Here is a 288,358-nt window from a genome sequence, read left to right on the forward strand (position 1 = left end):
CCTGGGCCCTGCAGGGCCTGCTCCAGTTCCACAGGGCCTCAAAACAGTGTTCTCCCACCTGGACTCTAGTTGAGGCATCAGACATCACTTGCTATTAGGCCTCTCCCCCTTCCATTCTAGTGATTTAGGATCTGATGGATTTTTGGACCGATAGGTCACTACTGTTGAGGCAGAGTCTTTAAGTTTAGATTGTGCTTTAGTGGTTTGACTTTGGAATATTATCTTGTTTTTAACTGTTTTAATTGTTTGATATAACCCGCTTGAGCCTGCTTTGTGAGAATGAGCAGGATATAAGTTGAATAAATAAATACATAAATAAATGTATAACTGTATTAAAGTTAAAAAAAACAAGTCTCAAGAACTACTTGATTTTGCAATATAAGCAGATTACATATTGGGTCATGACTGGTAATAAATACCCCCCCCCCCCAACCAGACCTCGATTCCTGCAGCAAGGAAAAGCCTCTCTCAATACAGAGTTTAGGGCCACTGTGACATCAGCAGCTGCTAAAGCAATCTTTCCCCTCTTTCCTCTCCCATATGTACATATTTGAAAATTATGAGTGGCCCGGTATGAATAGGATCACACTGTGTATTTAAAATATCTCTTCCAATATGGACAGTTGTGTTGGCAAATGGAACAATGTAAGAAGAACACTTACCATTTCATAAATACCTCTCAAGCATACAATTTGTTCTATCAACAAATCTGTCTTCACATCCAAATCGACGTTATCCTTGTAAGCAGTATCTATATCCTAAAAAGAATCCAAAGAAACATTGATATTCAAACGCTTTGAGGGTAGTGGGCCTGATTTTTGAAACAAGAATGCATCAAAATTTTAGGACTTCAGTAGTTTAATTTTTTTTTAAGTATTCTGTAGTTAACCTGCTAACCAGCTAATCTGCTAACCTGTAAATCAAAATAGACCCGTGAAATTTTTTGTTAACTATTGATGCCTGTTTTGGCATCCAAAGTAGCCTTTTCCTTCTAATGCGGCAAGGTGTAATCACAGGTCAATCATTCCTTTGTTGTGTGCATGACTCAGAAAAATTGGCTGACATTTCCTCAATGGGACAAAAAGAAATGCTTCTTTACACAGAGAGTGATTAAAATGTGGGATTTGCTGCCAGAGAAGGTAATGACAGCCACAAACATGGACAGCTTTAAAAGGGGATTGGATAGATTCATGGAGGCTGGGTCTATTGGTGGCTACCAGCCACTGCAACTGGAGGCAGTCAGCCTCAGGAGTGCCAGGAGGTAACATCATGGGAAGGCCTCAGACCACTGTGGCCTGCTGTTGGCCCTCCTGTGTGAGACAAGATGCTGGACTAGATAGACAACTGGTCAGATCCAGCAGGGTTTTTCTTACATTTTTGTATTCTTATAGATGTTAACTGTGAAGAGATAATCCACTTTGTTAAACATGGATGTAGAAATTGATCTAACAACTTGAGTAAGGGCTGAACAGTGCCATCCTAAGTGGCTCTACTTAGAATCCTACTCAGGTTTATTCAGTGGTGCTTACTCCCAAGCTAGTGTTCTTAAAACTGCACTATTAATCAGAACATCAAGAGCAGCTGGATTTATTTAGATCTAGGTGGACAGCCATGTTGGTTTGACGTATGCACACAAAAGCTCACACTTCGAATAAAATTGTGTTGGTCTTAAAGGTGCCACTGAACTCCCACTTTGTTCTCCTGGATTGATTTCGTTAATAATTTCATGCATTGCCATCTTTTCTCCCCAGTGAGGACCCAAAGTGGCTTACATGATTTTTTCCTTCATGTTATCCTCACAATAACCCTGTGAGAGAGGTTAGGCTGAGAGAGTGTGACTGGCCCAAAGTCACCCAGCAAGCTTCCATAGCAAAGTGGAGATTCACACCTGAGTCCCCCAGATCCTAGTCCAACTAACTGTTGCCTCACACCAGGTATAATTGGATATGAACCTCAGCAGACAAAGAGCAAATCACAAATCTTTTGTAAATAATAAAACATTAATTAGTCACTAAGAAGTTAAACAGATATAAAACTGTAGTAAAACAGCCATAAAATAAACAAGCCCGGAATATTTAAAAAAAGAAGTTAGAAAGGAAGATATGGACTCTCAAAATGAATTCCTGGGTTGGAATAGTTTGGTTTTTTAAAAAACCTGGTGTTGTTTTACACTGCAATCATAAGCATTGTTCCACTGAAACCAATGGCCTTAGAAGAGTGTAATTCTGTTTAGGATTGCACTGTCAATCTTCAAGTGGACAAAGTTTGAGACCTTTAAGACCAACAAAGTTTCATTCTGGGTATAAGCTTTCATGTGCATGCACACTTTTACAAATACATGCACTTGAAAGCTTACACCCAGAATTAAACTTTGTTGGTCTTAAAGGTGCCATTGGACTCAATCATTGTTGTGTTACTTCAGATCAACCCAGCTACCCACCTGAATCTATCCTCAACCACAAGTCAGGAAAATGGTGGTTCATTTCGTTTTATGGTTCCTCAGGTTGCCCAATTCATTGGTTGGTTTCATTCATGGCTGATCAGCTGTTAGGATGGCTAGCTGATTGAGGGAAAACTGACTTGAAGCAGCAGGGCAGCTTTCCTTGACCAAGAAACTGACCAGAAGCAGCAGGGGTGCTGGAGAATGTGTGCTACCACTTCTGGTCAGTTTCACTTCCATGAAGATGGCAGCTCAGCTTTCCCCAGCCCCCTGACATTTCTGGTCAATGTCACTCTTCTGGGATCGTCATGGGAGTGAAACTGGCCAGAAGTGCAGCACAGCTTTCTCCAACCTCCTGCTGGTTTTGGTCAGTTTTACTCTCCTCCAATCTTTTGTGAGTGAAAATGACCAGAAGTGGCAGTGCAGCTTTCCCCAGCCCCCTGCTGCTTCTGGTCATTTCATTCCCAGGAAGATCAGAGTGGAGTAAAATTGACCAGAATTGGCAGGGGGTTGGGAAAAGCTGTGCTGCCACATCCGGTCAGTTTTAACCCCCTACCATCTTCGTGGGGTGAAACTGACCAGAAGTGGCAGAAGGCTGGAGAATCACACCAGGTTGTCTAGAAAACTGAACCAAACATGAACCAAATGATGTGGCAAGTAAAAAAGCCAGTTCATTTTTCCGTTTGGGCATGGTACAAGCAAACGAACCAGATTGAAATGAACCACAAATTACACAATTCATGCACAAATTGCAAATCATGGTTCATTTCATGCCTATGCCTAGTTGAGATTCTGAGTGCTATTCAGATGCTCTCACAACTCCTGGGGAAGGGAAACACTGACTTTATTGGAACCATATCTCACATGGAGATGTGAATGTGGGGTTCTGAGCACAATAGCAGCACTTGAGTATGTTTTTTTCAGTTTATGTGTCATTGCAGAGGTATGAAATAGTGTCATCATGATTATGGAAATTATGGTAGCAACATACAGTCCCTGTTTAACTGTGCACAGTGTTGGTGTTTCAACACAGTACCAGCCTCATACACCTACTGCTAACCACACTGGTTGCATGGATGATGCCATCATCTGAACTGGGTCTTTGATCTGGAGTTGTTGTGTTTAGAATGTAACCAGCTTTGAAGCCAGGGATAGCATGAATGTCTATGTATCTGTTCCTGTATATTTAAAAAAAAAATCTGAAACCTATGGTATATGATAGAGGTGGCCAGACTGCAGCTTGGAAGCTATATGTGGGTCTCTCACACATAACCCCATTGGCCAGCTTGGAGAAGTCATTTCTCTCTTTAAATCACATCTGCAAGCCAAGCCAGTTAGTGGCTTGGAGAATTCATTTAAAGTTAAAGTTTCTTTCTTTCCAGCTTTCTTTCCCTCCCTCCATCATTTTCCTTCCTTCCTTCCTTCCTTCCTTCCTTCCTTCCTTCCTTCCTTCCTTCCTTCCTTCCTTCCTTAAACATCTGACGTTCATGTCTTGCAGCTCTCAAACACCTGACATTTACTCTATGTGCTTTTATGTTAAGCAAGTTTGGCCACCCCAGTATATGAGACACTTCTTTGAACATATATCTCATTCTAAGGAATTTCAGCTTTATTTCAGAACAACACAGTTCCATAGTAGATAGCTGACAATTCTGCTAAATTCAGATGCTTTGGTTTTGTTTGCAAAGAATTTTGAGATAGGTTTCTAACCTAATTTCTCAAAATGTCCAAATTCAGTTGCTTTTATGCATTATTTTTTGGCTTGTATATGGATCTATGTAGCTTTCATCCCATGCAGACAAAATCACATGGTTGTTTCCATGTATGACCAACTCTTCCCAATCCACAGCAGCTTTGTTGTTACATGCAAGTCGTCACGAGATAGGTGGATGGTGAAGCAGTGAAATCACTGCTGCATTACATCTTGAACTTTACATGGAGCCATTTTAGTAAACATATTCCGCCTTTCCATCATAGCAACTGCAATTTACCTTCCTGAGTGCTGCAAATTCATCCTCTGTGGCCAGGCGCTTGTTGAGTTCTTCTTTGTGCCTACAGTAGAAGATCAGAGTGGTGAGTGGACCTGCAAGTGTGAACTCCAAAGGCCAATGAGCTAATGCAAGAAAACAAACTGTGGCCACCTGATACATGTGGTGCACAGTAAGCTCAGCACAAACAATCATGAGGATGACTACACATCTGGAATTTCAGATTTGTGATAAACACTCCTAATCACAATTGTGGTAGAGTTTAATAGCATGCTCTTCAGAAGAATGAGATCAGGGGAATCATACAGATGAACTGACAAACAATCATGATCCTGCAGAACAGGCTGTAGGTTCATAAATAACAGCCCTGTGGTAAAGCAACTTGCCTCTTAGACTATCTCTGAAGACCACACAGGACTAAGATCTATTTCATATCAGACAGTCTTAAGTGAGGGGCAGATTTAAGGAAGAGTTAGAATGTTCTGATTCAAACACTTTTACTGAAACTCATTTAAAAGGAAATCAGTTTTTCATCTGGCTTTATAGCTTACAATCAATATATATCCTACCAAGACCCCCAGAAATAGAAAAAAAAAACCTTCCATTCTTGAGAATTTGAGAGTGGGAGCTGTATAACAGCCATGGGGGTAAACTACACAAAGCTAGACCTTCCTTATGTCTCCTCTGTTGCTTTGAATAAAATCATCGCTTTATTTGGAAATGAAAATCTGCATTCATGCACCAAGCAGGAATTCCTGCCAAATGTAAATACTGTACTCATCAACTTCCTCATTCTTCAAATATCACTTGAATTGCATCGTCAGATAAAATCCTAAACCATTCAGATGGATTTGCTCATGGGCAGTATTCTGTAGCATTGAAGCAAGTACGGCATTCCTGAACAGAGCTACATCCTTCTATGTCCATTGAATTTGATCAACTTAGAAGGGTGTAACTCTTCTTCAGATTGCACTGTAAAATTGTAGATGAGTGACATTTTGGAGAACGCTTATTTTAAGGTATGTTTGCACAATCATTGTCAACACATGGTGATGGTAAGAGTTGACTTATTCAGCAAATTTGCCATGCTAGAGAGGTCTACAAAATGCCCCATTCATGTTTAGACTGAAGCTCCCAAAGATTGCCACAGCTCCTTCATTAGACCCAAGGTAAGGAAATTTTGGTACATGAGCTGAACAATGACATGTCACATCATTTGGTTTGGCACCCAAGGTCAGTTCTCCACTCAAACAACCAAGGTGAGGCCCTGCAGTTTAGATAAGGTTGCCAAGTCCAATTCAAGAAATACCTGGGGACTTTGGGGGTGGAGCCAGGAGACATTGGGGATGGAGCCATAAGCAAAGTTGTGACAAGAACAATTGAACTCCAAAGGGAGTTCTGGCCATCACATTTAAAGGCATACCTTTTAAATGCCTTCCCTACATTAAAAATAATGAAGGATGGGGTGCTCATAGAATTGGACCCCCAGTCCAATCTTTTTGAAACTTGGAAAGCATTTTGAGGAGAGTCATCAGATGCTATGCAGAACATTTGGTGCATCTACCTCAAAAAACAGCCCTTCCAGAGCCCAAGATACCCTCAGATCAATTCTCCATTACACCTTATGGGAATCAATCTCCGTAGGGAATAATGAAGGGCTCAGCAGACATTTCCCTTCCCCCCCCCCCCGCTTTCCGATAACTCTGAAGTGAGGGAGGGCCTGCTCCCACCTGGGGATTGGCATATATACTCACAAGTTGCTGAACTTCCAACTTCTTCAAAGTAACACAGAGCAACCAAAGGTTCAAGTTTACCTTTCCTAAGCAAATGACCTAGGGTTGCTAATCCCCAGGTGAGGTAGAGGCACCAATTTTCCCCCAAAATACCCCCCAAGTTTCAAAAAGATTGGACCCCCAAGTTTCAAAAAGATTGGACCCCCAAAGTGCCCAGATATTTCTTGAATTGGACTTGGCAACCCTAAAACGACCTCTGAAAAGATTGTGCAACCAACAGAGGGTCTGGGCTGATTTCACAGCCACTGGGAACAGCCATGTTGTTCCACCCCCATTCAGCCCCCTTCAAGACACAGACACACCATCCCAGGAGGAAGCCTTTCCAAGTGGAGTCTGAAGCCTCCAGAGGTGGAAAGGCTAGGCTTCCCCCCACTGGCAGGCTGACTGGGAGTGGGAAGGAGCTTGGGAAAGTGAGAGAACTGGCAAGCCTAAATTTAGAAGAAGACTGCAGGCTCAACTTATGCCCATTGCCACCTCTGAGGTCCATACACCCACCAACTGGGTCGAAAAGAAGCCCCTGGGGTACTGTAAGATGTCATTTGGGCTCAACTTGTTTTGAGTGTGTCCAGCTAAGTACAATTGCTGTCTCTTCTCTCTATTTCTTCTGCTTGTTGACATACCAGCATCTGCATCAGTAGATGCTGATTGGGGGTGGGGTGTTGCCACTCATGTTTAAAAGGTTGACTGCCCTGCATGAGACTATTATTGAACATGTTATCAATATAGGTAGCCCTGAGGTGGTCCAAAAATCTTTAGCATAGCTTATAAAGTTATTTATATTTATACACCATTTGGGGGCATTGAGAACATATTCTTAGTAACAACCCTTTAAGTCAGGTCAATGGGTGCTTTCACATGCCACCTCTTTGTAAGTGGATTTTGTTATTCTTACACAGACAAAATCCAATTGCTAAGTGCCTTATTTAGTGTGTGTTGAATACACCCCGTGTTGCCTCCATTCTGCAGATATGGACAAAGAGAGATAGTTTTGCATTTAAGTTTGCTGAAAACTTAATGAAAGATATGATCCCCAAGGATACCTTGTTCTAACTCCCTATATTGCATATGAGGCAAGCTCCAGATTGGATCACATCAGTAGCCCTTTACAGATGTAACTATACAACCCACCAATGGGAGCACATACTACCTGGGATGCTGTCGATACATATGGTTGTCATTTCATCTGAATAAGGCAAAATATGGATTTTCCATTTGTGCAGTTTTGGTACATGCAAGCAAGAACCCTGACTTTTCAGGGTTTGTCTCTGTGTGCATGTATCATCCAAATGCACACACACACAGTAAATCCATATTTTCCTTTTCACAGAAAATGGAGCCCAAGCATATTGGGAGAATTGTGGGTACTGTGCGCTCTTGTTGGTGAGCTCCTGGTATGCATGACCAATGTTTTGTTGGCAAAGTTCATCTCAAGCATAATGCCATGCCAAACATCTCAGTGCCTATGGGATAGCTGCTTATGGCATCTGCTTTTTTTCATTCCAAGAATTATATCATTTACTAGAGAAGAAGAAGCAGTGTTCCCTAGGCTAATGGTAGTTCAGGCTATTAAACTAACGGACTTGCATAAAACATAGAACTACTTGCATTTCCTAATCACTTTGCACAAACACAATTGGATACATCCTTTCCATTACTGATATTGGGTAGTTTGCCTGCTTTGTCTGCCTGTGAAATCACCTGTTCCAGAAGTGATTGCAAGAATTGATCACAGGTTTATCTAGGTTCATGGGTGAACAACAATGGCATTACCCTAAGTAGAGTTAAACTCTTCAAAGTCCATTTTCAGTGGATTTAGAAGAAACTCTGTTTAGGATTGCACTGTGAGACACCTAAGTTTCAATTAAAAAAAAACCTCAAAAGATTTTTTTTTCTAGTATAATTGCTTTTTGTACATAGGAGGTATTGTGTATATGAACTTATGGTGACTGTGGAATGAGGTTCCTGCCTGGCTCCTTGGAGCTTTTAGGCCTGAGCTTGGGGACTCAGGAACAATGGGCAGTAGGATCCAAATTCCTGCTGCCCTGCTCCAATCACCGGCCTCTTGCTGGTTTGAATGATCCAATGGCATGCTGGCGTGAGAACCTGAATATGTATATAGTTGGCCCCATGGGCCCAGTCCAGTAGTCTTTTAGTGCAGTCCTATCCTATGCTGTACCTAATAAAGGAGCTATGATCACTGCCACATTGTCTCTTCCATGCGTTGAACTCACTATATTATAGGAGGCATAAGATGGCTGCTGCCAGAAAGTTTAAGTTAAGTTTAAGTTTATTAAATTTATACCCCGCCCTCCCCACCGAGGCAGGCTCAGGGTGGCTGAAAGTCTTCTAAGAAAGCAAGAAAACAGACACATCTGAATTTTCTCAAACTGTTTGCCAAATGGTTGGTTCTTGGCTTGCAACCAGTGAGCAGAACATAAGCTGATCTGGCAGTTTTTGTGCATAATTACTTACAACAGGTTACTTAGTAAATATGTACCAGAGGCAGGATTTGAACTGCAGGATTTGAACTGCATAGTTCACACTTCAATTCCTTCACTGCATTGCTCCATGAATGTATAACATCCATCTGTGATGCTGCTAATCCTGTTTCTCCTAACCCTTCTCCACCCTGTAACATATTGCATAATAACATCGATTGCAATTTCTGCACTGCATCAGCTGATGGGGTTGGTCCACTCTTCATCAGACTCTACCACTTTAGAATGTGGGTAGAAGGAAGTCTGTTTCAATACTCCCCCATAAAAGCATACTCCAACAACAAAACCCTTTCATGTGCAAGTGTAAGGAAGCATCTAGCCCAACCATCTCAACTGTCATAGTGATTGTGCAGGGTGTTATTATTTGTTGTACACTGGGGAGCAGATAACCCTGAAACTCCATCTGTGGTACAGCTCCAGAAGGATTGTACCTGTGCCTTTTCTGGATATTTGAATGACTCACATTGCTTTTCCAAGGTAGTGACTCACAGGGTCACTCAAGTATAAAATTTGAGCACTTAAGTATTTTGAGCCTGCATAATTTAGCTGTCTGTGTCATGCAGGGCTTTTTTTGTAGCAGGAACTCCTTTGCATATTAGACCACACACCCCTGATATAGCCAATCCTCCAAGAGCTTACAGTAGGCCCTGTAAGAAGAACCCTTAAGCTCTTGGTTGGCTACATAAGAGGGGTGTGACCTAATATGCAAAGGAGTTCCTGCTAAAAAAAAAGCCCTGGGTCATGTATATCTGAACCTGTCTTTTGGATGTACCACTGTTTGGAACAAGCCAACAGTCCAATCCTATGCAAAGTTGTGTATATGTTAAGTGCTGTCAGGTTACTTCTGACTTTTGGTGACCAATGACCTCCAAAATGTCCTTTCATTAATAGCCTTATACAGGTCATGCAAACTGAGGGCTGTGGCTTCCTTTATTGAGCCGGCCAATGATTTCAGTGGGCCTTGAATTGAGTAACTGTACACAGGCTTACAATGTAAATTTCTTGTAGTCCCCTATTGTTCCCTCCTTCCGTTATTATTACTCACCTCTTCTCATAATCTTCCATGACTGCCTGCAATTGCCGGAGTTCCGATAACAGCTGTCCCTTCTGCCCTCGCACAGTATTTAGCAGCATCCTCATGTCTTGCATATAAGATTGGGAAAGGAACTCCGTATTTCGAAGACTCTTTCTTTCCAAGCACTGTTGCTGTAGCAACTCCCATTGGGTTGACAGCATAGTATTCCGCTGCTCTAAGATGCGCACCTGGAATTCAATATGATGAAAATACTGACATGGCTTGGGGTGGAGGAGAGAAAACAACAATTCTAAATTGGATACACTTGCAAAAATTTGAACATATATTCTCCATATTCAACGTTTTGGTATAATTTAAGTCAATCATTGTAAACATCAGAGTTACTGCTTGTTTGTTTTTTATTTCTAAAACAGTTAAAATTCAATAAAAGTGATACTAGCGAATCCCAAAGAAAAGTCAAGTTAGGAAGAATAGTAATTCAAATTTGGCCTAACAAACGTACTATACTCACTTGTGACAAGGATTTGCCAAACATTTTTTTTCAAGAAATGAAGAAAAACTTTTACAGATAACACACACACGTAATACAAATATTTATTTACTTCATTTATACTATGCTTTTCTCTCCAATTGGGACCCAAAACAGCTTACTGTATCATTCTTTCTTCCTCACCATTTTCTTCACAACAACCTTGTAAGGTAGGTTAGGCTGATGGTATGTAACTGGCCCAAAGTTACCCAACAAGTTTCCATGGCAAAATGGGGATTTGAACAGGGGTCTCCCAGATCCAAATCCAACTCTTTAACCATTATGCCTTAGTGTATAAACACATTGTTTTTTCTTGAGTTCTTCATAAATTGGTAATTTATGTTAATACATACGTTAAAATGCTATTTTATATGGTAATTTTTATAAATAAAACTTCAGACTTCCCACCTTCTTGATACAGGAATCACATTGTCTCTTGAGGGTCTTGATCTGTTCTGTCTCCTCCATCCGAAGTCTCTGGATCTCTGGATCAGTATCCACTTGTACCAGGTTCTGGAGGCTCTTGCTGATGTGTATTCGTTGGGTCCTACCTTGTCCAATGTCACAAATATTGCCTCCTGTTCCCAAAGGACCACCAAGGCTTCCTCGTCCAGAATGTCTTCCATGAGCCCGAAGGTCCACATGATTATTTTCACATTTCTTACCTTCATCCTGTCTGCTGTAAGCTTTCCCACCTCCATAGCTTCCTATGTCACCTTTACTTTCTCCACTGTGGCCTTCACTCTTTCCATCACTGTCTCCTCCATCGCAATCACCAAATCCACCAAGACCTCCCAAACATCTGCTATGACTCCTTCCCACAGCACTTCCAGCTGTTTTCCCACCATGACCCATCCCTCCACTTGAGCCACTGCCATCTCCTAGGCCACTTCTACGATGACTATCACAGCTGAAGCATCCTCTACGAGCACTACTATGAGCCCTGCCACTCTGGTTTGCTCCACTATAATTCCCACCACCAAAGTTTCCACGGCTTCCTAGTACTCCTGTTCTTCCAAAACCTTGGTAATCACTAAACATAGGGTTCCCTCTGTTTACACTTAGGTTCTGAAGACTCTGGCTTCTGTAACTTCCACATCTTCCTCCTCCAATAAGATGTCTTTCAGGAGGGCAATTCCTGACACCAAGCCAATAATCTAGAGCGGAGCAAGAGCTAAAGTTGTGTCTCCTGCCTGGAGATCTAAAGCTGGGCAGTTGATGGCCCATTGGAATCCCTTGGAAAACAATTGGGTGGAACATGTTTTGGTGAAAGCTGAGGAGCAGAAGAAATGTACAGCTTGGAGGATGCTCAGCACTTCTACCGTATCACCTGAACATTCCCTTTTATATCAACTAGAGGCACTGAAGTCAGGTAGATAGCAGCCTAGAGATTACTGATGAGCAATGGTGGGTTTGGCTTCCTTAGCAGAAACTAATATTTTCCTGACCAGCCACTAATAAACACTCAACCAATGTAACAGTTGTGAAATTTTCTCCAACTCATGGCCCACAAAGGCCTGGCTCAAAAGCTTTGATGTTCATATCGTAATGGCTTTATCCATTACCTGCTTCCACCAAAGTAATTATACTCCAGCAAAATAATCCATGCAAGATATTCATGGATTCAAATGCATGACACCAGCTGGAGGAAACTCCTTGTGTAGGACCTATCCTTCATGCCTCTGACACATATGGACAAAGGCCAAATGGAAAGCTTTTACAGGAAAAAAAAAAGATTGTCATCCCACATTGAAATTTCTCCCACATGATGACATGCAGAACCAGTCTTGGTAATCCTCAGTCTTGTGTCAGAATCCTCATTCACTCTGTCTTGCCACCGCTCTTTTGAATTTTCTGATCAGGTGTGGCTGCTAATGCTGGCTCTGAACTCTCTGTTGCTGTCACAATCTGTGGTCCTTTTGGAGAATCCACAAGATTGGTTTAACTCAGGGGTGGCCAAACTGTGGCTTGGGAGCCACATGTGGCTCTTTCACACAGATTGTGGGGCTCTTGAAGCCCCTGTCGGCCAACTTGGAGAAGGCATTTCTCTCTTTAAATCACTTCTCCAAGCCAAGTTAAGTTGCTTTCTTTCCACCTCTCCATCCCTCCATTCTCCCCCATCTTTCTTCCTTCCTTATTTGTGGCTCTCAGACATGTGACATTTATTCTATATGGGTCTTACATAAGCAAGTTTGACCACCCCTGGTTTAACTCCTAGTTTCTCAAATTTTATGAACGTGTGTGTGATGTAAACCTAAAGAGGAAATTCCACAGCACCTAATAAGACTTTCCTTACCCACTATCTAAGAATGGGGTGAGTGGGTTGTTCCTTGATAGAACATCTCCATTGTCCTATACTTAATGCCAGGGGTCATTTTGTAGAAAAATAGGTGGTGGAGCTCATTCAGGGATTGTTATGCAGTTGTATATACTATTCAATGGACAAGGAGGTGGAACTCTCAGAAGGAGGAGGTGGAAGTCTCAGAAAGGTTCAGGAGCTGTGCTCCTCTGAGCTCCCACTGAATCTGAGACCTGGATCAAAATCCATCAAAATCTTAACAAGAATACACCAACAAATATGAAAAATGAAACAATGGCCCACAGCCTGGAAATGCTCAATTTACATTCCAATTCTGAAAAAAAGGAATGTCAGACTGCAGCAACTTTTGGCATGACACTAATTTCTCACATGATTATAGTGGTGCTCTAAATCTTACAGCAAAGATGGTTACCATATGTGGAATGAGAAATACCAGATGTTCAAGCCGGATTCACAAAAGGAAGAGGCATTAGAGATCATACTGCAGATTTATGTTAGTTATTGAAGCATATAAGAGAATTTCAGAAGAAAATCAACTTGCAGTTCATAGATTACAGCAAAGCTCTTAACTGCGTGGGCCACGAAGATCAAAGGTTGCACCTATTTGAGTAATGGGAGGGACCACACAGCAGCAGTAGGAGATCTCTGGTCACAGAGGATAGATAGCAACCCTAAGGAAATTATTGGTAATTCTTCAGTCCTTTGGATCCTCTGACCTACAGGAACATGATTTTAGGGGTCACGGAGGGCTGCAGACAGATGGGGAAGGCAGCACAGTTGCCTTCCTGTAGTACAACTCTGCTTACATTTTTCAGGATTCAAGCCTAGATCCCCAAGCAAACCTTACTAGAAATTACATACAATGTTCCCTCTAAACTGCGGAGTCTTGTGAGCAAAAATTCTACTTTGTGGGCTTCTGGTATTAAAGTCGTGAGCTACTGGCATTAAAGTTATGAGCTACCGCATAAGTTATTGTGCTCTGGGGCCATCCTTCCTGAGCTAAGACAAAATGCGTGAGCTGGAGGCTAAAAATCTGTGAGCTAGCTCATGCTAACTCAGCTTAGAGGAAACACTGATTACATATTGCTTGACATTGTATTTTTCTCCCTGATATTCAATGCAATCTTTCCATTTAAGTTATTATCCCATATTTGAGACCAGATATCTTAAAACTAAGGGACAGACTTGCAATATCAGTACTATGATAAATGTTTTCTGTTTGCTGGAGATTTGTCTCCCCATTTTAATCTTTTTCCTACCATAATTTGCCCTAAACCTTGAAGAACAGGGCAAGCCATCTGAGTGGGTAAAATTTCCTTAATCTGGATGGCCCGGGTTAGCCTCATCATGACAGGCCTTGGAAGTTCAGCAGAGCTGACCCTGGTTAGTACTTGGATGGGAGACCACCAAGGAAGTCCAAGGATGCTATGCAGAGGCAAGCAATAGCAAACCACCCTGTTCATTTCTTGCCTAGAAAACCATATGGGGTCACCATAAATTGGCTGTGACTTCTACCTAACATAACCTAAGTAGCAGAAGTAATTCTACTACAAATGCATGAATAGGACATACAGTATGTCACAGAAGTGAGTACACCCCCTTACATTTTGCAAATATTTAAGTATATCTTTTCATGTGACAACACTGAAGAAATGACACTTGGCTACAATGTAAAGTAGTGAGTCTACAGCTTGTATAACAGTTTAAATGTGCTGTCCCCTAAGAATTACGCAACACACAGCCATTAATGTCTAAACTGCTGGCAACAAAAGTTATCATGTTAGAATACTGCCCTGCTGCACAGTCTCTGAAGGGAGGGGATCATGCTCTGCTTCAGTATGTCACAGTACATGTTGGCATTCATGGTTCCCTCAATGAACTGTAGCTCCCCAGTGCCGGCAGCACTCATGCAGCCCCAGACCATGACATTCCCACCACCATGCTTGACTGTAGGCAAGACACACTTGTCTTTGTACTCCTCACCTGGTTGCCGCCACACATGCTTGACACCATCTGAACCATCTGCAGGGCTGTCGTCCCAGAAGGAAGATGATGCACAAGAAAGCCTGCAAACGGTTTGCTGCCGACAAGCAGACTAAGGACATGGATTTCTGGAACCATGTCCTGTGGTCCAATGAGACCAAGATAAACGTATTTGGTACAGATAGTGTCAAGTGTGTGTGGTGGCAACCAGGTGAGGAGTACAAAGACAAGTGTGTCTTGCTTACAGTCAAGCATGGTGGTGGGAATGTCATGGTCTGGGGTTGCATGAGTGCTGCCGGCACTGGGGAGCTACAGTTCATTGAGGGAACCATGAATGCCAACGTGTACTGTGACATACTGAAGCAGAGCATGATCCCCTCCCTTCAGAGACTGGGCCACAGGGCAGTATTCCAACATGATAATGACCCCAAACACACCTCTAAAACGACCACTGCCTTGCTAAAGAAGCTGAGGGTAAAGGTGATGGACTGGCCAAGCATGTCTCCAGACCTAAACCCTTTTGAGCATCTGTGGGGCATCTTGAAATGGAAGGTGGAGGTGTGCAAGGTCTCTAACATCCACCAGCTATGTGACGTCATGGAGGAGTGGAAGAGGACTCCAGTAGCAACCTGTGAAGCTCTGGTGAACTCTATGTCCAAGAGAGTTAAGGCAGTGCTGGAAAATAATGGTGGCCACATAAAATATGGACACTTTGGGCCCCATTTGAACATTGTACTCACTTTTGTTGCCAGCAGTTTAGACATTAATGGCTGTTTGTTGTGTAATTCTGAGGGGACAGCACATTTACACTGTTATACAAGCTGTAGACTCACTACTTTACATTGTAGCCAAGTGTCATTTCTTCAGTGTTGTCACATGAAAAGATATACTTAAACGTTTACAAAATGTGAGGAGGTGTACTCATTTCTGTGACATACTGTAGTACTCTAACTGTTGGGCTTACATATGAAAAGGCCAACCCCAACTACATTCCAGTATGTACAGGGCTTTTTTTGTAGCAGGAACTCCTTTGCATATTAGGCCACACACCCCGGATATAGCCAGTCCTCCAAGAGTTTACAGGGCTCTTAGTTTTGTTTTGTTTTTAATAGATTTTATTTTATTGAATCTAATCCAATACAAGGGGAACATAGAGAACACAGGGACCATAGGGAAAATAAATAACAGAAATATAAATATAACATACAACAATCCAATTTAGATCATTGGATGCATATAACAAACAATTTACAAAAACAATACATAATATGCTAGGTATTAAGAATTAAGAAAAAGCCTACAATTCATTCTATTAGGCAGAAAGGAAATATTCCCAAAGAATTCCAAAATGGTGGCCCAAAGCAAATCATAATCTATAGCCAAACCAGTATCATTTTCGAAGAAAGGGTTATCCATTGTCTTCCCCATTACATACTGGTCCCATAACATATCATACCACATTGCAATTGTGGGGGTATGTGGGGGTTTCCAATTTTTAGCAATCATCATAAGAGCTATCTTCAACATTGTCGAGATTAAAGATTTCTGATCTTTACTCACCAATTTAGCAGGCCAGATAGCGAATAAATGAAGTTTAAAATCTACTGGAATGGTTAAATAGAATATAAGATTTATTTGCTCTACCACCTTATTCCAAAATTTTGACACTGTTGGACATTTTATTTATTTATTTATTTATCTGAGATTTATATCCCGCCCTTCCCACTAGGTGGCTCAGGGCGGCTTACAACATGTAAAACTAACATAAAATATAAACATATCCACCACATATGATACAGGGAGCCTTTAGTTTTACAATTCCTCCAACAATCTAAACTTGAGACCCTAGATATTTTACTCATCGTTTAAATACCAAAGTGAATACTGTCAGACATTGTAACTTGCCTTTATTCATTCTGTGGGTAGATAGGCTTACTTGACATGACTAACCCCATTTTGTAGGCTGTTATATTCTCTGCATTGCTACTAACCCTGGGAACAAAGATCTGCATTTCAAACAAGGACAGTTGCTAACCACAAGGGAGGAATTTCTCACTTGGTACAAGAAACATCTGGGGCCTTTGAAGCTGGCATGCCCCAAGGTAACCAGCGGGGTTCCTTCCCTGAGAAAGAGATAAGGGAGTATGGGAATCGTCAACTGTCTCTTAGAGTGTGAGAATGGTTTTATTGTTATGCTTTCATGTACTATACAAAAACACCAGGCTTGGCCTTGGAATGTATCATACTCAATTTGCTTCTACACCAGACCGCTTGTTCTCAAATAAATGGATTAATTTTGAAACAAAATGATTCGTGCTTATTTGAAGTTCCAACGTCTTACAAATACATTTTTTAAAATTGGAGTTAAATACCAATGCTTTTAGCCTTAATGGAAGGGGAGTTCCAGATCCTTTCCCAATCGCTTTCCTCTAGCCTTTGAGGTAGCATTAAATTCCAGAGGGTGTATATGAATGAAGAGAGTCAATTAAATAATTATATATTTTAAAAAGCAAACCTTTCTTACCAATGCCCTCTTAGTACAAGCTCCAGGAGGATTGGCTACATCAGGGGTGTGTGGCCTAATATGCAAAGGAGTTCCTGCTACAAAAAAAATGCCCTGATTTGCTTATCAAGTTTCAGGGGGAGCAGAGAAGCTTTCCCAATGATCAACCAATGCACTGGAAACTATATGATAATACTGCTATCAGTCAATGAAACAGAACAATTACACCGATTAATTTTCAGATGATAATCTTCAGAGGCCAGCTTTTTGGCTGAAATGTTTGCTTCTTGTTAGCTCCTGTTCTGTGGCATTCATGTTGACAGCACCCAAAGCAATATAATTAATTGGGTACTTCCTAGGGGAACTACAATTGGCCTGAAAAACTGGCAACATCTTAAATTGCACAGATGTTCTTGCATAGTTTGAAATGCGACTTAAGCAGTGTGTGTATGTTCCTGGTTGGGTGAATAAAGAGGGTATTATGCTTGATACCCTGTGTGTGCCTGCCAGGTCACAGGTTGAGAGCTCTGAAAATATTTCATTCAAATAAACTTGTATGCTCAAAGAGAGAAAGAGAGAGAGATTTTATGGAGACAAAAAGAAGAACAGTTGAAACATCGTGGCAACAGTGACCAAATGAATCTTAGAGAGACAACAGTAATCTGTGAATAGATGCCAAAAAAATCCCAAAGAATCTCTCCGCCTTGAACAAATGCAAAGTGTTATTTGAATAAGTTATCTGCAGAGCTCTCTCTCTTGACAGGCAACTCCAGTTTAGGAAATTCTTGAAGACCTGGAAGTAGTACATGAGGAGGGCAGAATTTGGGGAAGTGAAGGAGCTCAGTAGGGAAGTGATGCCATGCAATTTGCCCTCTGAAGCTGCCATTTCCTCCAGAGGAACCAATCTCTGTAGTCTGGAGATCAGCTAGAATTGCAGGAAAATAGGTTTGCCAGGTCTTACCTGGCTGGCTGTGGGGGGACTGTCCTCACGCATGCTGTGCATGCACGGCACAATGATGTCATCAGAAAGGGATGTAATTGTGCCAGGCATGTCACTGAGGATTGCTCTAGCATTTGGTAAAAAACTCTATAGTGCCATAGAGCTTTTTACCCAAATGCTAGAACATGCCTGGCGTAATGATGTCACTTCCAGGTGATGTAATCATGCCAGGCATGTCAGGCACTGACTGTGCTCTTCAGGGGCGGGGCTCCCCCCACTGGCCAATCCTGTGCTGGCAGGTTGGAGACCCTGAAATCGGGGAAAACCCCACACCAAGTGGGAGGTTGGAAACCCTAGCAGGAGAGTATTCTAGAATACTAGCATACTCAGGCACCAGCTAGAGGTTGGTAACCATATTTTCAGTATGTGGCCTTCCGACTATGCTTAGACCCAGCTGAAAAGAAACAAAGTATTTCTCCTTGCCTAATTCTTGTATCCTCCCACCAACCACAACATAGCCTTTTAAATATTGCTACAGCTGTGGCAGTGAGCACCGCACTGCTTTTTTTGCTATCACAGGGAGCCTTTACTCCTCTTTGCCGCAGTGGCTGACCCTTACTGAGGCTCACCATGGTTATGTGGCAGGATTGTCAACCTTCAAGTGGCCCCAGCTCTTGGTTGGGAAATCCTTGGATATTTGTGGGTGGAGCCTTGGGAGTGTGGGATTTGGAGAGTGGAGAGTGGAGGGATCTCAGCAGAGTCCATCCTCCAAAGAGGCCATTTTCTCCAGTGGAATTGATCTCTGTAATCTGGACACCAGTTCTCATCTCCATTAGCTTCATTTGGCTCTGTAGTTCTTTGGGGAGGGATTGGTTTTCAGATTCCCTCTCACACTGTTTTCTCCAGCAGAAATGGTCATGGGAAGGGCCTTTCTTTGGCTATAGATATCAGCAAATTCCTCCCACAGTCATTTCCACAAGTGAAAATATTGTGGTGGGCAGGGGTGGAATTCTAGCAGGACCTCCTTTGCATATTAGGTCACACCCCCTTGATGTAGGCAATCCTCCAAGAGCTTACAAAATAGAGCCTTGTAAGCTCTTGGAGGATTGGCTACATCAGGGGTGCGTGGCCTAATATGCAAAGGAGCTCCTGCTAGAACCCCACCCCTGGTGGTGGGGAACCAGAAGCCCCTCCTCCCTCCTCAGAGTGTCCTGGAGCTACATAGATTAACAGAGTGCTTTCAAGGTAAATTACTAATTTCTTACTCATGATAGCAAGTTGGATTGGGCACCCATGTCCTGACAAACGTCATGCACAATGTCTAGTTGGCTCAGAATCACAAAGGACAGCATATAATTTTTTTGAAATAAATAATGAACTTGTGCAGAATAGATCAGCAGCGCTAACACATTGTCTGGAAAAGCAGAGGTGTCGTTTAAATGGCTGGGATTAATTGGTAATTTATGGCCCCTTTATTTGGCATGCTTTCTGAGTCCAGACTGGGAAACTGACATTCCAACCAGGCTTATCAATTCATTGCTGAAATATGTGACTCTAATATGGATATTTCCATTGACCTAAATCCAGACAGATAGCTGCAGTTTCCACCCTATAAAAATGTTAATTACTGTACCTGTGTCTCCATAACTTCCTATTGCACCTCCTTATCTCACTTCATCCTGCACTAGATTATACATTTTTACTGTCTAATAAGGGCAAGTGCCTCACACCCATGCTGAGTTCACTGATTGCTCTTTTGGGGCTTGCTCTTATTGTGAACCAACCTCTCTTCGCAATAATCCCTCCACCCTTTCTGTCATGTATATAAACCAGCCTGATAGATTTACAGCCTAGTGCTTCCAGTGAAGCAGGGTTGCCAGCCCTGCAAGTGGATGGGGGATTCCCAGCTTCCAGCTCTTTCCGCCATGCAAAGCAGCAGCAGAAAAAGTGGGAGGCGGGAATTATCAGGCCAACAGCAAGAAAAAGGTTTTATCACAGTTTCTTGCAGTTCCTAGAACACATGGCATCACTTCTGTGTTTATAGGGCCTACTATAAGCTCTTGGAGTATTGGCTACATCAGGGGGTGTGGCCTAATATGCAAAGGAGTTCCTGCTACAAAGAAAAGCCCTGCCTGGAAGTGACACCACACTGCCACCAATGGTCACCCCATATGGCCCTGCCCCCTTAACCTATCACTAATTGTTAAACAGAGAGGAAGTGAGCTCTGATTCATGAAAGCTTATGCAGGAATCCATTGTATTAGTCTTTCAGGTGCCACTTGTTTCAGCCTCTGGGCATTATTCTACCTTACGCTGGAGGAAGTTCCAGCCTAAGGACTTTCTCTAAAATATGTGGTTCACCTGTTGGAGAAAAGCTCCTTAGGCTGGGGAAAGGCTTCAAAATTGACTTAATGAAGTGGTAAGGGAGAAGATTCTATAAAAGAGGCTGATTGTCCTGCTAGGTATCTGGCCCTTGACCAGAAGAAGAATTGACCGTAGATGCTGTGACACAAATATAGGTTGAATCTTATGATTCCATGGAAAAACTTTCCTCCAGCACCTTCTATTGATGCAGAAGAGTCTCTTGCACTCATGAAAGCCTTCTTCTGCCAAAGGAAAGCTGAATAGCAGGGAAGAGTGAAGCTGCTCTGTGACTTTGAGTCTCTGGTTGCCAACTGAACAGAGAAATAAAGCCTGCCTTGTTTGTGCCTTTAACAAGAAGATGGAGAATCAGAAAGGGAATATTTTCATGGCATGCAGCTGAAATTATCCTATAACTAGTAAAGCCAAACCTCGAGAAAGGAATACAAGAGCTGCTTCCATGGCAACCCTTTAGATGCAGGAACCAGCCACTCCAGGGCCATAAGGCAGCAGAACAGAGAAGAGTGACAGCAGCAGGGAGAGAAGATAATGGGAATCAGAAACTGAGGGCGTTTTCGCACTCACCTTCAAGTGGTGTGACCACCCTCCTCACGCCGGCGGATCTGCAGGGATTTTGCACCAGAAGCGCCGGCGCACCCAAAAGAGCCGGCGACTTCCGTCGCGAAACCAGCTCAAACGTTTTCCTGCTTCTTGGCGGTTTCCGTTTGAGCTGGTTTCGCGACGGAAGTCGCCGGCTCTTTTGGGTGCGCCGGCGCTTCTGGTGCGAAATCCCTGCAGATCCGCCGGCGTGAGGAGGGTGGTCGCACCACTTGAAGGTCAGTGCGAAAACGCCCTGAGAGTGAGCAAACACTAGGGGGAGGAGCAAATACAAGAGGCTGTAATGGGAAGGGATCAGAAGGAAACTGGAAGGTAAATAAAACCTTCTCTGTAGCACTGCCAACAGCCCTGGAGAAAAAACAGTGGGAGGACAACAGGGGAAGGGCCAGGGCTTTTTTTTTTTTGTTTGCAGCAGGAACTCCTTTGCATATTAGACCACACTCCCGTGATGTAGCCAATCCTCCAAGAGCTTACAGGGCTCTTAGTACAGAGCCTATTGTAAACTTCAGGAGGATTGGCTACATCAGAGATATGTAGCCTAATATGCAAAGGAGTTCCTGCTACAAAAAACGCCCTGAAAGACTAAGATTTGTTTTAGAATTCAGGCTCCTCACTCAATTGCAGGCCTTCCATTCAGGGCCATTATTACATATCCAAACAAAAGCAGTTGATTTTCACAAATTATAGTTGTTCTAAATAGCCCTTAATATATCACCTGGGACTGACACCTGACAGGTGTTCAGAAGGCGGTAAACAAACTGGTTATCAGCCCACAAGAAGATAGATTTGAGTGTATGACAGAGCTATGAAATTCTAGCCTTGTCTGTAACAGAGTCCGTGATCAATATCTCCAAAGAGAACAAGAGATAACCACGCAAAACTTCCTTTCTTAGGAGGTATCTTGATTGTAAGCCTACAGGCAGAGCTTTGTCTTGTTTGAATCTCTTTGGGTGCAGCGCCAAGCATTTGGTAGAACAGTAAATGACATAAGACTGTGAGTCCATTATCTTGTTTTGCATAAACAGAAATGGCTACTGGAATCTCGGCATTCATTTTTAAAACATTTCAAGTTCCTAGCCTTCAAGAGAACAAATAAGCCATGTGTTAAATGTAAATGAGTAGGGTTTGCAATAACCAATGATCACAGGTTTTAGTGCTCTGAACAGCCCTTCAAGAAGTATAGCAACAAAACAAATCAAATGTGTAAAAATATGTGCAATTTGTATGGATTTATATGAGTGGCAGAATTCAGCTTTTCTCCATGCTGAGAATATACCAAATTTTATTCGTGCTGCAACAGCTGTAATTATTCCGAACAAGTGTGACAGGCTGCAATCCTAAGTATACCTCCCCAGGAGTAAGCCTAATTTAATAACATCTAATAACAAAGTTTTATTCAGAATGTAAGCTTTTGTGTGCATGCACTCATCATCAGTTTGGACAATCCCCCAGGACTGGATAAAATAACAGAAGTGGTACCATTTATGTACTCAAGCAAAATACAAAGCTTCTGATACTGGGATTGGCTGTAGCACATCAAGCATTTGCACAGTGAGAAATGGCACATTCTTTAAGTTCTTGTATCTCACTGGCCAGGAGTGCCAACTTTTGCACTGGTCTCAGGAGTTGAGCTTTTAATGGCAGTTTTGATCTGCCGCAACTAGCAAACTATAATGTTTATCTAGGGTCTAAGATTTTGGCCTGGAGACTCAGGTTTGGGGGTGCACTCTTAGGAAAACAGGTTGAAGTCAAAAGGTCATCAGCTATCTTATTCACATGATGGCTTCTTCTTATATTCATGTTACGGTTGCCAAGAGGCCTGGAGAAAAATGCCCAGTTCCCTTTACTTTCTAACGATGCATAGGTGAAGCTTTTCATGGCATATAGGTAAATAGCAGCACTTGGTAAATAACAGGCAAAATAGGGTTGCCAAGTCTAACTTAGAAAATATCTGGGGACTTTGGAGGTGGAGCCAGGAGACTTTCCCATAAACAAACGAATGAATAAATAATACAGCACTGCAGTTCCCCTGAGGACGGTTTTCATTTCCTCATCCCCCAGCAGCTGCACCTCTCCTTGAACAAACTCTAATGCTCTTTTACTCTTTCTCATACACAAAGCAGCCAAAATAAACAGTTTGCTAGTTCACACTTCTGTGGGCTCATTGGGGCAATTTACTTACTCACAAGTTGCTGTATATTCAACCAAGTTCTTCAGACTAACACAGGGAAACTAAAGGTTCAAGTTTACATTTTACTCTCTATTTCACTGTGCAAACGACTTCTGAAAAGGACTGTAAAACAAACGGAGGGACTGGGCTGCATTCCCTTCCTTTCTCACAGCCACATTGTTCTGCTGGCTCGCCTTGCCCCTGTTCAGCCTAGCTCCTACAGATTTAAAGGCACACACACAGCTTCAAAAAAGCTAGCTGTTCCAAAGCTTCTTCTAAGCTTTCCCAGGTGGAAAGGCACATGGAGGCTGTTTGGATGGGGCTTTTCATGGCATGTAGGGAGGGGGAGGGAGCCTGCAAAACCGGGGGCTGGGACCTGGGGATTGGCAAGCCTAACAGGCCATGACACTTCTATTAAAGGGATAGGAGTTTTTTATCCCCCTTCTGGGCAATCCTATGTGTGCAGTATGAGGTACTCTCTCTTCCTCCAGACTCTTAGCACAACAGGCACTGCCCATAAGTAACTAAGTTAAAGCTAAGTTTTTGCCCATGTGTAGGGTTGAAATAAGCCCCTGTGGCCTTCCCTTTAATATCAGTTGGAGCCACAGCAATCAGTGGGACATCTGATTTAGCTCCCTGTCACAAAAACCTTCAGCTGATGACTTTTAAAAATCAAACCTTGCTTAAAGACACAGGAGCAGTCAGGGTTTGTGAGAGGGCTTGATGCATCCTGGAGGCCCTAGTATTGCTAAATCCAGAATCAGAAATTCCTGGAGATTTGAGGGCAGTATCTGAGGAGGGTGGAGTCTGGGAAGGGGGGTCAAAAGAGAGATGAGAAGAGATTGGATTTACGGTATACCCTGCCCTTCACTACCTGAAGGAATCTGAGCAGTTTACAATCTCCTTTCCCTTCCCATCCCCACAACAGATGCTCTGTGAGGTAGGTGGAGCTGAGAGAGCTCTGACAGAAACTGCTCTTATGAGGAATAGCTCTGCGAGAATTTGTGTGACTCAAGGTCACGCATGTGGAGAAGTGGAGAATCAAACCAGGTTCTCCCAGATAAGAGTCCGTGCACTTAACCACTACACCAAGGAGTCTTCCCTCTGAAGCTGTCATTTTCTCCAGAGGAACCGATCTCTGTAGTCTGGCAGTCCTTGTCTTAAATATTCTTCCTCTCTGGGGAATCTTGGAAACCATGAGGGCCAGTTGTAACTTCAAGCAGGTCATTCTCAGTACCCTTAGTATACTACAGTTCTTCAGATTCTTTGGTGAAGGCCATTCAAATAGTTATTAAACTAATCAGTAGTATTGATATGTCTTCAATCATGAAATTCAATGACTCTTGGTTAGGGCTGCCCACCCTTGAACTATCTTTCTTTTTGCTGGAAGTGAATGACAGTGTAACATCTCTTTGCACTAAGCACCCCAGTACTCCACTAATGTACCGTAGATAGGACAAGATATTCTTCTTCCTGTCTGGCCAGCTGCTCCCTTTCCCCAGAATGCTAATCGCAGGGACTTCCTTTTAAACGACTCTTCCACTTCCTGTCTTTGAGCTTACTCTCTCTCTCTTTGGTCCCCATGCAATCTGCAATTGATGGCAGAGATGATAGATAGATGATAGATAGACAGACAGACAGCAAGCTAGCTCTTTCTTGATTCTTTAATAATACAGCACATTCTTCCTTAAACACACAAGCCTCTTGTGGACTTTATTCTGTGAGTGCTGAGCCAGCTCCTACTAATACTCTTAACAAATAGATTGCTCTCCAGCAATTCATAAGAGATCTAGTTTAGCGTTACCTTGTTGCTATGAAATCTTCATGGTCTGCTTTCTGCACATCGGACCTGTTCAAAGGAGACTTTGGGGGTGGATCCAGGAGAGGGTGGGGTTTGGGGAGGGGAGGGGAAGAGCCCCCTCCCTGTAGCCCTGGCCTGTTAGTAATCCGGACTGACAATAAGGATCTTCTAATTTATGGTAATTTTTTCCCCTCTGTCTCCTGTTGCTTCCCCCACCCTTGCTGTCACCAAATACCAACCCCATCATACACCCTGTTTATAGCTCAAATGTAGATGTATCTTGCAAAAGCAAGAGGAAGTGCTGGGAGGTTGTTTCTTCTTCACAAGGGCCCCTTTTCTTTGTTTCAGGAGGATTTTACCAGCATGCAGTGATTGGACCAAATGCTCCCCCCCCCCAACAAAACACTTTTGTATAGCCAGCATCTACACAATGCAGTTTTATTAAAGACACCAGAAATGTTAGAACTCTCAAGAAGATGGAAGCAATATACAAAGACCATTTGAACTTTACATACCACCAGCATAGGGAGGGGAAAAAATGCTCTCCTCTGCATGTACAAACTGAAAGAGTGCATAAAGAAATAAACATGACAGACATAAGCTCACTCAGGGACTCATTCTCTTTAAGCATAAAACACATTGGGAGGGGGGGTGCTTCTATTTTTTTAAAAAATATCCTTCTTAGTTATTGCAAGTAACAGGCAAATTGCTCCAAAAAGTGGATAGGAGGGGACACAAATGACTCGTCACCCCAATAAAAATGCTTCAGAAACTACTGACTCCCATTCTGGTGATGGAGAACTCAGTCTGCAAACTGAGGAAGTAAATACTGGAGAGAATGTAATTTATGGTTGCTAATTCCAGAAAAGCCATGGGAAAGGAGCATATATCCAAAGACAAATGACAATGCTGATTCTATGACCAGTGCATCACTATCCAACATGATGTGATTTGATGCATCATTGCCCAAGGTGTTCACCTCCCCCACCCTTAACATCTCTGATCATGCACAGCAGCAGAAACTCATTGCCGCATTGGAACCAAAGAAATGTATGTATGCAGCAATGGCAATAATTGCATGGTATCTTCAGCACCTTTTAAAATGATCTTCTGTTGTGTCTTCCTTTGAGAAGTCTTTTGGTATATCAAAGGGACTAGCTTCAGGATCCCTAGAATTCTAGCCATGATCAGAAAGAAATGCTGGTTTCCCCTGCCCCAGTACAAGAAGTCATGACAGATATACAATTGCTGTTTGGATTCTGGTGACCAAAGGCAGGAATGACAGGAACATTTTCACTGGTTTAATTGTAATTGCCAAAGAATCCTTCAGTGAAGGTGGGTCTTCAACAGGAAAGTCTCAACACCATTGCCAAACTACAATTCCCAGGATTCCTTGGGAAAGCCATTACTGTGAAACTGGCATAAAACTAACAATAGGTGACTAATGTGTGGCAGGCATTCAGTGTGTGCCTAAGTGAAATGTTTCGTATAGAGAATGAAAGCCTGAAGATGAACTGCTTTGAAATAAATTGACCCAAGATGAAAATGATTTCAGAACTACTGAATTCCAGCTGAATTCCAGAGCAAACTCTTCTAGGTTAATTCAGCTGGGTGAAGATGAAACTCTATTTCAGCCAAATGAGAGTTGCCTTCCCACCCCACCCCCACCCATCCCCCCAACAGCTATGGTTCTATTTAAAAGACTTTCCCCATCCCTGTATTATGGTTTCAACAGGAAGGCTTTAACATTTTGGCTAAATTTTCTGTAAACTAAGACTACAGAGGAGCAAGAATTACCATGCATCACTGTAGAATTGGCAAGGGGAAACAGGTATTTATGTACAGCCTGATAGAATCTAGCCTAAGAGAGAAAGAAGTAACGGACACTAGATTATTATTTAGTAACACCTCCATATCCTTTTCCTGATTTACTATGGGAGCAGCTTTCACACTCCAAGGGTGCCTTCACATGTCACATAAAGACTTCACAGACTGATCTGTTCTTGGACTAGGCCCATTTTGTGAGGTAAACCTATTCTGAGATATTAGGGGTGATTGTCACAATCTACAAACTGCAAAATCTTTGCTGTTGTTCTTTGCTGTTTTATACTCTTATTTTTCTTTAGCTACAATTAAGTCCCCATCTCTTCCTGTTTTATTGGTCAGTATCACAAAATGGAACCATCCAGTTCTAAGAAAAAAGGTTTTAAGAACTTATAAAGGAAAAGGGACAAACTAAGTGGCTGTTAGCTGTAGATCTATACAGCAGGAATAGCAATTAAGTGAAAGACAGCTGCTCTATAACCAACATTCCATTCAGCACAATATCTAAGAGTAAACTGGCTGGCCCTCTGTGGATGATGGAAGCCACACAATGAGCTCACCCATGGACTAGGTAGGGATTTCTACCCACTTGCGGGGTGGGGAGAAATGGCTTTGTAAATTAACCAAAAGAAAAAGAAACCATAAAGATCAGATGGAGCAGGATAGAAAATGGCCAGAAGGATGAAAAGTTTGGAATGGCAGAGCGTCAGCCAAAGGGAAAAAAAATGGGGCAGGGGAGACGGCATGAGCAAGAATGCTGAACCACTGGGATCTTTGAGACTCTTGGAGGGGGAGAGGCAGGGGTCAAAACTATATCCTCCCTCATGCTTCTTCATGGCCACCAGTTTGTAAAGCTCTAGAATTGGACAAATTGATAGAGTGCACTGCAAAAGCAGCAGTTGTCAGCTTTCTGCAGGTTATCTGGAGAACACACATCTTGAACAGGTATACCATGTTGTGCCATGTTTTATGTGCCACTTTAGAGACTATAGGCAGGTGATCACACTCCCTATATACTTTTTTTTTAAAAAAAACCCCCTAATTTCCCTGTAAAAAACCCTAGCATATTAAGGTTAGGCTCGAAAAACATCTCCCTAACATTCCAGTTTGGCATTTGCTAGGAGGTTATGAAGAAATATCCAGACATATGAATACACACCCCCAGTGGAAATGGCACAGCTCAGGAAAAGCTGAATCACATGATTCTTCTGAGCACAAGTTTCAGTTCCGAAGACAACACAGAAAAATGAAAGGCCTTTCTTTCTTGCATTTCTTGAAGTAGGATGTTTGTGGGGGATAGTGACCAGTAAGGAGAACAAGTGTGGTATGCATTGTGGGAGGGAGCGCTGTAGTTTCATGAAGCAATGAATGATGGTTTTTAAAACAACAACAACAACCTTAACTACTTATTCTCTTGCTTGATGTGGATGATGCAAATTTCACACTTGAACTTCCCCCACGATAGCCATATCCACTGCCCCCAGTTAGGCTGCCCCCACTGCTAAGTCGGCTGATTCCTCCTCCTCCAACACTGATGCGTCCATGTCCACCACCACCACCACCTCCCCCACCAAGGCTCAATCCACTTCCCCCAACATCGTATCCACTTCCTCCTCCCATATTGTATCCACTTCCTCCTCCAACTCCATAGCCGCCGCCTCCTCCTCCAACTCCGACTCCATATCCGCTTCCTCCTCCAGCACCGTATCCGCCGCTGATAGAATTGGAACTGCTGATCACAGCTGTTGAATTAAAATAAGTATTAGAGATTTACACTGTGGTTCCACCATGAGTGTTATGTTGCATCATTAACTGAATTAACATATTATCAAAGGGTCCATAGAAATATTTTTCAGGGTTCAGATATGTATTCAGTTCTGGTAGGGCTTTTTGGGAGGAAGTCCTTTGCATATTAGGCCACACACCCCTGACGTAGCCAGTCCTCCAGGAGCTTTCAGTAGGTCTTGTAGTAAGAGCCCTGTAAGTTCTTGGAGGACTGGCAACATCAGGGGGTGTGACCTAATGTGCAAAGGAGTTTCTGCCACAAAAAAAGCCCTGAGTTCTGGGAATTTATAGTATTTTGGAATAATGAGGTAAGAGAGAGGGTGTCTCCTTGTGCATTTTACAAGTTTTATAAATCCTTTTAATTTCTTTTCTGTAATTGTATCAAATGTGTTATGATATATATGTTTTATCATATTTCAATAAAAACAAACTAACTGGAAAAAAGATTTTATGTTGTCCAACAAGTGAAAAAAACCCAAATGAACCAAACCCTTGATGATTTATTAGTTTAATACTAGTTTAATAATTTGTTTAAATATACTTACAGATATTGACAGGAGTTTGACACTCTCCAGACATCCTAAGGAGAGAAAAAGACAACTCACTGAAATAAACAACGAATGCCAGGCAACTGTGTTTCCCTCTTTGGTATAGTTATTGGCTTAACTAATAGGGAGAATGAGTTTTATGTAATACAGCAACATTTCTGCAGGAGAGTTCCAGCTAGAATCGCATGCCACCCTAAGAAAACTTGAAAAATACAGACTGTAAGCAATTGGTTAAGAAACCAGCTAAATTTCTAGAGGTTCATTTCAGTAAACACACAAACTTTTAGTATCTTGGGCCATTGCTTTGATATTTGTTGAAGTTTTGGCTTGTATCTGGCTTCAGTTGTATAACAGACCATTCTAGAGCTTACCACAGAAAAAGCCTGTGACCTAACTGTTGCCATATGAAAAATCCTCAGAGAATGCACCATAAGAAGGCTGTCTGAAAATCGTAGCTGGAACTTGCAAGTATACTACAACATGCAGGCTGTTAGTCTGAGGGTCCTAGTCTGTGAAAGGCTTTAAAAGTTGCACTGAATATCAGAAAACATACTCTCAGACTCTCCGTGAATACTGTAGAATTCAGTCTCCTGAATTTCCAACAAGACACACAGTGTTCTCCAATTTTTGGAAATACATATATATTGACAGCGAGGACAGTCAACATTTACCAACGGTACCTCTGTCTTTACAGAGATTCACAAAGCAAAACAAAACAAAACAAAACCTCAAGAGCCCATTTCTACGTATGTGTCCTTGGACAATAATCATACTGAGTTCAATAGGATTTGCTGCCAAATACATATGCCTGGGACTGAAGCCCCAAACCGTGAGCACTACTACCTGTCCCCACATTCTGATATCATTGAGCGGGGGACAAAAATATTCCCTCAATTTCTTCCCTGAAGGAGGAGTTGGATTCTTTCCCCACAGATTCTACCCTACTCTCCATCAGCTTTGAGGGTGTTCAAATATCAGTGAATCCAGACACTCCTATGGCTCTTGATTTGCCTCCACTACCACATCACCCCAAGTAGCAAAAGTGGCTAAGCAAAAAGACAAAGTGACACCTAAGTGGTATGACTCTTGGGGTCACAGCAATATCTCATTAAGTGAGCTAGTGTTTCCAAGAGATGCATGGCTTGAGCCATATATGACCTGCACCAGTATTCCAGAGCCTAGGAGGCCTCTAGTTAGCCTTTGAGGATCATCTCAGAAGGCTTAAATAAACATGATGAAGACTCTGGATAACTGTCTGTCTGTGAAATGCATATGGCATGTATGTGCAGCCATGATTTGAATCAGAGCTGTGGAAGGAGGGGAGAGAGGATTATAACCCTTCAACCTATGGGCTTCATGAGCTACTGTTAACCTTTTAAAAGGTGGGGGACTGTCTTTTTCGCTTCTTCTTAGCTAAAAGGCCAAGAACCCTAGCCTTCTATTTCATTTGAGAATGGTCTATAATTTTAGCTTTGTTCTTAGTCTGCTATCTATTGTAAATTCTGGAGACTACAGGAATTGCAGGTTTAGTTTGTATTTTATCTTAAACCCTATATTTTGTGTAGTTTTGCCTTTTATATTACTTCATATTGTCTAAGAGTTTATGAGCTGTATAGATGTACCTTTTAGTAACTGGAAATTGATCATGTCCTTTAAACTCCACCTCCATCCCCATATCTTTAAGCCATGGCTTAAAACCAAATCATGGCCTCACATCCATACAACTTGTCTTTTCCAAATGGTTCCTCTGTTGGAGAACCTTCATCATATCTACTAGTGCCCTAAAATCAGTTTACCTCCTTCTGGCTTTAGCCTGTCTCTAACACCTCTGTCCATGGTACTGATGCAATTACAGATGATAGGTTCTAGTACCATTTCCTCAGTCTTTGCTCCTACCAATAGGATCTACTTAAACTCTTGAATTAAATTCTCTGTGGTTCTTCCTCCTGTACTGGGAAGTATTGTTCCTGGTAGAAAAGGACAAACAGCCCCATTCAAAACATCAGGGCCTCCACATTGCAGGGGTCTTGTGCACCCAGCTCCATATTCAACCAAACATGGCTGGTTGCTCTGCACCCACCTGCTCTCCTCTCCCTCCAGCAGTGTTCTATAGGTGGCGATCTCAATGTCCAGAGCCAATTTCACATTCATTAGCTCCTGATAATCACGCAGTAGGCGAGCCAGCTCATCCTTGCGGGTCTGTAGGGTAGTCTGAAGGTCAAGCAACTTTGTCCGAGCATCTTTGAGTGCCAGCTCCCCACGCTGCTCAGATTCAGCTATGGAAGAATGTAGACCGTTAACCTGAAAAATGAAAAAATACAGATGTCTTCTTCAGTTATGAGTCATGAATCACATGCCTTGAGTTCCTCACTGTAGCCCAAGCACAATTCAGTTTTAAAATTTAAAAGGCTGTCAGAAAATGGCAGAGACCACCTGCGTGTCAGATGGCATACTACTCAAATAATAATGCAGAATCTGCCAAAAACCCCTTTTGATAGCACAGGCCCCACTGAAATAATCCAGTGACATAATCTCCTTTTAGGCTTTTAGGATGGGCCATTTTTTTCCAAACTGCCTCAAAGATGGACCCCACCTAGTGGGATGGCTGGTACATAGGCCTCATGTCCCATCCCTTAATAGAGGAAGCAGGCATTGTCATCCCCTCCACTTTGCTGCCACTGCTCACAGTAGGTAAGGATGCTGTTCTTATTTAGGGAACAGGAAGAGGGAGGCAGCATTATGGAGACTAGGGATTACCCTAAAGTACTGTGACTGTGTGGAGAAATACATTTTAAGTAGGAAGAGTTGAAACAAAATGAAGCACATACATAAATGAATACTGTGCACAGAGCACGGAGCTTTTCAAGACATAGCTAAGGCTGTGTCCATCAAAACCTGAAGCATCTCACCTCCACATGCCTGTATTTGCATTCCTTTATTTATATATTGCCTTTCTCCCCACAGCTGGGACTTAGAACATCATCCCCTCCTCCATTGCCTCACAACCTTGTAAGGTAGGCCAAAATGAGAGTTTGTGATGGGCCTAAGGTCACCCAGTGAGCTTCCATGGATGAAGTGGGGATTCAAACCCAAGTCACCTATGGTCTTAGTCCACCACTCTATCTGATACACCACATGGGCTTTACACTGTGGATCCTTAGCCTAAAATGTTAGGGAAAGATTTAGTCATGTGAGATTTCAGTATTCTTACAATGGCTCTCTTGTTCTCTTTTCATTTGTCTTTCTCTTGGCTGGTCTATTGGAGGATCATTTTTTGTATTTTACTTCCTCCTCTTCCTCATATTCACCCCATTCCTGTGCAAACTACAGGGCAATCCTAATCAGAGTTACATCTTTCTAATTCTGTTGAAGTCAGTGGACTTAGAAGAGTGGGATTCTGTTTAGGATTGCACTGCAAATGTACTAAAGCAGGGGTGTCAAATATGCAGCCCGGGGGCTGAATCAGGCCCTCGGAGGGCTTCCGTCAGGCCCCCAAGCAACTGTCTCTTGTCTGCTTCCTTCTCCCTCTCTCTTGCTTCCTTCTGCATCTCAGCTTGCTTTACAAGGCTTGCTCAATCGCATAGGAGCTACAGAGCAAAACTTCATTTTTTTCCATTGGCTGAGGCTCCTCCCCCTCCTGGTCCCCTGGGGAGGGAAGGAAAGAGCCAGAGCTTCCTTTGCCCAGTTCCTGGGATCCCCTGGGAAAAATACAAAGAAAGCACCTTTAAGACCAACAAGTGCTAATGTTTTAAGCATGTTTTATTTTAAGTGGTCTTTTAAAGTTGTGTTTGTCTATGTCTTTTAAAAAGTTTATATCTCTGCTACCTAATCTTAAATAGGTACACACATGGCCTAGCCCGACACAGCCCAGCCCAGCAAGGTCTCATTTATATCAGATCCAAGCCTCATAACAAATGAATTTGACACCCCTGATTCTGAAATCTTGTGATTGAGTGGACATGTCTCAGCATACTGAACATAAGAGAATGGTCTGATGGCCTATAATCTGGTTCAACCACAGGGCATCTTTGGTTCTGTATATAGCAGGATGGGAGATCATTTGGGAATTGTAAGTAAGACACTCTGTCTTTGGAGGAAGAGTGAAATACAATAAAGGAGAAGGACTTAGAAATGGAAACTCATTGAAGTGTACTATGAAACTTGTCCAGGATGGACTGAGACTATCCTAGAGTTCCACAGCATTTTACAGGAGATGTGAAACCTTGAATGGCACATTGTTATTGGTTCTCAGTCAGTTAGTTTTGCCAAGAACAGCCCTAAGGTACCGAAAAAGGTTATGTCTTACCGCTTTCTTCACAATTTCAATTTCAGCACGAAGTCTTTGGACAATCCGGCTCAATTCTGCAATCTCATCTTTGGTGCATTTCAAGTCATCGCCATGTTTGGTAGCCGTGCTTTGGAGCTCCTGGTACTGATATTCACAAAGCAAAGAAACAAATCATTGCATCTATGCTAAACAAGTTTTTCTTGACTTTTTAAAAGAGTCATAGACTAGGTTTTGATTGGTTGCAGCATTTTAATAAAGTAGCTTGTGACTTTCTAAAAAAAAGGTCAGCTGCCTCCATTTCTATACAGAACCTGAAAACTGGGCACATTCTGGTAGATCCTGCTAACCCCCCTCCACTTTCTATTTTTAAACTAGGTTTCTGACAATGCAATCCCATACGTGTTTATTCAAAGTAAAATTCCACTGTATTCAATGAGGCTTACTCTGAGATAAATGTCCATAATTCTCATTGGCTGAAATTTCATATTGCATAACCTTTTTTATTCCTACATTTCATCATTATGGAGCAATCACAGTGAAAACTTGGGGGGGGGGGGGGTCTACTGTGAATTTACTTCTTTTGGATATTTTTAATCAGGAAATAATGGTTTCAAATGCATTTTCAACACCTTGTTACAGTTTCTTATGCACATTTGTCCTTCATGTGTAGAACTAATACATATAGAGTTCAAAAGGGAAAAAGTGAATACAGATGAAAGAAATGAAACTTTATATGGTATGTGAGCAAGAAGAAAAACTAGTATGTTGGACACAGAAAGAAAACACAGCAAAACATGGTTCATTTTTACATCCCTCCTTTTCAGCAGAACTGGGTCACAGGAACCATATCACTCCGGTCTTGCTCATATGAGCATATGAAGCTGCCTTCTACTGAATCAGACCCTTGATCCATCAAAGTCAGTATTGTCTACTCAGACTGGCAGCAGGGTCTCAAGCTGAGGTTTTTCACACCTATTTGCTTGGACCCTTTTTAGTTGGAGATGACGGGGATTGAACCTGGGTCCTTCTGCTTATCTTCTGCTTCATTTATGCTAGTGCCCCATTTGCTTCCAGGACCAATTAAAGGTGCTGGCATTGCCCTTTGAAGCTTCAGTTAGCATAATTTAAGGACTGCTGACTCCCATGTGAACCTAGCTGACCACTCTTGTCATCTTCACAGGGTCTCCTTTGGGTGCCCCTGCCATCTGAGCCTAGATGGATGGCAGCCTGAGAAAGGGTCTCTCTGGTCTTAATATTGAAAGTTTGGAACTCCCTTCCAAGGATAAGTTTATCTGTCCTTCTCTGTCATTGTTTTCCATCATAGGGGAAGGGATTTTTTGCATAGTTCAGTTTTTCCTCCCCACCTCCTCTTAGCCTCCTCTGTTAAGTTTTGTTTTAAATATTTCATATATTTTAAACACAGTTTTAAAGTTTGAAAATAAGAGAAATCATGCTGGATCAGGCCAATGGCCCATCCAGCCCAACATTCTGTGTCACAGTGACCAAAACCCAGGTGCCATCAGGAGGTCCAGCAGTGGGATCAGAACTCCAGAAGCCCTCTTACTGTGGCCCCCTCAAGCACCAAGAATACAGTGCTTCACTGCCCCAGACAGAGTGTTCCACCTGTACCTTGTGGCTAATAGCCACTGATGGACCTCTGCTCCATATGTTTATCCAATCACCTCTTGAAGCTGTCTATGCATGTAGCTATCACCCCTTCCAGCAGCAGTGAATTTCATGTGTTAATCACCCTTTGGGTGAAGAAGTATTTCCTTTTATCTGCTCTAAACCTACTGCTCATCAATTTCATTGAGTGTCCATGAGTTCTTGCATTGTGAGAAAGGAAGAAAAGTACCTTTTCTCCTACCTTCTCTATCCCATGCATAATTCTGTAAACCTCTATCATGTCACCCCTCAGTTGTCATTTCTCCAAGCTAAAGAGCCATAACCTCTTTAATCTTTCTTCAGAAGGAAGGTATTCCATCTCCTTAATCATTTTAGTTGTCCTTTTCTGCACCTTTTTCAATGGTATAATATAAAAAGAATCCCTTCCCTTATGGTGGAAAACAATGGCAGAGAAGGACAGATAAATTGATCCTTGGAAGGGAGATGCAGTGACCAGAATTGTATACAGTATTCCAGATGAGGCTGCACTATAGGTTTATACAGGGCTTTGTTTTCTGTTTCCCTCCTAATGATCCACAGCAGAGCATTTGCCTTTTTTAAATTGCAGTTGCACACTGAGTCAACATGTTTTAACAGTGCCATCCTAGACCAATTCCACAGTTGCTGTTGCTCTGCCCCCAGGCTTCTGCTTTCATTGGATCAAGGGATCAATTCCCCACCAGTTGCTGCACAGCCACATTTTGATCCACAGCTCCCTCCAATTTCCCTCGCGCCTACTTGATCTTGTTTTTTAGTGATCAAGTAGATCTGAGGAAATTGGAGGGAGCTGCAGGTCAAAATGCGGCCATGCAGCAACTGGTGGGGAATTGATCACTTGATCTGATGAAAGCAGAAGCCTGGGGGTGGAGCAACAGTGATTGCAGAATTGGTCCTAATCAAAGTTACAGTCTTCTAAAGTCATTGACTTCAGTGGACTTAGAAGAACGTAACTCTGATTCAGAGTTAATGTTTGGAATGTTTTAATGTTGGCCCCTTTGGGAATCCTAAGTTGGGTGGAAAGGTTGCATAGACATGTTTTAAATAAAAGAGCTCACAGTGCATAATTTGCAGGTGGGATCCTTAAGTATGTGCTGATATGAAGGAACATACTGAGTGGCTCAGGCAATTGCCATGAATGTGATGACAGGGCCAATGACAAGGTTCCTTCTCCACTGAATATCAACAGGTTGGAAAGGAGGGTAGTGTTGCCAAATAGTTCTGTCATGCATATATTACCTGAGCCATGTGGGAAGATATCTTAGAAAGGGGAGATCAAGTTTCTATGGGTGTCGTTTTGACCCTGAGATCACAGTAGTTGAAAAACATGTTGTGTTTTAGTGATTCTCTAAATCAGTGCATCAAAAAACAAAGAGGGCTACCATGTTACAAAGGGGCTGCTGTTTATTTTGTAAGACAATTTCTAATGTCAGTTTCATTTTCTAAAAACTTAGGAACTGATTGCTCTACTGTTTAAGAAGGAAGACCAAAAAGAAATATTGTTGATGTGATGAATAATACCAAGGGAAAAGTCAGCAGCAAATCTGATCTGAATACAGATATCTTAAACTTCAATTTGGGAACTGAGAACCATGATATTACAATATTTATTTATTTAATAAATACCTCCCACCTTCCTCCCCAGTAGGGCCCCATGGGAGCTTACTGTGTTCTCCTCTCTTCCATTTTATGCTCACAACCATGCATGAAACTGGACACCTATAATACTGGATCTTGGCTTCTAAACCAATTGCTGCCTTGATTATACTTGTAACATTTCAATTTTCAGTGGAACCTGGATGAGAACACTGGATTACATGATGAGTTCCAAAGTGAATTTTGGTCTTCTTTGGGAATTCACTGTCAATTTGGAGGAAGTGTTGCAAGCCTGGGTGAAATGTTGTGCCTATTCTACAAAGAAGCCATTCTGACTCACCTTGCTTTGGTACCAGGCTTCTGCCTCAGCTCTGCTTCTGTTGGCAATATCTTCATACTGAGCTTTGACTTCAGCAATGATGCTGTTCAGGTCCAGATCTCTGTTGTTATCCATTTGGAGGATGACGCTGGTGTCTTTGACTTGCGACTGCACCTGAGCAAGTTCCTGTGGGAACATAAGAGGTGCTGAATTAGACCAGTCATCCATCTAGTCTGGGATTCTGTTTCACACAGTGCCCATCCAGTTTTTGTCTTGGAGGGCTCAAAAAACAGAGCGTATAGAGGCCAAGGCCTCCCATTGACATTGCCTTCTAGCACTGGTTTACAGCCTCTAGATAGGGAGGTTCCCTTCAGTCACCATGTCCAGTAGCCATTGATGGCTCTACCCTCCATGAATCTGTCTAATTCCCTTATAAAGCTATCTATGCTAGGAATGACAAAAGCTTTCAGTTATCACTATCTTAGCCTTTACATCCTTCGGTATGGGAGAAATTAAAGGAAACTATGAATACACCCCAAATTCCACCCCCCCCCCCCCCAATTTGTTTCTCAGTTTTCTAGTGGCTTTATTGAGCCTATTTTGTAATGTTTAAGCAATTTTTCATGGAATTTATTATTTTATTTAAATAACGTATACTCCGCTTTTCTCTCCTATGGATGCTTGTGGTCATTTACAATAACCGCAAATCCAGTAAAACAAAAACAGCAAGCCAGCAAAGAGAGGCAACTATTAGCCACTCTCAAAAGCCCTCCTAAACAATTCATCCTTGCAGAACCTTCTAAGCAACAGAAAAGCAGGCGCCTTTCCCACATTTTCAGGAAAGTCATTCCATAGTGAGGAGGGGACACCTCCAAAAAGGCTAAAGACTGAGTAGAGGCATCTTTTACACATCTGCATGATGAGGGGATGCAGAGAAGACACTAGTTTGATTACTGGGATTTAACATGGTAGAACTCCTCTCCTCTTGCATGCCCAAATATATATGCCAAGGGATTCACCATGGCAAAAGGCAGCATGCCAATTCTGAGGATACTGCCGCAGTGGTGAGATGATTAGTCCTTAGCTCCAGACACTGGGTGTCCTCGACTCCACTGATAAGGATGCCATGGTGGGCACTCACTATCTTTATGTGCAGAGTATGCTGACATTCACTCTCCAAGAGATTTCTGCAACATGGAGTCTTTGCCTCACCCACCACCAGTATCCCACCCATCAGAATTATTTCAACTACTGTTAAAGAACGAGCAGCTTGAAAAGAAAAGGCTGCTTTGGGTTAGGCTGCTTTCTTTACTATAGCTATCGGACGAAACGATGGCTCAAGTTATTACCAGGTTGTCAGCAGCTTTTAAGTTCATTTGGCTATCTAACTCCAGGTTTTGGTTTCCATGCAGTTATTTTCCAGATGTATTACAGGTGATTTAGGAATACACTGGCATGCAGGAATAAGAGGGAGGGAAGAATCCTTACCGCATCAAAGAGTGCTCTCAAGAACTGGATGTGCTGTGTCAAGGAATCTGCCTTGGATCCCAGATCAATCTTGTGCATGTAAGAACCATCCACATCCTTCGGAGGAAACATAAAATTACTTCTAGTCAGCATAAGCAGAACAGCAAAAGGTTTTTTGGAATCTAAATTGGACTAATGCTTGCAAATGGTCACAGCATGAGGTGTAAGCTATAGAACATATGTATGTGGCATAGAATGGGAAAAGGTATGGAAATCGGTTAGTGTGGGAACATCTTGAGATAAAGAATAAATCTCGTGTTGCTCAAAATTCAATTTTACAATCAAAATCTAACATTTTACATTTCAAAACATCTAACATTTTGAAATTCTAGATAAGAATTCTGAAAATATGCTTAATTGCAGATGGCTAATGTTCAGTTTAAGTTTTAACCATAACTAATGTGCCATATATTTCCATTGCTATCAGAAAATGAGAGAAGGAAGGTGACCTGGTATAGCCCCATCTCATCTGAGTTCAGAGGCTAAGTACAGTCCATGCTTAGAAGGGAGACCACCAAGGAAAACTCTGCAAAGGAAGACAATGACAAACAACCTCTGCTTCTCACTTGCCTTGAAAACCCCTTGCTGTGGTCGCCATGAGTCAACTGTGACGTGATTGTGCTTTTCAGGCACACACACATCAGAAAATGAAGGCAGCCAGCATTTGTTTTACAATATTTTTAGTGAAAGTTGAAAATCAAGGATCTGTTAGTATTAACTGATGTATATTGATATCATCTAGGGCTTTTTTTTTTTTTTAGCAGGAACGCACAGAACATAGGAATACAGTTCCGTCTGGCTTGGCATCAGGGGGTGTGGCCTAATATGCAAATGAGCTCCTACTGGGCTTTTTCTACCTAAAAGCCCTGTGTGATACAATGGTGATGTCAGGGGGTGTGGCCTAAAATGCAGAGGAGTTCCTGCTGGGTTTTTTATACCAAAAAAAGCCCTGGTGTCATCGTATCTCTGATATTCACAACTGTTCTTCTGTAGCATAGCGGATACATATTTAGAGTCCCAAATGCACACATGCATCTGCTATAAAGTCAGAATGGTCATTTTTAAGTCAAGATCACTCACTTTTTTGAGCACCACAAAGTCGTTCTCACAAGCTGTACGTTTGTTAATTTCATCCTCATATCTGTTAGAAAGAATTATTACTGTCATTACCATCATCATCATCATCAACAACAACATCATCATCATCAACAACAACAACAACATCATCATCATTATATTGCAACATACTGAGTTAGATCCCATGGAAAATATCTGCATGTACAAGAAGGAGGTGATTTTTGCCAATCCCCCTCCTATGGCAGCCCTTTGGTTGACCTTCATGCTGCTCCTAGAGGTCCCTGGTTACCCAGAAGTAGCATTTTGAGGGGGTTTCAGGCTGCAGTGGGAGAAGGGAGGCAGGGAAGTCAGTTTTGTGCACAAAATTTAGAAGATATCCAACCCAGGATGTATTCTGCCATTTTCATTGTCTGTTTTCCCTTGATCTAATCAAGTTAGGCAAGACTGGAAGACAAGGGTTGACTCAATCCCTTGAAAGAAAGCCCACGTTTCGGCAAAGAACTTCAGTTATATTTGAGTGGACATATAAAATAAAAATAAATAAATATTTCCTATAAACTTGAGATTTGGAGTAGCATCTGATGGTGCAGATTAAGAAACATGGTTTCAGAATCACAAAGAGGCTGCTTATGGCTTAGATCCACCAGAGCATTTCTGTGGAAGGGGGGATTTCTGCCCGTGGAGCATGACTTTCTCATCTCTTGGCTCCCAAATGCAACCCCCGAAGCCCCACTAAAATAATCTTCCTATAGCATTTCAGAAGGCCTCCGGGGCTGAGTGGGGAGGTAAGGAAGTCACATGATTGCATTTGAACCTAGGGCGCTAGTTGTAGGGGTGAGAATGGTACAGCAGGAGAATCAGAATTTACAAACCAATGGTTCTTACATCAATGAATACTATGCTACCAAAATGCATGTCTGAGTTTGGCCTTCATGGAAGCAAAAGTATTAAGGTGTGCAAAGAAGAGTGATACAACAAAAGGAGAAAGATAGGTTGTCCAGGTGCAAGGAATGGCAATGCAGAAGGCAGATAAATTGGTCCAGAAGAAAGAGGGGAAAGGACCAGATGTGCAGTATAAAGAAATGGAAAGATAAATAAGGGGACAAGAAGAACTGAGACATACATTGGGAGCAGAGAAACTGAAAGACTAAAATTTAGCTATATAAGCCTAAAGCTGAAGTAGAGAGTAACAGGGTAAAGATGTGGATCTGCCTTATACTAAGTCAGACTCCTGGACTATCAGGGTCAGTACCCTGATTGGCAGCAGTTCTCCAGGGTCTCTGGTAGAGGTCTTTCACATTACCTCTTACCTGGTCTTTTTTTAAAAAAATGGAGGTGCCAGGGACTGAATTTGGGACCTTCTACATATAAGACAGAAGTTTTACTTCTAAGCCTTGAACCCCAACCCAGTATAAAAAGTCTAGGAGGAAGCACTCTGGGGGGTATGGGAAGACAACAAATACAATAGCTGCAGCAACAGGCTTGTAAGAGAACATGGACTTAAAGCTGTTTAAAATGAAGATGCTAGGATTAGGGAGAATTGTTTGAACATCCTGTTGAAATGCTCCATACGCGTTATCTAAAATGTCATCAGTATATCTCAGCATGTGTTGGTGGCATAGGAACTTTTACCTACGGTATATTTGGTGGGACTTTTGGTTACACAGATATTCTAATGCTTTTAAAGATTTCTAATTTTAAAAAAATGCTGAAAATGAAACTGCTGAAAAGAAACTGATGGCAGAATTTGCCAAATAATTGCAAATGGACCACACAAATAGCTTTGGTTGAAGACCTAGTTCTATTCCCAGAAGCATTCACGGAGGTTCTTTGCTATCTCACATACTTGTTCTTGAAATCCTCGACAAGCCCTTGCGTGTTCTTCAGTTCAATATCCAGGTGGTTTTTATCAGTGATGAGACTTTCCAGCTGCCGGCGGAGACTGTCGATATAACTCTCATAGAGGGGCTCGAGATTGTCCCTCAGAGCTGGAGTGCCCTGCTGATAGAGCAAGTCCCATTTGGTCTCCAGCACTTTGTTCTGTTGCTCAAGGAATCGTACCTAAAGGGGTAGAGAAAGAGACGTTAGTTATAGAACTTTCTCCAAGAGCCACAACAGAGTCAAATCACATATGCAGGTGTTCATGATAGGGATGATTGATTTGAAAGTGGTCAAAATTAGCAGTTACACATGTGAATTCTGAGGGGTCACATCCAGTGAGAGCTTGGTACTATGGATGTCCCTGAACCTTTGGTCTGATTCACAGGACATGAATACCAGAAGACCCTGATCTGGATGGCCCAGGTTAGCACAACTTCATCAGATCTCAGAAGCTAAGCAGGGTTAGTATTTGGATGGGAGACTACCAAGGAAGTCTGGGGTTGCTATGCAGAGGCAGGCAATGGCAAACCACTTCCATTTGTCTCTTGCCTTGAATAATTGTAAATCTGCTTTGATTTGATGGCACTTTCCACCAATACCAGAAGAAGTACAGCCTCAACTCTGAACCACAAGCACTCATCTCAAATGAAAAGGCATTGAGAAATGAAATGGGATATAGAGAAGTGTTTGATATTTTTGAAAGCTGATGCAGTATAGTACTTAGAGAGTCAGATTAGGATCTGGGAGATCCAGGTTTAAATCATCACTCTGCCATGGAAGCTTACTGGGTGACTTTGGGCCAATCAGAAACTCTGTTCCTAACCCCACCTCACAGGGTCGTTGTGAGGAAGAGAGGAGAGGAGAACAACATAGGCTGCTTTGAGTTCCCACTGGCGAGAAAGGTGGAGTACAAATAAAGTAAATAAATAAAAATAATATTTTAACAAATTATTTTTTAATTTAATGTCAATTATTAAAATTGATTTCTAGGAAACCATTAAAGTACTCTACATCATAACAGTCATGTTAATAACTTAATGACAGTGAGCATTATGTTAGTAAATTTAATTTACAGAATCCTTTCTAAAACACAACATCCATTCTTGGAAATGATGAAAAATTATTTGGGGAATATATGAATTCTCGTTTCTGCAAGCAAATCAGAAACAAATTTGTTTTCACTGTATTGCCAATATCCCACTGTTTCCAACAGGGCAATGCATGCTAATCAGGATAGGAAACTATGGGAGAGAACATCAAGAAAGTCACCATTTTTCACAAATGTGTATTTAAACATGCCCATCCAAAGCTAGTACTCTTTTTGTTTTTGCCCTGTTCAGAATTACAGCACAGCACTACCTGAACCCTATCCCTCTCTCTCTTTTTTAAAGTATGTCATCACTAGCAATGAAATCCTAAGCAAAATTACACCCTTCTTATGTCCATTGAAGAAGAAATTGGATTTATACCCCACCCTTCATTACCCAAAGGAATCTGAGTGGCTTACAATCTCCTTTCCCTTCCCCTCCCCACAACAGACACCCTGTGAGCTAGGTGGCGCTGAGAGAGCTCTCCCATAATTGCTCTTGAATGGAACAGGTCTGAGAGAACTTGTGACTGACCCAAGGTAACATCAGCACCTGCAGGTGGAGGAGTGGGGAATCAAACCTGGTTCTCCCAAATAAGAGTCCAAGCACTTAGCCATTACACCAAACTGATGCATCTGAGGATCTGTCCTGCCTCTCCCCTCCCACCGCAGCCCATTGACCTTCATGAAATGCTGCCCCTGAGGGTCAGGGGCCTGAGGAATTACACAGGGTGAGGGTCTGCAGCATAATGGGGGAATCACTAGAAATTGCCACTTTAGTTTGGATCCAGTGCAATAGGTGGGCTCTTTTTGTTTGTTCCCTTCATTTACTTTTCTCCCCAATGGGGACCCAGAATGGCTTATAACCTTCTCCCTTTCATATCATAGCTACCCTGTGAGAAGGGTTGCCAGGTGGCAGGTCCCCCATGGCCACCAGTGGAGGATGGGGAGGATAAGGTTGCCAGATCCAAAGCTGGAGATTTGGGAATGAAGCCTGGGGAAAGCGAGGACCTTGGTGAGGTACAATCAATGACAGAGACCACCATTTTCTCCAAGGAAACTGATCTCTGTAATCTGAAGATGTGCCATAATTCTGGGGGGTCCCCAGGTCCCACCTGGAAGCTGGCATTCCTACCTGTGAGGTAAATTAGGCTGATCCAGCAGGAGTTCATTTGCATATTAGGTACATTAGGCCCACCAGGAACTCATTTGCATATTAGGCCACACTCCTTGATGTCGCCACTGTTTCACACAAGGCTTTTTTAAAATAAAAAAGCCCAGTGGGAACTTATTTGCATATTAGGCCACACACCCTGATGCCAAGCAAGCTGGAACTGCATTCCTGTGTATTCCTGCTCAAAACAAAAAAAAGCCCTGGGCTGATTTTCCCTGTAGAGAGCCTAAAGTTTTACATGGAACTCTGGGAAATGCAGTTCTTTGAGTCAGGCAAGCTAATCACTAACAGAGAATTCTCAAGGTTCTCATAAAACCACAGTTCCCAGGATTCATTTGAGGCTGCCATGACAGTTCTTCTTAAGGCCTGGTTGGTATGTTTATTCATAAAGCCTGAACTAGATTTGGGGAACTGGGTGCGTTTTCATTTCTATCTACTAGGGAGGGCTCTTAATTATTAGATGAGACACAATTTTTTTGGTAATCCCAAGGCTCTGCATGTTCTTATCTTGATCATAAAAGCATTGTACTTGGAGTGAGCAGAATGCATGTTTTAAATCTGTGGGAACCTCATGCAGAACATGAATCTGCCAAAGACTTGCTGGGTGACCTCAGCCAAGGAACTGCCTGTCTCACAACATCAGCACCTTCATTTGTGTAACAAAATGAATAGCAATTAAGGAAATTAGCCTAAAGGGTTGTATGAAGAATGGCTATTATAAATGTTTTATTAAGCTTGATGTGAAGCTATAGTATAGATCAGGGGTGGCCAAACTGCGGCTCGGGAGCCACATGTGGCTCTTTCACACAGTGTGTGGCTCTTGAAGCCCCCAATGTCCCATTGGCCAGCTTGGAGAAGGCATTTGTCTCTTTAAATCACTTCTTCAAGCCAAGTCAGCTGGTAGCTTGGAGAAAGCATTTAAAGTTAAACCTTCTTTCCACCCCTTCCTTCCCCTCCCCATCTATTTGCTTCCTTCCTTCCTGTCTTGTGGCTCTCAGACATCTGTCATTTATTCTATGTGGCTCTTACATTAAGCAAGTTTTGCAACCCCAGGTATAGATTGCCAGATGAGCCCTCCATTTGGGCCTCTGGAATCCTTAGTTGCTCAGTGGCAAGGAGAAGAACCTTCTCCAAGTAGCTGGAACTCCGCAACATTTGAAGAAAACCCTCATGTGTTGGGGGTGGAGTGAAGGAGCTGAAGATTTGAGCTATTAATGAGCACAAACACCCAGAAAGGGTAAAAGCTTTATCATATTCCCAGGTTGAGAGCAATTTTAGATGTTATCTGCAGTGGAGGAACAGGACATGCAAGTTCTCTATCCACATCTAAAGCACAGCCTTTGTGGCTCCTCATTTCAGAAACGCAAGCTTCTCAGGGTTGGGGATGCAAAAGCTACATGCACCCATGGGACATAGAGATGCCAGCCTCCAGGCAGGACCTGAAGATCCCCTAAAATTACAGCTCCTCAACAGACTACAGAGATCAAAATTCCCCTGGATGCTGTGGAGGATGGACTCTATGGTATTGTATCCCACTGAGGTCCCTGTCCTCAGGCTCCACCCCCAAATCTCCCGGGGAATTTCCCAACCTGGAATTGGCGACCCTACCGCCCACCCCACTCCTCCAGGGGCTGAGAGGACCAAGCAATCCTACATTGCTATAAGGGAGCACACCATTATTTAAATTGTGTCTCCTGTTCCTGCATGGGAGGATAATCTCCAAAGGGATAGACAGGGCAGTGATATTATTTCATTTGTACACCCAAATCTATTTATTTTGTATGTATTAAACATTTATACCCCACTTCTTCCCTCTTTGATCTTATACCAACTACTCTGTGAGGTACATTATATGCTGAGAAAAAGTGACTGGGGCAATGTCACTCAGGAAGCATCTATGGCAGAGTGGGTGTGTTCGAACCCGAGTCTCCCAGATCTAGTCTGACCCTCTGAACCACACATAGCTATGCAGAAAGCAAGAATGACTGTGCAAGTGTATTCCTTTTTTGGTCATTGGCGGGAGTCAAGGAATAGCCCTGGAAGTCCCATATTAGATTGGGCAAGGAAGCACAAGCCCCAGGGATTTTTTTGAGCAGGAACGCGCAGGAACGCAGTTCCAGGTGGCATGGTGTCAGGCGGTGTGACCTAACATGAAAATGAGTTCCTGCTGGGCTGTTCTACAAAAAAGCCCTGTGTGAAAAAATGGTGCAGTCAGGGTGTGTGGCCTAATATGCAAATGAGTTCCTCCTGGACTTTTTCTACAAAAAAAACCCTGACAATTCAACCCATCCCCTCCAGCTTAATTTCATTTCATCTCCATCTCCAGTTGCAACCTCCCCCCACCTCCCCTGCAGCCTCTCCTCAGCCATCCCACTTCCCACTTATTACTAGCTCCAATACAACAAATTATCAGAGAGGACTGAAACCAGGAAAAAAGGGCACACTTTCAAAACATGGTCAAAGCTGATTCTTAACATTCTGAAACATTTTGGAATTAAAATATAAACATTCCTTTATTCAATTTTTATTTTTGTTGTTTCGATGTTTATACCCACCCCATTCTTCTCCAATGGGAAACCGAAGCAGCCTACAACATGGTTCTCCCTTCTATCCTCACAGCAACCCTGTGAGGTAGGTTAGAGTGAGAGGGAGACTGACTGGCCCAAGGCTACTCGGCAAGCTTTTATGATTCAGATCCCCCAGATTCTAAACACTAACCAGTGCAATCCTAAGCACAGATCCTTCTAAACCCAATGACTTCAATGGATTTAGAAGAGTGTAACTCTGCTTAGGATGTCACTGCAACTGCCCTAGCAATCTTCTTGGAAATCATAGAATGGGGTCCCTGCCATGCATGGCATTGCGTTGTTTTATAGGCTTTCCTTAATGAGAACCATTTAGTTAACCATTTAACCATGTCTTCTCTCAGAAGCTGTTATTTAAATTAACTTTATGCAAGTTATAACAAGCTAACAAAGCCATAGACTATCCTCATCCAGCCATTCCCTCCTCCTCTACTAAAAGGTAAAAGTAGTCCCCTGTGCAAGCACAGAGTCACTACTAACCCATGAGGTAATGTCACATCATGACATCACTTGCCAGACTTTTTACAGGGTGGTTTGTCATTGCCTTCCCCAGGAGTTTACTACACAATTTTAAACAGGGAGCTTATTTTGCTCATTTTGGGAGAGTATATTGGAAAAGAAGCAATACCCTAAAAGGGGAACCCACTGAAAGGGTGCTTGCTGGGCATGAAGCTGGCATGGTAATTGACAAGTATTGGTACATTCCCCTAAGGCTGCTGGCATTTGTCCGCTAGACAGATACTGACACATTTCCAAGGATTCTATAAAAAAATTCACAAAACCCTCCTAACATCAATCAGAACGATTTGTCTTTCTGTCGATTTTTCCTGAATGGCTCTAATTCAGAAATTACCTGTGCTGTTGCAAAAATTTTGGCCACCATTCTCCAACACAACTCTGGCTATGCTTGATTTTATGTCTAACCTAAGTTCAATCCTGACTTATCTTGTCTATCCAAATCTTTTTCTGTATTTTATGCTATGTCATTAAAAGTTTGAAATGGAAATTGAAAACAATTCAGATGTTTGCATAAAGTGCCATCAAATCACAGCCAACTTATGGTGATCTCATAACGTTTCCAAGATGAGATGTTCAGAGGTGGCTTACCATTCCCTGCCTCTGTGTAGCAACCCTGGACTTCCTGAGGGTTCTCCCATCCAAATACTAACCAGGACTGACCCTGCTTAACTGCCAAGATCTGATGAGATCAAGCTAGCCCGGGCTGTCTACACCAGGGCACAATTAAGGTGGGAAGAAGAAGAAAAAGAGGAGGAGGAGGGTGATATTGGATTTATATACCACCCTATACTCTGAATCTCAGAGTCTCAGAGAGGTTACAATTTCCTTTACCTTCCCCCCCCCCCACTACAGAAACCCTGTGGGGTGGGTGGGGTGAGAGAGCTTCTTGCAGCAGCTGCCCTTTCAAGGACAACTCCTGTAAGAGCGATGGCTGACCTAAGACCATTCCAGCAGGTGCAAATGGAGGAGTGGGGAATCAAGCCCTGTTCTCCCAGATAAGAGTCCGCACACTTAACCACTACACAAAACTGGCTCTCTTTGGATATTATATGTTGACCTAAAAGGGCTGGTTTTATTGTTATTGTTATTATTGCATTTTAACCACATCTCTAGGTCCATCATGAGCCACAGCCTTTCTTGGACCACTTAATTTCAGTCTGTAATTGAGAAGTGGCGTGCTTGAACATCTCCCCATGTAAACAGCTCCTTGTACATACATAACCAGCATGTGAAAGGGAAGGCTAGACTAGAATATGATGTGGTTGCTTTCTGTGTGCAAGGAGTTTCAAAGAATGAAGGGAAAGCCATGCTGGATCAAATCAACAGCCCATCGACTCCTGCATCCTGCTTCCTGCAGTGGCCAGCCAGATGTCCTAGAAGGACCATGAAAGGGACACTGCCTCCATCTGCTGCTGCCTCCCATTATCAAGGAGGGTTTCTGCCTCTGGACATGGATGTTCCATTCGGTCTCTGTGGCTAATAGCTGACATAGTTATCTTCCTTGAATGCCTTTGAAAACTATCCATGCTAAGGCACATAATTACATCCACTAGCAGTGAATTCTACAGTGTAACTGCTTGTTGAGCTCCTTGCCTGCAGGTGAATAGTCCAAGAACTCATCTCTCGTGTCATTTATTCTTAATGAGTAATTTTGGGGTTTAGAGATAGTAAAATAAAGTTGGGATGCATTGACATCTTTCCAGTATTGAAAAGGATCTCAGAAGGAAGAGAAGTAATGGTGTTTCACTCTTGAGGACAAGAAGAAATTATTGTACACAACAAGGAATTGGCCATATATTAATCATTGGAATTTCATAACCATCAGAGCAATTCAAGAAATAGCATATGTCACCAATCCAGCCCAGTTCACATGGCTACCTAGCAATAGGCTCTTCCCGTTTGGAGCCACTGCTCTCAGGCATGACTAAGGTAACACCAACAAAATCCAAGGAGAAATATAAAAGAGTAGTGTGAAATATGTCTTTTAGAAATGTTGAGCATTTTATTTGCCTTGTCAAGGTTATCATGGCTGGGGGTGGGGTAGTATATTTAACCATAGTTTATTAAACACGATTGCAGGGAACCCGCTAAAATTGACTGATTTTGCAAATGTCAATTAATTCTACAGGATTCCTCTTGCACGTATCCTATGCCAACCACAAGTAAGTTTCTATAATCACACGTCCACCTAGCATGGTATTTAATCACATGCTTGCATTTATGTGTACAGACAGAGCAGTTACATACATGTGAATGAAACAAAAGATATGTAGGTTCTTCATGTATTTAATGTATTTGTGGATTTTTATGCTAGTTTACATTTTAGTATAAAGCAAGGTGTTTGAGATAGTGAATGCCTCAATTTTCATTGTCTTCCTTAAATTGAAAAGCAAGACATCCAATTCCCATGAGCCTTCAAAAGCACATAGAAAGATCTTCCTGCTTGCACCCCATCACCTCACTGTTCTAAAAAAAAACCCCTCATCTCATGAAAATCTTCTGCTTAGAATATATTGTCACAAAGCTCAACAGAACTATAATCAAATATCTCTCAGCAACATCTCTCTCTCTCTCTCTCTCTTTGCACCATCAAGTCACAGCTGACTTATGGTGACCCTGTGGGGTTTTCGAGGCAAGAGAGGTTCAGAGGTTGTCTTCCATTGCCTGTCTCTGGACTTCCTTGGAGGTCCCCCATCCTAATAGTAAACTGTGCCAACCCTGCTTAGATTCTGAGATCTGATGAGATCAGGCTATCTTGGGCTATCTTGGTCAGGAGTCAGACCTCAGGACACTGGGAACAGAAATGCATAAGGAATATCCCAAACCACTTATTCTAGAGTAGTTAGGTGGTTTGTAGCTTATTTTCTCATTTAAAAGCCAATTAATAAAGATTACGAGATTTATTGTCATGTATGATGTCGTGGGTTAGAGTCCATAACATCATGTGCATGACATGAATTCTCAGTTAACAGATGCATGCAGAGAGAGAGAGAAAGAATATGTGAATCCTTCGTTAATAAAAGAGAGGCATACTTTGTAACACTTCTATGTAGAGAACTCAAAAGTATACAATTAAAGCAAATTGACTGTTCATATCAGTGCAAACTTTTACATTTCATGCCCCCTCCCACTCATTCTAGTCTGCTGAATGAGAATTCACTTCATGCATCTGATGAAGGGGGCTCCAGCCCGCAAAAGCTGATGCTTCACTAATGTCTGTCAGTCTTCAAAGCGCCACTGGATCCCCTTGTGTTTGTCCCATGATAGGTTAATTGGGTTACCTCATTGGAATTTATTCTCCTGGAAGTAAATATGGTGGCACTCTCAATGTTGAATTTGCCAGTAAAGTTACTAGTGGTACTAGAACAAGAGTGTTTCCATATCATAGTAACCTTTCATTTAAATGGAGCTGCCATGAGATAATCTAGCCATGTGCCCATTAATTATATCTGAGCATCTCAGAATCAGAGAGATAACTTTCCTAGATCTTGTTCTAGAGATGGTGTGGACAGGACATGGGACAGTCCACATGCGCTATACCACTGAACATAAAAAGGTTATCACTATCCCTGTAATGTTGGCACATATACCATTCTCTAGACATATAAGCATTAGAAAGTGTTAGAACAAACTTTTAAACTTCTGTGGCCAATAATATAACCCACAAACAGCTAATGTTGAGTACCTCAGCATAAACAGTCAATGATCCACTCATGGAACAGTGTGGTACACATAGTCCTTAGAACAGAGGTGTTCAAAGGACAAGTATGGCAGTTTTAGTAGCTTAGAGATAACCATCTAAATTATGATTGATTTGACCTCATTCTAATTAGGCCTGGCCAAAATTATTTTTCCTTGTACATGAAAAATGGTAAAAATTATAGAGCTCATTTCATTTCATCCAAATTATTGTTCCAAGACAGGATAACCTATACCAATAGCATTCTGGACAGGTGCTTGTTTTGATAACTTCCAAAGGAAGGATATTCCATAACCTCCTAAAACCAGTTTATTCCATTCATGAAATCCTCTCATAGTTAGGAGGTTCTTCCTGATCTTCAGCCCATCTCTACCTTTCTGTAGCTTAAAGTCATTATTAAAGACCAATATGTCCTTTCTTAGGACCAAATGATGCTGCCCTTCTTATGCCATGAGGAAGATCTGTAATACACATCAAAATGACCCATCTCAAAGCACTGCTATAGAAGGCAAAGTCATTTTCATTTACAACTTTTAAGTATCATAAAACCATGTTCCCCTCCTTTTTAAAAATACAACTCACTCCCCATTTTGTCTCACCTTGTCAATGAAGCTGGCAAATTTGTTGTTGAGGGATTTGATCTGTTCCCTTTCTTGCATCCGAACCCTCTGAAGCTCAGGATCAACTTCCGTGTGGAGTGGAGTCAATAAATTCTTGTTCACAATAACATTATGGATGCGCCCATGTGGTGGAATGGGCCCAGGGCCCGAAATGGCAAATCCTCCAGCACCAAAGCCTCCTAGGCCTGCACCACCTCCAAGGCCTGCACCACCACCAAAACCTGCACCACCACCAAGGCCCATACCACTGCCAAAGCCTCCACCACCACTGCCAAAACCTCCATAATTTGCAGTACTATAGCTGCTGAATCCTAGACCACCACCACCACCTAAGCATCTTCCACCGAAACCTCCTCCACCACCAGAAACTAGGCCCAGAGATATCCGCTTGCTTCCACCAAGGCCATAGAGACTTCTGCTGCCAAAGCCACCAGTTAAAGCTCCCGTTCCTCCAAGAGGAATGAGGGACGATGAGCCACTGCTCGCTCTGTAGCCACTGCCAGAAACAGAATAGCCCCTTCTTCCTCCTGTTGACAATGATCTGGAGCTGAATTGCCGGCTCATCGTGGCTCCGTGGGAATGGTAGATTTAGTAGAGCAAGGTTATGAAGCTGGAAAAGAAGAGCAGCTTGAGAGGAGACCAAGAGCCCCCTGTGATGTGGGAGTGGGAGATTTCTCCTTATATCTGTTTGAAGAGCTGGGCTTGGTTGCATGGGAATGGGAAGATTAAGAAAGAATATTCATTATGGGCTTGGCTTGCCTTCAAGCAATGAGTTCTCCACTAACGGCTCAACACCAAACGCAAACACACCTACCAGGTAGCTTTCATTTGTCGAAATTGCTTGCTTTGCAATACTCACCTGCCTGCATCTCTTTCATGTTAACCGCTACTCCATTGCTACCTTCAAAGGGGTTTAAGCTACAGAACACTAAGCAGATAACGCAAGGGATGCTTTCTTCTGTAACGATTAACAGAGTGTTGCACTGAGAGATCTAAGGGCAAATTGTAATGAAAGATGCTCTGTAGAAGAGGCGATTTGATATATGATACCCCTGTAGAGCCTTTGAGAATATCAGAGGTGAAAAAAAGAGGGAGGGTGAATTTCAATGCAGTTGCAGAAATTGAACAGTCAAGGAGAAAGATCTAAAAGGGGGAGGGGGTTCCATTGTTGTTGGTTCCTTTTTTATTGCTTTTCCATGAATTCATAGTATCTTGTCCAGACATATGGCTATAGCCATTTGAGTAACAACCTGCAAATTATAGCACTTTCACTGGCTTTGGAAAGGCTTTCTGAAGAACAGATCCTGTCTGCATGAGTTATTTCATTATATCAGGGATGCTTCATTTCATTATTCCATTATATCAGGGTATTTCCACCATCTACTACTATATCAGGGTATTTCCACCATCGACTTTATAGCACACACTATAAAGCAGAACCAAGTAGGTGAAAAGACTACATCATTTCCCTCTGATGATGGGAAGCAAACCTAAAACAGGGGAATGAAGCAAATCCTTAATTTGGCATGCTGGAAGGCTGGCATGACTACATGGAACTTGGTAGGAATAGAGGCAGAAGCCCAGCCTTGCGCCCCCTCCCCCCAAACACTTCATGATTAGCAGCCACTCTATCATCCTGGAGGTACTGCAGGCGTGCTCTATGATGCTAGAAAAACAAACATCACATCACCATGCCTCCTTTTGTCTACCCTTAGGTGAGGGATACATTCTTGAAAAAAAAATTATCACAGTTGTGTGTTAGAGGGAATTACCAGAAATGTATACCAGAAATGTGTAACGCCCATTCATTATAAGTAACCATTACATTGCCTGCAGATGTATCCGCATATGTGTGCTGGAGGATGAGGGGAGAAGCAGCTGTACATGCTGTGCATGCATGAGAGTTTTACTTGCACCAGAGAGGATCATAGTTTCATTGGATGGGGTTGCATTCCTATTGAACATCCGGGTCTACTGCATAAGGGTGCCTTTAGGCTGCCTTGGGATTCACTGCTACTCCTGGATTCTCAAGGTATTATTGGTGTCCAACAAGCTTGCTTGACTCAGCAGCTGAACCCATTCCTGGGTAGGAAAGATCTGCCCTTGGTTATGCATGGCTTTGTGGCATCCAGGGCTTTTTTTCCCCTGGGGGAATGCAGCAGAGCAGAGTTGTGGAACCTCTTTGTGGAAACATAATTCTCAAAAAAATGTTTAAAAGTTCATGAGGGTCACCCACACATTTCACCTTCATTTCCTTCTTGAGAGTTCTGGCACCTCTTTTTCCAGGGGGAGGGGGGAAACCCCTGATGGCATCCATACTAGATTACTGGAATATACTATACATCCAGGGCTGGCCCTGCCACTAGGCAAATTAGGCGATTGCCTAGGGTGCTGGCTTTCTGGGGATGCCGAATTAGGTGCCTCCCATGGGACTCGATGAGGTTATCCGTGCAGGGGGGTGGCGCCCGAAGTTAGCCTTGCCTAGGGTGCCAGACAGTCTAGAACTGGCCCTGTATACATCCTGCTGTCGTTGAATAACATCTGGAAATTTGGTTCAAAATGTATCTACTAATTGGTTGGTTTGAGCCACCGGGAGCTCACATTTTCCCTTATCTGTACTGGCTGCCAATTAATTCTGAGGTCCAATTTGCAGATTCATTTCTGACATTTAAAGCCCATTTGACCAGGAGCCACAGGGATCTCTAGAACTGCCTTCTTCCATATAGTCCTACCTGAGGACATATGTAGAGATCCTGTTCCCTGATTGTCTGAAATATCGTAGATTGCTATGAAAGATAAGGCCTTCTTGATAGCAGCCCCACAACTCTGTAATGGCTGCTCACAGGAAGGCTGTCTGATCCCATTTGTTCTGTTGCCTCTTTGGTTCTTGGTTCTGGCTTATTGTGCAGGGTTGGGCATTGGCTTTATTGTATCCGGAACTGCAGGTTCTCTTTCCCTTTCTTCGTACTCATAACATAGTAAAATTTGTACAAGAATAAAACTGTGTAGTAATAATACTGCATTCTGCAAAGATTAATGAATACATCAGGACAGTAAAGACAGCATGTCCCAGCAGTTTCCTTGAGCTTTTATCAGTCTAATATTTAGCCATACTGCTGACAAGCAGACTGGATCTCTCAGGTAGGGATGCCAGTCTCCAAGTGGGACATGAGGATCCCCTGCCCTTACTGCTGATCTTCTGACTACAGAACAGTTCCCCTGGAGAAGACTGATGCTTTGCAGGGTGGACTGTCTGGCATTGTACCCCACTGAAGTCCCTATCTTCCCCAGGCTCCATCCTCAAATCTTCAGGAATTTCCCAACTGCAACCTGGCAGACCTACCTCCCCACCCCCAGCTGGTGGCCAGGAAGACCTGGCAACCCTAGATCACTGACAGATTTAATAAATGATCTCTCTGTCTTTCTGTACTTCCTGTCCCTGATCCCTAGTTTCTGAGTAGCTACCCAATGGTTTATCAGCTGAACCTACCGTCTGTAATGAAAGCATGGTCAGGCACTAGTATCGGGCATGCATCGTATCTGACAGTTTTTAGTTTACCCAGATGCATGTTTTCTCCTGTAGTGCTAGGAATGGCTCTTGCCCATACCTCCATGTGCAATTGAGAACTGCGTGAAAGGGTAATTAAAAAAAAACCCCTTCTATAATTAAGAAAAAATCAACATATTCGTGGAATTGAGCCATATCTGCTATAACACCTCCATCAATTATTTTGAGCAATTTCTGCTATAACAGCTCCATCTTAATTATTGTTATAAGCTTCCTCTTTCCTGATCTCTTTTCTAGCTGTACTGGAATAGTTAAATAAATAAATGGGCTGTGTTGGGACTGTATACAGAAGTTAAGAGGGAAGGAGCATTTCAACTTTATTGACTGACAGTGCTTAATTTTTTTAAATTGTATTTCTCATTTTTATAATACTGCATTTCTCTTTCAAAATTAAAAACACCCAAAATGGCTAATACAAGAAATATAGAGTACAATTGGTTCTGAGATGCCAGTGGAGGGACTTCACTGACCATTATTTCTCATTTGCTTGTGGCGGGCTGGTTGAACACTGATGGCTTCCACCATTGGAAGGGAAGAGTCCATCACGCACCAAGTTGCCTTGTTATTTATTATCATCCCCCAGTAGCCCTTGGACTGTCAAGAGTCCTTGGTGCAGCACTTGTATGGCAATAACATTACGCTGTATTATCAGTAGGGCTGCCAAGCCCCCACTGCAGGTGGGGGTTCACCCGGTTTGGAGGCCTGCAACCTGCTGGCACAGAGTGGGCCACCAGGGGGATCCCTGCCGCCAAAGAGCTCTGTCGTCATGCAATGTGCCTGACGTGCTGGGCACATCATGCCGGGGACGCTCTAGCATTCAGGTTAAAACTCTATGATTCATCTACCCACGTACCACCGGAGCCGAGGTAAGACTTGGCAATCCTAATTTTCAGTTCTATAGTAGAAAATGTTCAAGATGTGTATTGCCAGAAGCTGACAGTGCAATCCTAAAAAATCCTGTGACTTCAGTGGATTTGTAAGAATACAAATATATTTAAGATTGCACAGTTAAAAACAGGAAGAATGGAATGCCACATATATCTTTTCCAGCACTGAATTCCTAAACAACCTCTCCACAACTTGTGTTCCTGCACTAGAACTTCTGTTTTTACAGCTGCCAACATCGCAAGTGTATGCATGCACACCACACCTCTACCCTATAGGCCATGGTTATTTCCTTGCTTCAGAGTGGACAAATTATGGATGCCTATGGTAATTGAGATGGTCTTGAATCATCACCCTCAATTTGATTAGTCCCCCCCAGTACTATGAGGAACTAAAATCCCAATATCTGAGCAAGCCCCAAAGTTTTTCTTCACTCTCAGTACATACAGCTCATTTGCATCAATGGCCCAGTTAAAGAATACAAGGAAGGAGCTTATGTTAAATTGCATTCTGATGCCTTGCATGTTCTTTCTCCATGAGTTTTCACAGGGCTTTTTTTGTAGAAAAAAGCCCGGCAGGAACTCATTTGCATATTAGGCCACAGCTCCTAACACCAAGCCAGCCGGAAGTGCGTTCCTGTTCAAAAAAAGCCCCGAGTTTTCACAAACGTACAAGAGACAAAGATGACCTTCTTTGTGTAATGAATATGCAAAAGAATCACTGGTTTTCAGGCCCACTATCTACCTTTAGTCTCCCAGGCAGCAGCATAAATTCCACTGGATTGTAAACACGTGATAGGAAGTAATAGGACATCACAGTCATGTGACAGGAAAAGCTCTGCTAGGGATTCCAGCTTCCATGTAAGGCTTTACAGCCCATCTCCAGATTGCAGAGATCCATTCCCCTGGAGAAAATGGGAGTCTTTGGAGAGTGAGATCTATGGCATTGGACCCCACTGAGCTCCCTGTCCTCCCCAGGCTCCATCCCTAAATCTCCAGGAGTTTCCCAACCTGGATTTGGCAACTAGGGATGCCAGACTCCCTTGTGTGGGCAGGGGTCCTCCGGTTTTGGGAGCTCCTCTCCACCCCACCCTCCCAAAGCCCTCCCTAATATGTAAGAAGCTAGAAATAAATCTCTGACGTGCCTACGTGACCCAGAAGTGATATAGACATGTTGGAGAGTGATGCTCTGGTTTTTGGGCAAAACTCTGTGGTAGAAGGATTGTAGCTGCTGCTATATCCTCCACTAACACTTGAATTGCAAGCATTTGACATACTTTTGTATTGTTTACTTTTAAGACCATTAACTCTCCAGTCCTGTCTATGACTTTAAAGGCAATGAGGTCAGTTCCAGATTAAATAGAATTTTCCTGCTTTTCCCCTCCCACTGCAATAGGGGATTTACAGGAGTCTGTAGCAGAAAGGGGGAATGGGTGGACATTGCCAATTCAGATTGGGTCCAATCCAGTAAATCCAATCCTGCCTTTCTTGGGGAGAGGCTGCCTTGCTTACCCTCCTCTTCAAGGGACTTAGACGTTGAGGCTAGATCAGTAGCTCAAACTCTGGGGCCAAGTGGGGACCCATTTAACAGAGGGCTGTTGCTATTCAGAGCTCCTCCTCCTCTGCTAGTCAGAGGTCCTTCCTTCTCTCACTGGTAGTGTGGTATTACCTACTCCCTAAGGGTATAAACATGAATTTGGGGACCCCTTTTCAATTTGCTTTGGAGAAGGGTTCTTTTGCACCTGCTTCACATTGAAGAAGAAGAAGAAGAAGATATTGGATTTATATCCCGCCCTCCACTCCGAAGAGTCTCAGAGCGGCTCACAATCTCCTTTACCTTCCTCCCCCACAACAGACACCCTGTGAGGTGGGTGGGGCTGGAGAGGGCTCTCACAGCGGCTGCCCTTTCAAGGACAACCTCTGCCAGAGCTATGGCTGACCCAAGGCCATGTCAGCAGGTGCAAGTGGAGGGGTGGGGAATCAAACCCGGTTCTCCCAGATAAGAGTCCAGACACTTAACCACTACACCAAACTGGCTCTTTGATAGCTCCAAGGTAGGGTTGCCAATCCCCAGGTGGGGGCAGGGGATCCCCCAGTTTGGAGGCCCTCCCCCCGCTTCAGGGTTGTCAGAAAGCGGGAGGAGGGGAGGAAAATGTCTGCTGGGAACTCTGTTATTCCCTATGGAGATTTATTCCCATAGAAAATCATGGAGAATTGACCTGCGGGTATCTGGGGTTTTGCGGGGGCTGTTTTTTGGGGTAGAGGCACCAAATTTTCAGTATAGCATCTAGTGCCTCTCCCCAAAATACCCCCCAAGTTTCAAAAAGATTTGACCAGGGGGTCCAATTCTATGAGCCTCCAAAGAAGGTGCCCCTATCCTTCATTATTTCCTATGGAAGGAAGGCATTGAAAAGGTGTGCCGTCCCTTTAAATGTGATGGCCAGAACTCCCTTTGGAGTTCAATTATGCTTGTCACAGCCTTGATCTTGGCTCCACCCCTAATGTCTCCTGGCTCCACCCCCAAGGTCTCCTGGCTCCACCCCCAAAGTCCCCAGATATTTCTTGAATTGGACTTGGCAACCCTACTCTAAGGGGGCTCGATTTAAATATGCCCAGTTCTTAATACGGTTTCGCCTTAACTGGGTTAGCTAGAATAGTGTGGGTGGGCTTTGGTAAGCACCCTGAGACATCTCATGATGGTGGAAGGCTTCTTGAACCAGTCAGGCTGACCAGGCAGGGAACTTGGGGGATGAACTTAGGGTTGTAATACAAGGGGTAGTAACCTCTGGGAGCTTTTCAGAGTCGGCCAGTTGTTGGGCAACATCATGTCATCACTTCTGGTCATGTGACTGGAAGTGATGCTATGAATTGCCACAACACTCTAGCAATCCCATGTTACCTTCTGGCAACATGCAGGGGGTAAGGTGATGGGGCTACTGACAGGAAAACTATGTCTTGGCCTGTGTCATTGATGATGTAGCAATACCACTTCTGGCATGCTCCGAAAGTGACATCATCACGTCACCTTGCAACATGGGGATGCTCTGATATTTGGGCAAAAGCTCTATAGTAGAAGTTAATTTTAAAGGAAAGTTTTTGTCCAGATAACAGAGCATCCCTGCATTGCTGGCAATGTTATGACATCATGCTCAGAGCACACTGGAAGTGACATTGCCACACCACCAGATGATTGGTACCAGAAGGCCTGGCAACCCTACCTCAAACACTGTGATTTTACCATAGAGGATTGCTAAAGCATTGTGGCAATTCGTGATGTCATGCCATTGGTCCAGTATCACTCCCCTTCTTCCAGTTTCTTCTGTTGCAATACCAGGTCACAGTGGGGCGGCTGCAGGTGTGGGAAGGGAGGTCTCAGGCTATAGTGGGAGATCTTGTCTCCCTGAAAGAACTGCTTGGGACAGGGACTTCATCATTTGTAATCCTAGTGCTGTCCCATATGGGAGTGAAGGGTGGTGGAGGAACTGACTGTTCTTTGCAGATGTATGCTATTCAGGCAGTTGCTAGGGTTGAGGAGTTTAACAGTGGGGCTGGGGAATTTAACACCAAAATCCTATGATTTCAGTGGGCTTAGAATAGAGTAACTCTGCATAACACAGCAGTGCTATTAAAGTTCAGATCAGCTGTTAATTAGTAAGCCCAATTAGATCAAGTTTATGGTGTGTGGCATCATCACTGTGGAATGGCATATCACACAATCTTTGTGTGTGTGTGTGTGTGTGTGTTTCTAGTATAGTTCCCCCTCAATGTTATTATCTTATGAAGTTCTTTCAACTAGATGCACTTTTGACTGGTCTTACTAATGGTGGGAGCAGACTTAATGAAAATTCTGTTCCCCCCTCACCCCAAAAAAACCCTTTGTAAGATTTCTCTTCTTCTCCCTTGTATCAACAGAATTGCATTATATGATTTTTATCACACTTGTGCTACCCTTCCCTTGCTAATTGCAGCTGTGGAACAAAAGTGGGTGAAAACATGACTTTATGATATCACAGCATGCATTTCCAGCATTCCCCTTGATAGAGGGAAAGGAGTGCAAATCTGATGCAGGATTGCTGCTTTCAGTGCATTTGGATTTTGCATTTATTTATTTATAGCAGCCTTTTCTCTCCAGCTGGGACTCAAAGCAACTTAGAACATCATTTTCACCTCTTTCATTTTCCCACAACAATAACAATCTTTTGAGTAAGGTCACCAACCTCCCGGTGATGACTGGAGATCTTCCACTATTATAGCTGATCTCCAAGTGGCTGCTTTGGAAGGTGGACTCTATGGCATTATCCCCCATTGAATTCCCTTCCTCCCCCAATCCCGGCCTCCTCAAGCTCCACCCCTAAAATCTCCAGGTATTTCGCAACCCAATGCTGACAACCCTGCCTATGAGGTAGGTCAAGCTAAGAGTTTGTGATGGGGCCCAAGGTCACCAAGTGAGCTTCCCAGAGTAGAAGTGGGAATCTGAACCCAGGTCTCCCAGGATCCTAGTCCAGTACTCTGTCTATTATGCTATGCCAGCTCTCAGTGGCAGCTTTGTGTTCTTGATCGCATCTAGTTCTGCATCCCCTCTCCCAAAGGTAACCCATCAAGACTGGAGTGTGCTATACAGTAGCACCCTCTGTTTACACTAAAACCAATACAAGAAAGAGGGGGATCACACATTATGGTCCCCGCAGGACTGTGCTACTTTGGATTGGAAAATCTCATGTTTGAATGACAATGATAAGCTCTGCAAACATACAACCAGCATTCCAGAATGAAAGGAATCTTGCCAAACCCCTTTCTCTCTGAAGAGCTAGCTTTCAAAGTGCTAATGCAAAACGACATATAATGGGACCATGCAAATATAAAATTTCTCTCATTGGCCTTCGTAAGTGCTATACAAAGATACTGCACCATCTGCCTTTGCTGAATGGCCATTCGCTGTCTCACTGCAGTCATGAAGGTGTTCTTTTCATTCACTGGGTATGGGGTGGGAGGGGGGAATGCTAATAATTGGCACACCAGGCTTGCTTCTGCAGTTTTACAGAGGAATGGAGACAAGAGGAGTACGTGGAGGTCTGGCATCTCCCCAAGTCTTTAAGGAGGTAATGCTGATGCCTGAATACAAGCAGATCACACCCACAGCACTTCAAATACTGTGTATTTCAGCCTAGCACAATCTACCTGTATGGAATTCCTAAGTTCCAAAGAGGCCTTTTCTCATTGCTCTGCATCTTGAAACCATCCCCTCATACTGCAATGGTGTTGGCCAAAAACCTTTTACACCACTGAAGGTAATTGTCAGTAAGACATACCTAAGGTAACTGATGCTGAGCAGGATGGGGCCAGAGATGGCACCTTCTCCATCTCTTTCCCTTGTGAACGTGAGCATTTTTCTTCATCCCGGGCCAGGGTAATGGCTAGCCCACTGTTTAATAATGCAGGACTGAACATGACCGGGAGTATCAAGTGTTATCCTGATAACATCAAGCCTGCAAACCAAGAAACTCCTTTCTAAACATGCCTAAACATGTTTGCCTCCAAGACAAAAAACGATACTGCATTTCTCATTGGTACCAACATCAGAGAAGCCATTAGGGCTCTTTCATAAGGGGGATGATCATTTCAAGCAGTTTCATAAGGGTCCAAACTTTTATTTTTACCCCAGGGGGGGGCAGGGTTGATCTTTAAAACTGTATTTTTACAGTCTGCTTCTAACTGAACAGCTGTTATGAAGATCACTTAGGTTGGCGAATGTTTTATGCTCTGGTTTTAGTACTATTTTATGTACTGGGTTTTCATGCATTTTTATATTCTTGAGTTGTTCTTGGCTGAGTTTTAATAGGCTGTCAGTTTTAATAGGATTGCCAGTTAGTTTTCTTTGAAAAACACCAGAAACATAGGGCGTTTTCGCACTGACCTTCAAGTGGCGCGACCACCCTCTTCACACCGGAGGATCTGCGCGGATTTCGCACAAGAAGCGCCGGAGCACCCAAAAGAGCCGGCGACTTCCGTCGCGAAACCCGCTCAAACGGAAACCGCCAAGAAGCAGGAAAACGTTTGAGCGGCTTTTGCAATGGAAGTCGCCGGCTCTTTTGGGTGTTCCGGCGCTTCTTGTGAGAAATCCGCGCAGATCCTCCGGTGTGAAGAGGGTGGTCGCGCCACTTGAAGGTCAGTGCGAAAACGCCCATAGGCTCAACACTGCTTCCTCTCGCACACACAGTGCAAAGGTTTGCACTGTTCAGGCTTGGTAAGAATGCTGGTTTATCCAGGAAGTCCACTATTTTCACTGACTGTTTGGGGGAAACACCGGAAAACTACTGATCAGTGAAAAAAATCCCCCACTGTTTGAGTCAACACTGGACACCTGACAACCTTATGTGTTAACAATGTTATATTGTTATAATATTTATCTCATTTTATTCTGATCAAATCTCTGAAGAGGTGCAATATAAGTCTTCTAACTAAATCAATAAATAATCCTGCACCTTATGAAAGTGGCTATTCAAAAGACTTCATCTCCTTGCTACTTAGCACACACTGCAGCCATGCTGGGCAACTGGCTGTAATTCCATAGGCTGTTATGAAGACCCTCCTAGATCTTATTTTTAAGCTTCCAGCCATTTAGTCTTGACTCATCTCTGCTCCATGGGCTGTGCCCACACTTCTTCTGGGAGTGTGATGCATATGTAGGGCCTGGGGTGAAATTAGCTCCTGTATATTCTGGCATAATATGCAGGAGGACTTCAGTATAATGGAAGGATTCATCAGAATGTTTACTATCCTTTTCTAGCAGAATGTCATCACCCAAGTCTCCATGCTTAACAATGTCCATCAGCTACTTCTGTGAACTGCTGAACTAGTAAATCATCTGGTGATATGTGAGCACAAGGGGCCTAAGCACTAATTCAGTCTGATGCCTGCATTCCTTTAACATGGGGTGGCTCACTCATGCATCTCACACCCCACAGTGCGGTGTAGTGGTTAAGAGCAGTTGACTAATCTGCAGAACTGGGTTTGATTCCCCACTCCTGCATTTGAATCCTGCTGGGTGAACTTGGGTCAATCACAGTTCTCTCAGAACTCTCTCAGCCCCACCTACCTCACAATATGCATGTTGTGGGGAGAGGAAGGAAAAGTGATTGTAAGCTGCTTTGAGACTCCTTCAGATAGAGAAAAGCAGGATATAAAAGCAACTCTTCTTCCATAGATGATTGTCATGATAAGGAACAATTTCTATGTATGCATGGGCCATCACAGGCACAGTTCCACAGACAAAGCTTCAGCATCCCCTAAACACAGGGCTTTTTCACTGAGTTGACTCACACATTCCTCAGTCTTAGGATGTAGGGCGGAGAAATCGAATGATGTGTGAACCAGACTTAAGATCTGACCCCAACCCTGCTTCTACAGTCACAAGCTGCTTGCTACTGCGCTTATCCTGTCACTGCTGCACCATGTGAAGATCTGGCAGGAGCAGGAACCACAGGGCTTGGGTCTCCCTTGTGCAACATCTCAGGGATCCCTGCAGGGCACACAGTAGCCATAGAGGCCTGCAGAAACTTCCATCAGCCATGTGCAGCACATGATCGGCCTTGTTGCATCACACCTTAAAGGCTGGTGCGCAAGTTGCCACATGCATGCAAAGCCATTCTTGCCAAACCTAAGCACACACACGAAGCTTCCTTATATTAAATCAGACCATTGGTCCATCAAAGGCAGTGCAGTCTTGTCAGACAGGCAGAGGCTCTCCAGGGTCTCAGAGGCCTTTCACATCATCTACAACCTGATCAGGCCTCATTTTGGGCAGGAGCTCATAGGAGCAGAGCTCTGGAACCTCTAAATTTTATTGTGCTCTTTCTTTCCTACACACACCCCACCCCCAATACTTGCTTCCAGGCTCCATTGTTCAAACCCCCTGTGAAAATTTTGCTGAACTCTTAAGATTTGACAAACTTTCTAACACTTTTCCCCACAAAAAATGGGAAAATAACCAAAACATTTAAAACAGTCAGATGGAAATCCATCATGCCACTGTGGCCACATAGGAGAAATTAATTTTAAAAGTATGATGGGAGTAAGTTTTCTTATGACAATTATAATTCAAGAAGCATTTTAAGGTAGATACTGAGCTGATATAATTTAGTACACCTTCAAGTGATGTCAGGGGTGTGTGCAAATGAGTTGTGCTAATGAGCTACAGCAACTCTTTTTCCACAAAATGACCCCTGAACTTTTAGCTGGAGACACTGGGGATTGAACCTGGGACCTTCTGCATGCCAAGCAAATACTTTACAACCATGCCCTGGCCCCTTTCTCACTTCAGATGGCAGTTTCCAGCAAGTGTACTATTCTCCTGCCATCTGTTTTCCTTTTTAAAAAGAAGTGCAAGGGAGAAAAAATATCATTTTGAGCTTTGAAATATCTAAAACTGTAGAGCACATTTCGCACAGCCACTATCAGCATCCACTGGTGCAAGCAAATTTCTGCCTTCCCCTGATGCAACTTTTGGAGCCATGCCAGTTCGTCTTGGAAGCCGTAGCAGTTCTGACATTTTGTCTGGAGTCCATGATGACCTCCCACCTTGTGGGTCTCTCTGAGCAGACTCCCACTTCAGGTCCTGGCTCCAAGAATCCTGGAGATCTGTAACAGGGTGAGGTAGAGCAGACTGCAGGAACATTTCGACAGCTATTCCAGGGAGGTTCTTGCACCACTGGTTTGGCACAGCGAGGTGGAACTCGTGTCTTGGGGGCACTTAACACCAACGAGTACCATGCACATGGCTCTGGGCATCACCGAACCTTATAATTAATATATCAGGCTTCTACTTCAAAGGCAGTATGTCCAAATCTTCCTCTGGGTGTGTTATGTTTTCAGGAAGAAAAAAAAATAACCTTTATGCCACAATCCTCTTTCTCCCAGAAAGTTCACACAGTAAATTTGGCATGTATATAGGTCAGGGCAAGAACAAGAGTTATACTCTGCATTGTGTACACTGTAGATAATCCTGTATCTTGCGCTTGCTTCATTCTCCAGTGAGCTCCAGTTCTCAGCTACTGCTCTGCCAGCAATCAATGGCACCACTTGTTTCGATAACAATTTTGCATATTCTAGAGGGTGGGACTCCATTGTAATGCAACTGGGAACCACCTTGCAGGCTTCCAAAGAGTTAGCATTCCAGCAGTTTTAAATAGGATTGCAGCTAGTATAATACCTACCCAATAGCCAAAGGATGTAGTCTTAGGACTACAGCTGTGATCTGATATTCACTTACTTTGAAGTAAGCTCCATTGGGACTTGCTTATTATCCTATGTAGTGAGAATCAGACTTGGAGTTATCAATCATACTCTTAGTTGGCAATAGCTCTATTACTTAATTAAAATAGTTATAATGTCACCTCTCATTTTTGGCTCAAGACAGCTTACAATTCCAAATAGAGAGCAACAGTGGTATAGTGGTTAGAGTGTTGGACCATGGGCCATGCCACAGTTGTAAAGCATCTGTTTGACTTCTTCACCCAAAGAGTAATTAACACATAGAATCCACCATCACAGGAAGTGGTGGCGGCTACAAGCATGGACAGCTTCAAGAGGGGATTAGATAAACAGACAGAGTAGAGGTCCATCAGTGGTTATTAGCCACAAGCTATGGATATAATACTTTGTAGGGGGCAGTGATGCTTTGTATTCTTGGTGCTTGGGGGTGATAGTGGGAGGACTTCTGGAGTTCTCGTCCTGCTGATGGACCTCCTGATGGCACCTGGGTTTTGGCCACTGTGTGACACTGAGTGTTGGACTGGGTGGTGGGCCATTGGCCTGATCCAAAATGGATTCTCTTATGTTCTTATGGGACCCATCCTAACCTACCTTACAGGGTTGTTGTTGTGTGGGTAAAATGGATGAGGGGAGAATGATTATGCAAGCCACTTAGGGACCTTATTGGAGAGAAAAGTGAAGGTATTGATGCCTAAACAGATAAATGTGTAAAAACATACAAAATAAAATAAAAATCTCAAATTTATGTATGTTTTAAACTGACAGTCACACTGTCACATATGTTTTAATTTTTTAAATTGGCAATTAGTTAAACTATCAGGTATACTTTAAATTGTTAGCTGCCTTAGTGGCCCTTGTGACAACAAAAAGGTGGGGTATAAAGTTTTTAAATATATACATTTTGCAAATAAAGTAACCTCCCTTCCCCCAAAACGGCTTCAGTCTCTACCCCTGCTCTACCCCTACTACTAAGTCCCATTAACTCAATAAAGTTCACTTCCGAGCAAATATACACAGGTTTGATCTGTAGATCTATTTTTGCTTTCTCCAGGCCATCAAGCTATACTGAAATTAAGTCCACCTTGGTAGAGCAGAGTACAGCAAAACTAGCAAACTTCAGTAGGTTCTATCTTTTTAGACTTAGCTGGTCCTCTGCTGGTAAGCGCTGAGGTTCTCAGTGATCCCACCTGCCTCCCTTCCCATTATGTCAAATGTCACTTCTCCTCAATTGTCTGGCATGGTTCTTCAGCTTTCATGGATCTCAAGACTACATCTTGCGGCAGCAGTCATATGAATCCTGACCTGTGGACAACAGCTCAGCTCATAAGACCCCTGCTGAATCAAATGGAATGTCTACCTAGTCTAGCATCCTGGACAACCAGATGCCCCTGAGAATAGGCATGACATGAAAGCACCTTTCACCTGGTTCTCACCATTTAATAGTACTCTTTCCTTCATTCTTCAGCTGCTAAATTGCAAATCACGCCCCCCCCTACACACACACACACACATACACGTTTTCTTCAGGTCTTGATTTCTGCAAAGACACTACAATTTACATCCTGCATCCTACATTAAACTAAGTTCTTGTGTTTAACAAGGATGGAACCTGATGGAAAGCAAAACCAATACACTCTCCTTCCTAGCCCAGTCAGTACATGATATAGATAAAGGTGGGTAGTTGCCGTTTGTCTGAAGCAATAGAATAAAATGAGAGCCCAGTGGCACCTTTAAGAACAACAAAGTTTTATTCATGATATGGGCTTGTGTGTGCACACACACTTCTTCAGAGATACTGAAATGGAAACCAATCAAACTTAAAGACAGAGGTTGTTCAGCTTCTGTCTATTAGTCTGAATGGTTTACTTCCATTTCATTATATCTGAAGAAGTGTGCATAGACACAAAAGCTCATACCTGGTATGGAGTATAGGTGGTCTAGTCTTCCAAGACTACTAATTTCCCTTATACTCCTGAATTGTGGGTTGTATTTTTGCATTTGACAGAATTGTCTGAGGACAGGAGCAAGTGAAAATTTATTGAGCAAGACCTGTAAGGTGAATGGGACTATTAAAAATTTATCAAGAGTGGGTGGGTTAGAAAGAGAGGTGAATCTTCCCCTGGCCTGCATGCGTGTGTGCACACACTGCTTCTCTCCAGCCATTTTTCTGCTGGAATCACAGAGACTAGAAATAACTCTTGAAAAACAACTGGAAAAAGGTGATTTCAGCAGAAAAGCATATGCAGCAAAAGGGTTCCCCTAATCTTGAAGTGCTTGTGGCTGATGGGGGAAGGGCAAAATTTCAGCTGTGTGTTCTCTTAATTTTACTACATTCCTCAGCCTCAGTCCCACAATTTAGATTTAGGGACACTGTTTCTTTTAGCAATTTAAGACAAAGAACGAGTTGTAAAACAACAGAGTGTTCTTAAAGTTGCCTTCAAAGGCATCAAGACTGTATTGCTCCATCAAATTTCAAAGGCAAGATCTGAATGAGATGCAAACAAAAATCAGATTGGGGGATTTTGATAAATTCAGAGTTATGAAGACATCTTACGATTAAAAAAAAACCACTTAGAGAACACAAAATATCACAATGCAGTTTATTAGCAAAAAAGAGCAAGAAGGTATGCAGAAATCGTGAACACTGAGCAGAGGCAGAGCCAGTGCACTTTTATTTACATGACACAACAGTGGGCACTTATAAAACAGGCAAAATATATGTGAGAATCAAATCATGGATTCTTTAACAAGTGCTTCTTCCAGCTAGTAAAAACCACCATTTTGCAGGAAAGGGTCAACCAAGAAGACAAACATATACTTCATTTTAGACCTGCAACCTACTTATCTTATTCAGGAGTGAACATTGTGATATTACTTGAGTCCAACTCTATTACGTATCTGGACATTAAAAGGACCAAAAGAGAATAATTAAAATGAATTATGGTTGGAGTGTGTAGCTCTACACCTTTATGATGTTGTTTGTGTATCTACCAAGGGCTGTTTTTGTAGCAGGAACTCCTTTGCATATTAGGCCATTACCCCCCTGATGTAGCCAATCCTCCAAGAGCTTACAGGGCTCTTAGTACCGGGCCTACTGTAAGCTCCAGAAGGATTGGCTACATTGGAGGCTACATTGGCCTAATATGCAAAGGAGTTCCTGCTACAAAAAAAGCTCTGCATACACCACATGGTGTCAGATGTGGTTTACGCTCAACCAGAGAATGAGTTTCTCAGCCATCCTTGATTGGGATACCTGATACCTTTTAGAATAAAATCATCTCTATTATAAAATGGTGCTATTATTAGCAATGACACCTTGGTTAGGGGAGGAGTGGGTCAAGGACCAGTATATTGCGTTTAACACACATAATTGCTCCAGAAGTCCGCAAAGGTGCAAATGGTGTAATGAAATTTAAGTCAGAGAAGACTTGACCTTAAAGTCTGCAATGCTGAGTGCAAGCAGAGTCCTACGGAGGCCTGTGGGATTCAAGTGAGGGTAACTCTGTATGAGATTGCAAGATAAAACCCTAGAAACAAGAAGGCCTTGTAAACTGGGATGATTTGAGATGTGGAGTTTAAAAGCGAAACACAGATCAAAAATGAATTTCCAAAGGAAGCCCAATCCAGCCAAAATGAACCATCAACTGCAATAGGTGAAGAAAGAGCATGTGCTGAACTCTGTCTCATTGAATTTAATAAAAATATAATGTGCTTCATGTTGGATAGATTGTGCCCCCCAACATTTGCAAAATGGCAAGGGTGGTCTGCACCTTTGTCCAGCTGGTCATGTGATTGTGTAGGGGAATTTTTGTCATCATGTCATTTTTTTGTCCCTAGAGGAAAGGCCACTGGCTTGAAGGCTGGCTGTTGCTGCTGGCTAGTAGAACATAACAGGAGCTTTCCTAGAAAAGGCAGAACTTGATTGGTTGGTCTTTAACACTTTTTATCTAACTGCTTTCCTGCTCGATGATGAGGTTGTGGAGACATATTTTGTGCTGGAGCTGCCTCCCCCTCCGACGCTCAAGCCCCCTCCATAGCTGCGTGAACTTCCAGAACTGTAACCGCTCCCTCCACCGGCAGTGATCCCACTACCAACACCACTGCCGATACCAGCACCACTGCCACCACCTCCGCCACCCATTCCAAAACCATAACCGCTGCCGCCGCCACCACCACCACCACTCAGACTAAGGCCTCCGCTGCTCATTCGTCCTCCTCCGCCGCCCCCAAGACCGTAGCCGCTTCCGCCGACAGTAGAAGAGCTGCTAATCACAGCTGCAAGAAAAGCAATGTTGTTACTGAAAGAGCCTCCAGACCAACTTCCAACTTACTGCTACTGTTCACAATGCCTTAAAGATAAGGTCAAACTCATCCAGTTCAGCATCCTGTCTATTGTTCCAACTGCCCTCTTTGGGGGGTTTTGATTTGTCACTTAAGTTTTTTTTTCAGATGTCTCTGACATTCTGCTTTCACAAACCCAAACTAGGCATGAAATGGAATAGCTGAAGGGTTGCTAGTTAGCGTTGTCAGATACAGGTTGGAGAATTCCTGGAGATCTGGGAGTGGAGCTTGGGAAGAACAGGAATCTCAGCTTGGTATAAGGCCATAGAGTCCATTCTCTACAACATCAATTTTTTCCAGCAATCTGTAGTTTGGAGATGAGCTGTAATTCCAGGGGATCCTCAGGTCCCCCCTAAAGACTGGCATGCCTATTATCATTGGGCCTGGAGAAACCTGTCCTGTCCCTTTAATGGAAGCTTAATTGGATATTATTTACCAGGTGATTAGGATAGCAGTATTAATTGTATGGATCATCTTGCTTTCGCTGCAGGGTCTTCTGCTTTGTAATCTATTTTCTGCACTGTTTATAGTACACCTTGCTTTAGATGGCTTTCTGTTTGGATTGTTTTTTAACTCTGCGGGTCCTTCTCTTACTGGATTGTTTTTTTAATATCTTGTATAGGTTGATTTTCTACATATCAGACTGCAGGTCTTGTGCTGTTTTCTATATTTTGTTAATCCACCTTGAGTCTCAATGAGAAAAGCAGTCTGTAAACAAAGTTAATCAGGGCTTTTTTTTGTAGCAGGAACTCCTAGTAGGCCACACACCCCTGATGTAGCCAATCCTCCAAGAGCTTACAGGACTCTTAGTACAGAGCCTACTGTAAGCTCCAAGAGGATCGGCTACATCAGAGAGTATGACATAATATGCAAATGAATTCCTCCTACAAAAAATGCCCTGAAATTAATTAATTAATTAACTTTCATTAAGCCTGAATTAAACTTTTGTCCAGGCCTGTCAGAAAATCTAGCTGTAATGCTGTGCCTTCCTCTTACCCTCCCCCATCAGAAGTTTTTTTTGGGGGGGATAAGGTAGACTGAGCAGATTCAGTAAGACAGCCCCTGATTCTCTTTCTCTCACAGGCTGGATTGACTTTAAAGAGACCAGGTTGTCGAGTACTAGACTGTCATCTACTACTGTGCCTTTAACAGAGCCTTGAATTGCACCCATCACCACTGCTTCCCTAACTTTTGGCTCCTTAAAATTAGTATTAAAACATCAGGAGATCCAAACACAAATCTTTCATGTCATGCACAGTGAGCTCCTGATTAGTGTCATTTAGGGTAGGCATTCCACTTCTGAAAGGAAGCCTTCTTGCCTTGTATAGCCTCCTTCCTCCTAGGTAGCTGCTGCTAGGATCTACTTAAGACTTCGACCAATTTCCCACTAGCATTGCTCTGCCTGAGGCTTCTGTCCCCCCGCCCCGCCGGCTCAAGTGATCCATTTCCCATCAATTGCTCCATGGGTGCATTTTGAACTGTGGCAACCTCCAGTTCCCTGCACCATTTTTAGATGCTGTCTTTTCAGAATTTCGTTGCCGCACAGAGAATTGGAGTTTGGCACAGCTCAGAATGCACCCGCAGAGCAACTGGTGGGAAATCTATCACTTACTCTGAGGAAAACAGAAGCCTGGGGGTGGAGCAATGCTAGTGGGAAATTGATCTCTTTGTATCTTTTCTCTTCCAGTGTATAGCTGAGCTTTTTCTTAGAAGGGTTTCAAATAAGCTTCGAATTCTCCTCACTGTGTTCAGTGCTGCCTACTCCCAAGTCGAATGGCACCTTGTGAGTTCTAAAGAAATGTGACCCCCATCTGTCCTTGCTTACAGCCTCCTTTAAGCAAAAGTACTCTCCTTTCAAATTAAGTGTCTCTGTATTGGGACTTGGGAGGAGTTTCCACATTTGCATTGGATATGACAGAGCATAAGTCAAATGTCTGGGTGGTCTGACTACACATCTCTCTCCAGACGCAGGGTGATGTCAAAGGTTTATTTGTTTTCATTCTCTACTCCAGTATTCTAAGGCCCATAATATGGTGCATTTCCATAACTTAGTGCTAGAGCACCTGCTTTGATTGCAGAAGATCCCAGGTTTGAGTTCTGGGCGTCCCCAGTTAATGAGATCAGGTAGAACATGGTTTTATGGGCTTATTCATTGTGCCTGAAAATTTCAACGCTCTCTCCCACTTCCACAATTTAATAATACTCGGAAGAGGCTGAGGGTAGTAAAAACCTGCCAGCTGCACTCTGCTGTGCCTTCCAGCCAGAAACCTAGTGCAGTGGTTGAGGAGGGGAGCAGAGTTCCCCCCTGGCACAGATCCCACAAAGATCTGCATTTTCTGAACACAAAAGGCTCCTGCTCAGAAGTAGGACTCTACAGGAAAGGAAGCCACATCATTGCTAGCAGGGCTTTTTTAAATAGAAAAGGCCCAGTAGGTACTCATTTGCATATTAAGTCACACACCCCTGACATCACTATTGTTTCACATAGGGTTTTTCTGTAGAAAAAACCCAGCAGGAACTCATTTGCATATTAGGCCACACACCCCAGATGCCAAGCCAACCGGAACTATGCTCCTGTGCATTCCTGCTATAAAAAAGCCCTGATTGTTAGTCATATTAAAGAGATCACTTAAAATACTTACATATGCTCACAGGAGCGCTGAGTTCCCCAGACATCCTGGAAAAAAGAGAGGAAACGTTGTCCAAGAGTCATCAACCCATTCACAAATGTTAAGAATAAACCTATTATGGTTCCTTGCACACAGGAATCACAAAGGCCATTACAGTTCAGGCCATGAGACCTTGTGCTGGCACGACCAGACACTTGGTATTGAAAAGTGCTATCAAGTCACATGCGACTTACAGTGACTCCATCAAGGCAAGAGGTGCAGAGGTGGTTTGCCATTGTCTGGCTCTGCCTAATGACCCTGGACTTCCTTGATGGTCTCCCATCCAAGTACTAACCAGGGCTAACCCTACTTAGCTTCCAAGATCAGGCCAGCCTGGGCCATCCAGGTCAGGGCAACCAGATAAATTTACATAAATGACTCTCTTGGAAATCCTCTTGGGTACTAAATCTACAATCTTTGTGAGCTTCCACAAGGTCTAAGGCTTGCAACTTTTAGAACAGGCCATGCTCTTCTGCCTTTACCAGCAGCAGGATGCGTAACTATTAAGGCAATAAGATCTTATTAGTTGGATTAGGGGAGGGATGGTGGCTCAGTTGTAGAGCATCTTCTTGGTAAGCAGAAGGTCCCAGGTTCAATCCCCGGCATCTCCAACTAAAAAGGGTCCAGGCAAGTAAGTGTGAAAAACCTCAGCTTGAGACCCTGGAGAGCCACTGCCAATCTGAGTAGACAATGCTGACTTTGATGGACCGAGGGTCTGATTCAGTAGAAGGCAGCTTCATATGTTCATATGCAGATCACAATAGGCTTCTCATATGGATCAGCCTGCCATTAAAGACACAAGAGCAGTGAGTGACCCCATATGCCAGAGTACATGATGTCTGTCAACAATGCTGTCTTCCTCCAGGGAATAGTTAACAAAATGATCTGCTTCAAAAGGTACTTCATTTCACAGCAAAACACCCAAAGTACAATTCTGGCAGGGGCTTCTGGTCCCCAGCCTTCATGCTTGACAATGTTTAATCTCACTTCCCCAACAAAGGTTCACTGTCTGACTCCCACAAACCAAGCTGCTATGAAAGGGAAAATGAGCAGGCTGGGCTTGTTTGTTTCTGGCCACTTGGCAATCCTCTTCAAAATATGAATTTCAAATGCATGAATCTACAGCACTGCCCAGTGATGCATAATAGATCAGGACTGGAAAGTTGTTTTCACTTCAGAATACATTTCGGAGCCACTAATGGGACAGGAAGTTCAGTTGAAACTGGCAAAGTTAGGCTGCTTCCTACCCCCCACCCCTGCATTTAAATGAAAATCTCCTCCTCTTCCCTTCCTTCCAATAGATTCCCCCTATGCTGAGGAACATTTGTTGTTCTTTTAGATTCAAAACAGGTTAGAAACAAAGTACTCCATCATGCAAAGCATACTTCATTTCTCAAAGGGACTGTGGCTCAGGGGAGAGCAGGAGTTCCCAAACCCCAGGCCATGGACCGGTCCCAGTCCGTGGCCTGTTAGCAACCGGGCCGCAGAGTGAGGCAAAGACCTTTGCTTACTCCTCATATAAAGACCCCGATGGGGGGGCAGGGACAGGGTGCGGGCATGGGGGCAGCCTGGGGCAGCAAAATCCCCAGCACCCCACCCCCACCAGTCCGTGGAAAAATTGTCTTCCACAAAACAAGTCCCTGGTGTCAAAATGGTTGGGGGCCATTGGGGTAGAGCATCTGCTTGACATGCAGAAAGTCCATGTTCAATCCTTGGCATCTCCAGTTGAAAGAGCCAGGTAGGAGATGATGCGAAAGACCACAGTCTGAGACCGTGAAGAGTTGCTGCCAGTCTGTGTAGGCAATGCTGACCTTGGTCTGATTCAGCATAAGGCAGCTTCATGTGTCCATATGTTAAAGGTCTCTGCCCCAGGATGTAACAGTTGTCACTAGTTTAGACTGGTTTAAAAGGGATTAGACAAATCCATGTGGAATAGATCTGTTGATAGTTATTAGCCATGAAGGATCAATGGAACCTCTATTTTAAACAGTGTACCTAGAAACACATGTTGCTGGGAGAAGGGCAACAGGAGGGGGCACCGCCGCCAACACCTTCATGTCCTGTTTGCATGCCTTCAGAGCCAGCATGGTGTAGCAGTTAAAGTTTCAAAGCAGGAGATGCAGGTTCAAACCCCCATTCTGCCACAGCATATTGCTAGGTGACCGAAGGCCAGTCACATACTTTCATCGTAACCCACTTCATAGGATTTCAGTGAAGATAAAACAGTGAGGAAAGGAGAATGATGTTGTGAGCTGCTTTGGGGAGAAAAGCAGGACAAAAAAATCTAAATACATGAATATCTGGTTGATCAGTGTGAGAAAGGGATGCTTGATGAGGTGGACCACTGGTCTGATCCAACAGGACTCTTCTCATGGCTGCAGGGATCACTAGATGAAGAACGTCTTATAGTGCCATGAAAAACATGAGACCTCCAATCATGACTGGGAGATTGCCCTGCCCTTGCGAAAGGTGCCTTTCGATGTATTGACTGAATGGGAGAGAAGAGCACAGACTGGCCTTGAGCTTGCTGAAAATCATGTGAAGGAGCATGACTTTGAGGGACTTGGGGTTCCATAAACCACATCTTATGCAATAGAATAAAGTTAGAGTCCAGTGGCACCTTTAAGACCAACAAAGTTTTATTCAAGGGATGAGCTTTTGTGTGCAGGCACACAAAAGCTCATGACTTGAATAAAACTTTGTCAGTCTTAAAGGTGCCAGTAGCACACAAGAAGGGTGCTTGCACACAAAAGCTCAGGTATAAGCTGAAGGGAGGGGGGAGGAGGAGATGGAAAGCAATCTACTCCCATCTCTTTTGCCTCCCATCCCTTCTTACTCTGTCGCCCCTTCTCTGATTATCTACCTCATATTTCCCCACTGTCTCAATTTTCCTTCCCAACAGCTGCCTTCTTGACATACCTTGCCTCCCTCTATCTTTCCCTTTTCTCCCCAGCACCCCCCTCCAAGACACAACACTCACCCACAGCAAATTTCTAGCACCAGTTGTATTTTCCCCCACAACGGGCCTTATTACTAGTACCTTGAATTAAACTTTGTCGGTCTTAAAGGTGCCACTGGACTCTAACTTTATTCTATTGCTTCAGACCAAGATGGCTACCCAGCTGGATCATGTCTTATACAATTTGCCCTGTTCTTTTTCCAGTTGTGATTCCTGTCTTTGGGGATTCTGCAATCACAGCCACAAGCTAAGAAGGACTGGTTTCTGTGGCTGCTTCCCAGCTGTAGCCTTAATTGTTTCCCACAAACCTGGGGTGGAGGGTGCACTAGTCTTACACAGCAGAGCCAGTATTTCACTTCCGAGAGAACCGGCCTTTCGTGATGGTTGTCATTGGGTAGTTTAACCCAGAACCTCAAGGAAAACATTTTGTACCAACTGGCTGTTTTGTAATGAGGGTGGTGTCATCACCACCAATCTCTCTCTCTAGTCCCTACCCCAGTTGCAAAACCCATTGCTGGGATCTGGTTAGAACATTAGATTAAGCTGGCACTACCATGGTGCAATTGTCTAAGAGCTCCCTCAGGTGGCAAGTGTGCTTTTATGCATGCTGGAAATGCCTGGCTCCTTTAATTCCGAGCACACTGGGTAGAGAAATCAAAGCCATTCGTTCTACCTCTTTTAGATAGCAATGCTTATCCAGGGTGTAAGCCTCGAATCCTTGAGGGCCAGGGTCAGTTTGAGGCTAATGAATAAAATATTACTAGAGCCAAATGCTTATTTATATGCTATACTTACACTCTGCCTCTTCTTACCCCAGATTCTCCTCTCCTCCATTTTATTCTCACAATAATTCCCTTGAGGTAAATTAGGCTGAAAGTGTGTCACTGTCCAAAATAGGGTTGCCAAGTTCAATTCAAGAAATATCTGGGGACTTTGGGGATGGAGCCAGGAGACATTGGGGGTGGAGCCAGAAACAAAGTTGTGACAAACATAATTGAACTCCAAAGTGAGTTCTGGCCATCACATTTAAAGGGACTGCACACCTTTTAAATGCCTTCCTTCCATAGGAAATAATGAAGGATAGGGGCATCTGGTTTGGGGGCTCATAGAATTGGGCCCCCTGGTCCAATCTTTTTGAAACTGGGAGGGTGTTTTGGGGAGAGGCACCAGATGCTTGGTGCCTCTACCTCAAAAAACAGTCTCCCCTCAGCCCCAGATACCCGTGGATCAATTCTCCATTATTTCCTATGGGAATGCATCTCCATAGGGAATAACAGCGTTCCCAGCAGACATTTCCCTCCCCACCCCCTGCCCGGTTTTCTGATGAACCTGAAGCGGCAGGAGGGTCTCCAAACCGGGGGATCCCCTGCCCCCATCTGGGGATTGGCAACCTTAGCCCAAGATCATCCAGTTCTGGCCCTGCTGGTGGACCTCCTGATGGGTTTTGGCCACTGTGTGACACAGAGTGTTGGACTGAATGGGTCACAAACCTAATCCAACATGGCTTCTCTTATATTCTTAACCAGGAAATAGAGAACCTAATTGCAGCAAACTCTAGGTTCCAGGATGAGCCCCAAGAGTATCTTGGGGGATCCTGTTTTGTTTAAAAGAATGTCCTGTATGGAATCCTTTTTCCCTCGACAATGAAGAACCACAACCATCTCCTTTGTACTTGGGATTAGGGATAAGGTTTGTAGCAATGGAACTGCGTCCCTGGCTCTCTTGAAGTCAGTGGCATTATTATTGCTATTCATTGGTCCTAGGATTTCAGAAGAATATTGTATTAAATGCTAAACAGAACAATTGCAATTAGATATGTATAATGACTAGTAAATGTGGAGCGATTGATAGGCATGCAAAATATGCATACCTCTAACTTCAGTTTACATTCCACCCTGTATGACAAGTTTCTTAGCTAATCTGAATGCACATAAAATATATGTGCAGACTTCTAAGTATGTGAGTGTGTGTGTGTAATATTCCTCCTTTTGTATAACAAGCACATTTCCAAAATATGCACATAGATATTGGCTGTTCTAAATATAAATGTACCCATTAAATGTGAGACATTTCTGCCTCATAATAGCATCACTATGTATTACTATGCACAGAGATTAATGCAGAAAAACATTCCCCATCATCACTAGAATGATTCTCCTACATAATCCCAAAATGATCAGTTCAGTTTTTATTACAGCCCACAAGCCATTTAGAAGAGGGGAAGCACTGAGCAACTAACTCCATATTTTATGTGTGTGCAAACTCACTGCTGGAATCCATTCTTAACCATAGGGTGTGTTGCCATGAGAACACAGAATGTTTATGACTAGTCTAATTTCTGGAGAGGGAGGGGAAGCTTAGGGACATAACATAGGTGAAATGATTGCCATAAAACAGGAGTGGACAAACAGGCTCCCTCAGGAGGTGGTGGGCTCTCCTTCCTTAGATGGTTTTAAACAGAGGTTAGATGGCCATCTGACAGCAATGAAGATCCTGTGAATTTAGGGGGAGGTATTTGTGAGTTTCCTGCATTGTGCAGGGGGTTGGACTAAATGATGGAGGAGGTCCCTTCCAACTCTATGATTCTATTATTCTGAACTGTGGCTTGGGAGCCACATGTAGCTCTTTCACACACATTGTGTGGCTCCCAGAGGTCAAGGCTTACTCTCAAGTGAGCATTCTTAGCATTGGGACTTTAGTCAGCCTCTGAATGTTGACTCCTAGGTGGGTGACTATTTCTACCCTGTGTGAAGTGGGGAAAGACGAGGAAATAGGCAGGCTTGCAAGTTCTTCTCCTCCACTACAGAGATCGCCCAAAGACCTAAAATGGGGAATGAGAGCTCAAGAACTGAGGGAGCCACTGGAAAGAGGAACAGAATTAAAGAGAGCTGCACAGGGTCCCCCCTTAGTTATTTAGCCTTTGTAGGAGCTGTTACTTACTAACCTTGGTGTCAAGGCAAAGAGAGATGCATAATGATGCAAATGGTGGCCAGTGATTTATTTATATTTATTTTATTTTTAGCCCACCATTCTCATAGAACAGGCTCAGGGCGGGTTACATCATAAAACATTATATGGTACATGTGTGCTTCCTTCTCCCACTGGTGCCAAAAAGTAATGCCCTAACCTTTCCCTATGCTGGTCTTATAGAGACTGTTATTGCCAGCCTTTGTTTTTTAAAAAACTCTCTTAACATGGTTGTGTTGTAAGGCACATACTTATGTATTTTATCTTTCTGTGCAAAAAAAGTATTAATTTAATGAAGACTTTTGTGCAATATTTGTTCATATATTGTGGCTCTCAGACATTTGGCATTTATTCTATGTGGCTCTTACGTTAAGCAAGTTTGGATAGCTTAAAGATGTAATTGGAAAAAAATGAATATAGAGATGTCAATAATTACTGTGATTGGATTAGCCATAATTCTTCACTCACATGCATATAGATTAAATAGAATAAAAATATCTCTGGATACTCTTTGATAGCACTTACCTGCATTCTTCTCCTTCCAGCAGAGTCCTGTAGGTAGCGATTTCAACATCAAGGGCCAGTTTGACATTCATCAACTCTTGGTAGTCTCGCAGCAGACGTGCTAGCTCATCCTTGGCACATTGCAGGGCATGCTGCAGCTCTGTGAGTTTCACCCTGGCATCTTTCAGGGCCAACTCTCCTCGCTGCTCAGCATCTGCAATAGCTGTTTGGATATTGCAAATCTGCAGCAGAAGAAGAAAAGAGCTGAGAAAAATCATCCATATGGGAGATTACCCAATAGATGGGTGTTCATTTCCCATATGCCATAAGATGGGATGTTAACACACATATTGATTTTTCAAGCATCTTAGTTAACCAGCTGTTTCACTTAAAAATGGCAAACAGATGTTCCAAATCATGCATGTTCCAAATGTTGGCCATCCTCGTGTGATTGGATTGTCCTACTATTGGTTTTTATGTTCACTTCATGTTACCAGCTCGGTGTTTCTTTTGTTATTAATTATAACCAGGGGTCGTTTTGTAGAAAAATAGGTGGTGGAGCTCATTCATGGATTGTTATGCAGCTGCACCTACTATTCAATGGACAAGGTGGGGAAGAGGAAGGGGAACCATCAGAAAGGTTCAGAAGCTGCGCTCCTGTGAGCTCCTGCTGAATTCAAGGTCTGATTATAACAGTTATGAAAATGGGGTGTTTCATAATTATTGTAATTCATAGGAAAACAAAACAAATCCCCCAACTAAACAGCCTATAATAAAAGACCACAATTTGCTTTCAATTTGTTCTGGTTTCTATTGTTATTGCAGTCTCTGCCCCTGTTCATTTTTACAAGTCTGGCAGGATTTTCAATCCTGATAGATATGAGGTGGTATTTTGCCTTCCTGTCTCCTCCCAGTGCCTGTCTGGCTGTGTCCTTTGCACACTGCAGTTGCCCTTCTTGCCAGGGCCGGTGCATGGGAGTAGGCAAAGTAGGCAGTCGCCTAGGGCGCCACCTGGCCTAGGGGGCACCACTGGGCGCCCGCTTCCTGACACATGACTCTGGCTCCTGACCACTATCACCTTGTCCTCTCCCATCACCAAGCTGCCCTCAACAAAGCCAAGCCACCCCGCTCTCCCCGATGTGTGACTTGGCCTCCCACCTCATCCTATCTGCCACCCTCCTTCCTGACATGGCCGGCAAGCACGTATTCTCAGATTTTTTTTACATCACATTTTTTTTTGAAAAAAATTTAAATTAAAAATCAGTACATTAAAAATGTGAAAAGTTTCGAGTTTGGTGCTCTTCAATTTCTCTATATTTTTTTTAATAATGGGGGGGTGGGCTAGTGGACAATTTGCCTAGGGCACCAGAAAGCCTAGCACCTGCCCTGCTTCTTGCCAGCTAATTCTCCAAAAGTTATCCCCTGTCAAAACATATGTGCCTCAAGGTCCTCTTTCTTGGGTCACAGAATGCCTTGCCTTGTCAGTCTGCCTCTTCCTCCAGCTACTGTTTTGTTTTGTTTTTTCAAGCTCTCAATGGCTGCAGCACTGTCTGTGTTATTGTTTGCAGGGCTTTCTTTTGGAGCAGGAACTCCTTTGCTTATGATGTACCCCTGATGTAGACAATCCTCCTAGGGCTTACAGTAGGCCCTGTACTTACGGTTGCCAATCCCCAGGTGGGGGCAGGGGATCCCCCAGTTTGGAGGCCTTCCCCCAGCTTCAGGATCATCAGAAAGTGGGGGGTGGGGGGAGGAGAGGGAGGGAAATGTCTGCTGGGCACTCCATTATTCCGTATGAAGACCGATTCCCATAGGGTATAATAGAGAATTGATCTGCTGGTATCTGGGGCTGGGGGGGGGGTGTTTTTTGAGATAGAGGCACCAAATTTTCAGTGAAGAATCCAGTGTCTCTTCCCCAAATACCCTCCAAGTTTCCCAAAAAAAATGGACTGGGGGCCCAATTCTATGAGCCCCAAAAGAAAATGCCCCTATTCTTCATTATTTCCAATGGAGAGAAGGCATTTAAAAGGTGTGCAGTCCTTTTAAATGTGATCGCCAGAACTCCCTTTGGAAGTTAAATTATGTTTGTCACAACATTGCTCCTGGCTCCACCCCCAAAGTCTCCTGGCTCCATTCCCAAAATCTCCTTGCTCCACCCCCAAAATCCCCAGATATTTATTGAATTGGACTTGGCAACCCTACCTGTACTACAAGCCCTGAAAACTCTTGGAGGACTGGCTACATCAGGGTCTGTGTGGCCGAATATGCAAAGGAATTCCTGCTACCAAAAAAAAGCCCTGATTTTTTGGAATCTTTCCTACCAATTATCCCATGGACTTTAATGTATAACATTAGTACCTTTCATTGCCTCAAAAGGGGGTGGTGATGGTGGTATTCTATCTGCCTGAAATTTGGCATTGGGAGTTTCCTCACAGAATACTACAATTCTATCGAGTGGTGTCCAGTTAAGATTTTTTCAAAAAAAGCATTAAGTTACAGACCCAAGAAATGGGAAGCGTCAACTGAAACCAATGGGAAATAATAATGAAATAGGGTTATGAAAACAAAACGAAACAAAATTAAAAAATGAAGCAAAGCCATACAAAACAATCAATAGCAAAACAGTCCCTTTTGGAAATAAAAACAAAAATGAAAGAAACAAAGCAAACTCCCATATACAAATATATGAATTTCTGTTTCACTTGTATTACAGAAAAAATGTTGCCATGTAATATGAAAGAAAGTTGCAACCCTTGGAGGAATTCCTTTATCGAAAACCTGGGGTATTGAGAATGGTTAATTCTAGAGAAGGGCGGGGACTAACTCATACATAGTCCACCCACTTATTTGCCAAGCCTAGTATTGTCTTCTCCTATGCACACTTACCTGCAGATAAGCATAACCAAACATAGTTGAATTCAGGCCTTTTTTTTTTGTAGCAGGAACTCCTTTGTATATTAGGTCACACACTCCTGATGTAGCCAATCCTCCAAGAGCTTACAGAACTACTGTAAACTCTTGGAGGATTGGATACATCAGGGGGGATGGCCTAATATGCAAAGGAGTTCCTGCTGCAAAAAAAGCCCTGGTTGAATTTACTTTTGAGTAGACATGCAAAGGATTGTGGATGAAACATTAGGGAATTTGTGAATGGATCTCATCAATGGTTATTACTAGTAAACAGCAGCTGCTGAGAGGCCCAGTGTGGATCAGGGCACACCATGGGTGGAAATATGTTAATCCTTTCCGCCATGCAGTTTCCCTGTGTTCACATGCAAAGCCAGTGAGATGCAGTGATTTGATTGTAACTGGTGAAATCCCTACTGTTGTCATTAAAATCACTGGGAGACCCTGAGATGGTCACCTTCTTTCGGCCTTAACTATCTCACTGGCTTGTTGTGAGGCTACAGTGAGGGGAGAGGACCAGGTAGTTTCTTGGGGTCGAATAATGAACTAATTAATAAATGCACTTATGCTATTTACCAATAAAAAATGCATGTGAGAACCATCCATAGATCATCCAGCATCTTTATTTATTTATTTTATTGGATTTATATCCCGCCCTCCCCGCTGAAGCAGGCTCAGGGCGGCTCACAACAGTAAAAACATTTGCAGGTTAAACATCTTGTGAACATTGGCCATAATTTGTCAAGTATAAAGACACAGTGTGGTCCTCCCAGCTCCTGAGATCCTGGGGATCTCAGGAGCTGAAGCTGTGAACCTGTGCATGCTAAGTATTCTCTCTGCTCTTCAACCAGGGTCATTTCTGCTTAGGAAGTAGACATACAAGATATACAGTAAATATATTTTCAGATATATACAGATCAGGGCTTTTTTGTAGAAAAAGCTTAGCATGAGCTCATTTGCATAATAGGCCACACCCCTGGCATCACCACTGTTTCACACAGGGCTTTTTGTAGAAAAAGCCCAGCAGAAACTCATTTGTATATTAGGCCACACCCCTAATGCCAAGCCAACCGGAACTGTGTTCTTGTGCATTCCTGCTCAAAAAAAGCCCTGATACAGATACATATATACAAGAAACATAGCTGTTGCTTTATGGGAAATGACCCCTACCTGCTTCTTCACATTTTCAATTTCTGCTTTCAGCCTCTGGATAATCCGATTCAGCTCAGCAATCTCATTCCTGGTGCTCTTCAAGTCATCACCATGAGTGCTGGCTGTGCTCTGAAGTTCCTGGAACTGTAATGAAGACATTATTAGGAATTGAGTTAGAATCATAGAATCAAAGAGTTGGAAGGTACCTCCAGGGTCATCTAGTCCCACCTCCTGCACAGTGCAGGAACTTCACAAACACCTCACCACACACACACACATACACATCCCCAGTGACCCTCTTCCATTCCCAGAAGATGGCAAAACCCTCCAGGATCGCTTGCCAAACTGGTCTGGAGAAAAATTGCTGACTGACCCCAAAGTGGCAATCAGCATTCGGAGTTATTCTAAAGGTTTTGGATATGCAAGCAGAGAGTGTTTTCACACTGTCTCCTATCTAATGGTGAGGTCCAGGGAACATGCTTGAGGTGACTGTGCCTTGCCCTTCCCTTGATTTGACCTCTGTTCAGGCTATGGTAACATCCAGGCTGGGAAATAAGCTCTACAGGGGACTGCCTATCAAGACTGTTTGGAAACATCAGCTGATCTATGACAAAGCTGCAATGCTGAACCACAGTTATCGATTGAATGCATTCTGCCCATGGTTCAAGAACATTATTTCAGAATGTGATCCTGGGCACAAACAAGTGCAGGCCTTGACATATAAAACCATCAACAATTTGAGAGCAGGGTATCTCAAGGACTGCCTACTCCCATGTGAACTTGTCCCTCAGCTAAGGCCTCTGTCAGTGGTTTCATAAGTAATATGGGTGGCTATGGCTACCAGGAACAGGGCCAGCTTTGTGATGGCACCTCAGTTTCAGAATTCCTTCCCAGGTAGGGTTGCCAACCTCCAAGCTGGGCCTGGAGATCTCCTGGAATTACAACTTATTTCCAGATGACATAGATCAGTTTTCCTGAAGAAAACTTTGGAGAGTGGACTCCATAGCATCACACACCACTCAGGTCCCTTCCCTCCCCAAACTCTAACCTCAAATCTCCAGAAACTTCTCAATCCAGAGCTGGCAGTCCTACTTCCCAGTGTCTATTAGACTGATGCCTATATTGCCAGATGCCAGCAAGGAAAATGTTTTTTCAGGCTTTGAATAGCTTTTAATGTATTTCTTGTTAAGCTGACTTAATTTAGTGGTTTGCTTTTCTACTAATTTACTTCCATATTGATTTACATTTGCGATTGTTTCTAAGGCATATCATGAGCTGCCTTGAAAGCCAAGGACCAAAGGAAGAAATATAAAAATTATTAGTTCATAAATAAAAGAAACAACAACATGTCTGCACCTGCTGGATAGTTAGTTCCCAGAGTCCTCCATACTGCAGTGTGTGTAGTGGTGTGAATGTTGGACTAGGATCTGAAAGACCCAGGTTGGAATCCCCATTCTGCCATGGAAACTTGGGCTATGGCTCAGGGGTAGAGCCTCTACTTGGTATGCAGAAGGTCCCATGATCACTACATGATGTTTCCAGTTAAAAGGATAAGGATGCAGGTGATGAAAAAGATCTCTGCCAGAGACCCTGCCTGAGAGCCACTGCCATTCTGAGCAAACAATACTGACCTTGATGGACCAAAGTTCTGATTCAGTATAAGCAGGGCTGTCCCTGTCACTAGGCAAACTAGGCAAACTGCCTAGGGCACCAGCCTTCTGGGGCACTCCCATGTGAATGGTGACGTTATCAGTTTGGGGAGGGGAGGGTGCCAGAAGTTAGTCTTTCCTAGGATACCAGACAGTCTAGGGCCAGCCCTGAGTATAAGGTAGATGCATGTGTTCATGAACCCTTGAGGCAGCCACTTTCTTGCAACCTAACCGAACTTGCATGTTTGTATGGAGGAGGAGAAACAGATGTACACCATCCTGAGTTCCATGGAGATCATGTGAGATAAAAAAATGCAATAAGTAAATAAGTAAGCAAGCAAGCAAGTAAGTAATTAAACAGAAGTCTAACAGTGCAAAATTCCTAGAGGATAAAAACCCTGACACAGCCTGAGCTGTTTTGTAGAATTTGGTTTAGAATGAGAAGATCAGCATCACTTGAGTTGTCTTGTGCTTCTCTGTGCTTCCTTATCAGCTGAAAAAAACCAGCATCCCAGGTCTAGACCATATTTCTCCCACTTCATGCAGTCACACAAACTGGTGCCTTACCTTGCCTTGGTACCAAGCTTCAGCCTCAGCCCGACTCCGGTTTGCAATGTCTTCATACTGAGCTTTCACGTCAGCAATGATGCTGTTGAGGTTCAGGTCTCTGTTGTTGTCCATTTGGAGGACAACGTTGGTGTCACTGATCTGCCCTTGGATCTGAGCCAGTTCCTGCCGGGTAAAAAAAAATAAATTGAGAGGTGATCATTTGTTCGTTGTGATGGCTCAAAGGAGAGGTTCTGGTTTGTGTCTGAGTAAAATGCCATCAAGGCTCAGCTGATTTACAGCGACCCCAGCAAGGGGCTTTCAAGGCAAGCAAGTAAGCAGAGGTGGTTTGCCATTGTCTTCCTCTGCAAGGTCTTTTTACGTGGTCTCCCTTCCAAGTACCGAACTGCTTGGCTTTGGAGATCTGACAAGATTGGGCTATCCCATGACACCTTCCCTCCCAGGTTCTGGTTTGATGGTTTCTCATAGCTACTTAGTGGTCTGTGCTCAAAAGATCATACTACCCACAGTTAGCTTAATTCAAGCAGAGCTTTGCCTGATATCTGAACTGAGCCATACAGTGCCTCATTTGTCACTGAAATAAACATGCAGGTATCCTTGGGTGTGTGCATTTGCAAGACTTGTGAAGGGCTGCTTGATCAGAGTAGCCGGGGTCTGCTGCCCTCCTGCATCCCACTCAGTTAAAAAATTTCCACTTTCTGATTCCCAGAAATATTCAGAAGCAGTGTAATACTAACTCTAAATACTCCTGTTGAGAAAAAAAAAGCCTCTAATAGATGGATGGGAGGCAGCACGATCATACATTGCATGATTCATTCCCAGGTTAAGCTACCTGACAGGCCTCTGAAATATCACATTCGAGAATCTGAACAGCAGTTCACAAGGCTGTTGAGGCGCCAGTCACGCTTGCTCTTTATTCATAAAAGTGAGGTTCTCAGTGATCCCATCTCTGCAAACTGTGATGCAAGGGCTATGAGATGCAATGCAAGGACTTCCAGTCTCTCTCTCTCTCTCTTTCTCTCTCTAACTCTCAGCTTAACTGACCTCACAAGGTTGTTGTGAGGATAAAATAGGGAAAGGGGGAATGATGTTGTATGCCACTTTGAGTCTTCATTGGGAGAAAAAAGTGTGGTATAAAGAATTAAATATCTAACTAACATCAGTCAGATTCCTATCTGTACCCTGGACATGGATCTTCATTGTGCTGACTGCTGTGGATCGAGATTCCTTTGTAGAATGCTACAAGGATGATCAGTGTAATGGGACTTAGAAATAATTTGGTGGAAAGTTTTTGTAAAATAACATTTTTAAAACAAACAGGAGAATGTTGAAGTTAAGCTCTTACCGCTTCATAGAGGGCTCTCAGGAAGTTTAATTCATCTGTCAAGCCATCTGACTTTGCTTGAAGCTCTACTTTGTTCATGAAGCAGCCATCTACATCCTGAAATAATGTAATGGATTTGTATTCTGTTAAAACATTGCAGCAGCAGCAATTGAGAACATAAGAAGAATTCTGACTGAATTGGATCGAAGGTCCATCTAACCCAGTATCCTGCTTTCAGTGGGGGGCAGCCAGACACTTCTTGGCATTCATGAGCAAAGTCAAAAGAGGACTGGCCATTCTCTTCTGTTTGTCCGCAGGAATTTTATATTCAATATATACTTCCTCCATACATGGATGTTCTTATGAGCTCTTGTAGAGCTACTGAGTCCTTCATAAGTATTGCTTCAATAATCTTTACAACAATCCTGTTAGGTCAGGGGTGGGGAACCTCCGTCCCGAGGGCCGTATGCGGCCCTCGAGGTCACTTGGTGTGGCCCTCGGGGATTGCTGAGCCGAACCGAGCCACGTGGCAGCCTCTCTGGGGCTTGGCTGGCCAGCAAGGATCGTGGGACCCAGCCGTGCTGCGCAGCAGCTTCCCCAGGGCCAGGCAGGGATCACAGGGCCCAGATGTACTGTGCGGCAGCCTCCCTGGGGCCTAGCTGGCCATCCAGAATTGCTGCAGGGCCTAGAAAAGTTACTGCCACAGTTCAGTTTGCACATGATTATCCAGATTGTCATCGTCAGCCTTTATTAGCATAAAAGAAATCAGTTATACAGAATAAAAGGATTACCAAGTATACAGAATAAAAATTACTCATACAATACAAAAAGTACAGTTAAAATTTAGAAACATCGTTATCAATGAAAACTATGGCTACAAAATCCTTTGGCGTATCATGGTGGCCAGAAAAATGAACTTGGCTACTATTTCAGTGTCTTTCAGGGAGTAACCACTCAGGAGCCTACAGACTTTTAAGGCATCCGAACAGCCTCCTGATTTCTCCAAAATGGGATGCAGTAGAGAGTTATGAAGATGTGAAGCTGTAGTGAGTTATGAAGCTGTGAAGCTGCCCCCCATGGGGGGCAGGGATGAGGGAGTGGCAAAAACCCCAGTGCTACCCCCCCCCCCCAGTCAGTGGAAAAATTGTCTTCCATGAAACTGATCCTTGGTGCCAGAAAGGTTGGCAACTGCTCCGTTTAGAACAAAGGACAGTATGCTAAAGACCCTGGATAATCTCTTTGTTTAAACTGGGGGGTGAAGTTATTGGTTTAGTATCTTGTGAGCATAATTCTGCAAATGCTGTATATCTTGTTAAAATTCAATAAGAACTGAGAATTGGGGAAAAAATAAAATGTGGAAGCATCTTCTCTGGTTGCTATTAGTTGGCCACTACCAATGGAGACAAGTATCCATTAAAAGCAGAGTGCAGCTTTGGCCATAGCAGAGGACTGAGAATTCAGTCATCTAGAGAATGGCCAGATGACCTCCAAGCTGAATCTCATTTTCTGTTCTAACACCCCCCTTCCCCACAAGAGCTCAATCAAAAAGTTATTTCATCCTGGAAATAGAGCTGTGAGAATAAATATCTGCTCTTTTGCACTTAAGAATCTTTCAGTAAAACAGGAGTCCATTGTTGCTTATCTAGAAGTCACTCACCTATAAAAGAACTTCAAAGAGAGAATCCAGAGGGTAATTGCTGAAGTAGCATTCAACAAAAAGTTCAATACTCTCTCCTCATCATGCCTCAGCAATGACCCATCATTTCTCACTTAAGGGCTAATATCTTAGCATGTATAACCCTTTACAGATGTTACTTGATACAGCTACCCAGTGCTAGACCAATTTTGTGTTAATTCTACTTTGCCTATCCTCATCACTCTAAATGGGTTGATTATTATGGGATATTGTTTGGAACGGGCCTTCCTTTGTAATATATACCTTTTTCTACACACACATCTTTTTGTTGTCTGCAGCTTGAAGTATAAATATATTTGCCTAATGATTGAACACTGCATGCATTTGATGAAGTAATTCCTTCATCAAATTCACGAAAGCTTAGGCTGGAATAAATTTTGTTAGTCTTTACAGTACTGCTTGACTTGCTTTTTTAAAATTTTGCTACAACAGAGTAGCACAGCTACCAACCAGGAATCTAGCATCTTTTTAGTTAGCCATGAAACAGTTTTAAAGAACAGGTTGTTACCTTCTTGATGCCAACAAAATCATTTTCAGCCACTGTGCGCTTGTTGATTTCATCCTCATATCTGTTAGGGAAAGAAATGCAAAAGGACTGTAAAAGAATGGCAAGAAATGCTTTATTGCGTTTCTACCTCTGACATTATAATCTAATCTATATTGTGTTTTCTGGTATCCCAACTCTTTTATACTGAGCTTTTACCCAGTCACTGCCAGCTAGGACAAACTGTTACCAGTTTCATAGAGACATTTTTGTTAGCCCACTTTGTTCTCACAAAACTCACAAGGGATGGGAATATATTAAGAGGGCAATGACATTTGTACAGAAACCCCCATCTCTGAGATGACATTTCACCCCGGTTTTCCAGCCATCCAATCCTGTCACATCAAGAGTTTGCCCCTTCCTAAATTGATTTGAACCACGGCAGAAATGAAATCCCTAACCAGAGGAGGTGAAATGAAAAGAAAGGCTTAGAACTTGCAGTGCTCAAGCAAAAAACATAAATGGATTTAGCACAGTTCTACTTGCGTATGGTCTTCTGCAACACCATGCAATAAATAACACGCTTTCAATCCACTTTCAATGCACTTTGCAACTGGATTTTACTAATGAAGTGGGAAAATCCACTTGCAAATGGTCGCTGAAGTGGATTGAAGCTGCATTGGCTCAGTGGTAGGGCATTTGCTTGGTAAACAGAAAGTCCCAGGTTCAATCCCTGGCATCTGCAACAAAAAAGGGTCCAGGCAAATAGGTGTGAAAAGCCTCAGCTTGAGACCCTGGAGAGCCACTGCCAGTCTGAGTAGACAATACTGACTTTGATGGACCGAGGGTCTGATTCAGTATAAAGCAGTTTTTTATGTTCATATGTTCATTATTTAGCATGTGTGGAAGCGCCCCTAGTGCTTTCCTTCCTGTATCTTACAGTGCCCAGAAATTGCTTTAAAAAGTGTGTGTTGGGGGAGGGGAGAGAACTATGTTTAACTTTGTACAAATGGACCAGGACAAAGTTTTTCTGCTTGCATAAGGGCCTAGCTCATGTGGAACTCTTCCAGTGAATCTAAGTCAAATTGGTGAGAAGCTGCATGAAGTAGACCTCATAACATGGCAGTAGGAGTTGTGTGCTTGGGTATACCCTGTTGCAGAGATCAAGTCCATCATTTATGGGAATCCTATAACAGCTGTATGAAGTTTTGTAAGAGCTTAATTCGATTGCCTAAGGATACAATCCATTCTACTTGAAAGAAAGTCCCATTGCTCTTTCTGAACAGAACTGCCTTCATTGTGAAGAACATTGTAAGGAAGTTTCTCTGGCACCTCTTAAACATTCTCTTAAATGGGATGTACAGTCATGTTATATATGACATTAATTACAACGCCAAGATTTTATTGCTCTGTTTCACAATTTTTACAGTCCTTTAAATACTTGTTCTAAGTGCCCTCACTTCTTTAATGTGTAATGAAAGCGCCTCCAGTCTCCACCACAGGCTGGACTCCATGCCAGAACAATCAAGATATCATTGCCTGATATAAAGCCCTTAAGGCTTCTGCTCCACCCCTGTCTCACTGCTGGATCGACATGTATCATGATAAGGACTGATCCATTTCAGGTGTTGGGGGGGCGGTACCAACATGTTTAAAACAAGCACAGCAGGAAAATAGATGGGCTACCTCTTTTCTCCAAGAAATACTTATTTTCTACTTATGAGGAGCATCCCCCCACCTTCCAGGGAGTCTAAAAAATGGGATTCCATCTGCTAGCTGTCTGAGATGATACAGTCCAGGCTTACCACCCCAGGATTCTACCACCCACTATGTATCTTGATCAACTTCCTGCAGCTTCCCCAGGCCCACTTACTTCTTTCGATAATCTTCCACAAGATCCTGCACATTTCTCAGCTCTCCGTCCAGTCTTCCCCGGTCGTTCAGCAGGGAATCCAGCTGCCTCCTGAGGTTGTTGATGTAAACATCAAACATGGGCTCAATGTTTATTTTGGTGGCCGTGCTGCCATGTTGCTGCAGAAGATTCCATTTGGTCTCAAGAACCTTGTTCTGCTGCTCCAGGAACCGCACCTGAAATCCATCAAGAGACACTTAAGTAGCCTCAAAAACACACATGGAACCAAACTGCATAATGCTGAATGCAGAGGACTTCAAAGCAATACATCTATGATGAATTCACAGTAGCATTGTGGTGTCCACTGAAGGAAACAGGCACACTATCTCCCATCTAAATTCTCTATGTATCAACAGTAGCCAAGACTGACACATGTTTGAATGGCTCGGGAACCACATCTCAGAAGAGCCACAAGTGGCATGTCACCTGAGCCACTGAGTGAGTAGCATCCCTGGGTTAGAGTATTACACTAAGAATGGAGAGACCGAAGGTCAAATTCCTACTCGCTGAAGCTTGCAGGGCTAGTCACTTTCTTTCAGCATAACTTAACTCACCATAAAATCACCTCCATGCTTGAGAAGAGACGGATAACAGTGCCTCAGTCAATTATTCTCAGCATTCCACAGTTAAGGATGCATCAATCTACAATTCTTATATAATTATTTCCTTCTCTGTTCCTCAACCCAGAATTGAGCCCAAACAAATAGAAACCATAAAAACTAAGCTTATTATTCCTGTTTGACTGCTGAGTCTGTTAAACATCTTCATTATGCTGTATGCAGTGTTTCCTCTAAGCTGAGTTAGTGTAAGCCAACTCAGTTTTTTAGTCTCCGGCTCACACATTTTTTTGTGCAAACTAATTTGTGCAGAAGCTCACAACTGTACTGCCAGTAGTTCATGAAGCAGAATTTTTGCTCATAAGACCCCACAGCTTGGAGGGAGCATTGGCTGTATGATCATTTACTGCTCATCCTCCACCTATATGTATAGAATAGTGATTTCCATTTTTGTTTCTATCTCTGTCTTGACTCTAACTGGCCTTTCCTGGCAATTAAACACCCCCCACAACCTCTCTCTTCCTATATGTAATGGCCAAGGGAATTATGTTCCACTGTATCTGAAGAAGTGTGTGTGCATACAAAAGCTTACACCATGAATGAAACTTTGTTGGTCTTAAAGGTGCCACTGGACTCAAACCTAATTCCAAACAGTTATTGTGAGGATAAAATGGGAAAGGGGAGAACCATGGACTTCAGTGCAAGATTTTTTTTAAAAAGCAATAAGTAGATCTATTGGATTAGGGAAATAAACCCAGGGATGGTTGAAATTGCCTGAATGTTTCAGGCTTTCCGGAAAGCCACTGACATTATCTTTGCAATCTTGACCACAGTCTTGCATGGTAGCGCAGTACTATTATCCCCACCTTGCAGTGGCAGTGGGAACTGAAAGTCAAGCGATTTGCCTGTCTGCTGAATGAGTTCAGAGATATAATTTGGAACAGGGACTTGCTGGCTTGCAGCTGCCCCAGTATGTTGCATTTTAAAACACAAAGAAAATTGGGGCGGGGGAGAGGATGGAGCACCAGAAAGCTCCATCCTCAAAAAAGATCAGAGAGAAGGTGAATTCTAAGCACATGCTGTAGGAGCCAACAAATGGTGGTGTGCAGTCCAATTCAGAGCCGGGCCACTCTTATTTGCATAGGATTTTTACACTTTGCCTCATGCACTGCTGTCAGTAACTTTATCAAGGTGACGAATGCCTGTCCTTTTCTATTGGAGGATGCTTCCAAAGTCTTTGGGTTGCCATAGTTCGTGCTTGTCACGCTGCCACCTAAAGCTCTTTGGAAGCATCTTTGTGACACAGAAGAACTCGCAATAATTGATCCTGACCAATGTAGTCACTGAAACACACTGGGCAATATAATCATGTCAATCCATTCTGTCCTTGATTCTCTTTCTGGCTTTCTAAAGTCATTTTGAAACACAGCTTAAGAAGTGAACAGCATGCCCTCCATCCCTTGCATTGTACAGATGATGAGTGAGCCTTTCACTACCAGGCTTCAGGTAGAACAAAGTTTGAGTCCAGTGGCACCTTTAAGACCAGCAACGCTGAATTCTGGGTACAAGCTTTTGCATGCATGCGAAACTTAGCTGAAAGATAAAAGGGAACTTTGTTGGCCTTAAAGGTGCCACTGGACTCGAACTTTGTTCTGTCGCTTCAGACCGACATGGCTCCCTGCCTGAATCAAGATTCAGATAGTTATTGACAGAATTACAAATCCAGGAAGTTTGATTGGCCTTTTTAGTGCAAGAATTGGGCCACATTTGCCACAAGGCTGGTTGCCAACAAACTGGGGGTGGGGGAGATCTTGCTTGCTCTTGTGCCTGATTAATAAAAGCAGGGCAACTGGCAAACTGCCAACAGCTTTATTTGAATAAAGTAACACTTTTCATAAAGCTTTTTTACACTCAGACCCTCAAAAAACCTAGACTTTGCAGCTGATCTTTGATATTCTCATGTCAATCTGCTTTCATATTTGCACTCCTGGGAGCTCTGTGCAGGTCAAGCTGCCGACTGGCCATCAAAAGCAGCTGGGTGTGTTCCACAGCTTGAGGTACAGAAATCATTGGTTAAAGTTTTCTCAGCTCTCAAGGGGACAATCATCTTCCACTGCTCATATTGCACATGAAGCTGCTCCTACAGACATAGCTGCAGCAGCTGGCTGAAAAGTTGGCAAAACTGGAGGGTTTTGTGTAATGCCGCTCTTCCAAATAGCCAAGTGCAGATGCAGCCTCTTCCCCATGGAGTGGGTGGCTTTTCTTTAATCTACTGAACTGGAAAATGAGCAGCTTGTAAGAGACAAGCAGGAATCTAGGCCTGACTGCATCATAGCTAGGCCTTTCTACCACAAATCCCTGTGATTTGTAGCACTTATGCTACAAGATAAGCACACATGGTCTAAATCAGGGGTGGCCCAACTGAGGCTCTGGAGCCACATGCGACTCTTTCACACATAGTGTGTTACTCTCAAAGCTCTCACCGCCCCATTGGCTGGTTTGGAGAAGGCAATTGTCTCTTTAAATCACTTTTCCAATCCAAACCAACTTGCAGCTTGGAGAATGCATTTAAAGTTAAAGTTGCTTTCCTTCTACCTCTACATCTATTTGCCTTGCTTCCTTCCTTCCTTGCATCTCTCAAATTTCTGACATTTGTGTCTTGTAGCTCTCAAACATCTGCTATTTATTCTTTGTGGCTCTTACGTTAAGCGAGTCTGGCCACCTTTGGTCTAAATCCATAATACTTATGGACAGGAGCATAAACTCCCTTGGATGTAACCAACTCAGGCTTTGAAATCTGTTCTTACCACTAAAAATGGGCCTGCAATATTATCCTATGATTAATTTCTCTCCTGCCTGTGACATAAATCTTATTGGCATGAAACCCCATCATTATAATTGACTCACCTTGTCAATGAATGATGCAAACTTGTTGTTGAGGCTCTTGATCTGCTCCCTTTCATGCACACGCACTTTCTGGATCTCTGGGTCAATCTCAAGATTCAGTGGCGACAGGAGGTTGGAGTTGACCGTCACTGGCTGGATGCCTCCAGGTGGAACAATGGGGCCTACTCTTCCACCTCCAACAAAGCTCCCCATTCCCATGCCACCACCATAACCTCCACCTCCAAAGCCTCCAGCTCCATAGCCCCCTACTCCAGCTCCAAATCCACCGCTGCCAAATCCACCGCCACCGAAACCACTTCCACCAAAACCACTTCCACCAAACCCACCACTACCTCCATAGAAACCTACACCAGCACAACCAGGGCCAATGGAAATGCTCTTGGTACCGCCTAGGCTGTAGAGGCTTCTGCTACCAAAGCCACCTACCCCCACGTTTCCTCTCCCACTTCGGGACAATGAAACTGAGCTGAAGCTTCCTTTAGCTCCACCGGGAATGCCCGTGGTGGAGGAAGTGTAGCCACTGGACATCCTGACCCCACTCCCAGATTTAGAACTGAACTGCCTGCTCATTGTGTCTGATTCCAAAAGATACAGAAGAAGTTAGCAGAGAAATGGAAAGAGAGCTAGAGAGAGAGAGAAGGACACCAGACCCCTCTCTGAGGTGGGACCTTGGTCTCCTCTCTATTTATACATAGATGTGAAGAGATGGGCTTGGCTGGGATTTGGCAATTAATTAAGACTTAGATCGTTATTGGGCTGGGTTAGATCTGGCAGCAACAAAATCCTTTTCAACGTCCTGAAGTGTTTCTTTGAAGTGAAGCAAGACACAAAAATTGCTTTGCTTGCAGGCTTTAATGGCACACACAAAAAATTGTGTACGCTAACAAATTAATTTTCCCACACCAACACCACCCCTAAACCAAATATAATCCTGCATCTCAACAAAGAGGATTTTAATTTTTTAAAAAAAAAAAACCTTTCACTTTAATTGTGGATGATTGTTTATCAGAATCCGACTTCAAAGGTTTATTTCCCTCCCTCCTCCTATCCGTTTTTTTAACTCTATCTTTGGCTTGAAATCTATCATTCCTCAATGGTAATGAAGGGAGCCTTGAGGCAATATTGGTTTGTGAGATGTCTCGTCAAGCATCAACTTGGAACACAAAGAAATACATTTCTTAGCCCTTGGCTATTTTCAGTAGCTGCTTTAGGCAAAAAAGAAATCTACTTCAGTTGCTATCGTTGGAATTAACGTTTTTTCCCATCAACACACATTGAGTTTATTCTGCTTAAGAACAACAGAAGTCAATGATGTTCTGCCAGGGTGGCTAGCTATAGATCACCAAAAACACCTCAAAACAGAGGACAACATTTGCACATACTGATTTGCATCCATACATGCAAATCTACACATAATTACATACATGAGTGCTGCTGTCAAGTTGCAGCTAACTTATGGTGACTCCAACAAGGGACTTTCAAGGCAAGTGAGAAGCAAAATCTTGCAATGTGTGCTCTAACGTATGCCAGGTGCACATCTACAGAAATGAAGTTCTCAGAAATTGGCAATGAAGCTGCCTTATACTGAGCCAGACCATCTGTGTGGTCTATTGTAACTGCAACTGACTGTAACTGGGTCAGAGGCTGTAAAAGCTCTTTTCCCTAGGACTGCTGCCTTAGATCCTTCAGCTTTAGATGCCAAGGAGTGAGTCTGGGGCCCTCTTCATGCAAGGCAGATGCTCTGAGGATGAATGAGGGTCCCTTCTCAGGGGAGAAAAGATATAAAACGGGGCATTTGACAAAGGGAAGCTATGATACGCATGTGGCTGGATGCCACAGTAAAGTTCCACTTTCAAGTCAGAGGGATTTTTTGCTGATTCCTGTCTCCTGCTGTAGACCTCCCCCATGCTATTTCTAGGGGTCCCATGGGGTTGCCAGCTCTGGGTTGGAAAATGCCTAGAAATTTTGGGGGTGGAGCCTGAGAAGGGTGGGGTTTGGAGAGGGGAGGGAAATCAGTGGGATATAATGCCATAGAGTCCACCTTCCAAAGCAGCCATATTTCCCCCTGGTTGAACTGATCTCTGTTGCCTGGAGATCTCCAGCCACCACCTGAATGAAACGCATCTATTATAACTAGTTATTTTTGTATACTGTACCACCAAATCACTATGACCTCTTTTGAAAATGGTTTAATTGTTTCTTATGGTTGTTACTGTGAATTCGTGTGTTAAAGATATTTGTAATTTTAAAAGTATGTGAATTCAAAAGTAATTATATATAAAAGTATGGTAGCCTATTTACATAACAGATATCTCGTTTTTTGTAAACCACCTGAATGCTGGCAACTATAGAGTCCCATTTCTCCCAGGAGCTCTATTCCAGGTATCATTTTGGGCTACAGCATAAGGAAAGAGTTAGAACATAGAGTTGCCAGGCCACGCTAAGCCTGGCAACCAGCGGGAAGGTTGGGAGCAGTGACATGGGGGGGGGGGGCAGGCAACATCAGCTGCATCCCCATGTCACTTTCAGGATAGCTCTAGGAACTGCTGGAAACTCTATGGTAGCAGGGCAGCTAGCATCATCTCCCCCCCCCCCCCCCCCGCCGATGCCATTTGGAGCAGAAGCCGACAACAAGGGCTGCTATCAGTAGGCCTTGCAGTATAGTGGGAGGCCTGGCAGCTCAAAGCAGAAGGGGGTCTGTTTTGCTTATGGAAATTGCAAGATCACCACAGTGTTCTGACCTGCTCAGCTTGTCATACTAAAAAGTGCAGGGATTCAGCCTCTCAGCAAGAGCAGTTTCTTTTCCATTCTGTTTGGTTCTGGGTAGCAGCCAGTGTGACTCAAGGTTTCCTCTGAATAAACTTTTGTTGTTGCAGTAATGCCAAATGTAGATTGCGTACCTTGTGTACCTCTTCTTGCTGCTTAACACAGTTTAAGAAAGCCAACGGAAAAAATAAATAATGAGCTCAATAGCTGAAAGCGACCTGGATGATATTCTATAAAAGCACATTTCAAAACTGCTATGGGTGCTCTCTGGATAAAGCCACAAGACAGTAGTAGGATTGGGCAGTAGGTCTGATCTGTAAAAGGTCGCTCAACTGTCAGGTTATCCAGAACCACCCCATGCACTCTGCTCTATGATCCTGTAAGTTCTAGATCTCGCAGATAGCAAATGAATTGGTAAAATTGTGTCTAGACTGTACCACTCAGGACTGCTGGTTAGAGACTAACATTACTGGAGACTCCAGACCACACACACACACATCTTTCATATAGAAAAGTAAAATTCTGGAGGAAGTTTCTCTTAATAATTTGCTATCTTATGTATTGAAATGCCTCCCCACACAGGGACAAAGTGGCACAGTTAGGATTGGGGCCTCAAGATGGGCCCTGAAGTCCTCCCAATTACAACTGATCTCCAAGCTGCAAGGGTCAGTTCCCCTAAAGGAAATGGCAGCTTTAGAGGGCAGGTACTACAATATACCATAGAGTCTAGGAGAAACAGAAGTCACACACATACCCAAAGAAATGAAGTTTTAGAGTGACATCACATCTCAACTGAGCTTCTTCCCTTCTCCAAAGCTCTCCAAAACCTAGCAGTTCTTGTAGTGGTTAAGAGTGGCAGACTGTACTCTGGAGAACTGGGTTTGATTCCTCACTCCTCCATGCGAAGCCAGTTGGGTGACCATGGGTCAGTCACAGTTCTCTTAGAACTATCTCAGCCCCACCTACCTCACAGGGTGTTTGTTATGTGGAAAAGAAGGGAAGGAGATTGTAAGCGTCTTCAAGACTCCTTTGGGTAGTAAAGAGTAAGGTATAAAACCAGCTGCAGTTGGCATCCCTAGGTACATCGCATATATAGGTTTACTAACTCATACACTTTGTGTATACTAAGCTTAAAATTTTGTATTGTGTTTTGTATGGCTGAAACATGTCTATCACCTGCATCAATTCCTCTCTCCCTTTGTCATCTTCCTTATGTCACTTAGATTGTGAGCTCCTCAGAGCGAGAATTGGCGTTTTGTACTCTGTCCAGCACTGTGTATATTAACAAAGATATAAAATTAATAAATGTTTCTCATAAGAACACTTGCACAGACAGTTTTGCTTTTTCCTCTGTTGGAAAAGGCCAAATGGGAGCATGGGTCTGTGTACCATCCGCTCAGATTTTCACTTGTTTTCCCTTGGATATAAAATCAAAACCAAGTATGAATCATCACAAAGCATGTGTCAAATTCATTTGGACCACTAAGTCTTCACAGCAGGACAGAATAACAATATAAATACTGGAATATCTAAACAGTGGTGCACAAAAACAAAATCCAAATTTGTACCAAGGTAAATTCCCTGATGCAAATTCTCCATCATGGGTGCGGTCACACTCACCATTAAATCCATCTGCAACGCGCCTCTATTATAATCCGCACAACCAATTTTCCAATCAGACAACAGCCAGGCTCCTGTTCTATCCCATGTGGGTCCCGTCGCTGGTCGATCAGATTGCTCTACCGGACCTCGTTTCATGAGACGTCAATCTGCATTAGCGCAGGCGCAGTGATGCCCGCTATCTGCAGCACATCGCTTTTAAATGGGTCAGATCACTAAAGTTTTGCTAGTCCGTTGGCACTACTTTTCCAGCACAAGCACTCCGTGTGCAGAAAAGAACCCAGGAATTCAAATCAGTTCACATCTAGTTCACATCTATTTTCAAAAGTGATTTTTGTTTCCGGACATAAGGGCAGGTAAACGATTTATCGAGCCAACATTCGCTCGCTCATTCACTGGCGCAGTGATATCACTTGCAGGGGCTTTGGGAGGGAAGTGGTGGTGCGCTTCCGACGAGTCACCAACGATGGAGCGTTCAAACAGAGAAACTCTGCTCAGGAACCGTCAGAAGGATTTTGTTCCTGATTTAAAGCAGTATCAAATTAGTCCGCGCCCCAGTCGTCTCAACGCGGGACTCGAACGAGCTAACCACCATTCGCAGATGCTGACGTTTGGACAACCGCTTAAAATCCAACATGCTTCCGGACTCCACTCATGCTCGTAGCGGGATTTTATGAACGTCTGACCTCACCCCATGTGTATCTAAGACCAGAGCTTTTCATTTTTAAAAAAGTAGCAAATAATTAGTAACTAGGGGCTAGTTGGCTTTTGAAGCAGTCGTAGGGACAAAAGTTATGCAGGACTCTCTGCTTTCTATGACTTTGCAAGGAATTACTGCCATGTTTTTGAGCTTCTGTATGAAGCCCTAAGAGAAGCCCCATGGTGCAGAGTGGTAAAGCTGCAGTACTGCAGTCCGACCTCTCTGCTCACAACCTGAGTTCGATCCCAGCAGAAGCTGGGTTCAGGTAGCCGCTGGCACAAGGTTGATTCGGTCTTCCATCCTTCCGAAGTCAGTAAAATGAGTACCCAGCTTGCTGGGGGAAAAGTGTAGATGACTGGGGAAGGCAATGGCAAACCACCCAGTAACAAAAAGTCTGCTGTAAAAACATTGAGATGCGATGTCACCCCAGAGTTGGAAACGACTGGTGTTTGTACAGGGGACTACCTTTCACTTTATGCAGCCCTAAGGGCCAGAGATTTGTCGTTTAAACATAAGCGGTAAGGGGTAAATGACATGTTGTGTCCAAACAGATATAAGGAAACCTTTTTAAAAAATACAGTACAATGCAGCCTTGAGAGGCTGCAATTTTGAGTGGAAGGGTGGGGGACAGAAGGATATATAACTGGTTCTCCATTATTGTTCTGTTCAGAATGCCCTCTTTCAAGTCATCCCCTCCTTTATATTTGTGCATTTAAGAAGGCAGACATCCATTTGGAACTCTGGGGTGGTGGAGAAAATAGCCTCTCAGGAAGGTAACTTTGAATGACAAACTTCCAGCAGGAAAACATTTAATCACTCTACCAATCCTTTCCCCTCCATTGCTCCTCCACCCCAAACCACATCCTCTTGAGGGAGCTTTTCTTTTAATAAACCCATTGGGGTTTCCTTGCATGGGTTTGCACATTATATGCAATTTCCCCCAAGGATCCCTAGAATTCTATTAATGACTTCTGACGTTATGTTCTGAACAGTCTTGTACTTTACTTCTTAAGTAACAGGTAAAGGTCCCAGTGCCAGTTTGGTCTAAAGAACTGGCACGAGACCCATACCTTGATAGAGATTTCAGGAAATTAATCTTCTCTTTTGGGATGAAGCCACTGTGGCCTGCAGCAATGCTTTTCTTTGAGTATGCAGCAGTGCTGTAATCCAGCACACAATCAGTTAGAAGCCGCCAAATGTGGGCGATGGCATCACAGGCAGGTGGGTCTATCAAAAATCACCCTGAGGTATGCATTTTCTTTAGCAGTTCCAAATTGGCATTACTTCAAACTGTCATTTGCCTGAGGTAAAAAGCTTATTTTAAAAATCTAATGGGAGGTGGGGGGAGTCCCACACCTGTTGCGGCCCCCACCTGGTGGAACATCCTGCCTGACAGAGTAACAAAATCTCCCACATGTCTGTCATTTGTAAAATGTGTAAAATGGGCATTTTCATAGAGGGAATAGGGATGCAGTAAAACAGAGTTTTGTAGGAAACGACACCTTCTGTTTGAGGAAGATGATGACGTGATTGGATTTATACCCCGCCCTTCACTTGGAGTCTCAGAGCACCTTACAATCTCCTTCCCCTCCCCACAACAGAAACCCTGTGAGGTAGGTGGGGTTGAGAGAACTCTTTTGAAAACTGCTTTTGGGAGAACAGCTCTTTCAAGAACTGTGACTGACCCAAGGTCACTCAGCACATACATGTGGAGGACTGGGAAATCGAACCCAGTTCTCCCAGATTAGAGTCTGCACATTTAACCACAACACCAAACTGGCTCTCTGGGCAATAAGGTTTTAATGTAATTTCCTGTGACATTTTAGGCAACAAACCCGCCCCCCGCCCCACTGCATTGTTTACTGAATGCTGTCCTTCAGCATTCACTCATTGTGGAATCCATTTTACTGGATCATTGTTCTCCTGTTGTGAATTCCAGTTTGTGAGGTAGTATACCATTTTTAAAAATATCATTGCTTTTTTAATTTGTATGATCCAGTTTTATTGCATCTATCATACTGCCTTTGGTTCTGTGTTTTATTAATCTGTAATCTAAGTGGGAAGGCTGACAACACAAGAAGTAAATACATAAATGAAATGGCTTAATTCTGCTTTTGCTTCCTGCCAGACCCCAATCCCATCCAGTGTTCTATTCTATCTTTTACTCAGTAGATGTAGTTTCGGGTAGGGTAGCCATGTTGGTCTGCAGTAGAAGAGCAAGATTTGTGTCCAGAAGCACCTTGGAGACCCAAAAAGATTCCCTGAGTATGAGCTTTTGAGAGTCAAATCTCTCTTTGTCAGGTGTGGCCACTGGAGGGTGAGTGGCTCAGCCAGAAATCAGTTTCCTTGCTCATTTTAAGACACTGCTTGTTGACATCACCATTAAGAGATTGTGAAAAACAGGAACAAGGTTTATTTCTGAGAGTGAGAGGGAGTGAGGACATTTTACCACATAAATCTTTTTTCAGAAGTGGAGGCCATCTTGGTTCATGTAAGCGTAAGCAGAGAACTGGCCCTGCTTTGATCTTTCTGTAGTGAGAGGGTGAGATAAAGAGTCCATTTTTTTTTTTAATTTCAAAACAGTAGTGGTCTACAAGAAGACTTAAATTTGGATCCTCTGAGAAGAGTGTAAGGACTTTCTAAGGGAAAAAGTAAATGGATAATCAGACTACAAGGGGTTGGTTCACACACAGCCTCAACATTATGTGCGTTGTATGTTCTGACAGCCACACTCATATGTTCATATGTGTTCAGATGTCTCTCATTCAATTTACCCTGGAAAATATTAAAGGGGTCAAGGGCATAAGCATATGGCTCTCATGCCATGCACTGAGCAATATGGGAAGGTGGGTGGGCAGGTGTGAAGCAGAGGTTTCTTCCTTTGCTCAGTATGCATAGCATATTGATACCTGAACATGGAATATACCCCCTTTCCAGCTAAGTTTAGAAAAGTAGCTCACGAGATGGTGCATAAGATAAGAGCATGATGCAAGTCAAGTGGTGAGATTTCGCAGCAACTTATAAATGGCTACGAGACCAAAGACTTGTTGACACAAAATATTTGCTGTGGCAAGAACTGCCTAGGGGCAAAGACTTTGCTTTACTGGCAAGGTACCCACATGCACACACATGCTTCTTTATCTTCTGCAGCATCATACCGCAGGAGGCCTCAGCTGTTTGAAGAAGAGGCAAAAGTCCCCAGGTACTCAGACCATTGAAATCCTCTGTGCAGCTTTATTGAGTCAGCATGTAGGTCCACCCCACAGCACTAGTGTATATAAAAATGTAACTGGCTGCATATTTCTACCACTAACCTATAAGTAACCATAGGGTTGCCGGGTCTTACCTCCATCACAGTGGGGTACTTTGGGGGGTGTTCCACGGGTGGGTGGGGATGTTGTGCAACATCCCCATTATAATGACATCACCCAAAAGTGATGCCATTGTGTTGGGGATATCTCATGGGGAACACTCTGGTATTTGGGTAACTCTGTAGGCTTCCCCCCACCCAAAACCATAGAGTTTGCCCAAATACCAGAGTGGCCCTGCATGGCATCCCCAACACAATGATGTCATTTCTGGATGATGTCACCACACTGGGGATGTTGTGCTGCAACACGCCTTTTTAGGGGCTGGGTTTCCCCTACTTGCCAGCTGGTCTGTGACAGGGAGGAGCTACAAAAACCAGGAGAACCCCCTCTGGAACCTCAGGACTGGCAGCCCTGGTAACTCTCATCCCCCCCTTTCCCAAAGGATCCTGGGAATTGTAGTTCTCTGGAAGGCTGGCTAAAAATAGCTACCAGAGATTTTTCAGTACTTAGCAACCTAGAATTCTCAAGGATAATACTAATACAGTTTTGTAGTAAGGTATGACCAGGGCTTTTTTTAAAAAAAGCCCAGCAGGAACTCATTTGCATATTAGGCCACATCCCTGACGCCAAGCCAGCTGGATGGAACTCCATTCTTGTGCATTCCTGCTCAGAAAAAGCCTTGGGTATGGCCTAAAAGTGATAATTTCTTATAAACAAGAGGTATTTTCAGTTCCATGAAACTGCACTTTATTTAATTCAAATTGCTTGCTACAAAGCAGAGTTTCTCCAAAGCCATTAAAAAAGAGTTTTTGCACACAATGGACAAGCTACTTCCCAGCACACATTTTGTGTTGAGAAGACCTAGCTAGAGCTTGGTAAATGGTCAACCTGGTTCTTTAGGAAGGCTCATCTTATGGTTGTCCTTTTGCTTGTAGAAGTTGATATGATTTTCAGGCCAGAAGAGCCACTGCCACCTCCTCCTCCTGCTGCTCCTCCTCCAGAACTATATCCCACAGTGCCTCTGCCACTTCCAGAACTTGAACCACCTCCTCCAACACCAAGTACACCTCCATAGGCTGGACCACTTCCACCTGCCAGGGTGTTGTTGCTGACTACAGCTATAAAGAACAAGCAAACAAAGCCATCAGAGAGATGATTATTCTAACAAAGAAACATTTATTTGAGAGAAATACCAAATAAAGTGGTTTAAGCTATGCAATACATAATGAATTTCCACCTGAAGCATTTCAGGAACCAGAGCACAGAGAGCTACTCCCTGTCTGGGATTAATTGCATGTTATTTTTTCCTCATGCCGTTCCTGGATCTAGGCAGGGGCTGGACTATAGAGATCAATTCCCCTTGAGGAAATGTCCCTCCATGGTAACTGGTCGACTGCTCTGTCAAACAGGTTGTTGGATCAGATGAACCACTGCTCTGATCCAGAGGATTCTTCCTATGTTTTTAAGGCAGATTCAGAAAGTGAATTCCTGTCAAATTTCTATTGAGTTCTTCCTCAAACGCCGCTCTCCCTAGGCAGCACTTGCAAATCTCCAGGAATTTCCCAAGCCAGAGTTGGCGGCCATAGAAAATAACCCAATTGCCAGGTTTGCAAGGGCCCAGTTTGGATCAGACGTGTGCCATGCAGCACTTGCATCATTTCCCATACATGCAAAAGGGCTGGGGATGCTATTTGCCCCATTGTTCTGATGGAGTACATGTAGGTTTCCCTAATGCAACAAAAAGCACCCCTCTGGCGCTGTTTCAGATCAGAAATACCAGCGGCGGAAGGCCTGTCCCCTTCCCCTGTAGACTTTCATCCTCATCCAAGTCAGGACCCCATTTACCTAGGAACTGAGTTCCAAGCATGGCACTTGGGCAGCACATCTGATTAAAAGTCCTAAGGCCCCATTTATACGTAGTTAAGCAGCTTCATATGTTCCTAAGAGTAAACTAGGAAATATATTTTTAAAAAAATATTTAAAGTTGAGGTTCTGAAAATGGTGCATGATTGTGGTTTGAAGCTTGCAGATTGGTAGACCAGATGGCCCAGGCCAAGTCAGTCTTGTCGGATTTCAGAAGCTAAGCAGGGCTGGCTCTTGGCCTTGGTTAGTACTTTGAGGGGAGGATCATGGTCACTCTGTAGGGGCAGTTAATAGCAAGCCACCTCTGTTAATCTCTTGCCTTGAAAACTCTATGGAGTTGTCGTAAGTCGGTTGCAACTTAATTTTACACATATAAAGACCAAAAGTGTGAGGAACTGGACCCCCCATCAGATCAACAGATATTACCGCTATCAACAGCATTTGGATAAAGGGCCATGTAAAGTTAGGCAGCCATTATAAAATAGTAAGTCTATTTGAGTCACAGGCCCAGAAAGTGGAGAGAGTTGCACAGTGTAGCCTCAATTGTGCAAGTTAGAACCAAATGCTTTGGCACTTATTTATTTATTTAGTAGGCTTATATTCCACCCTTTCCCATAACAGGCTCAGGGGGGATCACAACATAAACTGAACAACAATAAAACCTACCATTTAAATTTAAAACAATACAATAAAATTAGTAAATCAAACAATAGAACAATAAAACAAATAGGTGCATCATCAGGCATCATCATTAGAGACGCTGGACATAAAGCCCAGGTATAGTATTTAATCTCAAGGATTTTGGGGAGAAGAGGTGGGAGGGAGGCAGACTCTGACAGCCTCTTGGGTGGTGATAACCAGAACACCTGAGTATCCCAGCCTCCCCTGCAGCCACACGGTGGTGCATCACTGCCAAAATAGAGAAACAAGAACATGTCTGTGTGTGTTTAAAGCACCCTAAGTCTTGACATGCCAAACATAAAATGCCAATTAAGATGCAGTAGCATGAGCTTCTGCTTGCATCATGATAACCTTGCAGCCCAGAATCAAGCTTCTTTTTATCATACAGGCTGATATCCCATAGTCACTCTTCTATACAGGGGCTTCAGGAACAAGCTATTACTCCCCCCCCCCCCCCCCGCCCAATACCAGAACAAAACGCTTCCATGACTTACAGATATTTACAGCACTGGTACATTCTCCAGACATCCTGTTAGGAAAAAGAGCAAAATAAGCAAAATGAAATGTCTCCTTTGGCTGCCTTATATTTAGCACACTATCCTAAGCAGACTTTAGTGGAGATTTATAAGGATGTAGCTCTGTTTAGGATTGCACTGTTAATTGCTAAGTGCACCATCAACTGTTAACTGCACTTTTGTATTATATGTACATGCTCAGTATGGCCACTGAACTTATTTATGGTATCTCAAGATGCTGTCGCAGCCAGATCTTATGAGACTCAGCAAGTGAAGAGAAGTAAGCAAGATAAAGTGCCATGTAGGGACTGAGAGTGTGAGCTCTGAGCCAGGAAGTATCTCAGACTCACCAGCCCAGCCTTAGGCAAGGTCCTGCTTCTTTTTTTTTTTTAGAGGAGAAAGTTTATTAAAAAAGAATACACATTACAAAAGAAAAACATAAACCAAACATAAAACAAACACATAATATATCATACAAACCACACCACATACCAACAAAATACAAACTACACTTCACTACACATCGGACAAATACCCAGTCATACACTGGGAGGCGTAAAAGTCATACACTGGGAGACGTACTTCCGTCGCAAAAGCCGCTCAAACGTTTTCCTGCTTCTTGGCGGTTTCCGTTTGAGCGGGTTTCGCGACGGAACTTTCCGGCTCTTTTGGCTGCTCCGGCGCTTCTTATGCGAAATCCCTGCAGATCCTCCGGCGTGAAGAGGGTGGTCGCGCCACTTGAAGGTGAGTGCGAAAACGCCCTCAGATTTTGCAAAGGGGAAAAGTTATTATGGGTTTCTGAACAGAACAATTGTGTGGGGAACTGAGTAACATATCTTTGATATGTTCTACTGCAATAGTTATTTTTAATCTGTGGAGATACTAATGCATTGAAAGGACAAAAGACTGGATTCTAGTGCTGATATGGCAGTATATTTGTGAGGATTTTTCCTCTACCATTCATTCTTGGTGATTCAGTGAGAAAATCTTTCATAAAAGTTTGCAAACTTCTGTACAGAGGATCACCAGGAGTAGAAAGGGAATTGTCTGTCCCTTACCTCCTCCTCCTCCCTTTCTATCCATTTTCCCACAAATGCAAATGGTGATTGCAGCAACATGATTTTTCTAAATGCCCAGAAAATATCTCAGAGCTCAAAATAGGCAGGATTTAGTTGCAGATTCAAATTTGGTTAACTGGTCATCAGAAGACCATTAAAGGGAACAGGATATCCTACCGGTAGAGTTGCCAGCTCCAGATTGGAAAATTCTGAGATTTTGGGGGGTGGAGTCTGGAGAGGGCACAATTTGGGGATGGAAGGGACCTCAGCAGGGTGTAATGTCAGAGAATCCACCTTCCAAAGCAGTCATTTTCTCCAGGGGAACTGATCTCTGTAGCCTGGAGATCAGTTGTAAATCTTGGAGATCTCCAGCCACTACTTAAAGTTTGGGAATCCTACCAAATCAGCAATCTGAAAGAGTGGGGGAGGAGTCTGATTGCATAATACAGTTCTGATTGGATTTCATAATCTTCCCTAAATCATTTGCTCCATCATCATACCCACCTGAATTCCTCCTCTTCAAGGAGAGTCCTATAGGTGGCAATCTCAATGTCCAGGGCTAATTTAAGATTCAGGAGTTCCTGATAATCACGCAGAAGTCGAGCCAGCTCTTCCTTGGATTTCTGTGTGGCATTCTCCAGATCCATCAGTTTTTCCTTTGCATCCTTGATGGCAGTCTCTCCACGGTCTTCAACCTCGGTAATGGCTGACTGAAGATGAACACACTGGGGGGAAAGGCAAAGAACAGAAATCAGCTCGTATGGATTTTATATGATAAGACAATGAATACTTTAGATGTGTCTTAAATGCTTCAACAAGGGGGAAGAAGGAGATTTTTTTAAGAATTTAGCTATCTAATACGTTTTCCCTGACCTGGATGGCTAGTTAGGGATGCCAGCCTCCAGGTGGGACCTGGGGATCCCCTGCAATTCCTACTCCTCTCCAGACTACAGAGATGAGTTCCCATGGAGAAAGTGGCTGCTTTGGAGGATGGACTCTCTGGCACTGTACCCCACTGAGGTCCCTGCCCTCTGCAAGCTCCACTCCCAAATCTCTATGAGTTTCCCAGCCTGGATCTGGCAACCCTATCCCCCATCCCCTGCCAGTGGCCAGGAAGTACCTGGCAGCCCCACCCAGGCTAACCTGATCTTGTCAGATCTTGGAAGCTAAGCACAGTCAGCCCTAGTTAGTAACTGGATGGGAGACCACCAAGGAAGTCCAGGGTTGCTGCACAGACAGAGGCAGGCAATGGTAAACCACCACTTGTGGCCTTGAAAACTCTAGGGTTGCCATAAGTTGCCTACAATTTGACGTACTTTAAACACACAATAGAGTTAAGAAATAAAGAAACTAAGGATAGATATGAGGAAGCCATGTAATTTATAGGATTTAAGTCATGGATGAAAGCATTCTACTGATAAACAAGGACACAACAAATAAAAAGGGTAAAATTTTGTTCATAAAAGGGTAAAAGTTTGTTCAAAAATTTAGTAAATGGATTAAAAATAAATTCTGCTTTTCAATTCTATTTAGTTGAATTTGCCTCTAAAATTTGAAATTTATTTTCTGCTTGTTTTTTTTAAACAACAATAACAATTAATTATGTTGGATTTGGAGGGAAGGGAATGAGTATAATAGTGCAATCCTATGCAAACTGACCTGGGAATAAGTCCTAATTAATATAGTAGGGTTTACTTTGGATTAAACCTACATAGGATTGCACTGTTACAGTGCCACCTTGAGTATATTCAGATTCCTATTCAGGTCTATTCAATGGGGCTTACTCCCAGGAAAGTTTTCTCAGCATTGCACTGTTATTGTATAAAGAGTTATTATTAATGCATTGAACTGGTCAAATAAATATTTTCACATGTTTCATGACTAATTATTTTGTAATTTTTAAAAATGAAAATATTTGCTAATGTTTCTCCAATGCTGCTTAAATGATTCTGCTGCCAGTTTGTGGAATTCCAAAGGCAGAGACTGGCACATTATGGATCTCCACCTAGGCAGTGAAAAAAAATTACCTGTTTCTTTACATTTTCTGTTTCTCCTCTCAGTCTGTGGATGAGTCTGCTCAGCTCAGAAATCTCCACCTTGGAGTTCTTCAAGGCATCATCATGCTTCCCAGCTGTGAGCTGAAGTTCCTGAAACTGGTACATGTCAAGACATTAAGACAGGAGTCAATGACTGCTTATCCTCAGGTTAAATCAGGGAACAAATACAGCCATCTGAATGGAGTCTCCTGGGAGGGTCGCCAACTCTGGCTTGGGAAATTCCTGGAGATTTAGGGGTGGAGTTTGTGGAAGGTGAAGTTTGGGGAAGGGAGGAAGCACATTAGGAATCTAATTCCATAGAGTGGGTTTCAAGCAGAAGATGGAGCCTGGCAGCCCTGTCTCTTGACCACACAATGTCCAGAGTTGAATGAAAGACATTGTGGGAGGCTGTGTGACAACTGTAGGGTTGCCGTGTCCTCTTCATCCCCCAGAGGGGGGACAGTCATGCATGTGCTGCGCGAAGAAATGACGTTGCCCGGAAGTGACATCATCAAAATGGCAGCGCCCCGTGTGGGGCTGCTCTAGGTGTTTTTGGGGAAACTCTATGGTTTTCCCGGAAGCTCCAGCCATTTGGGAGGTTAAAACTCTATGGCATCTATTGCACCATAGAGTTTTACCTCCCAAATGGCTAGAGCGTCCGGAAAACCATAGAGTTTTCCTGGAAACACCTAGAGCAGCCCCGCACGGCCGCTGCCATTTTGATGACGTCACTTCTGGATGACGTCATTGTGTTCCCACATTGGATCGGCAGGTTGAGAACTTCCTGGGCGGGAGATTCCCCGCCCAGACCGGGAGGTTGGCAGCCCTAGACAACTGCAAACACCACACAAATTGAGATGTCTACAATGTGTTGTTAGCTTGAGTCATTTTTTGCCTTACTCAAAAACTGAACATATTGTAACTAATAGAGCGTTAAGTAAACACCACTATAGGGTGTTATTTAAGGCTCCAGAAAACTGTGGGGAAGTCCAGGGAAGTTTCAGAGCCTGGCAGGGGCACAACTTCTGAGTTTATTTTACCAAATGTAGTAGATTTTTCTGGTCAAAAGATTATGCCAAGACTTATTATTTCCCCTTGTATCTTTCCCCCTGGCCTTTATTTTACTGACCTTTTTAGCTTATGTTGAACAAGAGAGTTGGTCTCAAAAATCTCAGTATGGAAGATATTTTGATAGGGCATGCCCATATCACTGGTCTTTCGGCTGCTGTACTTCAGAAGCCCACTTCCCATGATTTTGTGGAGAACATTTTTGCTGCTTACCATTTTAGAAATTGAACATAAGCCTCCTTTGGGAAGGAAATAGGGTTGCCAACCTCTAGGTGCAGCCTGGAGATCTCCTGGATTACATCTGCTCTCCAGTTGACAGAGGCCAATTCCCCAGGAGGAAATGGCTGCTTTGAAGGGTGGACTTTTTGACAATATATCCTGCTGAGGTCCCTTCCCTACCCAAATCCTACCTGCTCAAGCTCCATCCCAAAAATCTACAGGTATTTCCCAATCTGGAGTTGGAAACTCTAGGCAGAAACCAGGCTAGATGCCTTATGCACATGGACCAATCAGAAGAGGGAGTTAGAAGTTATATTTAAGCAGGCCCCACCTCCTCCAGGCAGTCTTCAGCCTGAGCACTATTTTCCCTCCCTTTTTAAGAAAGCAAAGCAGTATGGGATTGAATGGGCATTTCAAGACCGAAAAGGAATTTGAACGGAGGAGGCTCCTTTCTCAGACTGGTCAAGGAGAAAGGCCTTTTTTGCTTGCTCCACAGAGCTTGCTGGGGTATAAATAAATCTAGGTCTGGTCAAATAAATGACTGGTCAGCCACCACTGGTCAGTGGCAGAAGCCGTATAAGTTGGAAGCCAAAGTAAGGTAAAGAAATGAGCACCCTGAGGAAGTCAAAGCTTGAGGGAATTAATTGATTAGAAGATTCCCTAGGGGCTGGGCTACATCACTGTCTGAAACCAATGCTGGCCAACAAAAGGGGTCGGAGATGGTGATGTGGCTGAGTATGCCATGAGGACTTATTTAGGAAATATATATACTGCCTCTCCAGTGACTTGTTTGAGATGGTGTGTAGGTTGGGAAAAAGGCCGTAGCAACAATACAGTTCCTAGGTATCACACAGTTCACCCAAAACCTACCTAAAATAGGGCAGCGCATATTTAAATAAGATAATTCTGCAGCTCAGTAGAAGTCCTAGCTGTGCCTCCTGCCTTAATTCTGGTCTTTGGGGGACAAAGATGTTCTTGTATGCAGGGTTTTTTTGGTAGAAAAAGCCCAGCATGAACTCATTTGCATATTAGACCTCACCCCCTGACAACACTATTGTTTTATACAGGGGGGGGGGTTGTAGAAAAAGCCCAGCAGGGACTTATTTGCATATTAGACCACACTCCTGACAGCAAGCCAGCCAGAACTGTGTTCTTGTGCATTCCTGCTCAAAAAAAGCCCTAATTGTGTGTTGTACTGAAACAACATTTCAGCGGTTGAATCTATTTTGACAAGGGAAGTTCTCATTTTTTAAAAAAAAGCAGTTTCAAAATGTGGCAGGTGGTCATGTTTTGTCTTAAAGCTTTACTCAAAAGAATTCAAGAAGCCTTATAATGAACCAGACCAAGTCTGCTCTACCGCTGTCATCAGCTCTCCATGTCTCTGGCAGCGGTTTTTCACATCCTAATCCTTTTAACTGGAGATATCAGGAATTAAACCTGGGACCTTCTATGTACAAAGCACTCTACCACAGAGTCATGGCCCTCCTAAAAGTCAAATGCAGGTCCAGGCCAGGAGCATATACCTTGCTCTGATACATAGCATCAACCTCAGCTCGGCTCCTGAGTGCCATCTCTTCATACTGAGTCTTCACTTCTGCAATGATGCTATCCAGATCCAAGTCCCGATTGTTATCCATGGAAAGGATGACGCTGGTATCACTTATCTGTCCTCGCATCTGCTCCAGCTCCTGGAAGCCACAGAAATACTCATGAACACATGAAGTTGCCTTATGCTAAGCCAGACTCTTTGTCTATCAGGGTCAGTATTTCTCTATTGCAACTGGTAGCAGCTCTCCAAGGTCCCAAGGTCTTTCGTGTCATCTGCTACCTGATCCTTCTAACTGGGTGGTGCTGGAAAGTATCAAGTTGCAGCCAACTTAGGTGATCCCATAGGGTTTTCAAGGCAAGAGGCATTCAGAGAAGAAGAAGACTGTAGATTTATACCCCGCCCTTCTCTCTGAATCAGTCTTACTATCTCCTTTATCTCCTTCCCCCACAACAGACACCCTGTGATATGGGTGGGGCTGAGAGAGCTCTCACAGCAGCTGCCCTATCAAGGACAACCTCTGTGAAAGCTATGGCTGACCCAAGGCCATTCCAGCAGCTGCAAGTGGAGGAGTAGGGAATCAAACTCAGTTCTCCCAGAGAAGAGTCCGCACACTTAACCACTACACCAAATTGGTGGTTTGTCTTTCCTCACCTTTGCATAGCAACCTTGGACAACCTTGGTGGTCTCCCATAAGTACTAACCAGGACCAACTCTGCTTAGCTTCCAAGATCTGACAAGATTGGACTAGCCTGGGACATCCAGGTCAGGGTCTTTTTACTGGAGATGATGGTAATGGAACCTAGTACCTTCTGGAAGCAAAAGAGATGCTCTACCACTGAGCTGCTGTCATACCAGTGAGCGATTGCCCCACCACTTAAACGATAAATGTCCTCCACCTTATGGAATTCAACTAAAGGCACATTTAAGGCCCAGCCTTAAACTTGATGTTTTGGTAACTTGAAACCTTACCATCATTTACAACCCAATCAGGTCCTCTGCCAGAAGTTTTTGGTTGGGAGAGCAACTGAGGGTAGTCATCATTGTTTAATGGAAAAAAATAAGGATTTTTTTTGTCTGTGTGTGTGTGTGTGTGTGTGTATATATATATATATATATATATAAATATATATATATATATAAACAAAAACGAAAAAAAAATATGTGAACAAGTTCTTTAGGATAGCCAATGGATCGTTTGGGAGAACCAAAGATTCATGGACCACCCCATAGCTATAGGCCTCAACCTAGTTAAGATCACCTTTTGTCATTGCATTGATATGGTGGGAAATAAACATCCCTCATTCTTCCTGTTCCTTTGCATCTCCACCCCATGCAGAACAGACATTTGTATCTCTTATTCCTCTGGGTCATGTATAAGTTCTAGTTAATATTCAGATAAAGTGGAGATGGAGAAGAAGGGAAGGTGGGGGTGGGTGGGAAATGAAGAAGATCTTGCAGCAGCAGTTGAGTTCCATCTGGGCTAAGTTTGCCTTCCTCTTGCTGCAACTACTATAATGTTTGAGCAGGGACAGAAGCATGAGTCCTTGGGCATGACTCAAAGGGCAAGAACAAAAGGGCTCTTAGCTCTTAAGATCATAGGCCACTGCTCACAGACAGTAGCTTTGGATGAAACAGCAATGGATTCCCAGCCTACCCAAGAGGGGTTTGGTTTAGCTGTAATGCATTGGTTTATTGTTGTAGGCCTCTTTGGGTCTCCTTGGACAGAAAAGCAGGACATAAAAATAAATAAGGCACAATGCATAACATCACTAAGAGACATGGTAAATGAAGGATGAACAAATACATATCAATGGATGGTATTCAACTTTATCATATTGATAATTCTGTGTGTGTGTGTGTTTATTATTTCAATTTGCAACCTGCCCTCCCCACAAATAGGCTTTACAAGCGAAATCTTATGCCTGAAATGCCTTCTTGCTTTGAAGGGTGAATGGGAGTTTTTAAAAGCCAAGGTGGTTCTTGCAAAGAACACAGTGAACTTCTAAATAGCCTTCAAGAGAAGTTTTCTCACCGCATCATAGAGGCATTTCAGGAAGTTGTGTTCATCAGTGAGAGAAGCTACCTTGGCCTCCAGGCCCACCTTGTTCATATAGGCAGCATCCACATCCTGAAAAGAAATTTAAATGGATGTCAAAGTTTGGGAACCCGTCAAATACCAACGATCGTTTTAAATTAAAAAGTTCTAGAACAAAGTTTAATCTTTGAAAGCCATCAAATCATGGCCTACAAGCCACATCCAGTCCATTAGGGCCACTACCAAGTCAACTCCTGGATTAGGTAGGGCAAAATCACTAGGAACATATTACCCTTTTCTCTCAGAAAAAACAAAATCCAGGTTGAGGAAAAGAGGCAGTGGAAATACAATGGGGTGGATCCCCCTGGACAGGGGCAGCCCTGCCGCTAGGCAAACTAGGCAATTGCCTAGGATGAGAGCCTTCTTGGGTGCTGAATTGGCACCCCCATGTGACTAGGTGATATTATTGCGGGGGGGGGGGACACCAGAAGCCTTGCCTAGGGTTCCAGACAGTCTAGGACCAGCCCTGCCTCTGGAAGAGGGAGATGGGGGGGCGGGGATCCACTTCCATCGGTATCTTGTGCTGATATAGGGTTGCCAGGTCAGACTCAGGAAATACCTGGGAAATTTGGGCATGGAAACCCCCAAATGAAGTTTAAAGTTCTAGTAAGGGGGCAAAAGTTAAAAACATATAGCGTATAATGGAGTGCCTAGTAGACATTCAAACCCTACCCCCCCCCTCGCTTTCTGTTAAACCTGAAGCAGGGGGAGGGACTCCCGACCAGGGGACCCTCTATCCCCAACTGGGATTAGCAATCCTATCACAGGACAACATGCCCTGGGCCTTCCTCTCTCTCCTGATAAGTCTCCCCACTGGTCATCTGATTGGCAGCAGGAGGCAGGGCCTGGCAGCAGGGGACCCTTGCCTCCTCTGGGGTAACTGGCAACCTTAAAATATAATGAAACTGCTTGTTTATTTGCCAATTCAGCCCATCACCCTGTTGGCTGAATGTTTTTGCTCAGATTCAGACAATGTGTCAAGCAGCTTCCTGTCTGCACAGCAGCTGTTTCTGCAGGTTTTCCTGTATGTGGTTTCATATACTATAGGGTTTTCTCAGCTAATCAGAATAACTCATCATTGCAGCACAGGGAATGAGTCACATGGTTTCCTCAGAAGCTTTTTCCAAAATGACTATACTTCCTATGTAGCAGTGCAAGAATATGCCCCTCAATTCAGGACAGGACAGTTCACCTGCATTTCCTAATAAAAAAACAGGGTCATTGAATAAAACAAGTTACTCAGCCCTGAGACACTTCTTTTGCTAGTCAAAGAAATTCTAAAAACATGTTTTTGGCAGATATAGGGGACAGAAACTACAGTTCCCATGAAGCAGTGCAAAAACTGTGTAAATGTATCCAAAATCAATTTGCTAACCTAAATGACACAGGGAGATACTTCTCCAGTACATCACTGGAAAGTTGTTTTTTGTTTGATATAAATAATGTAGTGAACAGCAGATGGGAGTTGGTAGCAGCAAAACAATATGCAATTGTACATGTACAGCCCTCTCTTTCCCACAATCAATCATCACAGAACCATTTGAACACAGTTTTGTCAAATTTTCTGCTGTGATGATTCCAGTTTGCAAGCAGTCTGCAAACCAGACCAAAGGGGCAAACAAACATTCTTTTTGAAGACATTTCGTCATCTCCTAACTAGACCTCACATTGAAGGCAAAGGCAATGCATTATTAACCCCCTCTGTTGAACATGACAGGAGAGTGACTATTTAGCCCTGGCTATTAGAGAAAGGAAGAAAGAGAGGAGTCTAACATCTTCAGTTTATTTTAGACCCTCCCCTCACTCCACTTTTCATTTACAGCTACACCAGTTAGTTGGAACCCATATCATTACTTACCTTTTTCAGCAATACAAATTCATTCTCAGCGGTTGTGCGCTTGTTAATTTCTTCTTCATACCTGTTAGGACAATAAGGACACAGAGAGAGATACAGAGCTAAAATATATTCCATTGTAACTGTTAAGATTTGCGAAGGAATTTTTCTTGGAAGTACCTTTCGTAACATGTATGCCACAAACGACATATTCTCAATAGTTGCTCCACAACATTTCTCCCTCTTGGAATCCCATTAAAAGCTTTGACATTTTCTAGAACAGTTCTGTTTCCCTTTGTTCTGTGCTTCATGCTCAGAAGGATTTTCTGACAGACAGCCTGAGGTCCATAATTGATTGGGTGAAGATAAAGAAACTGAGCTCAGTTAAGAACTGTCAAGATGCTTATGGGGGATGCATCAGTTCTAGTACATGAACATTTACTACTCTGTAAGAAGGTGACTCGAGTACTCTTGGATTCAGCAGTCTTTCTCATAACCAGTACTGCATTCTTCCTGTTTTGGCTACTATGCAATTTATGCCTCTTCCAGGAGGCTAATAATATGTTCACTGTCTTGCTGCCTCTTGAATTGACTGTTGTGATATGCTGTAAGGTCTGCCCTTGGAAACACTATGGAGACTTCTGCAGAAGCAGAATGAGCCAGTTTTGTTATAACACAAAAGTTAGAATTTTCCCCTTTCTTCCAAAAGCTGAAATAGAACAGACTGAAAATGGGTGCTGGAGGAAATAGTGCTTTCAGGAACACTGGAGAAATTTCTGATGGCATACTGCAGCAAATCAGAAGAGCACACAACACTTGGAAACAGAAGAAAGTTTTTGAGGGAAAAAGAACTCAACGCTACTTTATAAACATGGCATAAGATGTTCTGTATGAAAAAGGAGGAAAAATCTGTTAGCAAAACAGTTGTGTGTGAAATGACACAAAAAAATCTGATAGAAACCAGAAGTTAAAAGAATTTCAAAGGCTATATGAAAGTTACCATAAGCAGGAGCTAACTGAGAAGTTCACATAATGCTGATTCTCTTACATGTTCCCTGGTTATCAGTTTGTTTCCTAAACAAGTTCAATGTGCTCATCGGTACCTTTTAAGGCCCTAAATAGACTGCCTGCATTTACCTCAGGAAATGTCTTCTCCCGTATCTATGCCACCCCTATGAACACGATCTATCTAGAATGTCGTTTCAAATGGCATCACATTATCTTCTGCTAAGACTAAGGACTTGTTTTTATTGGCAGTGCTTGTAATATTGGACTCCCTCCCAGTTTGTCAAAATGTTAGATTTCTGAATGAAAGAAAGAGAGGCTGTTGCTACATAAACAAACACAGTATACAGTATTCAGCAATGCATGATGAGAGGAGAAAGTGCTCAGGCTGTAAAGGGTGTCACAATACGCAAAAGCATATTCATTTCATTTGTGAAATGTTGAAGGGTCTGAATGGACAAGCCTGGGTCTTTAAATTTTGTCAATAATCATGCTCCAGTACCTTCCTGAAATCTGAAATGGCATCCCTAAAACAGAAAGCAGAGAATGGTTCATCTATTCTCCTCCATACCTGCGTTTAAAATCTTCCACTAAGTCCTGCATGTTCTTCAGCTCAGAATTCAGTCTTCCCTTTTCATTGTGTAGTGAGTCCAGGTGCTTCCGAATGCTGTTGATGTAGATCTCAAAGAGAGGTCTGATGCTGCTCTTCATTTGGGAGATGGGGTGTTGTTGCAAGAGGTTCCATTTAGTCTCCAGGACTTTATTCTGCTGCTCCAGGAATCGAACCTGAGAAACCATTTTTAAAAGAACTCAGCAAAGTTTTATGATGAGCTCTTTGCAAGCATCCATCAGAGAGACTAGACTATCCACAACACAAAAGCTGAACCCCAGAGAGGGAGGCCACGTTGTCATTCAAAGCCATTCCAGGAAAGCGTAGAAGCCAACCATAATACAATTTCACATACATTCCACATTTCTTCACATTGTCTTTGTATCCAAAAATTTCAGTGTTTGGTTTTTAAATTTCATTTTGAGGAGCAAGAATTTTGAAAATTCTTATAAATCTTGTCGACACAACACAATTGTGTTTAAATTCTCTACCACATATTTCATTTACATTCCTGTCTCTCCAGCGAGGGACCCAAAGCAGCTTAGATTGTTCTTCTGACTTCCATTTGGTCCTCACAGGAACCCTCTGAAGTAGTTCAGGCTGGCAACAGTCCTGTCACAATAATTAAATCCTAACCAAAATGATGTGGTCAGTTAACTGCTTCGGCTGCATCTCCTAATAGTTATATCATAGGGGAAACTCAGAACACCCAATCTATTTAATCCTTTTAATAGTGCTCAAACCAAAAAGTTAATTTCACTATTTCAGAGTTCCATCATACATGCACCAGGATCCCACATACACACTTTCAACAGAGAACAGACAGGACAACCCAGATATCAAGGCTGACCTAGCAAGAGTGTGATACCACCAAAAAAATAAAAAAGGGCCACAAGAGAAGTTAGTCCTCAAGTGCAAAATATTTGTGTAAGCAGCCTATGAAGCCAATGAAGGAACAGTCTAGGGGGTGGAATTTTTCTCCAAGAAAAACAACAACACAGAGACTGAGAGCCACATGGCTCTGTCTGCTTACTCCACCCCCCTGCAGCTTTCGTTTTGCCAGATTTAAAGGCACAGACACATTCAGAAACACAAACAGTTGCAAGCCTCTTCTAAACCTGCTGGGTTTTGAAGGCACATGGTGGCTGTTTGGAAACTGAACCTGAACCTGAAACTGAACCTGGAAACTGGCAAGCCTAATAGGACTGCACAACTAAAGTGCCATCGATTTCAATGAAATATAAAAATGCTTAACTTTGGCTGGAGTAAGCCATTTGTCTACATCATGAGCAAATGGACAGCAAAAGCATTGGTCTTTGTGAAGAAAAAGTATGGAGAAAGATTTACGCAGAAGTCTTCAACCTTGAAAATACTTCCTGTCAGCCAAACTGGAAAATGTGCAGTTGATTGTATTGAAGGAGTAAAACCTCTCCAAAGTGGTGCTGAACATGAAACGCACATGCAGGCCTGCAATTCCACATGCAATCAATTCTAAATCCATAACTGAGTTCAGTGATGTTTACTCCCATGTATGAGTGCACAGGCTATATCATCTTTTGGCACCATGAACAGCCAGGAGAAATTCTTTTCATCTTCAGACAGCCCATGAATGCAGGTAATATTGTGTTGATTAAATTAGCAATGAAATTAAAACTGGGCAGATATGCAAGCATTTTAGGTGAATTTTTGTTGTTTTTGTTGCTTGCCTGTTTCATGTTGCTCTTGGAAGGTGGGATAAATAGGCCACATCTCCTCTCCCACCCACCCACCCCCTCCTCAGTGGCCATTTGCAGGATGTAGGGGGTAGGGTTTCAAGATTAGGGCTGGGAAACACCTCCAGCTTTGAGGATGGAATCTGGGAGGACAGGCACCTCAGTTGGGTACAATGCCATAGAGTCCACCCTCCAAAGCACCCATTTTCTGCGGGGAACTGATCTCTATAGTTTGGAGATGAGCTGTAATTTCAGAGGATCCCTAGGTGCCACCTGAAGGCTGGCATCCTTTTTGGACATAACTAGGGATGTCAGGAATAAGACAGGTTACTCCAGGCCTTGAATTCAGCAGGAGCTCACAGGAGCACAGCTCCTGAACCTTTCTGAGGGTTCCCCCTCCCCCCCCCCACCTACCTACCTTCTCCATTGAATAGTAGGTGCAGCTGCATAACAATCCCTGGATGAGCTCCACCACCTATTTTTCTACAAAATGACCCCTGGGTTACTCAATATAGGTAGGACAACCTAAGCACCCTGGGGTACTGAAAGATGAAGGGCCATTCTTGGTGGCAAAATATTGTCTCCTAGATCTACTGGGCCACAGGAGGACTTGATCTCTGCAACGTACTAACAAAAAACCAACAGTAACAGCAGTTAGACAGCTTACCTTGTCAATAAAGGAAGCAAATTTGTCATTAAGGTTCTTGATTTGCTCCCTTTCTTCTTTCCGCACTTTCTGGATCTCAGGATCAATTTCCATGTTGAGAGGTGCCAGAAGACTGTGGTTAATGGTCACTTCTTGGATTCCACCCGGTGGACAACAAAGAAAGCTGGGACTATTTCTTCCATTGCCAAAGTTGCCATTGCTAAACCCACCACCAGCAAATCCACCATAGCAAAACCCACTGCTGCCACCAAATCCACCTCCACGTCGGGTACTTCCTGGAACCACACTCTGGGAAATGCTTTTCATCCCCCCAAGATTGTAAAGGCTTCTGCTGCCAAAGCCATAGTTTCCACTTGCTCCTCCCATGCACCTTCGGCTTGGAGGGAATACATTGCTCCTGACCCCTCCGAAAACGATAGCAGAGCTAGCACTGAATCCCCTTCCTCCTCCCAAAGGTCTGGCATTCACCTGCCGGCTCATGGTAGCATGAAGTCAAAAGACAAATGAGCAGCACAAGGTTCTTCCTGAAGAGTCTTCCTCTATGCATTTGTCCTTTATATAATTTTCAGAAACTGACCTCAATTGGACAAGTGAAACAATAGCAATCTGAACTATTTGCAGGCTTGGTTGGCCAGACACCAGCCCATCCTTCTCTGGAGCCCATTAAATAATGTGTTCACACCTTGCTCATTCAGATGAAATGCAAAAAATGACATTCAATGGGATTACCAAATGTTCATAGTTAGCACCTGGCAAGCATTTTGACTCCACGATTCTCTCTGTATAATTAACAGACAAGTATCTGCCTCTTGAAGCCCCTCATTTATCATATTTGTCAATCATGCCTGACACAGGAATTCAAATGTCAACTGTAAAACTTTTGAGAAGCTTTGATTCATTTCTTTCTTGGCTTATTTTTATTATTTTGTGCTGTCATGTAAACCTATCTAAGTCTTGCTGGTAATTTATAGGCATGGTTGACAGTTTGCGCAGGTTGCCTCCTCCCCTCTGTTTAAAATGTCAATTTCTAGGCAAAGGAGTTCACCCTTTATAGCTTGCAGAAAACAGGTTTCACAGGCTACCAAAAACAGACCTCTAAAAGTAGGTCCATCTTCTAAAAACTGTGTCCTGCCGCAAGAATTTTATATGCAAAATACTGGAGACAAGAGAAAATCCCAAGTTTGGGAGAATTGATAGATAAGGTTTTACAAGCTGCAGAAGCTGATATACTGACGGCGATACTTAACGGGAAGTCAAAACTATTGGCTAATAAAAAATGGGAGAAGCTATATATTTGGATTCATAATAGAGTAAAAGATGAGGAAATTAATGGATTTAAAAGAGTAACAAATGAATAACAGAAATGTGGAGAAGAGATAACTGAAAAGGAATTGTGTAGTAAGTAAGAAAATTAATTAATTTATAAATCAATGATGTAATCCACCTTTGCTTTCTGTTTTAACAAATTCTGAGATTTTTCATAGTTGCTCAAATATGTTAAATATATATATTTTTATTATATAAATTAATTATACAAGAATTCAAAACAGACTGTAAAGAGTAAGTTGGAATGTAACTATTGAATTTATAATATTTTTTTCTTTTTTTAAAAAAAAAAATAAAAATAAAAACTGTCCTACCTGGCAGATAATGGGGAGGCTGTGACCATTTTGTCCACTGTCAAAATTGCCATCAATCCCCCTCCCCCACCAACACCCCCATCAAAACAAAACCAACTGCTCCAAATCCACCTCCATGTTGGGCAACTCCTGGAGCAAAGTCAATTCTGGGCATTCTGGGGGACCCTGGGCCAAGAGTTTCTGGGGCTCCTTCCTCTCCCCCACCTACCCCCAAGCCCTCATGCCCTCCTTCCCTCTCAACCACCTGCACACTGCCCACCTGCTCACCTGTCCTTCCCTTGCCTGAACATAACATAAGAAACATAAGAGAAGCCATGTTGGATCAGGCCACTGGCCCATCCAGTCCAACACTCTGTCAGACAGTAGCCAAAAAACCAGGCACCATCAGGAGGTCCACCAGACGGGCCAGAACACTAGAAGTCCTCCCCCGGACCTTTTTTGTAGCAATAACTCCTTTGCATATTAGACACATAATTTTTGTAGCAGTAACTCCTTTGCATATTAGATCACATACTCCTGATGTAGCCAATCCTCCTGGACCTTACAGTACGCCTGGTACATCAGGGGTGTGTGGCCTAATATGCAAAGGAGTTCCGGTTATACAAAAAAAGTCCTGGCTCTCACTGTTGCCCCCACCTAGGCACCAAGCTCTCATATTGCCCATGCACACAGCTTCCTGCAGCTCTTTCCTCAGTGGTGCTGGGCAGTGCATTCAACATGGAGCATGGGTGGTGGAGTTTTAGCAAATGAACGGGGAGGGGGTGCTGTCAACAGTAGAAACTTCAGACCCTGACAGTTGCAACTCCTCAGGGTAATACTACTTCACACAGAGGGTGATTAAAATGTGGGATTCACCGCCAGAAGATGTAGTGATGGCACAGAAATAAACAGTTTTTAAGGGGGATTAGATAGATTCATGAAGAATTAACTCTCTCAGTGGCCACTAGCCATGGAGACTGAGGGGAACCTCCACATTCAGAGGCGGTAAACCTCTGAATCCCAGTGCCAGGAGGCAACATCAGGGTAAGGCCTCAGCCTCAATGGCCTGTTTGCCTTCCAGAGGAGGAACTGGTTGGCCACTGTGTAAGATAGGATGCTGAACTAGATGGACTATTGGTCTGATCCAGCAGAGCTTTTCTTATATTCTTATGCTGAAACCATCCCTGACCCAGAATCACACAAAAAACATGCTTGTAAAATAGCCCCAATTCCAAAAACCAGGAGCAAAGTGATATAAAAGTTTTCTCTAGTTGTCTTCAAGCTTTCAAGAACAGGGATGAGACTAAATTTGGTGATCTTGATTCAAATATCTCCATTTTGATTTTGTTTTTCCCTTGTGAGAAAGCTGCCTTTGAATCTTTGTTTTCATGCCATATTGTATTTCCTTGAACTATTTTTCTCTTAAAATATAATTTTAATATTATGTATGCATCAGTTTCATATCAATTATTGCTAAATGGCAAAAGGGTATGGGTTGGAGTCCATAGATCCATTCTGCTAGTAGAAGTGTTTTTCTCCAGTGCAGCAGCAGCGCTAGGACACCAGCCCAAGGCCCCCACCCCAGGCAAGGTGCCACCGCCGCCCCAACAGCAGCACCGGGAAAGGTGAGCGCAGCTGCAGCAAGACTCCCGCTGTCAGCATGTGCGCCACTGCTGTCCACCGTTGCTCTGCCTCTTGCATCTGTGACGTGAGAGGCAAAGCGACGGCAGGCAGCAGCAGTGCGCACGCTGACACCAGGAACCTCACTGTTGCTTCTAAGCAGACTATTTCAGTCCGCTTAGAAGCACGGGGTGGGGGGACCTGAACCAGCACCCTCCCCCCCCCCACCCCAGCTTGGCACTCCCGGCGGCCGCCTACTGCGGCTCAATGGATGCGCTGGCCCTGCTCCAGTGGAATGGGCCTTCTATGATGCAAAGGGATTATTGTGGGTCAGTGGCGGCCACAAGTATAGCCACCTTCAAGAGGGGTTTAGATAAAAATATGGAGCACAGGTCCATCAGTGGCTATTAGCCACAGTGTATGGAGCACAGGTCCACCAGTGGCTATTAGCCACAGTGTATGTGTGTATATAACATTTTTTGCCACTGTGTGACACAGAGTGTTGGACTTGATGGGCCGTTGGCCTGATCCAACATGGCTTCTCTTATGTTCTTTATGTTCTTATGTTCTTAGTGGCGGAGCATCAGCATTGTATGCACTAAATCCCAAATTCAATCCCTCCAGTTAAAAGGATCAGGTTGGAGGTGATGTGAAAGACCTCTTCCAGATTGCTACTGCCAGTCAGAGTAAAACATTACTAATCTCAATAGGGCCATGTTCTGACTCAATATAATGGAGCTTCATGGGTTCAGGATACTGAGAAGAGTGACTTGTATCTGGGGAAGCACCCTCTCACCACAGGGAAGTGCCTCTGCTAGCAGAAGCAGATCTGCAGTATCCGACTCCCAGTATGGAGAGATACCATAAACATAATGTAAGAGAAAGACAAGAATTGTCAATGAGTGGAATAAGATGGAGGCAGTCCCAAACGAGTAACAGCGTCAGCCTACAGAATCAAAAGGAAATGAAGTAGGCTTGATCTATGAAGTCAGGATTCCACAGTCTTCAACAAAATCTGGTTGACAATCAGATTTAATAGGACTGCACATTATTTATGGGTGAGGTGAGTCACCTTGACGGTTTTGCTCAAGGAACTTTTTACCTCTAGGGTTTGTAGCATGTTATCCAACAACTGTCCAGGCAGACACTTCTACAGGGTTTTCTACATGTGTTCCTTTGTATGCTACTTAAAAAAAAATGTAGGCACACACTTTTGTTGCATAAAGTAACCTTTTGATAATAGCTGATATTTAATAGCAGATCAAGACAACAATGGCTGTTTTAACATTTCAAAGTAGAACTGATGAAAACACTGATGCATTCCTGATAGCAACCCTAAATCAACATAAGAGAATAATGATCTATTACCTTTTCCCAAAGAGTAAATTGTAGATTCCTTTCTAAGCTTTCTGTCCAAGACATATAACAAAGCTATGCCTGTATGGCGAACTCTCCACCGGCCATCGAAATAGAGGGGCACCAAAGAAGAGGTACAAGGACTCCTTGAAGAAATCCCTTAGCACCTGTCACATCAACCATCACCAGTGGTCTGACCTAGCCTCAGATCGCAAAGCATGGAGGCACACCATCCACCAGGCTGTCTCTTCCTTTGAGAACACACGCATAGCTGGTCTTGAGGACAAAAGGAGATTGAGGAAGAATCGCACTGCTACAGGACCAACCCTAAATCAGACTTTTCCCTGCAGCCGCTGTGGCCGGACCTGCCTGTCCCACATTGGTCTTGTCAGCCACCAGCGAGCCTGCAGCAAACGTGGACTATTGCACCCTTCTTAAATCTTCGTTCGCGAAGCCAAGCCAAGAGAGAGATTACTTAATTTCTCTGCAGTTTTTTAAAGAATGTCTGCAATAGTATCATAATGCCCCTGTATAAATCTATGGTGTGGGCTCATTTGGAATACAGTGTACAGTTCTGGACACCACACCTCAAAAAAGATAGCATGGAAAAAGGTGCAGTAAAGGAAACTTAAAATAATTAAGAGGGTGGAATGCTCTTCCTTTGAAGAAAGGTTAAGGGCTCTTTAGCTTGGAGAAATGACAATTGAAGGGTGACATGATACAGGTTTACAAAGTTATGCATAGGATAGAGAAGGTAGAGAAAGAAGTACTTTTCTCCCTTTCTCACAATAGAAGAACTCATGGGCACTCAATGAAATTAATGAGCAGGTGCTCAGTAATTGCTTAGTAGGTGAAGGAATGGAGATGGGGCCTTCAGGTAGGTGAGGGATAATGGGTCATTGATAAGAGTTTTGCATGCAGAAGGTCTCATGTTCAGTCCTCAGCATCTCTAGTTAAAGGGATCCAATGATAGGTGGCATGAAATACTCTTATCTTAGACCCCGGAGAACTGCTGCCAGTCAGTGTACAAAACTGATCTTAAGACACCAAAGATCTGACCCAGTATAAGGCAACTGCATGCATTTATATGAATGGAAAGAGAAGATGTGAAGGCTGCTGCATCTCCTGCTTAACTGGTAGTTTAAAGATCTTGCACAGGGATGGTCACATTTGCTTAACATAAGAGCCACACAGAATAAATGTCAGGTGCTTGAGAGCCACAAGTCATGAACATCAAGTGTTGGAGAACTGCATGGAGGGGAGGGGGGAGGAAGGAGAGGTGGAAAGAAAGAAACTTTAAACACATTCTCCAAGCCGCTAGCTGGTTTGGCTTGGATACGTGATTTAAAGAGACAAATGCCTTCTCCAAGCTGGCCAATGGGGCAGTAGGGGCTTTGAGAGCCACACAATACATGTGAAGGAGCTACATGTGGCTCCCAATATGTAGTTTGGCCATCCCTGCTCTAGCACTACAACTCCAGATTATCATCTAGCAAGCCTAGTTTGGCTGCTGTGGCTGAGATAGGGAAATGACAGCAGTAACTGATCTTTAGGGCCCCGGGCATGCCATGTCCTGAGACTACAGGCTGTTGAAGAACATCTTGACATATGTTTTGATACGTTTCTTTATGCGACAGCTTCTGCGTTTGTAAGTGGAAACTCCCTCTCCCTCTGAGATGCTAGAGCTTTTGCTGCTGCCGGAACTGGAGCCTGAATGGAAACTAGAACTAGATGTGCTTATTTGGCTGCTGGTTCCACCACTCTCTGCTGTTCCTCCTCCTTCAGGAACACTTCCACTGTGGCTTGCTGTTCTTCCATCAAAACTGCTCTCTCCAGAACTTATGATGCTCTTGTTCCTCACAGCTACAGGTAAGAAAGGAGACGGAACTTGTGACCCCAGATGTGATGACAACCGTGTTCTGGGCATGTCCTCAGGTCTGCCAGGGCGCCACAGGCAGGCTGGTGAATGATTTTTTGAGCCTTGGCCCCAAAGAAGCCTGAGATCAGGTCCTACAAAAGTGCAAGTAGATCACAAAACAGAACATGAATCAAATGTGTGAACCATACCCCTCTAATGATCTATAGTTACATTAATAGTGAACCCGGCTCCACCTGTGGATACTTAAATCCATGAGATGAGGCCAGGTGGAGAGAAGGGAGGTTTGCAGAAAATTCTAAAAACTGACCCAGAGTGGAGAGGGTCTAATCCCTCACTCAAAAAGAACCTCTTTCTATGCTTCCACAGAACTGATGCCAACACCAGCCCTGCCATCATCGCCTCTCTTTAGCATCCCCTGAGATTGTGAAACAGCAGCACTGTGCATGGGGAAGCCAATGGGGTTACACTGTAGGCAGGAGAGGGAAAAGAACTACTGCTGGCAACCAGGGCTTTTTTGTAGCAGGAACTCCTTTGCATATTAGGCCACCCCTCCCCCATGTAGCCAATCCTTCAAGAGCTTACAGAGCTCTTATTACAGGGCCTACTGTAAGAGGGTTATGGCCTAATATGCAAAGGAGTTCCTGTTACAAAAAAAAGCCCTGCTGGCAACAATGCCAATCCTGCCATTGCTGCCTCTCCTCAGTAGTCTCTGAGGCACTAACAATGCATGCAGGGGAAGAGGAGCTGGCAGCAGCACAATGTGTAGGGGAGAAAGAATCACTGCCCACCCTGGTGCCAGAAGAGGAGCTGCCCTGCCCACCAGTCCTGTCCCACCTCCTGCCAATTTATTGGCCATATCCTCATCTTGCTGCAGTGGCATGAAGAGGAAATGGAGACACTGCAGGCAGGCAGTTGGGTCCCAAGCAACAGGAGAAGAAGGGAGTGAAGAAAGACAGTGATAAAGTGAGGAAGGAAGAGTGACAGTAGAGACAGGGGAAAGAGAAAGACACGGGGTAGGGGGAGAAAGACACCCAAAGAGAAAGAGTGACAGTAGTCCCGGAGAAGGGAGAAAGAGAAGGACAGAGAGAGTGAGATTAGAAAAGGGGGAAAGGAGAAAGAATGAGACAGACAGTGAGAGCAGGGGAAGGAGAGAGGGGAAGGAGCAAAGCGGGATGCAATGGCCACACTTATAAGTTCCTGCGGGTTCCTGCTTTATTATTATATTCTATTACAGAATCTAGGCTATGAAATAAAGGAGCTTTCCTCTGGGCAGGAAATCCCATTTTGTTCTGGTAATAATGCCCTCCTCCCACCAGTACAGGTCAATATAATTGTTACTCACTTACAACCTCTGGAATCCCATCACATAACCTATTGGAAAGAGAAAGGCATCTTACTAAGCCATGCAGATGAGTAGCAAGAGCTACTTGCTCTTCCTCAAGAGGATTCCCCTCCTCCCCCTTTTTCATTTTTCCTTCCCCCTCAATGCAGTTTGTGGTTCAATTTGTTCGTGTAAGACATAAGGCATAGTTTGGCCTATATGCATCTGTATGCAATGGCATCCCTTAGCCTTGCTAGTTCTGATGAACTGGAAGCATGTTTGGTCCCAACTTTTTAATCTCCTATTTCTAGGAATGCAGCAGTGACCAGGTGGGGTTCAAAGAGTTAAGGTTAGGGTTGCAGTTGCAGTGGGTACCTGAGGTGACACTGGCCCAGCTACACTGCTGATTCACAAACCCACACACACCCCATATTATTTTGGAGAAACTGGCTTTTTTATTTGTGACATTACAGCCTCCACTTATTTATTTATTTAGATACTGACCTTTATATGGTGCTTTCCCCCATCTGTCATTTTATCCTCACAACAATCCTGTGAGGTAGGTTATCTGAAAGGGTGTGACTGGCTCAAGGTCTCCCAGCAAACTCTAATGTGGAGTGGAGATTCAAACCTGGGTCTCCCGGATCCCAGTCCAGCACTCTAACCACTAAACCATGCTGTCCCACCAAAGAGCAGGAGCTTATTTTTAGAGCAGTGTTAGAGTTGGACAAGATGTCCATGGTGGTGGATGCCCCCTTCCCAAGTGGTAGTACTACAGACTCCACCCATGTCACATGCCAAGTTCTGCCTTCCTCAAATTCCCTTGGTTTTGGGATGGATTTTTCATGGTGTGTTTCATTAGGGAATTTATATGCCCCCTCTCTTTATGCCTACCCGAGGAGGCCTACAAATAACAACAAAGATCTCAACCTTAACTATTCTTTAGTGTGGAAAAATATCCTCCACCAGCTACCATGATCTTGAGCGTGACAAGGTGCTTAAAGGTAACTTGAAGAAAGTGTTATTAATTTAACAGATGGCTGAAAGTTAAGAGGCAAATGCACCTGAATATAAAAATACCTGTCACCAGGCTGCATTTTTGCTAGTTTGTTAATTTTTAACAATTTTGTGCTAGTTCATCTTTTTTATTGTGTTTACTCCAGTTTTCCTGGAGAGGTGGCATGGAAATCTTTCATGTAAACAATTCAAGTTGTACGTTTCTGACACTAGCCATACATCCATGTTAAAACTCATAAAAACACTTGGGTTTAGCAATGATGATTTTCTATTTATTTCTTTGAACAGCCCCCTCTGGAGTTTGTGCAGTGCAACTGGACAAGGGGACAGGGTACATCAGTGATGCACACAAACATGCACACTGAATCGAACATAGGAATATGCCTTATAATGAATCTGTCCAGCTCTGTATTACCATTTCTGACTGACAACACTCTCCAAAGTCTGATGCAGAGAAAGGTCTTTTACAATACTTTGTATCTGAGATCCTTTGACTGGAAATGTTAGGAACTGAACCTGGGACCTTCTGTATGAAAAGCATATTCTTTACCATTGAGACACTGCTTTTCTCCATTGCTTTGTATAATTTAAATGCCATTTTGTTATACTTTTGGCTGCTTCTTAATGCTGTTTTCCTTCCTTGCTCTCAATATAAAACTTTCAGTCTCTTTTGCTCATACTGTCATTCAGGGGTGGAATTCTAGCTGGAGCTCCTTTGCATATTAGGCCACACACCCCTGATGTAGCCAATCCTCCAAGAGCTTACAAAAAAAGAGCCTTGTAAGCTCTTGGAGGATGGGCTACATCAGGGGTGTGTGGCCTAAAATGCAAAGGAGCTCCTGCTAGAATTCCACCCATGCTGCCATTTAATATCTTGAAATGGCCCATGAGATTTTTTTTATAAGCATCCATGGTGTTAAATGGAGTAGCTGCAATGCCATTACCAAAATCACATAGGTTATCAATGGCCAAATAGAATTCAACTGAAGTATGGGCAAATGTGGCAAGGGACCCCAAGGTCAAAGAAGAGAATGGGTCCAAAAAACAAACCCGGATAGTTTTGCAACAAGGCCTAAAATTACTTAATAGAATGAGGTACTTCTTGACACTCACAAATATTGTACATTAAATGATGTACATAATTTCTGGCCAATCCCTGAATTTATGGCCAATCTCTGTTAGTATAATGTCTATGAGTCACCAAATTCTATTTATTTAAGAGGCTTTATACACTGTTTTTCATAGTCAAAAACCTTCTCAAAGCATCTAACCAAAATTTTTAAATCACAAGATAATAAATTGTACAGTTCAGTGTTTTTGACATAGAATTAGGACTGTCTGAGAGCAGAAATTTACCTTATCTAGTGCAAAGCGCACATAGTCGATAGATCTGTACCAGTTTCTACCACCTAAGAGTCTCCTGATCTTATAAGCCACATGTACAAATAAAATCGATTTTTTAAAAATCATTTAAGCACCTGCTTTCCTCTCCTTCCAGAAGTTTCTGGTACACTCTAATTTCCATATCCATGGCCAGTTTAATATCCATCAACCCCTGAAACTCTTTCAATATTCGAGCCAGCTCTTCCTTCTCTGTTTGCAGAACCACCGTAAGAATGTCCAGTTTTTTCTGAGCATCTTCAAGGGCAAGTTCACCTCTCTGCTCAGCTTTGCAAATGGCCACTTGTAGCTTTTCAACCTGCACAAGAAAAAAGAAGTTCAAGTTCTCTTCCAATTTTTTAGTAGCACAATGCTACTTAATCAAGTGCTTTTAATGATGACCAGCCTGTCAGCAGAAGATGCTGATGACTGTGGACATTTCCCATGTTCCCCTCTCCCCAGCAGTCCATTCTGACCTCAGAAAGGTTTATAGGGTCATGGGGTCCAAAAGAGAGGGGAAAGGGATCAAATTGCCCTTTTTGCCACTTCTACCAACATAGTGATAGAAGATGAAGGAGATGGCAATCTCATGACTTGCATAATTGTTCATTTACATGGGTTCTGTAACCCCAAGAATACTGGAAGGATTTGTAATCTTTGCTGGATCAACCAGCTAGGTACATGAACTGTAAATTATGCAAAGGATTACCATGTCATGGAGTGGTCAAGAGCCCCACTAGAGGGAGGTTTAGCCACCCTATGAGAGTGACATCACAGAGGTTGTCCTTGAAACCAGGTCAATGACAGGATCAGTTATGGTGGAAAGAATGTCAATCTAATCTGAACGATTAATCCATAGAATAATGGAGCCATATTCAGTGCTTTAATTGGCAGCTGAAGTCTTCCTTGAAGCAGTTTTTGTGGTGAAACCTCATCTCCAATAGATTTAGAGTTCAATGACACCTTATTAAATTGTCCAGCTACTGTTTCTGCCTTGCACGCTCAAGACCATCTCAACTAATCATGCCACCTATATACTCTCCTGACTTGATGCTAAAGATATCTTGGTGCGAAGGTTTAGCCATATTCTTCTTGTAGTCTCTTCTGCACTACCCCATAGCTACAGTAAGATCCTGGCTACATATCATGTGAAAAGTTCAGAATCAGAAAAGTTCAGAGCCAGATTTACACGTGTCTGCTTTTCATACAATATCCATAGCCTATAGCAAGGATCTTAGAAAATTCTTCCAAGGTCCAACAAGAACAGTTCTGGCTACAAGTTGTGTTCCTCATTATTCCTCATCTATCTTTCCCTCCAGAGGCTTCCAACACAACTGATCACCCTTTCTGAAGAGTTACTGCTCTACATGTACAGATATTGAAGAGGGCTGTGGCTCAGTGGTAGAGCAACTGCTTGGTATGCAGAAGGTCCCAAATTCAATCCCCTACATCAGTTAAAAGGATCAGGTAGTAGGAGATGTGAAAGAATTCTTCCTAAGAATCAAAATAACAGGTAGGAACAGACAGAAATGGGACAACCCATGGCTGCAATGCCATTTTAGATGAGAATTTAGCAGTTTTAAAATTGCCACGAGGGCCCAGTCCCATGGCATGGCAGCATCATGGGATCTTGTTGCCTCATGCCTATTAAGTGCCAAAATAGTTGGGAGGGGGCATGTGTCAGCACTTGAAAAAGCCTGGGAAACAACATCCCAGGATGCCACCATATGGTGGGCCCATGAGGCAATTTTAAAGCTTCTAAATTCTCATCTAAAATAGCATCAGTAGCCAGCATTTTGTAGAGAAATAGGTGATGGAGCTCATCCAGGGATTGTTATGCAGCTGTACCTACTATTCAATGGACAAGGAGGTGGAACTCTCAGAAGGAGGAGGTGGAACTCTCAGAAAGGTTCAGGAGCTGCACTTCTGTGAGCTCCCACTGAATCTGGGGCCTGTCAGTAGCCATAGGGTATCCTAGGGTTGCCAAGTCCAATTCAAGAAATATCTGGGGACTTTGGGGGTGGAGCCAGGAGACTTTGGGGGTGGAGCCAGGAGACATTGGGGCGGAGCCAGGAACAAGGGTGTGACAAGCATAATTGAACTCCAAGAGAGTTCTGGCCATCACATTTAAAGGGGCAGCACACCTTTTTAAATGTCTTCCTTCCATAGGAAATAATGAAGGATAAGGGCACCTTCTTTTGGGGCTCATAGAATTGGACCCCCTGGTCCAATCGTTTTGAAATTTGGGGGATACTTTGGGGAGAGGCACTAGATACTATATTGAAAATTTGGTGCCTCTACCTCAAAAAACAGCTCCCCCAGAGCCCCCGAAACCTCCAGATCAATTCCCCATTATACCCTATGAGAAGATGTTTCCCTCTCCACCCCCCCCCCCCCCCGTTTCTGGCAAATCTGATGCAGGGGAAAGAAGTCACTCACCTCTGGAGGTGCAAAGGCACACGGTCCTTTGGGGGCGTGGCTGGGCTCCCCTCCCTTCACCGGCCAGCTGACTGGGGGCGGGAAGCAGCCTAAGAAAACGGAAGAGCTCTGGCTGCTGCGATCGGGGCTGGGTGGGAAGGGCTGCCGTTCTCCCCCCTCCCCTCCCCCCGCTTTCCCTTTTATGGCCAGCGGGGGGAGGAGGCTCCAAATCGGGGGTCTCCAGGCCTAGCGGGGGATTTGGGAACCCTAGGGTATCCTGTGCCTGCCTATAATGTGTAACTTGGCTTTAAGACCCTGGAGAGCTGCTGCCAATTTGAATATACAATATTGATCTTATAAAAGGTTTGATTCACTATAAAGCAGCTTTGTGTCTTCATGTTCCATACCTGCTTCTTCAAATAATAGATCTCAGGCCGAACTCTCTGGATCTGATGGAGCAGCTGATTGCTTTCTTGCTTGGCATCATGCAGAGCATCTCCCTGACATCCCACATTATCTTTCAGGTCTTCATTCTGATTGATTGATTGATTGAAAACATTTGCATGCCCACCTTTCTCCTGAGCAAGTCAGGACTCAAGGTGGATAACAACAATACAAAACCAATATAAAAACAATACATTAAAACCACATTAAGACACCCATTTAAAAATATGCCTATTCCCCCATGAGCAGGATATTTCCTTTTGTCCATGCTCAAGCTGCCCCTAAAACTCAGCAATATAATTCTCTTTTACAGGAAGGCTGCAGCCCCTCTGATGTCTTTTGGGAAACTACTCCATAAGCATGGGGCAGTTACTGAGAAGTCATGAGGCTGAGCCAATGCAGAACATCCTGGGACAAAGGGCACCCTAAAACTAGACCTTGCTGGGAAGAACAAAGCTAAGCTATCACTTGGGAACTTTCAAGGACAGGCAATCCTTCAGTCCATGAAAGGCTTTAAAGGTGAGCAACAGCACCTTGAGTTGAACCAAGAAACAAATAGGCAGCCAGTCAAGGGACCTCAGAATAACATGGTCCCGCCAGCTAGCCCCTAATAAGAAGTTAGTAACTTTATTTTGCACCAGCTGAAATTTCTGGACAGTCTTCAAGGGGCACTGTGTCTAGGACATTATATAGTAATCTAGCCTCAAAGGCAATGAAACATGGATCACCATTGTCAAATTAGGCACAAGCAAATAAGGAACCAACTTCCAAACTAAATGAAGCTGGAAAAAAGCACCTTTTGCTTTCATGGACATCTGTTTCTTCAGCAAGAGACTAGGATCTAACAAGACTCCCAACCCCCTTGCAACAGAGTCTTGCAACAAAAATTGCACACCATAGATGGTAGAAAGAACAATCTCATTTAAGGCAATGGTCCTTTATCTAGGACCATCTCCATCTTATCTGAATTCAGCTTCTGTTTGTTTCTTCACAGCCACTTGACCTTTGCATTCGGACACTGGGCCAGAACAGAGAAAGTCACAGTTGGTGGCTTATTCCAAGGAATATATAGATGGATGACATTAGCCTATTGATGACAATGTGCTCCAAAAATTTTGGACAATCTCATTAAGGGGGACTCACATAGATATTAAACAACATTAGAGATAATACAGAACCTTGGACATCCCCATGTCATCCATCAAAGAGATGATTCAGCAGTTCACAGTACAACTTTTAGTGAATGGTCTGCTATGAAAGACCAGAATCATCTCAACAAGAGAAGCCTTCCAAGTGTTTTGATTGTCTGAAGGTCACATATAGTCATTACCTGACTGCTTATCACACAGTAAGAATAATATCTAACTACCTTCTTTCAAAATGTTTACTCTCAGGGCAAATGATTCAAATGATTCAGTTGCCACGAGGATCTCTTTCTTGGCTGAAGAAAAATGTCACAACACAGAGAATATAATTCCAAAAAGCAATCCTGACAAGTTGTGGTCTAAACATAATGCTTACCACATGGAGCATGCTTTTCTCAAGTTGACATATTTGCCTGCAGCAATTACTACATGCAGTTTTGGCATGTTGAGTTAGTAGTTGGCCAGTATGAGAATTCACCTCAAGAACTTTGTGATGATTTGATGTAATTTTTTTTTGCCCATGGCATTTTGAACATTTGGATTATGTGCATAGGGAACATTGATCTCATATATCTGCCCAACCATTCTGTTCTGATTTCAAACCCTCCAAAAGACTGGAGACACTCTAGCCTTCTGCAGGGCTATGGTTCACCTTCAAAGGATTGGTTTGGGATAAATTTTCTAAAAATTTGCTAAAAAGTTAGCAAAAATTCATGGAATAAGAAATGGCAGAGCTCCTAGAGAGAGGAAGGGAGAAGTGCACAATGATGGAATTCTTTTTAAAAATCCTTTACACCATGCAATACACATTACTCTCTGCAGCAATCAACATACATGGCAAGTACCCTAACCACAATATCTCACCATCAACTGAGAATGTGCTACATGTAGCATTTAAACCAGATGCTGTTGTTATTTCTTTTGAAAGCTCACCTTTTGCTGAAGCTCAGCCTTTGCCTTAGCTTTGGCTTCCTGGACGAGTTGGTGATATTGGCGTTCATATTCTGCTATAATGTGGTCGGCATTCAGTTCTCTGTTGTTCTCCATCGAGACAATGACAGAAGCATGCTGTGCAATTGACTGCATCTGGTATAGCTCCTGCAAAAGACATTGCATTTAGCTCAATATGCCATAAAAGAAGAGCTGAGATGGAGAAATAGCCCAGACTTCTGCTATACATGTACATCTACACCCAGCAATTTAAAATGAGATTTCTATGCTATGAAATGTCCAAGTATCTACACTCAGGTCATAGGAATCTCACCAAAATCATTAGAATGTAAGAGGTGCCTGAATAGATCAAAACTGTGGTCCAAGTAATTCAACATCCTGTTTCACACAGGATGCTGCCTAACCAGTTGCCCTGTGGCACCAACAAACCAAGGCAGAGGTCAAGCCATTCCTCTGATGTTGCCTCCTAGTGCTGGTATTCAGAGTTCTACTGCTTCTGGATGCAGGGGTTCCTTTAGTGTTCATGGCTAGTAGCCATTGATGGACCTATCCTTTATGAATTTGTCTTATTTGCCGTTAAAGTCCTTTAAATTTATGGAACTAGGCATGAGTTCATAGGCAAACCAACAGCTGTCGCTCTGAGCACCAGATTTTCATGGGAAATCTGCCTACTGGCATGAGACCTACTTCCTAAGGCCACAACTGAAGATGAGGGCATTGCACAGTCCTCCTCTAACACAAACTGTGACCTGGTTCACATATGCAGCAGACTGAGGTGACAGAGGTCAAGGGTGAAATTATTAAATGAACCCCATGTATGAAACTACTTGTAAGTAAAAAGAAAAAAAGGGGGGGCTAACACTTGAGAGAGAAGACCTTAGTCCATTTTACTTAAACACATTGTGTGATCATGGAGTAAAAGGACAGGTCCTCTTGTTCATGGAGTAAAAGGACAGGTCCTCTTGTGGATCAAAAACTGGCTGAGTAATAGGAAGCAGAGAGTGAGTATAAATGGGCAGCCTTCGCAGTGGAGGACGGTAAGCAGTGGGGTGCCGCAGGGCTCGGTACTGGGTCCCATGCTTTTTAACTTGTTCATAAATGATTTAGAGTTCGGAGTGAGCAGTGAAGTGGCCAAGTTTGCGGATGACACTAAATTGTTCAGGGTGGTGAGAACCAGAGAGGATTGTGAGGAACTCCAAAGGGATCTGTTGAGGCTGGGTGAGTGGGCGTCAACGTGGCAGATGCGGTTCAATGTGGCCAAGTGCAAAGTAATGCACATTGGGGCTAAGAATCCCAGCTACAAATACAAGTTGATGGGGTGTGAACTGGCAGAGACTGATCAAGAGAGAGATCTTGGGGTCATGATAGATAACTCACTGAAAGTGTCAAGACAGTGTGCGTTTGCAATAAAAAAGGCCAATGCCATGCTGGGAATTATTAGGAAGGGAATTGAAAACAAATCAGCCAGTATCATAATGCCCCTGTATAAATCGATGGTGCGGTCTCATTTGGAGTACTGTGTGCAGTTCTGGTCGCCGCACCTCAAAAAGGATATTATAGCTTTAGAGAAGGTGCAGAGAAGGGCAACTAGAATGATTAAAGGGCTGGAGCACTTTCCCTATGAAGAAAGGTTGAAACACTTGGGACTCTTTAGCTTGGAGAAACGTCGACTGCGGGGTGACATGATAGAGGTTTACAAGATAATGCATGGAATGGAGAAAGTAGAGAAAGAAGTACTTTTCTCCCTTTCTCACAATACAAGAACTCGTGGGCATTCGATGAAATTGCTGAGCAGACAGGTTAAGACGGATAAAAGGAAGTACTTCTTCACCCAAAGGGTGATTAACATGTGGAATTCACTGCCACAGGAGGTGGTGGCGGCCACAAGTATAGCCACCTTCAAGAGGGGTTTAGATAAAAATATGGAGCACAGGTCCATCAGTGGCTATTAGCCACAGTGTATGGAGCACAGGTCCATCAGTGGCTATTAGCCACAGTGTATGGAGCACAGGTCCATCAGTGGCTATTAGCCACAGTGTATGTGTGTATATAACATTTTTTGCCACTGTGTGACACAGAGTGTTGGACTTGATGGGCCGTTGGCCTGATCCAACATGGCTTCTCTTATGTTCTTATGTTCTCTTATGATTTCGACTTCAGTCTGGATTCTTGGTCTAGCCTACCAACACAGTTTGCTTCAAAAGATTTCCAGATGGGGCCTGGAGTTCTTCCAGAATTACAATTGATATCCAAACTACAGACATCCATTTCCCTACCCTGCAGTGCTCCCTCTCCAAACTCTGCCCGACCCAGTATTTAAATAGGCAATAAGTAAAACTCATCCCTTTTCCTTTTTAAAATATGTTTAGACATAAAAGAAGTTGGTTCACCTTCCTTCTGGAATGGCAGATCTGCATAGTCTGTACTGCGTGGAGCTGCCTGGGGTGACAAGATACCTTCAGCCAACCCTGCTTTTGGCCTTGATCATTGACATAATGGGTGTTTTACACTGACAGTTTGTTGCTCTCTATCTCCACATTGGAAACTCACCTTTACACTACAGAATGTGCTCACAACTGTCTTGCATCATTGCTTCCCGAAACATCTACATTTGTTTAGGCGAAATGGGTGCCGACTTCGCTGTTGCCTTGTTTTTCTTGAAACTCGTTTTGATCTGGACATTTCTCAAGAGGCGTATCAAATGAATGGTTGTAGAAATTTTCCTCTGTATTTTTAGACCCCACTCCCTGTCACTTTGAAAGCCACAAAGTGCCACCAATTTGCATGAGAATTGACAGCACTTGGAATTTTTACATCTCATTGCTTGCCTCATCTTGTTACTTGGCTCAATTTACATTTGTATAGTGATGATTTCTAAGCAATTGTATACATCCCTGTATTCTGGCTGCATACAGCTCATACTGTATCATACTCACTTGGATGTATCTCACAAAGTTTAATGTTTGTTCACAATAATCCACATCATAGAATAATAAAGAAACTGAACATTGGAAAGATCTGCAGAATGTAGCAATCAGGCTTCAGGATAAAATGTGATGTCTCAGAACCATATATCTGCAGTTCCTGTAACTGACATCAGCAGTCTGTGCATGAGCTGCAATGCAGAAGTTTAGCTCCGCAAAATGAGCACAGCAAATCCAGAAATGTAAAAAGGAAATAATTAAAGCGGAACAGTGGCATGCAATTTGAATACTCAATAACTCTGGATCAAAACTGAATGTAAAAACACCCAATATTAGCCTTTGATCAAGACCCAGAATACATTTTCAATGACTTTTGTCCCATCCTTTCCTCCCTCCTCCATTTCTGTTCCCACTATCTACAGTTAGAACATTTAGGGCAGGGACCTGCTCAGAGGTGGCTTGTTCACTAAGCAGCCCTAGGTGGCTGCCTAGGGCACGAGCTGGGGAGGGCACTGGATTGGGCCCACTCTTGCCTTGATATCACCCGGGAGGAGAGGCCCCTGGGAGCCCAGAAGAGACCGTGCACTGCCTGGCCTCCTCCATGCACCTGCTGCCATCCTCACCATCACCACTGCCTCCACATGCAAAACTGGAGAGTGGGGACGGCACACACAGCAACACACAGGGAGGCTGTGCACTGCCCAGCTGCCATTGATCTGCTTCCGCTTCTGTCAGGGGACGGGGGGGGTAGGGTTGCCAGATCTAGCTTGGGAAACTCCAGGAGATTTGGGGATGGAGCCTGGGAGGACAAGGACCTCAATGGAGTACACCACAATTTTCACCCTCCTTTTTCCCCAGGGAAACTGATCTCTGGGGTACAGAGATGAGCCATAATTCTGGGGGATTCCCAGGTCTGATTGGCATCATTAGGTGCTGTCCAACTGAGTGTCAGAACTTGTAACTATTGCTGAGGCTTCACTGTAATGTAACCAGTACCTGCCTTGTACTTCCAGTATTGCTCATGCTCAGATTGTAACTGAACCAAACTGACTCCATGTTGTAACCTCTTAATAACCCCGAGTGTCTATGTAGCAATTAACCTTGCCCTACTGGTATCCAAAATATTTAGGGCTGTAGAATGAATTATGGTGTGTCTCTGCACATTCTCACACTGGTGCCCTTTGAAGCCAAGCCGTGTGGCCTTCAGAACAAGGAGGTAACCTCCTTACTGATAGTGGATGGTGGGAAGACAGATGTGCTTGCACTGGTGTGAATTGTGGCTTTGTGATGTGTTTTCTTTAGTGTATAAAACTGTACCAGTGTTGGCCCTTGCCATCACTGTTATCTCGTCTCTTCCAGTACTTAGTTCTCTCTAATAAAATCCTAACTTTGAAACCAAGTATGGGATCCGTTTGAAGTTCTTAAGTTCTGACATTATAACAGTGATCCCATTGTTTCGTGGCTTATCTGAACTGGAAACCTGGTCCGATGGCGGCAAAAGTTCCAGACAGCGGAGAGCCCACCACCCCTACGGACGATCCGCCGCTCGACCCGAAGGTGACGGGGGTCCGGCGCAAAATTAAGGTCCCGGCGCCTTTCTCGGTCGACGCGTTCCCTGCCCCACGACCCTGGAGCCCGCGGAAGTCCACGGCCGCGATCGACGCCGCGGAACAGCGCTACCGGAGCATGTTGGGCGAGGGAGGAACCGGAGACGACGACGAGGACCTAGGAGAAGGTCCCGGGGCGCGAGGTGGGGACGACCCGATCCGAACCCTCCGCAACGACTTATTCGACTGGGTGCGGGAGATTCACGACGACGTGCACAGGTCTCGCGTATCGATGGCGGAGGACATGCAGCAGAACCTGGGCGCGATCTACGACCAGCTTCGAACCCTGCAAACGGCGGTCCTGGGGGTTCCGCCGGTAGGAGGAGGTCTACCGCTGGGGCTACCGCCCGCGGCTCCACCGGCCCCGCCGGCCCCAGCACCACCGGTGGCACCCGCCCCGGCTCCGCCGGCTCCGCCGCCACCCGCACCGCCTGCCCCGGCGCCACCGGCACCACCCGTTCCGGTGCAGCCGGCGCCACCCGCCCCGGTGCTGCCTGCCCCGCCGGGCCCGGTGCCGCCGCCGGCAGTACCCCAGGCCCCGCTCCCGGGGGGACCCCCGGTGATCCCTGGCCCGGCGGCTCCGGGAGGGGGCGACGGCAGGGGCAGGGAATTGAAGATTACATTCGACGGGAATGCAGACGACGTGGAGTATTTCACGATACAATGCGACACGTTCTTCACCCATTAAGGTGCCGACTACCCAACAGAGGCCAGCCGAGTAAACCATATTTCCTCCCGTCTGAGGGGCCCGGCCCGCAAGTGGTACGTGGGGCTCTACACGGGAAGGAAGCCCGAGCTAGCAACAGTCGCCGGTTTCCTGCACGCGATGCTCCGCCAGTACGGCGATCCCCTTCGAGAGGAGAAAGCCATCGCCGCCCTCCAGCGCATCGAGCAAGGCAACCGCACTACTCGCGAGTATGCTACTGAGTTCCTGGGATATTGCGCGGCGGCCCGAGGTTGGAACGAAGTCATGAAGTACACCGCGTTCCGCAATGGTTTGAACCCGAACATCCTCGACCGCTGCTACAGCCAAGGGAGACCCGACACCCTGGTCGGATGGATCCAACTGGCTGGGGAGGTGGAAACCAACCTCCAACATGTGGGGATGCGCCGGCAGCAGTTAGGGAAGAAGGGGGCCAAACACACTCCGACTAAAGCGGAAGGAAGAAAGACCCCAGCGACCTCGACCCCCGCCGCCGCGCACAAATGCTTTAGATGTGGAGACCCGGATCATCTCGCCGCCAACTGCCCCGTCAAAGCAGGAGCAACACCACCCTCGGTGAAACCTGCCGCCTCGGGGCCGAAGAAGAAAAAGAGTAGCCGCTCGAAGGAGCCCAGCCGGGGCTCCGTCGCCACTTCCTTGGCGACTGACGAGGATTTTACCACCGACCTGACGGCCGTGGAGGAGTCAACCGAAGAGTCGGACGACACAGAGTCGGCGGGAAACGACAGCGACCTGCTTTAATGGGTGCCGCAAAGCAGGTCCAACAACAGCCGGCACTCCTCACGGTGAGAGCCACTGGGGGTTTATTGTTTATGGCAGTCACCCTCCTTAATCCGAACTTAAAGCGGTTCATGCACGCCCGAGCATTAATCGACTCAGGGTGTAACAGAGACCTAATTACCCCCCGCTTGGTAGAGGCACTGGGATTAGCCACCTCGCCTCTACCGCAACCGATGCAATTTCAACAGATGGACGGGGGACCCATGAGGGGGGAACCGTGTACTCTTGAGACCCAAGCGGTCCCGGTAGGAACCGAAGAGCACTGGGGGATTGAAACTTTTGTAATCGCCCCCTCTTGCTCTTTCGATGTGGTGGTGGGCTCGGCTTGGCTCGCCCGCCACCAACCCGACATAAGGTGGGCGGAACAGATCGTTCGATTCCCCGACTGGAGGTGCGAACACCACCACTGGCGCCCCGAATGGGGGCCGCACGCCCCCCCCCAAAACGAACGGGCTTGCCTCACACTCGAGGAAGTCGCTTCGATTCCCAAGGAATATCGGGACTTAAGGCTAGCTTTTAGCGAGAAGGAAGCAGATGAGCTACCACCCCATCGCCCCACGGATTGCGCCATCGAATTGATCCCGGGGCAGCAGCTCCCCAAGGCGAAACTATACTCCATGGGTTGGGCGGAGAAAGCGGAGCTCCGAAAGTTTTTGGACAAAAACCTTAAGCGGGGGTTCATACGACCGGCCACAGCCCCCCACGCCGCCCCCGTCCTCTTCCGAAAGAAGAAGGACGGGACGCTTAGACTTTGCACAGATTTTCGTGCGATAAACGGGATTTCAATGTCCAACGCATACCCGATCCCGTTGATAAAAGACTTGTTGAACACTGTAGCGAAAGGAAAGATATTCACCAAACTCGACCTTCGAGACGCGTACTTCCGCGTCCGCATCAAAGAGGGAGATGAGTGGAAAACGGCTTTCAACACCCCTCTAGGGCAATTCGAGTACCTAGTCATGCCCTTCGGACTACAAGGGGCCCCCGGGGTATTCATGAACTTTATCAATGAAGTGCTACGTGACTTCCTCTTTAAGGGGGTGGTGGTGTACCTTGATGACATCATTATCTATTCACAAGATCTCAAATCTCATGTGCCACTAGTCAGGAAAGTGTTAAGCACCCTCTGTAAACACAAATTGTACGCCAAGTTGTCAAAGTGTGAATTTCACAAAACTGAGCTTGACTATTTGGGTTTCCGAGTGTCGGGGGAGGGACTGTCAATGGACCCCGCAAAGGTCCAAGCGGTGCTAGATTGGGAACCCCCCAGAACCCGCAAACAGCTCCAAAGTTTCATCGGATTCGCAAATTTCTATCGCGAATTCATCAAAGGGTTCGCCACAGTCATGCTTCCCCTAACGGAACTCCTAAAAACCAAGGGCAAGAGGCGAAAAAGCCAGGCGCACGCTTAACGTGGACGCCAGACTGCCAAAAGGCTTTCACCGAATTAAAGCGCCTCTTCACCTCAGAACCCGTGTTAGCACATCCTGACGAGTTGAAACCCTTCGTGGTTCAATGCGACGCCTCCGACGCCGCAATCGGAGCCATATTGATGCAAAAGGGGGAGAACGGGGTGCTGCGTCCATGTGCCTACATTTCTAGAAAATTTTCTAACGAACAAAGAAATTGGTCGGTCTGGGACAAGGAAGCGTTTGCAGTCATGTTTGCCCTTAAAACCTGGCGCTCCTGGCTTGAAGGAGCAAGGGTACCTTTTGAAATTTGGACCGATCACAAAAACCTCGAGGCCCTCACCGGGCGCCGCAAAATGACTGCAAAACAAATCCGGTGGGCGGGCTTTTTCGCAAAATTTGACTTCGTGTTGAAACACATCCCAGGTTCAAAAAATTTTTTGGCTGACGCCCTCTCTCGCATGCCCCAGCACGACAGCCTCCGAGAGGAAATTGTAGATTCACTCATTCCCCCTTCAGCCATTTCGGGCGGAGTCACCACCCGCTCGGGGAAACTAACCAACCCTCCAGACAAAGACCTCCTGCCCCGATTTCTCACTGAGTCAAGCCTAGAAACTGACCGTCCACCTAACCTGACTAAGACTGAAAACGGTCTCTGGTTGCACAATGACAAAATCTATGTGCCCGGCCCCCTCAGAAAAGAAGTCCTCGAACGCTGCCATTCTAGTCGCCTAGCAGGCCATTTCGGCTATGTCAAAACGCTCAACTTACTCACCCGACAGTTTTGGTGGCCAAAAATCAAAAAAGACGTCTCCGAATTCGTTCTCGCCTGCCCTACTTGCCTCATGGCAAAACGAAGGGGGGGTAAACCCCCCGGCCACCTAGTCCCCCTCCCCACGGCCAGCCGGCCTTGGTCAGTAGTCTCCATGGATTTCATTGTTGAGCTTCCCCCCTCACAGGGAAAAACGGTCATTCTCGTGGTAGTCGACACTTTTTCCAAACAAGCCCACTTCATCCCCTGTAAGCAACTCCCCACAGCAAAAAAGCTCGCTCAACTCTTTTTCACTCACATTGTACGCCTACACTCGTTCCCCGACAAGGTCATTAGTGACCGCGGAACGCAGTTCGTTGCCAACTTCTGGCGGGAGTTCTGCAAACTTGCGGGCATTGAACAGGGTCTCAGCTCCGCCTACCACCCCCAGTCGGACGGACAGACTGAGAGGGTCAATGGCCTTCTGGAACAATATCTCCGGTGTTTTATTAACTTCCAGCAGTCCAACTGGGTGGACCTCCTCCCCTTCGCTGAATATGGCTATAACAACAGCCTCCACAGCTCTACCAAAACTTCTCCCTTCCAAATCATTAACGGCTACGAGGGCAAGCCGTTTCCCACGCTCGCCCTCCCCGCCAGCCCATCCGAGCCCACCTCTTGCCAACAATGGTGGGAGGGCCTTCGTGAAGGCTGGAAGGGTATTCAGGAAAATCTGGAGGAAGCGAAAAAAGCATACAAAAAGCAGTTCGACAAGAAACATTCCCCCGAGTGGGAATTGAGAGTGGGGGATACGGTTTTTTTATCTACAAAGAACCTCCCCCTCCCACAAACATGCCGCAAGCTTGCTCTAAAGTTCCTGGGGCCCTTTAAAATCAAAAGGGTCATAAATAAGGTAACCGTAGAACTCGACCTGCCCAAGTCTCTAAGTAAGATCCATCCTGTTTTTCATTGCAGCCTTCTTCGGAAAGACCCTGGTGCTACGTCCTTCCATCCCAGGGCCCCGCCGCCCCCTCCGACGACAGTGAGGGGTCAGAGTCACCATGAGGTCCAGGAAATTCTGGATTCCAGAGTAAAAAGGGGCCAGTTGTATTACTTGATCAGATGGAAACACTTCCCTCCGAGCTGTGACGAGTGGGTCAAGTCACAGGATGTATCCGCTCCGCAACTGCTGAAAAAGTTTCACCTACTGTACCCACACAAGCCCAAGTTGATTCCCCGTGGGGGGGGCGCTTAGGGGGGGCAGTATGTCAGAACTTGTAACTATTGCTGAGGCTTCACTGTAATGTAACCAGTACCTGCCTTGTACTTCCAGTATTGCTCATGCTCAGATTGTAACTGAACCAAACTGACTCCATGTTGTAACCTCTTAATAACCCCGAGTGTCTATGTAGCAATTAACCTTGCCCTACTGGTATCCAAAATATTTAGGGCTGTAGAATGAATTATGGTGTGTCTCTGCACATTCTCACACTGGTGCCCTTTGAAGCCAAGCCGTGTGGCCTTCAGAACAAGGAGGTAACCTCCTTACTGATAGTGGATGGTGGGAAGACAGATGTGCTTGCACTGGTGTGAATTGTGGCTTTGTGATGTGTTTTCTTTAGTGTATAAAACTGTACCAGTGTTGGCCCTTGCCATCACTGTTATCTCGTCTCTTCCAGTACTTAGTTCTCTCTAATAAAATCCTAACTTTGAAACCAAGTATGGGATCCGTTTGAAGTTCTTAAGTTCTGACACTGAGCCCCATCTATGGCAACTGCTCACCTGTTCAAGTACTTCCTTGAAGAAGGCAATTTGGCTCTGCAGGGCTTCCACATTAGCTTCCAACTGTATTTTACTTAGATATGCAATGTCCACATCCTTTTTTAAAAGAAATGGAAGAGAAAGACGGATTAACCTCTTCAAAAGGATCACCAGCAAGTGTAGGGCTGGTATTTCTTTTTGGATGGGGGTTGTGGCTCAGTTGATAGAACACATGCTTTGCACTTGCAGTTCAAGGTCAAGCCTTTTTTCATTGCTACATAGGAACTAGAACAAAAAGGAAAGTGTTAGGGAGAAGTGTGTGACATGATGGAAGAGTCAGAGCCTATAGCAAAGGATACCCTATGCATATAGAACACCCCATCCCATTCCTGTCATCTGCAGTTGAAGGCTCTCAGGTAACAGATGATAGTAAAGAACTTCCTCAGCCTGAGGGCTTCGAGAGCTGCTGCCAGTTACAGTAAGCAGCTCAGAGATAGATGGATGGAGGGGCTGTCCTTGTATAAGACAGCTTCATGTTGGGGTCTTTTACAGCAAATTGCAACCATTTTTCCCGTGACACTTTTGTTGGGTAGAACAAAGTAGGAGTCAAGTTTCACCTTTAAGCCCAACAAAGTTTTATTCAGAATGTAAGCTTTCATGTGCACTAAGCACACTTCATCAGATGAGGAATCCCTGAGGAGACTTCATCAGAGCACACGAAAGCTTACATTCGGAATAAAACCTTGTTGGTCTTAAAGGTGAATTGACTCCTACTTTGTTCTACTACTTCAGACCAACATGGCTGCCTACTTGAATCTATCTAGTTTTGTTGGGTGTTTTGCTAAACAGGCAGAGACAACACCTACAGATTATTTTGTACTCCCCCCCTTAAATACTTGTACAGTAGAAAATAGTATTATATGTACAAAGTTTGACGTATATTACAAATAAAGAGATATGCTGATGTGCAGAGGAAGCAAGACTTTAGAGTATGTAACTTTCCCTTTAAGATATTTTATATGTAGTTTGGCCTAGGGCTGCTAGCCCTCTGGCTGCAAAGCCAAATAACTTTTGTGGAAGTTGGAGCACAGGCAGTGGAAGCAAAACAGACTCTGTGGTAGACTATAGAGCAGGGGTGGGGAACCTCCATCCCGAGGGCGGTAGAGACTTGGCCTTAGTTGTGGCAGGTTTTACGGGGTTTATGGCACCATGCGGCCTGGGGAGGACTGGTTATACCTCGGGCCACACCAAAGGTTGATCCTGCCAGACCCCTAACTCCCCAAAAGGGATCGCTGTTTTGTCACGCTGGGGGCAGTCCATTGACAAAGCATCAATTTTGGGCTGTGACGTCAAAAGGCTTTAGCCTTGTTCGGTTTGTCTGGATTGAGGTTTGGTACCCATTCCTTCAGAATCGGTGCAGCCTCTACGGCTGCTGCCTTGGGTTATCCTACTTCGTCCATTCAACGCCTGGGCTGTTGGCGTTCTCAGGCTTACAAAGGTTATATTTGCCCTTTGCTCCGCTAACAAGTTTTGGTTAGGAGCTGGGGTATTTTGAGGTTTGGGTTGTCTAACTTGTCTGTTTCTTCCTTTTAGATGCTGTTGTTCCTGGCCGGAGGAGCAGAGTTCTCATCTGCGGGCACAGTTATGTGTTTTGGGCGGCACATCAAGCTCGGAGAACTGCTGTTGGCTCTCAGCTGGGGCTCAGCAAACGTGTCATGATAGAATGGAGGGGGCACCGGGGTCTTCAGTGGCCTGGCTTGCTCCCTCTTTTGTTTCATGGGTCTGGGGGCCCTCCTCCACAGGTATTGATTTTTCACCTGGGAGGGAATGATCTCGGGCTGATTAAGGGCAAGGCATTGACCTTACAGGCCCGAGACGATTTCAGGTACATAAGGAACAGATGGCCTGGTACCATTATAGTTTGGTCGGCCATGATTCCGCGCTTGGTGTGGCGCAGTGCCTGGGGGTTTATGGCACCATGTGGCCTGGGGAGGACCGGTTAGCCTCCCCCTTTTGGGGAGTTAGGGGTCTGTCAGGATCAACCTTGGGTGTGGCTCGAGGTTTGTGAATGCAGACTGTCCTGGAGACTCGATTGGATGGGTGCCTTTCGCGGGTGAGAGACCCAGCCCCCCAGCCAGAGCTGTGAGCCACAGCTCCCGTTAGGCAGGCCCAGCACGTTACCCTTTTCCGAGAGATGCCGACCATCCCCTCTGTAGAGGTCGGGACACTTTTTAGGGCAGGTTCTATGGGGTTTATGGCCCTCCGGTGCGAGCCTCCCTGCTGGGTCTGCCTAACGGGAGCTGTGGCTCACAGCTCCGGCTGGGGGGCCGGGTCTCTCACCCGCTGAAAAAGGCAGGGGAGCGGTCTGAGGAGACCCCTGGCCCTGACCTGGCCGCAGTTCGGTTGCCCTTGCCGTTGCTAGTTATTTTAATAAAAGTGGCCCATATTTTCACCAATTTAATTGTATCCGTCTCTTCATTCCGACTTGGGGGGGAAAGAGCCAGTTGTGGCCCATATAAGGGAATGTCTCTAAATCACGGACTTCACTTTCTTTGGGAATTCTCTGGTTATGCACAGATTACTGGATGCTGTACTATCATTGGGCAATTAGCACTTGATTTTGCTGATTGTGCCAGGAACACTGCAAAATGCTGAAATTGCTAGACCTGGATCTGATCTAACACAGTACTTCTTATGCTCCTAAGAAATGAAGAATATGAGCCTGGATCCCAGGGATTCTTGCTTTTAAAGAAGTGAATTACAAAAGATCAGCCTGGTCACTAGTAAAAACTGAGCCAACCTTGATCTTGCCCAAGCTATTAAATGAAGGTTTTTAATCCAAATCTATCTTTTGTTGACTTTCTTCTGTCCATGTGCTTTACAGGAAGGAAACAGAAGAGAATCTAATTCTTCCACGTTTGACAAACCCAACACCAAAGTATAAAAGAAGCTTCATCTCGGACCTTCTTGAGCACTATAAACTGGTTCTCAGCATATATGCGGTTGTTGATTTCATCTTCATACCTTATGAAAATAAAAAGAAAGAAAAATGAAGGGGAGGGGGGTTTCTTAGTTTTGAGCAGGCTTGACAAATTGTTGCAGCTGAGCTAAAAGAGTATGAGATGCTTCTCAGCATTTTTTCCCCTTAAAGCAACCTTTGTTTGGCCCACATAAAAAAAAAAAAAATCACAGAGCAAGTGACACAAAGACAGATGGTCTCCAGCATGCCAGAAGCATGCTTTTAAAATATTCTAAATCCTAATTTAAATTCATTGCAATGCAATTAAAATTCAAATAAATACAAGATCAAGTTTATGATTATTGGGCTATTTAACCAATATTGCTCATTTCTAAAAAAAATTATCCCACAGCTTAGCCCAGAGGGTTCTTGAAGCAGGTCATACACATTAACAAGATATAAACATACTGTACTGCATGTGCTTTTTGTGTACTGTATGTACTTTTTTTTATTCACAACTTTGGCGATATTCTTACACCTGCAGCCTGTTTGGGACACTTATCCTCAGGCACGCATGTGTGGTTTTCCAGGGAGGGACTGCACAGTATCAGACCAGAAAAGAGCCTGGTCCCCTCCCACAACCACACACCCCTCTCTGACGGAGGTCCAAAGATCTAGCTGGAGAGAAAGGAGGGACTCCTGCATTCCTCTTGCCAGCTGCACTGGGCTCAGACTGGCATGGAATGAAGCCAGCTGCCACTAGGCCCAATGTTCTTTCACTAGCCGCACATGGCTCCAGAGAAGCTGAATGCCACCATGCTCCTCCTTGCTAGCTACTTCAGACTTGGATCAGCATAGGGTCAAGCTGGGCACCATTGTGTCCCAGTACTTCTTCATTGGCCACACAAGGTCCAGGCCAGCATGGAAGAAGCTGGGCACTTCTACACTGCTTTTTGTAAGCCACACCATGCCCAGACCAGTCAGGTGAAGCTAGGTGCAGCTGTGTCCATGATCTTTCTTCCTGGGGGTAAGGGAAGACATTCTGGGATTTCACCACAGTAAAGTCACTGCCAATCCCTTCCACTGAATTTTAATATCAAGAACAGAAAATCCCAAATCTTTGAGATGTGGCAGTAATCTTTAGACAGTTAATTCCACAACTTTACACATTACATGAGGAAATCTGTGTCAGTTTTGAATCAAAAGCAGATGGACAATTTCACTGCAAGTTTTGAGAAACAGAATATCTCTGCTCAATGTCTGCATGCTATTCATCTCCCCTACAATATAATTTTCCAGACGGACTGGCCATGGTTCACCTACTCTCCCATTGGCTGATCTGCCTGTTGCTTAGTCTGAATGGAGAGCAAATCCCTCCCATCCTCCAGCCATTGGCTGAGCTGCCTGTTGCTCAATCTCAATGGAGAGCAACCCCCACTCTCCAGACTCAGGACAGAGAAGGATTGAGCCAGTGCTTTGTAGAGAAGAGAAAGAAAGCCTTCCCTCAGTTGGCTGAGGGAGGAGAAGAGCCAGATAAAACCCTCCCTCGATTGGCTGAGGGCTCTTCCCTCTCTTCCTCTGGAAGCGAAACAGCCAGAAACAGAGGGGGGGGGGGTGATGTCCCATAGCAGCAGGCCAGATGCAGAGAGAAAGAGAGAGGGGGGAGGGAAAGCAAGAAAGAGAAAGAATGAAGTCCTATGCTTAAGACCAACAGCATTATTTGAGAGACGGTGTTGGAATGAAAGGTATCACTAAACAACTTTGAAGGAGAAGTCATTGGAGCCAGTCCTGACTTGGGATGCCAGTTACAGGTTGGTGGGAAATTCTTGGAGATTTTGTGGTGGAGTTTGGCAGGGTTTGGGGGGGGGGGCAAAGGCCTCAGCTGAATATAATGCCATAGAGTCCACCCTCCAAAGCAGTGATTTTCTCCAGGGGAAGACAAATCTGTTGTCTGGAGTTCAATTGTGATGCCAGGAGGTCTTCAGGCTCCACCTGGAAGCTGGCTATCCTAGGCCTGGCAACACCCTCTGGGTGACTTGATGCCACCTGACATGACTTAACTAGGCCTGGCTGTTCAGCAGCAGCCTCCCTATGACAGCCAGTGTGGCATAGGAATTAGGGATTCAGAGCGGGGTCTGCTAGACCCAGATTCTTGCTGTGGAAGCTGATTGGATGATTTCAGACCAGTCACAAACTTTCAGTCTCACCTACTTCACAGGGTTGTTGTGGAGATCAAAAGGGAGAGAGGAGAATGATGTAAGCTGTTTTGGTCCACACTGTGAAGAAAGACTGTACGTTTCCTAGGTAGAGGCTGTAGGGAGTGTAGAGGAGATGGAAAGCTGAAGTCAGATAAATTCCCCTATAGAAAGCAGCCACTTTCGGTGAGTGGGAAGTCAGCAAGGGTGGGGGGACTTACCCAGAGCCTCTTTCTAGAGCCCATTGTATTTTTCCTCACAGCAGACCTTATTCCTAGTACTAATATAAACTTTTCATGTCACCTCATCATTTTAGTTACCCTTCACTGCTTTTTCTCTAAGCATATAACTCTTTTCTGAGATGTAGTGATCAGAACTGCACAAAGACATATAAATGTGGATGGCCCAGATAAACATCACCATGTTTATTACTTGATGACAGCATCTGCAAATCGGACATTTCAAAAACAACACCACGGAGAGAACTTCATTTCCCTTCAAGCACAATCTTTTCCACACAATCATACACTCAGTGTACAGAAGTCAAGTACAGAGAAATGTACATGTATGTATGAAGCAGCCTTATTGGCTTCAGCCATCCAACATCCCTTGTAAAAGATATCCAAATTTGAATGTTGGAGGACTGGTCTCATCTCATAGAAATGCTGAATCCCTGAACTTTCCTGATATCCTCTCTTTGACTTGTTCCACCCTTTTTGTAAGCCAGGTCTAAACTTATCAAAGATTTCAGGTTTTCACGGCTGGTAACATCATTAGGGTTTGTAGAATCTTTCGGGCTCAAGTGCCGTGTTCTACTGGAGAAAGTTTTCCTTCCAGACGTTTCGTTCTCAGCTGCGGAGAACATCCTCAGTGGCGTTGCAGCCGGAGCAGGCGCTCTGACCTTCTTGGCTGCTGTGCATCTCAATGCTAGACCAATGCTAGATCTCAATGCACAGCAGCCAAGAAGGTCAGAGCGCCTGCTCCGGCTGCAACACCACTGAGGATGTTCTCCGCAGCTGGGAACGAAACGTCTGGAAGGAAAACTTTCTCCAGTAGAACACGGCACTTGAGCCCGAAAGATTCTACAAACCCTAATCATGTCTAAATTCTACAATCTGCCCCAAATTCCTTCCCAGTCCCTGCTCTTTACCTGCTTCCTCTTTGTGCCTGATCCTACCAGCTCATATTATTCATGCGCAAGAGCCATTGGGACATATTAGTAGAGGTCCATGTGAGACTCATGAATAGAAAAGAGCTAGCTTTGAAGAGTGCTTCAATTGCCTCAAGTCCTCATGCATTGTCTGAGAAATGTGCATGGTTGGGAGCTGTTGGGTCTGGTTTAGGATGGCTGGACTGATCTGGCAGCCGTCCTTACCTTCATTTAGCAGAGTGCTCCTTCTGAGCTTCAGCACAGCAGCATGGCCTAGTCCAGGGGTGCCAAACATGCAGTTTGGGGGCCGAATCAGGCCCCTGGAGGGCTCCTGTCAGGCCCCCAAGCAACTGGCTGTCATCTGCTTCCTTCTCCCTCTCTCTTGCTTTCTTCTGCATAACAGCTTGCTTTGCTAGGCTTGCTCAATTGCACAGGAGCTACAGAGCAAAATTTCTATTTTCTCTGTTGGCTGGGGCTCCTCCCTTGGTGAGGAAGGGGGGAGGAATAGCTTGCTTTGCCAGGCTGTCTCAATCGCAAAGCAGAGCTACTGAGCCAAACTTCTCTTCCTTCTATTGACTGAGGCTTCCCCCACCACCACCCAGTCCCCTGGGGAAGGAAGGTAAGAGCCAGAGCTTCCTTTGCCCAGTTCCCTGGATCGCATGGGAGAAATACAAAGAAAGAACCTTTAAGATCAATGAGTGCTAACGTTTTAAGCATGTTTTAAGTTTAAAAAAAAATTGCGTTTGTGTTTTTTATTAAAGTTGTATCTCTCTACCTAATCTTAAATAGGTACACAAATGGCCCTGCCGGATATGTCTCGGCCTAACCCAACATGGTCTGGCCCCTCAAGGTCTCATTTATGTCAGATCCAACCTTCATAACAAATGAGTTCGACACCCCTGGCCTAGTCTAATGGTTACTACACTATCTCATGAATTGTTTTAAGTTAAGAAACCAATACTGATGGATTTATTTAAAGAAACATAACATATTAGTGTAGTGGAGAGAGAGAGTGACTAAACTATTCTAACTAACTGGATGGCTTTGGATTGTAGTAGGCAATCTGCTCAATTCAGTTCAGGAGAAGAGACATCATGCTATTCCTCCTGATGCTCCCCAAGCTATCTGGGTTTATCCCAGACTCCTGGGCTTTTAGCTCCCTGTTTCCTCTTTTTAACTGATCCTCACCAAAGAAGAGCACTCATGCTGGCTAGATTTAATGCATTACCATCAGCCATCCTCTCCGGAAGATACCACAGAATCCCCCGCAATCTTAGACGATGCCCTTGTACCCAAGGAGTCATCGAAACGGTCCCTCATGTTCTTCTGGACTGCCCTTTTTATAGCAGTTCACGAGCAAGATACCTAGATGCTCTGCTCTCTGACCATCAAGGCCTTTCTGACAATGCCAAGGTTTGCTTTTTACTCCACGGGAAACAAAACTTTGTCACTACTCACGTTGCTTGCTTTTTACAGGTTGCTATCCAAATCAGAGAGGCTTTTACTCATGCATAGCCCACGGCTATTTTATGTCATTTAACTTTTGCTGGGTTTTTTTTAAGGTTTTATTATATTCTATAGTGTTCCTGTTGGTTTTAAAGTATACTGTATTCTTATATTAATGCCAATAAAGGTCTATGGCAGGGGTCCTCAAACTACGGCCCGCGGGCCAGATGCAGCCCGCTGAGGACGTTTATGTGGCCCGCCGGGTTATGGCAAAATCAGACCGGAAGTGACGTTCGACCTAAACTCGCGTTAGCAACGCACACTTCCGGCACTGGGCTGAGGCGGCGGAGACAGAGTGTGAGGTGATACCGAGGTGAGGTGAGTTCCCAGGCCAAGGTGTGTGGTGTGGGGAAGGGAGAGAGATGCAGAAGACGGAGAACTGACGGCCCGCGGCCTTGTACAGTAACGGCAGTCCAGCCCTCCAACAGTCTGAGGGACAGTGAACTGGCCCCCTATTTAAAAAGTTTGAGGACCCCTGGTCTATGGTATGGTATGGCTATTCCTCCTGATGCAGGTGGGAGAGAAAAAGGAAGAGGAGGAGAAGGGAGTTCCCTGAGATTACATTCTACCTATCAGAGAGGGTAAGTGAAAGCAGGACCAGACAGGAAGGGGACTGATATCAACCTATCTATCTAGCTTGCTCTATGGTGTTTGTAATCTTGCAGAACTGAGCAAGAACCATCGCCAGTCTGTTCTTCTAGCAGGAGCAACCGGAATAATTAAGATTTGCTTTTTGTCTTACTTTTCTCTGTAATCTTCAACATCAAACTCCAAGCACTGAAGCTCAGACTTCAGCTGTCCTTTCTGGCATTTCATATGCTCAATTTGCATTTGCATATTCTGGATGTAATTCTCAAAAACAGGTTCCAGGGATGTCTTTTGAATTATGTTTCCAGTATCTTGTAAATATTGCAAGTAGGTGGATAGAGCAGTATTTTTTCTCTCCAAACACTCAACCTGAAACCCCAAATGGGAAAATGAAAAAGCCATCAAAGACATTCTTCTGAGTACAGTGAGGTTAACCAGTTGAAAGCAACAATGCCTGCTGAACCAAAATTATGCTGAACTGAACTACAATTTTGAACTTTTATCTTTCCTGAATTAGATCAGAATCTGAACATAATTTGAAATTGTGTATTGAAAACTTAAATGTTCTCTAACATACATTCAGATTACTTGTTTTACAAAAAACATTCAGATAATTAAAAAAAAAAACACCTATGTGACTATACTCACTAGTCCCAACCACAGTGAATCATGAGCACATTAAATTAGCAGGCTGGAGTCAGAGAGTATGATTAAATCTCAAGTGCTCTTTCACTCAAGGTAGCAGCCTTTCAGTCTGAGAAGTTCTTCCATGAATGGAAGACTCCTTGAATGATAATAAGTGTCTATCTATGAGCAAGACTCTCTTTGTGAGAGTAGAAAACTTATTCCAAGAGCAGAAGAGTACGTCTGGGTGCAAACTAGAGTCTAGGTGGATTATTTCACATTTTTCATTTATCTAATCTTTTGTACTTTGTTCTCTCAAAGCACTGTTTAGGAATGCACTGCCATTCACTTTCTCTCTCCACATGAGCCAGTTCTGAACCAGTTTGGGTTGTATGATGAAGTGAGCCTTCATTGGCTTGAACCAGGTGCAAATCTCTGAACAGCTGACTTGTAAGTGAACCTACAAGATTATTGATTTGAATATGTATCTGATGCACTAGTTGGGGGCAAACTGTTCCCAGGACCAGTTCCCAGTGTTATATAATGTTTTAATGCACATCAGAAGTGTGCGCCAGCACATCCATCATGTAAATAAAGTCACAGCTAAACAATGACTGACTGTACCATGAACTGTATTCAGAAGGGAACAAGAAGCCAACACAATTGCTGGAGATATGCTATCATCCATCCACGACAAAGTACCACCACCTTCTGAAGCTCCTGAAGTTATCCAAGGTGGTGTAGTGGTCAAAAGTGTCAAATTAGAACTTGTGACTAACTTTTGCCCTATCATGCCCTGTAGCTTAGACGTAGCTGCCATTATGGACAGGTAGTTTACATAAATAAATAATTAAATGATATTTGTATAAGAACTCATAACCTAGGACATAAAGGTGCAACCCCATTCCCATTAAAAGATGCACCCATCTCACAGAGGTCTGGGAGGAGCAGAGCAGAGCAGCTCTGATAGCTGAGACAGCTGGAGAAATTGCTGAGAATTTCTGAGTTTTGAAGGACTACATTCTAAGGTTTGTGGGGCTGCCTAAAATTCTAAGGTGTGATAGCTGGGGAACTGCTCTTTGTTTGGTTGACTGCTCTTTGTTTGGTTGACTGCCTTAAGGGTGAAAGAGATTGAGAGTGATTGCTGCTGATTGAGAGTGATTGCTGAGGAGTGCCCTGCTCCACCTCTTTGCATTTTAAGCTGCGCCTTGCCAAAGGCTGAGCACATCTCACAGAGGTCTGGGAGGAGCAGAGCAGAGCAGCTCTGATAGCTGAGACAGCTGGAGAAATTGCTGAGAATTTCTGAGTTTTGAAGGACTACATTCTAAGGTTTGTGGGGCTGCCTAAAATTCTAAGGTGTGATAGCTGGGGAACTGCTCTTTGTTTGGTTGACTGCTCTTTGTTTGGTTGACTGCCTTAAGGGTGAAAGAGATTGAGAGTGATTGCTGCTGATTGAGAGTGATTGCTGAGGAGTGCCCTGCTCCACCTCTTTGCATTTTAAGCTGCGCCTTGCCAAAGGCGCGAGCCTTTGGCGCGAGCCGAAGGGCGAGAGCCGAAGGGCGAGAGCTAAAGGGCTCTTGGCCTGTGGCTCTTCGCCTAGGGGCTCTCTAAGGAGCAGGAACCCAGATCCCTGGCTTCCTTGTTCTCCAAATAAGGTAAGTTCCCAATAAGGTAAGTTTAGGTAAGTTGACCCGCCAGAAGGGGAGCCACTTAAACAGCATTTAAAGAGGACTGTATATTTTAATATATATATATATACAATGAAGATAGAATGCCAGCAGGGGGTTGGGGGCTTTCCAGTGTTTTGCACTGAGTGTCACATGTATGACTATCTGCCCAAAGGACAGAAGTCTTGGGTGTGTGCTCGATGCAAGGAGCTCCTGGTCCTCAGGGAACGAGTTCGTACCCTTGAGGCCGAGGTGACTGCCCTGGAGAAGCAGAGACGGTCAGTTAGGCACTTGGGGAAGACTCTCGGGGGCGTATTAGATGAGCCCCGCTCTGAACGTAGCAGCCCCGTTGCTGCCAGAGAGCGTGAGGGTCGAGAGGGAACAGGGCACCGTGCTGAGGATAAGGGGAATGCGCCCTCAGAAGGGACCTCTTCTTCGGTCGGTGAGCGGGAATCCTTTCGCGCCAAGGAACCATCCCTGAGCAGGGGGAGAGGGGGGGTATTGGTAGTTGGTGATTCGATCATTAGGCAAGTAGACAGCCGGGTGGCGAAACCGCGTACTGACCGTATGGTGACTTGCCTGCCTGGTGCGAAGGTAGCGGACATTACGCGTGTAGTAGATAGACTGATAGACAGTGCTGGGGAGGAGCCTGTGGTCGTGGTGCATGTTGGCACCAACGATGTGGGGAAATGCAGTCGTGAGGTCCTGGAGGAAAAATTTAGGCTGCTAGGCAGGAGACTTAAGGCCAGGACCTCCAAGGTAGCCTTCTCGGAAGTGCTACCTGTTCCACGTGCAGGGCAGGAGAGACAGGCACAAATTAGAAGTCTCAATGTGTGGATGAGACGATGGTGTAAGGAGGAAGGGTTTAAGTTTGTTAGGCACTGGGATGCTTTCTGGAACAAGCGGGAGCTGTACAAAAGAGACGGTCTCCACTTGTCCCCGGATGGAACCAGGCTGCTGGCGCTTAAAATCAAAAAGGTGGCAGAGCAGTTTTTAAACTAAATCTTGGGGGAAAGCCGACAGGAGATGAAATGTCTCTGGTTCGGGAGGACTCGTCTCAAAGAGATGAAGGGTTAGCTGCTATTTTTCTACCGGGTAACGGACCGGAGTTGTCCACTGTGAAGGTGACAAACAATATGGACTGTCTGCCAGTGTCTCGAGGCGGCAGGAGGAAGGTGGCGGGCCTAGCTCGCCTGGGAAATTATAGATGTTTGTATGCAAATGCTAGAAGTGTTCAAAGTAAAATTGGTGAATTGGAATGTTTAGTGCTGGGAGAGAACATAGACATTGTGGGAATTTCAGAAACTTGGTGGAATGAGGAGAATCAGTGGGACACGGTGATTCCTGGATATAAGCTATATCGGAAGGATAGGGAGGGAAGGGTTGGAGGTGGGGTGGCTCTGTATGTCAGAGAGGATATACGGTCCAGTAAGGCTGAGATCAGAGAATTAGATTCACTTTTAGAAATGCTTTGGGTTGAAATAGAGGGCCCAAAAGGAAATTTAACTATGGGAGTTTGTTATCGCCCACCAAATCAAAAGAGAGAGGACGATTATAATATGATGGAAGGCTTAAAGATAGCGGCTAAACGTAAAAACTGTGTTGTAATAGGTGATTTTAACTACCCGCAGATTGATTGGGTCAATATGTGTTCTGGTCGAGAGAAAGAGATTGAGTTTCTTGATGCTCTCAATGACTGTGCTATGGAGCAGATGGTCTCAGAACCTACCAGGGGTGGGGCGATCCTGGATTTGGTCCTAAGTAATGCCCAAGACTTGGTGAGAGATGTAAAAGTGATTGCGCCGCTTGGGAGCAGTGACCATAATGTTATTGATTTCACCGTTTGTATAAATAGGGAGTTGTCCAAAAAGACCACCACAACCACGTTTAACTTTAAAAGGGGTAAATACACTGAGATGAGGAGGCATGTGAGGAAGAAACTGAAAGGAAAGGTACATACGGTCAAAACCCTTGAGAAAGCTTGGACGCTATTTAAAACTATAATCCTAGAAGCTCAGATAAAATATATACCACAAGTTAGGAAAGACACAAACAGGCATAAGAAAAGGCCTGCGTGGTTAACAAATAAAGTAATGGAAGCTGTAAAAGGTAAGAAGGACTCCTTTAAGCGGTGGAAAACCAGTCCAAGTGAGATTAGTAAAAGGGAACACAGGCTGTGGCAAATCAAATGCAAGACTGTGATCAGGCAGGCAAAAAGGGACTATGAGGAGCATATTGCAAAAAACATAAAGACCAACAATAAAACTTTCTTCAAATATATTAGAAGTAGGAAACCAGCCAGGGAGGCAGTGGGGCCCTTGGATGACCATGGGGTAAAAGGATTACTGAAGGAGGATAGGGAAATGGCTGAAAAGCTAAATGAATTTTTTGCCTCCGTCTTCACTGTAGAAGACGAGAACTTTTTGCCCGCCCCAGAACCACTAATTTTGGAAGGGGTGTTGAAAGACCTGAGTCAGATTGAGGTGACAAATGAGGAGGTCCTACAACTGATAGACAAATTAAAAACTAATAAGTCACCGGGTCCGGATGGCATACATCCGAGAGTTCTGAAGGAACTCAAAGTTGAACTTGTGGATCTTCTAACAAAAATCTGTAATCTTTCATTGAAATCTGCCTCCATTCCTGAGGACTGGAAGGTAGCAAATGTCACCCCCATCTTTAAAAAAGGTTCCAGAGGAGATCCGGGAAACTACAGGCCAGTCAGTCTGACTTCAATACCGGGAAAGTTGGTAGAAACCATTATCAAGGACAGAATGAGTAGGCACATTGATGAACACGGGTTATTGAGGAAGACTCAGCATGGGTTCTGCAAGGGAAGATCTTGCCTCACTAACCTGTTGCATTTCTTTGAGGGGGTGAACAAACATGTGGACAAAGGAGACCCGATAGATGTTGTTTACCTTGACTTCCAGAAAGCTTTTGATAAAGTTCCTCATCAAAGGCTCCTTAGAAAGCTTGAGAATCATGGAGTAAAAGGACAGGTCCTCTTGTGGATCAAAAACTGGCTGAGTAATAGGAAGCAGAGAGTGAGTATAAATGGGCAGTCTTCGCAGTGGAGGACGGTAAGCAGTGGGGTGCCGCAGGGCTCGGTACTGGGTCCCATGCTTTTTAACTTGTTCATAAATGATTTAGAGTTCGGAGTGAGCAGTGAAGTGGCCAAGTTTGCGGATGACACTAAATTGTTCAGGGTGGTGAGAACCAGAGAGGATTGTGAGGAACTCCAAAGGGATCTGTTGAGGCTGGGTGAGTGGGCGTCACCGTGGCAGATGCGGTTCAATGTGGCCAAGTGCAAAGTAATGCACATTGGGGCTAAGAATCCCAGCTACAAATACAAGTTGATGGGGTGTGAACTGGCAGAGACTGATCAAGAGAGAGATCTTGGGGTCATGATAGATAACTCACTGAAAGTGTCAAGACAGTGTGCGTTTGCAATAAAAAAGGCCAATGCCATGCTGGGAATTATTAGGAAGGGAATTGAAAACAAATCAGCCAGTATCATAATGCCCCTGTATAAATCGATGGTGCGGTCTCATTTGGAGTACTGTGTGCAGTTCTGGTCGCCGCACCTCAAAAAGGATATTATAGCTTTAGAGAAGGTGCAGAGAAGGGCAACTAGAATGATTAAAGGGCTGGAGCACTTTTCCTATGAAGAAAGGTTGAAACGCTTGGGACTCTTTAGCTTGGAGAAACGTCGACTGCGGGGTGACATGATAGAGGTTTACAAGATAATGCATGGAATGGAGAAAGTAGAGAAAGAAGTACTTTTCTCCCTTTCTCACAATACAAGAACTCGTGGGCATTCGATGAAATTGCTGAGCAGACAGGTTAAGACGGATAAAAGGAAGTACTTCTTCACCCAAAGGGTGATTAACACGTGGAATTCACTGCCACAGGAGGTGGTGGCGGCCACAAGTATAGCCACCTTCAAGAGGGGTTTAGATAAAAATATGGAGCACAGGTCCATCAGTGGCTATTAGCCACAGTGTATGGAGCACAGGTCCACCAGTGGCTATTAGCCACAGTGTATGTGTGTATATAACATTTTTTGCCACTGTGTGACACAGAGTGTTGGACTTGATGGGCCGTTGGCCTGATCCAGCATGGCTTCTCTTATGTTCTTATGTTCTTATGTTCAGTCAAATCAATATCTATTTGTTGATTTGAAACGCTTATTAGCTGCCTTTCTTTCTTATAGAGTTCCTGGTGGTTTACCAACATAGATAAAGCACATCAAATGAAATGCATTCAAAAATATAACACCAAAATTTAAAATACCCACTCAGGACTGCCACTAAACTTAACCAAATGTAGTCCTAAATAAAACCATCTTCAAATGTCTTCTAAAGATAGAAAGCGAGGGGACCAAGTTCACTTCCTTGGAGAGGTTGTTGCATAAGTGTGGTGCTGCCACTGAAAAGGTCTCCTCTTGTTTAGCCCCCAAATAAGCTTCTTGGATTGATGGGACAGTCAAGAGGGCCTCTCCTTGTGATCTTAGTTTCCAAGCAGGAAGATATGGAAGAAGAAAGTCCTTCAGATAGCCCAGTGCCAAGTCATGTAGGGCTTTAAAAGTCAAAAACAACACTTTGACTGGGCTCGGGAGTGGATTCATATGCTGTGAGGTTGCTGCAATATCAAGGATCACCCACTCTCAATAGCTGGCCCTGGCCAGCAGTTTGGCTACTGCCTTCTGCACTAGCAGCAGCCTCTGACCTCTCTTCAAGGGTAGCCCCAAATATGCATTGGATGATATGGATTATGGTGCACACCCTGGTGAGCAGTGGCAATATGAGTGGAAGACTGTTGGATCGAAGTCAATATGTGCAAACTTCTCTGTGGTTGCATCACAGCTACAGAACTCTAGAGGCTCCTTAAGCATAATCATTTTATATCTGTAGACAGTTTATGAAGACCTTGAGTTGGATTCAGTCAGATTTTATTTTGTTGGTAAAGGAAGGAGGCATCCTCTTTGATCACTCTAAAAGTCATGGGACCTCCAAGAACAAAAGCCATGTGTGGTGGGGACTGCAGAAGAGAAATAGATGTGACTGAATGAAAAATCTGGCTGGATCCAACCCATTCCTCTTTTCATAAATGCCAGTTAAGTGTCATTTTTATGTCTACATTCCACTACAGGACTTCAGTGTTGCATTCACTTGGTCGCTAAATTTTGTACTCCTGCTTTTATTAGCATGTGTTTTTATTACAGCATTTTATTGTTGCATTTAGTTTCATGAATCTGTGATCTCCATGAGAAATCTTTTTGGTCATGGTTTAATAATAATAATTAAAAAAGAACTACGCTAATTGTACATACCTAAATTGCTCTTACATCCTATGGATATTGTCTTCTTAAGCATGAGGTACCAAAAACTGAACTGAAATAAATGCACAGATGGCATGACTTCCTCCCCTAACATCTCACCTTGCATATGAAGGATACAAATTGGTTGTTGAGATGCTTGATCTGTTCCTTTTCTTCATGTTTCACTTGTTTCAAATGTGGATCTAGATCAACATGGACCGGCTGGAGGCAGGTTGCATATATTTGGATGGGCTGGATTCCAAGGCTGCTAAAAGATCTGCCAAATCTGTCTCCATATCCTCCACCAAAAGAGCCACCAAATTCTCCACCAAAGCTATAAGGTCCTCCTCCAAAGCCACTTCTCTGCTGGCTGCCTCCACAACCTTCATACAGATGGCAAAGACTCCTACTCCCAAAACTTAGTCTGCCTTCACTGCAGCTTAACATGGAACTGATTCTTCTTTCATTGTTAATTCCACTGGCTCCAAAGCCAGCCACTGTCCTTGAACTGAAGTCTTGTCTTCTCCTACCTCCCAGAGGGTTACTGCCAACTTGGAGGAACATCTTAGCAAGTCATCAATGAAGAGAAGGCACCAGGTAGTCTAGGAGAAGGCAAGTGTCAGGAAAGTAAACCTCTGGATTTGGGTCTTGAAGCTCAGCCTTTTTATCTGCTCCAATAAATAGGCTTGGTTGCGTGAGGGCGATGAGGAGTCATTGCATTTATGAGCCTGTTTAAGTGCATTGTAAAGCTCAATATGGTATTTTCCTAATGCTGCCTTTTGTGGCAATACATTTCTGTAAACCTAATAAAAGAATCCTGCTGCTGGCAATTGAATGACTAAAATAGCCTGGACATCAGGATCCCACAAGATATGAGGCTTGCCTGAGTTTTATTAAAGTTTCAGTGATAGCAATCTTGCTAATAGGGGAAATATGGCTTGAGTGAGGTCCCTAACAGAAGCAATACAAAACCTGATTTGCAAAACCTTTTCAGGTGATATAGTTTGTTAATATTTCACTAAAATTGGTTAAGTAAGTATATACACATTTTAAACAAGTCAGTATTGCACTCATGTTTCAACTAATAATGATTATAAAACCAGGTGGGCAGCCATGTCTGTCTGAAGCAATAGAACAAAGTTGGAGTCCAGTATCACCTTTAAGACCAACAAAGTTTTATTCAGAATGTAAGCTTTTGTGTGCTAAAAGCACACTTCATCAGACAATAATATGGGATGGAATTAGCAGTCCTACATATATAGAGAGTGGGCAGTGAATTATTTGCAAAATAGTGAAAATGTTTTTAGCAGATTAAAAGAATGACAAGTTGGGGTCTGGTAATCTTCGGTTTGGGTTAACTGGGCAGAAAAGAACATCAAAGGCAATAAGCGTCAGAACTAGAGATTGATGTCCGTTAAAGGTCAGCTGGTGATCTTTGACAATGGTTAATTCTTAAAGAAACTATATATGAATTACAGTTTAAAAAAATGGGATTATTGGATTATACTTTTTCGTTTCTTTGTGGATAAATAAGGACTATTATGAAGATGGACTACAACTATAGCTTTGGAATTTTTTTTTTTGCTTTTTCATGAAGAAAGATTCTTTTATAGATAGAGTTTATTACCTTATAACAAATTAAATAAAATAGTAATAGGGAGTTGTTTGTTAAGGGGGTTGGCACTGCCGGGGGTCACCAAAAGGGGGGTGGGGTGGAGAAAATGTAATGTGTGTGTATTAACTTTTAATAACAAATGATACTATGCTACTACAATATATTACATTATAATAAAATTGTTTTAAACAAGAATTAGAGATTGATGTCAATGTCATTAGGTGTCTTAATTGTGAAGTGTAATCAATTAGAGTCTGTTGTAATGTTCCATCGGTCTCTTCTAAAGCATTGGTTAAAATAATTACATTTTCCTGTAGAATGTTAGAATATAGAGGATGCTGTCCCCATAGGGTATGATGAAGAATCAATCTGTGGGTATCTGGGGCTTGGGGGGGAGCTGTTTTTTAAGGTAAATCTGGTACCTCTCCTCAAACCCCTCCCCCAAGTTTCAAAAAGATTGGAGCATGGGATCCAATTCTATGAGCCCTCCAAAAAAGCACTCCTGTCCTCCATTATTGCCAGTGGAGAGAAAACATTTAAAAGGCACGTGGTCCCTTTAAATGTGATGGCCAGAACTCCCTTCGAAGTTCAATCATGCTTGTCACAACCTTGTTCCTGGCTCCATCCCCAAAGTCTCCTGGTTCCACCTCCAAAGTCCTCAGATATTTCTTGAGTCAGACCTGACAACCCTACTAAAAATACGTGTATTTATTTTGAGAAAAGTTAAAAACCATCTAAGGGCCCAATGAAAGCCTCATTACAAAGTTCAAACGACATACACACAAGGACCAATTATTGTGACCTAATGCATTTTGGCCTAATGAGATCAACCAATATAAGGTATGAATAGGCATGTTACAAAGAACTGGCAAACAATATGTCAATACTGAACCAAAAAGGAATGTTCCAAAGCGAGATTAATAGACACAAGACAGGAATGCTTATGAGGCCTCTTAGGAATAAGTCCTGTGTCCAGTGCATATGCACAGATGGCAAAATATGTTACTGTTGTGTATCTTTCAATTCCGGTACAGAAAGTATCGATGTAGTCCAGGGGTGGCCAACAGTAGCTCTCCAGATGTTTTTTGCCTACAACTCCCATCAGCCCCAGCCAGCATGGCCAATGGCTGGGGCTGATGAGAGTTGTAGGCAAAAAACATCTGGAGAGCTACCATTGTCCACCCCTGAATAATCGGAGCCAAAATGTCCTCAATAGAAAACAGTCAAACAAAATAGCCTTCAGCAACTCTCAAGTACAATTGTTAATTAAAATTAAAATTATAGGCAATATAAACAGTGATAGTAATTAATAGAATATGCAATTCCTCCTCCCACTCAGTGCATGGCTGCAGGCAAATTATGCTGCTGCCGGGGGGGGGGGTGTGCTTTCTTTGTGTGAAACAATGGTGTGATCAACCAGGTCTCTGGCTAACTTTCCACTGCTCTTCAAAACAGTATTCTAGGGAAGCCTAGGGTTCCTGGAAGCTGTGGTGACCTAAAGGTGCAGCTGCCCCTTGGTCAGACTCTGGAGTAGAAAGAGGTGACAAAAGTAAAGAAAACAGACTTGGGAGTGAGCAAACCCTTTCCTTGCTTCTCTGTGATAGCTACACGGAGAGATTTCCAAGGTATGTGCTGAGTGCTCAGTTTTTAAAAATGGAGCAGCATCTTATTCCAAGTTTTTTTTAAAAAATGTTATTTGGATACAAACAGAAAGAATGTTGGGGTGGGGTTCACCATAAATCCAGATCTAATTGAAGATAAACATATCCACTATCTGGATGAATCCCTTAGCAATCTAAAATACCACATGCTAGTGATAGCTATGGGAGTCAACTCTCTCACTGCTCCATCACTATGAATGGGTCAGAACTGCACGTGAGTAAATGGGGCTGAACTGAACCCAGCAAGACAAAGAACAGTGGCTGGGGTATCTTTTATAAATTATTTATAATCCAGAGCCCAAACATCCCATTCATTTAATTCCATCAGGAAAGATTCTTCTCACCCTATGGTTGCGGGTTCATGACCAGCCGAGAGTTGTGGGAGAAAACATTTACAGGCCGTTCTGCTACCTGGCCAATAAAATCAGAACTGCCAGACACTGTGGGCGTTTTCGCACTGACCTTTTACTGGCGCGACCACCCTCCTCACGCCGGCGGATCTGCAGGGATTTCGCACCAGAAGCACCGGCGCAGCCAAAAGAGCCGGCTACTTCCGTCGCGAAACCCGCTCAAACGTTTTCCTGCTTCTTGGCGGTTTCCGTTTGAGCGGGTTTCGCGACGGAAGTTGCCGGCTCTTTTGGCTGCGCCGGCGCTTCTGGTGCGAAATCCCTGCAGATCCGCCGGCGTGAGGAGGTTGGTCGCGCCAGTAAAAGGTCAGTGCGAAAACGCCCTGTGATGTGAATCTTCCTAGGGTATGAAATCTGCCTCTCAGTTTAGTTTTCCTGTCAGGTGGCAACATTCATGGATTTCAGTAACTTTACTTATTTATTTACTTATTTACTTACTGACTTATTTAAAACTTTTATATCCAGCCTTTCCTCTTGGTTCAAGGAAACTTACAATAATAGCTAAAACATCCCCAGCTAAAACCAAAGATAAAATAGAAGAAGAAGACTGCAGATTTATACCCCGCTCTTCTCTCTGAATCAGAGACTCAAAGTGGTTTACAATCTCCTATATCTTCTCCCCCCACAACAGTCACCCTGTGAGGTGGGTGGGGCTGAGAGGGCTCTCACAGCAGCTGCCCTTTCAAGGACAACTCCTGTGATAGCTATGGCAGCAAGCTACCACATCAGAGTGCAGAGTCAAACTTTGTTGTCCCAGATTCCTGTCGGACATTCTAACTACTACAGCACACTGGCTCCCCAAAGCCCTTGTGTCTCGACCTTACAGTTGCCCTACTACCTAAGAGGGAAATAAGGGAGAAGAGAGTTTGGAGAGAAAGGAATAAAGCAGAGACTAAGAAAGGACTGCAGCCTGGGATTAAGTAGGGCTTCTATGGAATGAAGTAGAATTCAGCAGAATTAAATCAAAGGTAGTTCTTTGCCTGTTAGATAAGGTCCACAACAAAAAGCCAGATGCAGAAGGACCATGGCTCAGTGGTAGTGCCTCTGCTTTGCATGCAGAAAGTCTTAGGTTCAGGGCTTTTTTTTTTTAGCAGGAACGCACAAGAACGCAGTTCTGACTGGCTTGATGACAGGGGGTGTGACCTAATATGCAAATGAGTTCATGCTGGGCTTTTTCTATAAAAAAAGCCCTACTCAAGTTCAAAGCCTGGCATCTCCAGCTAAAAGCACCAGGCAGGAGGTGATGTGAAAAACTTCTGCCTGAGAACATGGAGAGCCATTGCCAGTCTGAGTTGACAATAGTGACCTTGATGGACCAATGGTCTGATTCCGTTTAAGGCAGCCTCATAAATTCATCTGTACAGCTGATGAAGTTGTCTTAAAACTGAATCAGCTCATGGGAGAGGGGCTCTGGCTCCATGGCAGAGCATCTGCTTGGCATATAGCAGGTCCCTGGAAGTAGGTGATATGAAAGACCTCTGCCTGGGTCTCTGGAGAGCCAGTCTGAATGGACATCACTGACCTTGATGGACCAAGGGCCTGAATCAGAATAAAGCAGCTTCACATGTTCATGGGTCTGCCTAATGCAAGAGCAGCCCCATGGCGCAGAGTGGTAAAGCTGCAGTACTGCGGTCTGAACTCTCTGCTCATGACCTGAGTTCGATTCCAGCAGAAGCTGGATTCAGGTAGCCGGCTCAAGGTTGACTCAGCCTTCCATCCTTCCGAGGTCGGTAAAACAACTACCCAGCTTGCTGGGAGGAAAATGTAGATGACTGGGGAAGGCAATGGCAAACCACCCCATAAAAAGTCTGCCATGAACTGTTATGTATATGAATCTGTGTGTTCCAAATGGTGTTCCTGCGTGGCTCAGGGAGCCCGATGGACTGAGCTTGGGGACTTAGGAACAATGCGAAGTAGGATCCAAATCTCAACTGCCCTGCTCCAATCACAGGCCCCCTGCTGGTTTGAATGACCCAATAACGTGCTAGCGCGGGAACCCAGTGTTGTATATAGTTGACCCAGCAGGCCCCATTCTCCAGTTGTTAGTTCAGCCACCACCATGCTGTACTCAATAAAGAGCTTGTTATCATTACCACCTAGGGTTGCCAATCCCCAGGTGGGGGGCAGGGGATCCCCTGTTTTGGAGGCCCTCCTCCCGCTTCAGGGTCATCAGAAAGCAGGGGGAGGGGAGGGAAACTCTATTATTCCCTATGGAGATTTATTCCCATAGAAAATCATGGCGAATTGATCCGCGGGTATCTGGGGCTCTGGGGGGGCTGTTTTTTGTGGTAGAGGCACCAAATTTTCAGTATAGCATCTAATGCCTCTCCCCAAAATACCTCCCAAGTTTCAAAAAGATTGGACCAGGGGGTCCAATTCTATGATCCCCAAAAGAAGGTGCCCCTATCCTTCATTATTTCCTATGGAAGAAAAAAATTGAAAAGGTGTGCCGTCCCTTTAAATGTGAGGGCCAGAACTCCCTTTGGAGTTCAATTATGCTTGTCACAGCCTTGATCTTCGCTCCACCCCTAATGCCTCCTGGCTCCACCCCCAAAGTCTCCTGGCTCCACCCCCAAAGTCCCCAGATATTTCTTGAATTGGACTTGGCAACCCTATTACCAAAATGCCTCTTCAATGCCTAAGAACCCACTATACTATAGGAACTGTACTCTAGTCTGTAGAAGAGCTGTAATTCCAGGGGATCCCTAGGCTACTTTGTCTTAGAAACATTTGCCTTAAGTGCTTTGGAATCTGTCATCATTGATATTAATGAAAATTGTTCTTTACTTGTGTGCTATTACAGCTAACAGTATGTTGGTTCAATTTTGTATTTCATGCTGTAATCCTTAAATATTTTTTAATCCACCTGGAAGCTGGCATCCCTACCCTGGAGCCAGTGTCATGCCTCATCTATCAAAAATGTAATTTACTTTGAATGCAGTTCTGCACTGTGGCCACTGTGAGCTCCGGGAAGGCAGAGCTTAATAAAGAACAGTAGCGCTGGATTATCGATGCACCAGGACTATGCACCATGGGCCCCCAGACAGAGTCCAAATTGCCCCCCCACCCAATATCAGCTGGATCCAAATCAAATATCATAACAAAACAAATCACTTGGCTTGCAGTTACCATGAATCTATAGTAATAAAAGAATTGGCCTGTCTGTCCATCTGATTTGAATTTATTTATTTGCTTCATTTATATTCCTCTTTTCTCCCCATGAGGACAGAGTTGTCAGCTCAGGGTGGGAAAATACTTAGAGATTTTGGGGCTGAAGACTGGGGAGGGGAGGAACCTCAACCTCAATGCCATAGTATACACCTCCAAAGCAGCCATTTACTCCAGGAGAAATTATTCTGGTCATCTGGAGATCAAGGAAATTTCTATAAATGATTTCCAAATATTCAAAATTAAGTCTATACTCATTTGCTGTCTATATGCCATATGTTCAAATGCTAATAGAGTTCTAAGGTCCTTGATCCATTGATTTACTGGAGATGGCTTTTAGCCTTCCAGTTTTGTATATGAGCCTTTTAGCTATAGTTATGGCACAAAGGGTCCATTTCCATTGGTTAGCCTCCAAGAGACAGGCAGATAGTTTTAAAAGTACATAAGAATCCTGAAAAATCAATGAACATTCTAATCAATGAATCTTCACAAAAAAACCAAATAACTGAACATGCCCAAAGCATATCTTTAAGGGACTCATCCTCTAAGTTAAAATGCCAGCATTAGATACTTTACTCAGCCCTTTGATAAAAAGTTGCTGTGGTGTGCAGTATAGTCTAAACTTTTTTTTTTTTTTTGCTAAATAAGTCTCAATTTAAGATCTCTGGAGTATGTATAGACTTTAAGGTCATACTTTGGCAAAATCGGGCAATCTAGCTCCTTATGCCATTCCTTAAATGGGGACTCAAAACATCATTCTCCTCTTTTCTATTTTATCTTCCATTTTACCCTGTGAAGTAGGTGCTGAAAGTGGCTGAAAGTGGTGCAGCCATATTGTGCTGAAATTGTGCTGATTAGTGGCTGCCATGCTGAGGAAGTAAGTGGGGGGAGGAACCAGGATGAGTGACAGCTGCTAAGAACTGTTTGTTACCATGGAGATAAAAGAATGTTTTGAGGGAGGGGTTGGAGAATGCCAGTTGGTGCTTAAAAACACTGGGAAGAGAGGAGTTGAGAGGACAGGAGGAGGAAAAGAAAGAGAAACAATGGAGATTTTCTGATCTGGTCATTAATCTCCTTCCCTATACCCCTAGGTTAGGCTGGGAGTGTGCGACTGTCTCAAGAACTCCCAGCAAGCTCCCATGGCAGAGTAAGGATTTGAACATGGATTTTCCAGATCCTTCTCTGACACTTTAACTGCCACACCATGCTGGCAGGCATCACTCATCATGGAATGAGGCTAGGAGACTCAAAATTGGCCAACAGCTTCAAAATGCTTGTGGGAATTTCAAAGCTGAAAGTCTTAGGAAAATCCTGGCCCAGGTGAGACAAACCACCACCACTATTTACAATAGAAGTTAAATGCAATTTTGGGCTGCATTAACAGAAGTATAGTGTCCAGATCATGTGAAGTGATGGTTTTCTTCAGATTCCTCAGCATATTCCGAACGCCTTGACTCAGGTGGAAACTGGTATGATCTCAGTGGAGGCGAGGCTTTGGATCATGATCATACAGTATTGGCTGAAATTAATCTTTTTCCCTAAGAGACCGACAAGCTTAATCTTCCAAGATATTACTTTTTGCATCATGGCTTAGAGCCATAGAGGAAAAACTTCCCTATTTTGGCCTTACGAAACAATATCTTAGCTCTCTTACATATGATAAAGCCAGAGAGCTGGTGAAACAGAGAATATCAGATGTTGCCAGACAGAATGATCTTAATAGTACCTCAAAATGTAGAACCAGTTAATAGAATAGCACCCATGCCATACTTATGACAGTTGGAAAATTATGAGTACAGGAGAATTTTTACCTTCATGAGGTGGGACATCCTACCTTCTGCAGTCTTGGAGGGCAGATATAACAAAATACCATATATGCCCCTGCTGAAATGAAGGGATAGAATCTTAAGATAAGATAAGATAAATTTATTTTTATATCCCGCCCTCCACCGCCAATGGTGGGCTCAGGGCGGCTCACAGACACAGAACACCGTGATATAAATAAAATACAATATAAAACAAACAATTTTAAAATTCAATTCAGTTACAAATTCAATCACATAGTTAATTAAATGGATAAAACGGTGCTATAAAGTGCAATAGATCGCGATCATGTACAGGATGGCGGGATGGCTACAGATCCGTTTAACCAGGTTCTGTCCCAAAGCCAAGCTGAAACAGAGGGGTTTTGCAAGCCCTGCGGAACTTGTTCAGGTCCATGTCCTTTAGTCCATGTCCTGTATGACTGCAAGGTGTACAACATTCACAGTGAAATCCTTCCTTTTTTTGCATTTTTGCCTACCACTCTTAATAAAAAAAATGCAACTGAAGGATCTCCTGAATGATAGGAACCCTATGGTTATACTCAAATTAGCTAAATTTGGCTGGCTTGCCACCAGTACTAGAAAGTCACTCGCAGCTCTGAAGGGTAATAGCTAGGCATTTTAAAATGTTTAATCCTGTTATAAACTGTATGTATGTTTTATAATTGATTGTAGCAATTTTACCTCTGTTGTCTCAGCACAATTTATATGGGTTACTGTAACTGGCATTGGTTTTATCTGTATTGTTTTTGCTGGCTTCTGCTGTGAATAAACTTGAACTTGAACTTGAGAAAACCAAGCTGGTTCTTAGTAATCACAGCCATCCTTTCTAAATGTTCCAGGACTGACTGTTTGATGATTTGTTCTAAAACTTTTCCAGGTATAGATGTCAAGCTGACGGGTCGATAGTTACCCAGATCCTCCTTTTTATGTGATACCTACATTAATTCAGAAATCCATTAGGAACCAAGGTCCTCCTTACTGTCCCCACCCTCAGAGTCCCGAGGTACATTGATCCAAAGATTAAATCATTAATGAGAACTTCCTGATGCCCATTAGGAAGCCATTCCCACTTTTTGTCTAAAACAACTCTTTCATGGGTATTCTGCTCCTCATTTCATCTCCTTCAGCACCAGCTGGTCAGCCACATCTACCCAGCCAGAACAAAAGCCTCTATGATGCCTATATGGCATGATGCAGGCTGTGCAAAATCCAAGTCACATCCTTGATCTGATTTGGCCTTCCAATTAGATATCCCCATATAGGAAATGATTTTATTCAACTTCTATATGGCAATTTCAAATCCCAAGCTAAAGTCTTGCTTCCATTTATCTCCACTTTTTTTTCTTCTTCCCACTTGGAAGGGGGAAGGGGGGGGGGTTGAAGGGAAGAGGAATGTGAATGGAAAAAAGTCTCCCTTTCTCCTCTCACCTTTCACAGTTTTTCTGCTGTTGTGGAACTTCCAGGGAAGGTGAAGAGAGCCCCTTTTAACAATGTCTCCATATTGCCGCCCACCTTTCCTGAGACCCCACCATTGCAGAGCCCCTGGGGAAGGCGAGGAAAGCCCTCTAATGAAGACTCACTTTTGCCACTCCTCTTTCTCTGGCCTTTCTCATGCACCTGCTTTCCTTCACCAGATAGGAGGCCCTAGTGGTGCAAAGCATGTGACTTATTCAGTCTGAGCTGCCTTGGGTGCCCCCTCTGTGGTGCTGCAATGGGGTCACCTGAGTCAATCTGAGCTTCTTTGCAGGCCTCCTCACTAGTGGTGTAAAATAAATAGGGTGGCCAGACCGTCCCGGTCTCCCGGGACATTCCCGGATCTGGCCACCCAATCCCGGATCCCGGGCTGCCTATACCGGGACCATTAAAGGTCCCGGTTTAGGCAGCCCAGGAGCCGGTGGGCCGCGGGCGCGGGCGGGGAAGGCGGGGAGGGAGGGAGGGAGCGTCCCTGCGCCTGCGCAGGGCCCCTGCGCACGCGCAGGGACGCTCCCACCCTCACTCCCCGCCTTCCCCGCCCGCGCGCGGGGCCCGGCGGCAGTGGTGGAGGCCTCTCCGTGGCCTCCGCTGGTCGCTGGAAGCCCTCCAGAGACTCTGGAGGGCCTCCAGCGACCAGCGGAGGCCGCGGAGAGGCCGCGGGGCACCCGGCGCTGGTCCCGGAAGGCCTTCCAGAGCCTCTGGAAGGCCTTCGGGGACCAGCGCCGGCCAGCGAAGGCTTCCCCGCGGCCTCCGCTGGTCCCTGGAGGCCCTCCAGAGTCTCTGGAGGGCCTCCAGGGACCAGCGGAGGCCGCGGGGAAGCCGCGGGGCACCCGGCGCTGGTCCCGGAAGGCCTTCCAGAGCCTCTGGAAGGCCTTCGGGGACCAGCGCCGGCCAGCGAAGGCTTCCCCGCGGCCTCCGCTGGTCCCTGGAGGCCCTCCAGAGTCTCTGGAGGGCCTCCAGGGACCAGCGGAGGCCGCGGGGAAGCCGCGGGGCACCCGGCGCTGGTCCCGGAAGGCCTTCCAGAGGCTCTGGAAGGCCTTCCGGGACCAGCGCCGGCCAGCGAAGGCTTCCCCGCGGCCTCCGCTGGTCCCTGGAGGCCCTCCAGAGTCTCTGGAGGGCCTCCAGGGACCAGCGGAGGCCGCGGGGAAGCCGCGGGGCACCCGGCGCTGGTCCCGGAAGGCCTTCCAGAGGCTCTGGAAGGCCTTCCGGGACCAGCGCCGGCCAGCGAAGGCTTCCCCGCGGCCTCCGCTGGTCCCTGGAGGCCCTCCAGAGTCTCTGGAGGGCCTCCAGGGACCAGCGGAGGCCGCGGGGAAGCCGCGGGGCACCCGGCGCTGGTCCCGGAAGGCCTTCCAGAGCCTCTGGAAGGCCTTCCGGGACCAGCGCCGGCCAGCGAAGGCTTCCCCGCGGCCTCCGCTGGTCCCTGGAGGCCCTCCAGAGTCTCTGGAGGGCCTCCAGGGACCAGCGGAGGCCGCGGGGAAGCCGCGGAGCAGCCGGCGCTGGTCCCTGGAGGCCTCCAGAGGCCAGCGCCGGTATCGGAGAGGCCCGGCGCTGGTCCCTGGAGGCCTCCAGAGGCCAGCCCCGGCAGCTCCCTCCCTCCCTCGCCGCGAGGCCGCCGCCGGAGGACTCCCCGCCGCCGCCGCCGCTGGATCCGCCGCCCTGGATTAAGGTAAGGGGGCCGAAAGCGGGGGGGGGGGCGGGGGGCGGCCTTCCTTTCTTCCCTCCCTCCTCCCTTCCTTCCTTCCTTCCTTCCTTCCTTCCTTCCTTCCTTCCTTCCTTCCTTCCTTCCTTCCTTCCTTCCTTCCTTCCCTCACTCCCTTCCCTTCCTTCCTTCCCTCCCTCCCTCCCTCCCTCCCTCCTCCCTTTCTTCCTTTCTTCCTTCCTTCCCTCACTCCCTTCCCTTCCTTCCTTCCCTCCCTCCTCCCTCCCTTCCTTTCTTCCTTCCTTCCCTCCCTCCCTTGCCTTCCTTCCTTCCCTCCCTCCTCCCTTCCTTTCTTCCTTCCTTCCTTCCTTCCCTCCCTCCCCCCTTCCTTCCTTCCTTCCTTCCTCCCTCCCTCCTTATGTTGTTATGTGATGCAGAGTGTTGGACTGGATGGGCCACTGGCCTGATCCAACAGGGCTTCTCTTATGTTGTTATGTGATGCAGAGTGTTGGACTGGATGGGCCACTGGCCTGATCCAACAGGGCTTCTCTTATGTTGTTATGTGACGCAGAGTGTTGGACTGGATGGGCCACTGGCCTGATCCAACAGGGCTTCTCTTATGTTGTTATGTGATGCAGAGTGTTGGACTGGATGGGCCACTGGCCTGATCCAACAGGGCTTCTCTTATGTTGTTATGTGATGCAGAGTGTTGGACTGGATGGGCCACTGGCCTGATCCAACAGGGCTTCTCTTATGTTATTATGTGACACAGAGTGTTGGACTGGAGGGGCCACTGGCCTGATCCAACAGGGCTTCTCTTATGTGACAATACTGACTTTGGTGGACCCAAGCACTGATTCAGTGTAAGGGAGCTTTGCGTTTGTGTCTTCTAGTGCAATTTTGTTCTCAGATCCTGTATTTACTTCATCCGTATATGGGATAAGGCACTTTCTCAACTGTGCTGCATAATGCAGCCTATTTATTTTGTCCTGTTGGCTCTGTTGGCTCTATCTGCGCCACCTTCATCACTTTCGGGGTGTGGATCCCCCAGTGGGGTGGTCTCCCGACTCCCTCCGCCGGCTGTTTCTGATAGCCCTGCGCCCCCTCTTTCATTTGATATGTGTCCCGTGCGGGTGCCACCCTCCCGCCGGGAGATGCCGCAAAATGAGCCCCCTTGAGGCTTATGGCGGCAGGGCTCGGGGGAAGCGAGCTAGACTGCTGTTCTTTTGAGGGGTTATAGAGTGTTTCGAGCCCGTCCCTGTGGCATCGGTCCCATCATTGTGGGGCCCAGGGGGCCGGCGCAGCGGCACGCTGAAGCAGCCTGTCGGTCACTTCCAGGTTCCTGTCCTGCATCTTGACCGGTGTTATTAGTGACAGGCTGCTTCGGCGTGCCGTTGCAAAGCATGCAACTCAGTCAATCTGAGCTTGAGGCCCCCTCCCTGATGGTGGGAAATCTGCGAGTTAGTCAGCATGAGCTGATGGAGGGCCCCCTCCCTAGTTGTACAAAACAGTTGAGCTAGTCAGTTTGAGCTGTGATGGGGGACCTTTCCCTGGTGGTGCAAAGCAATTGTTAGTTAGTCTGAGGTGCCATGGGCCCCTTCTCTGGTTGTGCAAAGCAGGCAAGTCAGTTAGTGTGACCTGCTTGGGAACCCCCTCTGCGGTGTTGCAAAGAAGGTGACTATCAGTCTGAGCTAACTCTCCTTCTGTGCACCACCAGGGAGAAGGCCTGGTCACCAGGCCCTGGTGGCAAATTACACTGATTAACTTGCCTGCTTTCCACCACCAGGGAGAGAACCCCCATGCAGCTCATCTAACTCACTTACTTTGCACCACCAGAGTGGGGGCCCCATGGCAGCTCTGACTAAATTGCCTGCTTTGCACTAGCAGGGAGGGGGCTCCATATAATCTCAGACTGGTTAACTTGTTTTCTTTCATCTTCTAGGGACCTAGCCTAGTGGCAGGAGAGAATAACAAACTCCTCTTCTTTTCATCACCATGAGGGTGCCCAGTGCCAGCTGAGGCTTTTTAACTTCCCTGCTTTCTGCCACCAGTGATCTTGCCCTGTTGTGACTGAGTGTAACTAACTCCCCTAGAGGGAGCCCAGTAGCAGCTCACAATGTGAAGGTCATTTGTTTTGCTCCACGGGGATCTGTATCTAGGGTTGCCAAGTCCAATTCAAGAAATATCTGGGGACTTTGGGGGTGGAGCCAGGAGACACTGGGGGAGGAGCCAGTAACAAGGGTGTGACAAGCATAATTGAACTCCAAGAGAGTTCTGGCCATCACATTTAAAGGGACAGCACACCTTTTTAAATGTCTTCCTTCCATAAGAAATAATGAAGGATAGGGGCACCTTCTTTTGGGGCTCATAGAATTGGACCCCCTGGTCCAATCGTTTTGAAACTTGGGGGGTACTTTGGGGAGAGGCACTAGATACTATATTGAAAATTTGGTGCCTCTACCTAAAAAACCAGCTTCCCCAGAGCCCCGAAACCTCCAGAACAATTCCCCATTACGTATACCCTATGAGAATCGATAACATAGGGAATAATGAAGACGTTTCCCTCTCCCCCCCCCCTTCTGGCGAGTCTGAAGCAGCGGATTGGCCTCTCTACTCACCAGTTGCTGCCAGCTTCTTCACAGAAACACAGACACACCATCCTAAATTGAAGCCTTTCAAGTCAAGCCTCCGGAGGTGCAAAGGCACATGGCCCTTTGCGGGTGGGGCTCCCTCTCCCCCCCCCCCGCCAGCCAGCTGATTGGGGGCGGGAAGCAGCCTGGGAAAACTGAAGAAAGGCTGCTGGGATCGGGGCTGGGTGGGAAGGGAAGGGAAAGGAGAAGCTGCTGGGATCGGGGCTGGGTGGGAAGGGCCGCCATTCCCCCCCCCCCCCGCTTTCCAGATTTTTGGCGAGCGGGGGGAGAAGGCTCCAAATTGGGAGTCCCCCGGGTAGGCGGGGGATTTGGGAAGCCTATCTGTATCAATGAAATGAACTATTGTTCCGACCTCCAGAGTTATTTCAGTATTCTTGTAAAAATAGACAAGAGCCATGACAGAAGTTCACCCTTCTCATTGGAGACATCAGAAATGAAGATACATCAGGAATCCTTGAGGAGGGGTGTTTTTCTATAAACTGACCAGCACATATTAGCAACACTTTAAGCCTTCAGTTGAAACAAATATCCAGAATGAACAATGGACATGATGTGAGAGCTCCTTCCCCATAGTTTTCCTGAGAGCCAGTTTGATGTAGTGATTAAGTGTGCAGACTCTTATCTGGGAGAACCAGGTTTAATTCTCCATTCCTCCACTTACAGCTGCTGGAATGGCCTTGGGTTGGCCTTAGCTATCGCAGTTGTCCTTGAAAGGGCAGCTGCTGTGAGAGCCCTCTCAGCCCCACCCACCTCACAGGGTGTCTGTTGTGGGGGGAGAAGATATAGGAGATTGTAAGCCGCTCTGAGTCTCTGATTCAGAGAGAAGGGCGGGGTATAAATCTGCAGTCTTCTTCTTTGTCTTCAGCACACTTCCATGTTCTCCCCAGTACCTCAATATTGGTGCAAGCAAATGGTGAGTTTCCATTGAACTCCTGGTCACAATTAGCCATACAAAGTGTTCTTAACATCGCCAGGTGAACTGGGCCTGTGGCAGTTCTGCCTGAGTCACTATCTACCTTCCCTATCCTCGGCAGTGTCAGGAGAACAGCCTGTCTTGGCATCATCTTTGGTGGCAGCTGGGGGTGCCAGGGAGGAGGTCAAGCAGAGCTTCATGAATTGCCACCCATGAAGCAGACAGTCAGCTGTTGTTTAATTGCCAAATAAGAGCTGAAGTCATGACAAAGTCCTAGCACAGCACTAGAGTTGCAGAAGATGAGAAATGGCCCAGGCAGATTAACTGCCCGCTTTAGCAGCACCAGAGGAGCTGGGCTGGATGCAGCATGTTTCATAGTAGCACCAGGGTAGCTGGCCTAGTAACATCTTGTTTTGAGGAATACCTCTCAAGAATAGCATCAAAGGAACTTGTCCTGTGACAGTTTACTCTGACTCACCCATCCCTTAACTGCACCAGGGGGTTTGACCTGGAGGTTGGTAAATTGGACTAACCACCCTCCCTAGTGGTGCAATGGGAGTTGCTTGCCAAGGACAATATTGTGGGTGGCATCCAGGTGGAGCCAAGGGCAAGAAAAGTCCAAGGCTAATCATTCCCTCCGGCAACACAGGGGAGCTAGCCCAGCAGCAAATTGGTATGGCTAGTCATCTTGCTCAGAGCACCTCCAGAACTGTCATACGTTTAGCTAACCATCTCCCTTGGCAGTGCTATAGGTGCAGTCTGAGAAACCATCTTTCCTGCCTGGTGGCCATTCATCCCAGCTACCATCCTCTACTGAAGAACCAGTGCAGCTGGCTGAGTGGCAAATCAGTTTAGATAACTATCGTTTTTGGCGATGCTAGGGGAGATAGCAGCTCAAAGTGGCTAACTGCACCCAGGGCTGGCTCACCCACTAGGCAAACTAGGCACTTATGTGGGAGAGAAGGGACACCGAATTGGGCTCCCCCCCACCCATGACAAACACCTAGTTTAAAGTTGTTGCAAATTACTACTTTTCTCCCATTAAAATATTTTCCCCATTAAAATAGCTGTAAATCTCTATTTCCCCCCTTAAAATAGTTACAAATCTCTATGTTTCCCATTTAAAATAACTCGTAAGAGTTGGGCAGAGCAATTCGTAAGAGTTGGGCTGACTGCACTGCGAGGCTAGTCACCATGCTCCTCAGCTCTCTAAGGGCCAAGTTATGCTAGGAGGGGGGAAGCCTAGCTAGCTGCTTGCAAGGCCATCTCCATGGCAATTCTATTGCAACATGGCCTCCTGGCATACCGCCAAGGGGAGGGTGCCACAAGGGGAGGGGCACTTTGTGTCAAGAGTAGCAGGCAGTTCATGGGCAAATGCCATTGCACATGACAGTGGGGGCAGGGTAGGGTAGCTCAGGAGAGCCCTATTCTCCTCTCCCACCCTGCTCCCAACAGAAACTCCCACTGATGACAGGGCACGTGGTCACCATCATTCCCGCCCTGCTTGCCAGCATGTTCCATGAGCAAGCCTCCCTGAGTGCTTCAAGTCCGCCCTCTGCAGTGGATCCCCCTACCACTGATGCAGGGAACCCCCATGACCCAGCACAGTCTGCTAGTGCTACTTGCACACATGCTGTTCCCCCTGGGTGCCAGAGGAACCTCTTTTTGGAGCAGACACACAGGAGCCTTGTCCATGCACTCATGTCATTTGTGACTGCCACCACCACCATCCCCGTAAATTGCATCATTCCCCTCTCTCCATTCCATGCTCACAATAACCCTATGAGGTTGGTCAGGCTGAGGGTGTGCATCTGATCCATGGTCACCCAGCGAGCTTCCATGTTACAAGTGGGGAACAGACTATGAGACTCCCAGGTCCAGCCTCATGCTCTAAACAGCATGATAAGCTGGCTCATTCACCCAGATCACCCTCTGGCCCTTCCCCCCTTCATACAGGTGGACAAGGTGGGTGAGCCCTCCCTCTTAGACATTCCCTCAGGAAACCCACAAGAGGAGTGGTAGATGGGGTGGAGAAGGGAGGGGTGTGGCGTTCCTGCCATGTAGCAGAAAGAATAGGGGCACCTTCTTTTGGGGCTCATAGAATTGGACCCCCTGGTCCAATCTTTTTGAAACTTGGGAGGTATTTTGGGGAGAGTCACTAAATGCTATACTGAAAATTTGGTGCCTCTACCCCAAAAAACAGCTCCCCCAGAGCCCCAGATACCTGCAGATCAATTCTCCATGATTTTCTATGGGAATAAATCTCCATAGGGAATAATAGAGTTCCCAGCAGACATTTCCCTCCCCTCCCCCCGCTTTCTGACGACCCTGAAGCGGGGGGAGGGCCTCCAAACCAGGGGATCCCCTGCCCCCATCTGGGGGTTGGCAACCCTACCCAGTCCAGAGCTGGCAACTCTAACCTGGAATTTAGCAGCCTGACCTTCCAGTGCAACTAAGGAAGCGACTGGAAACTGGCAACTTTACTCTCTGCCTAGAGCCCATCAAAACCTGGAACTAGGCTTCCCAATCCCCAGGTCCCAGAGGGGGATCCCCCGGTTTTACAGGCTTCCCCCCTCCCCCAGCCAGCTGGCCGGCGGGGGAAGCCCCGCCCCGAGCCATCATGCACCTCCATGAACGATTCCCATAGGGAATGATGGGGAATTGAACCACGGGTATCGGGGGCTCTGGGGGGGCTGTTTTTTGAGATAGAGGCACCAAATTTTCAGTATAGCATCTAGTGCCTCTCCCCAAAATACCTACCAAGTTTCAAAAAGATTGGACCAGGGGGTCCAATTCTATGAGCCCCAAAAGAAGGTGCCCCTATCCTTCATTATTTCCTATGGAAGGAATGCATTTAAAAATTTGTGCAGTCCCTTTAAATGTGATGGCCAGAACTCCCTTGAAGTTCAATTATGCTTGTCACACCCTTGCTCTTGGCTTCGCCCCAATGTCTCCTGGCTCCACCCCCAAAGTCCCCAGATATTTCTTAAATTGGACTTGGCAACCCTACCTGGAACCAGCCCTGCAAGAGTCCACCCCCCAAAAATTGAAGTTGGCCCCAACACAAACAATCTAGAAACCACTGCAGACAAGAGTCTTACAGATTAATGCAGCAGGCCGACAAGTGCGTTTGACAAACTGCAGTGGAAGGAGGAATCAGGGTTGTGTTTCTTGGTGTGTGTTACAAATTTGCTGATGACGTGGCAGATGCCTCCTCCCTAACCTCAGAGACCCAAAACTGGCTCAACAAGGCCTCAGAGAGCAACAGGGGGGATGGCAGAGATGAGTGTGGTCTAGACGATGGGATGGAGATCTTCCCACAGCACACCATGCAAACAAGAGCAGGAGAAACTGAGGAACAACGTGGGTTTAATTTTCATTGTGGTCAAAGATGTAAGTGCCGTTGTAGGAGGTTCAGGGCATGTGATGAGAGGCTGAATCATCTGGTGGCTGAGTTCAGTAGGGTTGGGTCACATTGGAGCATACAAAATTGCAAGGTGTACTAGCAAGAGTGATAGCATCTACAGTTCAGAGACATTCCCTTCTATTTTACAGTTCTAAGGAAACTGGCAATTGGTGGATTTGCCCTAAGATCATATGACCTTAATTCTAGAACAAGGCTTAGAGACTGCTGTACAAAATGGTTTAGTTGCTGCTTACATTAAAGTTGTTTTAAGCCATTCCTCATTATGGTAGCCTTTATCTACCCTCAAAATATTACACCTGTCACTGTATTTAAAAGGAAGGGAGTTTAATGAGAGCTGAAGTTTGTGCTGTAGATCTTTTCTTTGCATCTCATGTCTCCATAAAAACAGCCTTTATAAATTTAGCTAGGTGTAAAGGAATACAGATCTATATGTGGGGGTTGTGGAATAATCCCTGCAGTCTCAGGAAAGAGTACAACATATAAGAGATGTATATACAGACAAATCTGCTTTACACTGTTACACTATTTACCCAACTAGCAGCAGCTTAGTGGTAGAGCATCTGCTTGGTGTGCAGAATTTCCAAGATTCAATCCTTGGCATCTCCAGACAAAAGAATCAGATGTAGGTGGTGCAAAATTCCTCCACTTGAGACCTTGGAGAGCCATGCCCAATCTGAGTGGTCTATACTGACCTTGATGGACTGATGGTCTGATTCAGTGCAAAGTGGCTTCAAATGTTGACTATTCTGACTGGGAGTGTCAGTTGTCTTTCCTGACCTTCCCTCTGCCATCTTTTATAACTGAAAGGGTCTGGGAATGAACCTGGGATCTTGTGTGTGTAAGCCTTGCACTTAGCCACTTCTCAGCTGCTTTTCACAACATAAAAAGGAAATTAGGTCTTTGTACCTTAAAGACTGCTTTAATAATGATCATGTCCCCATTTTATGGGAGGGGGTGGAATTGTTTAACACCATTTTGCAATCAGGCCAGTTTCATCATAAACCTTTGCCACTTAATCCATGCAAATGAACAAGGAGGCTGTTTTCCATGAAAGGGTGTATTCTGAGAGGCTTTCTGAACAAGTATATTAATCTGCACCCACCCTTTGCAGAATGGCAACAGCACACCTACCTTCATTATCCTATAGATCCTAGATCCTGCATGGGAGTCATTCTGTCAATAAAATAATGATGCAGTCAGAAGAGCCTACAGTTGATATGTCTGGAATGTATTTGATGAACTTTCCATTAAATCCAAGAGATGATGGTAATCAATTTGGCATACTGCTATGAACATTGGGATTGGCATGTTGTAATTCTTGATAGTCATGGTCACCACAACTAGACATAAGCTTAGCATCTGACACAAAATGCAGAAATTCTGAGAAATGCAGATGTCATGTTTTTGAAAGTTTCTAGACCTTGTCTTTGGCAAGGACATCTTAGAAATACCTGGGAAGAATGTTGCAATAGCCATTTTTATGACAGATGGGGTTGTGCTTATCTACTGGGTGTCTTGATAGGTACCATTTTTAAAAAATGGAATGACATTTCTAAATGCAGGATGTGCACCAAGATGCCATAACTGGCTTCAGTTTCCCACAGTTTTACAAGGATGGAAAATAGCAAACTGGCCTGCTATGGAATCTATGGTTCCCAGATGCCAGTCATTAAAGGGAAGAATTGTGTTATCCTCAATTGATTCCTACCCTTTTTTCTTTGCTATAGATCTCCACATCCATGTTGTTCCCTGTCCTCAGTCAAAGATACCTCCTGTTCTTCAACAAACACCCCCTCCCTCCATTTTGGACAACAGAAGAAATTAAACATTGTAAATGTATGATCACATAAAGCTGCCTAATACTGAATCAGAGCATTGGCCTAGCAAGGTTAATATATAGTCCACTCTGACAGGCAGCAGCTCTCCAGGTCTCACATGGAAGTCTTTCCTAATATCTTTTCCCACCTCTCTTTTAATGGGACATTGTAGGGATTGAATCTGGGACCTTTTGCATGCCAAACAGGTGCTCTACCACTGAGCCAGACCTACTCACATACTTTATTTTGACAACCATATTTAGTACTATTCATAATCCAAAGAACCCTCAGGCTTTGCATCCAGGATCTTTGCTGCTTTATCCTCCCGCTGCTCAGAGTTTCAGTCACCATCTGCCAAATGGGACTGGCAAGAGCACACAAGAAAGCCTTCTTGTCTGCTGCTCTCCCAGCTTTTGACCTCCCTTCCTGAAGACACCAGACAAAGCCTGGACCAATTTGACAGAAGCAATGAGCTGCCTTTTTATTTGCAGAAATGTCTTGTGGTCAGGCAACAACACAAGGTTCTTTTATTGGCTGCTTTTTAAATATAAAATTTACAGTTAATTTACTTTAATTACTATGCCTAAGGGTGTTTTCAAAGCTGACATTAAGTACACCTTATAACCACTTCAGTAACACTCGTGGGCAAATGTAATGCAGCATAGCATGTATCAGAGACCAATTTTAAATTCAATTCAGGCTTTGTTGGATTTTCTGTTCTTATTTATAGCATTGTTCCAATTATTCAAATTTTCTAAAGTGCATTAATTTGCCACATGCCACATACGGTTACCAACTCTGAGATGGGAAATTCTGGGGACCTCAGGAAGGTATAATGTCATAGAGTCTACCTTTCAAGGCAGCCATTTTCTCCAGGGGAACTGATCTCTGTCATCTGGAGATGACAGGTTGGCAAGCCTAGTGTCATGGTTCTTGTAGACTTCAAAGCATGGGTAGTGGGGTCATGACCTCTCATGCAATAGGCGTGCATATGGATATTGTAATCTTGGCAGTGGGAGAAGAAGCCCTTAAGGACAGAACATGATGCATATGGCACAGTGGCAGTTCAAAAATGCATCAGAGCCAATGTGATGTATTGGAATGAGTGGAATGAGTGTTGGACTATAGAGACGTGGGTTTAATGACTATAGCCATGAGTTTATTGGATAGCTTTGGGGCCAAACTAAACATTATCTTTTTCAAACAAGTTAGGTCAGGATTTCCAACATGCAGCCCCCACAGTGAAGCAAGTAATATCCTCCAGGGATGTTTTGGACCAGGAAACAGCTTTGGGGGAAGACTAGAGCTCCTTCTCTGCCCCCCATCCACAGAGTGGTCCCCATCTGAATTGGCCCCCTGCAGCACTTGAAAAATTACAAAATGTAACAAATGGTCACCAGCCCTTGACTGGCAACCAGTAGGGTTGCCAAGTCCAATTCAAGAAATATCTGGGGATTGTAGAATCTTTCAATGCACAGCAGTCAAGAAGGTCTGAGCGCCTGCTCCGGCTGCAACGCCACTGAGGATGTTCTCCGCAGCTGAGAACAAAACGTCTGGAAGGAAAACTTTCTCCAGTAGAACACGGCACTTGATCCCGAAAGATTCAACAAACCCTAATGATGTTACCAGCCGTGAAAACCTGAATTTTTTTTATAATATCTGGGGACTTTGGGGGTGGAGCCAGGAGACTTTGGGGGTGGAGCCAGGAGACTTTGGGGGTGGAGCCAGGAGACATTAGGGGTGGAGCCAAGATCAAGGCTGTGACAAGCTTAATTGAACTCCAAAGGGAGTTCTGGCCCTCACACCTTTTCAATTCCTCCCTGGTTCAATCTTTTTGAAACTTGGGGGGTATTTTGGGGAGAGGCACTAGATGCTATACTGAAAATTTGGTGCCTCTACCCCAAAAAACGCCTCCCCCCCCAAGAGCCCCAGATACCCGCGGTTCAATTCTCCATGATTTTCTATGGGAATAAATCTCCATAGGGAATAATAGAGTTCCCAGCAGACATTTCCCTCCCCCTGCTTTCTGACGACCCTGAAGCAGGGGGAGGGCCTCCAAATCGGGGGATCCCCTGCCCCCACCTGGAGACTGGCAACCTTAGCAACCAGTGGGAGGCTTAGAGGGGTGGAGACACAGAGGAATTGAAAAACTAGAAGAACCAGGCCTCAGATTCAGCAGGAGCTCACAGGAGCACAGCTCCTGAACCTTTCTGAGAGTTCCACCTCCTCCTTCCCACCTTGTCCATTGAATAGTAGGTGCAGCTGCATAACAATCCCTGGATGAGCTCCACCACCTATTTTTCTACAAAACAACCCCTGGTAAGAACCACCGAAATACAGCAGATTCCTAGAGTATCATGTTAACAGCTGGTATCATTTCCAGTATTTCAGCCAGAATATTGTTGCAACATTGAGTAATGCCATCCTCCCTCCCCTTCACTGATCACTGGAGAACAAGGAGCATCAGCAGGGGTTCCCACACAAGAAGCAGACAATTAACTCTAACATGATGCCTAGCTTGACCTGTAGGCCATTCTTCATCCCTCACTAGCCTCAAAGGATTAGGATGCAAACATGACCAAAAAAAAGTACAAAGTTAGCCCTGACCTGGGTAGCCCAGGCAAGCCCAATCCTGTCAGATCTTGAAAGCTAAGCAGGGTTGACTCTGGTTAATACTTGGATGGGGAGACCTCCTTGAAATACCAGGAGTCAGGAGGCAGGGGTAGGCTTTATTCAGCCAATTCTCTGAATATCCTCCAGGCCCCCAGTAGGGATCAGTCACCAGAGGGTCGACACGATGTCCAGGTGCGTACACACACAATGCAAAATATATTAAAAAACCGCAAAGCTTTTTGTTTTCGCCTTAAAAACACCAATTAAAAAACCAAGGCAACAACTGATTTGACTGCAGTTTATTGAGAATGGTTACTTCCCAAGGAAATGGGAAACAAACCATAAGAAATAAAGACAGGTGCATAAGAACTTGAAATGGCATAAGAATGATATTGTCACAATCACTGTTTTTATGATCAGACAGTTTCCAAATGATGTAAATATTACTCATTATTCTTCTGCAAAACCATGTTACTCTAAATGTAGAGTAACACATGCCTTTCATTGCCAAAAAATTAACTAGTTACCTAGATAATTCCAAGCAAATAAGAGTCATTTTAACTCAGGAATTCAATTTTGACTTGTCCAAACACAAACACAGACAAATACAGTGGAATCCCATGATACTTCCTGTGACATATGGAATTACAGCAGCACCCAAAGAGAACAAACTATTGGAAGGAGAAGCCTTGAGAAAGAGGAAAGACCATTTTAATACATATTGCGATTTGGCAGCTACCCCCCAAAAGCCAAAAATATACAGCATATTGTACGAGGCACCGCCACATGCATGATCTACAGATCTCAATCAAATCTCTTCTAGCTGGTATCATACGTGACAAAACCACCTGCACATTTTACTACCGTTCTCTACTGGCAACATTCCTCCATTGGTTGTGTTTTAAGCCATAAGCAACAGAAGCAAGCTGGAAGATGGTGCCTTGTTGCAGGTTTCCTTTGAGGATCAAAAGAAGACACAGTTTGTTCTTTTCTGGATTACAAGGATGGGGTTGAAGGTGTTGTGCTGCTGCCACTAGAAACTCCTTTTCCGGGACCTGCTGAGACTTAATATCCTCCACCAGATTTGGTGGATGACGTGGTGCTTCTCCTTATGGTTGTTCTGGAACCGCCTCCTGAACTACGTGAGAAACCACCTCCTCCGCTGGAAGAGCCTCCTGAGCCACCACTAATGATGCCTCCACTTCCTCCACTTATAATTCCACCTCCATAGCCTCCACTTCCACCTCCATAGCCGCAGCTTCCACCTCCGATTCCTCCGCCAAGTCCACCGCCTCCCATTCCTCCGCCGAGTCCACCGCTGAGTCCACCTCCTCCCATTCCGCCGCCAAGTCCACCGCCTCCCATTCCAAGTCCGCCGCCTCCCATTCCGAGTCCACTGCCTCCCATTCCACCTCCAAGTCCACCGACTCCCATTCCACCACCGCCGTATCGGTGGGAACTGCTCCTCACAGCTGCAAGAAAAGCACAGGTTTAGTAGCATGCTCACACACACTTTCATGAATTAGGAAAAACTGCAAAATCAAGGATGATAAAGGTACAATCTACTTACAGACATGAACTTGGGATCCTTGGCCAGATAGTCTGTTTAGGAATAAGAAACATAAATCATTCATTGAAACAAAGCCCTCCTTGACTGCAAATATAATTGCTCCTATATAATTGGTGCTAATTATATTTTTTGGTGATAATGCTCCTTTCTAGTATTTATGAATCCTTCTAGTAGAAGTGTAAGGAGCCAAAAAAGTCATCAGTGTTGTACTGCAATTCCTATCCAACCTCCAACAATCAACCCACACATTCTAGACTGGTCTGTATAAGCAGAGAAGACAGAATACTGTTTGATCCACACTGATTGAAGAGCACAAAGGTAGTTACAGAAGAAGGCAAAATGTATGCTGTATGATTGCACTGCTTTATATCCTGCAATCTTTCTTGATTCTTATAAGGAAGTACTTCTTCACCCAAAGAGTAATTAAGACATGAAATTCATTTCTGCAGGAAGTGGTGGTAGCTACAGGCATAGACAGTTTCAAAAGGGGATTAGATACTTATGGAGCAGAGGTCTATCAGTAGCTATTAGCCACAACTTATAGATGGAACACTATATCTGGGGCAGTGATGCTCTGTATTCTTGATGCTTGGGAGTGCTTCTGGAGTACTGACCCCACTGGTGGACCTCCTGATGGCACCTGGGTTTTGGCCACTGTGTAACACTGAGTGTTGGACTGGATGGGCCATTGGCCTGATCCAGCATGGCTTCTCTTATGTTCTTATGTTTGGAACACTGATGTTCTGTATTCTAGGTGCTTGTGATAGTGGAAGAGCTTCTGAAGTTTTTGCCCCATGGGTGGACCTGCTGATGGCACCTGGGTTTTGGCCACTGTGTGACACAGAGTGTAGGACTGGATGGGCCATTGGCCTGATCCAACATGGCTTCTCTTATGCTCTAAGAAAGGCAGACAATTAATTAACTAAAAAAAATTATTTTCCAAGATGTTACAAATTTGCTGCCTAAAATATGGATGTTGAATAGTCACAGGATCTTCCCTGAATACTTGTACAATCCTGGTTGAAATCCTGACACTCAGGCCTCAGATTCAGTGGAAGCTCACAGGAGCGCAGCTCCTGCACCTTTCTGAAAGTTCCACCTCCTCCTTCTGGACCCCCTTGTCCATTGAATAGTATGTGCAGCTGCATAACAACCCCTGGATGAGCTCCACCACCTATTTTTCTACAAAATCACTGCTGCTGACACTTAAATCTGACATCCAGTGGTCTTTGAAATCAAGTCAAATACCCCTGAGGATAAGACTTGGCTCTGTTTACACCATCCACATATGAAAGGTAACAATGAATGTACCTGCACTCTTCTCCTTCCAGAAGTTTCCTGTACATAGCAATTTCAATGTCCAGAGCAAGTTTGATATTCATCAGATCCTGGTACTCTTTCAATAGGCGAGCCAATTCTGCCTTGTCTTTTTGCAGGGCAACTTCCAGCTCCTCCAGTTTCTGCTTAGCATCCCTTAAGGCTAACTCACCACGCTCCTCAGATTCAGCAATGGCTGACTGCAGCTGAGCACACTGGAAGAGAAGGGGGATGGGAGAACATTGATTTTCACTGTGAGTCTCTTTTGTCAGGAAGGAATCTGACAAAAGAGTTAACTGAGCTTTGCTGGTCCTGTCTGTTCTAGTAGTGTCTCAGCCCTTCTAGTTGTTTATTGGCCAGTGGTACATTGATTATAAACCTCCTAGGAAAAATGAGCCCCTATTTCTCTGGAAATGGAACTGCTGGTTTAGGTTTCAAGACTGACCTGATTGTCCTGTCTGTCCTTGGAAAGCCCTTCTGCTTAGCGTTTTTAGATCACCTGACCAACTTCCCTGCCTGTCTCAGAGATGTCTAGCAAACTTCTAAGAATGGTGCTCATGTCTCGCTTGACCTGAAGGTCCTAGGACATCATAGTCTGAAGTGTATGAGATGCTCTTCTGGGACTCTGTTTAACAAGTTCATTTGGGGCTTTGATCCTGTGCAGCTAAATCTCACCAGCATGACCTTTTCTCTTCAGAAAGTACTTTGTACCATGAATGACACTGCACATCTTTTCACTAAGAGGAAGATATTCAGGGCTTAATTTCATCTGGAGGAAAGAGCAGGTTTGGCATCACATCCCAGCTGAGTTTCCTTCTCAAATTACACATCCCCCAGACACTGCCCCCAAATCTCCAAGAATTTCCCAAGCCAAAGTTGGCAACACTATGAGTAATTTGTGCTATAGAACCTTTCTTTTGATAAATTAAGCATTGGGGAAATTGCTCTTTTAAAAAGAGTTTATAAGCAGGGGTCTAAGCCTGCATAAAAGCCAGACACCACCCTCCACCCCAATGCTTTGGAAGCCTTGTTCCCTATGAAGATTGGCTGAAGATGCTCTCAGGGGAGTGAAAGACACTGTGCATAGGAAGAAATGTCTTCTTTATTGTCATCATGTGCCAGAGCTAAGCCCAGTTGCCCCAGGTCAAATTAAGTCCTGTTGGTGCATAATCTTTCCTATTGTTATCCTAGATCAAATTGTTAAATGCAGGTGATAAATCAAGATTGATTTAAAATCTGCCATTCTGTTTAATAGCTATTATAAAATCAAACTTTTTAAAAAAAACAAAAACAAAGAGCATTTTTACAGCCCTTGGCATGTTCTTCCTAGCGGTGCCTTTATGAGCTAAGAGACAGTTCACAGTTTTCTCCCTAACCTGAGATTTAGAGACTTGTTAATATTATCACATTTTATCCTGCCTTTCCTTTGGGGACTTTAAGGCAGCATACATGGCTCCCCATTCTGATATAACCCCACAACAACCCTGTGCAGGTTAAGTCTGAGAGAGCATGACTTGCCAAGGCCACCCAAAGAGCTTAGCCCATCAATGTCAGGATCATCTACTCTGACCAACAACACCTCTCTAGAGTAGCAGTCTCTCACATCACCTACTATCTGATCCTTTTAACTGGGACTGCTGGGGAATGAACCTGGAACTTTCTGCATGCAAGGCAAGAATTATACCACTAAGTCATGGGCACTCCGCAGATCCTAATTCACCAAGGACACATCTGCAGAGCAACTCTCTGCTTCTGGGATGCACATTTGGGCAACATAACTGAGTCAACTCCCCCATCTGCCAAGGACAGGAATGGGAGTAGCATGCTTACTGGTTCCTGCAAAGTAACTTAACAGAAGGGCCAGAACTGCATCTCATCCAAGCCTTCCTTTTCTCTCTTTTTACAAGGACATCTTCCTGTGTTTCTGGCTTTGTGTTGCATGTTTCAGTTGCAACACTCTGGACCATTGAGCCAATGAAGCTTCTTAAGGCAATGTGACTTTAAACAGTGTCATACACCTGGCTCAGCATAATTCATGTTGGGTGCACAATACCTGCCTAATGTGATGCAATGGCCAAAGGAGGCATCTGTTGTTGTTTTTCTTAACACATCTCATATTGCAAAGGGTTGAAAAACTGGAAGAGCAATTTAGAAGATCAGCAGACTGCAGACCGCTTCCACATATGATGAAGTTGCTGAGTCAGAGAACTCTTCTAAATGGCAGCAACTGTCTAGCAAAGCTGTTTCCCCAACCACTGCAGGATAGAGTCTAAGACATTTTGCATACAAAGAACCTGCTATGATCCTTTCTATCTACAGATTTTAAAAGATCACTTTTCAATCTTGAACTCATTGGAAAGCTCATACTCCATACCTGCTTCTTGGCATGTTCAATTTCAGAGCGCAGTCTCTGGATGGCTCTGGTCAGCTCTTGAATCTCCTGTCTGGTGTTGCGCAGGTTGTCCCCATTTCTTCCAGCTGTGTTCTGCAGAGCTTCATACTATCACACAGAAACCACATGTTAAAAGACATCCAAGGATCCCTCTGTATTTCACCACATTCACATATAAGGGTCACCATAGAAACAGCAAAGTGCAAAATGTTTCCATCAGTGTGACTGCTGGGAAAGGTATAGAGACACATCCAAGAGCTCATTGGTTTCCTTGAAGAGAAGGCATTATTAATAAATCCATATGCCACCCACCTGGTAGATGTGCCATGAAACTCTAGCTAGGTAATTTGAGCACTTAAATGAGAAGGCCATTGGCTGTGTGCTGTTTGTATATGGTAATAGTACAAAGGATAAAAGTTTGCCCCATTTGAAACCATCTATGGCTATGCTTTTATTGGTCGTATTGTAAGCAGCTTGGTGCAATTTTTTTTTGGGGGGGGGAAGGGAGAACACAGCTTGACAAGCCACCTAAATGAACAAATAAAAGAGAAGCATGCCCCAAGCAACACAGCTGATTTGATTCATTGCATGGGATTAACTATCTATTGATTGGCCAACATTTCAGGCCTTATTGACATCAAACTTGTATCTGTTGCTTATTACTTTAGCTATCATCCCCAAGAGGATCTTGGAGATTATAGCTGAGTAAAGTTGCTAAGCAGTCTCTGTTTAAAAACCCTAATACCTGTTAGACCCCTCCCCCCAAAACCCTCCTTTTTCACAGCACCATAGATCTCAGGAAGCAATTTGAAAAGAAGAAGCCAGTTGGATCCACTGATTTCCCCTTTTCTGCTGCAGGCCCTCTTCATGTGGTTCCTCAGAGTCTCCTGTTGGCAAGGAGTAGCATTTAGTGGAGATTAATGGGATGCAGTGCAAAGGGGGAGGCATCATAGTTCCGTTCTGCTGACATTAAACCCAATGTTTAACCAAAGTTAATATATGCAGGCCCTGACCTGGATAGCTCAGACTAGCTTGATCTCGCCAGACCTCAGAAGCTAAGCCAGGTTGGCCCTGGCAAGTATGTGGATGGCAGACCTCCAAGGAGTCATTACACTGAGGCAGGCAATGGCAAACTACCGTGGAACGTCTCTTGCCTTAAAAACCCTAGGGGTCAGCTGTGACTTCACAGCACTTTCCACCACCAATATAGCTTGGAGGCGTCATCGGTTCTCCTACAGGGCACCAAAGTCAGACCAAGAACTGTGGATGACAAGCACTGACTTGATTCTTCCTGGCACCATCTTTGAAAAGTCTTCATAGAAGAAAAAAGACCAGCTTCTTGGAAAACACCAACCATGTCAGCAGGCCTCAGATTCAGTGGGAGCTCACAGAAGCGCAGCTCCTGAACCTTTCTAAGAGCTCCACCTCCTCCTTCTGAAAGTTCCACCTCCTTGTCCATTGAATAGTAGGTACAGCTGCATAACAATGCCTGGATGAGCTCCACCACCTATTTTTCTACAAAACGACCCCTGCATATCAGGCTTTGTTTTTTCTTCTGTCTCATCCACATTACTTACCTGAGTGTGGTACCAGGATTCAGCCTCAGCTCGGCTACTACGGGCGATCTCCTCATATTGGCTTCTTACTTCATCGATTATACCTTCCAAGTCGAGGTCGCGATTGTTATCCATGCTCACAACAATGGAGGTGTCTTGGCCTACTGTCTGTAGCTGAGACAATTCCTGAAAAGGACCAAATGGACCTCCATCAATCAGTCATGGCTACTTCATCTCAGCTATTCCCTACTCATCACTACCCCAGTTTCCCATTCAAGAAACATAAAATGTAGATGGCCATTTGAATGAGAAGAAGGATGAGACAGGATGGTGTAGTGGTTAGGAAGTCAGACTAGAATTGGAGAGACCCAAGTCTGAATCCCTACTCTGCCATGGAAGCTCCCATTGCACGTGTGTGGGCAGGTGAAGATCTGTGGCAGTAAAGGAAGACGGAGATGTATAATTAAGGGTAGTCAGGGGTGACATTTTGTGTCCTTTATTGTTCATATTGGGTGCATACCTTCTACTCTAATTTTCAACTACTATCATCACAGTCCCTTTGACTCCCTGCTTTCTGCCCTCAGAACTATATGAAACAATATATCACGTTATCATATATAGGTTTATTTTAAGAAGTTTTCACAAAGCCAAATTTGAATTTGGGGCCTGGGAGGGGGTTGAGAAGAAAGCCCCGGGTAACTAGCAGAGCAGAAAGACTCTTTTACCTGTTCATAGACAACCCGCAGGAACCTGATCTGATCTGCCAAAGCACCAACTTTAGTTTCCAGGTCAGACTTGGTCATATAGGCACAATCCACATCCTGCAAGAGAAATGATAGCAAACACATACTTAAAACTTCTCACGGTGTTATTTCCTGCTGCAACTCACATGGCAGATCTTAGGCATCTTCACACAATGTTTTCATGTTTCCTTCTTGACTCTTTAGATATGGCTTTGCTTGAGCCATGACTCAGCAGGGCTCAGTTTCAGACTTTGCTTCCCAGTGTCAGAACTGAGCCCTGGAGTTTGAAATAATGGAGATAAGTGTTGGTAAACATGTGCAGATTACTCTTCCTTGTCTGGTGACTGAGTTTATTAAGACATGGCACTTGAACAGACAGTGCTTTCTAAATACATGAAGCTGTCTTATCTTGAATCAGACCACTGGACCGTGAAGGACAATACTGTCTGCTCAGACTGGCAGCAGCTCTTCAAGGTCTCAGGCAGAGGTCTTTCACATCATCTACTTCCTGATTCTTTGAACTGGAGATGCCAGGGATAAAAACCTGATATCATCTGCATGCCAAGCAGATGCTCAGTCACTGAGACACTGCACTTCCCCTGCTCCCTAGCATGCTTGTTCCAAGTACAGGCCCCCTAAAATTCCTTTGTGTATTATATGTATTTGTTTAGACATCAATAAAGTAGTTCCTTGGTCCCCAAATCTTCCATGGGGACCACTGAGGATTCACAGTGAGTTGCACATGGATGTTGTGTGGCTCATAACTGAGTACAGAGAGCTCATGAAGCATGCAGGCAGGCCTATGATATAGTCTTCATACTGAGTGTCATACCAGGAACTTAGAGGCCAAATCAATGAAATGAAGGACCTTGGGGTTGGAGCAAGTCTCCAAAGCTGAGATGTCCTCTTCAAATCCCAAGCCTCAAGCAAAACCAGCACTAGACACTCAGTGGTTTGGGAAATATTTCAGCAACTGGAGCCCTACTCCTTCAGCCATAAGCACTTCTTGGAAAAACTGTGAGCCTCCAGGAGTTGGAAGAGAAGATAATGGAGCAGAGGAAAACGAGAGCCTCCAAGAGTTCATGCAAACCTTGGTACTTCTATCCACACCTGCTGGGCCTGTCTTCATAGCCCTCTAGGAGCAAAACTGAGGCTCTTTCTCCAGATCTCCATTTTCTTTTTCTTTCAGTCCTCAACATTGCAGGGGCATGGGACTTTGCCAGTGTGCAATACTAATGGTTGAACAATAGCTTGGGATTTGGGTCTCACACTTAACCTCAGCACCTACAAAACATACCCATGGAACTGATTTGGTCTCTTTTCCCTGGCAAGAGAGGTTTGTGGGGCTAGGCCTGGTCACTGCAATAATCAATGGATCTAAGAGTCCCCACTGTACTTAAGGGTCCTTATGCAGAAGTGGGTGAAAGAAAGTTCCCTTACCATATCAACTTTCTGCATATAGGCAGCTAAGATATCAAGGAGAAAGTGTGTGGCCTAGATTTATACTGTACATACCAGCTTTCCACACACAAGGAGGTTCTGATATGGAGTTACATACCAGTGAGAAACCCCCACATTCATCTGGAAAATGTACACCACACAGTTCTATGCAGACTTGCTCAAGTTTAAGCCCACTGAAATCAAGAGGCTTAGACTAGAGTCACCCTGCCTAGGACTATACTGACTTTCCCATAAGACAGCACCAAAGTGATTTAATCAGCTCTAAACCAATCCCTCCCCTTTACAAATAAATGCATCTAGACATTTGGATGGTGTGGTTCAATGACGCATTGGATTCTCCCACAGGGTTTTGCCTTCTCTGCTTTATAACATGCAGTCTCACTTCTCACCTTTTTCAGCACCACAAACTCATTCTCAGCAGTTGTACGCCTGTTGATCTCTTCTTCATACCTGTTTTAAAGGGGGGGGATTAAAAAAAATACAATGTTCTTGCAATATTAACTTTTTTTTCCCCTTCACTTGTCAGACTACTCTTAAAATCAACAACAGGAGATGCAGAAATACAAGATGACTATAGCATGGTCAAAATAAACTCCATACAGTTTTTGGGATAACCAAAACAGTCAATCAAATGTGCACCAGGAAACTTTTCCCATCATGTGGATGTAACATCATGCACTCGCTGGAATGGTTTAGCCTAAGCATTTATTTATTAATGCAAATCCCTGGATGTATGGAAAATTAAAAGCCAAATGTATTATGTTTTCAAAGCTACGATTCAATGACTATACTGCACTACTAATACTGTGAATGAATCATGTTAAAAAGCAGACATTGTGTGTCATTATGTTTTATATCCATTTTTCTTTTAAGAGGCCATGGCCTTTGGCTTGAGCATTAAAACATTTGACAGATGCTGATGCAAGCCTGCTATTAAGATCTGATGACTGAATAATAGGAACACAGTTGCCTTTTGTGACTTCGGAGTGCCTGGCAAGCAAGGCATTGGTTAACAAGGTATTACAGTTAGGGATGTTCCATGTATTGTGCATCTGTCTCATCACATGTTGTATGCATCAATGTGTGTATTTTATCATAAGTTCCTATCAACTGACTGGATAGCTTCCACAAACCAGTGCAATCCTAAGCAGCAGTATATCCTTCTGAGCTCAGTGGCTCCAATAGACATAGAAGGATGAAACTCTGCTTAGTACTGCACTGCCAGTCCCCAATTGGCAACGTGGGGACACTAGTCAAGGGATATTGCAAGATAAAATAGACACATGTGGGCATCATCCGTCATGAGATACATGTAGGAAAAATATAATTTCCCACACTTTTCCATGCAAGAAATGCATCACCTGCTAGCCTTTTCCTCATCTCTTCTTAGGCTGACATCTTATTTTGTATTGTTTCATTAATAACTTGTGAGAAGGAATGGAATTATATGGACATTTCAGAGTAAGACTGAAATGTGCTTATGATGAGTACAATTAATCGTTGGTATCATTTTTTTAAGGGATGCACAGGCAGCAATTTTATTTTTTAACTTCATTTATACCCTGCTTTCTCCCCACTGAGAAACCAAACCAGCTTACATTGTTCTCCTCTTTTATTTCATCCTTAAAAACAACCCTATAAGGCAGGTTAGTCCTAGAGAGCCTTACCGAAAGTATCTCAGGAAGAGGCAGTTGACCTTCCCTCCAAGAATATGAAAAATTAACATCAGGGCTTTGTTTGTAGCAGGAACTCCTTTGCATATTAGGCCACATATCTCGGATGTACCCAATCCTCCTGGAGCTTACAATAGGCCCTGTAAGCTCTTGGAGGATTGGCTACATCAAGGAGTTCCTTCTACAAAAAAAGCCCTAATTAGCATCACTGTCAACACAGCACACAGATTTTCCTGCCACTTTGCTCAGAGTTAGGAGTCCAGTGCAAGTTAAAGCATTCTGTCCATGTACATTGTGGGAATGAAATGTGCTGACGCATCTACAGCTTTTTAAACTCAGTTGTAAGGGCCATTTATCTGCCCAAGACCTGGAGTCAATGACATCACACCCATTGCCACTGTTAGTCTGTGGTTTATGACAGGATACTGCTGAACCACAAACTGTGGAACTGGCCTGCCAGTAGTAACCAGCTTTTCTCTAGCATAAGTACTTGTTTACACTAGAGAAAATCCATGAGTTCTTAATAAGCCATTGGCCCATCAATCACAGCTTAAGCATACTGAAATCCATTGGCTAATATTTAACTATGGGCTGGAGTGTGACTTGGATATGAAAAACATATGAAGCTGCTGAGTCAAACCCATTGATCTGTCAATATCAATACTGGCTACTTTGACTGGCAGTGGCTCTCCAGTCTTTCCCATCACATGGTCCTTTTTACTGGAGATACTGGGGAGTGAACCCAGTATACCAAGCAGGTTCTCCCTGTGAACTACAACCCATTCCCTGTGATGTACAACCCTTTGAAGGACAACATGTACCACACTACCAAACTCTAATGTATGTTTGTTTCTCACTTGTTCTTGAAGTCTTCCACATAGTGCTGCATATTCTGGAGCTCTGGTTCCAGCTGTGCCTTTTGGTTACGGACTGCCTCAATATTCCTCCTCAGCCCATTAAGGAAACTCTCAAAGGCCATATCCAGGTTCTGTCTTGGGCCTTGTCCTTGAGACTGCTGTTGTAAGATCTGCCACTTGGTTTGCAGAACCTTGTTTTGCTGCTCCAGGAACCGGACCTGAAACCCAACAGGTTAAGATGCCTTAGCCACTGGAGAGGTTAGTCCTCACAGAATGTTGGGAGAGGACAGGCTTTGGCAACAAAACCAGTCCATGAACATGTTTTTTTCACTACAAAGGTCATGGCCAAGGAAGTTGAGTCCTGACTCACATCTCATTTTCCTCTTTTTAAACTTTAAATGAGACAAGTTCATGATTGGAACATTTTAAGGATGTATGGACTGCCCACTCCCCCAAGAAATTTCACTATTCTAATTAAAACTCTTCTGGGTTCCTTTCAAATGTCTTCTCTTTCTCTTGAGGAGTAACCTTCAGATTCAGTTCAGAACTATGCTTTAGTCCAAGCTTGCAAATGACCAGTTGCTTGGATGAGTAAAAGCAGGGGTTGTTTTGTAAAAAAATAGGTGGCGGAGCTCATTAGCATATGCCACCACCTCCCCAGCCCAAAGCAACTCAATGCAAGAAAGGAAAGCCCCAGGTGAGTGAGGCCTGCTTGAGCTGGCTAGAGATCCAGCCAGCCCAAGCAGGCCTCGCTTGACTGGGGTTCTCCTGGTCCCCCCCCCCCAGTCAAAATGCCAGCAAGCCACCAGCTGCACAAAATCACATAAGAAGTGGAGACAGGGTGTGCAGACTTCTCCATGAGGGCTGCTGGGGGCATAGCAAAGCCCCTGGTGGCTGGCTGGCTGCCCACTCTCCTAATCCAGGGATTGTTATATAGCTGCACCTACTATTCAATGGACAAGGTACTTGGGAAGGAAGAGGGAGAACCCTCAGAAAGGTTCAGGAGCTGTGCTCCTGTGAGCTCCTGCTGAATCTGAGGCCTGAGTAAAAGCCTTCTGCAGGCAAGGAGGCATGAAAGCTTTATAAATGCTAATCCTTTCTTTAAAAAAATACAGGCTACAAATGACCAGCATAGAAATCCATGAGTAGGTGAACATATAAAAATTGTTCTGACTTTATGGTTGCATTTGCAAGATTAATTTGTCCAAAATGCAGTGACAAATTAAGCTGTTCAGAATAATATTGAGTCCTTTTTGCTGGTGATATTTCAATATTCTTTAGATATTTTGACACAGTAGGGAACCCAGCACACACAGAGAAAACTTATCTTTCAATTAGGCTCCTTAGCCAAATTTTTGGTAGCAGCTGTATTTATCCTGACACATCCTTTTCAGTCAAATGTTGACTTAGGTTTCAAATCTCAAAGTATTCTACCTGTGCCAGTTCCTTGGGCTTTGACCTGCTCTATAACTCTGAGGATCAATTAATAAAAATATTTTATGCTCTTTCTTTTTGCTAAATATTGCTGGGGGAAATCAGAAGACCTCTCCTTGTTTCCTACCATTCAGCTGTATTCAAAATAATAGAAATTCCTAGTCAAATGTATCAGCTGATGCAAAAAGATTTCTTTTTAAATCTAGGAGACTTTTAGAGGAACCTTGCTCTTTAGATGGCAAACAGAGCATTCTATTGAGAATAAATTCAATATAATTCCCACTAAACTCTGATGAAATATAAAAATCAGAGTTCAGATTTTCAATACAACTATTTAAATCAATATAAAATAGCAAAGTTATCTCAGTTTTGAAAAACAAAACAAAATCCAACAAGCAGTCCAAACTCATAGCACTTGATGCTCTAACAACTCACCTTGTCGATGAAGGAGGCAAATTCATTGTTGAGGACCTTGATTTGTTCTTTCTCTTGATTCTTTACATGCTGGATCTGTGGATCAATCTCCACACGGACTGGTCGCAGAAGACTAGGATCTATTTGGACATCATGGATGCCTCCTGCTCCGCCGCCAAAACTTCCAGGTCCTCCGAAAGAGCCTCTGGGGCCACCAAAAGAGCCTCCTCCAAATCCACCTATGCCACCACCACCAACCATGCCACCATAGCCTCCACTCATGCCACCACCACTCATACTGCCACCACCAATACGTCCATAGGTAATACCACCGCCACTGCCAAATCCACCATAGCCGCCTGCTCCTCCACCTCCATAACCACCAAATCCTCCACTGCCATAGCCACCACCGATGCCTCCCCCATAGCCTCCCCCATAGCCTCCTCCATAGGAAATTCTTGTAGTTCCACCTAAGTTATGGAGGCTTCTGCTGCCATATTGGCCGCTGAGACCGCCACCGCCAAATCCCCTACCTGAGGAAAAGCTACGTCTACCTCCTCCTCCACCGCCACCAAAAGCAGAACATGAGCTGTAGCCCCTTCTGCTCCCTTTGGAGGATGAATAAGTCTGGAAAGACATCACTGTGTCTTCAAAGCTGAACAGGTAGCAAAGAAAATGATCAAGCCTAGTAGTTGTTATGCAGAAAGGGAAAGATGCATGCAGAGCCCAAGGGAAGTGAGTCCCTCTGAATACAACACTGAAAAGAGCCTCCCTTTTATTTGTTTCAGGGAGGTGTTTCAGGCTAGATTTTGCATGGGCGGGAAGGAGGATATCATTTTATTGTGTTCATGGGCTTGGTGTGGTTGACAGATCTTCATCTCCAGTTTACCAAACACTGACCCTACCCACGAGCACACCCTTTCAGTGCCGAGACAAAGAGAGAGGATGATGATGATGAAGAGCAGCGATCATGCAAGAAGTTTTCAGTGACTTAAGACATCTTAAGCATTATTATTGTGTCTAAGGAGCAGACTCTTTAATTGACCCAGTTCATCACCTGTAGTCTCAATGGAGGTCCTACCTATCAGTATCTCCATCTGCATTTCTAATTGTAAAACCTCATGGCAGGCAAACCGCTTTAGTGAATGCCAAACCATAGCATGGCTTTCACAATTCTGAAAGCACGCCCGTGATTACACCCTAAATCTGCCGCTGTGTGGAAAATTGCCTTTGGCTCCCTAAGGAGTAGTTTCTCAACTTGCAGTTCAAAGAGGATCTGCATTGCCTTGGTAAATTTTTTTTAAGTTGTCAGAGAGGATATATCTGGATTCTTGCATTGACATCTGTAAACTCTTCTTGCAATGACCACGGTTCCTCTCATTTTGGATCTAGCTTCAGCAGAGAATGAATCTTAGACTGCGGACACTGGTTTTGCAAGGATGACGATCGCCTGGCAGTGAACAGCCAAGGAGAGACTTCTGCTTATGCACCAGGTCATCAGCTCAAGGAAATGGACTAGGGATGCTGGCATGGGACCCTCAGCTATTATGGTGATGCATGATGGTGGATAGTGACACTGCCAAAGCTGTTCTCTTTTTTTTCCCCCTCCAGCAACAAGAAGCACCAAATGCTTCATTGCACCTTTGAGATTATCTATTTATTTTATTTTAATTTTTTGAATTTATATTCTGCAAGTGGGCTCAAGGTGGATTACAGACAAATAATTAAGCCATTCAGCTTCACAGTAGTCTTTTGTGGCATGAGCATCCATGCAACTATAAATAAATGAATTCTTTTTTAATTTTACTTTTTTGTCATTGTGGAATGGGTAGAAAGGCTGATATCTTCTGAGTGGGTCTGTGACAAACAGAAGATTAGAAGGATGGGATGGATGTGGAGGTGAGCTGGTGAATGAAGAAAGGGCAGACATTTGATAGTCTGACAGACCATTTCTAAAAATTGCTAGGCAGGCCAGGGGGACAAAAAAAGGAGTAACCAGCTGCCTAGATGATCATGACAAAAGAAAAGAGTGTGAGGAAATCATTATGAAATGTATTATTTAGTTTGTTATGATGAAATGTATTTATCATGATGGTGCCCTCAAAGCTATAATAACCTGTGTTATCTCTGATCCATTGCCTTATCCATGAAGGCACTTGGGGAATGGCTATTTGTCACTGGATATTGAACTCAATGAATATTTACTGATAATTTACATTATTTCACAGTGAAGAATGTTCTGGATTTGGGTTACGACCAGTTGGTTGGCTGGTTTTAATGCACATTCAAGTATGAAGATAAAAAGGTTATAATGGTGGTTTTAAAACCCTACTCTTTTTGTAAATGAACTATCCAATATCTCTTTGCCATTCCATTTCTTGCAGGCCCAAGAGCTCCAGTGATGCTTTTTTAGGCATAATGGCTCTCCTGTGCATTTTGCTGCCTGGTGAATTTTGCCAGAAAAGGCAGCTTCACAAAGTAGAGGTGCCTTCCTTCCACTGAACTGTGTAAGGAAGCACAAACCACCTGTGTATGATGTACAACTGCACATGGCATATAAATGACAGTAGGGACTGGGGTGTTAAAAAAATATTTCCAAGAGTATTTGGATCTTGGTGGAGAGAATCGAGCTGTATAGTAACATCTCCTTATCAGGCAGATAGTGTCAGTATGGCATGGCTGTGATTGGGTAGGAGACTCTATGTTAAGTGACGGAGTACACATCAAACAAGTCCCAGCAAATGCTGTCTCCCTGGAACAACTTAAGGAACAATGTGAGCAATTACATTAAGCGGTCTTAATTCCTTTCTCTGCAATGCTCTTGGAATAGCATCCTTGTGGCATCAGAGTACTTATACATTTTTAAGGTCAGAAGAAGTTACATCTGAGATAATCTTGATTAATTGGCTGTTTATGGATTTCCTCCATTTTCTGTGACAGTATATATCTAAGTTGCTACATTTCTGTTCAGATTTATTTTACTGTGGTGGCATACCTGAGATATTAAGTGATACAGTCTCTACAATATGGTTTTAAGACAGTCTGTGGATGAATATGAGTGTGTGATTTGCTGTTCTGAAATATTACAAATAAAATACATTTTTGCAAAAAATAAGGTTCAGTTTGTCTCTCCTCCTGCTCTGTAATATGCACAAAAATTGTAGTCTTGATCACGCAGCCTGTATGCCAGTCCCTGAGTCCATTTCCCCTAGCCTTTCAAGGGTCCTGAGTATTCCATTCAGTGTTAGAGAGGCAGTGCTTAGAATGTTGAATTAGGATCTGGATTCAAATTCCAACATTGCTGTGAAAGCTCACTAGGTGACCTTGGGCTATTTACTCTCTCACACTCACAGCATTGTTGTGGGAATAAAACAGGGTCTAGAAAACAATGTGCACAGCTCTGAGCTCCTTGGAAGAAGGCTGGGATAGGACTGAAGGGAAATTATCAGTAACTTGTATTTTATATTTTCAATTGGAGGCTGCTTCCTCCCAGACAACCAAAGGTATAACCTTATGCCAGCTCCACCCAGCACCATTTTATCTATGCAAATCCTACTGGCACATTCTAGACAGGATGCAGACAAGAGGCTTTAAGATCAGGGCCTGAAATACCTCCTCCTCCCTCTCCTGCACACACACAAACCACTTGAGATCAGGGCCCTGCGGGATTTGTTACAATTTCACAGGGCCTGTAAAATGGAGCTGTTTCATTGAGCTTTCAGTTGATGCAACGGCTGTCCAAACTTTCCATTCTTGGCGTCCCCTACTGATAGTGCTGGCCTTGTGATTAATGTCTTAATATCCAACAACACCGCTCAGAAGTCTCCATCTGAGCATCACTACTGAGGCCTTTCACTCTTGTTTCTGGTACTAAATTTTAACTTTCTGAATACATAATAACCAAACCATAGTAGTATTGGCAAAATAGAGCTCTCCTATTGGTTGAAACCATTGGCCTACGACCCATCACCCATACCTCTGCATACCTATCGGCCCACTCCCCTGTCCCCCACTCACATCAGCCCCGGAATGTTGGAAACAACTGCCAAAACCCTCAGATACACTTGTCTCTGACAGGCACACATCTCAGACACTTTAGTGGCTACTCTCTCTCAGAAGCCCTCACAAACAGTTCCTGCGTCCTCCCGAACTGCTTCCAGACTGCTAATGCCTATGTAGCTCTGCTGGCCAATAACAGTGCACAGTCCATCCCCCTCACCAACTAGGTCCAATTCAAAAAATATCTAAGGACTTTGAGGGTGGAGCCAGGAGCAAAGCTGTGACAAGCATAATTGAACTCCAAAAAGAGCTTTGGCCATCGCATTTCAAAGGACTGCACACCTTTTAAATGCCTTCCCTCCACTGAAAATAATGGATAGGAACACCTTCTTTGTGGTCTCATAGAACTGGATCCGCTGGTCCACTCCTTTTGAAACGTAGAGGGTATTTTGAGGAGAGGCACTGGATGCTATACTGCAAATCTGGTGCATCTATCTCAACCAACAGCCCTTTCAGAGCCCCAGATACCCACAGATCAATTTTCCATTATACTCTATGGAAATTGGTCTCCATAGGGAATAATGGAGTGCCCAGAAGACATTTTTCTCCCCTCCTTCTTTCTGATGTCCCTGAAGCAGGGAAAGGCCCTCCAAACTGGGGGATCCTCTGCCCCCAACTTGGGATTGGCAACCCTATCACCAAGGACCTTAAGCCTCAGAGCAACTACTGCTGTCCTGCGCCCTCACAAACAGCCTCCAGTCCAGCAAGTATCTCAGCTGGCCCCTAAATTTATTTATTTATCAGATTTATATCCTGCCCTCCCCCAACAGGCTCAGGGTGGCTCACACAGGTAGCCCCAGGTAGCCCACAACAGCGCCCAGCCCCTCTCTCTTTCACAAACATCCTTAGCAGACTTAGCATGGGGCCCTGCCACTCTGCCACACACTCTACAACATCAATGGGGCCTCCGCTGCCAACACTCCCCCTGCAAGACCCACAAAACAGCCTTACAGGCTGCCACTCATCCTGGACTGCTTCCCAAGTCCAGGCAGCACCAATCACCCTCCTCTGCCTTTCCAAGGCTGTACTCACAGCCTGGCTTCTGTACATCCACCTCCAACACGGCCTCAAAGCTGCCACTGCAAAAGCCCTCTCCCAACCCCTCGATGGCACACAACACCTCCCAAAGGGATATCCTGAGGCATTCCCAACAACTCCTCCTCACTAGCCCAACCTCTGCCAAGGTAACTGCTGGAGCCACTAATGCCTGTGTCAGCCAGGATTTTTTTTTTGGGGGGGGGGGGTTGTTCACTGCTGTGATGGATTGCCCAGGGAAGATTTTGCGCTGAGGAGGGAGAGAGTTGGTCTCTGTTGACAAATGCGTTACTTTGCATGACATATGCAGAGGCTGTACCTCGAGGACAGAGCCAGGCCACGGGGGAGGGGGGAGGTGTGTGGCTTTCAACAATGCCTTGCACAGCCAGGATACTATGCGGGCGGGAGTGGGGGGGGGGCACACAACATCACCTCTGCTCAAAATCCCATTAATACCTCAAATAACCTTTGTCCTTTATAATTCCTGTCTTGCTACAGAGAGAAAATACCTTCACATTCTCTGCAAGTGACATTGGCAGGCTGTTAGTAAGTCCAGAGGGATGACAACAGCAGGGCCTGCAGCTCAGTGATACAGCATCTGCTTGCCATCCAGAACCTTGCAAGATCCATCCCTGCCATGTCCTTAAAAAACTCTGCATGAGACACTGAGAGCCTGTTGCCACTCTGAGTGCACATAATTTTCCTTGCAGGACCAAGGGTCTGCTCCTGACAAGGCAGGGGGGAGGATATTTTGCTCTTGAGGCAGAATTCCTTGGGCCCACTCCTGACTACAGCCGCCAGCTCCAGCTTGGTGGGAATTCTTGGAGATTTTGTTGTGGAGTCTAAGGAACCCAGAGTTTGGGAAGGGGAGAGGCCTCAGCTGAATATAATGCTATAGAGTCCACCCTCCAAAGCAGTTCTTTTCTCAAAGATGGGGACAGAGATCTGGAGTTCGGTGTAGGGTTGCCAAGCCCCTGGAGGTTCCCAACCTGCTGGCCCACATTGGGCGGGGGGAACCTCCCCCGATGTCACCAGCGCAATTACATCACTTATTGTACCACAGAGTTCCCTTCCCAAATTGCTAGAGTGCCTGGGAAAACCATAGAGTTTTCCCGGAAACGCCAAGAGTGGCCAGAGCGCAATATCGCCAGTGCGATGACATCACTTGTGGGTGACATCATCGTGTCATGCGTGAAAAAAATCCCCCGCCGGAGGACACAAGGGACTTGGCAACCCTAGTTCGGTATGATCCCTGAAGATCTTCAGCGTCCACCTGAAGGTTGGCTACCCTACCCCTGGCAGAAACCTCTGGGTGGCTTGATGTCACCTGACTGGCATGACTTAACAAGACCTGGCTGCTTGCTCCTGTTCAGCAGCAGTCCCCCCATGACAGCTAGTGTGACTTTGCAGTTGCCAATTCCAGGTTGGCAAATTCCTGGATATTTGAAGGGTGGAGCCTAAAGAGGGTGGGTTTGAGGAAGGCCAGGATCTCAGACAGGTATAATGTCATAGACTTCACCCCCAAATCAGCCATTTCCTCCTGGGAACTACTGTTGCCAGTCTCCAGGTGAGGGCTGGAGATCTTTCAGAATTACATCTGCTCTCCAGATGGCAGAGTTCAGTTCCCCTTGAGGTGGAGGGGGGGGGAGTGAATGCCTTTACTTGGATGGGTGGGAAGATAGCAAGGCGGGGCACTTGCTCACTGCCTCTTTCTAGAGCCTGTTGTATTTTTCTCCACTAGGCCTTACTCCTTATTTTTTATATATTGCCTGAACTTGATATTGCTTATAGTCACAATATTCTCATGTGACCTTGTAACCCACCCTGAGCCTGCTTGTGGGGAGGGTGGGATATAAATTGAAGAAAAGAAACAAACAGCGTCCAGATTTGATAGCCCAGCCTCATCAGGTCTCAGAAACTAAGCAGGTTCAGCCCTGGTTAATACTTGGATGGGAAAGCACCAAGGAAGTCCATGGTCTCTCTGCAGAGGCAGGCAATGGGAAACCACCTCTGAATTCTCTTGCCTTAAAAACTCCATCAGCAGTCACAAGTCAGTTGTCACTTGACAGCACTTTGGAGCCAGTTTGGTGTGGTGATTAAGAGTGGTGGACTCCAATCTGAAGAGTCTGTAGGGCCTCAAGTAAGGTCTCTCTCAAGCCTTCTTCACATTACAGTGAATGCATGTACAATTTTCATACAGTGCACACTTGAGTTTTCTATATACATGTGCTGAGTATGTTACATTTAACACATGCATGGCTGAACCTCACTCTCTAAGACAGGATGCTGGACTGGATGGTCCACTGGTCTGATCCAGCAGGGCCCTTCATATGTCCTTATGTACGCCCAACATTCTGTCCTCAACATTCCAGTAGATCCCATCTCCCTCTTACCTTAACATTACATCCTCCCAAGTATTTTCCCCCTCCCGTTCATTCACTTACACCCTAGAGCACAACAGTGGAAGTGATATCATCATATAGTGGCATCACTCTAACATCCATTCAAAACTCCCATGGTTTAACCATTGAGCATCACCCATATGCAGTGAGTTCACTTTTGGGTTGTGCTGGAAGTGATGTCACCACATTACTGATAGTGGGGATTCCTCCCCCACTGGCCCACTGAAGGGTACGGGGGGGGGGGGGGAGAAGGCTGCCAGCAGAAGATCTCCAACCCATCCTGAAGACCTGGCATCCCGACCTATCTCCTACCCAAACTGACCTTTAAACTACCCACAGGCCCCTTAATTTGCATGGATTTGGCAGTGAAAAAAAGGAAAAAGAAAAGGTCCCCTGTGCAAACACCAGTCATTTCCGACTCTGAGGTGACGTTGCTTTCATAACATTTTCACAGCAGACTTTTTATGGGGTGGTTTGCCATTGCCTTCCCTAATCGTCTACATTTCCCCCCAGCAAGCTGGGTACTCATTTTACCGACCTCAGAAGTATGGAAGGCTGAGTCAACCTCAAGCCAGCTACCTGAAAGCCAAAGCTTCCACCAGGGATCGAACTCAGGTCGTGAGCAGAGCTTAGGACTGCAGTACTGCAGCTTTAACACCCTGCACCATGGAGCTCTTATTTGGCAGTGAGTGACCCAATTATCCACAAATTATAGCGGAAGAAGTTTTTAAGTTTTTGAATAAGATCTGTGATACCCAGGCCCAAGTCCCTTCTATGCCATGGAAGCTCACTGGGTAACCTTGGGCAGTCATTCTCTCTCTCTAACCTGAGGCTGTTTGGAGGAGAACAGTGTGGTCAGCTGCTTTGGGGAGGCTCCCAGAGAGAAAACTGTGGTGTAAAGAATTTTTTAATCAGCCCTTTAAAAGAACATGTAACTTAGAGAGTAGGGGTGTTTTTCTGGCTCGGGCCTCCTTGCTGTTTTGACATTTTTTAAAAAATCCTGTTTCAGCTTTGTTTCTTCTTTGTGCAAACCAAATGCTGTGACTCCTCATTCTAGCATTACTTTTGAGACTTCTCCCATCAAGTGATCCTCACCAAAGTTCCTCATCAAAGGCTCCTTAGAAAACTTGAGAGTCATGGAGTAAAAGGACAGGTCCTCTTGTGGATCAAAAACTGGCTTAGTAATAGGAAGCAGAGAGTCAGTATAAATGGGCAGTCTTCGCAGTGGAGGACGGTAAGCAGTGGGGTGCCACAGGGCTCGGTACTGGGTCCCATGCTCTTTAACTTGTTCATAAATGATTTAGAGTTGGGAGTGAGCAGTGAAGTGGCCAAGTTTGCGGATGACACTAAATTGTTCAGGGTGGTGAGAACCAGAGAGGATTGTGAGGAACTCCAAAGGGATCTGTTGAGGCTGGGTGAGTGGGCGTCAACGTGGCAGATGCGGTTCAATGTGGCCAAGTGCAAAGTAATGCACATTGGGGCCAAGAATCCCAGCTACAAATACAAGTTGATGGGGTGTGAACTGGCAGAGACTGACCAAGAGAGAGATCTTGGGGTCGTGGTAGATAACTCACTGAAAATGTCAAGACAGTGTGCGTCTGCAATAAAAAAGGCCAACGCCATACTGGGAATTATTAGGAAGGGAATTGAAAACAAATCAGCCAGTATCATAATGCCCCTGTATAAATCGATGGTGCGGTCTCATTTGGAGTACTGTGTGCAGTTCTGGTCGCCGCACCTCAAAAAGGATATTATAGCATTGGAGAAAGTCCAGAGAAGGGCAACTAGAATGATTAAAGGGCTGGAGCACTTTCCCTATGAAGAAAGGTTGAAACGCTTGGGACTCTTTAGCTTGGAGAAACGTCGACTGCGGGGTGACATGATAGAGGTTTACAAGATAATGCATGGGATGGAGAAAGTAGAGAAAGAAGTACTTTTCTCCCTTTCTCACAATACAAGAACTCGTGGGCATTCGATGAAATTGCTGAGCAGACAGGTTAAAACGGATAAAAGGAAGTACTTCTTCACCCAAAGGGTGATTAACATGTGGAATTCACTGCCACAGGAGGTGGTGGCGGCCACAAGTATAGCCACCTTCAAGAGGGGTTTAGATAAAAATATGGCGCACAGGTCCATCAGTGGCTATTAGCCACAGTGTATGTGTGTATATAAAAATTTTTGCCACTGCGTGACACAGAGTGTTGGACTTGATGGGCCGTTGGCCTGATCCAACATGGCTTCTCTTATGTTCTTATGTTCTAAATGTACATATTTTCAGCATTGTTTATTCATCAATAAATCAGCAGTATACATTATTTGTACACCATCATCTACTGATATGTTCTGACCATATGATGACTGATTAAATTGCATACAAGAACTGTACAACTGGCATGGATGCTACAGAAAAACCCTCCCCCAAAACAGACAGTGAAAAGCAGAAAATGGAAATGGTTGAAAATAATATAAATCCCTTTAGAAAGAAATGAAATAGGGAACATTTGCTCAATCCCATCCAAGAGAAGAATTGATCAGACAGGTGCCAAGTGCAGTTTGGATGCTGCTGCAGAAGTGAATTACAGCCAGACAAGGCCTGTGGTAAATTAGGTAACCATGTCAAATAACTAATTAAAGAAGCACTTGTCTCCTTCCTGACACTTGTCTGGTTGTTTTATAAAGTTGTCCATGAGATTACAAATTCTTCAGGGCATGGGAAACTTTCAACCTGGTTAGACTGAATTCAAAGTGAGAATAACGTCTGCTCCTCAATACCACACAAAACAGGATTCAGAGGCTGCATCCTTCAAGCTATGAAAAATTTCATCTGCCCATTTCCACATGTCAGTCAATGTATTTAATTCTTAGCATGGCCCTATCTGTGAATACTTAAATCCAGAGATCAAAGCCATGGGCAGACAAAACAGATCTTTCTATATGCCCAAGAAAAGCTCTATGTTCACAGAAACATGGAAATCTAGATATGTTCTATTCCACAAAGTGATAGTAGTAGTGTCTGTAGCTTTTTTTAAAAAAATTAAAATTTGTATTAAACTTATTATCAATATAAACATATTTATACAAACAATGCACTTATCCAAGGTTTCAAAAAAGAAAACTAAACAAAACAAAGTCAAAAACAATGTTATGTATCTTACATTGCTTAACTAAAAGGTATACATATTTCAATAAATGTTGCTTGATTGCTTGTACATTTTACTTATGTAACTTATAATTTTCTATACTTGGGCAGTTAACATTGTACAAAAGCAAGCATTAGAAGTAAATCATTTTTTCATATGGAACATTTCTAGACAGAATATTTTCTTCTGGAATATATGAAACTACTGGATCAGTGTCTGTAGCTTTAACAAACAAATGCCAGAAGAAATGAAAAAGTCTTCACCAACTGTCAAAAGACATAGAAGGAGGCAGATGAATCTCCCTGGGGAGGGAATTCCAAAGTTTTGGTGTAACAACCAAGAAGGCCCTTTCTCAGGTTGCCACCTGTTGAGCCTCAGATGGCAAGGGAAACCAGAACAGAGCCTTCAGCAGTGACTAGAGTGAGTGGATAGGTTTGTATGGGAGAAGGTGAGCCTTACGGTTATTCCCAGACCATACAGGGCTTTAAAGGTCAATACTAGCACCTTAAATTGGGCCCAGAAGCAAATTGTTAGCCAGTGAAGGTAGAACAAGACTAGAGTGATTATGATCCCTATGACTCACTCCAGCCAAAACTCTGGCCACAGCATTCTGTACCAACTGTAGCAGTCTTTAAGGGCAGCCCCAAGGGTAACAGTCTTTAAGGGCAGCCCCAAGTAGAGACCATTCAGGAATCTAATCTAGATGTTACCAGCGTATGCACAACAGTGGCAAATATTTTCTGCCCAGGAAGGGCCGCAGATGGTTTACCAGTCAAAACTGCTGGAAGGCATCCCTGGCCACCATTGTCACCTATTTATGCAGCTGGAGGCCCAGGTCCAGGAGCACCCCCAAGCTGTGACTCTGCTCCTTCACAGGGAGTGTAACCCCATCCAGAACATCAGACCTTCCCCCCACCAGTAGCACCTCTGTTTTGTTGGGATAAAGTTTCAGCTTGTTAACCCTCCCCATTCCAAAACTGCCTCCAGGCACCTGCTCAAAGGTTCCACAGCCTCCATGGTGTTACTGGGGTTGCCGGTTTGACTAATGCCCAGCATCAATGGGTCAGCAGATGATCTCATCCTGAGGAGGCTGACTTGCTAGGAACATTGCTGACTGGCCTGGGAGGTCCGAGGATCATCCTGCAAGGTCATTAATCATGGTCAGTGATCTGGGGAACCTCAGAGAGTCTCCTAAAAGAGCCTTGACTGGGGTTTGCCAAGAGTTTTCATTTGAAAGAGGCTACTCCCTTGGACACTGACCTTGAGTTTTATATTAAAGAATCTCTTCTGCATCCAAGTCAGCTCAAGAATGATGGGGTCTCAATGTGCTTCTAGGGCAGGGAAGATAGTAGCATGAGGATTCCCTTGTATTCCTTGTAGCTATACATTTATCTTGTATCATAGATATACTTCTTTCATTGCTGTTAGTTAGCGCCCAAGACCCTGGGCTGGTGATCATGATACAACCACATGTGATTTAATGTAGCATTTGTTTTCCCTTAGGATGATGTAGTACATCCCCTGACTTACCAGCGTCAGCTCTCTTTAAAGGCAAAGGTCTGAAATGTATTTAATTAAAATGGAAAGAGTAATATGTTCTTCAGCCATTTTTAGTGCATCAGTTAGACGATGTGATTTCATATGTCATGTGATAAGACAATTTATTGAATTATCATAGAAATTTAAATATTGATACCTCTGCAGACATTCAATTATTCTCAAAGGCAACATATAGTGGATTCTGACATTTCAAGAAGGAACGGCAGCAGGTTGTCAGGGCTGATCCTGAAAACCAAAGTTATAGTTATGGAAGATGGAAAATGTGAAGGCATGGGTTCATCATCCCCAGGGGTGGAATTCTAGCAGGAGCTCCTTTGCATATTAGGCCACATACTCCTGATGTAGCCAATCCTCCAAGAACTTATAAAAAAGAGCCTTGTAAGCTTTTGGAGGATTGGCTACATCAGGGGGGGTGGCCTAATATGCAAAGGAGCTCCTGTTAGAATTCCACCCCTGGTCATCCCTTACAAATTCAGATAACTTCACTATTCTGTCAAAGCATCAAATGAAAACACACACCCTTGGCTAGTTGTGTTTCCAAATTCACTCTTGCTAAGGCAGCAGCAGTGAAAGGAGGCATTTATAGGAGAGAACTGCAGGGAAGAAGGAATCTTCTGGCTGCATCTCCTGTTTCTTTTCTGCTAGTGCTTTCCAGATCAGATTTTACTTCTGCTCCTGGAGCCCTTGGTAAGGGGAGAGATGGTCACTTAAAAATGTCCAAGTAAACATTTGCAGGAAACAATCAGAAGGTGAGAGAAGGGATAAATGCCCTTCCTCTCTCCACCAGTCCTCTCCCACGTGTGTCCACCAACCTCCATTTCTGCACTTTGTGAATATCTAACTGTTGTGTTTTCATTGTTGTATGGGAAGTTTGCAGACACAATTGTTGCATATTGTTTTAAAGGATACATCTCTCCAGAACTGAACTCAGGAAAAACTGTCCCTGTGGCTGGAACTGATGATGTCACAGCTCCCTCCTCCCCAGAACAGTTTTTCAACATCTTACAAAGATAGATAGATAGATAGATAGATAGATAGATAGATAGATAGATAGATAGATAGATAGATAGATAGATAGATAGATAGATAGATAGATAGATAGATAGATAGATAGATAATTTTATTTATATCCCGCCCTCTCCGCCGGAGCAGGCTCAGGGCGGCTAACAACATCATTCAAATTTCCATTATACAAAAGACAAAGTTACATTTAACATTAAACATTAACATTAAAAATTCTGATAAGTTTAAAATTAATTAATTAAATTAAATTGATAAAAGTGCAAATTGATTGTGCTCTTTAAATATTAAGGAAATGTTACATAAAGAGCTTTAAAACAAAAGAGCAGGCAGCTGACATGGAATTTGGAGGTGGAAATGCAATACAAACAACTGAATCAGCATTTGAATTTCTGGATCATCCATTTGTCAAATGCACTGGAAAGCTGGTTAGGAGACAAAACAGTTGTGACTCTGTTATGTATACACATTAGCATCATGTGCCTATGTAGTTCTAACTCAGATCCTCTGACAGCAATGGGATTTAAGAATGCAAATGGTTGCCACAGCATCCGTACTGGAATTCCCAACCATGTTGGACCCTTGGACACCTTTGGAATTGTGAAAGCAAGTGGTGGGTACCACTATTAGCTTGTGTTGTGTTTGTGTGACTCTGTTTCATGTGGATTGTTAGTTCCTGCCTGGCTCATTGGAGCCTTAGGACTGAGCTTGGGGACTTGGGAATAATGGGAAGCAGGATCCAAACCTCTGCTTCCCTGGTCCAATCGCCAGCCCCCTGCTTGTTCAAATGACCCAATGGTGTTCTAGTGCAGGAACTTTGGAGTGTATATAGTTGGCCCTGTTGACCCAGTTTAGCAGTCTTAGTCTGCATATTACCAGGGCTTTTAGGAAAAGCTCAGCAGGAACTCATTTGCATATTAGGCCACATACCTCTGACACCACCATTGTTTCGCACAGGGTTTTTTTATATAGAAGCCCAGTAGGAACTATTTGCATATTAGGCCACACCCCCTGACATCAAGCCAGCCAGAATTGCATTGCTGCTCAAAAAAAGCCCTACATGTTACCATGCTGTAATCACTAATAAAGAGCTGTGATCAACTACAACTAAGCCTCCTCATGCATCAAACCCACTATTTAACAGCTAGAATGCAGGAGGCTGACTATGCTGCCTGATTGATTAGCAGAAGACTGAGGTCGAAGGAGCTTTTTCTGGGCAAAGCCACTAGGAAAAGGCATCACCCACCTTCTTTAAATATGCTAGTAGTGCAGAAGAAGCTTGGTGGGGTCGTTGCACTCATTGCATCCATGGGCACCCTGTTGAAGATCACTGCTCCTGTCCTATGTGTTCATGGACTTCTCCAGTCTCTTGGGCATACAAGGATGTTTCATTCACACAGTTGAGAGGCATCTCTTCATAAGGGCTTTAATTACAAAATAAGTAATATGAGCAATCCTAAACAGGTCTTCTTAGAAGTAAGTCACACTTTATTCAATGGGACATACTCTCAAGAAAGCAGGACTTTTTTTAGTAGGAATGCACAGGAACACAGTTCCAGCTGGCTTGGCATCAGGGTGTGTGGCCTAATATGCAAATTAGTTCCTGCTGAGGTTTTTCTACAAAAAAAGCCCTGCAAGAAAGCATTCTTAGTATTGCAGCCACAGTGTGTTCTTGTTGTTTTATTCACACATCCTCCAACTCCTGCTGCTAAAAGCAGATATATCTTTGTTAAATTTAGTGAACAAGGGAAAATAAGGGGTAGTCTACAGGGTCTATTGGTATGCCTTGTGAAAGGACTGTGAAATGTTAATTCCAAAATGCAGACATCCTGGCAATCTAGAATGCCTTTCTTACATGTAGAATCTCCTTGTGTATTTATTTCCATAACTGATATACCACCCAGGAACTCCGGGTGTACATAAGCATAAAACATTGTAAAACATTAATATTCTATAACAATTGTAGAGGTATCACTCAGGGCCAGTATCAGCTCTCCCCACTACCACTCAGCTAGGCTACAGGGGAAACATACCTGGGGAAATGTGGAGGGTCTCAGTCTCAAAGGTGATGCAATGACTTCACTTCCAAGGCAACTAGGGCTCTCATTTACCTGCTTATGGCAGGACACCTGCAGGTAATTGTGGCCCTTGCCCACCAATGCTCAGCAGGTCAGTGGGCAGAAGCTGGGGTCAATTAGAGCAATTGTCCTGGTAAAAAAAATTAAAAAGAAAAATAAGGCTTCATCTACTTACAGGAAGTTCTGACTATACAGTTCCTGGCAATTCCTAGAGCTATTTGCATGGCTGGTGCGTGGGAGTAGGCCAAGTAGGTGGCCACCTAGGGTGCCACCTGGCCTAGGGGTCACTGCCAGGTGCTCCCTTTCCCCACGCTCAGCATGTGTGCTTCTTGGAGTCTACCTTCCCCAATGCAAAGCAGGCTCCATGGAGTGCAGACGCTGCCCAGCTGGTTTTACATTCCCCAGGTCTATTACAGATCCAGGAAACGTGAAAGTGGACGGTGCCTGCGCAGTGTGCTCCTCAGAGCCCAGCAGGGATAAATTAACCAATTGTAAAAGCTGAAGAAGATCCAATGACAGTTGTATGCTGCTTTTCATCCTTTCTACTCTACTTTAACATAGCCATGGGGTGGGAGCCATACCTCAGTGGTGGAGCATCTTTCTTGCATGCACAAGGTCTTGTCACTGACACCTCCAACTAAAAGGATCAAGTAGAAATGGTCATGTGATAGTCTTGTCCCTGGCACTTCCTGCTAAAAGGATCAAGTAGTATTCTCACAATTTTTATTGTTTAATCTCATAGGTTTTTTTAAAAAAAAAATTCAAAATAAAAAACTGTAAATTAAAAATGTAAATAGTTTCAAGTTTCTTCATTTCTCCTACAATTCTCTGTTTTTTTAAATTTCAGGGAGGGCGCTAGTAGACAGCTCGCCTAGGGCACCAAAAACCCTAGCCCCAGCCCAGGCTATTTGGAAATGACAAAAGGTAGGTCTAGGAGTCACCAGAAATTCTATGGTAATCTTACCATAGAGTATTATCATAGATGATTCCTCTATGGTAAACTATACCCTCAATATTCATTTGGCAGATTCAGATGCAATCTCCTATACCCCTTGTAAAGTAGTCCACTCCGAAGGCACTCCTAAGGGATCTGTTGAGGCTGGGTGAGTGGGCGTCAACGTGGCAGATGAGGTTCAATGTGGCCAAGTGCAAAGTAATGCACATTGGGGCCAAGAATCCCAGCTACAAATACAAGTTGATGGGTTGTGAACTGGCAGAGACTGACCAAGAGAGAGATCTTGAGGTCATGGTAGATAACTCACTGAAAATGTCAAGACAGTGTGCGTCTGCAATAAAAAAGGCCAACGCCATGCTGGGAATTATTAGGAAGGGAATTGAAAACAAATCAGCCAGTATCATAATGCCCCTGTATAAATCGATGGTGCGGTCTCATTTGGAATACTGTGTGCAATTCTGGTCACCGCACCTCAAGAAGGATATTATAGCATTGGAAAAAGTGCAGAAAAGGGCAACTAGAATGATTAAAGGTTTGGAACACTTTCCCTATGAAGAAAGGTTAAAACGCTTGGGGCTCTTTAGCTTGGAGAAACGTCGACTGCGGGGTGACATGATAGAGGTTTACAAGATTATGCATGGGATGGAGAAGGTAGAGAAAGAAGTACTTTTCTCCCTTTCTCACAATACAAGAACTCATGGGCATTCGATGAAATTGCTGAGCAGTCAGGTTAAAACGGATAAAAGGAGGTACTTCTTCACCCAAAGGGTGATTAACATGTGGAATCCACTGCCACAGGAGGTGATAGCAGCTACAAGCATAGCCAGCTTCAAGAGTGGGTTAGATAAAAATATGGAGCAGAGGTCCATCAGTGGCTATTAGCCACAGTGTGTGTGTGTGTGTGTGTGTGTATAAATTTTGGCCACTGTGTGACACAGAGTGTTGGACTGGATGGGTCATTGGCCTGATCCAACATGGCTTCTCTTATGTTCTTATGGTCTTAGTTCTGAGAAGGGCAGTTTGATTGGTTGATTTTTCCCATGTTTGTAGGGTGGATCCTACAATTGTCTGGCTGCCAATAGTTCTAGCTCTCTATCAGGCTGCACCACAAGAACTAGAAGTGCTCCCCAAGATGCTCTTCTTCATGAATACAGAAAGATCATTAAAAACAGAGACTTGCTCATCCACAAAGACATGGCTAACATGGGCCTATCCAGACTAAGATGCTGACAGCCAGCATTAAGATCTGCACAAATCCTGCAACCACAAAATTTCATTCTAAGAAATGAATGGTTGTGAATATGTATGGAATCAGTTCCACTTGATATCTATAACCTGATAAACACCAATGAGAGGCCTGTGAGATTTGACTTGTCATGTAAAGTTTGGAAGATGGTTAATAGAATACAGACTTTGATAGTTGTGCAGACCTGTAATTTAAATGGGGCAAAATACCAGAACCTGAATGTGATTGTGGCACAGCTCACCAAACTATTTTCCATATGTCACTGGAATGTGAGCATTGTCCTTTCTAGTGGATTTAGGAGGGTTGCCCAATTGTTCCGTATACTCGTATCAACTCGGTCACACATTTTATATTATATACATCCTGTGTGGAACTCTGCCGTACAATAAATAAATAATAACTTATGTTAAACTATGATTCCTCTATGTCAGGAACTCTATGGTCTGAACTTCCTGTAAGTACACAGGCCTCATTTCTCTTTTAATTTTTTTTTCCTGGGATGTGCTCCCCCCACTCCCCGCCACAAGAATCCCACCACTGCCTGGCAACCCCAAGTGCAACCCAGAAGTGATGCTATTATATTGGATGGTGTTCTATCATTTGCCCAAAACTCTGTGGTTAAACTATAAGGAGCTGTCCCCTCCCCACTGTCACTCTGTAAAGTGCAGCAAACAGGGATGGTGCTGTAGAAACAAATAAACCAACCACCCAAATGAAACCTTTCCCAAGTCAAACTCATCAACCCTTTTAATGGTTTCTTGAGGTGTTGTTTTTATTGCATATGCTGTAGCATGCCTTATAAACCACCGTGATCCCATTGGTTTGGGAAAGGTGGTTCATACATTTGTTTAAAATAAGTATGCCTCTGGGACCACAATCCAGGTTCCCCCATTTGATGCACAGTCTATACAAAATGCACACTCGTGGCAAGCATACATGGGCATGTATGCACTGTGTTATGTCCTGCATTCTAATCCCTATGTACAGCACAGCGCACGCTACAGAGGCGACCAGTGGAAGCCCACTGGTCCCTGGATGTAGCTCGCTAATACGCACTGCCAATCAAGATCTGTGGTGGGAAGTTTAACTGACCAGGATTGGACCTGGCCTCACGGAGGGTTGTTCCGGGGCATGTATATAATCGGGACCCGGCCCGCCATTCTCCCTCTTGTGATGTACCCGCTAATAAAGTATGTTGCCTTCAACACGTCTCGTCACTGAGTACATTACACACTCTCTTCTTCATGGATTTTTAACTTCTATTTTGGTTGATAGGAAGTGGGAATTTACTCCAGTTTTATTTACAGGTTGCGAATATGGATGGAATCAGTTCTGCTAATGGGAAAATTTAACCAATTGTCCTTTTTCCCTGGCTCTGTTGGTCTTTCTGTGTTGGGTACTTGGTGCAAAGGAAGTGAAATCTGGGATTGCAAAGTCAGTGGAGTGGGAGGAATTTCTTGAGGGAAGCACATATTTTATTTCTCCTTGTGGGTGGTTGAGCCTTTGCTCACATTAGGTTACAAAAGGAAGGAGAGTGACTCGTCCTTCATTTAGCAGTCTCAGCAGAAGGTGAATCAGTGTGAAAATAGCAGTATAACCATCCCATTACAGGAAAGGTTGTAGTGGTTTTCCTTTCTCATGCACCTGACTCCACCTGGATCAAGGTTTTGCAACCTAAGACATTAAGATGTCATTTTTTAAAGAAGTACTGCTCACATATTTCAAATATTTTGACAGTATTGCTCACATATTTTAAAGACAAAACTTGAGCAATGTTTTGTGTAATGTCACTACAACAGCAATTCAGACCCAACCCTTCAGGAGAATAGACATTATTGAAGAAAATAGAAAATGAGAAAAACTCCCCTCCACAATAAAGACAAAGAATTTTTCAGACTTGTAAAACCCACCCCCCAAAAAGATTGCATTTTTATTATTCCCAAATACCCATGCCAACACTCCTTTCCCCTCCTCATCCCAGGCAAAAATGTATAAGAAATCACCCCTCCGCCCCAGTTTTTGTGGCTGGTTTGTGATTATCCTGTTACCCCTGCCTCAAGAGGGGCTCCTCTTCTCTTTGTTTCAGAATCTCTGTTCCACAGACCTGGCACTATGCTTCCTCCATCCCACCTGGTCAACTTCAGCTCCCAACACTGTTTCTTTGCCCCATTCCACTCCTTCTTCAGATCTGTTCACCATATCTCCAAAAGGATAGTACAGAGCTGGAAAAAATACAGAGGGCAACCAAGATGATAAGGGACTTGGAGAACCTTCCCTATAAGGAAAGGCTGAAGAATCTGGGACTCTTCCATTTAGAAAAGAGATGTTTGGGGGTGGGGGGGCAAGAAAGAGGTTTATAAATTTGTGCATGGGTGGAGAGAGTTGACAAAGAGAACTTTTTCTTCCTCTCTCAAAATACTAGAACTCAAGGGCATCCAATGAAGCTGATGTATTCAGGAAATACTTCTTCACACAGTGAGTGATTAATATGTGGAATCCACTGCCAGAGGATGAAGAGATGGCCACAAGAATAAACAGCTTCCAAACAGAATTAGATAGATTCATGGAGGATGTCTATCAATGGCTACTAGCCATGGTGGCTGAGGGGAACCTCCACACTCAGTGGCACTAAACCTGTGAATTCCAGAGCCAGGAGGCAACATCAGGGGAAGGCCTTGGCTTCTATGGCCTGTTGTTGGCCATCCAGAGAAACTGGCTGATGCTGGACTAGATAGACTATTGGTCTGATCCAGCAGGGCTCTTCTTATGTCTTGTTCTTTCAGGCTTAGTTTTGCTGCAGGCAGGCAGCCATTCTAAAGAAAGTTTTTTGTGTTTTATGTACCACTAGGAGTAAGGCCCGTGTGAAGAATAATACAATGGACTTTAGAAGGAGGCTCCAGGCAAGTGCCCCACCCACCCTTGCTGTCTTCCCACTCACCCAAGTGAAGGCATTCACTTCCCCCAACCTCAAGAAGAGTGGATCTCTGCCATCTGGAGAGCAGCTGTAATTTTGAGTGCTCTCCAACTGTCACTTGGAGATTGGCAACAATGGTTCTCCAAGAGGAAACACCTCTCCCTCAGATACCAGCTGGAGAGCAGTTGTAATTCTGAGTGCTCTCCAGCCCCCACCTGGAGATTGGCAACAATGGTTTGGAGCCTGTTTGGTGTAGTGGTTAAGTGTGCGGACTCTTATCTGGGAGAACCGGGTTTGATTCTCCACTCCTCCACTTGCACCTGCTGGAATGGCCTTGGGTCAGCCGTAGCTCTGGCAGAGGTTGTCCTTGAAAGGGCAGCTGCTGTGAGAGCTCTCTCCAGCCCCACCCACCTCACAGGGTGTCTGTTGTGGGGGAGGAAGGTAAAGGAGATTGTGAGCCGCTCTGAGACTCTTCGGAGTGGAGGGCGGGATATAAATCCAATATCTTCTTCTTCCTGCCCCTCTAACTTCAGCTTTCCATCATCTTCCCACCCCCCTGCAACTATTATATACAAAAAAGACAGTCTTTCTCCACAGTGGGGGAGGGGAACCAATGCAGCTTACATAATTCTCCTCTCCCCCCCTCTGATCTGAACAACAATCTTGTAAGGCAGGTTAGGCTGGAATTCTGTGACTGGTCCAAAATCACCGGCGAGGGGAGGAGGGAAACAGGAAGTGAGGAAAGAGTCAGGAAAGAAAGGAAGTAAGTTCCCTGGCTTATTTTAGCAGCCTTTGGAGGCTGCCTGTATTGGTAGGCCATCTGTGTGGGTGGTTGATAGGATGGAAGATGTTTGTTGCCGGTGGCAGCCATGACACTTTTTGTGAGGCTGCAGTACAGCAGCAGTCCTTTCTGAGGCCAGTTGACAGAGAGGACACAGAGAAGAGTGGGAGATGTATCTCTCTCTGAGGTAAGACTGCTTTTGGCAATTTGTTCCAACATCCTTGGGCCTGAGTAGGCAGGGGCAGGGGAGTCAGTCAGTGGGAGGCAAAAGACTGACTGAGCTGTGATCAGGCAATGGTTTCTGGAGTGCCTTGCTGTCTTCCCACCCACCCAAGTGAAGGCATTAATTCCCCCTCACACACATACCTCAAGGTGAGGTGACCTGGAGTTGGCAACCTGGCAGCCTCTTTGTGGGAAAAAGTCTTTCTTCATGGGGGGGGTGGAGCCAAGTACCTAGAAGTTTGCAACAGTGTTTCCCTGGGAGGAAATGGCTGACACTGTGAGGTAAGCCATTGCAAGTCTCCCTTTCGCTTCCTCTGAAGTGGCCTCTCCCTGCTGTGAACAAACTTTCCTTCTCAGTTGAAGAGATGTTAACTGCTACTGTTTATGTGGATTAAAGGGAGGAAGGTAGACAGAATGAAATAAAAAGACTGAAAGATAGAGAATCAGAGAAAGAATAAGAGAAAGAACAGAAGGAGGAAATAGCAAAAGAGGGGGAGAAAGGAGTGAGAGAAAGAAAAATGAGAAGAAGGAAGAGACAGGGCCCTGAGGAGAGGCAGTTGTAATCAGTAAACTCCCAGCAGAGAACTGTCTGTGTCAGAAGTCAGTGGCTGTCTGTTGGTGTTCTTGCCTGATGGGGCTGGCGGTGAGCGGGGGAGAGCATGGGGTGGGGGACAGGACAGTGAGCCAATGTGACGCCAGAGGGGTTGATGGACACGTGATGGGCCAGTGGCTCATGGAGTGCAGACTAAGCCAATGAGGGGCCTGGATCTGGCTTTACCAGAGGACTGTTAGGCTTTTATTATAAAGGATTCCCCCATAATGCAGTTCTATTTTGTAATTGTAACTGTCATTACTACTCTCTCAAATGGCATAGATTAATTTGGTTTCTTTTCCTGTTTGTAAAATAAAACTCCTGTTTGTTTAAGAGTGTTCTCCCCCATCTTGTTTTTTGAGTGTTGATCTGAATCTGCCCCTCCATATACATAGCTTAAATCAGGGCCTTTTTTTGTAGAAAAACCCAGCTGGAACTCATTTGCATATTAGGCCACACACCCCTGACACTAAGCCAGCCAGAACTATGTTCCTGTGCTTTCCTGCTCAAAAAAAAAGCACTGGCCTAAATGATCCCAAGTATTTAAGTGCGCAAATGACATGTATTCATTCTGTACTGGCAGGGGGATGCCTCTGCACATGTATGCTGAATCGGGTAACACTTCTCACTAAAAGAATCCTGGGAATTGCAGTTTGATAAAAGCATTGAGAACTCTCGGCCAGATATTTCTGCCCCTTTAATTTTTTTAGGAGAGAGCAGGAGTTGACGCATCATTACACCACTACCCCACAAAAAAGCTCCTTGACAAAAATCCAGAAGACACCAATCTCATCTTCACATAGAGTTTAATGCAATGCAGTTTGTCATACACCAAAGAAAGGAAATCCCCACCAAAAGTAACATTAGCAAGGAAAAGGCCATTCCAAAATGAGCACGCTCAGAACACAATTCAGCACTTGCCAGTCCTGCTGATTTCAACAGGAGAGATTTTCACCGCAGGTATCTTACGTATTCTTTTGAAAAGCCATTGTTGGTCAATGAAACTGCATGCTGGTAGTCGGAGAAGAGTACCAGGTAGGATATATGTTTGCATGAAAAAGGCCACGCTCCTAGGGAGTTATTTTAATTCAATTCACATTTTCCCCCTGTTCACTTCACAGTGACAAAGGAGTTAAAATGTGGACCGAATAGCAAATGAAATGCAGTTTAAATGTGAAAAGAACTGCATGCCCCTACTCCTCAAACTGTTTCTTCACATGAACTTTCTAAGAGTCATTCTTTCCCAGAAAAGCTCAAATCACCATAGGGAGAAGAACAATCTCTTTATTTGACAATTCTGGGGTAAGCCTGATCCTTCTAGTTTTCACATGGGAAGTACCCAAACAATGTGAGAATGATATCAGGAGCATAGCACAGTGTCCTAAATAACACCCTGTAGAATTACCCAGAGCTCTTTGCTTTTGTTCATGCAAATACAGCTTTAGTAGGTTCAACACCTGTTAGCTGAATACAATATTGGCCTTTGGAGCAAACACAAATGGGTACCTGATCTGTACATGAGAGCATGAAATGCTGTACATGAGGAGGGCATGAAATGCATCAACAATGAGTGAAAGACAAAGAATGCATGGCTAACAGGTTATTTTGGAAGAACAGGCAGAGTGGTCATAAGAAATGAGGTTCATTTCTCTGAAAAGTGCCAAAAAGGGCAGGAGGAGCAACTTGGATCACTGCATCAGATGGCAACAGATTCATCTTGTATCCAGGAGCTGTATCGTGATTGCTTCCCTTTCTTACAGTTATTTGTTTGTAGACCTCACGGTGGTGGATGACGTTGTGGTTTTTTTCACAATGGTGCTTCCGCCAGAAGCATATCCTCCTCCTCCTATGCTGTGCATGCCTCTTCCACTGCTGGAGCTGAAGCTATGGCCTCCAGATCCCCCTCCAAAGCATCCTCCTCCAAAGCCACCTCCGTAGCCTCCTCCATATCCACCAGCAGAGCTGCTAGAACCAACTACAGCTGGAAGGAGGAAAAATAAAGGATATTACAAAGTAATATTGGACTACTATTGCCAGTGAATACCTAAGACTAAACTATCTCACTTTGGTCCTCCGTCAGATACTTCCATATACCTCTTGCCCAGGGGTGGAATTCTAGCTGGAGCTCATTTGCATATTAGGCCACACCTCCTGATATAGCCAAGAGCTTACAAAAAAGAGCCTTGTAAGCTCTTGGAGGATTGGCTACATCAGGGGTGTGTGGCCTAATATACAAAGGAGCTCCTGCTAGAATTCCACCCCTGCTCTTGCCTATTGCAAATCCTATATTTAAGAGTGACCTCTATGGGTTTCTCATGGTGATCAACACTTCCTACTATAACTTTGCAGGAGAGTGTCACATGGAGCTTATTCCTGTAAAGAGTCTGAACAGTTAAAATGGCCACCATATCGGGCACCTAATAAGGTTGCCAAGTCCCCAGCTTCCCAGAGCGGGGGATTTTCCCTATTGTACCATAGAGTTTTCCCTCCCAAATGGCTAGTGTCCAGGAAAACCATAGAGTTTCCCCAGAAATGCCTAGAGCGGCCCCGCATGGGCACTGCCATTTTGATGACGTCACTTCCAGGTGACGTCATCACGCCAGCGATTTGGGGGGAGGTTCCCCCTGCCAGCCCAATGGGGGCCAGTGAGTTGGGAACCTCCCAGGAGGGGGATTCCCCGCCGGGACTGGGGACTTGGCAGCCCTAAACAACTATCATGCTGCCATGTACTGGGGAGGTGGGAGTAGAATTCACTTCTTTTCTATTCTCCAGGATACAATTTCAACCAGGGGTTCTCTAGGCTCAGTAGAACCCACAGCTCCTCTGAAGAGGGGCCATGACTGAGTGTTACAGCATCTGATTGGTATGCAGAAGGTCTGAGGCTCAGTTCTTAGTATCTCCAGGTAGAAGGACCTGCTCAGCCACCAAGCTCAATGGGCTGCTTTGGCAGATCATCATCATTTATCCAGCACTAAGTTAAATGGAGGAAAGGAGGGTGACACTTGTGGCTGAGTCATGGGCAAACCATGACGGCAACTGGATCGAGGCGGTGTGGCAGTGCTGATGTTATTAGATCTGTCGGCTGCATTTGACACAGTCCACCATCAGCTGCTGATCCACCGCCTCGCCGACATAGGGGTTAGGGGGTTGGCCTTACAATGGCTTTCCTCCTTCCTCATGGGTTGGGGACAAAGGGTGGCAATTGGGGGTGAACGATCCCAGAGGCGCACACTAGATTGTGGGGTGCCTCAGGGAGCAGTTCTCTCCCCGATGTTATTTAACATCTATATGCGCCCCCTTGCCCAGATTGTCCGGAGGTTTGGGCTGGGTTGCCATCAATATGCAGATGACACCCAGCTCTATCTGCTAATGGACGGCCGGCCCGCCTCTGCCCCGGGGAGCCTAGATCAGGCCCTGCAGGCTGTTGCAACATGGCTTAGGCTGAGTGGGCTGAAGCTGAACCCAGCGAAGACAGAGGTTCTCTGTGTGGGTCGTGGCGCTCTGGGGAAGGAAATATCTCTCCCGACCGTTCTGCACTAGCTGCAATCTCCGGGTCCGGCACAGAGGCAGCCCCATGTAGAGGGCGTTACAGTAGTCCAATCTTGAGGTGACCGTCGCATGGATCACCGTTGCTAGGTCCCGGCGCTCTAGGAAAGGGGCCAACTGCCTCGCCCGCTTCAGATGAAAAAATGCTGACTTGGCAGTGGCTGTTATCTGGGCCTCCATTGATAATGAAGGCTCCAGTAAAACACCCAAGCTCTTTACCCGCTGCAACGGTGATCCATGAACGGCTGACCAAGTGCACAAAGAAACATCAAAATGGTCCAATCTGGAGATCCGCCATCATTACATAAATTGACAGGCATAGCGTCGATCAATAACGGTACTGCCAGATTTAACTTAATGTTTTTAGACTCAGTAACTGTTTTAACTAATGTATTAATCGGTTTGGGGTTAATTTAATGTTTTGTTAAATGTATTGTTATTTTGCTGTTGTTAGCCGCCCTGAGCCTGCTTGGCGGGGGAGGGCGGGATATAAATAAAATTTTACTTACTTTACTTACTTACTTACTTACATTCAGCAAGCCACTATCGCAACCACCAACCAAAAGTTGGTTTTGGAAGTTTCCATATGGGATTTGCAGCAAATAGACTGCCTTCTCATAAGTTTTTATGACACATGACAACATCATATTAGAGTTGCACCAAAACCACTAACTTTCCGGTATCTTAAAAGTAGACATGACAGTGCAGAGGGGAATCTGTTTTCACTATTTCCATCCTCCCTCTGCCATGCTCTTTCTCTTGATGAGGCTTCAGCCTTGTCCTTATCTACTGCAAAGCACCTGACAGTGGCAGCTTTTTGCCACTGAAGCTGCATCAATACATGTTGCTGAGCTGGCACATATGTCTGGCTGAAGATGTGGTGTTGTACTGGCACAGCAGTGAACACACGCAAAGTTGACAGCATGGCAACTTTTAAGACAGAACCACTCTTTAAAAGTGTTGAATCTGCAATAGCTACTTACAGATGCTTACGGCATTCTGGCATTCTCCGGACATCCTGCGGAAGAAAGAAACTAGGATTTAGGTTGTGGATCCAATCAGGCATTCCTATGCAGATTCCAGCAATGTGCAATCAATATTAGACAATCCCTTGAAGGTTTATGATGTCTGCTGCCAGGGATTCATTGGCCTATTGGAGAGCCAGTTTGATGTAGTGGTTAAGTGCATGGACTCTTATCTGGGAGAACAATGTTTGATTCCCCACTCCTCCACTTGCACTTGCACTTGCTGGAATGGCCCTGGCCTCTGGCAGAGGTTGTCCTTGAAAGGGCAGCTGCTGTGAGAGCCTCTCAGCCCCACCCACCTCACAGGGTGTCTATTGTGGGGGGAGAAGATATAGGAGATTGTAAGCCTATCTGAGTCTCGGATTCAGAGAGAAGGGCGGGGTATAAATCTGCAATTCTTCTTCTTCTATGGAAGTCTGCATCATACAAGGGAAAGAACAATCAAGAACTGATGCAGGAAGACCTATGTAGAGTTCCTTGCTTTGCAATTGAGTTTGCTTTTGTAGGGACGTTCTTAGGGTATTCTCAGACAGTCCTAATATCAAGAAGCATTGTTTCAGGCTGTTGAGTTGTTGAAGTCCAGATGTGCATGGTACTTTTGTTCATAATGGTCCACAGGGATATTTGGTACAGCGTTTTTTGTAGCAGGAACTCCTTTGCATATTAGGCTTCAAACCCCCCCCCCCCCCCCGATGTAGCCAATACTCCAAGAGCTTACAGGGCTCTTCTTACCTACTGTAATCTCTTGGAGGACTGGCTACATCAGGGGGGTGTAGCCTAATATGCAAAGGAGTGCCCCCAAGAACAGAGTGTACACATGGTTTGAAAGAGATGTCTTTCCTTCCCATGTTCATGCTTGTGTGCCCAATTAGGGCCATGAAAACTCCCATCAGGATCTGAGTTTCCACAGCCTAATGACAGCTTTTTCCAGTCCAGCAGGCTTCCGCCAGGACTCAGTCCTGAAAAACCACAACTTATAATAACCAAGAGGATTCCTCTGAGGGTAAGACAGACTGCATGACCTTTCTCACCACAGAATGCTCTGGCTTGTCGTTTCTGGAATGCTAGACAAGGCATCTGACAATGCTTCAAATCCCAGCATCTACCTTTTGTTAGAAATTAACCTCAACAACATTATTTTAAGGCAAAGCTCTTTCCTATGGCCCTCCCCATATTATTTTCAGCAAGAATCTGTATCCTTCCTTTCTACGTGTTGCACCCACCTGCACTCCTCTCCTTCCAGCAGTTTCCTGTAGGTGGCAATCTCAATATCAAGGGCTATCTTGCAGTTCATCAGCTCTTGGTATTCTCGCAGCAGACGAGTCATCTCCTCCTTGGCCTTCTGCATAGCTGTTTCCATTTCAGCCAGTTTAACCCTGGCATCCTTGAGTGCCAGCTCACCACGCTCTTCCGCTTCTGTAATGGAGGCCTGCAGCTTTTCACACTGCAAGGTAAGATGGACATCAGAGAACTGAGATTAGAGAACCATGTATGAATTCCACATTCTAAGAATCTTGATGTCAAGAGGCAATGCCTCATTAACAAAGAAGAAAGCTTGTACAGGCAGGGCACCCTATCCCACCCTCACTGCTTGAAGATCCTATATTGAGTCAAATGATATGGAATGGTGTGTATGTCATGATTCCACAGGAGCACAGAAAATAACTCGAATGGGCCCAGAATCTGGTTGCCTGAGCATCATAGACTTCATTTAAAAAAAAAAAAGTTCAATTCCTTAAGGTTAAAGATAAGCTTTTAAAAGTATGGCCAGTACCTGTAGCTCTTGCTACTGACATTTGAGAAGATAAAAATCAGATTTTGTCATAACTGACAAGGGTGTAGTTGAATGGCACTTCTAGTGATCAAAGAATGGGATCTTTTCCTATTGCCATGTTAGGCACAAACAGCAACCAAGCTACACATTCAGAAATACATGCTGTCCTCCTGAAATTATACCATTGCACAGCACAAATGGAGGAGTCACATTTGCTTCTCCCAAACCAAAACGCAAAAGTCAGCAAGTGGACTCAGCCAACTTCCTCCTCCCTACATCATCAAGGCTACTCAAAAGAAGATTGCCAATAACTGTGGAAATTACAGCTGACCCGCTGAGAAGACCCCACTTGGAGAGGCTGGTTCTCACACCTGCTTCCTGGACCCAAATGCAATCCCCTCCCATGTTCCACAAAGGACTTGCAGAGAGCAACACTCTTTATGTAATTATGTAGTTGCCACCTGTTCTGTTTGGACCAGTGGAAGTCATACAATTGCCACCTGTTCTGCCTGGACTAGACACCTAGGACTGATGCAAGAAGACCCCTTATACATGTTAACCCCAGGATACCCCCTTCCCCAGGATAGGAAGCATGCTTTTAAAACCTCCTGGCTTCTCAGGCCTTGCACTGCCTCAGACTCAGGAAAGACTCCATCTTTAATATGAAACCCATGATCTAGCTATGTGCCGTTTAGAAGCCAGTGCCCAAGGGGCCACCTGTTTCCCATGAGAACTCTTGTAAACCCCAGTCAAGGCTGTTCCCTGTGACTCTCCCAAGGCCCTGGCCACAGTTTATGACCTTCTCAAGGCAAGTCAGGAACCTCCCTTACAATGCAGATTCCTCAGGAAACCTAATTGAAGACACAGGTAGGATGACCTCATTTCCTGTCCCATCAATGGCAGGCTTTGGCTGGGCCATCAATCATTTTAATTCAGTCATGCTATACACCATCAAAACTTTCTCCCATCCCATCAGCACTTCAGTTAGAGCACTCTGTAAAATTTGAGGTCTTCAGCAGCAAAATGGATCCAAATAACCCCAGCAGTTCTGGTTATTCCTCAGTCTGAGCCAATGACATTTGCCTCACAGCCAATGTCCAGGTAAAAGAGATATAAAAGCAGACTGTTCCTTCCTCAAGATAAGACTATTTCCACCCAAATTACTCCCTTAACACTTTGGAATGCCAAGACTACATTCATGCTGCAGAATCAGGCAACAAATGCAACTTTCCATCTTGTATTTTTAATCTGTTCCCTCTACTCCCCAACCTCTGCTTCCTAAACCCAGCTTTTCCATCCTCTGTTCCAGTTCCCTCTGTGTCCTGCTTGGAGAAGACTCCCACCTTCCAGATCCTAATTTGAAACAACTACATTGCAGTTGCTTTCATGGGGTAGCTGCTGTTGAACAGAAGCAAGCAGCCAGACTTGACTGTAAGACAACTGGTAACAAGTCACCTAGTGGCTACTGGTAAGCCTTGTCCTGATGAGTCCTCCTCCCTCAAGGGCAAAAACAGCCCAAGATAGGACCCTGCCCCCTTCTACTGACAGAAACCAAGGTTTGAAGGCTGGCAATATTGTTTTGTTGCCCAACAATGGCTACTGAGAGCATTTGTTCCTTAAAGCTACAGATACTGCTTCCATCAGCAGATTTTTATTTTATTTTTTTGCAACCCTGGAGCATTTTTCAGGTATGTAAAAAGATCTGAATTGTCTGTCCATGGCCCCAATCTCTGGATTTAAGTATCCACAGATGGGGCTACATTGAGAATTAGTTATAACAACTACCTCTTTTTCCTTGCCTTTCCTCAGTGGTAGAGCATCTGCTTGGGAAGCAGAAGGTCCCAGGTTCAATCCCTGGCATCTCCAAAAAAGAGTCCAGGCAAATAGGTATGAAAAACCTCAGCTTGAGACCCTGGAGAGCCGCTGCCAATCTGAGAAGACAATACTGACCTTGATGGACCAAGGGTCTGATTCAGTATAAAGCAGCTTCATATGTTCATATATGTTCATATTTTGTATGTTCAACAAAGATCAAATATGGTTGAGTTCAAGTTGCCATCTCTCTCTCTCCTTGTGTCTCCCACCACTATTCTGCCTGAGATATCATTCTACAACTGTGTCTGTGTATACACAGAATAGGGTCCCTTATCTCAGGACTGGAGGGGTTCATGTGTATAGGCCACACATGTAACTAAACTGATAACACACTTGTGTCACATAACACCTCTCTTCCCTGCCATTACAACTGTTGCCAATATACCCAAAATATAGGGTTGCGGGACACAAGGCTAATAGGGAGAGGGACTGGGTGAAAAGGGAAGCAAAGGCCCAAGGATATCAGAACTTTCCCACTCTTCTAGCATCAGTACAATATCATGCCTACAACCAAGGCTGCCAGACTCCAAGTTGGACCTGGAGATCTCCCAGATTTACAACTGATCTCCAGAATTAATTAAAAAGCGGCCCCGTGGCACAGAGTGGTAAAGCAGCAGTACTGCAGTACTGTGGTCTGAACTCTCTGCTCACGACCTGAGTTCGATTCCAGCAGAAGCTGGATTCAGGTAGCCGGCCCAAGGTTGACTCAGCCTTCCATCCTTCCGAGGTCAGTAAAATGAGTACCCAGCTTGCTGGAGGGAAAGTGTAAAAGACTGGGGAAGGCAATGGCAAACCACCCCTAAAAAGTCTGCCGTGAAAGCGTTGTAGAAGCAACATCACCCCAGAGTCGGAAACAACTTGTGCTTGCACAGGGGACCTTTCCTTTCATTCCAGAATTAACAGATAAGTTCCTCTGCAGAAAACTGCTGCTTTGGAAGATGGGCTATATGATATTATACCTCTCAGAGGACTTTCCTGAAACCCCATGATTCCCAGGCTTCAGCACCAAATCTCCAGGAATTTCCCAACCCAGAGTTCGCAACCCTGCTTCCAAACTTTTACTAAGTGCATGCAAAGTTTTAGAAATGCAAGAGGCTTTCCTGCTTATATTTGACTTGTCTTCCTTAAATGTTGTTTTGGCCTCTTTCTGATGGCACATTTGCAGTTAAGAGAACCAACACAGGCTCAGGGGCTGACCAGACCAAGCTCTGCAAAAATTGAAATGTTCCAGAGAACTGCCCCTCTCTGCACAAGGTTAATCCAGCAAAAACTCCTCAGCCTTACCTGCTTCTTCACATTCTCAATTTCAGTTCGTAGCCTCTGAATTGTCCGGTTGAGCTCAGAGATCTCAGCCTTGGTGTCTCGTAGACTGTCGCCATGTTTCCCAGCACACATCTGGAGCTCTTCATACTGGCATACAGAAAGAAGAGAAGGTCCCATTTTGTCATAGGTAGCAAAATAATATTTTGCAACAAGGCCCATTTGCTAACTGATGGAGGTTTCTCCAAAGATTTTGAGGCCTATTAGAGGTTTCCTCCATAACAGAAAGGAAGATGGCAATATCACACAGACTGTTGGCCAGTTACGAGGCTTGTTTTAGACTGACAAGAAAAATTAATGTCCGAAAACTGACCTTGGTTTGGTACCAAGACTCTGCTTCTGATCGGCTCTTCTGAGCAATCTCTTCATACTGAGCTTTGACTTCAGCTATGATGCTGTCCAAGTCCAGGTTTCGGTTGTTGTCCATTTGAAGGACAACGGAGGTGTCGGAAACAGTCTGCTGCATCTGGCTGAGTTCCTGCAAAAGTCATGCAGACATTAGCTTAACCATACTTTTCTTTTAGATGTATCTTCTTGATGCACCTGTTTCTTTCCTCCCTAATCTGCCTATATTTTCAAAAGTGACTAATGGCAGTGCGGGAAAAGCTGGCACACTTAAAGCGTCATGTTATTATTTTACTGGAGTTTCTGGGACTCCAGTGAAGAAAAAATTAGCCACCATTGTTATACATTAGTCATATTCCCATTATAATAATAGGTAGGGTGTATAGGGATTTAGACAGAGCAAGTATCTCAGGATATGTAGTCCATTATTTATTTTGTTGGACTTTTAGCCCTTCATCTCTTCTGCAGCAGGCTTTGGGTGGATTACAACATTCTTAGAACAAAGAATTAGAATATAAACCATAAAACAATTTCAGTACAGTATTAATACATGCAATATAAATATGTAAAAACCCTTAAGAGGCACCAGCTAAATAATTTAATTAATTGGATGAAATTCAAAATAATGCATAGTTGTGGATTGAAACAGAACAAGGGAAGTGGGTGGAAGATGGAGCAGCAATGATGGACTGTAAACACTGCTAAGGCAAAGCTAAGCAGAGCAGAGCAGAGCCATTATAAATGGATTGTCAGCGCCTCGACCATAGGCCTGGTGGAACATCGCTGTTTTACAGGCCGTGCACAACTGCATTAGATCCCACAGGGTCCAGATCTCACTAGGGAGAGTGTTCCACCAGGCTGGTGCCAGAGCCAAAAAGGCTATGTGGTTGAGGCTAGGCAGACATCTTTGGGGCAGGGTATGACCAGTAGGTGTTGATCGGAAGAACTTACAGTCCTTTGGGGGCTGTATTGGGAGAGACAGTCCTGCAGATACCCTCAGATACCCTCTGCAGGGTACCTATCAGCAAGAACTGAGCCACCCAATGTCATGTGGAGAACAGCATTTTGCTCTCCATGTTAAAGTACATGGTATTGCTCTGTACATTAAACAGACTGGATGTGTTTCTCTCTTATTATCAGAACAGCACCAATTTATTCATATGGGGAACAGTGAAAGATGTATACTGAGATACCACTGATGTACAGGGCTCATTCTTCTTCCTGCCTCTGACTTTCAAATCTGAATCAAATCTGTTCCTTCTGCATAGCCCCACTTCTTCATCTGCCTAAACCCATCTTGGGTTTTAGTTGCCCCGTGGCGCACAGTGGTAAAGCTGCAATACTGCAGCTCTGCTCATAACCTGAGTTTGATCTCAGCGGAAGCTGGGTTCAGGTAGCCGGCTCAAGGTTGACTCAACCTTCCATCCTCCCGAGGTCAGTAAAATGAGTACCCCGCTTGCTGGGGGGAAAGTGTAGATGACTGGGGAAGGCAATGGCAAACCACCCCATAAAAAGTCTGCCGCGAAAACATTGTGAAAGCAACGTCATCCCAGCAAAAGAGTCGGAAACGACTGGTGCTTGCACAGGAAACTACCTTTACCTTTTTTTACATTCTGGAGAGTGATGAAACATACACGCAGGCAACTAATTTCTACCTGAGACTGTCTTGCCAAAAATTAGCACATGGCAGGCAAGAGAGCAATTGGAAAAAAGTTAGTGCAAACATTGCATATTATTTGCTGCCATTTCATTTTGTTGAAACATGTACAAAGCTTTTACAGTTTTTTCTCCCCAACCCAAACCATGCTTACAGAAAAGTATATATCCAAAAAGATTTCAATGGCTTCCTTCATTTTTGCAAGCAAATTCAAATTTGTTTTGAACATCATGCCCCCCCCCCCGCCCTTCCAAAACCATTTTTCAGCTCATTGTTTCCCTAGGTGCCTGCCAAAAGCAACAAAACTACTTACTGCTTCATGCACACATTTCAGGAAGTTGATTTCATCTTGCAAAGCATCCAGTTTGGCCTGCAATTCTACTTTGTTCATGTAAGCAGCATCCACATCCTGCAGGAAAGAACAGAGGAGGGTTCCGCTATCAGCAGTGGAAATAAAAATAATAATAAATAGGGCCTTCAGGTCTTCTAAATGCCAACTCTCCCAGCACATTGAACCTTCAAACCACAACAAAGGTGCTAAGAATGTTCATCTGTTACACAATAGCTGTGGAATTTCACAGACAGATTGAGAAGAGATGGCCCAGAGCCCTGACGGCTTTTCTTCCCCTGCAACATCTAGCTCTCAGCCTCCACTCCAGCCCTGTACCTTGTCAGTATCACATACCACCATCTATTTTTCCTTTAGTGGATGGGGAAGATTCTCTCAGGCACTGCTAACTTCTTAGAACAGCCAGCTTCTCTTTGATGGCACCATCATATAAGGCTTTCTAAAATAGCACTCCCCTGCCTGATCTAATTAGATTTGGAAGCTAAGTAAGGTCAGCCCGGGTCAGTGTTTGGACGGGAAGTCCAGAGTCACTACACAGAGGTAGGCAATGACAAACCACCTCTGAAGGTCTCAAGCCTTGAAAACCCTACAAGGTCACCATAGGTCAGCTGAGACGTGACAGAATTTTCCACCACTAAAATGGCACTGGAATTCTTGAGAGTCTAGATTCTCTAAGGCAACACCATCAAATAGGATACTGTAAGAACCTGATTCTAGCTCAGTACATAGGATTGCCAGGCATGCGGGAGGTATTTACTACAGGGGGCAGCAATCTTCATCATTGCACAGTGACATCACTTCCAGCAGAACCCAGAAGGTCCAGCATTGCACTAGGACATTGCACTTGCCCCCAAACTCTATGGTGGTCACACTGGAAGTGACATAATTGTGCACCAATGAAGATCACCCCCCCCCCCAGTTGTGCCAACCTTCTTCGGCCCACCAAACAGATAAGCAGTGGTGGGCATCAGCAGCAATTACCAGGAGTTTGCCTACCATTAGTCTACCAGTACAGACAACTCCCTCCATGTGTTTACTCTCTGTGCAGGACAGGAGAATGAGCATGATCACACAACCACCCACACCTCTGTGTGAGCTCTTAATTATCTGCATGGGGTGAATGCACAGAGGAATTCCTGCACATGTGCCTCTCCCCATGATACAGGTTTGGGAAATTGCCAGTTAAGGGGAGATTAGGTGCATGCAAGCATTTCCTCTATGTGTTCGCCCTTTCCAGACTACTAAGTGAGGCAGGGGTGGAGCTAGAGTGCTCATGGCCACTTTCGCTCTCCATGTGATGACTGAACATGGAGGAGAGTGAGGTGCTAATGAGGTGGCAGTGTGCTGAGGTGGAATGTACTGGCCCAGACTGTACCATTCCTCTACTTTAATGATTCCCTGTAAATTGAAAACTTACTTACAAATTGATAGAATCTTTCTCCCTAATGTGCTATTTTTCACCCCAAAAATACAGGTAGTTTTTACATGGGGGGCACATTAAGAACCTATTGCCCCCACCACCACCACCAGAAGTCATGATAAGATCATGGAGCAAGGTACAACACATAATGATGGGATCAGGCATAATTGGGCAATAAAATGGAAACAACAATGGGAGAGGGTGTTACAGCTCTGCTTACACAGCATCTCTCCCCCAGCCTTTTCCCCAGAAAGTTCTCCCCTTGAGCTCCATTATGACAGAATGTAAATTTCACACTATACAAATACAATTTCACACTAGACCTTTAATCCTGGTTTAACCCTGTCCCCAAGCTGACATTCTACACTAAAACCATAGAATCATGGAGTCATATAGTTGGTTTCTCTGATTCTAGTGTAGAATGTCAGTTTGGGGACAGGGCTAAACCAGGATTATAATGCAAAATTGGTCTCTGTTTCCTGGGAACAGGTTGGCTTTGCTATACAATGGAATGATCAAACAGTGCCAGGCTAAGCAGTAGCATTACCACAAATTGGTCTTTCTAGTACAGCAAACGGTCACTTTAAGGCCCACCTCACAGTCCACCATATTAGATCACAACAATCCCATGATACATTACTTCAGAAGCAGGCAATGGATGGACTGGAGCGTGGAAAAAAATACATGCTTACTTGCTTTCCATGGTAAACTGACTAGCTGTTGAACTAAGAAGCGTATTCATATATTCTGACCCAACATATGCCAACTTTCCTTTTTTAAAAAACAAAAGCAAACTAAAGTTCTTACCTTTTTCAAGAGCACAAAATCATTCTCTGCTGTTGTACGCTTATTAATTTCTTCTTCATATCTAGTCAAATCAACAACAGAACACAAAAATTAAGTTCAAGGACTTTCACTTATTGATTTCTTCTTCATATCTGGTCAATGCAACAAGAAAAATACATTGTAACGTAGACCAGCTTGAGCTTTGAGCTCCTGGTCTCAATATTCTACATTCTTCCAAAGCTCTTATCATGAAAGCAGAATAAATGGGATTTTAAAAAGTCAAAAGTCTGCAAAAATACTCTCCCCCTGCCCCAATCTATTCTGATTACAGAATACAAAAAAAATTGTGCATCTCTTAATCACGAGCAGGGAGGAGGAGGAGGAAGGGAGATGATATTCAGCCTAGCCTTCCCTTTTTCTAAACTATATTAACAATAAAAGCCCTTCTGACTTAACCTGGTATGCAAGTGAAAGACAGTGAGAGTACAAACTAATCCTCAGAAATATGTTGTGGGTTATTCGGCAGTGCAAGTACATGACTCACACACTACCCTTCACGGTTTCCATTCTTCTGACTCACATCTCTACCAACCTGCATTCTGTATGCTTTGGCACTAGCCACACAAGGCATTTGCTGAATGGACTGATCAAACAATATAATTTCCAACTAGATGATTAAATAGCAACAGCTTTTGTGGAATGCTGAGTAGAGATGGGCACAAACCAGTTCATGAGGCAACATTCATCATGAACTCTGTCTGGTTTGGAACCCCTGGACTAATGTTCAGGGAAGGTGCATTCCCCGAACATTTACTGGCATTTTGTCTGGTTCGGCTGTTCAGGCCATTTAAATCTGATGCCTGTAATAGAACTGGGGGAGATCTGGACTGAAGTCCTGATCAGTTATGAAACTCACTGAATGACTCTTGGACAGTCATTCTCTCTCAGACTATCTCACACTGTAATTGTGAGTATAAAGTGATAAACTCCTCTTCCAGTCAACTGCATTTCTGCTTAAAAATTCCCACCCTCTTTCTGTCATTTGCTCTTCACAAGTCTTTGACGGGCTACTATCTCAGGACTACATGATATGCAAGTTTTTTTTTCCATTTATAGTGGAATACAATTCTATTTAATTGTTGCACAATAATCTACATACAAGTTGCATATCACTTCCTATACAGAATTGCTTTCTGTACAGGAAATATTATACAACTGAAGAGTATCTCACCCTATTTTCATCTCAGAGACCTCAGAAGGTATCAGAGATCGATTTCGCACTCACCCTTACACTGCTCTCACGTCCGTCTTCTAAGCACGGCGTCCTCCCGATTTCCCACTATTTGCACCAGGGCTGCAGCAAACATCACGGTTTTCATGCAGCAAACAGAAACAGTTAAAAACCAGTTTCCGTTTGCTGCATGAAAACTGCAATGTTTGCTGCAGCCCTGACGCAAAGTGGGAAATTAGGAGGACGCCACACTGAGAAGACGGTCATGAGAGCGATGTAAGGTGACTGCGAAACTGGCCAGAATTTCTCCTAACTAAATCCTATTATTTTATTAATTAAAATATTTCATAGAGTTGGAAGGGACATCCAGGGTCATCTAGTCCAACCCCCTGCAAAATGCAGGAAATTCACAAATACCTCCTCCACACACATACATCTCCAGTGCCCCCTGTTCCATGCCCAGAAGATGGCAAAAACCTCCAGGATTCCTTGCCAATCTGGCCTGGAGAAAAATTGCTGACTGACCCCAAAGTGGCAAATCAGCATTTCCCAGGGTATATAAGAAGGGCACACAAGAACTATGCACTGATGAAACCCTTCCTGCCCTCCTTCTCATGATCTGTTTAATCACAGAATCAGCATTGCTGTCAGATGACATCTAGCATCTGTTTGAAAACCTCCAAGGAAGGAGAGCCCACCACCTCCCGAGGAAGCCTATTCCACTGAGAAACAGCTCTGTCTGGAAGTTCTTCCTAATGTTTAGCAAAAACTCTTTTGATTTAATTTCAACCCACTGGTTCTCATTGGATCTTCTGGGGCAACAGAAAATAATTCTGCACCATCTTCTTTATCAAGGGGGGCCAATGGTAGCTCTCCAGATGTTTTTTTGCCTACAACTCCCATCAGCCCCAGCCATTGGCCATGCTGGCTGGGGCTGATGGGAGTTGTAGGCAAAAAACATCTGGAGAGCTACCATTGGCCACCCCTGGTCTATATGACAGCCCTTCAAGTACTTGAAGATTGTGCTCATATCATCTCTCAATCATTTCTTCTCCAGGCTAAACATACTCAGTTCCTTAAACCTTTCCTCACAGGACTTGGCCTCCAGACCCTTCACCATCTTCATTGCCCTCTTCTGGACATGTTCCAGCCAGTGTTCCCTCTAAGCTGAGTTAGTGTGAGCTAGTTCACAGTTTTTTAGCCTCTGACTCACACATTTTTTCTTAGCTCAGGAAAAATGGCCTCAGAGCAAACTAATTTATGCAGTAGCTCATGACTCTAAAGACAAAAGCTCACAAAGTAGATTTTTGTTCACAAGACTCGACAGCTTAGAGGGAGCATTGATTCCAGTGTGTCTATATCATTTTTGAATTGTGGTGCCTAAAAGTGAACACGATACTCTACATGAGGTGTAACTAGAGCAGAGTAAAGCAAGACCATCACTTCACTATACTTCTGTTGATATAGCCCAAAATTGATTTTGCCTTTTTACCTACCACATCACATTGGTGACTCATGTCCAGTGTACGGACCATTTAAACCCCTAGATTCTTTTCGCATATACTAATGCCAAGGCAAGTCTCCTCCATCCTATAATGATGCATTTGATTTCCCCTAATTTATAACCTGCTTTTCCTAGTGACTCAAGTCAATGTACAAATCATAATTTAGAATATGCAAAATAAATACCCCAAATAACTCAGCTCCCTTTAAAAGATGCCTGCAGTATTCATATATTCTGACCCCCCCCCTCCTCTTCAGGGGGGAAAAGTGTTTCATGGTCATTTGTTTTGCAGTAATATCTCCTTACTTGTTCTTGTAATCCTCCACAAGGTCTTGGAAATTCTTAAGTTCAGAATCCAGACCTCTCCTCTCATTCATAAGGCCATCAAGGTGTTTCCTCAAGTTGTTGATATAAGCTTCATACATCTGATCAAGGTTCCTGTGACCAGTACCAGTGCCATGACCCTGTTCTTGCAAGAGTTTCCATTTAGTCTCCAGAACTTTATTCTGCTGTTCTAGGAAACAGACCTGAATAAAGAAAAAAAGAAGAGGGGAGAGAAAAGATAGAATAATTTAATATGCGATACAGAAGTCCTTGAATGAAGGAAGCTGGGGATTTCTAGTACTTGTCCCTGTTGAACTGTTCTTCCAGTTTGGTCTTTATTCTGGTATTGTATTTTTTACAATGTTAGTGTGAGTTCCTAGAGCACTTCAGGTTTCATCTCCTTTCGCAGGTTTTTAGAAAGGGCCTAGGAGTGGGAGGGCAGAAACATCTCTATTACCTATTGATGGGGGGGGGGGGTTGTAGCTCAGCAGTAGGGCATCTGCTTTGCAGGCAGAAGGTCCCAGGTTTAGTCCCCAGTATCTCCAGTTATTTATTTCATTTATACCCCTCCTTTCTCCCCAAAGGAGACTCAAAGGAGCTAACATCATTCTCCCCTCTATTTCATCCATACAACAATCCCGTGAGTTAGGCTGGGAGTGTGTGACGCAGGGTTGTCAGCCTCCAGGTGGGGCCTGGAGATCTTCCACTTTTACAACTGATCTCCAGCTGGCAGAGATCAGCTCCCCTTAAGAAAATAGTAAATACAACTGGAACTGGCGTGAAAATAAGCTATATAAGATAACCACCGGAAGCAATAAAACCTTCACGCAAAGCGTGAAAATGAAAAACTAAAAATGCATGTTTACATGTGGTTATCTTATATAGCCCCTGAAGAAAATGGCTGCTTTGAAGGATGGACTGTATGGCCTTGTACCATGCTGAGGCCCCTCCCCTTCCCTCCCCAAACCCAACCCTCTCCCAGATCCACCCCCAAAGTCTCCAGGGGTTTTCTGACATGGACCTGGCAACCTTGGTGTGACAGGCCCAAGGTCAACCAGAAAGCTTCCATGGCAGACTAGGGATTGCAACCTAGGGTTAATGGGGTTGGGCAGTAGGTAAACTGGGAGACCTCTGCTTCAGACTCTGGTAAACCACTGTCAATCAGGATAAACAGTGCTGACCTTGACAAACCAATAGTCTGGCTCAGAACAAGGCAGCTTTATGTAAATGCCTGTACCTAAATATTAAAGCACTATGGGCCATACTAAATGTGATGGTGTCCTCATGGTCACGACAAGGGCCCCCTGTGGATTTTTTTTTGGGGGGGGGGGCACTTGCAAAAGCATGGAGGGAACAATAGCACTTCTTTAAAATAGTAGCAGAGTCCTCATGGCAGCCACGAGGATGCCCGCATGTTTATTTTGGCCCTGTATAAGATGCAGCATGCCATTTCAGATATTGCCAATACAGAGATTCGTTTTGAACTATGGATAAAATATTATGTGTGACAACTTTTTCTGGCATCTTTAAATAAAAGAGCAAGCCCCCCCCCCTTTCCTTTTATTATCCCCCAGCTGGATAATAAAGGAACCCCCACCATTTGTTGAGAAATTTTTTTGGAGGGAAACTGGATGCACATTACTAAGTTCTTATAACTGATATTACAGTAACAGGTGCCTCTTTCATACTGGAGCCTTCTTTATAGAGTATTTAATGTGACTGCTAATCCAGCCTCACAAAGGGATGATACTTTCTCATTTGCAGCACATGCCTCCTCCATGACAACTTGGGTGTAACCCGTGTCCAGATTCTACTGTTCAGACTGCCCTCCCTCTGCCCTGCCCACAAAGGGGGGGGGGGGGTCAAAATCTATATTACAGTCTCCATGCCTTGCTCCTCCACATGATCCTTGAAACCTAGCTGGTGGCTGAGAGAAGCAACAAATAAATTGGAGAAGGCAAACATTTGTTGCACTACCAATACAATCATGCTCTTAAGGAGCATCTACATTACATGCCAGGAGGAAGGGGTGCACCCAGAACTTTTCTTGTAGAAAAAGCTCAGCAGGTACTCATTTGCATATTAGGCCACCCCTCCTGACATCACCATTGTTTCACATAGGGCTTTTTTTGGTTGAAAAAGCCCAGCAGGTGCACATTTGCCTATTGGGCCACACCCCCTGATGCCAAGCCAGCCGGAACTGCGTTCCTGTGCATTCCTGTTAAAAAAAAAAAAAGCCCTGCGTGCACCCAACACATATCTTACATCAATGATCCAGATGGATGTGCAACAGTTTTGCCTCTATTAAAAAAAGGTCATTTTGAAACCAGCTCTTGGAAAAGGAGGATACATACTTCTTTCCCTAGGATCTCTCTCATTTCTTACTGTTTAATACTCTGTGCATGGGAAACTAGTGTAAGGACGCAAACTAAGGCCTTATCAGTAGCACAGATGTGAACAGGTTTAAATAATAATTCCTTCTCCCTGGGGGGAATCTGTGAGAATTCTTAAACTGCAGTTCCAGGACACTTTGAGTAGGAAGCCATAACAGTAAACTGGTATAGCTGTTTGTAGTATAAATATGCCCTTAATTTTTCCTTTCAGTTCTATTCCTATTTTTCTTGAATTTCTCAGGAACTACAAACAACCTTCATGGGAGCAACATTTGACCATCATTACTTTAAAATACAACATACAAATTTTACTCCATCTCCTATATTTTCTACTGATTTGAGATAAGTAGAAAAGATTATTTGGTGCAACTTCCACTAGAAATTGACTTTTCAATCTACTTCACAACTTTTCATTCTTGAAATGCTTAGTACAAATCAGGTCAGAACATAGAGATAACAATTTCTGTAATGAAAAAAAAAGGAAAGGAAAAAAGATATTCCTCACATTGGCATACAGTAATACTCTCATAAACATCTCACCTTGTCAATGAAGGAGGCAAATTTGTTATTGAGGGTTTTGATTTGTTCCCTCTCTTGAACCCTCACTTTTTGGATTTCTGGGTCTATCTCCAAGTTGAGGGGTTGCAGGAGGCTCGGATTGATGGTCACCTCTTTGATGCCTCCAGGTGGGCACACGGGAAATGCAGGGCCACCGGTGCCATCAAAACAACCACCAAACCCTCCACCAAAGCCACTACCACCGCCAAACCCTCCACCAAAGCCACCACCAATTCCATAACCTCCACCTCCTCGGCCACAAGCACCACCACCAAATCCACCAATAGAGATTCTGTTGTTTCCCCCTAGATTATAAAGACTCCTGCTGCCAAAGCCGCCACCTCCGCTGCTGCCACGGACAGAACATCCACGTGTTGTGGAAACAGTGTTGAAGCTGACTCTGTTTCCACCCCCAAAGGAAGCAGAGCTGGAGCTGAAACCTTTGCTGCCTCCTCCAGTGCTTCGGGCATAAGATTGGCGAGACATATTGGAGAGCAGAGAGGATGTCTTGGTGGGGATGTTTCCAAGGAAGTGTTCCTAGTAATGAGTGAAGCTGAGCCCCTCTGACAGTGAGAGCAAAAATTTAGTCTTTTATCTATTCAGGGAGCTGGCTGGGTGACAGGGGAGTGGAAAATAAAGTACTCATTTTATTGTATTCCTGAGCTTAGGTGTGCTTGGCACCCTCCCTCTCACACAGTGCCAAAAACTGACCTTCCCTGAAACACACCCCAAGAGCCCGCAACATGACAGTGAACTCTTGACAACCTCAGCTTACCTGTGTCACCCTTCTGTCAACTAAGACTACATTCTCTGTGAGCCATGCCTGTACAACGGGGCATGAAGTTACCTTGACATTCTTTTGCCCTGGAGGGAAAATAATCCCCTGGCTAACTTCTCTCCATCACTCCCTTTTCTTAAAGCCTGATGGCAGATGGTTCTTTTCAGAGGGTTCCAAGGGAACCTGCTGACATGCACAGTTCTGTAAAATCCACACCCAGGATTGCAACATATAATATATCAGTATTTCTTTTAAGGAATCAAAAATAAATCCCACATCAAATCTGACTTTGGGGTTTCTGAAGGAAAAGACATTTCCTCAGCTCAAGATTGAAATTCAAATGACAACTGGATTCAGTTAAGTGGTAGCAGGATTGGTGATGAGAACCAAAAATGGCCTGTTGAGACTTATCAGAATGGCAGCCATTATGAGCATGTGAAACTACTTTACATTGGAGCCAAAATACTGGTCCATTTAACTCAGTATTCTATTGCAGAGGCTCAGTAGGACAGGGAGAGGGATGAATAACAAGAGCCTCCATCTTCAAAGGATTTCTGGGGACTGCAGAACACTGAGGGTCAATCCACAGAATATGAAGGCCTCCTTGCTGCCAAGGAGCCACTGTATCAGATGTGCAAGGTGGGGGGTTGTGCCTCCCAAATTCATGTGAGCATAATTCTGATCATCAGCATGGAGAGATGGGGCTTCAGCCTCTGTCCCACTCCATTTTCACATAATGAAATGGTCCTGTGGGGCAGCTAGTTGCCCAACCGTGAAAACTTACAATATAGTCATGTAATTTATGTAATTTCACAATAACAGTTTGCCAGGGCCATTTAAAGATTCGAAAACAGTGCAGGAGCAAGGCTGAAACTCCTCCTCGACATGGACCATGGTTGCAACCAGAACTGGATCTGCATGAGAGATCCAGAACTCCCATCACACTCCTGATACAAAGGCATTGTGACACTAAAATTCCCAGAAGCCCAGTTAAAATTGGGGCAACCCTGTCTGTGCTCCATTTCCCTCATCATGCTCAAAAGAGTGACAGGAGAAAAAATGGGGGAGGAATAGGGGTGCCAGGTTAATTTACACTGCAAATAGGGGTGGGAGGGAGCTTTCTGGGAGTGGGATGGGGCAACCATTGAATATTGATCAGCCTAGAATGCAGTGTTGCCCTCAGCACAAAACTGACCCCAAACATAGAACATTACTTTTGATAATAGCCTATATTGAAATATACAGAGAGATTCATCCAAAACTTCCTCTGACCTCTGGTAGAATATATTCCAATGCTTCTTAATCCCGTTTCCCTAGGCCTCTTTAAATGGCGCACACATGGTCACCTTGAAACTCGGGCAGCCCAATCCAGACATACATGGCGGCCGGCCGCTCGGCTATGGCGCCACTTGTTGGCTTTCAAAGGGGAGACGTTATGCCACGCTTGGAGGGGGAAGAGCAGCCCGACAAGCGAGAGAGAACCCATCACCATGGTGATTCCGCCCAGGTGCACACCATTAGCCCGCTGCCAGGGTGGGGGAGGCGCCGGCTCGCACGGGACCACGGGATTGGCCAGCCCGTCGCATGTGACTGGGCAAGGGGGTGGAAAGCCCGTGCCTGAGAGGCTGTCAATCCCCCCACTCCCTCCCACTGTCAGAGACTCTGCCAATGGCAGGCAGGTAGGCAGAGGCATGCGCGGACAAGCAGGAAGTGCCAAGTGCAGGAGTTCACTGTCCTAGACAGCGGCTGGAATGTGTGTCTGGGACCAGCCAGACCAAGTCCAAAAGACACCCCCTGGAGCCCCCCCCCCTGGTGTTGCCCTGCTGCCGCCCCCTGCTATGTGCAAGGAACACCTCCCTCAGGGGCCACAGAACTCAGAGTGCGAGCCGCTGGGCATGCATCCACTTCAGTGCCCCCCCCCCCAAGTGCCCAGCGCACAACAGCCCTGTGTGGTCGGGTAGGCCGTCAGCCCGGGCAGGCTGAGGGGCGGCACCCCCCCTCCCCTGTCCAGCCACGTGGGGGGCAGTGTGGTGGCTCATAGCCCATTCTCCCCAAGGACCAAGTCTGCCCACCCTCCCAGGCATTCCCCCGGAGAGGCCACTGACGGAGGGGGGGGGGTGCCCTGGGAACATGCAGCAGATGCCAAGCAGGAGAGACAACAGAAGGCACAGCTCAATTTTATTTTTCTAGAACAGAGTTCAACAGTGTCCCTGGAGTGCGCTGGGCAGTCTTGCTGAGGGCAGGGCTCCATTCAGAGCAGCAGGCAGAAACAACTGAGGGAGTGGGGGGGGGCGGTGGAGCAACACACGCGGAAGCCTCTGTGTTGGAGTCCCACCTGCAAAATGGAGACAGAGATCAAGAGCACCTGCAGGGGTGGCAGCTGGAGGAGCAGGCTGCATTTCAGCCGGGCACTCTCTTTAAGGGACAGTCTCTGACCCACCTCCCCGCATCGGGGCAGCTGCCACACACACCCCACCCCCCGTGCCCTTCCAGGGGTTGGGAATGTGACAGAGGGCAGACCAAGGGAAGGGAGCAGGCAGCAGCACAGGGGAGTGGGCTCAACAAATGCCCCCTGCTGGAGCGCACTGCTGAGTTCAAGTGCCAGAGATGCTCACACACCAAGCAGTCGAGAGCAAGGGGAGGGGGAGGATGGGGGGGGGACAGTGGAACTTACCCAGCCATAGGCAACAGTCCTCGCATGCAGAGCCCCCCGGGAGTCCAGAACCTGTGGAGACCTGGAAACAAGAGCAGTTAGCCCCAGGGGAGAGACCTCTCTCTCCCCCTCAAAGATACTGTCAAAGCAACCGCGCGGTGCAAAACCCATCACCAACGTGCCTGCCTGTCCCTCACTCTAAGTCTGTATAGCCAGGAGCTTGCTGGCAGAGCGTCCCGCCACACGAACCTGCCCCTAACAACTGAGTTGTGCAAGGCAGAGCGGAAGTATTTCTAGAAGGGGGGGCTACGATTTGGCGCCGGGGAGGGGGCTTGCCAGGCCGAGGCACGAGGGGATTGGTGAGGCAATCACGCCACTCCCTAAGAGGTTTTCGAGCTTCTGCAGCGGCGGAGGCGACCTTTGTTTTTGGTTTCAACGAGTGCCTATGGGACATGCCGCTATTTTTGCTCCACCCCCTTCTCCGCCTGAACGCCGCACTCCACCTCACTTCTGCCCATGCTTGGGCGCAGCCCTCGGGCGCCGCTGCCCTCGGGCGGAGCGACGCTCGGATGGCCCCCTGCCCAGGTAACTTCCCTCCACTGTGGCAGCGCCAGTTGTACGTCAGTGCAAACCCTTCCTGTGCCCATGTAGCGGCTTGTCTGCTCCCAAAAGACTTTCCGCCCCCCCCCCCAGATCGTGCTGTTAATCATTATTTTCACACCATTTTCCCTTTCCTTGCCCTAAATCTTTCCTATTAAATCTATACAGCTTTTAACATTACTTTTGTATCAATTGCTTATTGTAAAAGTAGCCAAAATAGTGGGTTGTAATGATGCCATAAAAAAGAAACAAATCGAGAATATGAGAATATAACCATTGAAAATGAGCCAAACAAAAAGACTCACAATGTACAAAAAGCAAAAAAAGGGACACACAGGCAGCAATCACACACACTAAACAATGCACTTTCAATGCAGTTTCCAACTGGATTTTGCCAGTTCTGATCTGATCTGGAAAATTTATTTAGGACTTCCCACCCAGCTGAATTCCAATCAGGTATCGAGAAACCATAGCAAAGAAGGTTGAGAAAAATTATTGGTCATTCATTTAAAACCACCCAGAGGTGGGCGTTGAAGCTTCTCTTGTCTGCAGAGTGTTTCTGCTGTAATCAGACTGATGTCAGGAAGCAAGAGATGCATTTTAATTCTTTTTTTAAATTACTTTGGCACTAACATTGTGCTCTGAAGGATACACCCCCAAATGCTCTTTTGAAAAAATATAACTGAAGCCAATATCTAATGCTGACCTGACCCCCATGAGAACCAGTAGACTCTCCAACAATAGGGCCAGGGTCAGATAGGGGGTATTCTCCTGCAGAACTGGGAACCCCATCACCAGGGCTTTTTTTTTTTTTTTTTGCAGGAGCACAGTTCCGGCTGGCTTGGCATCAGAGGGAGTGGCCTAACATGCAAATGAGTTCTTGCTGGGCTTTTCTACAAAAAGCCCTGTTTGATGCCAGGGGTGCGGCCTGATATGCAAATGAGTTCCTGCTGGGCTTTTTCTACAAAAAAAACCCTGCCCATCACCATGTCTGCAGAAAAATGTGATAACCCCCATCCCCAAAGTAAAAGGTTAATTTAATGAACTGTCCCCTTTCCAGTGGCTGTGTAGGGAAGAGCAGAAGCCACTCCCACTGTCTCTAAGCTAGGCAGGGGGGAGGGAGCTAAAGAAAGAGAGCTGCTGCCACATGTGCCAGGTAGGCAGGCAGGTGGAAAGAGGGGAGAGCTGGAGTCACTGCCACATACATCAGGTGCAGGGAGAAGAGTGAGCTGCCACCACTGCCCCTCCACTGCTTAAGCCAGGCAGTGATTGGGCAGCAGGTCTGCAAGCTAGGAACAGCTCTGGAAGACTGGCCAGTGATTGAGCAGGCTAGTGATGGGGCAAAAGGATAGGATTCCCACACACACACAACTCTCATGGGTCCTCACTTACACAACGATAACCTGAAGCAAATCAAAACATTCCCTACACACAGCTGCATAGTGCTATATATTTTGTCGTTCAAGGTCCCTAAGGTATATTATAATTGTCATAGTAGCCAGTGACTGATAGGTCAGGAGGGTTTTCCTCAAGTTGGGCATGGGAGGAACCAACTGCTTGCCTCACGCCACCAGCAGCAAGTTCATGGCTGAGATCTGAACTGGAGACTTCCTGATTCACAGCTTACAGCCTATGTCACTTGCAAACCTGCTGACACCCCTTTGATCCCTGAAAGAACTTGTGAGGGAAGCAATTTAGAATGAAGTGTGGCAGGGAGATAATTTTTTTCATCCCCCCACCAGGTATTTGCTTAAAAAAGAAACTTCTGTGTTATTTTTTTACCTGCAGTTACAAATGTGTGTTTGTTCTCAGAACGAAAGGTTTTGAAATCCATGTTTGGTCTTTGAGGGGAGGGTTTGGGACTCTGTGGAAGAGCATCTGCTCTGCATACAGATTTTCCCAGGTGCAATCCCCAGCATCCCCAATAAAAAGGTGCTAGGTGATATGCAAGATCTCTTCCTCAGATTCCAAAGACTCACTGCCAGTCCAAGTAGGCAGTGCTGATTTTGTGCCTCAGTACAAGGGTAGCTTCATGTCTTCATGGGTGTTCACCTTAGGAAATGGCTCGGGGTTATTTGGAGTGAAGTAGTAAGTGTATGAGGGAGGGAGGGTTAAGTATGCCAGTCAAACCATTCCACATAATTCCTTCTGAAGCAATTTCTTCTGAATTTGGATATATGAAAAAATGATCTTCAACATTGCTTACCCATAGGCTGTCAGCTCTGGCTTAGGAAATTCCTGGAGATTCAGGGGTACAACCTAGGGAGAGTGAAATTAGGAGAGTGGAGAGATCTCAGGGGTGGTATAATGCCATCGATTCCCCCCATCCAAAGCAGCCATTTTCTCCAGGGGAACTAATCTCGGTTATCTGGAGATGAATTGTAATTTTGGAAGATTTTGAGGCCCCACCTGGAGGTTGGCAACCCTTAAATTTCCATGCAACTGGGAGTTTTGCAGGTCAATTTTGAACTGTTATAACAAACAGGCTCCTCAAGTACCTGAAGGCATTTCCAAGAAGGGCAGCTGCACAGTTCCCACCCAGACTCCTGAACATGAAAGAGAATATAAATAAAACAAAAGGCAAAGAAAGAAAGCCTAATTGCTTGTTTCCATTTTAATTTATACGTTAATTATAACTTGTCAAACATGCCCTCAGCCATGCATACTAGCTCCTGGTATATGTTTGTCATCCAACATACCCATGCACACCTTCCTCACATGTGATGCACTCCATGTGATCAGGAAAGCAGAACTGGCCAATGTTGCAGTTTTCTCAATGGAGGCTGGAAAGGAAGGGTTTATGGGTGCCTTTGAGGAGAATCTGGCTCCAGTTCTGCACCAACACCAGTTTTTAGCTTACTGGGATGTAGACCCACTGTCAGCAGTCCAATGTCTGGTTACATGTTCGTGAAATTTACTACCTTGACTCTAGGGTTGCCAGGTCCAGCTCAAGAAATACCTGGGGATTGTGGGGGTGGAGCCAGGAGACTTTGGGGGTGGAGCCAGGAGCAAGAGTGTGACAGAACTGCAAAGGGAGTTCTGGCCATCACATTTAAATGGACTGCACACCTTTTAAATGCCTTACCTCCATTTGGAAATAATGAGGGATATGAGCACTTTGTTTTGGGACTCATAGAATTGGACTCCCTGGTTCAATCTTTTTGAAACTTGGGGGGGGGGGGCATTTTGAGGAGAGGCACTGGATGCTATGCTGAAAATTTGGTGCCTCTATCTCAAAAAACAGGCCCCTCAAATCCCCATGGATCAATTCTCCATTATACCCTATGGGAATCAGACTCCATAGACTATAATGGAGTGTCCAGCAGACATTTTTCTTTCTTCTCCCCGTGCTTTCTGATGTCCCTGAAGCAGGGGGAAGGCCTCCAAACCAGGGCATCCCCTGCCCCCAACTGGGGATTGGCAACTCAACTTGACTCTGAATTTCATAGTGGCTATCAATTTGCATGGTTTGAGTTGAAATCTCTGGCCACCCACGTGGTCCTCCTGATCTGCCATCTCCATGTTTTGAGACTTCCCAATATATCTCTTACATCTTATAATTCCACAATTCCTCCAGTGAGTTCAGGATAGTGCACATGGTAAAGAAGTGAAAAGCAGGAAGGCTTCCTTAACCCAAGGCTTGCTGTAAGCCGAAAAGTTGTAGGAAATTCATGTTCTAGCACCACAGGTGCCAAATAAGTGACAGGGCATTTCAAGCTGTGTTTGTCTGTAACAGCAACGTAATTATTCTCCATAACTTTCGGCTGTATCTGCTTGTCACATGTCACTGTGTTTTACATTTGGCAATCATGATGAAGACTGGCAAAACAGGGCAAAAACGTTTTCCCTTTCGAAATGACAGGAAGGAAGTATTGTCCTCACCATGATTCTTGTCTGTGGTGTTATGATATAGTGAATCCAGACTGGCAGTATGCTACCATCACATGAGTGATACGGTCTGTGGTTTGTTAGAATATGCAGCCTACAAAAGAGCCCTCTTTTTACAAAAGTGGCACCAAAGCAGGTGCTAAAAGTGGCAACAAATAGAATTGAAACTGAGCAAAATGATTTGTTCAAACAAAGTAAAATTTTATGTATTACTGCTGCTGTTGTTCTATTGTCACAGTGAGATATTTGACTGATAGGTGGCATTGTGTGATTTGAGATCTAGCAAAGTTCTTAGAAATTGCAGAGATATCTTTGCAGGGCTCTTGCTGTTCCAAGCAACACAGTCTTTTGGAGCAGAGCTGGTGTCATTTGCTCAGCGTGCAGAATGTCCAGGTATTTCTTGAGACTTCTAGGCACTGCTTCAAGGGCTCCAATGACAACTGGCACAATGGTAACCTTCTTCTCCCAAAGGTGCTCTAATTCTACTTTTAGGCATTGGTATTTCATTATCTTCTTCTGTTCTTTCTTTTATATTCTTTTGTGACCTGGGATTCCAGAGTCAATGATCCAAACCCTATTTCTCATTTTGTCTACAATTGTGACATTGGGGGTGTTATGCTCTAGGTGTTTATCTATTTATAATCAAAAGTCTCAAAGAATCTTTGTTTCATCATTCTCCATTATCTTGTCTGGTTTGTACACACATGAATTTCTGGCCAATGGTAAGCTATACTTCTTGCAAAGATTTCAGTGCAACAGAGCTGCAACTCTATTGTGACATTCTTTATAGTCACTTTGAGCTATTACTACTACTACTGCCACTGCTGCTACTACCACCACCACTACCCTGAAAGTGTTCATCCATGAAATTTCAGCTCAGCCAGCCCTAGTAAGCATTCATCTGGTTATAAGAGACTACCCTGAGTCCTAATATGGTATAGTGGGCAAAGAGCTGTCCAGTAAATGGAGGAAACAGGGATTGAATCCTTCGGGCCGCATACTGTCTGACTCTTCTCTCTCTCTGCTAGCCTCACAGGGTATTGTAAATATAAAATCAGGAACACTTTCTGTATACCACCCTGGGCATCTTGGAGGAAAAATGGGATACAAATTAATATACAGAATGTTGAAGTTACAACTACATACCTATAATGAATCAAAAGCCCAGGAGAACAGGTATTTGTGAATTTTCTGCATTGTGCAGAGGGTTGGACTAGATTACTCTGGAGATCCCTTCCAACTCTATGATTTTATAGCTAGCAAACAGAAGCCACCATCTAAAAAGTATGTTGATTAGATCTTAATTGACTCATGGGCTCAAATGAGAAGAGGTAGTCCTTCAGGTTTTGGGGGTTTAGGGTCACCATGCCTCCCAGGATACCCGGAGACCTCCTTGCCCTCTGCTTTCATTGTCCACTGACACTCAGCTGAGCAGTGCAAGAAAATCCCAAAGCAAAGTGCTGGGGATGCAATCAGCATCTGTAGCATGATAGCATCACATCTGGCATGACCTGGAAATGATATCATCATGTTGGATGATGTTCTAGTATTCACCCAAAACTCTATGGTTAACCCATAGAGTTTGGGACAAATGCTAGAGCTTCATTCTTGGCCTGATAAGATCACTTCCAATACATGCTGGAAGCAATATCATTGTACCAAGGGTGCCCACTGTCCCTCCATATAAGTCCCAACCTCTCCCAACTCTTTATTTCCTGGCATACCCTACTGGAGATTTTTTTTATAATAATTTTATTTATATTTATTTATATCCCGCCCTCCCCGCCAAGGCAGGCTCAGGGAGGCTCACAGACATGGAAAGTGCCATGATTACAGCAATACATTATACAATAAAACACATTAAAATACATTTAATTAATTAATTAATTAATTAAAACCATTACAATTAAGGTGCTTTAATGCAAAACATATCAGATATATATCGGATGGCTGGATATTATTTCAGGATTCAGTCTTGAAGGCCATTTGAAAGAGGATGGTTTTGCAGGCCCTGCGGAACTGATTACAGTCCCACAGGGCTCGAACCTCCGCTGGTAATTGGTTCCACTAGTGAGGAGCCGTTACTGAGAAGGCCTGCTCTCTGGTTGTTTTCAATTTGGCCTCCCTAGGTCCAGGGATTTTTAAAAGATTTTGGGAGCTAGATCTCAGTGCTCTCTGGGGAATATATGGAGAGAGGCGGTCCCTAAGGTAGACAGGTCCTCGGCCATATAGGGCTTTAAAGGTAATAACCAGCACCTTGTAACGAACTCGGAACACAATTGGTAGCCAGTGCAGCTCCCGCAACCTAAGCTGCACGTGCTCCCACCGAGGTAGTCCCACTAGCAGCCTGGCCGCCGCATTCTGCACCAGCTGCAGTTTCCGAGTTCGGTACAGGGGCAGCCCCATGTAGAGGGCATTACAGTAGTCCAACCTCGAGGTGACCATTGCATGGATCACTGTTGCTAGGTCTCCGTGTTCCAGGAAAGGGGCCAACTGCTTCGCCCTCCTCAGATGGAAAAAGGCAGCTTTGGCAATGGCAGCTATCTGTGCCTCCATTGTCAAGGAAGGCTCCAGAAGCACTCCCAAGCTTTTGACCCTGCGCACTGGAATCAGCGACGCACCATCAAAGGCTGGTAGGGAGATCTCCTCCCCTGGTCCACCGCGGCCCATGCAAAGGACCTCTGTCTTCGCTGGATTCAACTTCAGCCCACTCGACTTGATCCACCCTGCCACGGCTTGCAATGCTCGGTCCAGATTTTCAGGGACGTCTCCAGTCCGGCCGCCCATCAATAGATAGAGCTGGGTGTCATCAGCATACTGGTGACAACCCAGCCCGTACCCTCGGGCAATCTGGGCAAGGGGGCGCATGAAGATGTTAAACAGCATTAGGGAGAGAACTGCCCCTTGGGGCACCCCACAATTAAGTAGGCGCCTCTGGGACACCTCTCCCCCAATTGCCACCCTTTGTCCCCGACCTTCAAGGAAGGAGGAAAGCCACTGTAAGGCTAGCCCCCGGATTCCTATGTCGGCGAGGCGGCGGGTCAGCAGCTGATGGTCGACCATATCGAACGCTGCCGATAGGTCTAGCAACAGCAATACCGCCAAGCCGCCTCGGTTCAGATGCCACCGGAGGTCATCCATGAGAGCGACCAACACTGTCTCCGTCCCATGGCCCGGGCGGAAGCCGGACTGGAATGGATCTAAGGAGGAAGATTTTAATGCTAGAATGGGATCTGATGATAATGTCTTGATGTAGAAATTAACTGGCCTGGACAATGACGATCTTCTCCATCCTTACTGGTTTGAGAGAGTATAGAATGGCCTAGATCTAGCAAATCTTTTATTTTTATTTTATTGTGTAATTTGTTTTTAATGTTTTATGTGGTTTAATTTGTTGTTGTTAGCTGACCAGAGCCCATCAGGGGAGGGCAGGATATAAGTTCTTCCCACTGAACTTATGAGACCTATTTAGCACCTTAATGTTAATTTTAATGTAACTGTATATTGATTTATGATGATTTTATTGCTATGTATGATTTTATTTATTGTATTGCATTTATGCGTTGTGAGCCGCCCTGAGCCTGCTTGTGCGGGGAGGGCGGGATACAAATAAAAAGTATTATTATTATTATTATAAATCTGATTAGACAGAGAGATAGATAGATAGATGATAGATGATAGATAGATAGATAGATAGATAGATAGATAGATAGATAGATAGATAGATAGATAGATAGATAGATAGATAGATAGATAGATAGATTAATTATCTTCATCTTCTGCAGATTTCCTGTACATTTTTTCTAAGAGCTTCAAAGTTTTCAAACCTATACTAGGCCTAAAACACAGAGAAGTATAATACATCAAAACCCATGATTTAATGGCAAATGCAAACAGATTTAAAAAGAAGTCTCATGAAAGACCAATGAATTTTAAAAGAAAAATGACCACGAGTCATTGAGTGAACTGCTGGTGCTACAAAAGTATTACAAATCTCTATAAGCGCATCGCAAACACAACTTCATGCATAAGGATTGGAAGCAACTGATTGCAGCTGCTAATGATAATAAGAACATAAGAGAAGCCATGTTGGATAAGCCCAATGGCCCATCCAGTCCAACACTCTGTGTCACACAGTGGCCCAAAAAAAACCCCAAGTGCCATCAAGAGGTCCACCAGTGGGGCTAGAAGCCCTTTCACTGTGTCCCCCCCCCCAAGTACAAGAATACAGAGCATCACTGCCCCAGACAGAGAGTTCCAACAATAACCTGTGGCTAATAGCCACTGATGGACCTCTGCTCCATATGCTTATCCAATCCCCTCTTGAAACTGTCTATGCTTGTAGCTGCCGCCACCTCCTGTGGCACTGAATAATAATAATGCTTCTTATCCTAGTCAAATGTTAACTCTAGAATGAAGGTCTATCCCATAAAATTTCTTTTTGCATGTCATCATCTGCCTGGGTTAACTATCTCAGTTCTCTCCTTTTCTCAATAGAATCTAATTTTTAACTACTTCTCCTGACAATCTTCCTGTTTGGCTCCCATTCACTCTTAAAGTCACTGAACACCTGACCTCTCATCTGTATGCAGGTAAGGCCCCAGGTGCAGATTTAATTCCTAATGAGATATTTAAAGTTAATTCTACTTGATGGGCTAAAGTTTCAGCCCCAGTCTTTAATATAGTACAGAGGTGGACAAACTTGCTTAATGTAAGTGCCACATAGAATAAATATCAGATGTTTGAGAGCCGCAAGATATGAAAGTCAGGTGTTTGAGAGCCACAAGAAGGAAGGAAGGAAGGCTAATAGATGGAGGGGAGAGAGGGGGGAAAGAAAGCAACTTTAACTTTACATGCATTCTTCAAACTGCCAGCTGGCTTGGCTTGGAGAAGTGTTTTAAAGAGAGAAATGCCTTCTACAAGTTGGCTGGTGGGGTGGTGGAGGCTTCAAGAGGCACACAATATGTGTGAAAGAGCCACATGTTGCTCCCGAGCCACAGTTTGGCCACCCCTGGTATAGTAAATGCTTCCAGCAATATTCCATACTCTTGGAAGCAGACAGTCATAGTCCCCATATTTAAAAAGGGCCCCACTCTGACCCGGCATGTTACCATCCAATTTCTTTACTATCCTGCTTAGGCAAATTATACTTCTCTTATCTATTGCATAAGCTACTGGAATGGATGGAACTGAATAACATCTTAGGCTGGGAGCAAACTGGTTTCTGAAGAGGATGTTCTGCTTTAGACCACAGTCTGATTGTCTTCCATTTAGCTAAGAAACATGCTTCACTTTAGAAGGAGATATGGATCTTAAAGGAGCATTTGACAGCATCGCTAGATCGTCCTTGTAACCAATTATGGAAATCCACTATAGACAGACAACTATTATAGTTAATAGGAAACCTTCATATTGGCCAGAGTGCTCAGGTCTGTTGCAGGAGAGGAGAAGGTCTGTTTAAAAGTTTTTCCATTGACAAGGAAGTCTAGCAGGGGTGTTTGTTAGCTCCATTTTTATATGATTTATCTGGTTTCCTTGACAAAAACTGTCACCTTCCTTGTCTAGCCAGTCTAAAGATTCTACTTTTATTATATGCTGATGATGCAGTTCCGCTGTCTCTCGCAGTGGACTCCAGAGACTACTGAACAAATTTGCGATTGACTGTCATTCTGAAGATTCTAGAAAGTAATTATGGTAAATGCAAAGTACTCCTCTTTCAGAAGAAAAGGAACCTTCTCTTATACTGATGGTCCATTGATAATGTTAGAATCCAACAAGTGAAGGGATTTGCATATCTGGGAATAGTTTTCACATATAATTTGAGTTGGTCCTCTCATCAAAAAACCATGCTGAAGAAAGCAGGACCTTGTACCAAAGGCATCCTAAACTTTTCAGGTACTGCGGAGGGAAATATATTCCTGGGGTGATTAAAGTTTTCATTTTGGAAATTGTCCCTGACTTTTATGGGACAGCCATTTGGATCCAATCAGTCAAAGAATCCTTTGACCTGCCTCTACTTTGCTTCTTTTGTTAGTTGACCAACAAACCAAAATACATAGCTGGAGTGTCACTACAAGCAGAACTGGGTCAACCATTCTTAGAGGCTAAAGCTTGGCAACTGGCCTTCAATTTGTACCTTAAAGTGTTCTATAGTAACTCTGGATACCTATCTTTATTAAAAGTAGATTCTCATAAATCCTCTTGGTGCAAGATTCTCGACTCAAAATTATGTCTTATTGGAGTAAACCTTGACATTATTCAGGGCCTGGCACTTGCAGTTGTTAAATTTTATTGGAGCGTGTTCTTTATATCAACCTTAGAAATAGATTTTAACTCAGTACCTTGATAATTTTTCATCTTTATCTCACACAAACTAGTTGTACTCCTTTTAGCTGACAGATTCTCTAATCTTACCCGTGCTGTTGCAAGATTTTATCATTAGTTTAGTGTCGAGTCCAGATGATGCTACTTAACAGACTTTCAGTCAAGGAACTTGAATCAGATTAAAGAAAAGAAGCCAGTGCATTTGTTTTAAAATAAGATGTATGTAAGCTTACCAGGTTGCCTGCTTCATGTTCCCTTCTGTTCTCCTGTGATCTCACAGTGAGAGAAAGCAAGGGGAGCTTGTGTCACAGCTATGGAAACTGTGCCCAAAATGATCAAGGAATTTCTCCAATCTCTTTACCAGGGCTTTTTTTGTAGCAGGAACTCCTTTGCATATTAGACCACACACCTCGATGTAGCCAATCCTCCTGGAGCTTACAGTAGGCCCTGTACAGAGAATCCTGTAAGCTCTTGGAAGATTGGCTATATCAGGGGGTATGGCCTAATATGAAAAAGAGTTCCTGCTACAAAAAAAGTCCAGGTCTTTACCATCAAGATTAGGAAAATTCCTAGAGGGGGGGGGGCATCACATCGAGGTGATCACCAGGAAGTGACATTGCTGCATCAGTGACACTTCCCCTTCCCACAATATGCCCTCAATAGCTTCCAGGGTAGATTATTTAATAAATTATGTACTCGCAGCACCTACGTAGCATCAGCCAAAACACAAGCTGTCACATTTTGTATCAACTGAAGCTTCTGAGGTATTTTGAATGCAGCCTTGTGTAATTTTTAAGTGTGACCTGGAATAGAAAGGTAAAGGTAGTCCCCTGTGCAAGCGCCAGTCATTTTAAACTCTGGGGTGACTTTACTTTCACATTTTCATGGCAAACTTTTTTATGGGGTGGTTTGCCATTGCCTTCCCCAGTACTGCAGCTTTACCACTCTGTGCCATGGGGCTCTGGCCTGGAATACCTAGTGACTATATTGCCTTTCCTTTCTTGCCCTTCCACATCTAATTTTGAAGTCCTGTTTTCAATTGTGGCCAGGCACACAGTTCTAGGAAGTCTAAGTAGAACATAAAGTCAACAACTCCTTCTTTTGCTTGTCCCATAGCAACCAACATAATGTTTTTAGATACATAGGATGATTATGCAAGATTAGCTATGCCTTGACTGTTCTGAGATTCTGAGTTTGTACTTTCACTGTGCAAATTTCTGTCTGGTGCATTTTTATCTTGCTCTGTTAATGAGCTCATGGTGGCATACACGGTTCTTCCCTTCCCATTTTATCTTCACAGAAAACCCTTTGAGGTAGGTGAGACTGAGTGTGACTGACCCAAGGCCACCAAGCGAGTTTCACAGCAGAGTGGGGATTTGAACCTGGATTGTTGGAACACAGACCTCCTTGGTCCTAGTCTGGCATTCTAACCACCATTCTAACCAAGGTGCATTACAGCCATGTGCCTTGCCTTGGCCATAAACATGGAAATACATACATACATACATACAGTGTCTAGGCTTGGAAGCCTTTCCTGTGACTGCACATTACAGTTTGCAGGAACCTTTTCATTTTAGTGACACTTTTAACTCCAACAAAAGATATAAACTTTTATGTGCACACACACTTCTTCAGATACAATGAAGTGAAAATTACCAGTCCATACATAGACTACTGCAATGCTAGGTGGACTACTAAGCGGACTACTGCAGTGCTAAGGTTGGAAACCACCAAGCACCACTTTCTTGCCTCCCCCTCCTGTTGTAGCCCAAAATGCATCCTGAAATGCTGTTCCCAAGGGATGGAGAACCCTCAGGAACAACATGAGGGGGGAACTGGAGGGCTGCCACAAGACAGCAGAATTGCCAAAAATCACCAAAAGCTTAGTGGGATCTGGTTAGTGGGATACGATCAAGTGTCTTTTAGTGAGACAAACAGTGACTAAAAGTATGCAGTCTGCAGCAGAGGACTACAGTGAACCTACTGGTAGTCAGAATAAAAGGATAATTTAGATTAAATTACATTTCTGTCATCAGAAATGGATGCATTGCTGCCGCTTTGAATGAACTGCAACCATGTAACATCTTGAGTTCTCAGAGCGCATCTCCCATATCCTTGAGCACAGGGGTCCCTAACATGGTACCCCGTGGTGCCCACTGACATTGTTTCTGGTGCCTGCCAAGGGATTGTAGAAAGTGAGTGTGGCCTGATGGTGCTAGCAGAGCCTCTGGTTGGCCATGAGAGAACTCACAGATACTGCTGGGTGAAGGTTTCTTAGTTGGCTCAATAGGCATAGTTGTGTGTATACAAGAAAATCTTTTAAGATAAAATGCTCATGTTAAAAAGCAGCCTGATAAACAGAGCTTCTGCCTGAAATGCATAACCTCACTCCCTGGCAATTTTGTTATTGGCTCCACCTCCTGCTACCAATGTTTTGTGGTTGTGCCTACCACTCTGGGTCAGATTTCTAAAGATGCCCAATGGCTCAAAAAGGTTGAGGACCCTTGCTTCAGTTGATTTATGGCAGCATAACAAAAGATGAAAGAGTGCCCCTCTTTGTCTTACCAAGGGCCCCCAAAGAAGGCTCCCATCCTGGGATTAGTTGTATGCTTAAAACTATACAGAGAAACCACACCCCTAGCCACCTGCTCAACCTTCTCTGGCAACCTTTTCTGGCAAAGGCAGTGAACTCTCGACAGCTTTGCCAGATGGGCCAGAGGAGGTGCCGTCTGCCTTTCTTTCTTGCACAAGCAACAGTCTGCCAGAAAGCAGAAGCAACTTGCCAGATCTTGGTTGGCCAATATGGGGAAAGTAACTGCTTGGGAGTTCCCTGGGTGGCTACCAATTGTATTTACTGCCCTTCTCTGTCATCTGCCCTATAATTTTATAGGCTGTTGCCCAAGACATTTTCTTCTTTAATTGTTTGCCATTGCAATCTTCACTGCATGACTACATAGGCTGATGTTTGTAAGAGGAAAAAAAAGTTTCAGGGGTGGGATTAGTACCTTGTGGGACACTTCGGGAAGGCAGATTTGCATGAGATTAAATTACGCTTCCTAGGCAGATCTAGAGACACCTTGCATGACTTCAGGCATGTCAGAAAGTGTTAGAATCTTCAGAAAGAGGGACAGAAGTACATATGGACCACATACCTGGACCTCGGGAGCATTTCTTGAGCTCTTGGTTTAATTCTTCTTGACTGCAAAAGAAGAAGGGTAAGAGGTACTTAGGGGAATAAAAGTATTGTGCCATTTCTTATCCTTCCTGGATGAGGACCAACCTACATTATAGCAAGGTGAACATGTCTGGAACGCTGGTGGGGAGCTGCAATTAAAACCAGCAATAGTTGGAAGCTTCAAATAAAAGTGGCCAGGCCTCATTTTGGGCATGAGCAGAGTTCCGGAACCTCTTAATTTTATTGTGCTTTCTTTCTTACCCCCCCCCCCAAAAAAAAAATTGTTGCTTCTGGACTCCATTGTTCAAACCCCCTGTGGGAATCTTGCTGAACTCTAAGATTTGACAAACTTTCTAATATTTTCCCCCACAAAAAATTGGAAAATAGTCAAAACATATAAAACAGATAGGTGGAAATCTTCGTCATGCCAATGTGGCCACATAGGAGAAAGTAATTTTAAAATTATGATGGGAGTAAGGTTTAATTATGACAATTACAATTCAAGAAGCATTTTAAGAAGATGCCGAGCTGATGTGATTTAGTACACCTTCTGGTGATCTCAGGGGTGTTTGTCATATGCAAATGTTATGCAAATGAGTTGTGCTAATGCGCTCCGGTACCCCTTTTACTACCAAATTACCCCTGAAAGTGGCTATGAAGATATCCCTCTCCTTAGTCCCTTTTTCCTCACAGAACACCCTTTTCCCCAGCATGCTTTGCAACATAGAAAGGTCAAAGGGCTCTCGTCACATGCAGCTGCAACAAAATAAAAGTCCACTGCCATGCATTGTGCATGACAGTGCAAACAGGAAACACAGTGTGATAGCTACATACAAAACTAAACCACTGAACTCAGCTTATCAAAATCAACCAACAAAGTCTAATTCTTATATAATATTGTAATAATTGTATTAGATCTTACTGTTAATAAAATATTTAGTGCAACTTAGTATCAGTTATTCCCTATGAACAAGGAATCACTTTCAAACAATTATACAAGTGGAATACCACATGGCACAACAATATGTAACACCTTAACAAAAAGCTAACTACATTTGTTACAGTCCAAAGTGCAGTTCTGTAGAAAATTCTGCCTGCCACTTGAGGCTTCAAGTTTCAGCTATTTAGCAATGAGAACAAGTGCTCAATTGCTCTTCATTTTGGCAAAGCCTTTATTCAAGCCAAGAATTCTTCAAGAGCACAGGAAGTTCCTTATCGGCACAATAAGTTGGCAACTGGTAACAAGAATTTTTCACAGAACATACCAAAGCATTACAAATTTTCCACAGGACTTAGTCCTCTGATATTCAAACCTCTGGCATACAATACATATTCTGTGTTTTATGCAAACTGTTACGCCCAGGGCTTTTTTTGTAGCAGGAACTCCTTTGCATATTAGGCCACACACCTCTGATGTAGCCAAACCTCCTGGAGCTTACAGGGCTCTTAGTACAGGGCCTACTGTAAGCTCAGGGGTGTGTGGCCTAATATGCAAAGAAGTTCCTGCTACAAAAAAAGCCCTGGTATGCCTATTTGCCTGGATCATCCTGCCTTATTTTACTTAATTTGCACAGTTGTGCATAGCTTTATAGACAAATACCCGTGCGTTGCTGTACATAGCTTTGCATACAAATATAGCTCTGTATACAAGTATCTACACATATCTTCACTTATTGTGACATATTTTGTATATCCCATGCAACATCAGTTATTACAATATCTGACAAAGGGAGCTTTGACTTATGAATATTTATACCCTGGAAAAGCGTTGTCTTTATGGTGCTACTGGACTCAAATTTTGTTCTACAGGTTTTTGAACACTGTAAAATAAATCCAGTTGACCCATTAATGACCCATCATCTGTTACCTATGCCAGGTTTCCTACCTTGTGGAACAGACACAGGAAAGACAACAAATCCTTAGTAAGTCAATTCAAGCAAAGATCAGACAGTTCAATGTTGCCCTTAGGGCTTCCTTTGCGTTTGTATTTTTAAAATTAGTCTCTTGGTTTTGCACTGCACTTGTAAAATCTAATGATTATGTATATGGCCTCAGAAACCCTTATAGCAAGGGAAGACCTCATCATCTTCAGTGCAATTACCCTGTAATTTCCCTGTAGGGAAAGGAAACACAATTATTCCCATTTACAGGTTGCTTTAATCATTAAGTGATTTACCCAGGAAGTCTGCAACAGAGCAAATCAAAGCCTCTTTGTCAGAAGATGTTCATGCCAACATCCATGGTTAAGTGTGTTGAGACATATCCAGGCATCAGAAGCAATGGACCATAAACATCCACAGCCAAAAAGTGCCCAGAAAATCCAGTCATTGGTGTCATCTTCAGATATGACCTAGTTGAATGTCTCTCCATTGAAGAAGTTGCTTTTTGTAGTTCCCAGTATTTACCCAGGGGCTTGATTTCTATTTTCAGTACTGAATCCAATGTGGAAATATGTGGAAAGACAGTTCCTGAGCAAGCAAAGAGTGCCTTTACCTGATTTGATATGGAACCTCATTGTTAAATCTGTAGGTATTTATAGACATGCCATGGAAATCTGTAATTATCTAGATTAGAATACAACTTTGCCCACCTTGTAATATACAGTTGTATGAGGAGTCAAGCAGCATTTCTCCTTCTTTTTCTCAGAATGTAAAGAAAATTCTGTGCATACACAGCCAATGTTAAATTGAGCGGGTACCTGAGCAACATGTGGCATAGATGTGTGCCCCAAAACTTTTTAAATGACACTCACTGAAACTCACATTGGTTGCTATTAAATTATACTAAAGAAGTTGCTTTGTAGGTACATGTGCAGAACTACTTTACTATTAAGTCCTTAGTCTCCCTAATAACTCATTGAATGCTATTTCCATACCCAGACTACTTATCCAAGCAGTCAGATTCAGGTGGGAAGCCATGTTGGTCTGAAGCAGAAGCACAAAGTTTGAGTCCAGTGGTGCCTGTAAGAAAAATAAAATTTTACTCAAGGTATAGGCTTTGTACGCAAGCATGCATCATTAGATACAGTATCTGAAATGCCCAGTCAATTACTAACATGCCAGGAGCGACAACATTCTCAGGGGAAAACATAACAAGGCATAGGCAGTCAGGGTCATCAGTAACAAAACTGAAAACGGGGAGGGGGGGAGAGGTCTTGGAAAACCGATGCATTTTTTGAATGCTTGCTGAGAAAGCTTTTCAATACTGAGCCAACTCTGAATTGAGCTGAGAAGAGTCTGCCTCTCACCAGTATGCTGTCACACCAGTTCAACATGGGCATCACCATACTGGCTGGACTTGGGCATGTGTAGTGCAGCTTATTGACTATGTTTAGCTCTTTAAGATGAGATAACTTTTTTTTAAAGAAACTTTCTGGCACCATTTGGTAAATGCTTCCTTCACATAGAGCCATCTAGAGTCTTAAATCCCATTGTATGGAAAGGTAGGAAGGTTTTTCCTCACTTGGATAGAGATCTGCAGACTAACCCAAGCAAATCCTCATGGAGAATTAAGAGAGCATTGTCTAGTTTCTCCAGGAAAGTGGGTGCACTCGAAGACATGCATCAACAACTTAGGCTGTTATTTCCAATGGCAGAAGATCTCTCTGGCTAGGAGTGCCAAGAGATGTGTCATACCACCGATATTTCACCAGGGCGTAGTTCTTATTAGATGATGGCCCAATCTATGGTTCTATATGTGTTTCCATGTGTCTAGCTCGCTGAATGGCAGAGAATTGAGTGGTGAACACCCAATTCTTCATTCAACACCAGACTAAGGAGGACAGCTACTAATATTCATGTTACACCCAAAAGGTATGGGCAGCTTTCCAGACACCAAGAAATACCTCAAATCCCTGCCATAAAGAGGTTGCATTCCCATTCACAAAATGGATAGATACAATCCCATGGGAGTTAGCAAGCCATGTTTCTGGGATTTCACAGGGTTTGAATGAGACTTAAGCCTTGGAGGTACAGAAGTCTGCCTCTTCCCAGTGACAAATGGTTTTACTTCTGCTAACAATATCACATTAGATAAAGCGTTGAGTATGGAATGTGCAAAGTTTAGGATGAAATTTCTTCTCAGCTATGACACTCAGAGCCATTTCTCCAGCAGTAAACCCAGGCTTGCAATTAAGTCTACAGGGGCCCCAAAACATAGGATTACTAATTTTTCAACCTGCCACTGTGGCTTGCTCTGTAGACATTAACTGGTGATGATGTTTATTTCCATGCTATAAAAAGAGCAACCTGCTAGTTGCTGCATATAAAGCTGCTCAAGAACTGCCAGCTCATTTTTTTTTCTGGTCATTGGCAGTTCTCTGTGAGAAATTTTGGGTACCTGAGTAGTCTACCTGTATGACATATATGATTGCAGAACATGTTTGTGTTGAGTGTACAATCTTGCCAAGGATCACTGTACCTGCTTTGAAAAGGCACTTTGTAGAAATATGCATGGTCCTTCACTCTCCTTTTATTTCACTTTGCCAAGGGTATAGGTAGATCACCCTATGGACATCCTCCATCCTTTAAGATGGCATATGCAGCCCTGTTCAAAGAGGCCATCCATAGTGCAATGTCAGGCAGGGCCTCTCGTTCTCTTTTGAGAAGTGTTTTACCAAGTGTAGGGAAGGGATTATGAAGATGTTTGCTCCTTCTGTGGAATGGCTGCCCCTGAAAAGTTACCTGATGCTACAAAAAGCATCTTCCGTGAAAGCTCAGTGTAGGTTGGGTAGAAAATGCCATAAAGTTGCAGCTGGCTGAACGGTGGCCTCACAAGGTTTTCAAGGCAAGAGATGTTCAGAGATGGTTGGCCATTGCCTGCCTCTGTACAGAAACCTTGGACTTCCTTGGTGGTCATCCCTCCAAGTATCAGCCAAGGTCAACTTTCTGAGATTCAACAAGAACAGACTAGCCTTGGCCATTTACAACCCCTTAGTACATAAATATGCCTGAGCCATAATCCTATCTGGAAATGTTATCCTTTGATCCTTGGGCAAGTGACCTGCTTCTGGTCTGAATCAGTTCCTCACATGCCATGGAAGGTTTGGCCCTTTAATTAACAAGGGTGATGCTGCTGAACCCTGCGCTCACCTTGCAGCCTGGGGTGATGGAGATTGTGTGGTGAATTCTTTTCCCCCAAGGAGTCTTCCTGCCAAGTTTTCTGCTGAGTCCAAGAACTCTCTCATTTGTGGCAGGCTGCATCATTAGCGCCCATGAATTATTATTAAGATGTCAGCCCTGCCTGAAAGTCGGCTGCGGCACTCTCCTATGTCGAAAGGATTTATGCCTTGCCCTTTTTGGCATCTCCCTAACTACATCAGAATACTCAGGATGTAATGAATTGCCACGCCCCAAAAAAGGAACCCTCTTTTCATCATCCTCCAGAGCCTCTTCTGTTACAGCAGATAGATCCGAGATGTGTGAGCCAATACACTCATGAGCGATCTGGGACAAGCCAAGCAAAAAGGCCACTGCAGTGCTAGCAGCCCCACATGGGCCACTTGGCCCAGATTAGGGTCACAGTGACAATGACAACACAGGGCCTCTTCCCACACTGCTGCCGATCAGGTCCGAATCACTGACTCCGACTCACCAGATGGCAGTGTGGAAAGTGGTGATGCCAGGCGAGCTTACAGATGTCACCACTGGCTGGGTATAAGCCAAGCAGGTCCTGCAACATTACAGGCACCACTTGGGCTTGGTTTAGGATTACCAGTTTGCCAGTCTGGCAGGGGTATTTGGGGGAGGTTGTTCTGGGAATGGGCAGGGATGATGCAATGACACTACCTGGAAATGATGTCACTACATTAGGAACGTTGTGCAGGAGATGCTCTGGTTTTTGGGCAAACTCTGTGTTTAAAAGTCCAAGCTGCCCTGGAGTCCCTGCTTGGAAGGTACTATAATTTAGCAGGTGCTTCTGCAAATATCCAACTATCCTGTTACAAAAAACCCAAACAAACATGCCTTTAATAAAGCAACTGTAATGCAGAAGATCATTGGTGCTCCAGATGTTCTTCCTAATATGGTACAACAGCCTTGGCCAGAAAGGGGCTTGACTTACCTGTGTCCTCCTCCTCCTTCTGTCCTCTACCCATCCTCTGTAGCTACGAGTGGGTAGAGTGTCCCTGTATCTTTGGCTGCCCACCCAGCCTTTTTATATAACCTGCAACCAGGCTTGCCTGATGGGGGCTCCCAACCTCTCTTGAGAGATGTCAGGTCCCATCTTTCTTTTCCTGTGCCCTCCACTTGTCCCTGTGCCTGTTGCCCTAAATGGACAGCACCCCCTTCCCCCTGGAACTACCACACAGAGAGCCCCAGATGCTATCCACCTAGCTCAAAGGCACTGAGTTATGAAACTGCATGTTGTAGTATTTATTTGCTGGTTTTATAAGCTTCCCTGAAAAGCATAGAGACAGGCATGAGTGCGACGTGGGTTAGAAATGCAACATATAGATCAACCCTCCGTATGTGGTCAGGAAGCTGTGTTGAAGCAGAAGTGATTCTTACTTCAGTTATTCATGTTTTACAAGGGTAAAGCCAGTGGGTGGACTGAAGAGCCATGAAGTGGATCTGCAGCAATCTTTTCTCCATGCCCTTTTTGATCTACCTCCCTTGCTTCTGGATGGGGTATGAAGATAGCAGCATTTCTGGCATGTGGAACCATGATAATTCGCTCTCTTTGATCATTGTAATATTTATCGTTCCATCATTGCTTTTTGGTGTTACCTACAATAAGGGTAGATCTCACCCCTGTAAATGTTAATGGTGGACTCTCCAAATTCTGGAAAGAAACTTCCTTTATCATAATACAACGGAAGGAATGCATCTCTCTAAAGATAAAGGTATTAACAGATGGGAGGGTCAATGGCCTCTAGATTGTCATTAGCTATTATTAATGGGAATAACACAGTCAATCCTTTTGGAGACTATATGTTCGTTTCCCCACAAGGTGCTGGTGTTATTGACTACATGCTGATTGAAGATTCCAGTTTCCCTAGAGTACTGGAGCTCAATGTAAGTAACCAGGGAACAAGTGATCATTTCCACATCTCTATTACAGTATCATTAGAGACCACACCAAACAAGAGTACTGGTCAAATTGGAACTAAGGTACTGCCCACTAAGAACGGATCTGAATAAGCTGCTATAAAAATAGTCCAGACTGAGGAAGCACAAAAATTGAAAGAGAAAACAGAACAAGGCTGTCACATAGCTCTGGAAAATATGTCATTACTTATTAAATTATTTTACCCAGTTCTATCGTTAAAGATGGTGGTTGCTGAATCAAAGCTTATTTCGTCACTGGCCAAATGACTACACATTTTCAGTCTGGTCCCCCTAAGTTCCCCTACTAAAGAGAGAGATGTGTCTAAACAATCCTGCAATATTAGTCTTCCTTCTGCTGCCAAGCTTGCTGTGAGAGGTTCCAGGAAATGAGGTTGTCTGTTTTGTCACACTCTGTGGACTAAATACAGCTCCCCAGAGGAGGTATCAAGTCACACTGATCAGAATTTTACTTTGGTCTCTGTGTAGCCTTTTACTGCTCCTTGCAATTGGGGCAGGTAGAGTGCTCTCAGTCTGCCCATATGACACTTCTAGAAAACTCATGTTTATGAGTTTAGACTCACTGTAGACTGAGGCAGGCCTGCTGAAGTGCCAACAGAGGATTTCCTGGCAAGGCATGGGTTGGCATGTGAAGAATCCCAATCTTGGAGCAGAGGGTTAAACCAGCTGATATTCATGTTCCCCTCCACAAATCTATTATTCTAAACCATTTATTGCATTTCTATCTTCCCTATCATCCATTATAGACCTCAAGGGCATTGGTCAGGATGGGGTAATTTCATCAAGTCAAACGAACAAATGAAGTGTGATCAGGTAGTTTATCAAAGTCACTGAATCATGTGCCTTAAGACCTTGCCCCAGATTAAGCTCCATTCTAGACAGATATGAAACAGAGGTGACCCCAGGGGACCCCAGGTCCTCCCTGGAGGTTGGCATCTCTAAGAGATCTTTGCCTTGTTTGAGCTCATAGGGCCTCAAACAGCCATGATAGACATCATGACTCTCTGTCCACCTGCAAAAGGAAAACAGTGCACATGCACAGTTGCATTTTGGAGCAGGAAGTTGTGAGAAGTATAAAGTTGATTTAGTGTTTCAGTCCCCAATTGGTTTCACTAAACAACCTCAGGTTCCCAGTGCAGTTATTAGCATTTTAAAGGGGGGGGGTGGGTGGGTGGGATGGGTTGATCTGAACTCTCCGTTCTTTACAAATACTCACACCTTCATGGACAGTCTGATTTTGATTAGTAAAGCAAGTGGGGGTTGAAATCCCCTTTTCCCTACTTGTGCAGCCCCAACTGCAAGTATGGCTGTGCATGTAGTTTGCATTTTATGAACAGATGGCGATCCAGGTTCTTTGTCATGTCTGAGCCCTAAGAGATAAGCAATTAGCCCAAGGTCATCAGTGAGACAGAATTAAGAGAAACTGATATAAGAGGATAAACCGTGTTATAGGAGATGGAATGCCATTAGATACACAGAGAGAGCAAGACATCAAATCCATGCAGTTTTGGAATATTACACTGACTAGAAGGATTTTGTTGTTCTGTCCATTTTTCCTCTGGCTTATATCTTTTGTGTGTTTAGCCATTTGGGGGCATCAACCTCATTCCTTTCAGAGATAAAGATAAGCATCATACATTTATCTTCAAGAATGCTTATCTCATTTACAGACCAAGACTGGGTGGTGGTTTGGAGATGTCACCACACCTTTACTAATCAGGAACGAGCCTCTGAAATTCCACAGGCACATCAAAGTCTCATTGCAGGGGAACCAAGCCCAAGAAATGACCCTTATTGGGACATTTGCATAAGCTGCCATGAATGCCATCAAAGTGATGTTACTTACACAAGGTGGAGATTCACATCTAGGGAGAGCTTCAAAAAGAAGAACCCTCACTTTCTGGAACTTGAAGTACAGTTTTCCCAATCCTTATGGATTTGCACAGATCTTGGTATGCAGGTAGGCAGTATCATCTAATAGGATACCTTTCTATGGCGCAGGCCAAACTGCTGCACATCCATTTTTGAGCCTTTGATCCATTAGTACAACATCCTACACACTATGACACCATGCTGACTTCAAAAATACAGTTAAAATCCAGCATGGCATAGTGGTCAGAGTGACACGGCCGACTAGCTGGATTGCTGGATGACCTGGTATCAGATGACCTGACCTGGTATCAGATGACCTGGTATCAGTCACACACACAGCCTAGTCTACCTCACAGATTTGTTGTAATGATAAAATGGAGGAGAGGGGAACAGGTTAAACTACTCTGAATTCCTACTGGGGAGAAAGATGGGGTATACATGAAATCTATATTTCTAATAAAAATGCATGGCTCTCATTTGCAGATACCTAAATCTGTGGATAGGGCCTCACTGATGCTAAATTGTTCTGCAAAGTCCCCAGGTTGGTAGGAGAATCTGAATTTTTTTTTTTTAAATACATTGAATCATGGATTTAGAAAGGACCTCCAGGATAATCTAATCTAACCCCTTGCACAATGCAGGAAATTCACAAATACCTCCCCCCACACACACATACACATCCCTAGTGACCCGTGCTCCATGCCCAGAAGATGGCAAAAACCTCCAGGATCCCTTGCCAATCTGACCTGGAGAAAAATTTCTGACTGACCCCCAAGTGTCAAAAGGGCCACAAGAACTAAGCACTGATGCAACCCTTCCTGCCATCCCTCTCATGATCTGACTTACTCACAAAATCAGCATTGCTGTCAGATGGCCATCTAGCCTCTATTTATTAACCTCCAAGGAAGGAGAGGCCCCCACCTCTCAAGGAAGTCTGTTCCACCGAGGAACCACTCTAACAGTCAGAAAGTTCTTCCTAATGTTGAGTCAGAAACTCTTTTGATTTAATTTCAACCTGCTGGTTCTGATCTGACCTTCTGGTCTGACCTTCTGGGGCAACAGAAAACAATTTTGCATCATCCTGACAACCCTTCTAGTACTTGAAGATAGTGATCATATCATCTCTCAATCGTCTCCTCTCCAGTTCCTTCAACCTTTCCTCATAGGACTTAGTCTCCAGACCCCTCACCATCTTTGTTGCCCTCCTCTGGATAGTTTCCAGCTTGTCTATATCCTTCTTAACCTGTGGTGCCCAAAACTGAACACAATACTCTAGGTGAGGTCTAACCAAAGCAGAGTAAAGCAATACCATCACTTTGTATGATCTGGACACTATACTTTCATTGATACAGCCCAAAATTGAATTTGCCTTTTTAGCATTGAGGTTTAAATGCCCTCCAAATTTAAAAAAAAGTGTTGTCTACATATGTGGGGGTAGATGGGATCCCCTCCCCCGCAAGTCTCATGGCCTTCCCTTGCAAATAAATAAAAGCATCAACATGGAGAAAAAGACAAATATCAAATTGCCAACTGTTCATCATAACACATTCCTGCACTGTGCTTAATATCTTGTTGAAATGGGTAACAGTCACAATCCTGAAATGCAAAATTATAATACTTGGTATTTATTTACATAACACTTTTCATTACTGCTCAGAGCGGTTCTCATGGATAATCTCTGCACTGCTTCCAGCAACTTTAGCTGTATCATTGCCCTCATGTTACTGAATTGGTGGAGTGGGAAGAGTCCCTGCCTAAGGGCCAGCTCGTGAGTTCTTGGCTGAAATTTGCACTAAGGACCTCCTGGCTCAGAAAGAATTCAAACCACCCTGCTGTTTCAGCACTGGTTACAGTTATACGCCTCCCTAGTTGTTTTCTCTTTAAGAGAATCTGATGCAAATCTGATGAGAAATCTTGCAAAAGGAATCAACTGATGATGGGTTTGGAAATACAGCAACAGGGCTGGATTAACAAATAGGCCAAGTAGGCACTGGCCTATGGGCTCCCATGCCTTGAGGGACCCCGGGCTGGCTTCCCCCCTCCCAAGGTTCTCCCTGGTTGTTAATGTTTGTTTGGGCAATAAAATTGGTTTGTTTGTTTTGGGTAATAAAATAGGTTTATTAAAATAGTTGGTTGGTAAAATTAAAAAAGTATTAGGAGCTAATTTGCGAGGGGGGGCAACATTTTAACTGCCTGGGGACCTTCACAGGGTTTAATCCAACACTGTACGGCAACAACAAAATCTACCGTGCAGAAACTGGGGTGTGAACAGATTCCATCAGACTCACTTTTTTAAAACGGGACTTTTCACTGCCATCCCTTTTGTGCTGTGGGCAGAAGTTAATATCTGAAAAGATGTTTTCTCAGCTTTTTAGAAAACCAACCCACCTGCCTTCACAGCCTTGTTTCTTAATCAACCTTTAGGGTGTGAGTGGTTTACTTTGAAAGGATTTACTTTGTGCCAGTAATTAGTAAGTAATCACTCAAACATTATTGTTGTTTACCAGTAACATGTCACGCTTATGACAGGTAGCGGATAGGAAAAGAACAGGTGCCCCAAACTGCATCCTCTCCATTGAAGTTCGGTTAGCAAAGACTGGGGCCACCCGATACTGCAGGGACAGGCAGGTTTTGAACTCACTATAGTAGTCCCCCTCCCCCAAGTCCAGTTCTTTACTTTTCCCTGGAAGAACCAGTGTAACTGGTTGCCTTTTTTTATATGGAAGAAAATAAGTTGCATGGGTAATAATCTGGTCCCCAGGGGTTTGGGACTTTGGTGACCCCAGCCACTGAGGATCAAGCTTGCCTCTTCACCTGCATACATAGACTCTGTATTCTGGTGTCACGGAATCAATATTCTGTGCAACAGAGTGTGCAATGGAATATTGAGAACTAGCTTTTTCAAAGAGAGATGCAAGCTGTGGAGCCTTGAGAAATCAAGAGATGGGGAAGCAGAATGAACATCTGAGTCTTGTGGAGCCAAATCTGCCCCTTCGGGATACTCTTGGATGCTTAAGCAGACAACAATCCCCTCCCCTCTCCCCCCTCCCTTTAATTGACTCAGCCATTCACCATATGGCAAAGAGCATGCTCGGTCTTCATCAGACTAGGTTTTTGCTGTTTTGTAGAAGTGTGTGTGTTTTCATTCACAAACCAATATTTTTGGGCAAGCCTAGGGAGTTTTTCCAGTATGCAGAAACCCCAGCATTATCTTTGGGTGGGCACTCTTTCTGTGTGTTGATAACAGGCACTCAAAACCCTAAAGTTTACTGTTAGAGAAAATACGTCAATAAACCATAAATAATCATGGGAGCTTCTTGGGTGGAGATAAGGTATTTGAACATTTCATTTCTGCTTAAGTTTTACGTTGAAGTATTCTGTAGAAATAGTTTCCTGGAAATACACAATTTTTCATGCATGTTAGTAAATAAATGGTTGATTATGTATTTAGCTGCTCGTGAGGATTAAAGTAGCATTTTAATCTCACATTTTGCTTAGTCTTGATTATTTTGTTGTTACTGTTTCCTTTGTCACTGAATTTATATTCTTCTGATTTCCGTACCCTATGTTTTTACAAAAGTATTACAAAATAAATAAAAATGTAGGTTATTTACACATACCCAATGCTGAACTGTAAAATTCAAAGGGGAGGGAAATCCCATTCACAAATTGGTCCCCAATTTATTCACGCTTTCTCTCCCTACCTCTCTCAGCGAACCTAAGCTGCCCCAGATTTGTAGAAAAAACTTCCCAGACTTCCCTATTGTACAGGGTTTTTTTGATCCATACTTTGGGCTGATGTTGCAATTTAGATATATAGATAGTCTGGGATACCACTGAAATTATGGCTGTTTCTACACTTAACATAAAATGCTCTCTTTGTGTGAATTTCAAAGCCACCTTGTATACTGCATATCGCCATCACTTCTATCTTGCCTTGCAGAATCATAAGTCTTCTACATTCATTTAGTTGAATGTGAGTTGAAACCGCTTCTACACTGTAGTTGCCCCACAGTTCTCAAGAATAGTTTTGAACAGGAGTTTTCCTGAACATCTGGATCTAAGGTTATAATTGTGAAACTTCCCTTCTGCATTTTCAAACTCCTCCCCAAAGCCCCATTCCACATTTGTTTGCTTGCAAGAGCACTGATTCAGGAAGTTGCTAGGCGCACTGCTCAGAGTCCTGGGCAGGTGAAAGAGGTGGTGGGGACCTACATGACACTCAGAGGCTGCCTTCTTTTGCAAAGGAAGGCAGCCTCTGAGTAGAGGAGAGGTGACCTGCTGCCCCTTTCATCTGCCTGAGTTCTGGGCAGGCAAAAGAGGTAGTGCATGGCAGCAATGTGTGCACCGCCATACAGGGGGCAGGGGTCCTTGCCTCAGGTGGCAGGATCCCTAGTGTCAGCCCTGGTAAGAGGCATCTCTCCCCTGCTCCAAGTTGTTGGCAGCTCTGCCCACTTCTCCTCCCCCCTCCTGGAATAAAGGCCCAGTTCCAACCAGACCCAAAGCAAAGCCCATTTTAGGTGGTTGGGTTCAATGTTCCCTCTAAGCTGCAGAGTCTTGTGAGTAAAAATTCTACTTTGTGAGCTACTGGCATTAAAGGTCTGAGCTACTAGCTTTAAAGTTGTGAGCTACTGCATAAATTAAAGAGCCCCGTGGCGCAGAGTGGTAAAGCTGCAGTACTGCAGTCCTAAGCTCTGCTCATGACCTGAGTTCAATTCCGGTGGAAGCTGGGTTCAGGTAGTTGGCTCAAGGTTGACTCAGCCTTCCATCCTTCCGATGTCGATAAAATGAGTACCCAGCTTGCTGGGGGGGAAAGCGCAGATGACTGGGGAAGGCAATGGCAAACCACCCATTTTTAAAAAGTCTGCCGTGAAAACATTGTGAAAGCAATGTCACCCCAGAGTCAGAAATGACTGGTGCTTGCACAGGGGATTACCTTTTTTTTTTTTTTACATTTATTGCATAAATTAGTGTGCTCTGGGGTCATCCTTCCTGAGCTAAGACAAAAATGTGTGAGCTGGAGGCTAAAAATCTGTGAGCTAGCTTACGCTAACTCAGCTTAGAGGAAATGCTGGTTGGGGTGTGTTTGTCAGCAGCTCCTTGACTGGGATTTCAAACCCCACCACCACCTATGATCGGGCAATCTCAAGAGAGAGCTGAATTGAACCTCCAGCCTCTGGCTGGGGCCCAGGTATTTAGGGCTTTCTTCCTTCTTTTGCAAACATAGAAGTAAAACACAAAAAGTGAGGAGCAAATTTTTAAATGTAGAAGCAATTTGAATGATGTGAGTTTGTAGCAGATGGATTCAGTGCTCAGTAAATCTGGAGCAAAACTGAATGGAGAAAGGGCCTAAGATGGATGAAAACTTTCCCGCCTCCCTCTCCTGCTGCAGTCCAAAAATGTTGAGGCAAGAGATGAGAAGAGCATGCGGAAGAAGTTGAAGGTCTGCACCTGAAGAAGGGAATCTGCAAATATCACCCCCATTCTGCCTACCGGAATGTTATCCGAGATCCAGCCTACTGGATAACTCTACCATTTCCAATTTGTAATTTGAGATTTGCCAACCCACAAGTTTTAACAGAACAGCTTTGTGAGTCATTGTTTGTCATTATGATATTTAAAGAACTAATAACTTCATCACAAGTGCATTATGAGTTAATTAAGCAAAACAATGAAGAAAAAAACCCACATTGTAAAAATGAAGAACTGTGAGTCAGGTAAACCAACTTAAAGTGCTTCAGAGTTCTTAAGCAATGTGCGTGTGAGTTCAAAGTCACACATTTATTAAAGAAACTGATTTGTGTATTCACATGTTGATGCACTGAGGAAACAGAGGAGGGCTAAATAAAATAAATAATTACTTCTCACATCCCACATATTAGAAGAATCTTGCTTTGCTGCTCACTACCACCTCTGCCCTGATGTTAAGAAAGTTTGGGAAGAGGGAAACAAAGAAGATGGGGAGGGAGTCTAGGACTTCCTTGAGGTATGTGACAGTTAACGGACTCATCCGCTTGCCTTTTGCCATCTTCTTGCGAGTTCCTTGAAAAAAGATGAGATTTTCAAACACCTCCAAGAAAAGTTCACAAAAAAAAAAAACAGATGGAAACTGAGGCAACCTGGGGGAATTTGCAGATCACTACTGAAAAGGTACAATGAACCCTCTCAGGGTATGGACCAGACAATTTCCCCACTTCCGTTGCTCTACTACTGCATCAGTGAAAATGTTAATTAAAATATGAGAATAGGTTTGTGGGAATTCAAAATGGAGTTATAGCTACTTAGATACTACATACTTATTCAAAATTACATCATGAAGAAAAACTTTCTGGACTGTAGAGTTGAGGGATCTGCATCCCATCCAAGCTACAAGAACTACGTGATGCAATTAATGATTGCTGGCAAATTGCAGGGTTGGGCTAAAAAGGAAGAGCCACAAAGAGGCGGATTTCAAGTGGTGATCAAAGAAACCCATTAAAAAAACCCCACAAAGACAACACCCAGGCCACTCATTCATTAACAGCAACAAAGGAAGCCTTGGGTCTGGAATGTACATTTTCTCAATGCAATGCAATTATTTTATTAATATGAAGCTACCAGGTAACACCTGCTTATGAATGTCAATTGTGGATCTCAGCAACTATTCTCCATTAGAACTATTAATCATCATCTTAACAGCCATGGAAAAAAAATTTACCTAATAGTCCACTGCTATTATTTATATTCATTATTTAGATTTTCTTGCCACCAATACATACCAAAGTAATCACCCGCTGAATACCTGAATTAAGTGGGCAATGATGGTTAGGAAGGGGAAAGAAATGCTACAAGGCTATTATATAATTAATTGATTATAGATTTTAAATGTTGCTTAGAACTCCAGAACTCGCAATGCAATATTTCCAAAGTATATGGAGCTCTGTGTGCACAGGAACATCCTCATTATTTCCCAGAAATGTTTTTGTTTAAAAAAGCCCAGCAGGAACTCATTTGCATATTAGACCACACACCCATGACATCACCATTGCTTCACATATGTTTTTTTGTAGGAAAACCCCACTAGGGCCTCATTTGCATATTAGGCCACACCCCCTGACACCAGCCGGTGCATTCCTGCGCGTTCCTGCTCCCAAAAAAGCCCTGTCCTTTCCTATGAGTAGAGGAGCATTTCATGCACTTAGAAGGTGGCTTAGCACAGCCTCACACACACACACACCAATAATATTTGGATGTGTTTAAATATGGGGCTCCAAGTCATATTCTCTTAATGTGGCTTTTTCTAGGTTGGAGGACATTCCTCAAGTTTAAGGAGCCTTTTCCCCTAGGAGTCAGAAGAAGAACTACTTAAGTTGGAGGAAGTTTTGTTAGGCAAGAGAGAGACTTCAAAAGGATACAGGCCAGTGTTTGTAAGTGATGTGGATTGACAGCTGATCCAAAAACTCTTATCTAAGGTTCCCAAGTTTCTGTGTAAACAAGCTTTCCCGTCTCTTGTCAAGTTTGCAGCCACCTCCACCTGTCCCAATTTCCTGCCAAACAAAATGATGCCAGCACAATATCAAAAGACATTGCACAGAGTGCTGGCCCAGCCTTGTCGTATTTTGACACTTTAAAAAAAATCAGATAAACCAGGTGAGGCGTGTACCTCAAATCAATGGATGCTAATGCAAGGAGAAACCAGCCTTTGAAGATACAAATCAGCCTCCTTCACATTAGAACGCATAGCGATTACTACACATGCCAAATGCACACACTCTCTTTTTCCCAGATACACACACTGCCTCCACGCCTGCCAACATTTTTCAGACAAAAACAAAAATACATCTCTTGACAGCAAAGGAAGACAATAGCTGTTTTTCTTTGGAAGGCAACAAACAAGAAACACATACAAAGTCGGTGTAGGCCTGAAGACAGCTAAGCCGTTTGTGAGAGGAGAAAGCCCAGAAGAAGTAAAGCAAAGACAAGGAGCTCCAATGAGAAAGGAAGTGCTAGAGACATCAGGAGCCCCGAGCAGATGCAGACCATAATGCTTCTTTCCTGGCCCCAAATATAATGGGAGTGAATCCCAGAGAGATCCAAGCATCTGTGAGTTCTAGCCATGGCTGGCTCTATAATGAAGCCAGCTGAGGAACTAGTCTGAAGTGGATTTGGGGAAGCCGCAATCTCTACCCTTACCCCAGCCTCGCTCCCCTCCCCCATCACTGCCACCTCATCCTCCACTCAAACCCAGGAAGCAGAACAGCTAACTTTCCTTCCTTCCTCTTCCCTCAAGGCACCTGTAAATACAGCACAGCAAGGAACACGTGCCTCACAGGAGTTTCTGAACTCTCATGAGATGACTCTTGTGAGAGTTCAGGAAGCCCTAGAAGGCATGGCTGTGGATTGCCACGCTGTGTTTAAAAATGCTTGGGGAAAAGAGGAGGGAAGGTGTGTTAGCTGCTCTGTACTGAGAAAGTGGGCAGAGGCAGTGGAGGCTGAATTACTAACCTTCAGGTAGCATCTGGAATTCCCCCCAAATTACAGCTGAGTTGTAGACCTCATAGGCTAGATCCATTGAGAAAATGGCAGCTTTGGAGGGTGGTAGATTTGCCAGACCCCTGCCGGAGGCAGGAGAACCCCTGCTTTTGTGAGGCACCTCCCTGTTGCTGGCCAGCTGGCTGGACAAGAGGAAATCTTGCCCCCAAAGGTGACATGATTATGTCACCCGGAAATGATGTCATTGTGTCATTGGCATCGCACACTGATGCTCTAGTTTGGGGGCAAATCTCTACAGTAAAATTGGCTACAAACCATAGAATTTTTCCCAAAAACTAGAGTATCATCCCCTTACATCAGTGACATGATGACATCACTTCTGGGTGAAGGTAGTGCAGGTAATTCAGAACGAAGAAGAAGTCAACCACTTTTTCTTAAGTCCTCAAATCCACTAATATATTTTAACATACCTGCAAAATAGGCTAGTATTATTATTTTACAGGGTGTATCTTGAATAATGGGACATGTCTGCAAACGCTTTATGATAATGAAACACAGATGGGGGCTGAGACTAAAAGATAGTGGCTTGCCTTAAGGCCACCCAGTGAGTAAATGGCTGAGACGAGATTTTAACTGGGAGCCGCCTGGTTCACAGCTCACGTTCTTATTCACAAGACTGGAGCAGATATCTATTCTGCACCCACAGTTGGAGGGGATGCCTGCTCAGGCACATTCATTTCTCAAGCCCACACATTCACAGAATGCATGGAGAGGGACAGGAAGAGATTACATCTGCTGTCCGTAGCCATGCAAATGTCACACTGTCCAACTCAATGTGTGCATACAAGCCTGCACATATACATGTGTAACCTCTATCTGGGTAATTAGAAATCCTGGGTCTCTGTCACATGTATGCAGCCTATGGACAGGCAGGTGTGAGTATGAAGAGTTATGAACATGCAGTGGAAAAAGTGGTGTGTATCAGGAAGACTTATTCCAAAGAAGTAGAATGTATGGGGTTGCCAACCTACGGGTAACACCTGTCTCCAGATAACGTAAATGAGTTCCCTTGGAGAAAATGGCTTCTTTATAGTATGGACTCAATGGCATTACACCCTGCTGAGGCCCTTCTCTTCCCCAAAACCCACCCTCCCCAGGCTCTACCCCCCCCCCCCGCAAATCTACAGGTGTTTCTCAACCCAAAACTGGCTACCCTAGGGATTACTATACAATAATCTCTTAGGCATTATGATACTGGATTCCTAATAATCCTCAGCATAAAGTTGACCTTTTTCAGGGTTTTTTTGTAGCAGGAACTCTTTTGCATATTAGGCCACACACCCCTAATGTAGCAGGGCTCTTCTTACAGGGCGTACTGTAAGCTCTTGGAGGATTAGCTACATCAGGGGGTGTGGCCTAATATGCAAAGGAGTTCCTGGCCTTCTTTATTGCAGTCACACATTGTCTCAACATTTTCAGTGAATTATCTACAATGACTCCAAGATCTCTCTCTTGGTTAATCTCCGCTAGTGCAGACTCCATCAGCTTGTATTTATAGTTAGGAGTTTTGGCCCCAAAACTCGGCCATGTTGAACCTCATTTGCCATGTTGATGCCCACTCACCCAGCCTCGACAGATCCCTTTGGAGTGCCTCAAAACCCTCCCTGGTTTTCACCACTCTGAACAATTTGGTGTCATTCACAAATTTAGCCACTTCACCACTTACTCCCAACTCCAAATCATTAATGAACAAATTAAAAAGCATAGAACCCAGTACTGAGCCCTGAAGTACTCCACTGCTTATCGCCCTGCACTGCGAAAATTACCCATTTATACTCACTCTATTTCCTTTTAATTAGCTTTAATTAGTTTTTGATCCATGAGAGGACTTGTCCTTTTACCCCATCACTACTGAGCTTGCATAGGAGCCTTTGATGAGGAACTTTATCAAAAGCTTTCTGACCTACGCTGACAGTCTAGACACATTAGGCTGACTGAGCAGGATGGAAATAGTAAGGTAAACAAAAACAAGGTACAGATTTTAACTGAATAATGTTAATAGTCCCGGATTGTTCAGTAGTACTTTTATTACTTGACATAAATCGCCTTGGGGGATCCCTCCGGATTAGAAGGTGATGTAGAAATTAAGAGAGTAACATTCATTAGGTCTGGTGGATGTGCTGCAGTGTGATAATAAACAGAGTACAGTCTGTAATTAGATTCCACCGGTATGGAAGGGGAGAGATATTAGCCAGGGGGTATAAAAGTCCAACAAGCGCTGGCATGAAGCAGATTCTTCACTCTGCAGCAATGCCATCTGCAGGCTGCTGTTGTTTTTCTGCCTTGCAAGCCAGATGAAATCCAGCAGCTGGCTCTCCAAAGGGAGGGGAGAGACAACAATATCAGGAAAACCCTTCCACCCTTTCCAGGGAGCTCTTGAATGAAGGAGAATGCATTTTTATATTTCTCAAGTTACTTTGCTGATATTTTGCTGAACGAAGGGACCTCCTCTGATCTACAAAGCAATTGTTATCTAGTCTCAAGTGGTTAGTGCCACAGTGGTAAGAGGTCACCAGGCAGTCATGGCTTGGGCAACAGAATACTCTTCCTAAGCAATCCCTTTGAGACTACAGACAGCTTGACAGTGGCATTTGCTTTATGAGATGTGTGGTTATGCAAAGGAATTGACAGGAAATCACTGTGAAATCCTCATCCAAGGTGCAGGTTTTACATGTATCCATGGGAATCATTTTAATAGGATGATGGCCTATTACCATTGTGGCACTAAATGCTAGCTGGCATACACTTCATCAAAGAAGAAGAAGATGATAATGATGATATTGGATTTATATTCCACCCTATAATTTGATTCTCAGAGCCTCAGAGTGGTCACAATCTCCTTTACCTCCACCCCCCACAACAGACACCCTGTGAGGTAGGTGGGGGTCGTGGGGCTAAGAGAGCTCTTACAACAGCTACCCTTTCAAGGACAACTCCTACAAAGCTATTGCTAACCCAAGGCCATTCCAGCAGGTGCATATGGAGGAATGGGGAATCAAACCTGGTTCTCCCAGATAAGAGTCCATGCACTTAACCACTGCACCAAACTCGGCCCACTCACATGGCAGCTATTTTCCCTGCCTCCTAGGTTTGCAACCTCCAAGCGGGGCCTGGAGATCTCTTAGAATCACAGTGACAGAAATAATTTCTCTTGGAGAAAATGGTGGCTTTGGAGGGTGGCTTCTACGATGTGGTACCCTGCTGAAGTCCCTCCCCTCTCCCAACTGTTCGCTCTCCAGGCTCCACCCCCCATGTCTCCAGGGATTTCCCAACCTAGATTTCTCAATTTTACCTGGCTCTGTCCTCATGGTGGCCATTCCCTGCTTGGGGAGGGGGATTGTTTCCTTAATCAGCAATTAAATATCATGGTAGCATTATAACATCATGAGTATGACAGCCTGTGTGTCAGATTCTCTGGGTTCCTAGCTTCCTTTTGTGGGAGGGATGGGTCTTTGGCCCCTTTTACTTTGGAGATGTACCCTTCCCCTTATGTCTCCATGGTAGGAAAAGGGAGCTAGAGACTTTGTTTATGGAGTGGGGTGGGTTTTGGAGGGCCTTTCACAGAGAATAAAAATGGGGGAAAATCTTTAAAAATAAATAAGGAGGGATCTAACCCAGAATTAAATGAATGCCTCCAGACCCTTGACTAGGGTTGCCAATACCCAGTTGGGTTTATATATATAAAAAAATCTAAAATCACTATTTTTCCAAAAATACACCATGCATCACTAGCACATAGGTGGTACTTCAAACATATATATATATACAGATGGGAAGCTGTACAATGACCCAGTATCTATTTTTCAATAAATGACCCTACGGATAATGACAATTAGCCCGTTTCAGAAACCACTGTCCTTTTTCAAGGGTCCAAATATATTCAGCTCTTCCAGTCATGCAACTTCAGTAAGGCTTCCCACATTAAGGTCTGCCATTAGATTGAAACATCTCATATGTACGTGCTCATCATAGAGAATCTATAGGAATATGTATGTGCTCATCACAGAGAATCTCCAGTCAACTTCAAGACTCTTCTCTCAATTGAATACTGGAATGCGGTATTCAATCAAGAAAAGAGTCTGTGAAGTTGATGGGTTCCAGGAATTTGGCATAAGCATTCCAGTTTCTACATACATTAGAAGTTTAATGTTTTGTGTCTCTATGATGACCACATATATATTGAATATATGTTGAATATATATTCAACACATACATATTGAATATATTGAATGTTTACATAACTTTATTGAAGCATTTATTATGTTTTTGTAAGCAATATTAAAATGTATGTCCACCGCGGTCCCTTTAATTATTCCAATCCCCAGTTGGGGGAAGGGGATCCCCTGGTTTGGAAGGCCCTCAACTTCAGGGTTATCAGAAAGCAGAGTGGTGGTGGAGGGGTTTGAATGTCAGCTGAGCACTCCATTATACCCTACGGAGACTGATCCCCATAGGGCATAATGGAGAATTGAACAGTGGGTATCTGGAGCTCTGGGTGGGGGGGGTTGTTTTTTGAGGTACAGGCATCAAATTTCCAGCATAGCATCTGGTACCTCTCCTCAACCGCTCCTAAGTTTAAAAAAAAATTGGACCAGGGGGCCCAATTCTATGAACCCCAAAAGAAGGTTCTCCCATCCTCCATTATTTCCAATGAAGGGAAAGCATTTAAAAGGAGTGCAGTCCCTTTAAATGTGATGGCCAGAATTCCCTTCAGAGTTCAATCATGCTTGTCACAACCTTGCTCCTTGTTCCACCCCAAAGTTTCCTGGCTCCACCCTCAAAGTCCCCAGATATTTCCTGATTCGAACCTGGCAACCCTACCCATGACCCTATCTGAGTGTCCTTCAGGGGTTTTTTTTAGCAGGAACAGACAGGAATGCAGTTCTGACTGGTTTTGAATCAGTGGGTATGGCCTAATATGCAAATGAGATCCTGCTGGGCTTTTTTGGTTGAAACAATGGTGACATCAAGGGTGTGGCCTAATATGCAAATGAGTTCCTGATGCCCTTTTTCTACCAAAGAAGCCCAGGTGTCCTTCAATAATACAGGAGATGTCTGCCCTTCTCATAAGAGACATATACAGAGTAGCTGCCACTCACAGACATTTTTCTGCAGCCTGCGGTCTCTCGTTACAATGCTGAGAAACACAGGGCTGGATCTGCAAGCCAAGTTCACAAAAGGTGTTGGCAGAGCCTATCTTTCCCCACCTTCCTCTTCTTCAAGCAGTTTGCTGCTTGACCCAGACCTCCTCTTTGAGGATTGGGAAAGCCTTGCAAGCAAAATATACCATAGGGCAGGGGTTGCAGCAGTGATAGGGAATCGAGTAAAAATGCTCCAGCCCCCCACTTCTGGTTGCAGCTTGCTTAAGGAGGAGCAAAGGAGGGAGGAAATCCAGTCCACCAACACCTTCCATAAACCCTTCCAAGAGATTCAACCCATGGCTTTCTTTTTATCCCTCAGTGATAAGGCAAGATTCTAGCTTTCATAATTACAAATAAAATAACAATATCAGGTTTTGAAAAATATGACAGCAAGGATGCTATAGGAGGAGGAAGATCGAGTCTATTGTTTTCTGTATCTCTGAGGAGATACATTAAGCAAAAAAAGTGCAATGAAAGTGAACAGAGGCGTAGAATTGTTTCTGTCCCAGCGAAAGGCTAAAAACAAGGGAGTCTTCTGGACTGGTTTTTTTTTAATAGGCACTGAGAAGAGATATGATAAAGGTGTATCAGAAGTGCCGATGCTCTGAACATGAGGTTTCATCCTCCCACCACTTTGGCTAAGCCAGTTATCGTACCAGCATGCCAGAACACCTGGCACTATGTCCCATCACCTGGATTTGGGAATGTGCACATGATCTCATGTATCCTACTTTTGGCTGGAGGAAATTTCACAGGTCTCAAAAGATTTTTTACAACTTAAATGGTTCTTCTTCCAAGGAAGACTCTTTTTCATCTTGCTGGCAACTGGGAGAAGATTGTAGGGGGCAGAGACCTACAAAATCAGCAGGTGGAAACCCAGAAGTCATGTCACTGTATCACATGATGTCTAGGAATTTCCCCTTTCTCTATGGAAAGCAGCGGGGGGGGGAAGCAAGCTAAGCGCTTGCCTGGGGCACCAGAGGGGGGGCGAGAGCCCAATTCGCTGTGACCCACCTCACAGCACCCTAGGCAACCATCTATTTTGCCTAGTGGGAGGGCCGGCCCTGGGCCACACAGGACTCTTCTTACAGGGCCTACTGTAAGCTCTTGGAGGATTAGCTACATCAGGGGCTGTGGCCTAATATGCAAAGGAGTTCCTGCTACAAAAAAAACCCTCTGATTATACCAATTTATGATCTTGGATCTTTGACCAAACTGTAACTTTGTACAAATATTTGCTTTCATTTAGAACCTCAGTTCGGTGAAGTGCCTGCAAAGCTGGGGATCCCAGAAGCAGTTTTGCCATATCAAACAGAAAAAAATATGACTAGAAATGTTCAATAGCCAGCTCCTAACCTATTTGGAAGTTGCAGTCAAAAGAGTTGAAGATGTGATATGTTTAGGATTACCAACCTCTAGGCGGTGGATGGAGATCCTTCTAAATGCTCCTTGGCCACCAGCAAAGGAGTGGGGAGTAGGGCTGAAAGCTCCAGGTTGGGAAACTCCTGGAGATTTGGGGGGTGAAGCCTGGGGAGGGAAGCGACATCAGCAGGGTACAATGCCGTACAGTCCATCCTTCAAAGTATCCATAGTATCCAGGAAACTGATCTCAGTAATTTGGAGATGAGCTGTAATTCCAGGATATCCCAGGTTCCATCTGAATAGTGGCATCCCTAGTTCAACCATGCTCATTTTTAAAAAAATACAAACAGAGGATGTGTTATCATGTATTGACCTGGATTTTCATTGGTGAACTGCAACTTTCTCACCTCCCTCTCCTGCTGCAGCCCCAAATGGCCCACAAAATACTGTTCCTCGGGGACCAGGAACACCTAAGAACAGCATGTGGGGGCAGATGGAGATCTGCAGTGGGAGGGGGGGGGAATTGAAAATCACTATCCCACTGCCTCATATTTGTTTTACCTGTATGAGATTACTATTTCAGCAATTTTCTTGATCCAGGCTGGCCTGATCTTGAAAATCTTGGAAGCTAAGCAGAATTGGCCCTGGTTAGAGTGTGGATGGGAGACGACTAAGGAAGTCCAGGGTCTCTATGCAGAGGATGGCAAACCACCACTGAAAGGCTCTTGCCTTGAAAACCATTCGGGCTCCCCACAAGTTGGCTGTGCCTTGATGGCACTTTCCACCACCCATTTTCTTAAGGGAAAATGCCATAAATCCATTGCTGTAATAAACTATATATTCTGAACATGGCTCCAGAATGCAGATGGAAAAAAGTAATAATAATGTTTAAGTTTTAAAATGCTGAGTCTTGAGAGATTATCTCATGATGTTTTGGTAACCATTTTTTATTATCTAAGCGACTGTAAGCAAATAGGGTTGCCAAGTCTTACCTTGGCTTCTAGGGGGAAGATAATTCTCACACACAGTACACATGGCATGATAATATCACCTGGAGGTGATGTCATCGCACTGGGCACATCACACTGGGGATGCTCTAGGATCTGGGTAAAAACTCTATGATACTATAGAGTTTTTACCCGAAGGCTAGAGCGTCCCTGGCATGCTGTGCCCAGCATGATGATGTCACTTCTGGGTGCCATCATCACACTGAGCACATCACACAACAATAGAGCTCTTTGGGGCAGGGATCTCCCCAGCAGCCCTCTCTGTACCAGTGGGTTGGGGCTTCCCAAACCGGGGGATCCCCTGCCCCCAGCAGGAGCTTGTTAGCCCTAAGCAGCAGTAATGTGTAGTTATCTAGATAATCCCAAATGGCTGCTGCAATTTCATTTTGAAACTCAAAGTGAATTGTGGGAGGGGGCGTTAAAAGGAGCGTGCAGTCAGGAAAGTCAAGAAGAAAGATAGGGGAAAGGAAACAAAGCTAAAGGGAGAAAATGGAGCAAAAGATGTACTAGGCGGGAGCTGAGGGGAGGAATGAAGCAAAAAAAGGAGAAAAGCTGCAAGAGGGTAAGAAGGAGTAGGGATAAAACGATAGAAGAGGAAGGTAACTGAGAAGGTTAGGTGGGAGAGAGTGAAGGAAGCGAGAAAGGGGAGAAGCTGCAGACTGCAATGTGAAGGAAAGAAAGCACATAGTACAAAAAAGGAGAACCAGCCGGAGGGGGTTAAATCTCCCCTTCAAATCTTCATGGGTCTCCAGCTTGTATAAACTCTAATTATATTATAACAGGGGGAATGCTATCTTCTTTTTATAGAACAAATCAATGTAACTAAATTCTCCTGGTCTGAATCTTTTTGTTGCATACGAATATGTGATGCCTATCTGTGGTTACAACCACACTGTAAGAGGTGGTTTTCAAACACTGCGATGTATGTTTAGCCATGGTGCATTCCTTTATAATGCAGGGTTATCAGCTCTCCACTGCCAACCCTGGGAGCTTTGGGGGGTGGGGGGTGGAGTCTGAGGAGGGGGATCAGCACTGGTGTGATGTCACTTATGGGTAAAGACCCCAAAACAACATCACAGATACCTTTCTGTAGCTGCTGGTCTAGGACTTTTCTCAATCTCTGTGATAAAGATCATACAGATTAGAGGGAATTCCTACAGCATTGCAGATGGTTATGCAGAACTGACGACACATCTGTGATGTTGTTCCCTCCCCCATTTTTTCTCACACTACCTGGTCAAAGGAGCACAAGTGATAGTATGTGGGGGTGGCATAGGCAGGCAACTGACAATCCTTCACACAGCAACAACACAACTAAGAAGTCTGAGCATAATTATTGAAGGTTGGTATGGTGTCATGGTTAGAATGAAGGACGAGGACCTCAGTTGACCGGGCTTGGGTTTTTTGCTCAGCCATGGAAGCCTGCCAGCTGACCTTAGGTCTGTCAAAATCTCTCAGCCTAACCTACTCTGACAAGGTGGTTGTTGTGAAAATTAAGTGGAAGGGGGGACAGCGTAAAAAACTGCTCTGGGTCCCTGATCAGGGAGAAAAGTGGGACATAAATAAAAAATAAAATAAGCAATCCCAAGCAATTTTCTTCTCAGATGTTCTGTGTCTATGCTAGTGTTGCCAAGTTCGACTCAAGAAATATCTGGGAGTGGAGCCAGGAGACTTTGGGGGTGGGGCCAGGAGCATCATTGGGACAAGCATGATTGAACTCCTTTAATAAGAAACCCTTTAGCATTGGAGGGCAGTGAAAGGAAACTTTTTTATGTTTAAAGGGAAGCATGCTAAGTATGAAGTTTAATTATTAAAATGTTACCAACCCATGAACATTCAAATTATGCTTTATGTTGGCTGTGAAGAAAATGATACTTCCATTAATTTCTTTCGTTTCTGTCCTGGAAATGTAGCAGTCAACATATAGTGCAGTCCTAAACAGAGTTACACCTTGACTTCAGTGGACTTAGGACCAGGAGCAGATTGGCCATTTAATGCCATTTGGAAATGTCCTGGTAGACTGATGGGTTGGAGAACCGGTCCTCTCTGGAGCTACACCCAGACCCAAGTAGCTAGAGAGCCAAGTCCCCTGCATCCTCTGGTGGGGGACTTTTGCGCATGCGCAAAATGCGCACACGACACAATGATGTCACCCAGAACAATAGGTACCATAGAGTTTTGCCCTCCCAAATTGTTAGAGCGTCCAGAAAAACCATCGGGGTTTCCCAGAAACGCCTAGATTGGCCATGCATGACGTTGCCAGCATAATAACGTCACCTGCAAGTGACATCATCGCACCAGCAACATCGGGTAAGGTTCCCCCCGCTGGCCCAATGTGGGCCGGTGGGTTGGGGATCTCCAGAGTAGGAGAACCCTCGCTCGGCCTGGGGGCTTGGCAGCCCTACAAGCAGCCCTCACCCTGTACTGGATAGGCACAAACCTGTTCCCACAAGGCAGCAGTCCTTCCTTCATATGGAGGGGGGGGGGAGTGCTGGCATCACCCTGCAAAGGAAATGGCTGACCCCATGTAGCAAAAGATGTGAACAGCCTTTGCCCACAAAGGACTAGTCTGGCCTCTCTCCACACTGCCACATGGTAAATAAAGTGCTTGACAAATCCATTTTTTCTTCTTCCACCCCACCCCCCCTTTGGGAGGCAGGCCAGGCCAGGCTGAGAGTGAGGCTAGGCTAGGCCAGAGGACTAGGGTTGCCAAGTCCAATTTAAGAAATATCTGGGGACTTTGGGGGTGGAGCCAGGAGTCTTTGGGGGTGGAGCCAGGAGACATTGGGGGCGGAGCCGAGAGCAAGGGTGTGACAAGCATAATTGAACTCCAAGGGAGTTCTGGCCATCATATTTAAAGGGACTGCACAAATTTTTAAATGCCTTCCTTCCATAGGAAATAATGAAGGATAGGGGCACCTTCTTTTGGGGCTCATAGAATTGGACCCCCTGGTCCAATCTTTTTGAAACTTGGGAGGTATTTTGGGGAGAGGCACTAGATGCTATACTGAAAATTTGGTGCCTCTATCTTGAAAAACAGCCCCCCCCCAGGGCCCCCGATACCCGCAAATCAATTCCCCATCATTTCCTATGGGAATCGTTCACGGAGGTGCATGATGGCTCTGGGGGCGGAGCTTCCCCCGCCGGCCAGCTGGCTGGGGGAGTGGGGAAGCCTGTAAAACCGGGGGATCCCCCTCTGGGACCTGGGGATTGGGAAGCCTACAGAGGACAGCCCTCTTTGAGTAACACTTTTCCTCCTCCCAATCCCCCTCTTTACTTAGAAAGGTGTAACTCTGCTTAAGATGGCACTGTAACTAAAAGCTGGTGCTGGCCCCATGAACATGACTAAAAAGAAATATGACACTCAGCACCAATGATGTAAAGAAATATATTATGCATTAGATAATTGTCAGGAGATGATGGCTCCCCTCCAGTCAGCTGATGGCCCCTGCAGGGCAAGGCGGATGAAGGGGCCATGCCTGAGGCAAGTCCTGGCAGCAGAGAGCTGGAAATGGGGGCGACCACAGCAAGACTCGAGTCAGCATGAGCCAAGTAGCACAGGCTGAATACAAGAAAGGGGGAAGCCACAACAGGGGCCATCCCCACCAGGACAGCTGATGACTATTTGCCTCCATGGGCAGCAAGGCATAAAAGAAGGGGAGGGCGACCACAAGACTAAGTAGGACAACCCTACTTAGGGGGTGGGGGGGGAGGCTTAGCCAAAGAGAAGCACGCAGGCCTTATTCCTGAGGCAAGAGACAGGGCTTATAGGAGAGGAGGACGACGTTGCTGTATACCCCTCCCCTCATTATCTCAGGCCTTGGGAAGGAGGCCATCACCGCAGCCAGCCAGACCAAGAAGCGGCAGAGAGGATGCAACAACTTCGACCCCTGTTGGCTTCTAGCCACAGAGCGTCCTGGGAGGTGACGAGGCAACTTGGGTGACCCACGTCATGACAATATAAACACTAAAACTCTAAAGACCCTAAATCAAAACCAGTGTCCTTCTGGAATGTCTTATACGCAAGTTGCCCCCTTCCATTTAGAAATCTCACTGAGATTTTCAGGAAGCTGCTTGACCTGTTTGGAGTCTTCAGTCTTCTTAGGAATTATAACTGATTTCTCACTGATTATACCTTTTCCCTAGGGAAAAGACTCTCTAGGCACACTCCTCCCCTGTGGCCTATAACACACATATTCTTCCCAGTGGGTTAGTTTGAAGGCAAGAATGCTGTGAGAGCAGAGCTGGGTGTCATCGCCTTCCTAAAATAAGAGTGGGCGTGATCCCCAAAGGCTCCACCACCTAGCATGGTGTCAGTTCTGTATACAATTATCAGATTATTTCTCCTGCAGTTAAAAGGATATTCCGTTTTGTTTGCCAGTCTCACATTCATTCCAACTTTAATCCCTAAGGAATCTCTTTTATGATCAGTGCTAAACTGGGCAATGTCAAATGGTCTAAAACTGGTTCACAGTCAAAGGCTTTTCCACACATTGGCCGTTTTCGCACTAGCGTTTACTCCGGCGTAGCACCCCATTTACCTCCGGATCTTTTCCTGGTTTTCGCACCTGTTGCTCCAGCGCTGTGGTTTGCTCCGGTGCTGCAGGGGTTTCACGCCGGAGTATCTTGATCCACCTGCTTCCGGAGTTTTTGAAAACCTCCGGATCCACTCCGCGGAGTTTGCTGTGGGAAATCCATCCACGCCGGATCGACCGCTTTGTGGGCGTCACCCTCTCCCTTTCCGTCCTCCCACCCCATCCACCCCCTTGGCCAATCATCAGCCCTTCGCGGCGCTTCCCAAAAGTGCCCGCACGGCCATTTTTTTTTTAACTTCATATTTCTTGCGTAATAGCGATATTATTGCTTTTCCGCTGTTGCGTTATTTCGTTAGTTCGTTAGGTCCCCATTGCAGCTGCAAGCGCCAGCCGGGGAGGGGGAAGAGCGCGGAGGAAATCCCAGCTTCGCCACCCGGGAGGGAGCGAGGCTGGGAAGGGAAGAACCTGCCACACACACACACACTAGTGCTGGGAGGCTTAAATGTAAAAGCTTTCTCCAGTTTGAACAACGTGTAGTGTATCGCCATAACCATTTCGTTATAACGCAACCATTTCATTATGGCGCAACCATTTCGTTAGTTCGTTAGGTCGCCGTTGCAGCTGCAAGCGCCAGCCGGGGAAAGGGCAGAGCGCGGAGGAAATCCCAGCTTCGCCACCCGGGAGGGAGCGAGGCTGGGAAGGGAAGAACCTGCCAAACACACACACACTAGTGCTGGGAGGCTTAAATGTAAAAGCTTTCTCCAGTTTGAACAACGTGTAGTGTGTCGCCATAACCATTTCATTATAACGCAACCATTTCATTATGGCGCAACCATTTTGTTAGTTCGTTAGGTCGCCGTTGCAGCTGCAAGCGCCAGCCGGGGAAAGGGCAGAGCGCGGAGGAAATCCCAGCTTCGCCACCCGGGAGGGAGCGAGGCTGGGAAGGGAAGAACCTGCCACACACACACACACTAGTGCTGGGAGGCTTAAATGTAAAAGCTTTCTCCAGTTTGAACAACGTGTAGTGTGTCGCCATAACCATTTCATTATGGCGCAACCATTTCGTTATAACGAAATAGCGTTAGTCCACGCAGCCAGCGGAGGCGACTGGGGACACCCAGACGACTCCGCGGAGCGCACTGAGCACCCGCCAATCACCATCAGTGGCGGGAAGTTGACATCCAGATTCTCCACTGTGAATGCTTCTGTTAACACATAAAGGGCTGTGGAGGATGCTACAGCTGCAGCCAATCCATAAGCAGAAGCGGCACACGTGACGCTCTTGTTATGTTGTTACGTAGTTACGCAACCAGACTTGCGCTTAAAAAAAAAATGATTGACAGGGCATCGAACTCAAGTTGATGCTAGTGTGAAAACGATTTGAGCCGGGGCTTCATGGAAAGCGACTCCACTAAAGAGGCAATGTGCGAAAACGAGAAAAATGATCCAGACATAATTGCGCCGCGGAACAAGGGGAGCAAACGCTAAGTGCGAAAACGACCATTGTTTTCCTAATCTTGTTTGGGGGATGTAATATGCTAATTGGACCATCCACATATACAGTTATAATAACCTGATGGCAATTTCTACAATTATAGCAGCTATGCACAAAAGAATTCTTACCATGCCATACTTTTCATTCTGTATTAAATGTAATCTCAGGAGGGGGCTGGAACCAACAATTTATCAGAAGGTGCTGACAGATGGAGACCTTTTTAAAGGATGCCTTTTCTCTTCTGATAACCCCCTTTTAAAACATGCATTACTTTTATTAACATGGTACATTCTAACACATGAAGCAGCCATTGTTCATTTGAAAGATAACTCCTAGTGACCTCAAGGTTAGACTATTACAACACACCCTACATCAGACTACCCTTGAAGACAACTTCATATTTTCGGCTGGTAGATAACACTGCAGATCAATTACTAACCAAAACTAGGCAAAGTGAACTAAAAACTAATAAGTAACCAATGTACCAACAGCAGAAGAAGTATGTTCTCTTATTCTGCTGCCACTACGTTGGTTACCAGTTGGTTTCTAGATTCAATTCATGCTAGATATTACATATAAAGTCCTTCATCACTGGAGGGCTGCCTCTCCCAATGGATACCATTGTTACAATGTTGTCCATATTAGCAAGGCTTTGCAAATGGCTAAGATCAGCAGCTGCCCATACTCAAGCATTTTCTCCTGAGCCTCCCATCTGGTGGAATGGCCTGTTTGATGAGCTCAGGAAGGCTCCCATTCCCTAGACTAGAGTGTGAAAATTTTTCAGGATAGTATTTTTATAAAGGCAATATGGTTGTAGTTTTATCTAGGTTGTTTTTAAATTGTATTTATTGTATTGTTGGTTTTTAATTTTTATTGTGTTAGTTTAAAATTTTTGTAATATGCCTTGAGTCCCTGTGAGAAAGACAGACTATAAACTAAGTAAATAAATGGCCCTTTAACTTGAAAGATTGGTGGCAGATGGATGTTTCATGACTCTTACAAACAGAAATAGGATCTTCGGGGGTGAGGTCAGACATTCATAAAATCCCGCTACGGGCATGAGTGGAGTCCGGAAGCATATCGGATTTTAAGCAGTTGTCCAAATGTCAGCATCTGCGAATGGTGGTTAGCTCGTTCGAGTCCCGCGTTGAGATGACTGGGGCGTGGACTAATTTGATACTGCTTTAAATCCAGAACAAAATTCTTCTGACGGTTCCTGAGCGGAATTTCTCTGTTTGAACGCTCCATCGTTAGCGACTCGTCAGAAGCGCACCACAGCTT

The 288,358-nt window shown here is 44.4% G+C and overlaps 4 protein-coding genes and 1 long non-coding RNA gene across 8 annotated transcripts in view; all 5 read right to left on the minus strand.

Moving 5' to 3' along the window:
• The window catches only part of LOC132580981 (uncharacterized), a 5,466-nt gene extending 979 nt beyond the window's left edge, over positions 1-4,487 (minus strand). Inside the window, exons 1-2 of the long non-coding RNA XR_009556106.1 lie at positions 4,432-4,487; positions 663-758 (exon numbers count right to left, since the gene is read on the minus strand). This is a non-coding gene — a long non-coding RNA (uncharacterized LOC132580981). The remainder of the gene's footprint in view (positions 1-662; positions 759-4,431) is intronic.
• Positions 4,488-28,189: 23,702 nt separating this feature from the next.
• LOC132581761 (keratin, type II cytoskeletal 5-like) lies at positions 28,190-51,898 on the minus strand. The gene is made up of 9 exons (XM_060253166.1): positions 51,152-51,898; positions 41,453-41,667; positions 39,610-39,670; positions 38,491-38,586; positions 37,024-37,188; positions 33,444-33,569; positions 31,218-31,438; positions 29,135-29,169; positions 28,190-28,546 (listed from the first exon to the last, which is right to left on the minus strand). Exons 1-9 carry the CDS (start codon positions 51,734-51,736, stop codon positions 28,203-28,205), a joined length of 1,848 nt encoding a protein of 615 aa, XP_060109149.1. The 5' UTR covers positions 51,737-51,898; the 3' UTR covers positions 28,190-28,202.
• Positions 51,899-68,516: 16,618 nt separating this feature from the next.
• Positions 68,517-239,313, minus strand: LOC132581760 (keratin, type II cytoskeletal 4-like). Of its 4 annotated transcripts, none has more exons than XM_060253163.1 (9): positions 93,487-94,155; positions 89,984-90,198; positions 88,135-88,195; positions 85,952-86,047; positions 84,607-84,771; positions 82,409-82,534; positions 78,356-78,576; positions 71,878-71,912; positions 68,517-69,169 (listed from the first exon to the last, which is right to left on the minus strand). In XM_060253163.1, exons 1-9 carry the CDS (start codon positions 94,054-94,056, stop codon positions 68,838-68,840), a joined length of 1,821 nt encoding a protein of 606 aa, XP_060109146.1. In that variant the 5' UTR covers positions 94,057-94,155; the 3' UTR covers positions 68,517-68,837. The 4 variants fall into 4 exon arrangements, with proteins under 4 accessions (XP_060109146.1, XP_060109148.1, XP_060109145.1 ...); XM_060253165.1 differs by lacking the exons at positions 68,517-69,169; positions 71,878-71,912; positions 78,356-78,576; ... (4 more) ...; positions 89,984-90,198; positions 93,487-94,155 and adding exons at positions 183,408-184,595; positions 184,694-184,725; positions 186,005-186,225; ... (4 more) ...; positions 194,693-194,910; positions 238,634-238,734; XM_060253162.1 differs by lacking the exons at positions 68,517-69,169; positions 71,878-71,912; positions 78,356-78,576; ... (4 more) ...; positions 89,984-90,198; positions 93,487-94,155 and adding exons at positions 183,408-184,595; positions 184,694-184,725; positions 186,005-186,225; ... (4 more) ...; positions 194,693-194,910; positions 196,562-197,298.
• Positions 102,613-119,296, minus strand: LOC132581766 (keratin, type II cytoskeletal 4-like). Its single transcript, XM_060253172.1, has 9 exons — positions 118,796-119,296; positions 116,378-116,592; positions 114,826-114,886; positions 112,905-113,000; positions 110,847-111,011; positions 108,028-108,153; positions 106,505-106,725; positions 104,922-104,956; positions 102,613-103,001 (listed from the first exon to the last, which is right to left on the minus strand). Exons 1-9 carry the CDS (start codon positions 119,273-119,275, stop codon positions 102,790-102,792), a joined length of 1,611 nt encoding a protein of 536 aa, XP_060109155.1. The 5' UTR covers positions 119,276-119,296; the 3' UTR covers positions 102,613-102,789.
• On the minus strand, positions 129,067-160,477 carry LOC132581804 (keratin, type II cytoskeletal 6B-like). The gene is made up of 7 exons (XM_060253216.1): positions 160,034-160,477; positions 152,454-152,668; positions 146,865-146,925; positions 143,923-144,018; positions 133,928-134,092; positions 131,813-131,983; positions 129,067-129,306 (listed from the first exon to the last, which is right to left on the minus strand). Exons 1-7 carry the CDS (start codon positions 160,475-160,477, stop codon positions 129,067-129,069), a joined length of 1,392 nt encoding a protein of 463 aa, XP_060109199.1.
• Positions 239,314-288,358: the final 49,045 nt, after the last annotated feature.

Source organism: Heteronotia binoei, chromosome 13 (genome assembly GCF_032191835.1).
Source record: "Heteronotia binoei isolate CCM8104 ecotype False Entrance Well chromosome 13, APGP_CSIRO_Hbin_v1, whole genome shotgun sequence".
Lineage (NCBI taxonomy): Eukaryota > Metazoa > Chordata > Lepidosauria > Squamata > Gekkonidae > Heteronotia > Heteronotia binoei.

Bases quoted from the DNA above. Each gene is read 5' to 3' on its own strand.
- LOC132581766 (XM_060253172.1), bottom strand. From the start codon at position 119,275: ATGAGCCGGCAGGTGAATGCCAGACCTTTGGGAGGAGGAAGGGGATTC. The intron at 114,887-116,377 runs GTATGGAGGAGA...TTGTCCTAACAG, and splicing joins GTGGAAGATTTTAAACGCAG to GTATGAAGAAGAAATTAACA. The intron at 111,012-112,904 runs GTGAGAAAACTT...TGTGGCTTCCAG, and splicing joins TGAAATGCCTCTATGATGCG to GAGCTGGAGCAGATGCGAGG.
- LOC132581761 (XM_060253166.1), bottom strand. From the start codon at position 51,736: ATGAGCCGGCAATTCAGCTCCAGATCATTGTCAACAGGAGGAAGAAGG. The intron at 41,668-51,151 runs GTGAGACAAAAT...CTACCCCTTTAG, and splicing joins TTGCCAGCTTCATTGACAAG to GTACGATTCCTTGAGCAACA. The intron at 31,439-33,443 runs GTAAGACATAAC...TTCATTTTTCAG, and splicing joins TTGAAATTGTGAAGAAAGCG to GTTAACGGTCTACATTCTTC.
- LOC132581804 (XM_060253216.1), bottom strand. From the start codon at position 160,477: ATGTTCCTCCAAGTTGGCAGTAACCCTCTGGGAGGTAGGAGAAGACAA. The intron at 146,926-152,453 runs GTAAGACAAAAA...TATTTTCATAAG, and splicing joins GTTGAAGATTACAGAGAAAA to GTATGAAGATGAAATCAACA. The intron at 131,984-133,927 runs GTGAGCTTTCAA...TGACTTGCTCAG, and splicing joins AGGCTGAGCTTCAGCAAAAG to GAGAAAGGTGGGCATGCAAA.
- LOC132581760 (XM_060253162.1), bottom strand. From the start codon at position 197,179: ATGTCTTTCCAGACTTATTCATCCTCCAAAGGGAGCAGAAGGGGCTAC. The intron at 188,511-189,979 runs GTAAGTAATGTG...TCTGTGTGATAG, and splicing joins AATCCTGGTACCACACTCAG to TATGAAGCTCTGCAGAACAC. The intron at 184,726-186,004 runs GTACATTCATTG...ATTCCTAAACAG, and splicing joins CTGGAAGGAGAAGAGTGCAG to ACTATCTGGCCAAGGATCCC.